The 269917-nt window shown below is 52.5% G+C and overlaps 26 protein-coding genes and 1 long non-coding RNA gene across 49 annotated transcripts; 14 read left to right on the plus strand and 13 right to left on the minus strand.

The window, feature by feature from the left end:
- Positions 1-10835: 10835 nt before the first annotated feature.
- Npdc1 (neural proliferation, differentiation and control 1) lies at positions 10836-17120 on the minus strand. Of its 2 annotated transcripts, none has more exons than XM_013123238.3 (9): positions 16830-17120; positions 13609-13755; positions 12471-12611; positions 12188-12358; positions 11991-12057; positions 11820-11907; positions 11657-11736; positions 11346-11442; positions 10836-11239 (listed from the first exon to the last, which is right to left on the minus strand). In XM_013123238.3, exons 1-9 carry the CDS (start codon positions 16939-16941, stop codon positions 11147-11149), a joined length of 996 nt encoding a protein of 331 aa, XP_012978692.1. In that variant the 5' UTR covers positions 16942-17120; the 3' UTR covers positions 10836-11146. The 2 variants fall into 2 exon arrangements, with proteins under 2 accessions (XP_012978692.1, XP_005083747.1); XM_005083690.4 differs by having other exon boundaries at positions 12188-12361; positions 16830-17118.
- Positions 17121-18728: 1608 nt separating this feature from the next.
- Entpd2 (ectonucleoside triphosphate diphosphohydrolase 2) lies at positions 18729-24375 on the minus strand. The gene is made up of 9 exons (XM_005083691.4): positions 24177-24375; positions 22691-22808; positions 22045-22195; positions 21750-21909; positions 21437-21664; positions 20497-20751; positions 20288-20407; positions 19353-19487; positions 18729-19282 (listed from the first exon to the last, which is right to left on the minus strand). The coding sequence occupies exons 1-9, from the start codon at positions 24291-24293 to the stop codon at positions 19079-19081; spliced, it is 1488 nt and encodes a 495-aa protein (XP_005083748.1). The 5' UTR covers positions 24294-24375; the 3' UTR covers positions 18729-19078.
- A 14181-nt stretch (positions 24376-38556) lies between these two features.
- On the plus strand, positions 38557-38984 carry LOC101828627 (ATP synthase subunit f, mitochondrial-like). Its single transcript, XM_040744855.1, has one exon. The coding sequence runs from the start codon at positions 38619-38621 to the stop codon at positions 38982-38984; it is 366 nt and encodes a 121-aa protein (XP_040600789.1). The 5' UTR covers positions 38557-38618.
- Positions 38985-45207: 6223 nt separating this feature from the next.
- Positions 45208-49908, minus strand: Sapcd2 (suppressor APC domain containing 2). Its single transcript, XM_005083692.4, has 6 exons — positions 49252-49908; positions 46947-47059; positions 46209-46355; positions 45969-46076; positions 45770-45880; positions 45208-45692 (listed from the first exon to the last, which is right to left on the minus strand). The coding sequence occupies exons 1-6, from the start codon at positions 49817-49819 to the stop codon at positions 45564-45566; spliced, it is 1176 nt and encodes a 391-aa protein (XP_005083749.1). The 5' UTR covers positions 49820-49908; the 3' UTR covers positions 45208-45563.
- Positions 49909-57232: 7324 nt separating this feature from the next.
- Uap1l1 (UDP-N-acetylglucosamine pyrophosphorylase 1 like 1) lies at positions 57233-62612 on the plus strand. The gene is made up of 9 exons (XM_005083693.4): positions 57233-57604; positions 57841-58045; positions 58243-58418; positions 58651-58823; positions 58917-59110; positions 59551-59691; positions 60155-60340; positions 60917-60983; positions 61315-62612. The coding sequence occupies exons 1-9, from the start codon at positions 57316-57318 to the stop codon at positions 61405-61407; spliced, it is 1524 nt and encodes a 507-aa protein (XP_005083750.1). The 5' UTR covers positions 57233-57315; the 3' UTR covers positions 61408-62612.
- Positions 62613-69000: 6388 nt separating this feature from the next.
- Positions 69001-73062, plus strand: Dpp7 (dipeptidyl peptidase 7). The gene is made up of 13 exons (XM_005083694.4): positions 69001-69178; positions 69267-69380; positions 69455-69594; positions 69693-69856; positions 70394-70529; positions 70607-70688; positions 70795-70961; positions 71133-71193; positions 71622-71740; positions 71827-71983; positions 72123-72187; positions 72554-72624; positions 72764-73062. Exons 1-13 carry the CDS (start codon positions 69082-69084, stop codon positions 72909-72911), a joined length of 1521 nt encoding a protein of 506 aa, XP_005083751.1. The 5' UTR covers positions 69001-69081; the 3' UTR covers positions 72912-73062.
- An 86-nt stretch (positions 73063-73148) lies between these two features.
- Man1b1 (mannosidase alpha class 1B member 1) lies at positions 73149-91465 on the minus strand. 3 transcript variants are annotated; one of them, XM_040745257.1, is made up of 13 exons: positions 91243-91465; positions 90696-90804; positions 89631-89746; positions 85813-85967; positions 83575-83684; positions 81567-81752; positions 79789-79937; positions 79325-79513; positions 77237-77427; positions 76775-76895; positions 76028-76225; positions 75813-75940; positions 73149-75037 (listed from the first exon to the last, which is right to left on the minus strand). In XM_040745257.1, the coding sequence occupies exons 1-13, from the start codon at positions 91351-91353 to the stop codon at positions 74938-74940; spliced, it is 1863 nt and encodes a 620-aa protein (XP_040601191.1). In that variant the 5' UTR covers positions 91354-91465; the 3' UTR covers positions 73149-74937. The 3 variants fall into 3 exon arrangements, with proteins under 3 accessions (XP_040601191.1, XP_040601190.1, XP_040601192.1); XM_040745256.1 differs by having other exon boundaries at positions 75813-75944; XM_040745258.1 differs by lacking the exon at positions 75813-75940.
- A 15783-nt stretch (positions 91466-107248) lies between these two features.
- On the plus strand, positions 107249-133109 carry Grin1 (glutamate ionotropic receptor NMDA type subunit 1). 8 transcript variants are annotated; one of them, XM_005083695.4, is made up of 21 exons: positions 107249-107788; positions 109237-109371; positions 111788-111964; positions 114141-114203; positions 115008-115108; positions 119628-119749; positions 119820-119994; positions 121376-121520; positions 121618-121701; positions 125657-125798; positions 125879-126006; positions 126253-126417; positions 126491-126609; positions 126738-126850; positions 126923-127071; positions 127179-127336; positions 127503-127664; positions 128085-128194; positions 128287-128432; positions 129704-129814; positions 131801-133109. In XM_005083695.4, the coding sequence occupies exons 1-21, from the start codon at positions 107531-107533 to the stop codon at positions 131915-131917; spliced, it is 2880 nt and encodes a 959-aa protein (XP_005083752.1). In that variant the 5' UTR covers positions 107249-107530; the 3' UTR covers positions 131918-133109. The 8 variants fall into 8 exon arrangements, with proteins under 8 accessions (XP_005083752.1, XP_005083753.1, XP_005083756.1 ...); XM_005083696.4 differs by having other exon boundaries at positions 132167-133109; XM_005083699.4 differs by lacking the exon at positions 129704-129814.
- Positions 127417-128314, minus strand: LOC121140334. Its single transcript, XR_005877112.1, has 2 exons — positions 128178-128314; positions 127417-127631 (listed from the first exon to the last, which is right to left on the minus strand). It is a non-coding gene; the product is annotated as an uncharacterized LOC121140334 (long non-coding RNA).
- Positions 133107-134967, minus strand: Lrrc26 (leucine rich repeat containing 26). Its single transcript, XM_005083771.4, has 2 exons — positions 133593-134967; positions 133107-133516 (listed from the first exon to the last, which is right to left on the minus strand). The coding sequence occupies exons 1-2, from the start codon at positions 134278-134280 to the stop codon at positions 133179-133181; spliced, it is 1026 nt and encodes a 341-aa protein (XP_005083828.1). The 5' UTR covers positions 134281-134967; the 3' UTR covers positions 133107-133178.
- A 119-nt stretch (positions 134968-135086) lies between these two features.
- On the minus strand, positions 135087-136139 carry Tmem210 (transmembrane protein 210). Its single transcript, XM_005083703.2, has 4 exons — positions 136032-136139; positions 135744-135879; positions 135488-135523; positions 135087-135326 (listed from the first exon to the last, which is right to left on the minus strand). Exons 1-4 carry the CDS (start codon positions 136117-136119, stop codon positions 135128-135130), a joined length of 459 nt encoding a protein of 152 aa, XP_005083760.1. The 5' UTR covers positions 136120-136139; the 3' UTR covers positions 135087-135127.
- Positions 136140-138952: 2813 nt separating this feature from the next.
- Anapc2 (anaphase promoting complex subunit 2) lies at positions 138953-152095 on the minus strand. Its single transcript, XM_005083704.4, has 13 exons — positions 151910-152095; positions 151052-151674; positions 150501-150633; positions 149584-149758; positions 148175-148294; positions 146920-147037; positions 146066-146247; positions 145234-145375; positions 144916-144991; positions 144631-144834; positions 139881-140010; positions 139395-139630; positions 138953-139315 (listed from the first exon to the last, which is right to left on the minus strand). The coding sequence occupies exons 1-13, from the start codon at positions 152057-152059 to the stop codon at positions 139103-139105; spliced, it is 2502 nt and encodes an 833-aa protein (XP_005083761.1). The 5' UTR covers positions 152060-152095; the 3' UTR covers positions 138953-139102.
- A 37-nt stretch (positions 152096-152132) lies between these two features.
- Positions 152133-153537, plus strand: Ssna1 (SS nuclear autoantigen 1). Its single transcript, XM_005083705.4, has 3 exons — positions 152133-152287; positions 152461-152660; positions 152976-153537. Exons 1-3 carry the CDS (start codon positions 152236-152238, stop codon positions 153081-153083), a joined length of 360 nt encoding a protein of 119 aa, XP_005083762.1. The 5' UTR covers positions 152133-152235; the 3' UTR covers positions 153084-153537.
- A 1161-nt stretch (positions 153538-154698) lies between these two features.
- On the minus strand, positions 154699-162652 carry Tprn (taperin). Its single transcript, XM_005083706.4, is given in 6 exon segments — positions 154699-155224; positions 155336-155442; positions 155532-155760; positions 160709-161272; positions 161275-161919; positions 161921-162652. Coding segments are annotated over 6 exon segments (2271 nt in total). The 5' UTR covers positions 162584-162652; the 3' UTR covers positions 154699-155161.
- A 3992-nt stretch (positions 162653-166644) lies between these two features.
- Positions 166645-168108, minus strand: Tmem203 (transmembrane protein 203). Its single transcript, XM_005083708.4, has one exon. It carries the CDS (start codon positions 167882-167884, stop codon positions 167474-167476), a length of 411 nt encoding a protein of 136 aa, XP_005083765.1. The 5' UTR covers positions 167885-168108; the 3' UTR covers positions 166645-167473.
- Positions 168109-168163: 55 nt separating this feature from the next.
- Positions 168164-176908, plus strand: Ndor1 (NADPH dependent diflavin oxidoreductase 1). 6 transcript variants are annotated; one of them, XM_040745261.1, is made up of 14 exons: positions 168164-168359; positions 168639-168716; positions 171812-171909; positions 173568-173666; positions 173749-173850; positions 173939-174148; positions 174403-174524; positions 174797-175017; positions 175098-175205; positions 175386-175500; positions 175647-175793; positions 175885-176003; positions 176071-176165; positions 176269-176908. In XM_040745261.1, the coding sequence occupies exons 1-14, from the start codon at positions 168225-168227 to the stop codon at positions 176411-176413; spliced, it is 1794 nt and encodes a 597-aa protein (XP_040601195.1). In that variant the 5' UTR covers positions 168164-168224; the 3' UTR covers positions 176414-176908. The 6 variants fall into 6 exon arrangements, 5 of the variants coding, with proteins under 5 accessions (XP_040601195.1, XP_040601196.1, XP_040601199.1 ...); XR_005877113.1 differs by lacking the exon at positions 176269-176908 and having other exon boundaries at positions 175914-176003; XM_040745262.1 differs by lacking the exon at positions 168639-168716.
- Positions 176909-177064: 156 nt separating this feature from the next.
- LOC106022969 (RING finger protein 224-like) lies at positions 177065-179172 on the plus strand. The gene has a single exon (XM_013126946.3). The coding sequence runs from the start codon at positions 177766-177768 to the stop codon at positions 178417-178419; it is 654 nt and encodes a 217-aa protein (XP_012982400.1). The 5' UTR covers positions 177065-177765; the 3' UTR covers positions 178420-179172.
- Positions 179173-179766: 594 nt separating this feature from the next.
- Rnf208 (ring finger protein 208) lies at positions 179767-181753 on the minus strand. The gene is made up of 2 exons (XM_013126945.3): positions 181504-181753; positions 179767-181249 (listed from the first exon to the last, which is right to left on the minus strand). Exon 2 carries the CDS (start codon positions 180722-180724, stop codon positions 179927-179929), a length of 798 nt encoding a protein of 265 aa, XP_012982399.1. The 5' UTR covers positions 180725-181249; positions 181504-181753; the 3' UTR covers positions 179767-179926.
- A 108-nt stretch (positions 181754-181861) lies between these two features.
- Positions 181862-185164, plus strand: Cysrt1 (cysteine rich tail 1). Its single transcript, XM_005083709.4, has 2 exons — positions 181862-184129; positions 184479-185164. Exon 2 carries the CDS (start codon positions 184487-184489, stop codon positions 184913-184915), a length of 429 nt encoding a protein of 142 aa, XP_005083766.1. The 5' UTR covers positions 181862-184129; positions 184479-184486; the 3' UTR covers positions 184916-185164.
- A 1555-nt stretch (positions 185165-186719) lies between these two features.
- Positions 186720-189435, plus strand: LOC101830373 (RING finger protein 224). Its single transcript, XM_040745273.1, has 3 exons — positions 186720-186992; positions 187081-187149; positions 187285-189435. The coding sequence occupies exon 3, from the start codon at positions 187286-187288 to the stop codon at positions 187754-187756; it is 471 nt and encodes a 156-aa protein (XP_040601207.1). The 5' UTR covers positions 186720-186992; positions 187081-187149; position 187285; the 3' UTR covers positions 187757-189435.
- A 715-nt stretch (positions 189436-190150) lies between these two features.
- On the plus strand, positions 190151-195679 carry Slc34a3 (solute carrier family 34 member 3). Of its 3 annotated transcripts, none has more exons than XM_040745260.1 (13): positions 190151-190229; positions 190468-190591; positions 190842-190928; positions 191369-191497; positions 191579-191722; positions 191802-191913; positions 192022-192217; positions 192376-192465; positions 192590-192668; positions 192749-192916; positions 193006-193122; positions 193198-193322; positions 195051-195679. In XM_040745260.1, the coding sequence occupies exons 2-13, from the start codon at positions 190507-190509 to the stop codon at positions 195513-195515; spliced, it is 1797 nt and encodes a 598-aa protein (XP_040601194.1). In that variant the 5' UTR covers positions 190151-190229; positions 190468-190506; the 3' UTR covers positions 195516-195679. The 3 variants fall into 3 exon arrangements, with proteins under 3 accessions (XP_040601194.1, XP_040601193.1, XP_005083768.1); XM_040745259.1 differs by having other exon boundaries at positions 190164-190355; XM_005083711.3 differs by having other exon boundaries at positions 190164-190591.
- Positions 195680-199823: 4144 nt separating this feature from the next.
- Positions 199824-202178, plus strand: Tubb4b (tubulin beta 4B class IVb). The gene is made up of 4 exons (XM_005083713.4): positions 199824-199983; positions 200283-200391; positions 200470-200580; positions 200973-202178. The coding sequence occupies exons 1-4, from the start codon at positions 199927-199929 to the stop codon at positions 202031-202033; spliced, it is 1338 nt and encodes a 445-aa protein (XP_005083770.1). The 5' UTR covers positions 199824-199926; the 3' UTR covers positions 202034-202178.
- Fam166a (family with sequence similarity 166 member A) lies at positions 202061-209893 on the minus strand. 5 transcript variants are annotated; one of them, XM_040745269.1, is made up of 10 exons: positions 209805-209889; positions 209094-209201; positions 205564-205648; positions 205188-205308; positions 203935-204149; positions 203576-203838; positions 203360-203486; positions 202982-203076; positions 202595-202712; positions 202061-202257 (listed from the first exon to the last, which is right to left on the minus strand). In XM_040745269.1, the coding sequence occupies exons 4-10, from the start codon at positions 205241-205243 to the stop codon at positions 202169-202171; spliced, it is 963 nt and encodes a 320-aa protein (XP_040601203.1). In that variant the 5' UTR covers positions 205244-205308; positions 205564-205648; positions 209094-209201; positions 209805-209889; the 3' UTR covers positions 202061-202168. The 5 variants fall into 5 exon arrangements, with proteins under 5 accessions (XP_040601203.1, XP_040601202.1, XP_040601201.1 ...); XM_040745268.1 differs by having other exon boundaries at positions 205188-205296; positions 209076-209201; XM_040745267.1 differs by having other exon boundaries at positions 209076-209201.
- Positions 209894-209945: 52 nt separating this feature from the next.
- Positions 209946-212417, plus strand: Stpg3 (sperm-tail PG-rich repeat containing 3). Of its 2 annotated transcripts, none has more exons than XM_040745272.1 (6): positions 209946-210094; positions 210183-210328; positions 210440-210574; positions 210663-210751; positions 211017-211301; positions 211426-212417. In XM_040745272.1, the coding sequence occupies exons 1-6, from the start codon at positions 209988-209990 to the stop codon at positions 211498-211500; spliced, it is 837 nt and encodes a 278-aa protein (XP_040601206.1). In that variant the 5' UTR covers positions 209946-209987; the 3' UTR covers positions 211501-212417. The 2 variants fall into 2 exon arrangements, with proteins under 2 accessions (XP_040601206.1, XP_005083772.1); XM_005083715.4 differs by having other exon boundaries at positions 209948-210094; positions 211017-211311.
- A 1342-nt stretch (positions 212418-213759) lies between these two features.
- Positions 213760-228205, plus strand: Nelfb (negative elongation factor complex member B). The gene is made up of 13 exons (XM_040745266.1): positions 213760-214073; positions 214304-214467; positions 214814-214913; positions 215342-215572; positions 218414-218599; positions 219477-219589; positions 220399-220501; positions 220713-220808; positions 221327-221469; positions 221776-221882; positions 226028-226169; positions 226422-226530; positions 227477-228205. Exons 1-13 carry the CDS (start codon positions 213972-213974, stop codon positions 227621-227623), a joined length of 1743 nt encoding a protein of 580 aa, XP_040601200.1. The 5' UTR covers positions 213760-213971; the 3' UTR covers positions 227624-228205.
- A 2781-nt stretch (positions 228206-230986) lies between these two features.
- On the plus strand, positions 230987-235186 carry Tor4a (torsin family 4 member A). The gene is made up of 2 exons (XM_013123250.3): positions 230987-231152; positions 231845-235186. Exon 2 carries the CDS (start codon positions 231882-231884, stop codon positions 233163-233165), a length of 1284 nt encoding a protein of 427 aa, XP_012978704.1. The 5' UTR covers positions 230987-231152; positions 231845-231881; the 3' UTR covers positions 233166-235186.
- Positions 235187-242121: 6935 nt separating this feature from the next.
- On the minus strand, positions 242122-244659 carry LOC101832404 (NOTCH regulated ankyrin repeat protein). Its single transcript, XM_005083717.4, has one exon. The coding sequence runs from the start codon at positions 244296-244298 to the stop codon at positions 243954-243956; it is 345 nt and encodes a 114-aa protein (XP_005083774.1). The 5' UTR covers positions 244299-244659; the 3' UTR covers positions 242122-243953.
- Between the last annotated feature and the right edge of the window lie 25258 nt (positions 244660-269917).

The raw sequence follows: 269917 nt of genomic DNA on the forward strand, positions 1-269917 counted from the left end.
GGGTATAACCTCCAGACTGTGGTGGGGAGTTTGCGCAATGCCTTAAGGGGAAGGGAGGGTGTGGGCGCCATCAGAAGCCATCTAGCTGGCTTGAGATACAGCTGAAGGTGGCCATGGAGTGGGCAGCTGTGCGCCCTTGTCCTGCTAATCACTTGGTGCTTAGTGAGATGACCACGGTGATATCTGACCTTCCGGCTCTGCCCCTGGCGCCTCTCTTCCCCCTCCCCAAGCAGGGTGACCCCAGGAGAGCCACACCCTGGCTGCAGACCCCCTTTCGCCCCACCCCACCTTTTCTCCTGGTGACAGGAACTCAGAGGGCAGTGGGGGGGGACCTGCAGGAAGGGGGCCATCCTGCCAGCTTGGGGCCACAGGCTTCTGGCTGGCAGAGCCTGCTGTCCTTCCTGTTTGTGAAGCCAGGCTGGCGGGGGCCCTTGCCCCAGCCTCACCCACACCGGCAGCCCGTTCCCTTCCTGGGTGGATTTGAAGGAACCTCCCCCACATCTGCCTTGGTAATGTCTAATCCTCCCCCTGCTAGCTCTAGGGGCCCCTGATCATGAGAACATGCTAACTGGGGAATAGATGCAGAAGTTTTGCCCAGAAATGGGTCAGAATGAAAGAGGAAAAAGGGGGGAGGGTTGAGAAAGCATGAGTCAAAGGGAAAGCCAGCTGGCCTCTACACAGCACTTCACCCACCGGGTCTCCCGCTCCCTGGGCGGTCTGGGAAGCAAGGGCATTCAACCCAGAGCTGCAGTTTGGAGCACACAGGACCAGGAGCACACACGCTACCCAGCCTAAGAGACCCTGTGGATCCCCCTCCAGCCAGGGCAGCCCTACAGACTGCTGCACCCCTGCACACACAGACTTAGAGCAGCAGGAGGGTGAGGGACATACTACCTATGACGTGGCCTGCCCACCTGCCTGATCCTCACCCAATCTCCAAGACCTGCCAGATGTGTGCCTAGAGGGCCCCCTGGTGGCCATTCTCTGAAGTCACCTGAACTTGCTTCGGAGGGAGCTGGCAGCGTTCTGGGAACATTGGGGCTCAGGGTTTGCCTTTGCAGAAGCATAGAGATGGAGACTTGGAGGCTTTGGGGCAGTAAAGGGGACACCTAGGTGAGGGAGCATGCTGCTGAAGGTAACATGAATGTGGTATCAGGACCCACCGGGCTGGGCACAGGCCAGCCCTAAAGGGCAGGGAGAGGTGTGGTCTCTCTGCAGTCCAGGCCCTCTTCTCCCATTCTTCCCCATGGGGGAATGAGCATGTCCTTGTACCTGTTCGGGTGCAGCTGTTGGATGAGCTACAGATCTGCTGGGAGCTGGTTCTCTAGGGACCCAGGTACCTCACCCCAAGTTTTGCATATCCTTTTCTGTTTTGCACCAGGACACACTCCTCTGGGCCGCACAGCTGTTAGAAGGCTAAAGCTGGGGTACCCAGAACCCGGGGCCACTCCCTGGCCCCCCAGCCCCCCAGGCTGGCAGGGGCTGAAGGACATCACCTCCTAGGTGATGAAGACAGGAAGAACTCTCTCTCTCTCTCTCTCTCTGTGTGTGTGTGTGTGTGTGTGTGTGTGTGTGTGTGTGTGTAGAGGGATATAGCAACTTATGTTTTTGGTTGTGAGCCTAGCCTTTAACGATTAAGCTATCCTTCCAGCCTGCATCTTATTTTTTAATACAGGGTATTTCACTGAACATGGAGCTCACCAATTGGCTAGATGCCTAATCAGCAAGCCCCTGGGATCCCTGGTCTTCGGGGCTACAGACATATACCAACACTCCTACTACAGTTTTTAAAAACTTACATTGGTGGGGGGTTAGAGAGATGGCTCAGTGGTTAAGAACACCGGCTGCTCTTCCAGAGGACCCAGGCTTGATTCCCAGCAACCACATGGTAGCTCACAATCAGCTGTAACCCAGCCCCAGGGAGAGCCAACACACCCTGCTAACCTCCAAGGGCTGCACATGTGTGGTGGACAGACATACATGCACACAAAACACCCATAAACACATTTCTTAAATTAATAGCATTTGGGGATGGAAGGATGGCTTAGAAGTTAAGAGCACATATTGATCTTGCAGAGAATGTGAGTTCGGTTCCTAGAGTCTATTTTGGGTGGCTTACAACTACCTGTAACTCCAGCTCCGCTCCAAGGAATCTGACCCCCTCTTCTCACCTCTGTGGACACCCACATGCACATACCCACACAGAGACACACATACACATACATACGTCTTTATTTTAAAAAAATTAAAGGAGCACTTGTGGAGGTCAGAGGACAACCTGCTGGAGTCGATGCTGTCTTTCCATCATGAGGGTGCTGGGGTCTGAATTGATCTCATCAGGGTTGGCAGCAAGCAGATTTACCGGCTGATCTGTCTTGTCAGCCAAACTCTTTTAAATGACATATTCCTTATTTGTGTGCCCTGTGTATGTGGGTGTGGGTGTGCATGTGTGGAGGTCAGAGGATAACTTGCAAGAATCTGAGCGGTGATACATTATTTATGATTTATTAAAGCTTGCCTGAGATTCAAAGCAAAGTCAGCCTCAAGCTATAGATACCAGGCAGTGGTGATACACATCTTTAATCCCAGGACTCAGGATTAAGAGGTAGACAGATCTCTGTCCGAGCACAGTGACTACACGAAAGTTCTAAAAGAAACAGCTCACTCAAAGGTGATCTCAGCACCTGGGATCACGTGCCTTTAATCCCAGGACTTGAGAGGTATAAAAGGTAGAGGCATCCAGTCTGAGAGTTAGTCTCTAGCCGTGTTGAGGAGAGCAAAGCCGTCTGAGTGGATCTGAGGGCCAGTGAAGGGGAGAGCAGTTTGAGGATCACCCCTTTGGTCTGAGCTGAGGCAGAGGCAAGAGTCAGTGGCTGGATGCTTTGCCTTTGTGGTCTTTAGCTTAAAGCTTGAACCCCAACATCAGTCTCTGGGTCTTTTATTTTTCGTGTAACAAATCTGTTCCCTCCTTCTATAATGTGGGTGTCGAATTCAAATTGTCAGGCTTGGCAGCGGGGGCTTTACCCATTGAAGCCATCTTGTCAGTCGTTTATGTGGATGCTGCCAATCCCAGGTCCTCATGCTTACACGGCAAACACTCTACAAAACGAGCATCTCTCCAGTCCCTGAAGCTAGGAGACCCTGTTTCCTCGGATCACACATTCCGTTGCATGCATGCTCTCCCTCCAGACTCTTGCTGGTTTGGGAGCAGCGCCCGAGTGGATGGGTGTCACCCCAGGTGTGTGCTGGTGGAGACTGTCACCCTTTGGCATCTGCACTGAGTGGCATCTGAAGGTTCTGCTAAGAAGACAAAGCGGTTGAAACAGCTGCATCCCACTGGGCTTCCTTTCACAAGACGCAGGAAGAGGAGCTGGGATCCTAGGGGCGGGGCCTGCAGGAGGCTCAGGTGGGTAAGGCCTCTGGCAAGTCAAAGCTAGGGCTGCCATTGTGACTGGCTTCTTAAAGCCAAACAAAGTACCCCTCAGCAGGGGCCCTGGGCAGAGAAAGGACAGTGGAACTTCTGGCACAGGGAATAGGGTAATACGGCTCTGGGAAAGGCCAGACTAGGCTCCTTGCCTAAGAGTTGAATCACCAAGCCCCGATAGACCCCTGAGTCACCTGCTTACACAGCATAGTAGGGAGCGAAGACCCTAGGAACACACTGAGGATATCCAGTGTGAAGATGGACCTCTAGAACAGACCAGTAGGGGCAGCACTGGAAACATTGGGGACCTCCCTCTCTAGACTAAGTCTGGAACTCTGGGAAGACCCCAGCTCTGTCTACAGCCCCACCAGTGGGACAGACATGCTGAGCATCAGATTGCCTCTCGAGACGCCAGTCCTCTGTGGCGATCTCCCCTCAAGGCAGATAAGTGACAACGGCCATCCACAAGCTTTGCCTTGTGCTCAGCTTTCTCCCTTATCTTCTCCCACACCACAGCCCAGAAGGAAACAGGGTTAGGATAAAGGTCAGCCCAAGGTCACAGTGAGTGAGAGAGGGCTTCTGCTGTGAGGAACTCTGGCTCCCCATTTCTAACTAGTCTTCCCCACCACTGTTCGGGAACCTGCTGGTGCCTAAGCACCTTTGTCTTCCCAATTGCAGGGTTGTCTAGAACCTGCACCCTCTGTACCCCAACAAATACTTACCAGCTTTGAATACAACCTTTGTCCCCTCCCTGATTGACTAATTAGCCTCGTTCTTCAGGCCGATCTACTGAGGACCTGATTTCAGTACCTCTCCTTTCTCTCTCTCTCTCTCTCTCTCTCTCTCTCTCTCTCTCTCTCTCTCTCTCTCTCTCTCTCTCACACACACACACACACACTCACACACACACATACACTCACACACACAAACATACATACACCCCACATTCCCACACACACATATGTACCCACATTCAAACACACAGTTACATGCACACACACTCATACACACATTCACACACCACACTCACACACACACCACACTCACACACACACACACTTACTTTACTTCAAGTGTGTAACATACTGGTAAGTTGCCATGTATTGTTTGAACTCACTTGAGGAACTGTCTCTGAAAGTGAGGTTGCCATGCCCTCATTTCAGACCAAGGCATATTTTGTCTCAAAGTATCCTTTGAGACCACTTTTCTAGGGATGGTCTGTCCCCCTTCCCCCCACCACACACACACACAACTCTGTGACAGGAAAGGAAGACCAGAAAAGGAAAGAAGTAAAAATACTGTACTCTTGAAAGCAGCTAGGAAGCTAAGCGGTTTCCAGCAGAGGTGCTGTCGCCCACCCTGTGAGAGTAAAGTGGCCACAGAAGGAAGGAGAGCTGGAAGTCTGGCCATGAGAAGCTCAGTCAGGGAGAGAACCCCAGCTGACAGCCACAACTTCCCTAGCTGGTTTCTGCTGGGATTATAAATTGGGATTTGAGGTTGCCTTTCTGCTGTTATTATTCTTTTGCTTGGATTCATCCTGCTCTGCTCAGGACTTTGTCACAAACTGCAACTCAGTGCCACAACATGGCTTCCCCAGTGAACCTGTGTGGGATGTTTTGTTTTGTTTTGTGACGGGAACTTTCTGTGTAGTCCTGACTGTCCTGGAACTCACTCTGTAGACCAGGCTGACCTCAAATTGAGAGATCTGCCCCCCTATGCCTCCTCAGTGCAGGGATTAAAGGTGTGTGCCACCACTGCTCAGCCAGACCAAGGTATATTATGCCTAAACTAGACAGCCTAATTTGGGATCTTAGCCAGATGCCAGATTTCTGCTCAAGTGAATCCAAAACAGAGAGTCTTACCCAAGAAAAGATCCAACTGAGAGACTAAAACACCAGTGAACTCTGGGAAAACTGACTTCACCAAGATAAAAGTACTTGCTGGTTTTCATAAATACCTTTTCAGGGTGGGTAAAAGTGTTCCCCACCCCGATAAAACTGCTCAAATAGTAGCTTAAAACCTCCTCCAGGAACTGGTCCCCTGATTTGACTCCCCTAGCAATGGGGGTCTGACAATAGCCTTGCTTTCATAACCAAAATCTCTCAATAGCTAAAGCTTTGGACATACATTTAAAACTTCATTGTACATATAGACCTCAGAGTCCTGGCCAGGTTAAAAAAAAGAATAAACAGGACACTAAATAAACAAATAAACTCTAAAAAAACTCTGAGTCCAGGGAAGAGCGGTGAGCCTCCTTCCTTTGCTTTGGCCCACTCTACCCTGTATAGGGAGGGATTTACCCCCTAGGAGAATATGTTTGGAAGACCTCCCCCACTGCTTCCCAGGCTCAAAGAGCTGCGGGAGAACTCTAACCATTCCTTTCTCAAGTAGTGACAGGCCCTCCACCCTCCGTAAAGGCCAGTCCCAGAGACCTACTCCACCTCCAAGCCCACCGCCAGTTTTCTGTCCTCCAGTCCAAGGACACTGTCTGAGTCAAGCAGGTAGCCAAACGGGCACTGAACCTAACTTTGAAAAGGACTCTACACAGTGATTCTCCCCGTCCCTATGCCTGTGAAGATAGATTACACCTTGGATCCACACACACAGGTCAGAAAAACTGAAAGCCACAGATGCTGCCAAATGGACTGTCTCCGGACTATGCACTCCTGGGGAGGCCCTTCTACTCCGTAACGACTACCTCCTCCTGAAAGTCGTGTCTGATATAAAGACAGGGTTATGGCCCAGCCCCCACTGCCCTCAGGCCTGGACCTGGTAACTAAGAAAACCAGACACAGGGAGGTTATTAGCTAATGTGCCCGCAGACCTGCAACCCACACTCCCTTTGACCTCTGCTCGCCGCCTTAAACAGGAGAATGGAAAGACATAGGAGCTTATCTTTTGAGATAGGACTACAGAGTTTACCATTCCATGCATGCCCTGCGGCTGGGCTCCACTGTTGCCAGAAACAAGGGTTTTTCCATTGCAAAAATTGGGGTTCTAAAACTAAGGCTTCCTAAAAACAACAACAACAACAAAACCTAAAGCTTCCTGGAAATTCTTTTTAAAAGATTCTGGCCTTTGAAAAACAGGAAAAATGTGGAGAATCAAACTCTGTGCCACAGAAAGGGGCCCTGAGAATAGAATTAATCAATCCTACCCAAACTCAGCCAGGATTGCCGGGCATGCTTAAGACACCCAGTAATACATAGGTAGGAACTAAGCAGACTTCCAGCCCGTTGACTGACAAAACTCACTGTGACTTGGGGCAGCCCAAGTTAACATTAGAGGACTTACAAGGGACTAGAGCGTGTGTACCCCCCTACTCTGTCTTACGGTGCTTCCTATGGATAACAGCAATATTGCTGAGCCTCGAGACCTCTTGGTCTCTGACTACATGTGCCCCTTCTGATGCTCTCCAAACTAAGTAGACAGCCTGATCAGGACCCAGAGGGATTTTGTAGAAATGATCCTACAAAAAAGACTTAGACTTACTTCTCATGAGATAAAGAAAACTATGTATGGTTTTGCAAAAACAAAGAACAAAAACCCACTGTTTCTATGTTAATCAATCAAAAGTAATTTTTAAAAAAATCTTGCCATGATTTAAAAAAAACAAACCATGTCTGGGCAGCGGTGGTGCACACCTTTAATCCCACTGCTTGGGAAGCAGAGGCAGGTGGATCTCTGAGAGTGTGAGGTCAGCCTGAACTACCAAACAAGTTCTAGGACAGGCAGGGCCACAGAGAAAACCCATCTTGAAAAACCAAAAACCAAAACCAACCAAACAAACAAAAACTCAAAAAGAACGAGACAAAGACATAAGTCAGATAATTGATGCCAGTTCCTGTCTTCTTGCCCCCCTAGCTAACTACTCTGCTATCAGCACTGGCTGGGCCTGGCAGGCCCCTGCATGTTAAACTGCATGGCCAATTATGTATCAGTTCAGTAAAAGGAATGGTTCTTAGGACCAACTGTACCTCTTTAGAGAAGGGCGAGTCTTATTGGTTAAGACCAGTGGGGGAATGTAACAGAGCCCCAGGCCTTAACACAAATAATTCCATGGTGGAAGTACCATTCAGACTGTAAAACTCAACATGTAGATAGCACCATCTACCAAAACTAAAACAAAGAAATAATCCTTCAAAGTCCATAGTTCTGGGAAAGTCTCTAAATCTACCAACCTTGCCTTTTGGTTTCTATAGTTTTGATTCTAGCTAACTGTTCTTGTTAACTGAAGTATGTCAACCCATGACACGGTTTTGTGCTTAAAAGCTCCCCCTGAGAAAGACTTGGCTATGCTGGGATCCGGAACACCCTAGTCACTGGCTACCTAACAAAGACTTTCTATTAGCTTAAACCCATGTCTGAGCAGTCCTCTCTGGTGAATGCCACACAACAGAGGTCTCTGATAATTCCGCAGGCTTTTACTGGAATGTAAAACTTACTGTTACCAAACTCTGTAAAACCCAAGTGAGGGGACAGTGGTGGCGCATGCCCTTAATCCTAGCAGTCCGAAGGCAGAAGTAGTCGGATCTACAGATGGAGTTTCAGGATGGCCAGAGCTACACAGAGAGACCCTGTCTTAGAGAGAAAAATAAAGGAAAGAAAAAGGAAAAAGATTCAATAAAAAAGAAAAGGAATAACATCGAAGTAATGAAGAGGTTGGCTTGAGATTTATAATGGGGAAAACTTCAGAATTTAATGATATGTACAGACAGGTAATTTTCATTTACATCACTGTAAATGTATGTCATTTGGATTGAACTCTCACTTATAGAGATGAAATAAGAGAGTGGAAAGGATATAATTTTTGAAAGGAAACTTTAATTAGAAAAAAGTTATAATTTAGAAAAAATATTTCAAATAAGGATGGGTTATATAATAAAATGAGATTTTTGTCCTGAAAATGAACACTAAAAGATGAAGACAAAATAAAAATTCAAAGCTTTAACACTAAGTTGCAGAAGGACTGAGTGAGTACAAGGTCTAAGATTTAAAAATGATGTCTGATGGTTAAAAGTTATTAAAATCTCTATGTAACATTTACAGTAACTGGCTTAGAAAAAAAGAATGTGGAGGCTCAGTGGTTGAGAGCACTGGCTGCTCTTCCAGAGGACTCAGGTTCAATTCCCAGCACCCACATGGCAGCTCACAACTGTCTGTAACTCCAAGATCTGACACCTTTACACAGACACACATGCAAGTAAAGCAAAAATGCACATAAAATAAAAATAAAATTTAAAAACTTAAAAAAATGTGAATCATAGCAAAATCAAGACTTAAATGGTTTTGTTTTCTAATCTTTATCTAAATGTTACACAGAACATAAAATTACAAAGCTTAAAAAAATAGGCGGGTATGGTGGTGGTACAAATCTATAATTAATCCCAGTACTTGCAGGCAGAGGCAGGCAGATCTCTAAGTTCCAGGCCAGTTTGGTCTGAAGAATGAGTTCCAGGACAGCATAGGCTATACAGAGAAACTCTGCCTCAAAAGAATAAAATAAATTACAAAATTAGTAAAGCAGTCTTTTGGAGTGTTCACCAAAATTTGCAGGCTTACACCAATGAAAATAAGAGGGTCAAAAAGGACAACCAATATTTTGGCCTTTGCTCTCCATGGTCAGGTAGGACCCAGGTGTGGTGAATGTAATTGGCCCCAATAAGATCATAGGGAGTGGCACTATTAAGAAGTGTGACCTTGTTGGAGTAAGTGTGGCCTTGTTGGAGTAGGTGTGTCACTGTGGAGGTGGGCATTGAGGTCTCACATATGCTCAAGCCATGCCCAGTGAGACAGACCACTTCCTGTTGCCTGTGGGCCAAGATATAAGAACTCTCAGCTCATTCCCCATCACCATGTCTGCCTGCATGCTGCCTTGCTTCCTGCCAATGACAATAATGGATGGAACCTCTGAACTGTAAGCCACCCCAATTAAATATTTTTCCTTTATAAGAGCTGCCATGGGATTGGGGGGAGGGGGCTGGAGAGATGGCTTAGAGGTTAAGAGAACTGATTGCTCTTCCAGAGGTCTGAGTTCAGTTCCCAGCAACCACATGGTAGCTAACAGCCATCTGGAGAGAAATTTGGTGCCCTCTTCTGACATGGCAGACAGATCACTGTATACATAATAAATAAATAAACCAATCTTTAAAATAAAAAAGAGTTGCCATGGTCAAGGTGTCTCTTTGCAGCGATAGAAACTAAAACATAAGGGAACACTGGACCCCTTCTAAGAGGCTCTCTCTCTCTCTCTCTTCCCCTCCCTCCCTCCCTCCTTCCCTTTTTTTTGATATAGGGTCTCACTATGTAACCTTGGTTGGCTTGGAGCTTGCTACTTAGACCAGGCTGACCTCAAACTCACAGGGATCTGTCATCCAAGTGCATGGCCACCATGTACAGATCACCTATCTTCTTGATCAGAGAGGCCACAGAGTCTCCAGAGATTAGACTGTAGCCAGTGCTCATCCTACAGGAAGGAAAGTCAATGGAGAGGGACATGTTCCCTCAGCTTTCAAAGGGAGTCAGGTGGTCAGCAGGACCCTGACTCATCCCTGCAGATGGCACAATCATGGGGAAGAAACTAAAGGAGTCAGGAAGCTCCTCCTGACCCATTCACTTTTCTGGGCACGCCATTAATCCCAGTACTCAGGAGGCATGGGCAGACAGAGCTCTGTGAGTTCAAGGCCAGCCTGGTCTACAAAGTGAGTTCTAGGACAGCCAAGGGCTGTTACATAGAGAAACCTTGTCTCAAGCAAACAAAAAGCCACACAAACACATGCACACACATTTACTCATTCAGAACTAAAAGTATGACTGCCGTCATAGTCACAGATCATTCTCCAAACACACAGAAGAGAGTGACCAGTCAGATCCCAGCTTTGGATTTGACCAGTCAAATACACATGCTTTGGAAAGTAAGGTTCTAAGCAATGTAACGCCCCCCCTCTCCCCTTACCTAAATCCATGCCTCATGCACCTGGCTGTAGCTACACTGTGTTCCTCAGGTCCCTCTGCCTGGCCTGTCTCCCTCCCACCCCCAATACATTATAGGAGTCCAGGAGTCTGTCCCCTGTAAGAATCCCACAGGCTATTCTCTTGGCTTCTGTCCTAGGTAGGTAACAAGCAGGACTGGAGGCACTGGGTCCCCATGGCCAGGTATATGCGAACCACTCCTCTCCCAAACCTTTTTTCATCCCACAGAATGGGATCTTCAGAATCTGGCCATCTTTGGGATCCTGTAGCTCTTACTATTGCTAAACCCTGGGGCAGAAGAACGAGGGTGAGGGTTGTCTGTGTTTGGTTCTCTTCCAGTCCAAGTCCCTTATAGAGAGAGGTACCCCAGGCCCTGACTCAGTGTCCATCTACCAAGGCTTCCCAGGGTCATCACATCATCAGTGAAGCCAGAAGCCACTCAAGGTTTGAAAAAGATTTTAATTGGCTTTTATCTCCTGAAACCTCTCTATCCATGCCTGGGCTCTAGGGTCGCTGGACTAGTCCCTCCAGTTTGAGGGTTCAGACCAGACAGAGAATGTGCAAGCAGATGCTAGGTCTCCCACATAAGGTGGAGAATCTCCCTGGCAAAGGAGCCCAGGGGCTGGTGCCTCCCTCCTGCCAAAAGCATGCAGAGGGTCACAACGCTGCTCTTTCCAATAGGGAACACCAGGGCTTGCTTCTCCCACCGGTGGGCTGTGGGCTGCAGGCAGATGGGCATCAGTCTAGGCGTCACTGCAGCGGAGGCGAGGAATGGGGACCTGGCATTGGTGCCGACAGCGAGGAATGGTCGAACAGTGGGTTGCGCACCTCCATCTCCCCTGTCTGTGAAGGCACTGGGTCAAGCTTCTGGCAGCAAGGCCTGATACAGCAAGATTGGGAGAAACCCTAGCAGATAGCCCCCCTCTACGCCCGCCCCCAGGGCACTCACCGGTGCCAGACCTGGGCACTCATACACCGTGAAGTCCCCGTCTTCATTCTCCTCATCAGAGGAGGCTGACTCCAGTTCCTTTGCAGGTTCCTTATGCCTGGTGGGGGGCAAGACAGCTGGGTCCTCTGCGCACTCTCCAGGAGAAAGTGCTCAACAACGTTCTGTTGCCCTGGGTGGGGGCTTTGGGCCGGAGTGGGGTGGGGCAGGAAGTAAGAGGTTGCATTCGGGTGGGGAAGCACGACTAGGTGAGGTGGGGGTGGGGTGGGGGCGCAGGGCAAACGCGGTTGCCACTTCAGGTCAGGGACGCTCACCGCTCCAGGCACATCATCTGCTGTCTCTGGTGCTGGTAGTGATACATCTCAGCGCTGTGCGCCAGCCGCTGATCCCCCGGCTGTGGGAGGGGGGCGGAAATGTTAAGCACACGCTGGGGCGCACAAAGTTAAGAGCGCGCAGGGTCGGGTGGGAGCTACGCACCGAGATTCGCGGTGTCGTAGGTGAAGTGGGCGCCTTGGCTGTGGCAGCATAGTCGGCCTTCTGAGTCAGGCGGATCTCCCTCTGCAGTCTGAAGGGGTTTGGGGTTGAGAGGGTTGTTACCCAGCTGAAGGTCAGACCCCACCCACCCGCTGGAGTCAGCTGCTCACCTACCTACACCAGCAGAGGGCTGCCACAGCCAGGGCGGCTGTGCTCGCCAAGCAGAAAGCCAGGATCAGCACTGTGGGAGAGAGGGGCACCGTGAGGAGCCGCCTGAGGAGGACCCTTATTATGCCTCCCCCATCCCCTGTGTGCCTCTCTCCTCCTTCAACCCGCCACACGCCTGTCCCTTAGAGCCAACCTGGACCTACCAAGGGTGAGGCCATTTCCATGCCCTCCCCGGGGCTCCAGCGGGGACATGTGTACAGGCCCAGAAGATACGGGGGACCCCAAGGAGGCGTGGGGCGTGGGCGTGGAGGTTCCGTGAGTGGAGGAGAGGCCGGGCTCCAGTCCTTGACCCCACTGTGAGAATCCCAAGGTAGCTGCTGAGAGTCAGGCACATAAAGTGAGCAGGGCTTGGCCTTTAGTCAAAGAAGCAGGGTCAGGAAAGATAGAGCAAGGGGCGGCGGTGGGGATGGGGGTGGGGGTCCTCACCAGGTTCCAGGAGCTTCTGTGCAGCCTCAGGCAAGGGCGGTGCTGTAAGCCTTGACAGCCCAGCCTCCTTCTCCTTCAGTGCCAGTTCCTGGGCCAGGGAATCGATCTCCTCTTCCAGTCTGGGCTGGGGCAAGTCCTCCCCTGAGGAGTGTGAGGGGCCATCATGGATAGAGGCCCCAGACCCTTAGACAACACCTGCAGCAGGCAGCCTCCTGAGATGGAGGGACCCATGCAAAGTTTCACCATCCTGGTTACCATGGTGACAGCTGAGGGAGCTACTTTAAGTTCTGGGGGATGGGGGCTCGGGGGTGGAGAGAAAGGCTTGGGGAATGTGCAGAGATCCACGAGAGGAGAAAGGAATGGAATCCCTTATTCTAGCTATGTGTGCAAAGAGCAGGCAGAGCACTGGCTAAGACAATACATCTCCTACCTTGCCCACCCCCAGGCACCTTCTCTGCCCAAGAGGGGAAAGGAATGGAATGAAGTTAAAATATAACCGAATATCAGGGCGACTCCCCGCCATCAGACAAGGAGTCTGTCCGGGTGGGCAGGTGGGTGGGCTCTGATCGGTTCTCACTTTGCACCTCACAGTCCAAAAAGAAGCTCCCTCGTGGGACCCCAACCTACAGCATCTTCTGGCCTTCTCTCGGGGCCCCTCTTTACTTCCTCCCGGGAAGCCTGGCTGGCCACATCCCCGGCACCTCTCAGGTAAAGCCCTCATCACCTGAAGGGATATTCGGATAGACGGGAGGACAGCCGCCACCAGCACAGGGCCGATACTTCCCACATGCTGTGTGGAGCGCGCAGGATGAGTGACCAAAGAAGAACAGGTTGTCTAGAGAGGGCTAGCGTAGACACCCGGGACAGCCTTTGGCCGACCTATCATGTTCCAAGCCCTAAAGTTCCGACCTCTCCTCCTCCTGAGGTCATCCTTTGTCTTAGCAGGACTCAACTGCCGTAGGCCCCAGCCCAGTTTCAACACTGGGCCAGCACCCTCTTGAAAGGATAAAAGGCTTGTCTCTTCTAGAGTGGCAAGAGTTCCAGTTCTGGTCTTGGACCTGAGCATTCGGCCCACAGGCAGGAAGGGAGGGAAGATATCTCACCCATCCATTCTGCCTGAATTTATACTCGGGCATACCAGAAGACTGGTGCATCCTGGGCACACACAACCCTTGCTGGTTCTCCTGGAAGGACTGAAGGCATGGTCCACAGGCATGTGCGCCTGGTGGGCATCTGGCCCGCCTCTTCAGGGCACAATCCAGGCTTCCAGGACAGGTGGCAGCATCTGAGGAAGAAGCAGAGGCATGGCCCATCACAGCCCGCTCGGCTGAGTCTCAGTGGAACAGCAGCCCTGCTTAGAAACCCCTCCCTCCACAGAGCTGGCCAGGCCTGCCTCCGGCCATTGTTCTGGGCAGGCCCAGCCTTCCTCCTGCCAAGCCTCAGGATCAGGAAGCAGACAGTCCCAAGACTTATGGGAACTACCCTGCCCCATCCAACTCCTCACAGTTCTGCTTCCAGGCCTAAGTCTTACCCTTAAAGGAGAACTGACCCTAACTGTCCAGTCAGCCTCCAGGGAGAATAGTGAAGTCCTCCAAGGCTGGCTTTTGACCTTTGTGTGGTCAGAGTGAGCCAGGACCTTTCGTCCAGAGGGCTGCTGAGGACAGAGCTCTGTTCTCTTCGACTCAGGAGCAGCAAAGGATGTTGGGTAGCCATTTCTCCTAAACACTGGGGTTTCTCCCTAGACCCCCTCACATAATCTTACAACCCCAGAGCATAGTCTGGGGGGGGGCACAGAACAAATGCTCAGTCCAGAAGACAGTGGCTCTCCCTGCCTAGCCTTCGCCTTCAGGGCGGAGAGAAGCCACTGGGGTTTGGGAGCCCGAAGATGGAGCTGGAGATACAATGAGGGCATTGAAAGGCCTGGGCCGGTCAGCGCTGGGGATGCAGTGGAGGTCATAGTTCCCAGTCATACTTTCGTCTTCCTCATCTGGGTTCTGGTTATACATGGCAATCAGTGCCATGCAGATACAGGCAGATAGATAGAGCAGCTACTCCCATGCCTCAGTTTCTCCTGTGGGGCATACATGGCAATCAGTGCCATGCTGATGCAGGCAGATAGAGCAGTTACCCCCATGCCTCAGTTTCTCCTGTGGGGCATACACATCCAGTTGCTTCAAAGCTAAGGAATATTTCCCACCTGGGACCCTGGTTTCTCAGGAATCTGGCAAAGTCAAGGGAAGACCCAGCAGGACCATCAACCTTGCCTGCTGAGTGTCTCTGGCCAATTGGATCCTTCCTCTGCTTAGCCCAGCCACCACTGCAGGACCCACTGGGATGTGGAGAACATTCTGTGCCCTTTGGCTTAGTTTCCTTTGTAATGTGATGCTCTGTATCTTTTTTTTTTTTTTTTTTACGAGACAGGGTTTCTCTGTATTGTTTTGGAAGCTGTCGGTGCAGCCCGGCCTTGAACTCACAGAGATCCGCCTGCCTCTGCCTCCCGAGTGCTGGGATTAAAGGTGTGCGCCACCACTGCCGGGTGCTCTGTATCTCTTGCAAAGGAGTTCCAGCAGCCCTGGTGGCACGGGGCACACTGAATCCCAGGCCAGGCACCTGTTTTTCTCCATAGGCTGGGTCAGTAGACTCCAGGGACAGCAATCTGGGCTTGGAGCTTGGGACAGTTAAACATTAACCCTGTATCAGGAGGCTTACATGGACTCCACCCACCAGTTAGGCTCTGGGGAGCCAGACAGTCCCTGCTCCTGGTGCTGATAATCTAGTCAGATGTATACTAGAGGTGTGTAGCACAAGGCTAGTTTGGGATGCATGCAGGACCTCCCTAGCCCACCAGCCTATTTAATACTGGATAGGAAGACCCTCTCCACGAGGGTGGTGGTGGCGCACCCCTTTAATCCCAGCACTCGGGAGGCAGAGGCAGGCTGATCTCTGTGAGTTCGAGGCCAGCCTGGTCTACAGAACGAGTTCCAGGATAGGCTCCAAAGCAATACAGAGAAACCCTGTCTCGAAAAACAAAAAACAAAACAAAACAAAAAAAGACCCTCTCCAGCCTGGGTATGACGAGGAGGTCCCCAGGAACGATGGCAGCTGGAGAGTAACTGGTATTCTACCCCTGCTGGGCTACTGGCCCCTCCTGGCCACTAGGTGTGGGAGGAGGATGCTTAGGGATGGTCATGCTAGGCGTCTGCATTCGGCTGCAGTGGCCAATAAGCAAAGGCCAGCACCTTCCCAAGAAGGGGTTCCCATTCCTGAGGAGGCTCCACCTGGGAGGCAGACTCTTTTGTTTGTTTTTGTTTTTGGAGACAGGGTTTCTCTGTGTAGCTGCCCTGGATCCGCCTCCTGAGTGCTAGGATTAAAGGCGTGCGCCACCAATGCCCAGCAACGGGAGGCAGACTCTTTAGCAGGTGGCCTGTACCACCTCTGGCAAGGCCTGGTCTGGCCCTCCCCCCTCCCCCAAGAGTCTCTTCCATCATGCCAACCTTCACTCCAGGATTGCCTGCCCAGGAAGAGACCTGGCCAAGCCCCACACTCAGAACAATCTCATTAAGAGTTCCAGTTGTGCCACATACCAGTCACCTCTCTGTGCCTCAATTTCCTCATCTGTAAACTGGGATCGAAGCACCGCCCCGTCAGAGCTCCAGAACTCAGTGAACATATGGGCACCCTCTCCTACTTCGCTCCCTTCAAGGAGATACGATTTGGATTCTGTAGCTTCAGGACCCATCTGGCAAGAATGTTTTCCCAGACTGGGCTCACACTCTTTCGAAGGGTCAACACACGGACCTCCGTCCAGAAGACAGGGTGGCATGTGCCCGCCAGGGCAGGGGGTGGGGGCAGCTTGGCCCCGCTAAGTTGGAACAAGACGCTAGTGGGCCTGGAACTCTTAGACTCTACCATGGGAACCCCGGAGACAAGGCTGACAGAAGCAAGGCCCACAGACACCAGGAACAACCCGACCGATCGGAAACCCCAGAGACACAGAAACAAAAGACACAGGATCCCCTCCGAGGGCCACCGGGAACCAGATGGCTGCAGACGCCCAGAAAGACATCCGGAGACATAAACGCCGAATTGGCTCTGGGACCCAGAGACAAAGACCAGAAGCTCGTGAAATCTACATTCGCCTCCAGGGACCTGAGAGAAGACTCATCCAGCCTGGCCTTCAACGGGCCTGACCTGTTTACCCAATCCATGCCCAGCGGAACGGGTCTGCCTAGCCTGCGGGCCCGGGTGAGGCCAGGGCGGTGGCAGGGAGGACGAGGGTGGTGCCGAGTGCTAGGATTCCCCGCCCGGAGATCGCGGCCCCGCAGCGCCCCGCAGCCTGAGCCCAGAGTGGTAGCTCACCCGGGCGGCGGGCGGTGGCACCGTTCAGGGCCGCTCCGAGGATGAGGCCGGAGAGCAGCAGCCGCAGTAGCCGCAGGTGCCGCGGGGAAGGCGGAGGGATCGGCGTCGCCATGCTTCAACGCCGCCACTCGGGCAGCATGGCACCCCGCGGCCCCGGGCTCGGTACCGGCTCCGGGAACCGTGACTGGAGAAGCCGGGAAGCGGGAGGGGGCGGAAGAGGAAAAGAGGAGGCGGCGCTGACGCTGCGGCAAAGGATCCGGGATGGGATGGAGGCTCGGCGGCCAGAGGAGCGTGTAGGGAGTGCGCCTGCGCGCTCCACCTGCGGGGGGCGGGACATCTTCTCCAGACCGAGCCCCCTCCTTCGGTGTCCTTGTTGGGGATCCCCTTTATACAGGCGACTAAGTGCCTTCCAGCCTCTGCAGCAGGTACCTCCTCATTACCCAGAAATCTGGTTTGGGATTGACTAGGAGTGGGCGTCCCAGGATGCGTGCCTTCCTCTTAGTGGTCCGACTGCCAAACCCTAGCCGCCCACCCTATTAGAGCGGAGGACCTTGGACTAGGGGAGCACCAGGAGCAAACATTGGCAGTCCTGGAACTTGCTATGTAGACCAGGTTGGCTGTTGCAGGTTTGCAAAATGTATCAAACAAAGGATAAACAGGTGCACAGCGACGCACAGGTGTACTGAGAGACGCCTCCGGGCGTTCTAAACCACAAAGTAAAGCAAACACAGCAGGCTCACAACTAGATCTGACGCTAGTCAGGCTCATTCCCGAGTGAGTCCACCAGGGGGCAAAAGTAAATTGACGTTGCGGCTGACAGGCGTCTGGGAGCTGTCCAAGGTGGTCACTGTCCCAAGATAATGGCTTTCAGTTTTCTAGAGTCACAACATGGAGCACCCAGGTTGCCCTGTGTTTGCTCTTCACTTACAGTCTCCTGAGAACACACCCCATCCCATCTAGAGACCTCCCCCTGGCTCAGTCAAGAAAGCAAGGTTGAAGCTAGGTGTGGTGGTACACTCCTTTAATCCCCCCCCCCCAGGCAGAAGTAGGCCGATATATGTGAGTTCAAGACCAGGTTGGTCTACAAATCAAGTTCCAGGACAGCTAGGACTACATAGTGAGACCTTGTCTTAAAAATGTAAAACGGCGGGGGAGGGGTTGTTGGAGAGATGGCTCAGTGGTTAAGAGCACTGGCTGCTCTTCCAGAGGACCTGGGTTCAATTCCCAGCACCCACGTGGCAGCTCACAACTGTCTGCGACTCCAGTTCCAGGGGATCCAACACACTTACACAGATACACATATTGCATGCAAAACACCAATGCACATAATATAAAAAATGTTAAAGGAAATATTTAGCTGGGTGGTGGTGGTGCATGCTTTTAGTCCCAGCACTCAGGAGGCAGAGGCAGGAGGATCTCTGTGAGTTCGAGACCAGCCTGGTCTACAGAGCGAGTTCCAGAACAGCCTCCAAAATAATACAGAGAAACCCTGTCTCAGAAAAAAAGGGGGGGACAGGGAGAAGTAGCGTACCCAGGCCATTCTTTTCTACCTAGAGAACACAGAAACGTAGGCTGTGGGATGCAGGGATGCTGACACTTCAGGAGCCTCTGCAACTGGTGAGGAAAACCCAATACTAAAAACCTCGGGATGCATCCTCAATTTCTACCTATATCATCAAGAGGACCTAAGGTTTGCTAGTGTTCTGTCAATCAGAGAAGACTTAGGCTCAGGGACAGCCCAGACCATCATAGAGGAGTGTCTCCATTGCCTTAGGTCTGGTCCAGAAAGGAAGGAAGCAAGAAGAGTCAGTATCTTGGAACCAGGGCTAGATCTGAATAACCAACACAGCTGGAGGGAGAAACAGCAGCAGGGTGCCCCGCCCTACGAACACTTCACTGTTGTAGGAAAAATCTTTTATTACAAAACTTTTACAAGTAGGCATTGAACTGACTCTTAGCCTGTAGGCTCTGACTACACACAGGAAGTTCCCAGGACCCTGAAGGTATGTCTGTACAAAGGTCCCAGTTTGAGTGCACCTCACCCTGAGTCACAAGCCGAGACGTGACACCCCAGGAAGAGAGAGATGGGAGAAATTCTTGGGAACTCGGAACTGGAGAGAACTGCAGGGGCCTAACAAGGCTTCCTGTAAATGTAGATATCCGGATGTCGATGCCCAGGCTGACTCAGTGTCAGAGATGCTCCGGGAAAGGGAGCAGCTGGGGAGGTGGGAGCAGCTCCCACCGCACCCCTAGAGGGCGCCTGGGGACTTGGTGGAGCGCACCTGGCGCAGGAGCAGGACCAACGCTGCCAAGAGCAGGACTGCGAAGAGCAGGAGGAGAGCGACCCAGGAGCTGAAGTGAGTTCCCTTACGTAGTCTCGGAAGGTCAGCGGGAATCATGTTGGTCAAATTCAGCATGTAGCCCAGCGCCCAGCCGACAGCCGTGTCTGCAGCCTAATAGGGCATGTGGTGTCAGCTTCCAAGAGGCCGCACCCCGAATCCTACAGCTCCACCCATCACCCACCTTCTTTTGGAAGACCACTCCGCTGTAAGAGCGCTCGTCAAAGCCATAGCCGCGACTTAGCAGCTGTTGTATGAACGTGGCTCCGGCGCAGTAGTCAGCCAGGCGGGCCTTCTGCCCTGGCACTCGGGCCTGAAGCTAAGAAGAGAACAAGACATCAACATAGTTAGATTTAGAACCATGAGGGGCTGTGGCCCGCGGGGTACGGCACCCTCCCTATTGCTCAAGCCAAGAGAGGCATATGGCCGGAAATACACAGAAAGACCTAGTCCAAGACGCCCTTCCCAGGCAGACACTCCTCTGGGATAAACCACATGACTGCTGGAAGACCTTGTGTCCTCCTTCCAACAGCCAGATGGAGAGGACAGCAAGGATAGCCACTAGGAAACAGGAAAGTAACATCCTTGCTTCATAATAAAAGGAACAGAGGGTCAGCCTTGAACGCTGCTCTCTGACTGCTTGGCTCCGTTTTTCCAAGACCTTCAAGGGTGCCTAAGACTAGGAGGATTTATTTCTTCAGATTTGGTGGCCTCCTCACACTCCAGCTATCCCAACCTCGCTGTTCTTCCTTACCTGAAACTAGTTTTCAGCCAGTGGCCAGAACCAGAAATCTGGTAGCATCAACTTCTCAGGAATACCCCAGGCCCTGCTGAGTCTCTCCTGAGTATTCTTTTCCCAGAGCTGCCACACTCTGTCCTGGACACCTGCCTTTCTGTCCCTGCCTATTTTGAACACCCTGTTGCCACGGAACCTTTGCAATACCTGTCATACTTGATCTCCAGACCTTGATTAAAAAAGCAGCCCCCCAAGGAGACCACTAAAGTTCTAGCTCACCCAGCCCCAAGCCCCCCCACACACATTAACCTGACTGGTTTTTTGAGTCTCTCTATGGTAGTCAGCCTCCTACCCATCCATGGAGATGATGGGGCAGGCCTCACCTCAGCCCAGGTCTGGTTGCAGACGATCTCCGTGGCTGCCTCCAGCTGCTGCAGGGTTCCCACGGGCAGCCCCATCACTGTCCTCAGGAAGTCCACCGTATAGTAGAAGGCCGAAAAGGCCTGTGGGAGAAAGGATTGTGCAGTCACACTACCACAAACCCCCAGACGCTTGGTGCCTCCCGCCCCCACGCCCATCTACCCAGACTCACTATGAAGCTCCCAGTCACAGGGGGCTGGAAGACCCCATTGAAGGAGCACTGGGAAAAGGGACAGGAGGAGAAGTTGAAGAGCCCAGAGACTAGGTCGCGGCAGAGAGCAGGGCTGCTGGTCCCCGAAAGGCTGACGAGGGCGCTGCTGTTGAAGGTGTGAGGGCGCTGGTCCATAGTGCATGGTGACCGGTAGACATCCCGGAGCAGCACTTGGGTGGAGTAGCCCTTTGGCCAGCAGGGGTGGAAGTGATGGATCTGGGGAGTTAACCAGAGTACAGATAGAATTCCCCACTCTAGCCGGGTGTTGGTGGCGCACGCCTTTAATCCCAGCACTCGGGAGGCAGAGGCAGGCGGATCTCTGTGAGTTCGAGACCAGCCTGGACTACCAAGTGAGTTCCAGGACAGCCTCCAAAGCCACACAGAAACCCTGTCTCGAAAAAAAAAAAAGAATTCCCCACTCTAGATACTGCTTTCCACCCCACCCCAGAGAAGCAACATGATGAACTGTCCACAAATCCGACTTGAGCAACGCCACATTTGTGTTCATGAGCAATCATGGCTAACCGTTTGTTACCTGCTGCACAAGCAGCAAATGCTTTGGCCAGGTATTCAAGGTTCTGTGAGACGATCCTCGGCTATTTTTCACTCTAGAACCCTATCCCTGACTCTATCCCATTGAGTTCTTCCCCAGCTGTCTCTAAGCTGAGGCACACCCAGCTGGAGAAGCATTTGTCAGGTGATCTGGTGGTTGAGGCTGGAGAGGGGACATCGTCATGGAGATCTGACCCGCCGTGGCCCCCACAGCTGTGTGTGCATCCGTGTAAAAGGAGGCCTCTCTTACTGTCCCTGAGGTCAGTGTGAGCTGCTTCCCTGGCTCTGCTCTGTTGCCGTTAGCTCTTCTTCCTCCCTTCCTTAAGGAGGCACCAGTGTGGAAAGGTACCTGGAGAGCACTGGCCAGCAGCCTCTGGAGAACCTGGTCCCGGCCATAGCAGAGGAAGCTGTGGGTGTAGACACGGTAGTGCTGGCCATAGAGTCGCAGATGGACCTCGCTGTCCGGATCTTCAGAAGGGCTGGTCGTCTCAAACGTGATCTGTGTTGAGGCACCCCCAAGGTCCATGGCCCCCAGAGTTCCCTTCCTTGGCCGGATCCACCGGCCCACCCAGCCATACTGTGGAGAGTAGAGATCAGGGTAAGACGGTGGGCAGGCAAGGCGCACAGGACCCCGGGTTCTTTGGGCCAGCTGCAGGGCCCACCTTGATGAAGTTCTCCAGCAGGTAGTTGGCAGTCACCCAGCCAAACACCCCTTCATCCTGTCCTGAGAGGATTCGAGCACCACGGAAGTCAAAGGGGTACTGTGTGAGCGTCTGTGTCACTGCCTCGAGCACCCTGGCTGTGGCCTCTGGGCTGGTCAGGCTGTGGAATGGGGAGGACTCTGATGGAGCTCATCCCCAGATGTCCTCTGCCGGGCATTCCCGACAGCTTGCCTAGGGAGGGGAGTTCTGCACTGTTGGAGGGCTGTGCAGGCTGTGTCAGGGCATAGGCACTCACTTGAGTAGGCGCATGCCTGCCGTAGCTCCCAGGTAGAGTGGTGTGCTGGCATGTCTGTCTTTGGGTACATCACGAAGTGCCTGTTCCAGACACTCAACCAGACTCTGGCCCGCCCTGGAAGGGTCATCTGCGTAGCTGGAGATGCCCCCACCTAGAGGGGTCAGGAGTAGAGCCCAGACTTGGTGGACAGTTTTGAGGTGCGACATAGGCTGAAGGGACTGCTTAGACATAGCCTCCCAGAGATAGCCATTTTGGAGACAAAGGGTCCAGGTGCCACCCAGAGTCTCTGAAGCTGCCGTCTGCCTGGTGGGTGTGGGCACAGGTGCCAAGAGAAAGACTCGGGCATTGTCAGCCTAGCCTAACCTTCAAAGAACCTGCCTGGATCCACCCTGAGATCCTCAGAGCCCCACCTACCTCGTCTATAGTGTAGAGACCTGTCTTGGGCCATTAAACCCCAAGGCTTCCACCTGCTCCCTGGGACTTCTGTTGTAGAACATGAAGTACCCACAAGCCCCTCCCAGGCCCAGAGAACCCAGCCTGTCTCTCTGAACTCCTGCCCCGAGTGAGCCCCACCTAGCAGCAACGCAGAGGGGAATGACTGCCTGTAAAGCTGAGACTGTACAAGAACCCACAAGATCCTGCTCACCTTGAACATCACAAGAGCTGTGCTGGCCCACGATGCCTGTGTCATTCTCCTTGTCCGCTGGCCACTTGTAGACAAACATGGATGTGTGTGAAGAACCGGCATCCAGAACGATGCCGTACTGTGGGTGGGAGGGGTAAGTCAGCCTGGGGGATGTAAGAACGCTAAAGGGAATCGCATTCCAGGTCCCGGTTCCCACCAGCCATGTACAAGGCACGCGTTGAAACTCAGACGGTCCAGGGCATCCACAGTGATGCCGCTTGAATGCAAGGAGGCTGACCAGGAGTTCCTGGGATGACTCCCCCCTCAGTTGCCTGAGGATAGCACTGCCAGGCACCAGAAAGTAGGCTTCCTGGCAAGGGCCGCTGAGGGGCCAGGGACAGAGGGTCTGGAACTGCCTTGGGGACAAAAGGTCCTCAGTTCAGGGGGACCAAACCCAAGGGCTACTCTTCCTCTTTTCTCTGCTCTACCTGTATCTGCAGAGACCTTAGCCTAACCTGAGGATGTGAAGTCAGGGCCACTGGGAAAGAATGGGCTGTAACTGAGTGTAGATCTCCAATCTATGACCCTCACTGAACCTAAAAGCCAGAGGTTGCTTTGGCAGAACTAGGGGTGCATTGGATGGTTTTTTTTTCAGGGTAGCCTGCTCCAGGGGGGCTGGGCTCCAGCTGAGGGAGCCTGGCTGGACACCAGCCTGGGGCATGTGCCAGCTCTAGCCTGGGAAAGGGCTGCTCTAGTCCTCCCTCACACCAGGGAACTCCTCCAGAGCAGGCAGATATAATGATCCAACTCCCACACCCCACAGCCCACCCTGCATGGTTACAGAGCTCTTCCCAGTTCCTCCCGGGTCCCTGGGGCTGGGATGTCCACTCCTCACACAAACTCCGGACAAGATAAGTAAAAGGTTAAAGGTGCCAGCTTCTAGCCTGAGGAGGCTGAGGGTTGGTAACGGAGACCCCTTTTGAACCAGAAAGCTTCCTTCAAGTACCACAGTTCAGACATTGGTCTGAGAGGGGTTGGAGGTCCCTGGTGTGAGTTGTCCCCTATCTGGAGCTGAATCTAGAACCAATGATTTTTTTTATAACGGCGTGCTATGGGTGCTGCCCGGAAATCACGCCGGACTAAGGGCGGGGATTCCTGCCGCAGCTAGCAGAGATGACAACCGCATGAAGGGAGCGGGAAGACAGCTAGCTCCTCCGCCGCGCTGGCGGCTCCAACGCGAAGCCGCAGCAGAGGAAGTACCACGAACTTGGCCTCCAGTGCCGTGGAGCTCCGGAAGCGTCGCTGTCAACCTGCAGACTCGGTAAAACCAAGCGCGGAACCTAGGACCCGGCCCGAGGCACAGCGCGGGTTGGTCCCGCGCTGACGCGGGAGCCCCGGGCGTTCCGGCGCGCTCCTGTATTCCCCGAGGGCTCCCCGCCACCCCCTCGGCCCCCAGCCCCCAGCCAGCTGCTTCTCAGACGATCGCTGGCTCGGTGGGCGCGTGCACCTTGAGGGCGGGCGGCTCCCGGACGTCTTGGGTTGGGACGCACAGCAGCAGCAGGCCGGCGAGACCCACCGCAGCCAGCAGCAGGGGTGGCAACAGTGACAGCAACTTTCCGGCCATGGGAGCGCGCGGAAGAACGCAGCGGGACCCGGGACAGCAGGCAGCTGGGAGGCCTGGGTCGCCGGGGCCCCAGAGTTAGGCGCTGGGGCGGGGCGGGAGCGGACCACGCCCACATCGAGGCTCCCCCCCCCGCGGGACACGCCCAAAGTCCGCCCTGCCCCTTCCGAAGGCGCAGGTGACTGAAGCGGTGTGGGTGACTCAACCGCACCACCCCTACTCTCCCAGGCTCTTGGCTGGATCTCCTCACAGCTATCAACCATGGTCCTTCCTATCCATCTAGCAAAGAGAGTGCTCAGCTCTGTCCTGGGGAGTCTTGAGAGTATTCCTGGTGTTGGGGATTGGCTGGGCTGGTTCCTAGGCAGCCTTGCTTAGAGAGTGTTGCGCCCTCCGAGCCAAATCTGTCCCTGGCCTGGGAAAGGCAAGCCAGACAGACCTCTTTGCCTAGAGAATTAGTTTCAACTACAGGGTCTTGGCTGAAGGCTCAGAAGGAAGGGCACAGGGGTTCAGCATCTGTTTGTGGGTCAGATACCAGCTGCAGTGACCACCCCCAGGGCCACTGCGCAACAAGTGGCTCTGAACTGAAAAGGGTAGGAATGGGCTGCCTTCACACAAACCCAAAAGGGAAAATGAGGGCAGGTGGGGCCTCAGTCTCTGAATATGATCTCAGGACCTTGACCATCCCTCTTTGCCTGGGAGAGAGGGACAGAAGCCTAAACCGAGGCTACAGGGCGGGAAAGGATCAGTCACACACAGGGGTCATCCTACAGGAAAAGAGAGTGTACCAAAGCAAGCTTGGGTGCTGGTCAACAAGAAGTTCCTGGACACTGGCTGGGGGCTGGGAAAGCTCTTTGCTGACTCTGACCTCACCCTACCCCTCCCACTGACCCAGTACACAGGGCTTCCTGGCCAGGGGCCATGCCACTTCATGCCCTTACAAGATGGGAATTCCAGCAACACAAAGAATCCCATCCATGGGGCAGCAGGGAGCCATGTGGCGAGACCACCATGGAGCAGGGCTGCTGGAGCTAACGAGTGGCCTTTGCTGCAGGCATCTGGGCAATGCCTTGGCCGCTGAACAGACGAGGACAATAGGGCTGGGACTGCTGCCCTGGCTGAGGGTCTGGTGTTTCAGGCCCAGCAAAGGCGTCTTTCTTCCAGCTCAGGACCCCAGAGGGGAGGTGTCTCAATCTCCTCAAAGCCCAGCTTGTGGGGTTCCAGAAGGGAATCTCTGGGTGTGGTCAGCACTGGGCACCAGGCTCCAGTTTCCTGCTAGCTCCCCCATCCCATGTTCCCCCCAAATTCTTTTTGTTTCCACCCCTGAAAGGCCAGAAGAGACAGAGGCCAGGAAAGGAGGGGGCAGGGCATGAAAAGGCTGTGGTCACGGGGAGCTACCAGCCTGCCAGCACCCCCTCTTCCAAGCCAGACAGGTCTTCCTGATGGGCAAGGGAGGACCTCAAAGGAAGAGTTAGAGATGGGGCAAAGCCTCTGGCCCCTGCCCCGGGGAGACACTCATGGCCAAGTACCCACATTAGCTTGCCAAGCATGGTGGGAGGCCTGGGGTTGGGAATAGCCAGGACGAAGGCTGAAATTGGCCAGAGTGAAAGAAGGGGCGATGGCTTCAGGGCCTGGGTGGGGTAGCCCCAGATGTGCTGTGTGTGATTTGGCTCAGACTCAAGCAGAGGAATGTGGAGGCTTAGAGTCAGAGCCTCCCTCCCCGACCTCTGCTTGGGGCTTCCCTCTGGACCCGATGAGACCTTAGTTGCCCTGCCTTAGTTTTCCCACTTCCTCCAAAAGCTGAAATACCTTCAGTGGAAAAGATCCTCGGCAAGGCTTCCCTTCTTCCTTCCTTTCTCTCCTTCCTTCCCTCCTTCCCTCCCTTCCTTCCTCCCCTCCCTCCCTCCTTCCCTCCTTCCCTCCCTTCCTTCCTCCCCTCCTCCCTCCCTTCTTTCCTTCCTTCCTTCCTTTCTCTCCTTCCTTCCTTCCCTCCTCCCTCCATCCCTTTCTTCTTTCCTTTGTGAGAGCTGGACGGATGGCTCAGGAGTTAACAGCATACGCTGCTTTTGCAGAGGATCCAAGTTCAGTTCCCAACACCCACATTAGGTGGCTCACAACCTCCTGTAATTCCAGTTCAGGGGATCTAATGTCTTGGCCTTGGGCACCTGCATGCTTGTGAAAACACACACACACATATGCACACACACATGCATGCATGTGCACACACACACCACAATTAAAAACAGTAAGTAAATAAATAAATAGGATAGGAATTTCTCCCACTGCCAGTCGGTGGTGGCTCACACCTTTAATTCCAGAACTCAGGAGGCAGGAGTACGTGAATCTTTGAGTTGGAGGCCAGCCTGGTCTACAGAGCAAGTTTAAGGACTGCCAGGGCTACACAGAGAAACCCTGTCTCAAGAAAAAAAAAGAAAAAAATTTTCCTACTTTATTTTATTTTATGATTTTGTGTATAGGTATTTTACCTGCACACAAGTCTGTGCACCATGTGCATTCCAGATGCCCGTGAAGGTAAGGAGAGACCAGAGTTAGAGACAGTTGTCTGCTGCTGTGTGGCTGCTGGGAATGAAATCTGGGTCCTCTGGGAGAGCAACTGGGGTTCTTAACCATTGAGCCATCTCTCCAGCCCCCTAAAACAAATCCTTTTTTTTTTTTTCAAAACAGGGTTTCTCTGTGGCTTTTGAGGCTGTCCTGGAACTAGCTCTTGTAGATCAGGCTGGTCTCGAACTCACAGAGATCTGCCTGCCTCTGCCTCCTGAGTGCTCAGATTAAAGTCATGCGCCACCACACCCCCAACAATAAATCCATTTTTAAAAGAGCTATTTTATTATATGTCTATGAGTGTTACCCTGGATATATGCGTGGGCACAGAGAACTGGAATTAGAGAATGCTGGGTGGGCTGCCACTTGGGTGCCTGGAAGGGAATGTGGGTCCTCTGCAAGTGCTCTTAACCATTGAGCCATCTTCCAGTACCCTCTTCCCCATAAAAAACTTTTTTTGGTGTGGATGTGTATGTATGGGTGAGATGTATATTTATGTGTGGGGAACTCTATGTGTGTAGTGGTATCTTGCCTTACCAGTGAACTTGTGGTGGTGACTACACCCTTTGGGCGTGGTTTCTGGTGCAGACATGACCCATTATAATGTAGGAGAGGGGCTGGCTGGTGCCCTCTTGGGTTGTGGAGAGCATCGGAAGGGCAGAGACTGCATCTTCTGGAGCAGGAAGAACACCACGGTTATTTACTCTTATTTGTGTAAATGCTTCGCTAATAAATACCTATTTATCATCTATCTTGGGTCTGGTGTGTTCACTGATTATTCTAGGCTGCTTAGCCAACAACGCACAGGCAGAGCTACCCTCTGCCTCCTCCATGCTGGGAATACAAGCACAGACCTCCATGCCTAGCTTAGTTGAAGTTGTTTTTGTTGCCTTGTTTTATAGTAGCCAGAGATCAAACACAGGCCCTCCTCCTTCTGGTAAGCACTGTGCAGAATGAGCTACCTCCCTATCCCAAGGACTTCTTTTCTTAATGAATTCATGCAGTCATTCAACAAATACTTACTGGGTCCAAGTGTGAAGACAGGTTCTAGGCATAACACAGTGACCCAAGCGTGGTCTTGAACCTCAGTGTGTGTGGGGGATATGTCCACCTGTTCTGAAGACAGTAGACCTCACAAAGGCTGGGGGAGGGAAGGAATGCTGCCCTGTGAAGTGTGGTCAGTTTGTAACTGGACAGGTGGGGCCCAGGGTCAGCAGATAAGAATAACAATGGTGGGAACCGGTGTGGAAGAACTCACGTATGAGACACCTCCACCTTCGGCGACCCTGTGCAGGGCATCCCCCCCCGCCCCCGCGGCAGGAACACACTCTCTTGAATCAGAAGTTGGCCTGGCCCTCATTTTTTCTCCTTTATCATATACCTATGTGTCTCTAAACAATGTATTGGTTTTCTGGTTTTCAATTTGAAAGACTCACTGTATTGTTTTTAAGTGCGTGTGTTGCGTGGGCATGTTCACGTGAGTGCAGGCGTCCTTGGAAGTCAGAAGCATTGGATCCCCTAAGAGCTGGAGTCACCGGCAGTGGTGAGCTGCCTGACATGGGTGCTCTGAGTTGAATTCAGGTCCTTTGCAAGGGAAGTGCATGCTCTTAAGTGCTGAGCCATCTCCCAGACCCTGGTTTTCAATTTTATATTGCTATTGGTCTTAGGGTTTCTAACCCTGAAATGAAACCTCATGACCGAAGGCATGTTTAGGAGAAAAGGGTTTTTTGGTTCCTCCTACACTGAAGTCCTTCACTGACGGAAGTCAGGAAAGGAACTCAAACAGGACAGGAACCTGGAGACCAGAGCCGATGCAGAGCCTGTGGAGGGTGCTGCTCGCTGGCTGGCTCTTTATGGCTTTCTCAGCCTGTTTTCCCATAAAACCCGGGACCACCAGCTTGAAGTGGGGGGTACCCCCAACCACCATGCGATTGACCCTCCCTCCATCAATTACTAATTAAGACAATGCCCAGCAGGCTTGTCTGCCTACAGCTAATCTCTTGGAGGCATTTTGTCAGTAGGGTTCCCTCCTCTCAGATGACTCTAGACTTAGAACTAGCCAGCACAGCATTGTTCTGAAGCGAGCTTCTTTCCCTCACGTGGTGCTTTTGAAAGTAAAGCCCTGTCAACTCTGAAGGTGTCACTCACATGTTCTCCTTTCTGCTGTGTGACTATTCAAAACGGACATGGGCTCGGAGCTGTTGACTGGACAGTTATTGTGAGAGCGGAATAGCTGGGGTCTGTGTTGAACCTCACTAAATACCAAGTTTCGCTACAAGACAATCACAGCCCGCTGGCCCTCGTGAGTGTCCCTGACTGTTCTGCTCACTCTGACTCTTACTCCACACTGGGCTTGAGCAGTTATTGTAAATTTTTGTTTGTTTGTTTTTTCGAGACAGGATTTCTCTGTGTGTTCCTGGCTGTTCTAGAACTCGCTCAGTAGATCAGGATGGCCTTGAACTCACAGAGATCCACCTGACTCTGCCTCCTGAGTGGTGGGATTAAAGGCGTGCACCACCACTGCCCATCTCAGTTACTGTGCTTTAGAGAGCCACTGAGACTATTTCTGAAGAGAGAACACAGTCTACCCTCTCTTCCATGAAGCACCTACTGCGGCCCCGTCTTCTTTTTAGGAATGGTTCGTCTTGGCCTTCCTGACTGGCAGGCCCTGTGTGGCCCAGGCACTAGGCGCTTGGCCGGAAAGTTATTGACGCTCCCAAAGTGTCTGCACTCTGTTCCAGGCTTGCTCGGTTGGGCTCATGTGTGAGTAGTCACAGTGAGCTCATGGGATATTCCCTAAAGGCCTGCAGTTGGCTGATGGTGAGCCTTCCATCCATCTGGATAAGGTTTGCGTGTGGGATGTGAGGAAAAAATCCTGGCTCATGTTTCCTGTGTGTAGAACTGGGTGTCCCAGCCTCCCTGTCACCCGGGCCTGTGTGTACTGAGTTCTCTGTCCCCGTCCCCCAGCTGTGCCTGGGCGCATCTCAGATATGAGGTTCCCTTTGGGCTCTCCAGGACTCTGCCACTCATCCCCCCCCCCCATGGACTTCATCTCCAGTGCTTTAGGGTACATCTTTTATTTTTTTAAGATTTATTTATTTATTATGTATGCAGTGTTCTGCCTGCATGTATCCCTGCATGCCAGAAGAGGGCAGTAGATCCCATTACAGATGGTTGTAGTTGCTGGGAATTGAACTTAGATCCTCTAGAAGGGCAGCCAGTGATCTTCCACTCCCCTACCCCCAGGCATGGTTTCTCTGTGGCTTTGGAGGCTGTCCTGGAACTAGCTCTTGTAGACCAGGCTGGTCTTGAACTCACAGAGATCTGCCTGCCTCTGCCTCCCAAGTGCTGGGATTAAAGGTGTGTGCCACCAAGCCTGACTGCAGCTCTTAACCTCTGAGTCATCTCTCCACCCCATCTGGACGTTAGAAGTTCCTTCGTTTCGTTTGTATGTTTTATGTGGTTGGTTAGTTTGGTTTGAGACAGGGCCTCTTTATGTAGCCCAGACTAACCTTAAACTCACAATCCTATTTTGGCCTCTTGAGTAAGTAGAATTACCTAAACGCTTACTATGTTCTAAAAATTGGGAGTGGGTAGCAGCTGGAGAGATAGGTCAGTGGTTAAGTGTGATCAGAGTTCCCCACACCGTATTGGGGGGCTCACAGCTACCTACAACTCCAACTCTGCACCCACATGCACAAGCCCATAATTAAAGTCAAAAATTAAACCAGGCAGTGGTGGTACCCACCTTAAATCCTCCACCCTTAGGTAGAGGCAGATGGATCTCTGTAAGTTCAAGTCCAGCCTGGTCTGCAGAGCAAGTTCCAGGACAGCCAAGGCTGTTACACAGAGAAACCCTGTCTCAAACAATAAATAAATAAAGATTGGATAAATAAATAATAATTAAAACCAGCTGTGTGGTGGTGGCACACACCTTCCCAGCACTTGGGAAGCAGAGTCAGGAGGAATTCTGTGAGTTTGAGGCCAGCCTGGTCTACATTACTAGTTCCAGGACAGCCTCCAAAGCCACAGAAAAACCCTGCCTCAAAAAACAAAAATTAAATCCTAAATTTAAAAAAGAAAATCACAGCCGGGCGGTGGTGGCGCACGCCTTTAATCCCAGCACTCAGGAGGCAGAGGCAGGCGGATCTCTGTGCGTTCAAGGCCAGGCTGGACCGATAGCCTCCGAAACAATACAGAGAAACCCTGTCTCGTAAAAAAAACAAAAACAAAAAAAAATCTGCTCAAAAAAGAAAATCACACTTCTCTAAGGGTCTTATATAGGAACTAGGGAGATAGCTCAGTAGTGAAGAACACACACACACAGCCCTTGCAGGGGACCCAAGTTCAGTTCCCAATGTCCACATGGGGACTCATAACTGCCTGTAACTCTAGTTCCAGAGACCCAACACTGTCTTCTGACCTCTGCAGACTCCTGCACACACAGTTCACATGTGTGTACTCAGGTACACACACTTAAGAAAAAAACAAATAATTAAAAGCCCTGTATGCTTTTCTTAGAATTACCACTGGTACATTGTCTTTTGTAATTTAAATTTCTAAGGCTTTTTTTCTATTGTTTATAGAAAGTCAGGGGACTTTAAAATTTTAAACTTTATTATTATTTGCGTGTCTATGTATAATATGTATGTGAGTGTGTATGTGTGTGTAATGTGTGTGTGATATGTGTGTGGTGTGTATAATATGTGTGTGGTGCATATGTGGTGTGTGGGTGGTATGTATGTGTGTGTGATGTGTGTGTGTGTGTACCTGCACACCCACATGGAGATCAGAGAGCAGCTTCCTGGAATCAGTCCTCCCCTCGTGCTATAGCACACAGGACTAGAACTCAGGTCATCAAGCTTGGACAGTGAGCTATTATACCCACTGAGTCACTTCATTGGCCCAACTCTTTTATTTATTTTTCTCAACAAAATAATTTTATTTCCTACCACATGGCACATCCAATGTGTGCTCACCTTGCACATTCTTGAAGTGACTTCCAAATCACAACCGCTTTGATGTTTGAGCATGTACTAAAAGTGATCTCATGTTTCAGCTGGGACATGAGAGATTTTAGATAGCTAACATTCTGAGCTATTAAATAGGTCTTAGCAGAATTCTCCACAGTTAGATGAGGTGTGTGTGTGCGTGTGTGTGCGCGCGCGCGTGTGTGTGCGTGTGTGTGTGTGCGCGCGCGTGTGTGCGTGCGTGTGCGTGCGTGTGTGTGTGTGTTTGTTGAGACAGAAATACTCTGTGTAGCCTTGGCTGCCCTGGACTCATTCTGTAGACCAGGTTGGTCTCGAACTCTCTGCTCCTGCCTCCCTAGTGCCGAGATTAAAGGAGTGCACCACCACCTGGCTTAGGTGAGTTCTGTAAGTTTATTTATTTATTTATTTATTTGTTTGTTTGTTTTTCGAGACAGGGTTTCTCTGTGGCTTTGGAGGCTGTCCTGGAACTCGCTCTGTAGACCAGGCTGGCCTCGAACTCACAGAAATCTACCTGCCTCGAGTTCTGTAAGTTTAAAGCTTTGAGAAGTGAACAGTTTGTATTCCAGAGAACATTCATCATAGAGCCACTTACATGTTTTTGACCCACAGTGACTTTGGGAACCTCAGGTCACACTCTATTTCCCTTTCCCCGATTTCTTAGTCACTAATGCTTTCCAAAACTCATGAGTGCTTTTAGTAACATTACATACAGCCAGGCATGGTCACACACACACACACACAGAGAGAGAGAGAGAGAGAGAGAGAGAGAGAGAGAGAGAGAGTTTGGTTTGTTGTTTTTTGTTTGTTTGAGACATTGTCTCTCTGTCTACATAGCCTTCACTATCCTGGAACTTGCTATGTAGCTCAGACTGGCCTTGAACTCACAGAGATCCTCCTGCCTCTGCCTTTGGAGGGGTGGAATTAAAGTCACATACCACCATCCTGGTTCCCCCATGCCTACCTGGAACATATATCTATCCACATATGTTAGAATATGAAGTGGAGGTCGGGCAGTGGTGGCGCACACCTTTAATTAATTCCAGCACTCGGGAGGCAGAGACAGGCGGATCTCAGCGAGTTTGAGGCCAGCTTGGTCTACAAAGTGAATTCTAGGACAGGTTCCAAAGTTACAGAGAAACCCTGTCTTGAAAAAAATCAAAAACAGAAACAAATCAACAAACAAAAGAATATTAAGTGGAGTAATATCTTTCCCTTCTTCATATAAAAACTTTTAGATCTATTTACTTTATGTGTATGTTCTGCTTGCATGTGTGTGTGTGAACCACATGCCCTGGTGCAGGAGATCAGGAGAGAACTTCAGATCCCTGGAACTGGAGTTATAGGAGGTTGTGGGCCACCATGTGGGTGCCAGGTCCTCTACACAAGAAACAAACGTTTTTTTGTTTCTTCCTTCCTTTTGGGGAAGAGAGGTTTGTTATTTTTGAGGCAGGTTTTCTCTGTGTAGCCCTGGCAGTGAAGCAGGGCTGTCTCTGCCTCCCAAGTGGGAGTAAAGGCGTGCCACACCTCACAGCTGCAACAAATGCTCCTATGGAGCTATCGCTCCAGCCCCCATCATGTTGTTGTTTTATTTGTTGTTTGTTTGTTTCGAGACAGGGTTTCTCTGTGTAACAGCCCTAGCTGTCCTGGAACTCACTCTGTAGACCAGGCTAGCTTCAAACTCATAGATATCTGTCTGCTTCTGCCTCCCGAGTGCTGGGATTAAAGGTGTGCACCACCACCGCCGAGTCCCCTTTTTCACTTTTAAGGAAGTCTCTGAGAAGGCTCTTGGTGCTGTAGGTGAGCCACCAATGTCACAGAGCCTGTACCCAGTGTATTTTTAAAAATTTTTTAAAGATTTATTTATTTATTATGTATACAGTGTTCTGTCTGCATGTATCCCTGCAGGCTAGAAGAGGACACCAGATCTCATTACAGATGGTTGTGAACCACCTACGGTTGCTGGGAATTGAACTTGGGACCTCTGGAAAAGCAGCCAGTGCTCTTAACCTCTGAGCCATCTCTCCAGCATACTTTTAATTCCAACACCGATCTATGTGAGTTTGAAGCCACTCACTCTTTTTAAAAAAAAAAAAACGGTCAAACAAGCCAGGTGTGGTGGCACACACCTTTGATCCCAGCACTTTGGAGGCAGATGGATCTCTGTGAGTTCTGGGTCAGTTTGTAAGTTCTAGCCTGGCCTATATAGTGAGATACTGAACAAAATAAGGAAGGAAGGAAGGAGTGAAGGAGTGAAGGAAGGAAGGAAGGAAGGAAAGAAGGAAGGAAGACTGAGCCAGGCATGGTAGTTTAAGTTCACGTTATAAGCACATGTGAGACTCAGACAGAATTGCCAGGAGTGCAAGTCAAACCTGAGCTACCAAGTGAGATGCAAAGAGAAAAACAAACCAAATTATAAACAAGCAAGCTGGGTATGGTGCCGTGTCCCTATAACCCTGCACTTAAGAGGCAGAGGTAGGCGGATCTCTGTGAGTTCGAGGCCAGCCTGGACTACCAAGCGAGTTCCAGGACAGCCTCCAAAGCCACAGAGAAACACTGTCTCGAAAAACCAAAAAAAAAAAAAAAAAAAAAAAAAGAGGCAGAGGTAGAAGGTTCAGGAATTCAAAGCTAGACTCACCTAAACATGGAGCTGAGGGCCAGCCTGGGATACATGAGATCTTTTTTACAACTTAAAAAAAAAAAGATGAATTGACCTGGAAGTGGCTTTTATTTTCCTTTCTTCTTTCTTCTTCATTTTCCTCTTCTTTTGACATTTGCTTTTAGTAAGTAGCAATATTAAGAAGACACAACCACATCCTGCCTTTTCAAGTACAGTCTTCTGTCATCAAAGGCACATGGTTACCACCAAATGACATCAACGCACCATCACACAGAGTCACCACTAGCCTTGGATACCCCTTGTATGTGCTTGCACAAGTGTACAGTGAGTGATGGGGGTCCATTGTTACTGTGTCATACAGGAGGAGGGTCTCAGTGCCTTAAAGATCCCCTGGGTTCCAAGTATCGACACTTGAGTCTCCAGCAGCACTGACCTTCTTCCTGTTTCTGCAATCTGACTTTTGCACATGGTTTCTTGCATCTTGACATGTATATTTAAATCTGTCTTGTAACTTTCAAATTGTTTTTACATTTATTTATTTGCTTGCTTTGTGCGTGCGTGCGTGCGTGCGTGTGTGTGTGTGTGTGTGTGTGTGTGTGTGTGTGTGTGTGTGTGTGTGCCTCAGAGTGCAGGAAGAGGTCAGAGGAGAACTCTCTGGAGTTAGTCTTCTCCTCCCACCATGTGGCTACCAGGCTCTGAGTTGTGCTTGATGCTCTTCATGCACATTTCGGGCAGCTGTAAGTTTTCTTTTTCTTTCTTTCTTTTTTTAAAAATTTTTTTCAAGGACGAGGCAGCTATAGGTTTTCTTCCTTAATCATTAATGTAATTGAAAAACATTAAAACTTCTTTGTTTTCCTCATAACTCACCACGGTTGAATGTGGCCCATGCATTTCCAGGGTGATCACGTGTGCTTTTCCTTCTTGGCAATTTCCCTGTCTAGTTTTCATCAAGATTAGGCTAACTTCTTACAATTACTTCTGGAAAAAGTGTCACCATTGCTTGACTTTATGGCGTTACCTGTCAGTAAAAACACATGCAGGCCTGGCATTTTCTTGGCATAAGATTTTAAACTATAATTTACTATCATTTCAGTTTCCTTAGTGTTTATATGACTAGGTGGGTGTTCTATCTCTTCTTGGGTGTCAATTTTGTATTTTCGTAGAAATTAGCCACTTGAATTGGATTATTACTTGCCTGGTGCCCAAGAAGGCAAGAAGAGGGCATTTGGATCCCATGGAATTGGGAGTTATGGAAGCCACCATGTGGTTCTGAAGTCAAATCTGGGTTCTCTGGAAGTTGCCAGTGCTGTTAACCACCGAGCCGTCTCTCCAGCTCCTCCCCACTCCCTCATTTTTAAAATAATCCTGTATTCACAGGTTGCAGAGACTGTGTCTAGCACTGTGGGCCATCCCCAGCCTCACTGGTGCTGGCATCTTATGAAACTAGAGACAAGGATGAAACCAAGAGATCAAAGGGCTTGTTTGTCACGAATCACGACAATTGTGTGCATATAGCTCTTATCACATGACAGCCTGTAGAGGACAAAAATGCCTTTCGTATACAGATAAGCACAGGAGAAGCCAGGAAAGTCAAACACACAACTCACCTCTTCAACGGAATGAGGTGTGAAGCTGCTCTTCCTGGAACTCTGGGGATGATGTCGTTTTTTACCACCTGGTGATCCTTTGCTGTCTGATGAGACAGGCTCTGCCTTAACTCCCAGAATTCTTGTTTTTACTTATCCAAGACCTTTTCCCCTAAATCTTGAGCATTGCTTTTAGGCCATAAACCCTACTCTTGACTGAGGTCGCTCGTGCTTTACAACATCCTAAGTGAGTTCCATGTTATCTTAGGGCCAGGCCAGCCCCAAACACACAGGGGTTATGTTTACCTCAGTCAAGCTCCCTAGACCCCAAATCTTGGTCTCTGAGTCAACAGTACCCATTCCTGTGAAAGAAACCAGATGTACTTTGTAAGGAATCTCAGTGTAAACATGCACTTGGGACTGAGTTAATTGTTATCTGAATATTTTTTTCCAAAACTGTGCTGTGCTTACATATGGCTAAAGTAAACTGATCTGGGTCAGACTGTAGAAGTCCTGGGCCAGCACTGGTTACAATAAAATTGTGTGGATTTTATTGCAAAACAATCATGATCGTTTCTCCTGCCTGCTCTGAAGACTGAAAGTGAATCCCATAATAGCCTTGTGCAACCACCACCCCATTGTGACACTTGACCACTCCGTATCAAAAGGCCTCTCTCATACCCCTTTCTGGTCCAGCCCAGTTCCCACTCTTAACCCCTAACCCCAATGACAGTTCCCTTTGTGTCTAAATATAGTATTCCATGACTGTTACATAAGTGGAATAATGCATATAACATTAATCAATACCGTGATGGCTACATTTATGTCAGCTTGACACAAACTCTAGTTCCTCTGAGAGGAAGAAACCTGGATTGAGAAAATATCTCCATACGATTGGGCTGTTGGGCCTGCCTGCTGGACATTTTCTGTGATTGATGGGGAGGGCCAAGTCCATTGTGGGTAGTGCCACCCTGGGCTGTGATCCTGGGTTCTACAAGAAAGCAAGCCAAACGTAACAAGTCAGTAAGCAGCACCCTTCCATGGCTTCTGCATCAGCTCCTGCCTCCAGGTTCCTGTCCTGTTTGGGTTCCTGTCCTGACTTCCTTTAATGACAAACAGTGATAAGGAAGTACAAGCCAAATAAACCCTTTCCTCCCCAACTTGCTTTTTGGTCATGGTGTGTCATTGAAGCAATAGAAACCCTGACTAAGACACATTGGCACCAGTACTTCAGGATATTGCTGTGACAACCCTGACCATGTTTTGGGGAGGATTGTGGAGGACTTTGGAACTTGTGCAATAAAAGCCGTTGAGTGTTCAGGGCTTGATAAGCCCTTCCGTGGAATCTTGGAAAATAAGGATGTTGAGGTCAATGTAGAGAATGGAGGCCTGGCTTGTGACGTTGCAAAGGGAGTTTAAAGACTCTGTCAGGGTCTCTTCTTATTTTAATTTAAGATTCGGTGGTTCAGCTGGGCAGTGGTGGCGCATGCCTTTAGTCCCTGCACTCGAGTGGCAGAGGCAGGAGAATCTCTGAGTTCCAGGCCAACCTGGTCCTACAGAGTGAGTTCTGGGACAGCCAAGGCTGTTACACAGAGAAACCCGGTCTTGAAAAACAAACAAACAAAAAATCAGTGGGTCTGGTTAGCTAGGGTTAGAGAATTAGCTGCGGGTAACAAGACGCCAGAACTACTAACTGAAGCCTTCTCTTTGCTGGGGTTCTTAAGGCTGGTCAGCTGATACTGAGATTAGCCGTGATTAGGAAGAGACCAGCATCACTGAGGTGAGTCTCCTGAGGTGTTTCCTGAGTCAGCACACGGAAGCTTGTTCCAGAGACTGCCAAGGTTGTACCTCGTGCTGGCAGCTGAACTTGGTAATGTGTAAGAATCACCCAGGTGGTCCTGGTTTTGAAGGCATGAAGGGGTCATGGACAGCAGCTGAAGCTGGGGCCAGTGAGAGCCAGGAGAAGCCGTTGGTGAAGGTGCAGCTTTCGCGGTGCCAGAAGGCCTAGGCTTGGCACCACGAAGAGAGCCTAGGAGAAGCTATTGGTGAAAGTGCAGCCCAGTTGCAGCAGAGACCCCAGCGTTTGGAAATAACCAGTAGCATGGGATGACCACCAAGAATAGCAGCTGTCAAGCTGACATATACCATTACCACCATCATACATGGGATATGACTTTTAGTGAGTTTCTTTTTTGTTTTGTTTTTCCGAGACAGGGTTTCTCTGTGGCTTTGGAAGCTGTCCTGGAACTCTCTTTGAAGACCAGGCTGGCCTCCAACTCAACAGAGATCCACCTGCCTCTGCCTCCCAAGTGCTGGGATTAAAGGCATGGGCCACCAACGCCCAGCTGTGAGTTTCTTTTTTTTTTTTTTTTTTTTATGGTTTTTCGAGACAGGGTTTCTCTGTGGCTTTGGAGGCTGTCCTGGAACTAGCTCTTGTAGACCAGGCTGGCCTCGAACTCACAGAGATCCGCCTGCCTCTGCCTCCCAAGTGCTGGGATTAAAGGCGTGCGCCACCAACGCCCGGCGTGAGTTCATTACTTAAAAACCTCTTTAGTTGGGACACCAGGACTGCAAGATGGCATCTCTCGTGTCACTGAAGGGGAAGAAGCTCATGGAGGTTAAACTTGGAGAGCTGCCAAGCTGGATATTAATGCAGAATTCTACCCCCAGAGGCACTGTGGGAGCCTTTCAGAGAGGTTACGACCGGTATTACAACAAGTGCATCAACGTGTGGAAAGGCAGCATCTTGGGGATTAACATGGTGCTGGCAGCCTACGTGGTTTTCAGCTACTGCCTTTCTTACCAGGAACTCAATCATGAGCAGCAAGGCAAGTTCTACTGGAGAAGGGTCTCTGTGGATGGCACTGCACACCTGTGCACAACCGCCTGCCACACTCCCATCCGTGAAGAAGTCAACAGGGGCCGAGTCTTCAAATCCTGACTAAGAACTAGTGTCCAATAAAAGCTGACTGATATGTATGTATGTATGTATGTATGTATGTATATATATATATATATAAACTTTCTAGTTAATTATCTTGTATTTCATGTGTATATTATGGGGGACACTCGGGCCACAGGGCACGTGTGGAGGTCAGAAGAAAACTTCGTGGAGCTGGTTCTCTTCCTCCTTCACACGCGTTACAGGGTGAAACTCTTCTCAGTAAGGCATGAGAAGCAAGCAGAATTCAGCTTGCCAGGGTTGCACAGCCAGTACCCTTAACCACTGAGCCACCTTGCTGGCCCAGATTTTAGTCTTGAAAGCAATTACCAAACTATTTTACACAGTGGCAGCCGGTTCTGGCACACTTGAAAAGTCACACCCTGTGCTCAGCTGTGTGTGATGGAGTCCCTCAGCTTCCTCGCCAGCGACCAGCGCGTTTTAAGCATTCTGACTGAAGTGTAGTGACAGACCCCGCTGCAGTCTCCTTGGCACGTTTGTGTGGCTCGTGGGCTGCCTCTTCATGTGTTCATCGCTATCTACACGTCCTCGGAGGAGCAGCTGTGTCCTCTGTGTGCTCCAAGAGAGAGTCGGAGCACAGGACTGTCCTCTCCCTAGACAATTGTCTCTTTGTCTTTGTGGGTAGTTGTCATTTTTATGATTAGTACTATCTCTGCCTTAAAACCTATTTGGTTGACTGAGCATGACGGTGCATGTCTGCCCCGCTAGCCTCCCAGCACTGTGGAGGCCTGGAGCTCACCATTTAGATTTAGTTCAGGTTGACCTCACGAACCTGCAGGGACCCCTTCTGCCTCTGCCTCCCAACCGTGACCACTGCAGTGTGCACCGTTATGCCCACAGAGTTTTTTTTTTTTTTTTAGGTTAAATTGTTTTCCTCTTCCTCCCATCTACATCCCCCTCTCTTTGGAAGGCACAACATGTAATTATTTGAATGGAACTTGGTTTCCCTGGTGTATTTTTCTTTCTTTCTGTGTGTGTGTGTGTTTTCAAGACAGGGTTTCTCTGTGAAATAGTCCTGGCTGTACTGGAACTCAATTTGTAGACCAGGCTGTCCCCAAACTCACAGAGATCCACCCGAGTGCTAGAATTAAAAGCATGTGCCACCATTGCCTGGCTTGTGTAGTTATTTTAACGGACATACTGGAGACATAATGCTGACCGGCACACTGCCCTGCTTATGAACTACTCAAACACCTGAAGGTGCCTTGTGTCACTAGTCACTCCTACTTGCCACTGTTGACACTACTGTTTCATCTGGCATGTCTCCCACAAGACAGAGCTGTTGGTATTCGGCAGTGCTCAATTAGGTTTTCCTATTTCAACTACTTCTGTGTTCAAGTTTTAATTTTATGTATATGCATATGTGTGGGTGCATAAACATGTTCAGGTGTGTGTTGGTGCACGTGTGCATGTACCTATGGAGGTCAGAAATTAACTTTAGATGTCTCTGTCTGACCTAGAACTTACTGATTAGGCTAGGCTGGCTGGCCAGGGAGCCCCAAGGATGCCCCTGTCTCTATGTGGGTGCTGGGGATGAACTCAGGTCCTGTATCGTGCAGCAAGCACATTACCAACCGAGCCATCTCCCCAGCCCATGTGTGTCGGTTTTCAAACATGTCCACAGATTATTAGATGCCCAGAAAGGAGCCCAATCCCCAACCTCGTTGGTGAAAAGAATTAGAGTTTGGGACTCCACTCTCCTTCAGTCTGTTATAGTGGTCATCAGTTACCGTGGTTTAAATATTGCGCAATCTCAAATCAGAACCACCTGGTCCTCAGCCCACAAATATCTTAAAGTTTTTTCTTAGTTGGGTGTGGTGGTGCCTGCCTTTAATCCCAGCACTTAGGAGGCAGGTGGATCTCTTTGAGTATGAAGCTAACCTGGTCTAACAAAGTGAGTTCCAGGACAACCAGAGCTGTTCAGAGAAACCCTGTCTTGAAATTTTTTTTTAAAAAATTATATGGGCTGGAGAGATGGCTCAGAGGTTAAGAGCACTGACTGCTCTTCCAGAGGTCTTGAGTTCAATTCCCAGCAACCACATGGTGGCTGACAACCATCTACAATTCAATCTGGTGTATATGTAATTAATAAATAAAAAAAATCTTTAAAAAAATTATAAAGTTTTTTTCTTGAAATTGTCCTCTGGGTTTGGGGTTCACTTGCTATACAACTCTGTAAAGCCTTAAATTTACCTTCCTCCTGATACACCTGTGGCTGCCATTAGTGATAGCTTTTTGCTGGTAAATTTTCAATTTTGTTTGAAAATGTTTCGGTCTACCTGTGTTCTGTAGAGATATCATCACTGGGCATGGACTTTGAGGTGAATAACTATATTGTTTTGGCCTTTGATATTTTTTAATCTTGTTTTTAAAGATTTATTTATTTATTATAAATAGGGTTCTGTCTGCATGGATACTTGCAGGCCAGAAGAGGGCACCAGATCTCATTACAGATGGTTGGAAGTCACCATGTGGTTACTGAATTGTGTTCTTAACCACTGAGCCATCTCTCCAGCATTGGTGGCTCACGCCTTTAATCCAAGCACTCAGGAGGCAGAGGCAGGCAAATCTCTGTGAGTTCAAGGCCAGCCTGGTCTACAGAGCGAGTTCCAGGACAGCCTCCAAAACAAATACAGAGAAATGCTGTCTCGAAAAACCAAAAAGAAAAAAAAAATTGTGTGCCACTGCCAGGCGGTAGTGGCGCACACCTTTAATCCAAGCACTCGGGAGGCAGAGGCAGGCAGATCACTGTGAGTTCGAGACCAGCCTGGTCTACAAGAGCTAGCTCCAGGACAGGCTCCAAGCCATAGAGAAACTGTCTCAGAAAAAAAGTGTGTGCTACCACATCTGGCCATTTTTTTATGTGTATTAGTGTTGTACCTGTGTGCATGTCCCAGTTGAGTGTAGGTGCTGGAAAGAGCAGCCAGTGCTCGAAACAACTAAGTCATCTCTCCAGCCCCAACAATGGATTTTTTAATGGCATTTCCATACACGTGTGTCGTTATCCTTGGTTTTCAGTCAGTCCCCTCCTCCAGTGCCCTCTAGTGATGCCTGCCCCATTTGGCTGCTTCCCTTTCTCCCCTCAGGTAGCTTCCTCTGTGCATTCTTACCACTCAGTGGGTTTTTTGGGAGGTGGTTTACTGTCATCGCATTTCCTTTTTGACCTCATGAAAACGAGTTTGAGTTTCCCCTCCAAGCTTACTGGGATTTGCTGGAGTTTTTATAAGAACTAGTGGCTGGTAGGCAAGTCCAACCTTCTGACATCAGAGCACGATGTCATCTACAAGATGTTGTCATCCACAAGCTTCATGATCAAGAACCACACAAACCCATTACAAGGAAAAAAAATCATCTCAACAGATGAGACCGGCCATATTCAGGGACGTACAGCCACACAGAAAACAAAAACTTACGATTAGTAAGTTTACAATTTTGTGTTGGGGGCTGAAGAGATGGCTCAGTGGTTAAGAGCACTGTCTGCTCTTCCAAAGGTCCTGAGTTCAATTCCCAGCAACCACATGGTGGCTCACAATCATCTGTAATGAGACCTGGCGCCCTCCTCTGGTGTTCAGACATACATGCAATGCAGGCAAGAGTACCGTATATATAATAAAACAAATAAAAAAAACTGCGTTTGTTTTCCCTTAAAAAAAAAAAACAATTTTGTGTTGGGTGTACTCAAGAGTTACCCTCAACTGGGCAAAACCACACACAGCTCACAGGGCCACAAGTTGGACACATTGTGCCCTTCTAAAAAACCTGTATGCCAGTTCTGTTAATGCCCCTATCCTGTTACTGTCTCAGTAAGACCAGCCTCCCCATCAGTTGAGGGAGGCCCTGAACCCTCCTCCACATGTCCTTGCTTAGGGCTGTTATTTCCTAACCTGTCTCAAAATTCCCTTTTTTCTGGCTGGGCTGAAAATGTTCATCTGATGTTTAGCTCATTTATGAAGACTTTCATCTTATTATCATTTGATCGTTCTAGACAAAGTTCCTGTGTGTAGCCTTGGCTGCCCCTGGAACTAGTTCTGTAGACCAGGCTGGCCCTCAAACTCAGTGACCTGTCTCCTAAGTGCCGGGACTCAAGTCATGAGCCGCCACTGCCCGGTGAGACTTCCATTTCAAATGCAATTGTTTTTGATTTCTAGACGTTGGTTCATATTGACACCCTCTTATTCTATTGAAAGCTAACAGCTTTTCTAACATAAAGAGCACAGACTATATTATTCCTTGGTCACATGTTCAAGAGCCCCCTCCATTTCTTCAGATCAGTGTCATTATGTTTGCTCTGTGACTCTAGCTCCCAGTCCCTCAGGTCTTCTTTTGTTAGCTTCTGCGGCCTGTGGTGTTGTTGTTTTTAGGCAGAGGAGTTCATCTTGGAACTTCACACTAAACACCTTTAGCCTGTTGTGTCTGTGTTCCTCTCAACCAGGGGACAAAGTCTCCCCTGAGAACAGTGAAAGGTGCGTCTCTAGATAACTAGTTGTCACAACTGGGAGTCTGTGTGCGCTACCAGCACCAGAGGGTAGGCCGCAGGGATGGGGTTAAACTCACACAAGACAGTTGGACCCGCAGAAGACGCTTTCCTACCTCATAGCACTAGGGCTCGGCTCCAGGGAGCGCCCCCAGCCTACCAGGACCGCTAAAAATTCCCTTGACAGTGGTGGTCACGCCTTTAATTCCTGCGCTCTGTAGGCAGGTTTCTGAGTTTGAGGCCAGCCTGGTCTATACAGTGAGTTCCAAGACAACCAGGGCTACAGAGAGAAACCTTGTCTCAGGAAAAAGAAAACAACAACAACAAAAACCAGTTGTCTTTAGGCCCACACAGGACGCCTGGCTCCAGGACACAAACTTCTAAGAAACTATATTCTAGAGACTACACATGCATGTTTTCCACCCTGCTTGGAACATCAGGCTCTGAGGTCATGTTTGCTGAATCTGTCAGCTTGTGTCCATTCACCTCCTGGTATGAGAGGTCTCCTGAAGAATGCCACCCTAGAGCAGAGCCCATGTTGTTCCACCTCCAATCCCGCGATGCCGTGAAGGGCACCCAGCCTTCCAAGGTGTGCGCTTGGGGTGGGGGGGAAGCTGCTCACCTAGCTAACCACCCGTGTCTTGTTTTGTATGTGGAAGGGGTTTGAGACAGGGTTTCTCTGTGTAGCCACAGTTGTTCTGGAGCTCACTCTGTAGACCATGCTGGCCTCAAACTCAGAAATCTGCCTGTCTCTGGCTCCCAAGAGCTGGGATTAGAGGCGTGTGCTGCTATGTCCAGCCACCAGCTGTCTTTCAGTAGCAAGCATCTGACCCCACTAGACCAGGATGAACAGACTCCCCTCACCCAGCCTGTACCCATCCGAGCTGCCAGTGCAGGATGTGAGCAGGGAAACAGTCATATCCAAGGAGGCTCAGCTTCTCCCGGTGCCCCTGGTTCACTTTTCTATGGCTGAGTCAATGCCAGACCAAGTAGAACATTAAAAGATGGAGGCGTAGAGCCTGATGGTGGTGGCGCATGCCTTTAATCCCAGCACTCGGGAGGCAGAGGCAGGCGGATCTCTGTGAGCTCGAGGCCAGCCTGGTCTAAGAGAGAGTTCCAGGACAGTTGAGCTACACAGAGAAACCCTGTCTCGAAAAGCAAAAACAAACAAAAAGATGGAGGTATGAGTAGGTCCCAGACCTAGGGCATCCACACCCTGTGAAATGGGTGTGTTTGGCCCACGGTGCACTTCATAACTTAGCTGGGAAGCCCAAAGTCACCCATTTTGGGGATGGAATCCCCTAGGGAAGGACCATACCTGAACTACCTTGATGCCATCTTCCCCTGGAGTTAGTTAAGGTAAGGCAGTGCAGTAAGGTAAGTAAGTCAAGCTATTGGCTTATTTCTAGGAACCAGACTGGCAGCCTGATTCCTTCTCAGCCTCTGTTACAGACTTCTAGGCTCCCCCAACGGACACAGACCCCTCTATAAGAGAGACCCATTCTCCTTCCATTCCAAAGAGTCTGAGTCACAATCACTTTGTCTTAGTGCCCTTGGTGGGGAGACGGAACCTCTAACCTCGTATGTCTCCAGGCCTCCTAGCCTACCCTCAGTACAAATAATCTACTTGTTCACTCACTCAGAAACACCAAGGTAAGACGACAGGACAGGAGGAACCCAGCTCAGTCATCGGCCTCTGCAGGGCATTATGAGAAATACAGCCCAGTGTGACCAGTACTTTTTACTAAATACCAGGATCCCAGGGAGCCCTACACGAGGGGACAGGACGACTGTAAACATGCCCCCTTCTTTGTTCAGGGCTGCCTAAAATCAGATAAACAGGAGGAATGGTCCTCTGCCATCCACTGACAATGGAAGTAGCAGCTTTGGGCACCACAGAGCAGTACTTTGAGTAGCACCCACCATGTAGTGTCAGGCCAGCCTGGGGCAAGCCTCAGGACAGTTCGGACCACAAGAGAGGAGGCAGGTGCCCCCTCAAGGGCTCCGAGGGCTAAGCCGGGCTCACAGCAGTGCCATGGAGCTGAGGCTAAGTCTGTGTGCATGTCCTAGAGGGGTACCACGAGCTAGATGAAAGTGGAGTCCAGGGGCCCAGCATCCTGCTGGCTGAGAGCCCGGGCCTCAAACAGCTGCTTGATGAGTGCAGACTTCTCCTGCTCCAGCTGAGTGATGCGCTCGCTCTTATCAGTCACCTCCTGGGCAAGCGGGCAGGCGGGCGGGCGGTCAGGGCTTGCTAGGCCGCCGGCCCCAGCCCCATCTTCCCACACCTCACCTGAGTGAGAAGCCGGTTCTGTTCTTTCAGCATGAGGATGGTCTGCTGCTGCCACACTGGTGTTGAGGGAGAGGTGGGACCCAGGGGCCCCAAAGAAGACGAGGGCAGAGCCTGTGGGAATGTACAATCAGGCAGGCCTCTTCTGGGCATAGCGTCCAGAACAAAGACAGGGGGCGCCAGGGAGGCTCAGAGCACTCACTCTGCCAGAACAGGCTGCAGTCAACAGCTCCCCCAGGCACCGGGCCACCTCCTGGACTTTGGGCAGCAACCTCCCCAGAGGGAGGGGACTCCCCGCAGTCCCAAAGTCCTGGAAGAGAAGCAGGGGACACCAGGCCATGAGGAGATTCCTGCACCTGGCACTCCTGTTCCCCCAAAGCTTCAGCTCACAGTCTAGGGGGGACCCACCCAGGGCTGTGGGCAGGGGTGACCCAGCACTCACAGCTCCAGCTCTGCTCTGGCTCAGGCGGCGCTGGCGCTCCTGCACACGCTGCAGCTGCTGCTGGTACCATTCGCGGCCCCGAGCCATCATCTCCAAGCCCTGCAGCAGCACCTCCTGCTCCTGGTCTAACTCCTTCATCTGCTTCAACTATAACACACGTGCACATAGGAATATACGCATGCCGGCAAGCAGACCGGCATGCATACCTGCACAGGCCTGTGTGCTCGGGGAGCCACGGGTATAGAAGCTGAGCCCCGCGCACAGGCACACCAGCGCAGACACAGACATCACATAGACACAAGTGCAGTCTGCAGAGGCGCACAGGGATGCACCAGCGTGTGCAGGGAAGGTTCAAACTTATGCCTTGGAGAACAGAGCCCTTTGGATGGTGGTGGTGATGGGGACGGGACTCTCTCACATCTCTCTACTGACGCTTCCCCAGGGTAATGGAGTGGCCCAACAGACTCAGCACCCTGGTCTTTGTGCACTAAGCTGGCCTGCAGAGGTGAGCCTCATGAGGTAGGCATGGCAGGGGCCCAAACTCTGTCTCCAGGTATCCCTAGAAAACCTCTCCTCCCTCTGCCTGACTTGGCCTGCTTCTCTCTAATAGATTCCAGCCCAGGAGAGGAAGATTCAGAGCTGACCAATTCTCCTCCAGGGGTTCCCCAAGTAACCAGGCTCGCGTTTCCAACCTTCTGGACAACATAGAGAGTCCCTCAGAGTCCTGGCCCCTCTCACCAGACCACAGTCCACACCGTTGGTGATGGTATGCCTTCGACGCTCGCCTCGGGCCCGTGGAGCCGGCCGCGTTTCACCTGTGCCTACGTCCAGCGTCTTGCAGGCTGCTGCACCTGTAGCACACAATCATCAGGGTCACAGCTTAACTCTGGGCCTGCCTAACGGGCTCAGCATTTCATTCCAGCTCCTCAGCCCTTCCAAAACCTTCCAACTAACTCTGATAATGCCATCCCCAGGGACCAGGGCTGTCCTGGGAACCTTCATCTGTTGACTTTGTACCTGGCTGGGACTCAGTCTCCTTTTGCCTGCCCTGCCTCCCTCACCTGCCTTAAGGAGGGCTGTGAGCTCCCCGAGCAGTTGGAGAGAAGGTGTGGATACAGTTCTTTCCTGCACTCCTCTCAAGAGCATCAAAGGGGGAAGGGTAAAAGATGGGATGGACGAGGCCAGGGCGTGGTGGTAATGCCTTTAATCCCAGCACTCAAAAGGCAGAAGCAGGCAGATCTCTGTGAGCTGGGGGCCAGCCTGGTCTACAGAGTGAGCTCCAGGGCACACAGAAGTATAGAGAGAGACCTTGTTTCAGAAAAACAAAGCAACAAAAGCGGCAGACAAGCAGAGGCCTCTGGCTTGTTCCACGCCTTTCCCGGCTGCATGGGACCTTGTGGCACAGCATCTGGTAGGAGGGAAACTAATTCTCCATTGGCGGTGGAGACATAATTCCTGCCCAGAAGCAATCACAGTATAAAGTGAGTTGTGCATACATGTGCCATAGGCTCCTGTGAGCATCGTCTGGAGGGCCTCCCCACCTACCAAAAGTGGGTGCAGGTAGGAAGGTGGGTACCTTCCCCCAACCTCCCCAACCCTGTCCCTGGCATCAGGATCACCCCTGAGGCTATCACAGGAGTGACAGATACAATTAATTGTGCTCAGATGTGCATGGCAGACACTCTAGCTCCAAGCGGGCCCCAAAGTTCATGTCCCAGCCTGCAGTTTCAGGGTGAGGCCATGGGAGTTACACAAGATGGCTACTGTCTCCAGAAGGTGGGGCCAGGGCAGGTACTGGCAATGAGTTCTAGGAAGGCACCCTGGGACACTTGGACCTGACTTGCACAGAAGGAGGCATAAATCACAGGGCTGGGAATCTGAGGTCATGTGTGTGTTGTCAAGCATACGGTAATAATCCTTACAGGGCCTTGGCCGACCTATAGAGGAGTCAGAGCTGGAGACTGGCTTACAGAGCAGCGGGCTAAATGCTGCCCTGTCATGGGTCCTGAGCACATGACCTCCACAGAAGTAACTGGCCCAGGACCACACAAGGTAGAACAGATCTGTACCACAGGCAAACCCTGAGCCTGTCCATTGCACACAGGACTTCAAACACACGGCTATACCAGCTATGTCCAGAAGCCTCTCCTGCCATAGGAACAGAGTCAAGGCTGGAACAAATAGAGTGCCCGTGTGTCAACACACACACACACACACCGTTTATATCAATTCACAAGGGACACAGCGGAACATGGCTGAGGCACGAGAGGTCTGGTGAGGCTGGCAGAGCCGTGGCCCGTAGCAAAATGGCCCAGCAGCTGCCACCAGTGGGCAGCCCTGCACCTGGCAGGTCAGTGCACGGTATGAATGGGCTGCAGGGCTGAAGAGGGCCGTGGGCTCCTCTGAAAACCTGCCTCCATGTTTAGCCATAAAGCAAGCCCTGTTCTCCAGGCAGACAGGGGGCTATTCAACAGTCTCCTGTCCCTGCCAACTAGACCGGAAGGAGGGAGAGGAGCCTGCTGGACTCCCCGGAGACTGCGAGCTGTGTCTGGCAGCAGCACAGCACAGCAGGTGGCGTAGGGCACAGACACCCCTCAACATACACACACCCAACCTGCCTCACAGGTGCTCCTACGCCACCTCCTCTGTGGGGTGGAGAAGTAGGCCGGGTGGTCTCTGCAGGGTGTCACACTGAGAAGGACCCCCAGGGCACGTTAGAGGATGCTAGCTTTTAGGAAGAAACTTGTGCCCAAGCAGTCACACAGAAACGAGAACGAGGGCCCGGATGTCTCCACGTCTAGGGCAGGTACTGCGCGGGTAGCAAGCCACAGGCGTCCCAGTGCCTAGCGCAGGTTGAGACAGAATGGGCTTCTCCTGGGTGTTCAGAGTCATCGACCTGCCTTGGCCCTGGAATCAGGCCTCTCTCTGCCCGCAGCTCACATAGGCACAGATCGAAGCCTCTTTCCATCTAGGAGGTCCCAACCTTGCTTTAGGAGCCTGCCCAGTGGTCCCCATCGCCATCCCTCTGAGTTTCCAAACTCACTCGCGTCCGCGCTAGGACTCCGCGCCAGCGCCTTACTCAGGGGCCGCTCGGGCTCCTCGGGAGAGGGTGCAGCCTCTGCCGGGACACACAATAGCTCAGGGTTCCGGGAGGTGCCACTAGGGCCAGCAGGCGCGGGGCGCGCACTCGGGGGCAGAGGCTTCCTCTCCAGGACAGTCCGCGGCTCGTCGGCGGGTATGAACATCAGGCGCTGCTGCAGCGTAGGCTGGTCCCCAGACCGGGGAGCGACACGTGCCTGATCCCTCCGGCCGCCGTTGGCGTTCAGCAGCGAGGTGCGCAAGCCCGCCACGAAGCGCTCGAAGGTTAGGTAGCCACTGGCCGGGGCCACCTGGCGCAGGCCCTCGAGCACGCCGCAGGGCAGCTCGCGTGCGTCTGCACCCTGCCAGCGGGACTCGATCTCGCGCAAGTGCACATAGCCGCGCTGCCGGTCGTCCAGGATGTCGAAGAGGGTGCGCAAGCTCTGGAGAAAAGCTCGCGGTAGCCCCTCGGTGCTAGGCGTGGGCGCGGCGTGCGACAGGCGGCCACGCTCGGCCATCGCTGCCACGGCCATGGGCACCCAGCTTCCATCCGCGTCGGTCCCCACAGGACCAGAAGGCGGGACCTGCACGGCGCGCGCGCCCCGCCACCACAATAGCTGCTGTTTTTGAATGGAGCTCTCCTCACCGCCGCGTCAGCTCTCATTACTATTCACGGCGGCTATTGGTCGAAACTGGCCCATCTGCTCCGGGATTGGCTCGGCAGCCACCAGTCCAGTTTGATTTTTTCCTAGGTAGGGGCGGGTGCCCCCACCCCGCCAGGGAGTGGGGCTGTGTGACGAGGTACGTGCAGAACCGGCCAGAGCCCCTGCTCCCCACGATCCCCCTGCCTCCACGCCCACCATCCGTCCTGCCTCGGAAAAACCTTTTCTCCTGTCCATCTGTGCTGCGCCCTGCCAGCCACTTCTCTGAGGGGCGGAGCGTGGCACCCTTCACAGATCTTGTACCCACGTAGCCTCTCGAGTAAGGATGTGATGGTCCAGCCCCTCCTACCCCCTTCTGTCCTTTACACCGAGTGTCCCTTGACTCCAGGCGGTGCCGGTTGACTCTGGGGCTCCCTTCTTTTGCATCACGAACGCCCCAAGAGGATTGTAGGCTCCAGACAGCTAGGCGCTCTCCTTCACTGAGGCCTCTGTCCCTACAACTTCCAGCTCTACCTTTGGTCCTTTGGGACAGTGTGCCTTGTCCTGCCAACTGTAGGACAAAGCCAAGTTGTCTTGTGTCCCCAGATGCCCATCCGCAGACCAGTTCCCTTGGTGTTTTGGACCTGGTCCCCTGCTCTGGCCCTTTCTTCCTTTTTCTTCTTTCCTTCCCTTTTCCCTTTCCCTTCCTTTCCTTAGGGTGCCTCCCCCACCCCCACCAATTCCTTTTCCTGTCCTCTGTCCACCTGGTCACATTTCAAACTTCTAAATGTCACAGAAACATAGCCACTGAGAACAGTCCTCGTCTTAACTGCTTCTCTCTGTCTCTCTCTGTCTCTGTCTCTCTCTGTCTCTGTCTCTCTCTGTCTCTGTCTCTCTCTCCCTCTCTCTTTCTCTCTCTTCATGACAGGGTTTCTCTCTGTAACTTTGGAGCCTGTCCTGGAACTCGCTCTGTAGACCAGGCCGGCCTCGAACTCACAGAGATCTGCCATCTGCCTCTGCCTCCCAATTGCCGGGATTAAAGGCGTATGCCACCAACACCCGGCTCTGCCTCTACTTTCTAAACACTCCAGGATACTCTTCAACAATGTGGCTGAATGCCTCCAGACAGCCCCTTAACTCAGACCTCACTCCAACCCATCTGGGCAGACTTCTGGTAATAGGGTATGTGTCTCAGGCTGTGAAAGCAACTTCCCTGCCCAACCCCCCTGGCACCCCCCATTTCTCGGGGTTACTCATTCAAAATTGCTCTTGTTTGTTTGTCTTGAGACAGGGTCTTACTATGCAACCTTGCCTTGGCTGTCCTTGGAACTTGGTAGTAGACCAAACTGGCCTGTAGCTCAGATCTCCTGAGTGCTGGGATTAAATGTGTGCACCAACCACCACCCCCCATCTCACTCAGGTTGTGGTTCATTCATGGTAAGGTATTTTGGTGGAGGCCTCTAAAGAATTATGAAGCCAGAATTACTCCCTGGAACTTATCTACCCTTTAGGGGCACACCCGGTCAAAGACCCTCTGATGGTTCACATTTTCCTAGTCCTTAGGGTGTTCATCTGTACTTCCAGGCTCTGCTATCCCAAGAGGATCAGCCTCTGGTTTTGGTTGATTGTTATGAACACTTCAGACCTTGCACAGGCACCTGCTTCCTCTGCCCGGAAAGTCTACTTAGACGCTTTTACCTTGCATGCCTGGCTATAGTGGCTGTTTCCCCATGAATAATTATGATGTTTGGGACTGGGACAGAGCCTCCCAAGGTCTGGCATTGATCTGAACTACCATAGGCACTCGGTGGATAGTGAGCACACAGGAAGCTTTGTTTGGTGAGGAAATGGTACAAATGCCATACTGCCGTGGAACACCGAGCTAGGATGAGGCCTTGAGTGCTCCCAGGACAAATGCATAGGCATAGGAGTAGCCTCCAGCATCAAGGGAAAACAGTACTGCTGAGTACAGCAGAGCTAGCAAGACTCAGGCCAGGGCCCCTGGTGAACCTGAGTCGTCTGGCAGAAAAGATAAGAGCCTGTGGGTGTTGGGGGGACAGAGTTCATACGGCCCCACCCTCCCTAGGCAGCAACAGGCATTTAAAAGTTGCTGGGGGAGGGAGAGTCATATTCCTAAGCAGTGAAGCTGCTGCTTATGTAAAGAACCTCCAAATGGTATTCATGCTGACAATTCTGAGTAAATGCAGAGGGATTCTCCCCCCCACTCTCTCTGTCTCTCTCTCTCTCTCACATACACATATACTCTAACATGCTTTTGAACACTCACACATACATTCGCACACACAAACACACAAAAGTAGTAGGGCCTTGTTGGGAGGAAGGATTTGGTAAGAATGAAAAGGGACTAAGAGAAGATAAACGGGGGAATATGACCAGGGTACATTATATATGAAGTTGTGAAAGAATAAATTAGTTTTAAGAAAAGAAAGGACATAAGAATCTCTCATTGAGGGGGCTGCAGAGATGGCTCAGAGGTTAAGAGCACCGGCTGCTCTTCCAGAGGTCCTGAGTTCAATTCTCAGCAACTATGTGGTTGCTCACAACCACCTGTAATGAGATCTGGCGCCCTCTTCTGACCTGCAAGCATACATGCAAACAGAATAATGTATTCACAATAAATCTTGGCCAGGCAGTGGTGACTCATATCTTTAATCCCAGGTAGAGGCAGACTGGTCTCTGTGAGTTCCAGACCAGCCTGATCTACAAGAGCTAGTTCCCAGACAGCCTCCAAAGCCACAGAGAAACCCTGTCTAGAAAAAAAAAATTCTCTCATTGCCCAGAGCCCAGGAGAAGGTAGGCAGAGTCCTGGGTCTGTAGGCTGCCCTACGACTGACTACTGGAGAAAGATCTGGAAGAAAGTAGAGTCAGCGCCTGAGCCCATCCCCCTTTCATTCTGCTCCCAGCCCAGTCTGACACTCTTCTGGCCCCAAGGCCTTCTGTTTTGCTACCACCCCAGGGAACATCCAGAACCCAGACCAGGTGCGATTATGTCCTCCCTGTGCCAACCAGGATCCTTGGAGAGAGGTGTGCAGGAGTACAGGCGGGTGTGAGGTTGGCAAGACTCTAATGCCTCTTGGTGTAGCTCCTGGTGGTATGGAGAGGGGCCAGCTGCACTGCCTAGTGCCAGCCTCCCTAGGCTTCTCTGGTATCCACTCTGGCCTTAGGCCCTTGACAAAAAAAAAGGGGGGGGGACAGGGAAGCCCCTCCCCCAGCAGGTAATGAAGAGGGTTGAGTCCAGCTGGACTTTGCCAGCTCACGGCTTCACCAGGACTCAGTGACAGTTCTCTGGGTTTGGAAATGCTTTCAGCTATACAAACCCAATCTCCAGCCTCTGACCTGGATCCCTGCCCACACCTTGAGGCAGGATTTAGGAGTCCATCCTGACCTAGAGGGCTCATAGGTCATGCCTGTCCTATCCCCCCCCCAAAGCTCACGTCCTTCCTTCCCTGCCTAGCCCCAAAGACAGTAATGGCTGCCACGGACTCTGGCCTATGCTGCTCACCTGGCTCCTATCCGTCTACTGCCCCCACCTTCCACATGTTTCCTGGAGTTGTCTTTTCATTGTTCGGAAGTCATACCAGGGCAGACTATTTGCTCATTCCTTCCTTCATTCAGCCAGCACTCCCTGGACATTTTCTGTGACCCAGTCATGGTAGAGCTTGGCTTGGGATCCAACACTCATTTGTTCAGTAGACAAACATGCCCTTATGTCTGCTGTTCTGGAAGGTGACAGAGGGAGAGCAACGAACCAAACAGTTTCCGGCCTCCATCTCATGGAGAAGTCAAGCAGCAGAGAATTCAAGTGGGTGCTAAGAAGAAGGGGTTCAGATGGGAGAAAAGCCATTCATAGCTGTGTTCGTAGACAAAAACCCTTTCTGGCCCAAAAGAATTTGTGACCTCCATTCTTGCTTTCAGGTTTTTATTTTTACGAGAGGCTTTATGTAAGTCGGCGTCAGTGGCACTGGAGGTGAAGGTGGGCAGAGGCAGGCGGATCTCTGTGAGTTCAAGACCAGCCTGGTCTACAGAACGAGTTCCAGGACAGCCTCCAAAACAATACAGAGAAACCCTGTCTTGAAAAAAGCAAAAAATAAATAAAAATATTTTTAAAATCTCCAGCCTTTCGCCTGATCCACTGAGGTCGGGAAAGAAAGGGGAACCTGAGAGATTGCCCTCAGTTAGAGGGTGGATTGAGTAAATCTTAAGACTTTTGCCTGAGAGATCATCCTCGGTTGGAGGATGGATTGAAAATGGGCAAATTGACAGCAGATTGGATTAGAAAGAGTACTCACAAACTTCAAATAATTTTCAAAAGTTATTTGGGGCATAGTATAGTTTACAATCTTTGAGTGATTTTCACAAGTTTTTGGGAAATACTTAATGGTTATGTCCTTTTTAAAAGGAATCTACTAGTAATTTAGATAGTGATCTCAATTCACCTAGATAGTTAACTAAGGAGGGTAGATAAATCCTTCTACTCTTATAGTCCAGCATCAACAGATGTTAACAGTTAAACAAAATTTAAAAAGGGGGGGCGTAATGTCCCCAGTCCCCACATGATTCATTAAATAATACACTCCTTGTTTTAAAATTTTTAAAATGTGGATGCCAGTGAGCAATCTGCTGCGGACAGATTCTGGCATGATGGAACTTGAGCGACTTTTGTTCAGGTCAAATGGAGACACCCATGCACTAGACAGTGAAGAAGACCCAATTCTGCCCTAATTTGGGGTTGAGGGCGTGTTTGTGTTTTCTTGCAGGAAAAGAATAAAGCTTGGCAGCTGTCAGAACATTTGGGGAGATGCATGGAGCACAGTTTGGGAGCCTGCCCAAGCCAGTCGAGTGAGATCTCCTAAACCAGTGTTCCTGACCCTTGATGTCATCAAATCTACAGCCTGAGAAAGAAAGGAAACAGTCAGTTCAAGAGATTTCCAGTTTCTCATCAGGCTTGCTACATCAACCTCCCGGACCCGTGAGTTTTCATCCTGAAGCCAGCAAAGAACTGGAAGATTAGCAGTGTGCCTTTGACACACCTTGAAACAACAGAATTCATTTTGCCAGCTTTTCCCTTTGCGGAGAAAGGGACCCACTTAAAACAACTGGACACTGGTATGGACCGTGATGAGTGGCAAAAGCCCCTTTTCAGTGTTTGAACAGGACTCGGCCACTTGAAATATCAGCCTTGGTGGTTCCTGCTTCTGGAATCGCACCTATGCTGGTGTATTTTTCTGGAGAAATGCAACTTGCCCTAATGCAGCAAAAAGAGACTTTGGCATCATGGCCGCTGTTGTCGCAGCCATCGCCATATCAGCCACTGCGGCTGCCGTGGCCAGAATCGCTGTTGCCCAATCTTCCACCAAAGCAGAGACGTTAACAGCCTTGCTGGTAGAGTTAGCGAAGTGCTGTCCACCCAGAATTCTCCTAATTTGCATATTCAGCTGGGGCTGCTGGCGTTAAATCAACAAACTGTATCACTACAGGAACAAATTGATGCACATTTTTATCGTGCTACATGTGTAACTTCAATGAGTGTACCTAATATATCTGTGCAAATGCGCCTTATAAATGCTTTCCTGAGTGGATCTCAGAATGATATTTCTGTAAACTTTATCACTGTTTTGGCCCATCAAATTGTAACTGTAAATCATACACGGGTTACCCTTGTAACAGAGGAAGGCTGGTAGAACGCTATGGCCCAGATCGGGGGGATGGGTACAGCGATGGGGAGGCGCTATTGTCAATGTGGGTCCTGGGAGTGGTGGCAGTGGCGGTAGGCATTCTGGCCTTATGCCGAGTTCAAACGTGCCTTGTTCCATAGGCAACAGATCCATCAGCAAGTATTGCTCAGCTTAGCCCATGGCAATGCTGGTAACCATGAAGTCTGGTTACAGATGATTCAAGGATGAGGTTCTCTGATGACGGGAAACCTGTGGGGAAGAGACCTCCCACCTAAGATGGGTCACCAGGTCCCCCAAGGATGGGTAAGGGAAGGTGACCCTATTTGACCTTAGACAGGAATGCCTCATTAGAAAATAAAAAAGGGGGAATTGTGGGAACAAGAGACCTTGGCCACAGGCCCACTTCTCCATCAGCCTGGGAGCAGGCAGCTGTAACCAACCACAGAGAAAACATGTTTACTAAAAACAGGTTTACTGCCGGGCCTTGGTGGCGCACGCCTTTAATCCCAGCACTCGGGAGGCAGAGGCAGGCGGATCTCTGTGAGTTCGAGACCAGCCTGGACTACCAAGCGAGTTCCAGGACAGCCTCCAAAGCCACAGAGAAACCCTGTCTCGAAAAACCAAAAAAAATAAAAATAAAAAAATAAATAAAAACAGGTTTACTAAAAACAATCCGGTGCCCATAATCACAAAGAAAAACATGTTTACCCATGGAAACACCCTGACCTTGACCTTTCCAATGACTAACCGCCTCTTCCTCACCCCTCTCCTCCCCGCCTCTAGTGTAAGAGTGTATAACCAGCAGGGGTAAGAATAAGAAGAAGCTGCTGGGCGGTGGTGGCACACGCCTTTAATCCCAGCCCTCGGGAGGCAGAGGCAGGCGGATCTCTGTGAGTTCGAGAAACCCTGTCTCGTAAAAACCAAAAAAAAAAAAAAAAAAAAAAAGAATAAGAAGAAACCTTCTTTCACCACCGACTGGTCTGTGTGTCATCAATCCCGACACCCTCCACAGATTCTCGGCCAGGATGTGCAGCGGGCGCGGCAGAAAGGGGCTGTAGAGTCTGGAAAGTAAAGGTAGGCAGGTGAGGAGGGGATGCAGGCTAAAGCCTCCTCCCAGTGCCCCAGAAAGATGATAGCCCGCCAGAGGAGCTTCTTCTCAGTGAAATCTTAGATCAATCGAGCTGATTGCTCTCGTGCAGAAGGGTGGGCTGGGTCTGGTCAGTCCAAGAGAACACCCAACCGATGACACTCCCTTTCCTCCCCTGGGTAAGGATACAACAGCCACGCCCACATAGGAGGAGTGATGGGAGAAATTTAGAAGATAAACACCTAGGCTTTGGGGACTAGGAGGACTAGGAGAGCCTGGTCTGGACGATAAACCTTGAGCTTGCGGGCAGGGATAGAAAGAACCAGGGTCTTTTGAGTATCCTGGTCTTAGACAGGGATACCAGATCTTGGGATTCAGGCCCTGGAAGCGGGAAGGGGCGGGGCGGCACACTATTAAAAGGGATGGACGAGGGGCGGAGCCAAAGAGGACTGAACTGAAGCGCCAACGGAGAAGGGGGCGGGGTCCCGGCTGGAGGTGCTGCGTCCTGGGCCGGCCTCTTTGGAATCTGCGCCGCCTGCCTGAGGTCTCGTGATGTTGGTCATAAGGTCTCAAGTACCGTTTGAGACAGCAGCTGCGTTTGCAGCATGGCCTCGGAGCAGGATGTTCGGGCACAGCTGCAGCGCGCGGGCCAGGAACATCTCCTTCGTTTCTGGGACGATTTGGCTCCGGAGGCTCGAGCTGCGCTGCTAGCGGAGCTCGCCTCTCTAGAGCCCGACGCTCTGCGTGAGCACTGCCAGCGCGCCTCCGCCGCCTGCGCGCTTGCCCCGGGTCCTCTGCGGGACTTGGAGGCGCGCCTGCAGCCCCTGCCCCCAGAACGCGTGGGCAGCGCGATCCGCTGCGACCAAGAGACACGCCTGCGGTGGGAAGAGGAAGGTAGGCAGTACCGTACCGGGCGGGGGTTGGGCAGGCGCTGCCCATTGCGTCCGGAAGAGTTTGTGCCTACGAGGCAGGGGCGGGGAGGAGCTCGGGAAGTGCTGCGTGGAGGAGTTATTTGCATTGCGGCTCCTTCCTCCTGTGCTTAGTAGACCCCCGAAGTCGTGCAGTAGCAAGCTCACGTGTGGCTCTTTCAAGAGAAAGAGCCCTTTCCTCACAACGCGCCTCCCCTCCAGGTTTCCGACAGATTGCTCTGAACAAAGTGGCTGTCCTGCTGCTGGCCGGTGGGCAGGGCACTCGCCTGGGCGTCACCTACCCCAAGGGCATGTATCAAGTAGGGCTGCCCAGCCAAAAGACCCTGTACCAACTGCAGGCAGAGCGGATTCGGCGTGTTGAACAGTTGGCTGGCCAGCGACTGGGGACCCATTGCACCGTGCCCTGGTGTGTCCTCCCTGCCAACCTCCCAGAAAGGCCACCCTTCCCTGCCCCACACCAAGACCCGAGACCTAGTCCTAGCACAGCCCTAGAGAGAGCCCAGTGTCTGCCTGATTGAGCCCCATGCAGGCTTGTTCCTGCTGCATCTGCCAGGGTGAGCCCGATTCCTCTGGAAGCACAGCTCACTGCTAGGACATTTACAGGTACATCATGACCAGCGAGTTTACACTGGGACCCACCATCAAGTTCTTCAAGGAGAATGGCTTCTTCCACCTAGACCCCGCTAATGTGGTCCTGTTCGAGCAGCGCATGCTACCTGCTGTGACCTTTGAGGGCAAGGCCATACTGGAACGGAAAGACAAAGTTGCCATGGCCCCAGGTATGTCCACACCCCTGACAGGAGAGGGTTGCCCTACCTGGACCCCAGAGAGCAGCTGTGGATCAGGAGCCCTGACTCCCAGGTAAGATGTGCTTGGGCGGGCTTTGTGGCCCTGGCTCAGTCAGGTGTCTCCTCTATCACGTGATACAGTCACAAGGCTCTTGGTGACTTCTGCTCCAAGACTGAGCAGGAGGTCAAGCCATGGGAAGATCCATTCCTTTCTCCTTTCCAGACGGCAACGGCGGCTTGTACTGTGCCCTGGCTGACCACCAGATCCTAGAGGACATGAAACGGCGGGGCGTGGAGTTTGTGCATGTGTACTGTGTGGACAACATCCTGGTGCGGCTGGCTGACCCAGCCTTCATAGGCTTCTGTGTGCTTCGGGGAGCAGACTGTGGTGCCAAGGTGAGCGCCAGACTTGGCCCCGCCTCTTGCCGGGCACTGTCCCTCTTCTCGTCCCTGTCACTCCCGCACTCTGTCTCTGCTCGGTGGCTGCAGGTGGTGGAAAAAGCATACCCCGAGGAGCCAGTGGGCGTGGTGTGCCAGGTGGATGGGGTCCCCCAGGTGGTGGAATACAGCGAGATTAGCCCTGAGACCGCTGGGCTCCGAGGGCCTGATGGGGGCTTGCTCTACAACACAGGCAACATCTGCAACCATTTCTTCACCCGAGACTTCCTGGATGTGGTCACCAGGTGTGTGACAACAGGTGGCTGTGGCATCCCAGGCTGGGCTGAATCTAAGAATGCCACTGCAGCTAGAGCTCACCTAGCCTGAGCTGGGCCACCGTTGGGAGTGCAAGGGATTGGGTAAAGAGACTTCCTGTCACTCTAAACAAGCTGGAACCCACCTGTGTCATGCTCCGGGCACCCTGCATGAGGCCCTGGACAAGGCTCTCCTGACCCCACTGTTCATGGATGCCACTTCTGCCCTGTCGTTAGCTTGCTTGAGCAGCATTGTGGCTGGTGGTTCCTGGCTTTTGGCCTGGGGATGCTGGGAGAAAACCCGTGTCCTTCCCAGAGACATAGCTAGGTCCTAGTTTCACGTCACCTGGCTGGGGGCACACAGAAATGAGGGCTGGCGTCCCAGGGGCCCCTGTCTGAAGCACACTTGCCTGTCGCCCTCTTGCTACCAGGGAGTTTGAGCCCTTGCTGAAGCTGCATGTGGCCGTGAAGAAGGTCCCACACGTGGATGAGGAGGGGAATCTGGTAAAGCCGCTAAGACCGAACGGGATAAAGATGGAGAAGTTTGTGTTTGATGTGTTCCAGTTTGCTAAGTTAGTGGTGGAAGTCACTTATTTTTCTCTTTCCTCTCTGTTCTGGCAGTGGGTTCAGAGGTTCCCTAGGACAGTAGGAAAGGGGGAGCTTAGTGAGGGGCAGGGGTTGGTTTGTCTCAGGGAAGTCCAGAGGGTGTTCTTGCCCCTAAGAAGAAGAGCAGAGGTTCTGAGAGGACAGGGAACAACCCCAAGTGCCCACAGTCCTGACCCAAGGTTGGGTTTTGGAGTTGCTGGGTGAGTTCTAGTGACTTCTACTTCTGAACTTGTGACAAGTGAGAGTTGGAGGGCTTGAGGTTCCTTAGGATCTCAGGAAGGCACGGGTGCTTTCTCTGCCTGTGGGGCCCCCCTAGGTCACCGTACTCATGGGAGCAGACTCCTATTTAGGGAGCTCTGGCCTACCCTTGCCTGTCAAGAGCAGAGCAGCTGGCTGGGATGCAGGGCGATGAACTGTTGTCTCCACCAGGAACTTTGTTGCCTTCGAAGTATCTCGGGAGGAGGAATTCTCCCCGCTGAAGAATGCTGACACAGCCAGCAAGGACAACCCTTCCACCTCCCGGAGAGCCTTGTTGGCTCAGCACTACCGCTGGGCTCTGCAGGCCGGAGCCCACTTCCTGGATGCACATGGGGTCCAGCTTCCTCAGCAGTCTGGGTGAGGCGCTCTGAGATTAGCCTGGGGAGCAGTATTCTCATCCCAGAGGCCTGTTGATGCTGCCACTGTCCCAGGTGGCTTCTAACCCAGTGCCACACCAAATGCAGGCTCTGTGTTCCCAGCCAGTGACTGCCTGCTTGGTGACTATGGGCTCAGCCTCTTAGCCTCAGGTTATGCTCAGGGAGGCAGGGTCTCAGATGCCCTCAAATGTACTCTCATTAGCTCCAAAGACGAGACCTAAGCCTGACCTGAAGACACACAGGAAGGCTTGACCTTTGGGACAGGAGAGGAAAAGGACTTGTGGTGTCTTGTCTCCCCTATTGCCGTGCTGGAGGTGCAGCTAGGGCTGGCTGCCTGAGCTCTGTGCAGGGGCCCTGAGTAGTGATTTATGTAGCTAGATCAGAGCCTGTCACTTGGCAGATGGCATGTACGGGTTTGGGCTGTGCAGAGGGAGGAATCTACTGTGGAGGTACGGCTGGTGTGTGGCATTGGAGGTGGACTTGTCTCTTCATAGCCGGAGGGTGCTGGGAGGGTCCCTGGCATTCACTTGAGAGGTTGACCATTTCTGTCCCTCAGCTTGCTCCCAAATGGAGACCCTCCAGCCATCTGTGAGATATCGCCCTTGGTGTCTTACTCTGGAGAGGTGAGTGTGCAGGCCCTGTCCAGGATTTCGTGAGGTCTGGTTTGTGTGAACCAGAAGAGGAAAACAGGAGAAGTGGGCATTGGGTGGACGGGTCACAGCCTTGATTCAGTTGGTCAATGAATGCAATGGACTGAGGGGTCTTGGGAGGGGTTGGGGTACAGGAGAGAATCAAGGCTGAGACCAAGACTTTGGGGCGTCTTCCTGAGGGAAAGACCGCAGTCTTCTTCTGACTCTGCCGGATGGTGTAACTCTGGAGTGCTGTTTTGGGCTGGCTGGAGGAATTATGGGCAGACAAAGTAGACACTTAGCTGCTATAACCTTTTGTTTCTAGGGGTTGGAGATGTACCTACAAGGCCGAAAACTCCAGTCTCCATTCATTCTGGATGAGGACCAAGCCAGGCTGCTGCAGTCACAGGAGTGCTAACCTGCTTGCTCCCAGCCTCTCCAGCCCTGGGGTCCTACCGGGTGCTGATGCAGCTCTGGCCCAGGCTCTGAGTGGACATGCTGGCCTGCAGGACACAGAAGGGAGTGTGCTAGTTTACTTCACAAGGCTGGGACCTCTTGGGTCCCCCATGGAGTGTGGTTGTCTGTCTGTGCTTGTTTTGGTTTTGCCCCATTGCTGGCTCTGGGGCTCCGCTGAGAGGCAGAGGGTTGGGGACCTCGGCACACGGGACTGGAGGTAGAGGTAGAGTGTGAGGTGTTGTCTGAGAAGGCAACACAGGACATGCACTCTGATCCCACACTGCCAGCACACAGGCCAGCCAAGTGCTCAGCAGACGGAGAGATGCCTCATGGGGGTGTAGCTAAAGGACCCCCCCCCAGTAGCTGAACAGTAGCTAGCTGAGCATGTCACCCATGTGCCTAGACGTACCAACAGAAAAGGCATTGAGGACTCTGATGTACACGCCTGAGATGAGCAAGTTCTCCCTGACTTCCGGAGATCTGTCCCACAGTCCCAGTCTCCCAGTCAACACCCACAAGTGGGCCTGGCTGCTGTGTTCTTAAGTATGTTCCCCCAAGAACCAGGCCACACTGTTGCCTTTTAGAGTGACTACTCATTTTGTCCAGGCCAGCACATCTCCTCCTGATTGGTCTTTTCCAAGAGCTTAGAACTTACTTGGAGATGTCGCCTCAGTGTAAGTGGTGCTTGGCTCAGCTGCCCAGCCTTGTACTGTCTCTGACAGCAACTCCATTGACTCACAGCTGGCTTCCCGTGCAGGACAGGGGTGACACCCGCCCTTCCCCATGATGTAATAGTGGTCCGGAGAGGCAGCATGCTCCCTCTCATCTAGCCTTGGAGGTATAGGCTCCTGCTCACTCCTGTCCACATTCCCAGAGGAGGTGGCTGGGAAGAGTATATTCACCTTGTGGTGTGGAAGCAGTGGGTCTGGACTTGGGAAAGATGGCAGGATCAGGCCCACGGCTGCCATCTTGGGAACTGACATGTAGAAGACAACTGGGCTTTTGTAAGCTCTGTGGTCATCTTGCTGTAGGCCTCAGAAGCAAAGTGTATTCTGGCACCCTTCTCTTCCTGCTCCACAGGCACGCTGGGGTCCCTGGAGGAGGAGAGGGTCCCTGAGGGAGACCAAAGGTTCAGGTTCTTCCTGAATAAACAATTAGTTGGGTGAATTCTTGAAAGGAGTTAAAATTCTCTTACATGATTATAAGACAGTATCAAGCAGGGAGGCGCACTTTTAATTCCAGCACTCCCAGAGGCAGGCAGATCTTGGGGAGTTTGAGGCCAGCCTGGTCTACAGAGTGAGTTCCAGTACAGGCTCCAAAGCTACAGAGAAATCCTTTCTTGAAAAACAAAACAAAAAGACAGTATCAAATGGGGGTGATAGAGATACAGTGTTTAGAGTTTTCATGTGTACCCCTCAGTCAATCAAGATGAATAATTGTTCCCTCACCATACTCTCCATAGTCACATCCCAACACACCTAGTCCCAGATTACCCTGAAAAGACTACTTTTCAAAGAGTGGACTTTACTTTCACAGATAGGACATTTGCAGTAAATTCCCAGCTACAGGGGTTAACTTGTCTCTTTTGGAGGCAGGGTCTGCTGTATCCCAGACTGGCCTTGAATTAGCTTCATAGCCAAAGATGACCTTGGACATCTGAAGCCCCTGACAAGGGGCTTAGTTTATGGGGTGATGGAAATTGAATCCACGTCTTCATGTGCACAGTAGGCAAGCCCTCTACCAACAGATAGCTCCCGCCTCAGGTGCCGTAGCTCGCATGGCATACAGACATGGGAATAAGTATATCCAAAGGACAGCTTTGGGAACAGGAGGCGCCCAAGAAAGTCTACATGCTTCTCTCCAGTTCTTCACCAGGGATTTGGAAAATCCATAACATGGGACACTCCAGGGAAGACCATTGTAGTGATGCACGTGGTGGCTCTCACATGCACTAACCTTTTTGATAGTCCAATATTTTGTTCAGTGACTGCAGGAAGCGTCACTTGAGGGCATGTGGGACTGTTCACAGGTATGTGTGGGAAGACAACCAGCAGGACACTAAATCTGGCCTCAAGAAGAAGGCCAGGAGACCTGAGGCCAGGAGGGTTCCCAAATTCACAGAAACCAAAGGACAAGCAGGCTTACCATAAGGCGGGGAGCCCTTCAGGCACCCAGAGTGCACAGCCAAAATGCACACTGTTAACCTGGGTGTGGTGGCACACGCCTTTAGTCCCAGTGCTGGGGAGACAGAGGCAGGCAGATTTCTCGAGTTCAAGGCTAGCCTGGTCTACATAGCAAGTCAGTCAGCCAGGACTACATAGAGAGACCCTGTCTCACAAGAGCCGTGTAGTTGGGCCTGGAGCGAACATGTGTCAGGGAGCCCCTCACACTCCATAGGTACTGCTTTGCAGGTTTGAGCATTTACTTGAAACTGTATGTGCAGCAAATCTAAGTAGCTAGTCCTACAGCATAGCTCCCAAGTACATGGGCTATGTAAAACTTCCCTGTTCTATCCCCTTACCCATGGACGGGGCGGGGGGGGGCCTAGCAGTGTACTTCCGTGCACAAGGCTCTGGTCTAATCATCTTATGAAGAAGTAGGCTGGGCCTGTTTTGGTTCCCCTGTATAGAAGACAACAGTCTTCATACTGAGACTTACATGGATTCATCCCATTTTATACAATAGGGGTTTGCTGTATCTCCATCTCTAGTACAGGCTCCAAAGTATGTGATCTGAGAGTTGCTGCTTTTTTGTTTGTTTATTTTGTTTTCTCTGTATTGTTTTGGAGGCTGTCCTGGAACTCGCTCGGTAGATCAGGCTGGTCTCGAACTCACAGAGATCCACCTGCCTCTGCTTTCTGAGTGCTGGGATTAAAGGCGTGCTCCACCAATACCTGGCTTGAGAGTTGCTGCTTTTAACAATTGAGATTGGAATGGAGTAAAGGAACTCATGTTTGCCAGTGGTCATGATTACCAAGCAAAATCAAGGGTGCCCAGCGAAATATAGCCAGTGAAATCAAGGTAGCGTGTGAACTATGGAGAGACATAACAGGCTGGCCTCTGTTACTGACTTAGCTTGTACTTGATTACTGCTGTGATCAGCAGGGTTCCGTTCATTAGACATCTAGCAAGCCGGGTCGATGACTGTGTGTTCCTTTAATCCCGGCACTCAAGGCAGATCTGAGCTTGAGACCAGTGTGGTCTACAAAGCAAGTTCAAGGACAGGCAAGGAAACACAGGAACCCTGTCTTCAAAGAAAAGGAAAAAGGGGACTCTAGTGAACATGACCCTTCCCCCTCCAGGTAAGCAACGTGGTGGTACAGATACTACCAAAGGCTCATGAACAGACCAGAGCTGCGAGTCTAAGCGAGGTCTGCTCAAAGCTGTGTGATCCACGGATTTGGCTGACTCCTGCTTTTGGTGTGGAAAGGAAGGGTGTCCCTCTGGTCTGGGCAGATCAGGGCCGAAGGCGTGAGAACCAGGAAGATACATAGCATACTGTGGAAGGTCTCAGGGTTGGTTAACAAAAGAAATATCTAGCAGGGCAGTGGTGGTCATAGCATTAATGCCAGCACTCGGGAGGCAGAGACAGACGGATCTCTGAGTTCAAGGCCAGCCTGGTCTACAGAGCGAGTTCCAGGACAGCCAGGGCTACCCAGGAAAACCCTGTCTTGGAAAAACAAAACAAAAACAACAAACATGCACACACAACCCAAAGCATCATGAGAGGAATAATCATCAGGCAACACGTCCATCATTACGTACGTCTCAGGTGGACTACAAAATTATACTGCGTTAACAAGTATTTGCATTATTTACTCTGGAGGTATAGGCAGGCAGATCTCTGAGTTTGAGGCCTGCCAAGGAGTACAGTGAGACCCTGTCTGAAAAACCAATAAAATAAGCATTTGCTAATCTTGGTGGTGCTCCCCTTTAACTCCAGCCCTAGGGAGGCAGAGCCAGGCAGACTTCTGTGAGTTCAAGGCCAGCCAGAGCTGCACAGTGAGACCCTGTCTAAACAGTTCATCAATGGGGACTAAGCATAAAAATATATGAACCCATGGGGGACATGGCCTCCAAACAACCATAGGCGGCAAGTATCATTTGTAAGACTTTACAAGGCAGGGTGGGTAATTGGGAAGGACAGGAGCCAGCACCACTTACCGGTCTTTAGGGGCCACATGATGATCAGGTAGTAAGTGACAGAGTCACATTTATGGCAACAGTGAGACGTGCAGAGGCTGGTGGGACTACTACAGGCCCGGACTAAACATCAGACTCCACAGAAACCATAAACAAGTCACAGGACTCAGAGGAGCCATTAAAGGAACCCACGTGCTCCTTCAGGAAGTCCTGCTACCCACCAGCACAAACAAGACAGGAAATCTTGGCAAGCGCGTGCAGTGATGCATGCCTATAGTCCTGGCATATTGAGGAGGCAGAAAGACCATGATTCTGAAGCCAGCCTGGTCTCCTAGAAAGACCCTGTCTTTTTTTTTTTTTTTTTTGGCTTTTCAAGAAAGGGTTTCTTGTGTAGCCCTGGCTGTCCTAGAACTCTCACTCTGTAGACCCAACTAGCCACCTGCATCTGCCTTCCTAGTGCTGGGATTAGATGTGAGTCCCACCCCCCCCATCCCACTGCCCACTCTTAAATAAACAAAAATTTCATGGTAGTGCAGATTTATGGCATCTGATGATCCTGGAGCAAGGGGTCTGTCTACACACAGGGTCTACACAAATTTGTGCCAGTCAGAGTCTAGAAAAATGACTTTTCCATGTGAGCCCAATAAATATATTTATTTTGTTGTTTGAGACAAGGTCTCTCTATGTAGCCCTGTGTTGCAGTAGTCCTGCCTGTTCCTGTAGCCCTTGAGCCCCAAATAAGTACACGAAACTTATATTAATTATAAAACTATTGTCCAATGACTAGGGCTTCTTATTAGCTAGTTCTGTCTTAAGTATTAACCCATTTCTATCAGTCTATGTATTGGCATGAGGCTGTGGCTTACCCAATAATGCCCTGTATGGTGTTATGCTTCTGGCAGCATTGCCACTCTGTGTGGCAGGTTCACTCTGCCTACCTTTCCCAGAATTCTTCTTGTCTCCTAGACCCACCCATCTTCCTGCCTTATTGGCCGAACAGTGGTTTTTTTTTTTTTTTCCGAGACAGGGTTTCTCTGTGGCTTTGGAGGCTGTCTGGGAACTAGCTCTTGTAGACCAGGCTGGCCTTGAACTCACAGAGATCCACCTGCCTCTGCCTCCCGAGTGCTGGGATTAAAGGCGTGTGCCACCAACGCCCGGCCCGAACAGTGTTTTATTCATTAACCAATAAGAGAAACATATATACAGGAGGGCAGCCCCATCAGCCCTGGCTAGTCTGGAACTTACCATCTAAACCAGGCTGGCCTCAAACTTACACAGAGTCACCTGCCTCTACCTCCTAAGTGCTGGGATTAAAGAGTGCACCACCATGCCTGCCTCCTTACATTTGTTTGGAAAATTCCTTTGACCAATTGACGAGGGGTTAAGACATGGAGCTTCTGACTAGCAAGAGACCTATTACAACCGGCCATGTGATACCTTTGCTTCCTTGGATAATGTTGCGTCCCAAGAAAGGAAGGAATCCAAGTGGTCAGAAATTTTTTGCCATAACAGGATCCATGAAAGCATTGACTGCTGGCTTCAAGGGCCAAGCATGGATTCTCACAGAAGACACACACAAAATGGAGACACATGCAGGCAAAATATCCATACAGATAAAAATAGATGAACTCTCAAACATTTTCTAAACTTAAAAGCGCCTAAGTAGATGAGCACTAATAAGAGGAATGAAGGTAGAGGGGAAAATACCAAACTCAAAATTAAGGACACTGATAAGTGCATACCCTTTCCACTTTAAAGTCAGAATGGGGGGGGCGGGCGGTGGAATAAGGCCTGGAGAGTTGGCTCAGTGGTTAAAAGCCCTTGCTGCTCTTGCAGGGGACACTGGTTTGATTCTCAGTATCCAGACGGTGGTTGTTGACAGTCATCCGTAACTCTAGTTCCAGAGATTTCAATGCCCTCTTCTGGATTCCAAGAAAACCAAACATGCATGTGTACATACATATATACATACATGCAGGCAAAACACATAAGAAAATAAAATTTATCTGATTTTTTAAATTAAAAATGAGAGATGACATGTGGGAAATTCCCAGTATGTCAAACTCAATAAATAAATAAATAAAAGAGAGCTAGCACTCAGGAGGCAGAGGTGGATCTCTGAATTTGAGGCCAGCCTGGTAAACAGACCGAGTTCCAGGACAGCCAGGTCCACACAGAGAAACCTGTCTCCAAAAACCAAGAAGGAAAAAGAAGAGAGAAATACACGATAAAGGAAGCCCCATGTGTTAATGCCACAGGAGATGCCATCTCTGTTTTCTGTGCAAGTAGGCTGTATCAACAGAGGGCAGGCAGGAACCAAGAAGGAACATGGCTTAAAACTCTAGGGGAGATGCAAGGGCACAAAGAGCGGGAACCTTTAGCGTTTAAATACAGACACACAAGCCACACACAGTTAATGTCATTCTGCAGGTAGGGTTTACCGGGCAGTGCAACACCAGCACCCCAGAAATACAGGATAACAAAGGCAGGCATCTACACAGGACAGGATAGGGGCTTCCCTAATCTGTGGCACAGCGCCCCATAGCTCTAGACTGTGTCCCGCTGGACTGTGGCCCAGCTGGCCAGATGTTCCACTCATGGCTGAGTTAGTCCCGAGTCCCAGTTCCCATGGATCTCTCCCTTCTTCCAGACCTGGGACTGGGTTTCAGAGAGAAAAGTGGTTCTCTCTTTTCCCTGCACACGCCCTGCCACAGGTGGAGGGCAGCTTCCCACAGAAGCCCTGTCCCTCCATCTTCCCCATTCTGTCTAGGCATGGGCACAGTGCCAACAGCCAGGAAAGCAGAGCGGCAGCCACACTGAAAGCTCAGAGATCCCTGATGCCACTCAGATAAGCCCAGCGTCCTCTCTCAGAGACACTGTCCCTCCGCAGCAACCCTCAGCATCCCTACCTTCCTGAGGTCACTCGCTCAGGGCAGACAGAACTGTCCCGGTTTCTCTGGCCTGGGCTTATGGGCCTGTCAGTGAAGCAAGGGTGCTGACCAACACTGAGGGCTGGGCACAGGGTGGCCATTCTGACTGAGTACACGTTGGCTCAGCGTTGAGTGCCCGGGGGCACAGATTAGCTGACACGCTGAATGAGTAGGTAGCTCCCACAACCAGTGGGAGATGGGTGTGTGCAATCCCTGGGGACTTCAACACCCTGCAGCATCCCTGTGTGGGAGGACCCTCCCATCACTCTGGTATTCAGCAGCTGGACACTTGGGAGAGCACACAGTCCTGGCACTCACACTCTAGCTCTCTGTCTGCTTCCTGGGTCCACAGTGATCATCTCTGTGAGAACACAATAGCAGCCTAGGGAACGCTTAAGACTTGAATCAAAAGACCTAAAAGCTGAGGCAAGAGGAAGGAGTAAACATAGTCCTCCAGCTACATTAGGACAGCCCTGTGAAGCTGTCATGTGACTTTGACCCGCCTGACGTGTCTGGCACGTGACCCGGGTCACATGACTGCCGGCGCCCATCTCAGAATCAAGCATGAGCTTCCAGCCTTGTGTCCGTGTGGACCATGGGGTCCCTTCCTGGGTCCTGGTCCTGCTGCTGGGGCTGGGGCTGTGCAACCTTCAGGCCAGAGGTGAGTGTGCATTGGCTGCCCTCTCTCCTGACCCTCGTGGATCCCTGACGATCCCTGCCAGCCCCTGAGCCTCTGAACCTGCTCTCAGCTGACAGAGTTCTAGACCCAGGCTTTCGGGAAGAGTATTTTGAGCAATACATGGACCACTTCAACTTTGAGAGTTTCGGCAACAAAACCTTTGGCCAGCGGTTCCTGGTGTCAGGTGAGTGCTGTCCACACTGTACGTTTTCTGCCTGTTTATCCCTGTCCTCACAGAAATTCACTTACTTCCCATAGATAAGTTCTGGAAGATGGGCAAGGGGCCCATTTTCTTCTACACGGGGAATGAGGGGGACATCTGGTCCTTCGCTAACAACTCTGGATTCATGGTGGAACTGGCGGCCCAGCAGGAGGCCCTGCTTGTCTTTGCTGAGCACGTGGGTACCTGGACAGATCCTGGCAGTCCCTGACTGAAGGCGGTGGGGAGTGTAGAGGCCGTGGTTAGACATCCCTTCCTGCTTCCTGCTTCCTGCAGCGGTACTACGGGAAATCACTTCCATTCGGTGTGCAGTCCACACAGCGTGGATATACGCGGCTGCTGACCGTGGAGCAGGCACTGGCGGACTTTGCTGTGTTGCTCCAAGCCCTGCGGCAGGATCTGGGGATCCAGGATACTCCAATCATAGCCTTTGGAGGGAGGTGGGTCCTTGATTTCCCTTCAGGACAGAGGCGAATTTATCTAATCTGACCCCACACAAGATCTGAAAGAGCCCAACTCTACCGCCCTCCCCATGCCCACCCTGTTGAACCAGGTGACACCTTATACAAGAGGGGCCAAACAGATGTCCCTTACATTTTCCACATCCTCTGCCCAGCCCGTGTTGTCAGTCCTTAACTTCTGACGCGGCAGGCCTGGGTCTAATTTACCTCCTCCTCGACTGGACCTCACGGGCTGTGTTTGCCAAGTTGTTCACACTAGTGGGACAACCCCCCTCCTGACTTTGTCTTAGCAGTGCCTTCACGCTGGGCCAGGGCAGGGCGCCCACAGGTGCCTTTTCCCAGGGAAGGCTCCTTCTGCATTGGGGTTGGCATGATGAGTCTAAAAGTTCCAGGTCCTTCTTGCCATGCTTGGGTTCTGAACAGGGGAAGACCAAGGGAAGGAGACAGGTCAGGCTGGAGGCCAGGGTGAGGGCGCTGGCCTGAGTATGCACGGCCACAATCGTGTTCCATCCCCAGTTATGGGGGGATGCTGAGCGCCTACATGAGGATGAAGTATCCCCACCTGGTGGCTGGGGCACTGGCAGCCAGCGCTCCTGTCGTAGCTGTGGCAGGCCTTGGTGAATCCTACCAGTTCTTCCGAGACGTCACAGCGGTGAGTCAGCGTACACGGGTACCCCCAGGGCAGTGCAGGTACGGCGGCGGCGGCGGCAACCGTGGTCTTTTCTCCAGGACTTCTATGGCCAGAGCCCCAAGTGTGCCCAGGCTGTGCGGGATGCCTTCCAGCAGATCAAGGACCTGTTCCTCCAAGGAGGTGAGGAGACCCTTCTTCACCTGCTGCCTGCATTGGGCACTCATCCTTGCCTTTCACATTGACCAGCAGTTTCCTCAGCCTCTTCTCCTGGCCTCTGCCTTCCTAGCTCATGACACCATCAGGCAGAATTTTGGCACCTGCCAGTCGCTTTCCAGCCCAAAGGACCTGACTCAGCTCTTTGGGTTTGCCCGGAATGCATTTACTGTGCTTGCTATGATGGACTACCCATACCCCACTGACTTCCTTGGAAACCTTCCTGCCAACCCTGTCAAGGTGAGGCGGCTCTCCCTGGGTGCAGGACCCAGTGCAGGCCTGGCACCATCACATACTCTTCTGTTGTTATACCCATGGAGGCTAGCAGCCCTGGCCTACATTCTGGGACCAGGGAAGGTCAAGCCGGGCAAGGGGCCTCTGCTGAGACGTTCCCCTGCCCTTCTCCTCCAGGTGGGCTGTGAACGACTGCTGAGCGAGGGCCAGAGGATCATGGGCCTACGAGCACTAGCAGGTTGGTCTACTGCTTGGTCTTCATGGGGCAAGGGTGGAGACTCTAATAGAATAGGAAGAGGACTCATAGCCTGGCCGGGGCTTGGTCTTACAGGCTGAGATGTGGTACCAGTTTTGAAAGGATAGGACCTGTATTGTGGGACTAGGCAGAGGCTGAAGTGGGCAGCATGACTTCCCAGCAGCCCTGGGAACAGGCACAGCTACCGGGCACATTCCAGCCGCCTCAGGCCTTTGGAATCCCCAGGCACAAAGCTCTGCATGCCTGTCCTGCCCCGATGTGTGGCAGGGTACTGGTGGTGGGGTCCCATGGACCTTAGTGCTCTCCTCACCAAGGCACACCTGCCCTGGCCTTCCTTCCAAGGAGGGTGGGGAGTGGCCTGAGCATGTAGTGTCTGGCTGGCTGCTGATCCCAGCACTCCTCCTCTCCAGGGCTAGTCTACAACTCCTCTGGCACGGAGCCCTGTTTTGACATCTACCGGCTGTACCAAAGCTGTGCTGACCCCACTGGCTGTGGCACTGGCTCTGATGCCAAGGCCTGGGACTACCAGGTTTGTGGACATGGGGAGGTAAACTGCCAAGTGTAGGTGTGGGGGGTGAGGCCTGCCTGTCTGACTTCACTGTGTGGCACCTGCAGGCCTGCACAGAGATCAATCTGACCTTTGACAGCAACAATGTGACAGACATGTTCCCAGACATCCCATTCTCTGATGAACTCCGCCAGCAATACTGCCTAGACACATGGGGCGTGTGGCCCCGGCCAGACTGGCTGCGGACCAACTTCTGGGGTGGTGGTAAGGGGCTGGGGATTGGGACTGGGAGCTGGGAAGGGCCTACCCTCTGTCCTGAGCTGGCTCTGCAGCCCCCAGATGCAGCTCACAGCTTTAAAGGCCATATTGGACACCTTGCCACCACTTACTGTGTTCCTTTCAGACCTTAAAGCTGCCAGCAACATAATATTCTCCAACGGTGACTTAGACCCCTGGGCAGGGGGCGGGGTAAGTCCTGACCTGGCAGCCGATGGCCCTGTATAGGTCCTCTTGGCAATGCCTGGGCTGTGTCTGCTATTGCTCTCCACTTTGCCAGATTCAAAGAACCTCTGCCTTCTCAGGTTCACTGGCTCCTGTTGTGCGCTCTTCTCTCTGTTGAGTGCTTCCTTCCCGTATCTCTTAGTGTAGTCTAACATCTGGTCCACCAGATTTCACTTCGCTTTCCAGTGGAGCTATCGCAGCTGCGCAGTGAGCTCATTACTGCTTCAGCCGCATGCCACAGGCAGTGCTGGCATCCGTGGGTGCCAGGGTGGGAAGGGGGTTCCTACCTGTGGCTTAAAGCACAGGCCACATGCCTCAGATTCCTCCCGACAGATCCAGAGCAACCTGAGTACATCAGTCATTGCTGTCACCATCCAGGGGGGAGCACATCACCTAGACCTCAGGTGCAGTGAGGCGCAGCCCACCTGGTTCCTTTCTTGACGAGTCTGGCCGGTGGCGGGATGTGGGCTGGTTGGGCATGAAGCTCACTCACCCTGTACGCTTGGCACCTGAGTGACCCCTCCTCATCTGTCTGTTCCTCAGAGCATCTAACTCAGAAGACCCTCAATCTGTTGTGGAGGTGCGTAAACTAGAAGCTGCCCTCATCCGCGAGTGGGTAGAGGCAGCCAGACCAAAGCAACCAGTAATGCCCCCGTGGCCTGGGTCTGAGAAGCAGCACTCTTCCAGCTAAGACACAGCAGGACCCAGAGAGCCCTTGTTTTATGTGAGCAATTGTGACTCGACAGTCCAGATCCACGGCGGCCTGCCTACAGCGGCCTTGAAGCAAGTGTAGCAAGGCTGATGTTGATGGATGGGACTGAATAAACATGGTTGTTAGGCTAGATGTGTCCTTCTCATCTGGCAAGGTCCGTGTGTGGAAGGATGAGCTCCTTGAGATGTGCTCTAGACAAGACAACACACTGCAGTCTGCTGAGACCAGTTAGACGTTTAATTAAGCATAGACCCCAGCTCTCAGGTTCCACGCTTCAGGGTGAGAGGGAGGGAAGTCTGCCTCCCGGGGGAGCAGCTCCCCACTCGGGACTGTTCCCCTGTTGTCTGCTTCAATGTGGCCAGCAACCCCAGCTTTGTGGACACCTTCAACCCAGTTACTCTGGCCCACAGCAACTCTTCAGAGGGCCACAGGGCAGTTGCTGTCCCCTTGGTACTGACCACACCTTCCAGACTACATCTGAGAGATCAAGGCCAGACATGGAGAATACAAAGCCTGAACCTGCCCATTCTCGAGTCTGTGGTGCTCCTGGTCCAGAGGACAGCACACGGGGAGGCCGACATCAGCGGGAAGGGATATAACCCGATGGGGGAGGCAGCCTCTACACATGAGAGTGAGGCCCAAGGACACACCACCAGGCAGGTCCTTTGTAGACACCTTTGGGATTAGAGCTGGCTTGGGGTACAAGTGGTTGACAGGAAGTCCCTGGGGCAACTACTGTGCCTCAGAGACACAAGGTGGCTGCCACTGAGATGCTCTGAGCTGCAGATGGGGAGTGAGCAAATCAAACCTCCAGATCTTGGGATGCACAGGTTAACACAGGCTCCAACCCTTGAGGGTTCTTAGATTCTGTCTAGTTTACCCTACACTACTGCATGGTATTACCCTGGTCTTGGATGGGGAAGTCCCAACCACAGCCCAGGATAGGTCACTAACAGGTCAAAGACAGGCCTACTCTACCCACATCTCCATGGGCTCAGACACCAAGGCACAAACATCTCACTATGAGAAAGGTACACGCTTCTGCTGGTGTTCCTCCCTCCTTACATGTGCTCCTACCAGCCAGCAGGTGGTCGTCACAGACCATTCTGAGAAAGCACAAGCCAAGCACTCTGGCCTGTCTGCAGAACATCCCCAAAGCCTGCTCCTCCCAGCTCCTCAGACCTGAAGTGACAGCAGTTCTGACTAGGGGGGCAGCTACGGCAATGTTACCCAGAGAACTTGCTGTCCCTTGAGATCAATCCAGACTTTCCGGTCCACAGATACCACCCCCTCCCCAAAACAGGCCCATCCCAGCGGGCCCAAGTCCACTTTCATCTCAGCTGAGAAATCACATTAACCCAGGGCGTCCTGGAAATAAGACAGATTTGCTGTTCTAACCCTGCCAGCCCAGTAGGGTAGCCAGAGGATCCCTGAGTCCAACCCGTAAACACGAGAGCCACAAGGCCTCTTGAGGTCACACGGCCCACCAGACCTGTGGGTCAGGACTTGTTCAGGCCACCAGGCCAAGCCCGGCACCTCACTGACTAGGGATATCACTCTGAACTCAACACAGGCACTGGGGTCCTGAGTGGTGCCAGGAGGTGATAAGTCTTGGGACTACCATAGGGCTGCCTGCAGCCAGCCAGCAGGGTCATTTGGCCATAGGAATCAGGAGTCATGGCTTCTGGTAGACTAGTCAGCCTAAATTCCAGAATCCCATACCTGCTGATTTGACTCTTGTTCCCCCCAACATCTTCATGAAAAGCTGAGACAGGGGGGCCTAGAACTGGGCAGGAGCATCACACTTGATGGCTGCCCAAAACTATGTGGGCCCTGTGAAGGTCACAGACCCAATAGGCCCACCTCAGCCCTCCATCAGTCCCCGGCCAGGTGCTATCCTCCTAGGCAGGGGCCCAGATGGGTAGGGGATGGGCTTCTGTGTTGAACACACAGGTGTCCAGGCTGAGCAGCTCCAGATCATCAGAAAACAGCAGGTAGAGGTACTTCAGGGTTTCTCCCACAAAGAAGCTCTCCATCTTGTCCCTGGGATCAGGCTTCTGGGAATTTTGGACATTGTTGATAGAAGAATAGCCACCTGAGGGGACCTGCATCAGAGCCAAAGCCTCAGTGACACAGGTTGAGCATAGCCTGGGCCCAATATGAAGAGTGAAGCCTTGGGAAACGCCACTAGCCAGAGGTGTCACCCAGGCTATTTGCTCAACCCCAGCATTTATGAACCCAGAGCAGGCTCAGGGCTAGTAACCACCTAAGTAATGGGCAAGGTCACCTAGAGTTCCACAACAACCCTGTAAAATGCCAACAACTCTGTGGCGTCCGCAATGGTATAGCCACAGGATATGTCAGGGTCTAGCTTGTTATACATAACCCAGAGCAGGCACAGGCAAAAAGATAACATTGTTGAGGTTTGGTGTCACACCCAGACCACGTCTAGCCCTACCACCTTTCCTAACCCTGCCCAATGAGAAGGCAAGACAGGCTATGAACTCCAGGATTGGGATAGTGGGGGTGAGGGCAATACTCTGGGTCACTGAGCACATGTTTCATAAGCCATGGGCATCAGGGCAAGAGAAGAGAAAGAGACCTTTTCTCAGAAAAGCCTGGGTTCTAAGAGTGAGCCCAGAGACACCAGACATCTGTAAGCCTCGAAAGACTACAGGGCCCAATGCCACTGAGCTCAGCAGGATGAGGACATTATCAAGGTCACACACAACAAGAGGGCAGTCAACTAGAGGCCCAAGAAAGCTGGCTCCTCCCAACCTGTGCCACAGCAGTCTCAAGGGTGGGCCCAGCCAGAGCTTTGCAGGAACCTAGCTGTGTCTGTCACCAGCCAAGACCACAGAGAGGTGCCTAACAGCTCACCCGTGTGTACTTATTGAAGCTTTGCAGGATTTCCCAGCCCCAGTCCTGGTACTTGCGGTCCCCTGTGACACGGTAGAGATAGAACAGGCTTTCCACGGTCTCCGGCCGCAGCAGGTTGTGCCTGTCAGCTGGCTAGGGGCAGAGCAAAAGGCTCAGGGAGTATCCACCCATGCTGGCATCACCCCTACCCAAATGCTGCCCGTGCCCAGGCTCACCTTGACCTCTACATCCTTATGATCTGCCCGAGGGTACATGTTGAAATGTGCAATCTCAGGGCTCAGACCTGTCTCCATCTGTCGGTTCATCTGGTAGCAAGTCTCCATGAGTGCCTGAGCCAGATCCATGTGGTCAGCTGGAAGGCCATGATGGACACCCAAAGCCAGCGTCCCCGGCAAGAAGCACACCAAGTGGTCCTGGAATCAGAGTGTCTCCTCACATCTGGACCTAGGCCCATGTACACTTAGCCTAACTGGAGGGAAGAAGCCCCAGGCGTAGTGAGGTTAGGTCATACTGGTCATATGCATACTCAAGTCCAGGCAACACATTTTGTGCCCTAGAATCCAGGAGGAAAACTACAGTGCAAGCTCCTACTGGGGGCCATACTGACCCAGGTCCTCTCAACCTATTCACAAATACCTTCAGAGACCTGCTGCACTCCAGGACCCAGAGAAGGTGCCTCTAGAAAGGCAGTTGGCCCTGGGAGAGCCTGTGTCTGATACTGCAAGTCATGCCATGCAGGGCCTCTGCTTGTAGGCTATCATGTGAACAGGTCAAGTCAGGTAGCAAAGGCCAACCTGTGGCCATAACATATAGCTGTTGACCAGATTTTCTTCTTTTGGCAACAAAACAAAACAAAAAACAAACAAACAACAACAACAACAACAACAAAAAACCAAGGCTTTGAAAGTACTTTGAAAGAAAGTAGTAGCTTTCTGAAGGTTCTGCCAGGTCATACAATTTACCATCTTGGCACTGAAACGGCCATGGGCGAGTTCTCCCACGAAGGTGAGCTTTCCAGGTTGAGAATGCCGTAGCAGGTGTGTTTTTATCCCCTCAATGGCTTTAACATAGTCTTCCATCAGTCTGTGAACAGTACAAGTCGGATTACCCTGGGCATGGCATGGCATCTTCCCTAGAGCTATAGGACCAGGAGCCTCGCTGAGCTTGATGCATACACGAGCTCTAGAGATCTAGCCCTCCCTGGGAAGCAGATACTGCACACACACAGCCCAGGCTGAAGCTCAGGCCCCTGAGCATCTGCCATGTGGGCACTGACACAAGGCAGGCCTTGCTGAGTGGCTCGTGCCATTTGGGAGGTAAGTTCACATAGGGGACCCAAGCCACCTGCACCACCGCTGGCTTCCAGCAAAGGATGGGGACAGGAGCTGGGGCCCTGCACCAGGGCCGCGGGGGTCAGGCCTCACTCTGTCTCCTTCTTGCCACCCTGGATCCACTGCTTTAGCAGGTACTCGTAGTAGCTGTCAGCCCTGGCGCCCACGGTGAACACTCCCGGGTGGGTGAAGAAGCCGCTGTTGGTGTTGATGAACATGGGCACCAGCCCGTCCTTCTTCCCAGACAGGGAGTGGATGTGCTTTGTTACTTCCTCCACGGCCTCCTGTGGTAGGCAGACAAGGGAGAGTGCGCTGACTCCAGTCAGCTCTTCCCAGACTTCAGGAAACGTGAGGGGCAGCACTCCCTGATCTGTCCCATGAAGCCACATGAAAGCATCACAGGAAGAAAACTAAAACCAATTCTCTACCAACATAAAGCACATGAAATATCACAGACATCAACAGGATGATCTCAACTGATTAAACAGTATCAGACCAACCAATGCATGATAGCTCAGCCTGTAGCTCATGAGAACTGTATCAAGTTCAAGGCCAGCCTGAGCTATAGACTGAGATCCCATCTCAAGCAAACATATAAATAAATGAAAAAACAAGCAAAACCCCCCAAACCATTAGAAAGGAACCAACCCTTTCTTTCCCTGATAAAAATATTCAACAACAATCCCTAACCCTAAGTAAAAGAATGGCAGCTGGGTGTGGTGGCGCACTCTTTTAAACCCAGCACTCGGGAGGCAGAGGCAGGTAGATCAATGTGAGTTCTAGGCCAGCCTGGTCTTTTCAGTGAGTTCCAGGATAAGCCAGGGATACACAGAGAAACCCTGTCTTGAAAAACAAAACCAACCAACCAACCAAACCAGGTAGTCATTAAAAGGACCCAAACAGACATTTCTCCAGAGAAGTTGAATATGCACACAGATGCTCATCATCAGTAACACCTGGGGAAGTCATGTTGACTGTTGATAGAAAAAGGTGCTGCTGAAGATGTGGAGGAACTGGGAGACTTGTTATTACTAGTGGGAAAGTAAGACAGTGCAATCACAGTGGAAAGCTTTCGGCTGGTCCTCTGAAATAGTAAGCACAGAATCACCATGAGATCCAGCAATTCCAGTTCAAGTGATCAAGCTCAAGACACTGAGAGTGCACCCTGAATAGCTATCTGTATGCCACACGCACGGCAACATTCCTCAGAGAGCTAAGAGCTAGAAGCAACTCAAATGTGTGCATCAGCAACAGAGCAGCAGGGCCACAGTGAAGTCATCCATGTGGGATGACCACAGCAGGGAAGCTGAATGGAAACAGCCATCAGGAGATGGCCAGGTGTGGATTCTACCTACACCAGCGCCTGTACATACCCTGCACAGAGACAGACAGTGGACTGGAGCTGTTATGGGCTGGTGAAGGCAAGCACAGTTTTTTAACTGGCACAAGTTTCCATTTCACAAGATGAGGAGGCTATTAATAACTGGTTTTGTTAGCGGACATATTGAAAATCAATGCGAGCCGGGCGTTGGTGGACCTGAGCTAGATCCTTGGAACCCATGTATATAAAGTTAGGAAGACAGAAATGAGTACGCCTTAGTTGTCCTCTGACCTCCACACATGTACCATAGTAAGTACACACACACAAATAATTTTAAAAAACAAAAACTGAAATTCACACACACAGCAATTACACTTGTGAGAAGCACTAAGATCCAAGGAAACCATGTCTACCTGGAACCTGCCCATACTACCTGAAATTGCTTTTTTTCTTTTTTGCCCCTCTTAGATCTTATTTTTAAGTGTATGAGTGTTTGCCTGCATGTATGTGTACCACATGTAAGCCTGGTGCACATGGAGACCAGAAGAGGGTGTCAAGACCCCCAGAACTGGAGTTACGAGAAAGTTGTAAGAGGGCTGGGTGTGGTGACTCACACCTTTAATCTCAGTACTTTGTAAGCAAACACAGGTGGATTTCTATGAGTTCCAGACTAGCCTGGTCTATATAGTGAGTTTTAGGGAAGCCAGAAAGATACAGTGAAACTGTGCCTCAAATCAAACAACCAAACAAGCACAAAACAGAGGGTTGTGAGCCATCACTCAGTTTCTGGGTACTGAACCTGGGTTCTCTGCAAGAGCAGCCAGTGCTCTTAACCACTGAGGCATCCCTCTAGCCCCTACCTGGAACTTCTTATTTCCAGTAAGACGAGAGAGCTCCCGAAACTCCAGCTGAATGCTTGTCACCTCTGCCACGGTGCTGTCTGATGTCCACTGGGGTGAGTGGGCAAATCCAGTGCCAATGTTCACATCAGAGTATGGAATCTTGGAGGGTGTGGTGAAGGCAGGCATTAGCCGCTTTCCAAAATCTTCCTAACATAAAAGCACAACAGAGATTCAAGTTTGAGAGTTTTTCCACATCTGCACCTAAGTGGAGAAACATAGTTTGGTAGCTCCCTAATACCCATCACACGGCAAAACTAGGCTATAGCATCAGCACAAAGGGACTTTCCTATACACCACAGCAGCAGTAAACAGCACTGTGGCAGCTCATAAAAACCAATGCAGAAGAAACTCAAGTGTACTGGAAATAATGCCGCCAAATGCCACACATCAAGCCCCAGGACACCCCGGCCAGGAACACTCACGGCTTTTCTCAGGAAGAGGCTGTCCCCCGACAGGTGGTAGGTACTCAGCAGGCCCCCTAAGATGCGAATGGTACTCTCAAACAAGTTGACATCAACATTTTTCTGAAAGTCTAACTTCTTTGACACCCAATTCCTTGCTTCATTAAATTCTGTGTAATGAAAGGGTGAAAGCAAAGGAACATATTTACAATCTCTCTTGCTACGATGGAACAAAGTGTGGTGGCACCAGCCGTAACCCTGGCACTTGGGAGGCTGAGGCAGGATGACTGCCCAAAGCTCAAGGCCAGGGGCTACATAGTACCAGCCAAAGCTAAATACCAGGACCCTGTTTTTTATTCCATTTATGTTATGTATATGGGTGGTTTGTGCGTAGATATGTCTATGCGTCATGTATGTGCAATGCCTGCAGAGACTAGGAAGAGGTGTCAGATTCCCCCTGGAAATGGGGTTATAGATGGGCAGTGGGAACCAAACCTGGGTCCTCTAGGAGAGCAGTCAGCGCTCTTAGCCACTGAGCCATCTTTTCAGTCTCCCAAGATGCTGTTTTAAAATACATGTTGAGATTTTATTTTTATGTGTTCAGATCTTTTACCTGTATGAATGTCTATGTATAACATGTGTGCATCAGATCCCCTGCACCTAAAGTTATAGACAGTTGTGAGCTGCCATGTGGGTGCTGGAAACAGAACCTGGTCCTGTGGAAGAGCAGCCAATGAATGCCCTTAACCACTGAGCCATCTCTCTATCCCTCAAGACACTTTTTAAAAACCAAAACAAACAAACAAACCAGCCAGCATACCATGGAGGTAGGTATGTATCTTCAGCTATACATGGAGTTCAAGGCCAGCCTAGGCTACCTGAGACCTGTCTTAACAAACAGGATAGTGAGATGGTCAGTTACCCACTTACCACTAAGTCTGACTACCTGGGTTCAGTCCCTGGAACCCACATAGTGGAAGAAGAAAACCAACTCCCACAGGTTGGTGTCTTACCTATACATGTGTGCTGTAATACACACAAGCGTCCACACACATAGGCACACAAAAAGAATACATTTAACAAACCAACCAAAAACAAAAGGCTTCTTCAGGGAAAAGATCTCCCATGGAGCAGCCCTGGTAAGCATAAATAGTCCCTACCAGACACTGTGACACAAGGAGCACACGAGTGACTCACTGGTGGCCATCAAGCCACTCAAGCAATTAAACAAATGTTTACACTATCAGTTTGGAGCTGGAGTAATAGCTCAGCAGTGAAGAGCACTTGCTGCTCTTGTAGGACGGTTCTCCACACCGTCAGGAGACTTGTAACTGTGTGCAACTCCAGTTCTAGAGGATCTGATGTCTCGGGCTTTGCAAGGGCACCTGCACTCATATGCACATACCTACTTGCAAACATACCAGCTTATACATGATTAAAAATAATAAAACTTTTAAAAATAAAAAAACAATTATCAATTTAGAAATGATTAAGGATTCACACTACCAAATTAAATGGGATATCTTGGAGACACAGAGCCAAGTCCAGCCCCCTTGCTGTATCAGAACAGGCTGGATGAGATCCCAAGGCCACCCTCAGCTCTTCAGGAGATAAGAGACAGCTGCTCTGGATGAAAAATGGGCTCTGAACACACTAAGCACACACTATCCCGTACCCAGGAAAAGAAAAGCCAAAGTCCAATGGAGTAGCATTTGTAGCCCACATGGGTCATTCACATAACTGCTTTGGCTTATGTGTCACACACGGAAACTCAGTCCAATCAATAAAGGAGTCATTACCTTCTTTCAGACCCAAAATCCACATGGTATCCAAGGCATCGATCAGCGTGAGGCCCAGGCCAAACCACTCACTGAAAGTTTTGGACACAGGCTTCAGTTCATCATGGCCCCAAGCGAACTTTTGGTAACCCTTCCAAGCATGGAGAAAGGCCTCAATCACCCCCTTCTGGCGCTCATTTGGGGGGCCTAGAAAGGAGAAAGCACAAGTGGTAGGGGACAGTTCTACTCTTGGGACAGGCAGGGGTTCTAAGACCAACTGTGACCCCTCAGTTAATACACTGACATGGATACTGGTCAGAATTATTAGTATAAAAAAGGGCAGGGTGAGTTACAGTGAAGCAGTGATGGCAGAGGCCAGAGCACAGCACCAGGCCCTCAGCGATATACACAGTGATCAGTAAGCGTGTCTTCTGGAGGCCACACTCAATGGCACTAGGACCTCAGGTCCTATGTTCCGCCACAACATTGCACAGCAAAGCCCTTTGAAGCGGATGGTGAATGGAGAGCCTGACCACTGGAGTGTGTAATATAAATTTAGGAATAAGTAGTAACCAGTGATTGGGCACTATAGCATATACACTCTATATGCACACTGATTATCCAACCAAATGAGCTTCCAGAGTCCCATGGGGACAGAGGCAGGTGCAAATACACCAGTGCCTATATGGCCTCCTTGAGAGTGCCTCACCTCCACGGGGAGCTTTCTCCCAAACGAGGCAGCACATAGCAGTCTGCAGTGTGCCACACCATAAGCCTATTCTCACCAGGCTCTAAGATTCCTGTTGAGGGACATGGCTTGACCCTACCACTCCTAACACAGTGGTTTCTATGTGCCCCAACAAGTGGTACCAGGATTCAGAGGTTCAGCTGCCTATAAGCAGGCCCTAGCAGGCCTAGCCACAGCCTCAGTTTCTCTATGTACAGCAGAGCTATGTAGACATCTTTTATCTCAAAGAACATCATAACAGACACAGGCTAGGCACACTATGAGAATGGAAATGGGCTGGTACACACAGAGCTCTCAGCACAAGACTAGGATCAAGCAGATCTATAAACTATGCTATAGTCCCAGTGACCCACAGACCAGCCCAAAGACCTGCTAGGTCTTGAAATAAGTAGACATATCAAGGGATACTGTGCCTCTTATTTTCTTAAAAATTTATCATGCATGTATGTTTCTAGGCATGAGTGCTTTGTCTGCATGCATGCCTGAATACTAGAAGAGAGGGTACAAGATCCCATTGTAGATGGTTGTAAGCCACCATGTAGTTGCTGAGACTTGAACTCAGGACCTCTAGAAGAGCAACAAGTGCTCTTAACCACGGAGCCACCTCTTCAGCCCCTGCTTTTCTTTTCTTTTTTTGTTTTTTGAGACAGGGTTTCTCTGTGGCTTTGGAGGCTATACTGGAACTCGCTCTTGTAGACCAGGCTGGTCTCAGGTCTCAGACTCACAGAGATCCACATACCTCAGCTTCGCAAGTTCTGGGATTAAAGGTGTGCGCCACCACCACGCAGCTCTTTTCTTCCATTAACAAGGCATTTATTTTATTGTATTGATGCCCAGGCAGTGGTGATGCACGCCTTTAATCCCAGCACTCAGGAGGCAGAGGATCTCTGTGAGTTTGAGACCAGCCTGGTCTACAAGAGCTTGTTCCAGGACAGCCTCCAATGCCACAGAGAAATCCTGCCTTGAAAAAAAATTATTGAATTTTTATCATTAAAATGTATGACTTTAATCTTGTCTATCATCTTATGCTAAGACACAGCCAGGCTCAGGAGCAGAATGGCAAAGTTAAACTTCCCAAACACAGCATCTTGTCTGACAGCTCAGTGCTCAGGTGAAAACTCAGGGGGACCAAGAAGCCACAGACAGTCACCAGGGCTGTACGAAGTATCTACACAGAGCCTGGGTGCTGAAGGGTGAACCGCACAGGGTTAGAACGTAGAATGTAAACTCCCAGGCTCTGGGGCACAGGCTCTGGTGAGGCAAGGGGGCAGGAAGACTCACCTGACTCTTTAAATATTCTAGGTGCCAGAAAAGGAGGTTTGGTGGAGGCTTCAGCTCTTCTTGAAGGGAGCTCTGTGGCCTGTTCAGGCTCAATCACTGCTCCCCGCCAGCTGAGGGGAGAAGGGGGCAGGAGAAAAGCAGTCAGCTAGATCAAGGCCTGCTCAGTACAGGGTGACAGGAAAACAACCAACAATCCTGACAAACACGCATCTGCAATATGGCTGCCTGAGTACAGTCATCTGGATGTGGAGAAGACAGGGCTGTATAAGGGAGAGGCTGTATAAGGGAGAGGCTGTATCAGAGATCTAAACAAGAGAAGCTCCTGTGATCTGTGGGGAATTTCAAGAAGCCACCCTGTGGAGTGCAGTGGCTAAAGGCTGGAGCTGCTAAGGTAGTGACTGTATTTTACTGAATAAACCCAAAGTAAAGTTAGATGGCTGCAGAAGTCAGGGTAGCTGTCAGGACTGGCACCTCTCTACTCATAGATAATGACATCTGGAGAGTCCACCTAGGGTTCTGTTTACACCAGGAACAGGCAGAGGTTTGAGTGTAACCAAAGGGTTTCTTTTTTGTTGCTGTTATAGTATATTTCTTTTTCTGTCTTTCTTAATTTTTATTTTGTGTGTGTTGAATGCTTTCCTGTTATGTATGTATTTGCACCATGTGTGTGCCTGGTGTCCTCAGAGGTCAGAGGGGAAGTCAGATCCCCTGGAACTGTAGTTGTAGACTGTTGTGAGCCATTATGTGGATCCTGGGAACTGAACCTGGTTCCTTTGCAAGAACAAGTGTTCTTAACCTCTAATCCATCTTTCCAGCCCTCTCTGTCTCTGAATAGCCTTGGCTGGCCTGGAGCTTGTTACATAGACCAGGTTGGCTTTGAACGTAACATATCCACCAGCCTTTATCTCCCAAGTGCTGGGATTAAAGGTGAGAGCTTGCTTTCTTCCTTCCTTCCTTCCTCTTTGTTTTTATTATTTATTTATTTATTTATTTATTTATTTATTTATTTATTTATTTTTCGCTTTTCAAGACAGGATTTTACTGTGGAGCATTGACTGTCCTGAACTCACTCACTCACTCTGCAGAATTCACTCTGTAGCCTCAAACTCACAGAGATCCACCTGCCTCTGCCTCCCAAGAGCTGAGATTATGGCATGTACCACTACTGCCCAGCTTTTTCCTTTATCATATATATATATGAATGCTTCACAGATTTGCATGTCATGCTTGCTTCACAGATTTGCATGTCATGCTTGCACAGAGGCTAGATTAGTCTTCTGTCATTTCAAAGGATTTCTACAACAACCTGAGCAGAATTGAGCCTAGGCTCAGATACTACCCCTCATTCCTTCTGTCTTTAAGAACACATGATAAGCAATACTAAGCTGAGTCAGACACTGGCTATGGAAGCAAATCTTTCCCTCCTGCAAACAAGACCAGGGGCTTCTCCAGACCACTACTCTCCCTGGGACTTTTCTACACTGCTACTTCCACACTGTCTCTTATGTGCTCAGGAATCTAACACTCCCTCAGGACAGCTCCTCAGGCTCAGAGCACTCCTCCTGGTGGAGCTGCACCTGGTGTTCTCAAGTGTGACACTGAGTACAAAATGCAGCTGAAAGCCTTTCAAGACTGAGGCGTCTGTAAGTACTGCCAGCAAGAAACGTGTCAGCTCACTCCAGGGGACCAGGCCAAACCCTCTCATTCTGTTCAAGGCCAGGTCAGAAGTAGCTAGAAAAGGAGGTGCCTGTCACCAGTTGTCACCCCCACAGCTGCCTGCCACAGAAAAAAGCTGAGTTTCACTTTCCTCCTTACCTCATAACTCTTGAATCTCACATTCCTTAAAACAGCCTTGCTCTCAGATGGAGCTGCACACAATGAGAACAGGCCAAGGACAAATGTGGCTCTGAAATCTGACTATATAATAAAACTTCCCGAAGCCATCTTTAGAATACTGTCTGTTTCAAATGGGAAATATGGTGTGGACAAGTGAATTCTCACTAAAATAAAACCAGCTAGGGGCCGGGCGTTGGTGGCGCACGCCTTTAATCCCAGCACTCGGGAGGCAGAGGCAGGGGGATCTCTGTGAGTTCGAGGCCAGCCTGGTCTACAAGAGCTAGTTCCAGGACAGCCTCCAAAGCCACAGAGAAACCCTGTCTCAAAAAACCAAAATAAATAAATAAATAAAACCAGCTAGGCCGGCATCAGATAGGGCACATTCAGACCCATCTCCTGTACCTGATGATGGTTCTCTGTGTGTTTTCTTCCTGCTGGGCATTCCCCAGGGCCGTTTCCTCCTCCTTAGCATCACCCTCTGTCCCATCCTTGGAGACTGTGTTGGGGGCTCTGATCTGCAGGTGGGGAGGGCCCCGCCGGAAATGCCTTAGTCGTTTCTAAACCAAAATCAGAGTCACATATGAAAATACATCACCTGACACAGCCTGGGCTTCTCTATATGCATAAGATTCTGTCCCTCAAATGTGCATTCATACCCATAGAGGACAGTGGGCTGTTGTGCTCTACCAAGCCTTGGGGGGAATTGGTTTCACTTTTTAGCAGTCTGCAGGTTTGAGAGATGAGCTGCTTAGGAACTTGGAGAACTACCAAATGGCTAGTACAGGTCTGGATACAGAGTTGAGAGCCCTGGTTGGAACAGTTTAAAACTGAAACAGTCCTAGAGAGATAAGAATGACAAAGATAAAGACACTGTGGATGACAGCCATGGTTACTCACTGTCTGAGAAAATGTAAAAAGCCTTGGGTTCTCACAGATCACAGGGCTGCAAATGGCAGAGCGAGGTCCCCACTGCCACCCTCGACCCAGGGCAGTCCTGTCAATAGGAAAGTGTACTTCCCGGACTTATTCTGTGCTCCCATAGCATTAGGCACAGAAATTACCCTTAGCTTTAGTTAAACCCTCAACAAATGATTTGGTAAATTACATTAAAATACACATGTAATAGATGACACAGCTATAAGAATTTACATGAGCTGGGCGGTAGTGGTCCACACCTTCAATCCCAGCACTTAGGAGGCAGAGACAGGTGGATCTCTATGAGTTTAAGACCAGCCTGGTCTACAAGAGCGAGTTCCAGGACAGCCTCCAAAGCCTGTCTTGAAAAACAAACAATAACAAAAAAATTTACAAGAAAGAAGATACCAAAAACTCAGGATAAAAATGCACACGACACAGACCTAGTTCCAGCACTTCAGAAGCAGAAACAGGCTAGTCTCTGAGTTCGAGGCCAGCTTGGTTTACAGATCCTATTCCAGGGTAGGCAGGGTTGCTGTGGGATAATCCTTCTGTATGCTGTGACTATGTGAATTTCTCTCATTGGTTAATAATAAAGCTGACTGGGCCTATGGCCAGGCACAGTAAGGCTAGACGGGAAAGCCAAATGGACACACAGGGAGAAAGAAAGGTGGAGTCCAGCCAGATGGCAGAGGAACAAGGCATGCTAGAGAACAGGTAAAGCCACATGGCAAAAGTACATTAACAGAAATGGGTTAATTTAAGTTCTAAGAGTTCTGTAGGCCAAACACTCTATAATTAATATAAACTTCTGTATGATTATTTGGGACTGGGCGGTAGGAAAAAAAGAAAAATTCTACCTACATTTATATAGGGTTACACAAGAAACCTTGTCTAGAAAAACTAACTAAATAAACAAATAAATAAGTCCACATGATACCTATTCCCCAATTGTGTCCAAATGTATACATCCAATTAAATCTACTAAAGTACACCAAATATTAAAAAATTTGCCTTGAGTAGGATGACAATAGATACATTCACTTAATATCTTAGCATTCCAATTTTCCTTCTTGTGACACTGAAATCGGTTAAAGCATAAACATGAGAAAGCTATCTCCTCCCTGTAGAGAAAAGCCAGAGGCTGAGCACATGACAAAGTCCATAAAGCTGCTCAGGGCAGCACACTGAGCCACCAGGGAAAACTCACAATGCGTAGCTCTTGCATCTGGCAACATCACAGCTTAAGGGAAAATCCAGAACAGGAAAGCGTCCACCCGATGGAAACATTCCATCCTGCAGGGAAGCTCCTTAAGCAGGAAGCCCCTGAACCTGACCAGACTCCCTGGGCCCGTCTCTGCCAGCGTAAGCACTAACAGCTGAGAGTTCAGCACAGAGGAGGTGAGCCGCAACGAAGACCAAGACCAGACAAGCTGCTTGAAGGAGCAGAAGCCAGTGAGCTGCCTGGAAGGGGTATAGACCAACTGAGTCACCTGGAGGGTATTGTGCACATCAGAGGGCACTCAACTTGAGCTGTTTGCAAGCTGTGCAGTGTGCTGTCACTCATGCTGGGGTGGGCTCTGGGTCATTTCTGCTCCTGTATATAACCTCTTCCCCATGCTCCTGTAAGCAACCCCAGTAAAGTCACTGGTTCACCAAGCTGAACTTTGGTAGAATCCCGTACTTTGGTCTATTGTGGGATCCTTATCTGCGGTGAGTTGATACGTGTGCTGCATGTCCCTGGGGAAAGTTTTATCACACAACACCTCTGCATTCCCTCTTCTAGGAGATTCCACAAGCCCAGAGAACACAAGGAAGCACCACCATATGCACACAGACCTGTCTAGAAGCAAGTCTGTCACCCAAAACCGGTATCAACAGTCTACAGTCCTACACTGACTGTCCTTTTCCAAACTCTACCCACTCCCCATTACGGCCTGACCAAGGGGCCTGCCAGCACAGGCTTCTGTCTACTTTCTGGCACTTTCTAGTGAATATCCAGAAACTTTAGTAACAGCAAGCTTTCTGAAGAAGAAAAAGCACAACACTCCCTGTTTAGAATGAAGGCACCCTCACATTCACCAGGACTGGCAACCCCATGCTTGGATCCCTGGCCAATGTGTGTCTATATCTCGACTCAGGAACCAGTACTGGGGAAGCAGTTTCCTAGAGTGACTGTCAGCAAGGGTTTCCTGTTTGTATGACACCCTACAGGGATATGAAACCTCCGCCTGTGCCCAAGACTCCACCCATAGGGGAAGTTGAAGTCTTGTAACATCTGTTAGGTGTAGTCTTGGCTATGTGGAGGGAAAAAAAAATTGATAGCCAAAGGCTTCAGAGTGTAGAGAAACTCAATTTCTGTGGGCAATTGCCCTAACTCTCAAGAAATCTGGTCCTTCTCTGTCACAAGTCAGTTCCCAGCAACTGCCTCTTTTGTTGCCCCTGACCTGCATGTAGGCTCCACTCCATCTGCCCCACTCCCCACACCCTAATCTTCCCAGATGAGGCCAGGCTGTTCCCAAAACCCCTTCTAGACAGACTATACCGCTTGCACCAGGAATCCTCAGCCATGCCTCCCGACAGGTGACTCTAATACCCTCACCCACGACGGCTCCAAGCTGCCTCCTAGACACCGGGAGCACCTCAGCGTTCCCACTGTCTCCTGCTCATTTCTCACAGGCACCTCTTCGCGGGGACCCCCACTCTTTCCCACACCATGACCTAACTCAGCAGCATCTCCCTCCGCTGTGAAGCGATTCCACCCGAGCACAGTTCTCTTCTCCCTCCTCAGATCTGCCTGAGCACACACTGTCCACACCCCTTAGACACCATCAGAACCACAACTGCCCAGCCTGGCTCCATCGGAAGGTCACTTTACAAAGGTCTATCATCGCCTTCCACCTTGCTCTGCCCACCCAGACAGAAGCAGGGGCTTCTAGAACACTTGCCCAGATGGCCCCAGCTCTCAGCACCCTGCCATATGCCAGCTGTCTGACCCTATTTCCCGCTGGTCTCTCTCCCGCCCTCCCATCAGCTTCTGTGGTTCTTCCAAAGAGAAAGTCTCTCCCCTCACGATTGGGAAGTCACCACCTAACACAGAAGCTGGACCGCGGTGGTATGCAAAGAGATTGCAGCGTGTGTCTGCCTCTTCTTTCCCCAACTTTATACAGACAGCCTCAACCGAGCCCGTGTGAGGTTGAATGTGACGGGGGGAGCCTTCTGCCCCTTTGAGGCAGCATTTGCCCACTTGCAAGGCTCCAGAACAGACCCCAGTGACAACTCCACATAGCCTTTACTGGAAATACCTGAGGGACTAGGTCTGGAACATCTTCTGGCTTAGCTCTTTCCTTCTGAGGAGCTGGTAGGACAGGTGGGATTTCTGGCTTCATCTTCTGTTCTTCTGCAGGTCTGCTACTCAGGGCTGTGGAAGAAAATCTTTCACCTTAAGGCCCAGATAGGCTCCATAACACAGGCCTAAACCAGTGCTACTTGTTTAGGTCAGTGAGATCTCCTAGAAGCTACTGAATTCAAGAAAATTCAGAGGAAGCCGGGTGTTGGTGGCGCACGCCTTTAATCCCAGCACTTGGGAGGCAGAGGCAGGCGGATCTCTGTGAGTTCGAGACCAGCCTGGACTACCAAGCGAGTTCCAGGTCACCCTCCAAAGCCACAGAGAAACCCTGTCTTGAAAAACCAGAAAAAAAAAAAGAAAATTCAGAGGAATCAAATCAGATACACACACACACACACACACACACACACACACACACACACACACACGAGAGCAGGGTTATATGTAGCCCAGGCTGGCCCCAAATTCCTCATCCTCCAGAATTTACTTCCCAAGTGCTGGGACTACAGCCAGGCTGAATCAATTCTTTTTCAAGCACCTGGCAGTGTGTCCTTAAGCACAACATGCAAACTCCCAAAGGCATCAACCTAATAGTGTCTATACTGGAAAGCACAACATGGTGGTAAACAGCCTGCTCTGAGCAATTTGCATCAATGTTTGGGTCTCCAGGAACCGCAGCCCTAGAGAAGCCCTGAAGGGATGCTCACCACCCTCTCAGGAAAACTGCGGTCTTTGGCAAACACATTGTATCAAGAGGTAGGGACACTTAGGTGAATTAGTGTTGACGCTCTTAATATTCTCTGACAGAGAGAGGCAGCGTTGTTGGCACCAAATACCTAGAGAGCAGCCTTCAGAGCTGCACAACCAGGTGGTCATACGGACGTCCATTTCCCCCTCAGCTGCATTTCTTGTTCATCGGTCACCACATATGCCTCCTGGGACTGTTTCAACTGGATTGCAAGAATGTATCTTACCCCAGCCTGCGCCCCCACCCCCCTAACACCACTGGTATTTCTGATACCTTTCCACTGGTCAGCCGCCTGGAGATAAGACAGGAATCCACAGAGGATCAGAAAACCCATGAGGAAGAGAATAACATTCCGCTGTAACCGTGAAAGTTGCTTCCATTTCTGAGGAAGAGCCAGAAATGACACTTGTCACAGATTCGGAGGAGAGCAATTCAGAGAGACCCTGTGGTATGTCTTCACTTAAGGTAAGCCCCTGTCAACAACGTTTGCTTTGCTGGGGCAGCACCAGAGGTGGAAGCGCACACTAGCTCGTACGGGGCGAGAGAACTGCACACCAGCTGTCCAGCTGCACGTGCAACTGAGAAAAACTGAAATCCCCATGACTCTGACCATACATGCCGTGTCCGTGCCCCTCAGCCAAGGACCACCAGGAACGCCTGGTTTCAGGCAGGGGAACCAACAACACCGGAACCTAAGCCGCGAGAACCAGACGCGGCAGGGGACCTCCTAGAAGCTGGAGGAGACCCGGACACCCGGGTCTCCAGGCTCCAGCTGGACACGACTGCGGGCAGGACGGCCCCTGCCCGGACCCCGCCTCACCCTCCAGCATGAGCGCCGCCGCCGGCTCTTGCTGTTGTCGTAGCTCTCGCCCAGGCTCAGCGTCACCGAGATGAAGTCCCGGTGAGGCGCCGGCGGCGGCGGAGGGTACATGACTGCGAAGCCGGCCCAAGAGACCACGCTTGCTGGAGGCGTCAGGAAGCCCAAGACTGAGAAAGACCGCGGGCTGCCATAGTGAAGGCGTCCACACCCCGCCCATCGCCCTAGACACCAGTGCGCACGCGCGCGCCTTGGCGCTCATTGCGCAAGCGCACAAGCCTCATCTAACCACTGCGCACGCGTACAGTATCGTGTCGCTCTTTCCCAGCGAGTGGCTTGCGTCAGGATGCCCGCCCCCGCGCCGTTTGACGTGATCTCATCGCGTCCTTACGTCACTACGTTGCGTCCACCGGTGCTGCCGGAGGAGCCCTGCAGACTCCCCGATGGGGGCGGTCCGGCTGCTGCGTGGCGGTGGTGTGGTCCTCGTCGCGGCTCTGCCTCCCTTGAGATGCAGACGTCCGGTCCTGAGGGACCTCCGCGCTCGGTTTCGGAGAGCGAGGCCCCGCGTCCACCTACGGCGCCCGGAGGTGAAGCGCAGGACTGGCGGCCGAGGGAAGGGGCGGACCCGCTGAGACCGAGGCCTGGCCTGGCTCGGCGTCCTGAAGCGGCGGCCTTTTCTTTCTCGTCGCTGCGGCCTGGGAGCTTCCTTTTCTCCGACCATTCCACTCCGAGCCCTCACGCACTTGGCGAACTGTGCACAACGACTGTACTTTGCTGTGCGCGTGGTTCCCTCGAGGAAAACACCCAAAACGGCAAAACTGCCCGGTGGCCGAAACTGCTGCTCCCCGCCAGCGTAGCTGTGACAGCTCTGGGTGTGTGGAGGGTTCCCTGCTCGGTGAACATATTTGGTTTACAGAAGACCCTACTGATCCCGTGCCCCCTTTCCCGACTTTAGGTCGTCTCTGGCTTCGATCTGGCAATTGCAACTGTGCCCTCAAATGTATGTTCTTGAAGCAAATGATTCGATACTTGGACGTATGCATGTCTTCCAAAAATTAAGTGGAGTTCTGGAGCTAGATCTGCTTATTCCCAAGTGCTGCTAGTTAGAGTTAGTTAAAGAGTTAACATTGAGAGAGAAAATAGGAAGGAGTGTTTTGGTTTTTGTTTTTTGAGTCAGGGTTTCTCTGTGTGACTGTCCTGGAACTCACTCTGTAGACCAGACTGGCCACGAACTCACAGAGATCCGCCTGCCTCTGCCTCCTGAGTGCTGGGATTAACATGAATAAAACAAATCTATAGCTGAAAATCTTCCAGTTCAAGCCAGGCAAGAATGAATGAAAATCCCCTGTGGGACAAATCCTTGTCAAGGTTCAGAATCTAGCATCGATTATGGACGTGGAGTTGAGAGAGAAAAACCAAGTCAGCCACAGAGAGCAATGATGAGACAACCCTAGCCTTCTCATTAGTACCCTGATGTCCATATATGGAATCTTACCACCACAGAGGGTGAGGAAGGAGGAGTGCTACAATTTTTTTTTTTTTTTTTTTTTTTGGTTTTTTCGAGACAGGGTTTCTCTGTGGCTTTGGAGGCTGTCCTGGAGCTCGCTTGGTAGTCCAGGCTGGTCTCGAACTTATAGAGATCTGCCTGCCTCTGCCTCCCGAGTGCTGGGATTAAAGACATGCACCAGGAGTGCTACAATTTTAAGGCTAGCCTTGGATTACGTAGCAAGTTCCAAGCCAGCCTGGGCCACAGAATGAAACTTTGGCTTTTTTTAATGTGCCTTTGTGTTTTGCCTGTGTTGTAGGTCTATGTGAGGGTGTCAGCCCCCTGGAACTGGAGTCACAAGTAGTAGTGAGCTACCATGTGGAGTCCCCTGGAGAGCAGCCAGTGCTCCTAACCACTGAGCCTTCTCTCCATCTCTGACCTCTCTTTGTCCTTCCTTCCTTCCTTCTTTCAAGATATGTTACAGTATGTTGCTTGGGCTCCTTTGGGATTCCTCATAATGGAAGCAAGGGCTGTCTGACTCTTTTGCAGGCTTTTGTGACCCTCTTCCTCATAACTGGGTTGTCTTGTCCAACCTTAATACGAGGGGAGTTGCCTAATCTTACTGAAATTTGGTATGCCATGTTCAGTTGATACCCATGGGAAGCCTGCCCTTTACTGAGTAGTAACGGAGGAGGGGTGGATGGGATGGGGCAGAGGGGAGGTTGGGGGAGGAACTGGGAGGAGAGAAGGAAGGGGAAACTGTGGTTGGGATGTAATATATATATATATATATATACACACACACATACACACGACTGGGAATGGTGGCATTTGACTTTAATCTCAGCAGTTGGAAGGCAGAGGCAGGTAAATGTGTAAGTTCCGGGACAACCAGGGCCCTTTCTCAAAAACAAAGGAAACAAACCCATACACATACACAAGATAAAAACCTTACAGAACTTTAAATGAGAAACAGACATCAAAAACTGTTTAGAGCCAGATTTCATGATGGTCTGTGCCTGTAACCCTGACACTTGGGAGGTAGAGGAAGATGACTGGGAATTCAAGCTCTATTGAGAAAGAAACGCGAGCGCGCGCGCACACACACACACACACACACACACACACACACAGCAGTTTGTCAGAGCACCCTGGCTTAGTAGTAGAGAAAGCAGACAAGGAAAGGGAAGGGAAGGGTTAGGAGGGAGAAGGATGAGAGAGAGGGAGAGACCAGTCCAGTGTTGGCAACCACTTGGCCTAAATTGACTCTGTCATACAGAACTCAACAACAGGAAGCTATACCTTTACCTTTAAGGGCACAGATATTCATCACAGGACATATGTAAGACTTAAGAGAAGTCCAAATAACTTCGAAAAGATTTACGTCACACAACATTTTTAGCCACGGTAGAACTGAAAAAAAATGAGAAATCAGTAAATATTTGAGAAGTTTAAGTGAATACCGTTCTAAAGAAATCACTACATTAGGAAATAATTTTGAATCACATGAAAAGAGTTAGGAGGGGCTGGAGAGATGGTTCCTTGGTTAAAAGCATGTATTCAATGTAGAGGACCAGGGTTAGGTTCCTACACCATGTACCTTACAGCTACCTGTAACTCTAGTCCCCGATACCTGATGTCTCTGTCCTCTGATCACCTTTCATTCACATGCACTCTCACACACAGACACATATAACTAAGTATATGTTAAAAATTAAGATGCAGTGAGAACTATTTTAGAGGGGGAAATTTTGACTACAAACTTTCAGTGGAAGAAATGGAAAGTCTTAAATGTGTCCATATTAACAAACTTGGGGTAGGGGCTATGATTTCAGTGGTTAGGAGACTGACATAGGAGGACTTCAAGTTCAAAGTCAACAAAATGAGACCCTACTGGGGAGGATGGGAGCTGTGCACAGGATGGGGTAGGAGGAGAGCTGGAAGGAAGAGAAAATACATTATAAGAGACTGGGACAAAGTATACTCATGCATCAGGAAACTTGGGTGAACTAGGGAAATTCCTAAAAAGATAAAAGTTGCCAAACCAATTCAATAAGTGGAAAATCTAGAAATACCTATATGAAAGAGTAAGATCTGGCAGGAGTAATATCACACCCCTACAATCCCAACACTCTGCAGGCCAAGGCAGGGATTTTGAGTTCAAGTTCAGACTTGGTGGTTGAGACAGGAGAATCACTGTGAGCTTGGGGCTAGTCTAAACTACACAGTGAGTTCAAGGCCTGCCTGGGATACATAGTGAAGCTTTGTTTCAAACAAAAACAACCACTGCCAACAAAAAGACCCTCATGTTATACATCTCCCTTAATAAGATCAAGCCAGCATTCTTCCAGCTACTTGAGCCTATAAACTTTGGAGTTTTTCTTGGGTCCTCATCTTCACATTCCATACTAGAAAGAAGTGCTTCAAATACAAAGAATATGGTCAAGCCTTTAGTCTAAGCTTGGTCCTTATTCAACTTCAGAGGGAAACCCATAGAAATGCAAACATGGGCAGTCCTCTAATAGTCACTCAAACCTTACCAAACACCAAAGAATGCATATGTGATGAAAACTCTACATTAGGAAAGTATGTGGCAAAGTCCAGTTACTGGAGACCAAACAATCCATTCAGAGAGTCTACAAGTGTGGTGACTTGAATGAGAAATGCCTCTGACATTGCTGTTTGGGGGGACATTGTGGAAACTTTAGGAGGCAGTCTTGTTGGAGGAAGTATGTCACTGGGGGTGGACTTTGAGAGTTCATAGCCCCACCCACTTCTGTTTGTTCCCTGCTTCCTGTGTGTGGATGGAGATGTGCTGTTAGCTTCCCGCTCTGGCTTTCTGCTGCCACGCCTCACCACCACTGCCAGGCCATGGTGTTTTCTCTAAGTAGCAAAAAGTAATGCATGAGTCCTGATCTTTAACAATTATTTACACTGGATTTAGCATGAGAGAATTTATCCTGGGGAAAACCGTATGATTATAAAGAACATGGCAAGGTCTTTAAATCTCAATCCTTATTTGTGTCGTGTTTGGTAGGAATTTATGCATACTCTGGAAAAGTAAGATATTCTGAGAAACACTTTACAAACGTAAAGAGAGCAGCAAAACCTTTCCTTAGATCTCTCTCTCTCTCTCTCTCTCTCTCTCTCTCTCTCTCTCTCTCTACACACACACACACACACACACACCTCTCTTTTCTCTTTCTGAGGATTTGGCCACTAATTACTCACTTGTGGAGGCCAGAGGTCAATGAGGATCTTCTACAAGTGTTTCTCTACCTTATTTTTTGAAACAGGGTCTCTTGCTGAACCTGGGGTTTGCTGTTTCTGATAGACCACTTGGTCAATGAGCCTTTGTGATCCATCTGTCTCCACTCAGCTCTGTAATTACAGACATGTGCTGCCATGCTTGGCTTATGTAGGTCCTGGTGTTATGGAGTTCTGACCCCTGGGAAAAGACCATAGACACAATCCAATTACAATTAGAGGATTTATTGATTAGCTGCCTGCAGGACAACAGTCTCTGTGCCAAATGAGATTACCATGAGAAAGAGAAAGTGGGCAAGGAAAGGATTTTCTTTTCTTTCTTTCTTTTTTTTTTTTTGGTTTTTCGAGACAGGGTTTCTCTGTGGCTTTGGAGGCTGTCCTGGAACTAGCTCTTGTAGACCAGGCTGGCCTCGTACTCACAGAAATCCACCTGCCTCTGCCTCCCAAGTGCTGGGATTAAAGGCGTGCGCCACCAACGCCCGGCAAGGATTTTCTTTTTAAATAAAAATTTTTGAGATTTTTTAAAATTTAATTTAATTTTTTACATAGTGAGTTTTAGATTTATTTATTATGAATACAACACTCTGCCTCGATGTATGTCTGCACACCAGAAGAGGGCATCAGATCTCATGGATGGTTGTGAGCCACCATGTGGTTTCTGGAAATTGAACTCAGGACCTCTGGAAGAGCAGTCAGTGCTCTTAACCTCTGAGCCATCTCTCCAGCCCCGAGATTTTTATTATTTTGGTTTTTCGAAACAGGATTTCACTTATAGCTCTGGCTGTCTTGGAACTCACTCTGTAGACCAGACATTTTTCTTTATTTTTGTTTTATGTGTGTAAATGTTTTGCAGGCATGTATGTATACCATTTGTATGCAGTGCCCATGAAAGCTAGAAGTGGGCATTACTTTTTCTGGGACTGGAGTTTCAGATGGTATCTGCCTGATGTGGATGTTGGGACTGGAGCCTGAATCCTCTGGAAGAGCCATCTCTTCAGCCCAAGGGGAGGATCTTTAAAAGCTTACAGAGCTGGAGAGATGGCTCAGCGGTTAAGAGCACTGACTGTTCTTCCAGAGGACCCGAGTTCAATTCCCAGCAACCACATGGTGTCTCACAACCACCTTGAATGAGATCTGGTGCCCTCTGCTGGCATGCAGAAGATTGTATAATAAATAAATAAAATATTAAAAAAAGAAGACATTAAGAATCTGTACAAGGAAGCCAAGAACCGTTTTGCTCTACCAAGATTAGGTAATCAAGACGACTTGAATGCCTGCATAAGCAAATTACAGAAGCAAAACATGTCACTGCTGTACACTTCTGGTGTGTGTGGGGGTCGCTGTGGCAAGGTTACTGGGAATTTATCTTAAGGGACTGAAGTCAGAGACAAACAGCTAGTGGATACCAAGATGGGTGCCTAGCATAAAATGGAGGCTTTAGCCATCACACTGGGAATGCCCCTTAGATCTACAGTGCTTGCTTCACCCCCAAACCATCTCCTCAGCCCCTCCGTACCTCAATCATAATACACATAATGGAATGTTTGTCGTTTTGTTGAAACAGGGTCTTGTTGCCTGGGACTCTTGGTTTCTGTCTCCTTGAAGGGAAAAATCCCACTGAAGCGGGGTGTGGTGGTGTACACTTTTAATCCCAGTACTTGGGAGGCAGAGACAAGGAGGCTTCTTTGAGTGAGGCCAGCATGGTCTACAGAGCGAGTTCCAGGAAAGCCAGGGCTACAGAGTAACACCCTATCTCAAAAAAAGAAAATCAATTGAAAGACACAATTTAAGCATAAGTTTATTTAATAAAAAGCAGGAGCCGGAGCCGGGCAGTGGTGGCGCACGCCTTTAATCCCAGCACTCGGGAGGCAGAGGCAGGCTGATCTCTGGGATTTCGAGGCCAGCCTGGTCTACAAAGTGAGTTCCAGGACAGCCTCCAAAGCCACAGAGAAACCTTGTCTCGAAAAAAACCAAAAAAAAAAAAAAAAAAAAAAAGCAGGAAATCAGATTAGAATGGGCTTCTACCAGGTGGAGGAGGGCAGCAACAGAGAGTCCTGTTGGTTGGATTTTAAAAAGATTTCATGAATATTTGACATAGCAGTAGCATATTTGTGGGGAAAGATGACCCTTTTCTCTTGGAAGTCATAGTGTATCAGAGGCCTTTCCCACCTGTGGAAGCCTCACAGCTTTCAGTGGGATGTTCTGCACAAGAGACGAAGAATGAAACTCAAGACATTATCATCTTTGCAAGCACTGGGTCAAAATCTTGGAGAGACCAACTTCATGGTTTACTTTTCTTACATATTTAAACATAATAGAACTTGTGGTCTGTGACCACAACTGGTTCGAGCCCACAGGAACCTTGAATGAATCAGACAAGAGACACGAGAGAGATGGACAGCAAGACAGAGCTTCTGATCAAGCTGCCGTTTAATGAGAATTCTGTACAGGCTTAAATAGGGGAATGGGCCATGGGGCGGAGGTTGTTAGACTGGAGAAGTGGGGGGGGGCTGTTAGGTGTAGGAGCATTTGATATGTGATGGGCAAGGGATCTCATCAGGGAGTGCAGGTGTTAAAGTATTGTTAAGTGATGAGTTATCTCTATGCTGCCAGGCCATCTGTGGGAAGACACCTGAGTTTTGGGAAGAGCCTTGAGGCAAGAAATAGATTCAGTGACCTGGTCCCCAACAGTGACTTTACAATAAGACTGAATTCTATTGGCTGATAAACAGAGCTCTGGGCTAGGCCTAGAGCAGTTGTTCTGAACCTGCCTAATACTTCGATCCTCTAGTACAGTTCCTCATGTTGTGGTGACCCCCAACGATAAAATTACTTTCATTGCTACTTTATAACTAATTTTGATAATGTTATGAATTATAATGCAAATATCTGATATGCAGGATGTCTGATAATGTGACCCCCCTGTGAAAAGGTTGTTAAAACCGGGCAGTGGTGGTGCATGCCTTTAATCTCAGCACTCAGGAAGCAGAATCAGGCGGATCTCTATGAATTTGAGGCCAGCCTGGTCTACAGAGCAAGTTCCAGGATAGCCAGACCTATACAGAAAGACCCTGTCTCAAAAAAAGGGGGGATGTTGTTCAACTCCCAAAGGGATTGTGACCCACAGATTGAAAACCACTGGCTTAGGGGAAGGGTCTATGATAAGCATAAGGATAGATCCTGTTGGTGGAGGATGTAAAGTACTTGGGGCCTCTTTCATAGGAATGAGTTCTATTACCTGCAGGATTAGGGCCTAAACATTGTTCAGGATACTGGGGATTCAGGTGGAGGTTAGCTCAAATAGAATAGCTAACAATCACCAGATTGACTGACCACTTTTCACTCTGGCATTCCAGGTAATGAAGTGCCATTTGTTTCCCTCCACTGAAGAAAACACGCCCACATGGTTGACAAACCTCTTTTGTCCAGTGCTTATTCCAAACTGTGCTTCCTACAACCGTGGGCCACTTAGATCCCCCTTTCAGATCATGTGGTGGGCCTCTAGAAAATGCTATACTTGGGTGTAGAAAGAAACATTAGGATTGCGCATACAGATATAGTACTGAAAGGTCGGTAAACTGCTCTGCTAACCATGCCACTTTGGTACTGAGGTGATAATAAAAGGCGCTGCAGGAGAGACACACGCTCTCTTTTGGGCTTCCCGTTCTGTAGTGAAAGCTGCTGACTTACCTTAGTTGCCAGTTTTCTCTTGTAAATAATTTCTACAATAAATTGTTACCTATACCTTCATCAAGTGTGCTGATTATTGTTACAGATTTGGTATCAGGAGTTTCGGCCATTCCTGGTCCAGGTCTTACAGAACCATTTGTAGTTAAGGTTGCAGGCAAGGCATATTCCAATGCTTGAGAAGTAGAAGTTTAATCATAAACAAGAATGAACCTAGTTTATCTTTGCTATAAGATGGTTGTTGAGCCCAAGATGGAAGCAGGGTGGTTCTTCACTAAGGCCAGTATTTTACGATAGTTCATAAGGCTATACAAAGAGGAATGGGATGTTGGCAGTCTTTTAGGAACCTCCACATCTCCTAACTCTATCACTCATGTCTGTCTTCCACTTAATGGTCTCATGTATCCAAGGATAGACTCAAACTCCTCATCTTCCTGACTCCACTGCCAAACTACTAAAAGTACAGGTTTGGTTGCAAGAATTCCTTCCCCAGAGAGATGTTATTTACCCGTCCTTAAAAGGTCCCAACAACAAACCAAAGTTTAGTTCCACAAAAGTTTACACTAGGGAACCAACAAGCTTAGTAGGCTTGTAGAGCATGGATGAGGGATTACTCTTAACAGGATTTAGGAGACACCAAAGCAGCCACATTGGGAAGTCTCCATCCTGCAAGAATTATGGTTGTTCACATGCCTGATCTTGATGGCCTTTATCAAGTAAGCACAGATGACCTCATGAAAATACCACCTGCTTGACATGAAAGACCTGGGACTATTGAAAAAGAAAACCCACAAATATATGGCATGGGGTAAAGCTATAAAATATTGCCTATAATTTACTGGACATCTTTGATTGATGTGGCTGGGGGTGGGGAATGAATACCATAGATACCAGAATGGTACAGATAGCTCCTCTCAGAAAGGATAACTTTATTATAAATCCAAATGTACTGTCAATTCACTTGAAAACTGTGGGAAATTCTTTTTTAGATTTATTATTTTACATATATGAGTGCTCTGTGCGGATATATGAGTTCATGCCAGAAGAGAGCTTCAGATAGCACTATAGATGGTCGTGAGTCACTGCAGTATGATCCTAATTGGTCTTATCAACAAAGACCCAGAGGTAAATGCTGAAAGATCAGAAAAGCAAAGGAGCAGCCACAGTCACTTCTAACCTCTCTAAATCCTCAGAGGGAAAAGGCCGAGATCCTGTCTGCATCCAGCCTTATCTCCTCCTGTCTCCTGTCTATACAGAACTCCAGACCTCTGTAGTTAACTAGTGACTAGCTCTACACTCTAATATCCAGGCAAGCTTGTTTCCCAGGCAAGCTTTATTTGTCAGAATACAAACAAGATATCACACATTTCCCCCCTGTTTGTCTAAATAAATAAAAATGTTATAACTAACATAGAAAAACTATATACAATGAGGGCAATAACTGGCCAGGTGGTGGTGGTGCATGCCTTTAATCCCAGCACTCGGGAGGCAGAGACAGGCAGATCTCTGTGAGTTCGAGACCAGCCTGGTTTACAAGAGCTAGTTCCAGGACAGCCTCCAAAGCCACAGAGACACTCTATCTCAAAAAATAAAATAAAAAAGGACAATAACTATATAAATATTTATAGGCAATAATGACATTAACAATGTCTAGTCCATTAGCATTTGACAAATTCAGAGAATATATTCAATTATCTATCCTATCTTGGTGAGTTCAAAGTGTTGTACCTAATTCACTTTCTATCCTAATTTGCATTACCAACCCAAAACTATCTCTTTTTGTCTCTTAATCTTATAAACTTACACTTATTTTATGAGTTTCTTTTCTGAATTAGTTAACAAGGAAAACTGTGACTATCTAGTCTTCAACTCCATCGGAAACCCAAGAAGGAAATAATATTACCTGAGTAAACAGGAAATGTAGCAAGCAACTTCCAAAAAAATGTGAGAAATGAAAGAAACAGCTGGCTGACTAGACAATTACCCAAGATTCCTCTGTAATCTTGGGACACCCATCTTTGGCCTACAGGCCTAGAATATCTGACAGACTTTTCTGTGAAGCAGGATATTCTGATGGGCTGTCCTCCCTTGTCTTGGCAAAGTTCGGCAGTCACTTTCTTTTGTGTCCTGCTTGTCTTTGTTTGTAGGTCAGGCTTGCCTTGAACTCACTTGTCTCTGTTTCTTGAGTGCTGGGATTGAAAGCATGCACCACCATGTCCTGCCAGTATTATTAAAAAGAACTAAGTCTTAGTTAAATATTGGATACACACACACACACACATATAAATATAAATCTTTAATGCTTTCAGAGTTTATTGACATTTTTTGTTTGTGTTTTTCGAGACAGGGTTTCTCTGTGTAGCTTTCGAGCCTGTCCTGGAACTAGCTCTTGAAGACCAGGCTGGTCTGGAACTCACAGAGATCTGCCTGCCTCTGCCTCCCAAGTGCTGGGATTAAAGGCGTGTGTGACCACTGCCCGGCTCTGTATGAGTCTTTTACTTGCATGTCTGTATGTGCACCATACATATGTGTGCATGTTTTGGTGTCTTTGGTGATCAGAAGAGGCTTAGGATCCCCTAGGCCTGGAGTTACAGATCTTTATAAACCACTGTGTGCCTAGGATCTTGTGAAAGAGCAACAAGTGCTCTTAACCAATGTCTTAGTCAGGATTTCTATTGCTGCAACGAAACACCATGACCCAAAAGCAAATTGGGGAAGAAAGGCTTTAGTTGGTTTACACTTTCATCACTGAAGGAAGTCAGGACAGGAACTCAACAGGCCAGGAACCTGGAGCAGGAGCTGATACAGATGCTGTGGAGGGGTGCTGTTTACCAGCTTTCCCCTAATGGCTTGCTCAGCCTGCTTTCTCATAGAACCCAGGATGGCACCACCTCCCATATCAATGAGTAATTAAGAAAATGCCTTATAATGTTGGATCTTATGGAGGAATTTTCTTAATTAAGGTTCCCTTCTTTCAGATGACTCCAGTTTGTGTCAAGTTGACATGAAACTAGCCAGCAATGAGCCATCTTTCCAGCCCTAGCAGAAGAGAGAGGCCTGGCAAGCCCCAGGAAATGTTGTGAAGCTGTGACATTATTTAAATGAGTGGGAGGAGTAAAAGGACTCCAGGAGCTCTAATTAGGGGCACAGAGTAGCATTTGTCTTAATCAGAAGTGCTCCTGGGGAGTCCTGGAAATTTCTTCTAAAGTTGGACCTGAGCACCACTAATAAGTAAACTCAGTACTCAGTAGTGCAATATAAAACTGTGCCCTCCAGGCAACATTTTCAGGGGAGCTGCCTGTCTCCTGTCTCCAGATTGCCAGGAAGGGAGACAATGGGGGCTCAACCCACCCCTCCAGTTACAAAGGGAACGGGTTGTAAAAGCAGCTTTTTCCAGGACCTAGAAGCCAGGACATTAAAGTACAAACATCCCTTTATATAGATCCCAACTAAAGTGAAAGCATCATTGCTTCTGACCTACTTACAAGAACTGCCAGAGGCTGGGAAGATAACAGCCAGCGATGTGCCTGTGTACAAGCGTGAGGACTTCAGCGTAGGGCGCAGACCCACATAAAAAAGCTGGTCGTGTTGGCATGTGCCTGCAATGTGACAGTGTGGATGCTAGGTCCAGGGGGATCCCACAGATTTGTTGGGCAGCTGGTCTAGTCAAATGGGTAAGCTTCAGGCTCAGCGAGAAAACCTGTCTCAAAAAAATAAGGTGGCTGAAAGGCAAGGTGGCTCAGTGGTGCTTGTTGCCACGTCAATCATGATAACCTGGGTTCTATTCCTGGGGCTCACACAATGGAAGGATAGAATCAATTCCCACAAATTGTCCCCTGATCTCCACATGCCTGCACAGTCATACACACATATTAAAAATAATGTGGAGAGTGGTTGAGAAAGACACCATATGTTGACCTCTGGCCTACACACACATGCAGGTACACACACACACACACACACACACACACACACACGAACACACCTATGTACCCATATACATGAATACATACCAAAACACTACACACACATGTGCATCCCCACATATACATATACAGTATGCACACAAACAAACTTCTGGGGAAAGAGGCCTTGTTACCTTTATCTTTGATAGCCTTAACCAGAGAAAAGAGAGCTTCCAGTCAACCCTTAAGAGGACATTCTTGTCCAGCTGGCTGATTTGACATGTGGCATGAAGAAGGCAGTCCAAATCCCCAAGTCTGCAGTAGCAAAGATCCTGAAATGACACCTAAGAACTGAATCCTTTGCTGTATGCCCATTTCAAAATGTGTGCTAACCATGACCTTGACATCTGGAGCACTCAAAGTTCTAGAACTTTCTTCTCTACATGTAGTATCAGAGAGGACAGGTGGGGGCAGGCAGTGGAACAATGGAGAATGATGTGGGTCAGGAAATGGTAAAGGCTGACTCAGAATTCTTGCTGGTAACTGGCTGTTCTCCGTGAGGCCCTTGGCTGCCCCAGATCACTTTACCTAGTGGCCAGGCCTACTGCTGGCCATCCCCAACCCCAGTCCAAGCAGAAGCTGCCTCCAGCAGCTGAACGTCAGGTAAAGGCCTATCCCCAGCCCACAGGATAGTATGGTTTGAGATGTCTGCGCCTGGCTCCCACCTCTCCTCTCTTTCGAACTGTAAGCTTCTTCCTTTGAAACTGGCTGCTGCTTGGTGAAAATGTATCTATAGGTTGACCCTGAGCCTGGGCTGCAGGGATTCACCTCTAGAGAGAATGCAGAGCCACTTTATTATCCCAACTTCTGATATGAAATATGAGGGCAGAACCCAATGGGCCAGCCTGGATTGGCTAATAATTCATATTTGGCCGGGTGGCGGTGGCTCATGCTTCTAATCCCAGCACTTGGGAGGCAGAGGCAAGGTATTTCTACAGTTGAGGCCAGTCTGGTCTACAGAGTGAGTTCCAGGGAAGCCAGGGATACACAGAGAAACCCTGTCTCAAAGAAAAACAAAAAACAGAAACAAAAACAAAAAACCAAACCCAACACTAAAAAACAAAAAACGAGGGCTGGAGAGACAGCTCAGAGGTTAAGAGCACTGGCTGCTTTTCCAGAGGTCCTGAGTTCAATTTCCAGCAACCACAGGGTGGCTCACAACCATCCATATAAATAAAAAAATAATGTGGAAAGCGGTTGAGAAAGAGAGATCTGGTGCCCTGTCCTGGCGTGCAGACATACGTGGAGGCAGGGTATTGTATTCTAAATAAATAAATAAATAAATAACTCTTTAAAACAACAACAACAGCAAAAACAAAAACGAAAACAACAACAACAACAACAAAAAAAAACCAAACCCAAAACGCAAAAAAAAAAAAAAAACGAAAAAAAACCCCACAAATCCATATTTGCTGTTAGTTTGGTTTTTGTTTGTTTTTGTTATCATTTGTCTTGCTTTGTTTTTTAATTAAAGGCATGCACCGCCACCACCCAGCTTCAATCCGTATTTCCCATGAACCGAGGTCAATGGGTCCTGTGTCTGATGGATTTAAACTAGGAGTTTGAAAGGGAAACCACCTTCACGGCAGGGCTGCCTGAGCAGAGGAGGAGCGTGGACAGAATCACCAGTGTCCACAGCCTCCTTTCCCACATGCTCTTTGTAGAGCAGGACTTCCCACAGTGGCCTAGGGGCAGAACTAGGCCTCAATCCCAACCTGGACACTCCTAATCATTTTTGGTCATGTTCAAACCTTTGTCTTCCTGGGACCTAGAGAGGTCCCAACCCAAGCCAGTCAGTCTGTTATTGCAGTTGGTGGTTTCCATGACCGCAGCCAGTCACGACAAGGGTATGGCAGAAGGCCCCAAAGAATAGCAGGGAGCAGAGTAAAAAAAGATGACGGGTGGGGTAGGCCTCCTCCTTGCCCTCATTATTGGGACCTTCCCAAGGACTTTAGACCAAAATATTGAGGACCCACAGGCCGAGAGGGGTAGTTGTGTGCTGGGAAATGGGCTCTCAGAAAGTGGGGAGAGAAGCCCCACTGCTTGGCAGTCTTCCATGGCAGAAATAAGTAACTCTACCATCGTCAATTTCAGGTTCCTGGTTGGAAAGAATTGCTTACTGATCTCTGAATATTCAGCAGCAAGTTCTATGGTGCCAGTAGAAGCAATCTCCGGCCCCTCTGGGGAGGGTGGGGTGGACTGGAGGCTCCTGCTCAGTCATGGAGGAACAGGACCCAGGGCCCCCTACACAGCCTCCAGGACCTGACTTGCCAGAAGCCATAGACATCTGGAGGTGGTCCCAACTCATCTGCAGATGGTGTCAGTTTTAGGCCTCCTGGAAACTGTTGCAGCACCAGGGCCCTGAGGCTGGAGAGCTCTTTCCCCGGTGCTCCTCAATGCCAGAACAGAGAGTATGCAGGCATGTAACCTCCAGGGGGCAGAGAGAAGAAAGGGATCAAGACAGGGGGCTCGGACAACGCCACCAGCCTGCCTATCATCTGCTCCAGGAAGACAGCAAGAGGAACCAGGAGTGCGAACCTGATGGTCCAGGATTTTCCCCCTGCACTGCTCAGCACTTAGGTGTGGAGACCACCTGCTTTGTCCCCTAGGAAGCATTTACAGTGGAGCCTGCAAAATCTTTGGTTGCTATTGGAAATAGTGATGTCACCGGCAGGGGTGGAGCTTCAGCTGTTCTTTGAATTTGGGAAGGGCTGTAGTCTGCAGGGCTGAAGAGGGACAAAGAATTAGGATCACCAGACCCAGATGAACAAGAGGAGCTCTGAGAACGGCTGGGAGCAGGACCTGGCAACACCTTAGAGAAGTATAAGAAGAAGCAAGAAATACGAATACTTAACTCAGACATGCCAGGCAGGAGCCTGCTGTCTAACCTTGTTTTTGCTGCTGCAAACAGCTCCCTCTGTCCTTGGTCTTCCTCGGGTTTCCGAGAAGGTACCACTCTGCAGTAGGACAGCCAGTGTCACACTTATTCTTAACCTCCAGAGGGAAGTTCAAGTCACATATCCAAAAAGGTGTGGCTACCCTACCCCTTACCGCCCCCTACCCCTAACCCCACCCCCACCTCACTAGCTGGCTTGATAGTTACTATGTAGCACAGGTTGCTCTTGAACTCTAGGCAATTCTATCTCGGTCTCCTAGCGTGCAGAGATTACAGATGTGCCCAACCCTGCCCTACATTACTGAGCCCAGTCGGGAGGGGAACACCAATATCCTTCCCCTAAGGTCTATAGGAATTAGGGCCTCCCCCTGTCCTTGGAAGATTCAAGTCCCAAAGCATTACAAACTATGGGTAAGGACTTACACGCGCGCGCACTGACAAATATGCACAGCACGCATTCCCTCATGTTGAAATACACGCAAGGGTGCAGTAGCACGCGGTGATAAGAAACCCTTCTAGCCTTCCCAGCTCGGCTGTTGAGGGTCTGGGACCCCACGGGTGACCGTCCCTGGGTCGCTGAACGCTAACGCGCGTGCACACATCCGCGTGAGCGCTCCTCGTTCGCGCGCACTCAAAGCATTCACGCCAACGCAGGCGCGCGCGGCAGGAGGCGCGCGCTCGAGTCGGCGTCAGGAAGCGGGGGCGGTGGGAGGGGTAGGACGCGTAGGTCCCGCTCATGACTCCGCAGCTGCTGCAGTCGCCGCAGCGTCGGGATCGGTCGCTCAGCCCGCGCCGCTGTCCTTTCCGCTTTTCCGCGCGGGTGTTCGAGCAGCGCCAAACACGCTTCAGCACCTCGGACAGCGTCCGCCGCGCTCGCCCCAGGCTCCTGGAGGACCCGCGGGTGCTTGACCGCCTGGGCGGCCTGCGGGTCGTACATCGGGGTCGTCGCACTCGCGCAAACCAGAGCCAGGCCCGCCGTGCCCGGAGCTCATGAGCACCATGCACCTGCTGACATTCGCCCTGCTTTTTTCCTGCTCTTTCGCCCGTGCCGCCTGCGACCCCAAGATCGTCAACATCGGAGCGGTGCTGAGCACGCGCAAGCACGAGCAGATGTTCCGCGAGGCTGTGAACCAGGCCAATAAGCGACATGGCTCTTGGAAGATACAGCTCAACGCTACCTCTGTCACCCACAAGCCCAACGCCATACAGATGGCCCTGTCAGTGTGTGAGGACCTCATCTCCAGCCAGGTGACCACTACTTCCCTGCTTCTCCACCGTCCACCCCACTGTCCCGGTTTCATTCGATCCTTCCCTGGCCCTTCCCAGTCTCCTTACCAGACCACTCCAAGCCAACTGGCACCTGGAGAGGCTTGGAACAAACATCTGTGCCTGCCGGTTCCCCCAGTTGGTCACCTGCCACCTGGACTGGTCGTCAGAAGGACCATGTGTGCTGCCATGTGACTGTCATTAGTGATTTGCTCCATCCAGTCAATGTGGGTCCAGACATTCTGGGCACAAACGGAGGAGCACTTCAGGGTACTGACTGGATGAGGCCTGAGGCCATCTTTGTTTCTTTCCTTACCCCTCTTCCCTTCCCCCATTCACCAGTCTGCATTGGATGGACCAGGTGCCAGAGCAAGCAGGCTCTGCAGGGGTGGGAGTGAGGATTGCGCATGCCAGAGACACCAAGGCACAGTGTGGGAGCCGAGCTCAGTGTGCAGCAGGGGAGGACATGTTGCTGTTGAGGCTGTCCGCCCCTGGCTGAGCTGGCTGCTGAATTCCAATGCAGCCATATGAGGGTCACTGCAATGCACCAATTTATGTAAGAGGAGGACGGGGGCTGGGCCAAGGCTGTTCACACAGGCTTTTCCATAGGACATGTTACATCCATGAACATGTCTGCTCCCACGTGTGTACATGAACGTTGCACCAGCACACGCTGCATCTCAACATGACACAATCAACTGCACATGCTCACTCACACACATTTGCACACCCATGGGCACACTGCTTTGTATGCTCAGTGCACATTGCAACCCTGGTTCCATCATGACAGACATATATAAACACGGACATGCTGGTGCATACAGTGCATACACATTCCAGCATGTGCTCATGAACACCTACATAGTCACATACATGCCTACATACACTAATGTGACCTGAAGGATGCAGGCTGGATGTCATGGTGAGGGGAGTAAGAACCAGTCCCCACATCCCAGAATGTAGGGGCCATGCCAGAGTTTTGCTCAGAAACTTGCCCCCCTCCTCCCTTTGCAAGAGGCGAGCCCTGGTCAGAGAGGACTGGCTGAGCAAGGATCTGCCAACCCGTCGTGCGTGCGTGCGTGCGTGCGTGTGTGTGTGTGTGTGCGCGCGCATGTGTGTATGTGTGCGTGCATGTGCGTGCGTGTGTGCGTGCATGCGTGTGTGTGTGTGTGTGTGTGTGTGTGTGTGTGTGTGGTGTGGTATACATCCCTGGAGTCTTGCTCAGTGTTGCTCCCTCTCCTCAATGGGTTTATCACCAGAGCATTGTGGTTTGGCTTGTCTCCCCGTCTCTTGGACGTATGGAGATGTGCACAAATGGCGTCATCTGGACCCCTGGCCTGCTGGTCCAGCTCTTGCCACTTCCGGGTCTCAAACCCTAGCATAATGTCCATTCTACCTCACAGAGCTGACTCTGTCTCCTGTATTCCCAGGTCTATGCTATCCTCGTCAGTCACCCGCCTACCCCCAACGACCACTTCACTCCCACCCCCGTCTCCTACACAGCTGGCTTCTACAGAATCCCCGTGCTGGGACTGACTACCCGAATGTCCATCTACTCTGACAAGGTAAGCCTGATCATCAGACACAAACCCGATTATTTTTTATGCTCATGTTCAGCTCCAGGTAGCTCCAGGGCCACATGTAGCTGAGCCAGGGAGGTTGGCACTAGGCATTGGCTACAGATGGGGTGGGATGCTTAGATCACAGGTTGCCCCCCAGGGACCGTAAGTAACACATTCACTCATAACCACACATTCATACCTCACACTGAATTACATAGATATTGGTACGCAAGTTCCCCAGAATCAAGCACACTGACACGCATGCCTATGGCAGCTCATGTCACGTACATGACCACATGTATGCATACTCACCACATGTTAGCACGCACACTGAGTCCCCGCGTGCTCATGCTGTCACGCTCTCATACAGTCCCACACACCCTCTCGCACGCCAGCATCCTCACCCTCCTCACAAACGCTCAAATAGTCACGCATACTCAGCTTGGTTCCTGATAACAACTGGAAAGACCAACAGCATACCCTTGGGAAGAAAAAGGCTTTGTGGGCTAGAAAGCGGGGTAAACAGGGAGCTTCCTAGAACAGGTGGGCTTTGGATGCAGCGGCGAAGGAGTTGGAGAGAAGTTTCCAGGAGAAGCAGACGCCTGGATGGAGAAGTTCTCAGGGTAGAAAGGGATGCTGGGGACCCTAGCCTTGCCAAGTGATGTGCGCATAGGGGGGTGGTAGGCAGGGAGACACACAGGCAGCTTGTGGCAGGAGACTCATGCCTCAGAGACTGAAGGGGCTCAGCTCAGCATTCTGCAGAGCTCTCGTGGCCCAAAGGCTGGGATAACCTCCATCCAGTTGAGCTCAAAAGCTGAAAAGTAGCTACTGAGTTGTAGAAAACCACAGTCTAGAGACACAGAGAACTTGTTCTAGGCCATGCAATCTTTAGTTCCTTCATGATTTGTGTATTTATTTATTGGTTTTTCAAGACAGGGTTTCTCTGTGGCTTTGGAGGCTGTCCTGGAACTAGCTCTTGTAGACCAGGCTGGTCTCAAACTCACAGAGATCATCTGCCTCTGCCTCCCGAGTGCTGGGATTAAAGGTATGCGCCACCACCACCGCCTGGCTGTTTTTCATGATTTTGTGAGGACCTATCAACTGGAATGCAATCCAGCCACCCACTGGCCCAACAGGCACCAGAGCCTGCTCCCCATATCCTGTAGATTCGAGAAGACTATAGGTATCCAGGAGGCATTCGGGGACAACCAGCTGGTGCCTGGGCTCAGCCAGAGGGCTAGTGGGCTGGACAGTGGGCCTCCAGGTCTCCCTACACCCTCCAGAGTCTCCCTGCCCAGAGCCTATAGTCCCCCAAAAAGCTGCCTTAAGGCAGGGAGACTGGTCATTCAGGCCAAAGCACATGGTGAATCTGCCCTTCAGTGACAAAAAAGGAACCAGAGGGGACTCTCAAAGGGAGGGGATCAGAGTGAGATCAAGGGCCCTACATACCACTCTTCCCATGCCAATGAGGAACAGACTCTCATCCTATGCCTTCTGGCCATGTTTCCTCTGGAACACTTTGCCCTCATGTGTAAAAGAGAAGAATGACCAGAAGAAGCCAGGGACACACAAAAAGCTGGGAGGCCACATACAAGTGGACCAGCGTAGGGGCCAAACATCACAGCCACAACTCCAAGGTGATCCCAACTCCAAGTCAGCCCTCTGCCCATCACACAAACCAGCAAGACCAATCAGAACCAATATGCAGCGCCAACTGTGACACAACCTGCCTGCAGTCAGTGGCAGAGGCAGTGAGCATTCTTTCACTTCAGAGCACTGTCCCTGGCCATCAAGAGGCAACTGGAAAAAAACACAAAAACAAAAACGAAACAAAACACAAAAAACCCAACTCACCTAGAAGCCTCACCACGAGCCGTGTGAGTCACAGGGACATAGAAGGAGCCATGTTCTCTTGGATAGACCACAGACAGTCCCTGGCAGCTAGAGTATTTTATGCAGCAAAGGAACCAGCAATCCACAGTTTCTGGGTCCTGCAGAGAAAGGCAATGTTTGACCCCGAGAAAGAAGACTTACTAGTAGACGTAGTTGCTATTTCCTTACCAGTCCCTGGGATAGAACCCAGAGCTGCATTTGCGCTAGGCAAAAGCTTTACCCCTGGGCTATATCTCAGCCCAAAATAGAGCAGCTGAAATAGGTAAGAGCACCATGTTAGGCCCATTGAGGTCTTGGAGACGCTCCCATGGTCAGCCTTTCTAGGGAAGTGCCGGTGGGAAGGTGGCAGTCACCCTAGGAACGGAGCCTCTTCATCCACATCAGGGTGCTGCTGGGAAAACCTCGGCTCTCACAGTACATGCTACAGGGGAAGGGGAAGGGCAGATGGGAGGAGGTGACCCCACCAGTGGAGAGGGAAAGGCCTGCTTGGCCCCGCCCGGCCTCAGCCTCCTGGTCCTACCCGCAGAGCATCCACCTGAGCTTCCTCCGCACTGTGCCGCCCTACTCCCACCAGTCCAGCGTCTGGTTTGAGATGATGCGCGTCTACAACTGGAACCATATTATCCTGCTGGTCAGCGACGACCACGAGGGCCGGGCGGCGCAGAAGCGCCTGGAGACCTTGCTGGAGGAGCGTGAGTCCAAGGTGAGGCCCTGGCCCTGGAGAGGTCCTTGTTGAGCAGGAGCAGGCGGGCCATGCCATGTCTGTGGCTCCTTGTGAACACTCTCTCTCCATCCTGCATGCTCAGCACCACTGCGTCTGGCGGCGCCCGCCCCGGCCTGTCCTCGGCTCATTTCACTTGCTTTTGCCATTAGTCGAAATCTCCTTCGTGTCAGTCCCTGCTGCGCGAGGGCTGGACCACCTGGAGCTCTGCAAACACCCCTGTCCCGACCCCCCCCCACTAGTTCAGGCCTCCCTAACCCCAGTTGAGGCCCCAGTCAGACTCATAACTCGAGAATCGTTCAGCCCCTGTCTGCCAGATAACAAGCCCTATCCACCTCTCAGGAACACCCTCTACAGAGAGTGATCCACCAACATGTCTCCTCCCCAGAGCACTGGGATCCTCTGTCTACTTAGATGCAATCCATGTGCTCACAGAGGCCTTGTCCTTCTAAAAGCCTGCTGCCTGTGGCTGCCTGTGGCCGCCTGTGGCCGCCTGTGGCTGCCTGTGGCCGCCTGTGGCCCCAGTCGAAGCCCCAATCATTTGCAACCCATGCCCACCTTGTGCTAGCCCTTCAGGCTCCCACTCTGCCCTTCCTTCCTCTTCTCGCTTCCACTTCAGAGCAGAGCTCTGCATCCCTCAAGGGACTCTGTAGACACTGATGCCAGGATACGCTAACACTCTCATCTCAGCCTGGCCCCCAATCTGTAGAACTGCCAGAGACCAGAGCCAGGGTTTGGGGCGAGGGGGTCAAAGTGACCCCTATGCCCTTCCTGGCCAACGCCCACTGTCAGTCTAATAAGGATTTGTCCCCTGACCCCACCTCAGTCCCAGGGCCCAGAGCACCAAGAACCAGGTGGTGCTTTTCAGGTAGCAGAGAGGAGGAGGAGGTCCAGGCTGGGGAGGGGCCCCAAAAGGCAGGTGGGGGAGGGAGATGGGTGGGAGCATGTTCTGCCTGCAAAATCATAGCTGGCCTCATCATACTTAGCACCAACCATTGTCTCCCACACCCAAGGTGCCATAGGCCTCTTGAGGGAGCAGAGGGCATGGGTTGGGGGGCGGCCGTGTGGGTTGAGGCTAGAGACAGGCCCAGAGTGAATCCTTTATGGCAGTCCATTGAGTCTGGGAAGGAGGGCTGGTTATTGGCACCAAAGGCTGCACCTCTAGAGTTCCACTCTCGGCATCTGGCAGGTTCCTTCATACTTCTGCCTTGGCTGTCATAGCCACACAGACCACTACCAACATGCTCACGTGGTCGTCAGCCTTGTCCCTGCGCACCCAGCTACCTGCACAGACACACCTGACATTCCGTTCTTGGATATTTATGCCACACCTTTTAGAAAGACTAACCTCACTTATCTCCATATCTCGCACTGCCCGAGGCGATCACATGCAAATGCTTCCTCTGAGTACCTGTTCATCTTTACTTGTAACTGAAGGTTAAACACACACACACACACACACACACACACACGCACGCGTGCGCGCACGCGCACACACACACACACACACACACACGTCCAAGCACATAGACTATTTTGTCCTTCCATCACAGGCTGTCATAGATTTCCCTTCAGTGCAGGTGACAGGGCTATATCACCCCTGCAGGCATACATATATATACACATCCCATCACATGCAGTCTCAGACACAAACATGGGCGTTTGGGTGTGAGCCTATCCGTTAGTGAGAAGAGGACACCTTGGTCTCCAGAGAGCAGGAGGGAGAATAAGGGGGAGGGGGTGGGAGGGTCACGGGGACAGGGCCCTGCAAGCTGCTCCTCTTTCACTCAGGACTGATGCGGGTGGGGGTGGGTACTGCTGGGGCCACACAGCAGGTGCATGACAGGGGTGGGGGTGGCAGGCGGGACCCCTTAAGGGTGGCGTGGACAGGGCTGCCCTCTCTCCTGAAAGTGACTGTTTGCAAGAGTGTAGTTCCACGGCAGGGAGCCTCCGTGGCCCCTGTCCCTGCGTCCCTTCCACTCTCAGCTCCACTCCAGCCCCCAGCCCCACCGCGGGTCTGGGTGTTTGCGAGCTCCAGGTACGTGCCCGTCTGCAGACGTGCCGAGGAGGTGGTGTGATTGCTTTAGCGCCGTCATTTTCAACCGTTTATAATCTTCTTCTGTGTCTGCATATTTTCTCTGTGCACATTATTCATCAGAGTAAAAAAAGGAACTATGAAAACCTCGACCAACTGTCCTATGACAACAAGCGCGGACCCAAGGTATATATGCATGGACGTGCACGCCACCCACCGACTAGCGAGTCCCGGCCTGCGGTGCCTCAGCCACTGGGTGCTATCTGGCCCCACCGCGCCGAGCCGAGCCGCAGGCCTGAGCAGTGAGGAGAGAGAGAGAGAGAGGTGGTGAGGCAGGCAGCAGGCAGGCAGGAGAGGGCAGGGGTGGGCGGTGTGGGTGCCCATGACCCACCCGCCGTGTCCCTGGCCTGCGTAGCCTCAAGACAAGCACGGCCACAAGGAGGCGCTGCTCTGGGAAGTGCATGCGAATCTCCAGGTCCGCCAGGGTTTCCTAGTGGAACCCCGGGAGGGAGCCCGCCCACCTGGTCACTTCAGAGTCTGGGCCGCTCCTAGAGGAGCAAGAGGAATCAGGTCTGGGCAGAGATCTCCCAAGGTTTTGGAAAAGTCAGCCCCATCTCTGTTCCCAGTTGCATTCCAAAACTTTTCTATTTCCTGTCCGCTGCACGTCTCTTTCTGAGTCTCGGTCCACTTCAGCTTGCATGCTCAGTGCAAAATTGAGGACAGGAGTGAGATGGAGAGAGAGATCTGGAGCAAGCATAAGAGAGAAGAGCAGAGCGTGAGGACAGGAGTCCAGCAGGCTGAAGAAAGGACAGGCGGCAAGGACAGGCCAGCGAGGAGTGAGGTGCAGGCGCACAGTGCAGGTGGCAGGACAGGCCACGCAGCTGTAGCTCAGCTGCCTCGGGCTTCCTAGCAGCTTTGGCCCCACTCTTGCCGCTGAGGCGCCATGTTCCCTTTCCCAGCCCCCTGCTAATGCTCCTGCTCACACCACAGGCAGAGAAGGTGCTGCAGTTTGACCCGGGAACCAAGAACGTGACGGCTCTGCTGATGGAGGCACGGGAACTGGAGGCCAGGGTCATCATTCTTTCTGCTAGGTGAGTAGGCTGGGTCCCTTGTCACACCATTGTGCTGCTACCTGGGGACCAAGTTCAGCATCTGGCTTAAGTATGGGCCACCAGTGAACATAAGAGGTTCAATTTGAAAAAGAATCTTCACCAAGGAGAGCTGTACTCCACCCCGCCATACTCCTACTCATCTGGTAGCCTAGGCAACTGCCATCCTCTGTCCATCCCTCCCTGGATTCTCACGTTTCACAGTCACATAGGACCTAAGGGTTGAGATACAATGCTAGGAAGCCAGGAGATTGGGAGAGAGAGCTATGTAAATATCCTGAGGGCTGAGGACAGAGAAGGAGCCCAGAAAAACTAATATGCAGGGATGCAGGTGAGCTCAAGGTCCAAAACCACTGATGAAGACTCACGAAAATCAGGCTGGTCCTGGACAGGGCCTGCTTCCCAACCCATTTCAATATTGCAAAAGAGTCCACAGTAAAATCGCCCTATTTGTAAACTAGTTTTTCCTGTGACGGGAGACTTGAGCTGTAGAGAGAAGAATGGGGACGGGATGGGTGGCAGTCCCACTGACAACAGGGAGGCCCAGGTAGATCTAGTACATAGTCTGCCCAGCTCTGCTGGGTTCCGGCAGAGTGGAGAAAAAACATCATGTCATCCGGCTTGGAGGAAAATACCCCAGCTCCTGCTGCCCTGCTGCCAGGAAAGGAACCACCATGTTCAGACACAGGATAGATGTCTATTTGTGGATTCAGCCAGCAGACTGTCTGTGTACTCAGCCGGGTGCACACCACTCACTGTGCACGGGTTGCAGGGCGTGGCAGCCAGGACTCAGCCAGCAAAGCAGACCATTTCTTCTCAGATGGCAGGGTTGGGACTAGCTGCCCCACTCCGAGGGTGACAGCAGTCAGATGTTGGTGCGGAAGGACGTCCTCAGCTTCACCAACTCCTCCAGGACCATCAGCAGGCCTGTGCCAATTGTCCCAGTAACACACACACACATACACACTCACACACTCACACACATACACTCACACACACTCACACTCACACACACTCAGACACACACACACCGTGGCAGGCACTTAATGGTGCAAAGACACACTGCAGAGTCATGGACCACTGCCTTTGGTATTCATCTAGATCAGTGGTTTCAACCTTCCTGATGCTGGGACCCTTTAGATCAGTTCCCCAACCATAACATTATTTCATTGCTACTTCATAACTATAATTTTACTACTGTTATGATTCATAATGTAAATATCTGATACGCAGTATAACTGATACATGACCTCCCTCAAAGGGTTGGCAGCCCATAGGTTGAGAACCACTGATTCTAACTTCATACTTTGGGCTTCTAGAGAATGGATTAAGAATACATCCATGTGGGGCTAGGGATGTTGCTCAGTTGGTGGAGCACTTAGCTTACCTAGCATGAACAATGCCCTGGGGCCCAACTTCAGCACCTCATAAAGCCAGGAATGATGGCACGCACCTGTAATCCCAGCACTCGGGAGGCAGGGTGGTCAAGAGTTCAAGACCATTCTCAACTGCTTGGCAAGTTCAAAGCCAGCTTCAGCTCCATGAGACCCTATCACAGGGAGGAAGTGGGAGAGAGAGAAATGTGCCCCGAAAAGGGAGCCAGACAGGAAAAGTGCCTCGGAAGGCAAGCCCAGCCCCGGATGCCCAAGGAAAGCCCTGCTCAAGAAAAGGTCCACCACGCCCTCCTGTCTTCTGATTGTTTATACTTCTCATCATAGGGCTTGAGGGAGATTTATTCAAGTTGGATAAAAGGATGTCCAGAGCCGGGTGTTGGTGGCTCATGCCTTTAATCCCAGCACTCGGGAGACAGAGGCAGGCGGATCTCTGTGAGTTCGAGGCCAGCCTGGTCTACAGAGAGAGTTCCAGGACAGTCTCCAAGACAATACAGAGAAACCCTGTCTCGAAAAAAAAAATCAAGGCTACTTAAGGAAGCCATGCTCTTAAAACATACTCAACTATCAGGTGCTTTTGTAATGGATAAAGCCAAGGAGTCCTATGCATTATACTGAGGGTGACCAGGACACAAGGCAGACAACAACCCTTCATAGAATCTCACCACACCCAGGCCCTGGCAGGGGACACTTGCCACTTCACAGCCAATAACTTCCAGTGCCACTCACTGCAGCCAAAGGGAGTCTCCCCTTTCTTTAGACATAGGGTGTGAAGGGCCTCTCCGTGTTAAGTACCCACGGGTTAGAGACAGGCTTGCCAGGCCGGGCGGTGGTGGCGCACGCCTTTAATCCCAGCACTCGGGAGGCAGAGGCAGGCGGATCTCTGTGAGTTCGAGGCCGGGCTGGACCGACAGCCTCCAAAACAATACAGAGAAACCCTGTCTCGTAAAACAAAAAAAAAAAACAAAAAAAAGCAGTGTGAATATGGGCCTAGCTCAGCGTGTGTGGCATACAGTGAAGTATAAATGCATGAAGATGGTGCGTGCCAATGTGGGCATATTTGTATGTGAATACTGTGTGCATACATGTGCTGCGTGTTCACTGCCTGGGTGGTGTTCACACAGCTCGTATTCATGTTAGTGCCTCTACTGACCAGGACCCTTATTCTGCTGCCTTCTTTGCTAGAGCCATGTCTGGCAAGCCTGTCTTTTTTTGTTTTGTTTTGTTTGTTTTACCAGACAGGGTTTCTCTGTATTGTTTTGGAGGCTGTCCTGGAACTAGCTCTGTAGACCAGGCTGGCCTCGAACTCACAGAGGTCCGCCTGCCTCTGCCTCCCGAGTGCTGGGATTAAAGGCGTGCGCCACCACCACCTGGCTCACACTGCTTTTTAAACCCTGAAGAACCTGTGGGACATCAGGCTTGTGCATGCTAACTGAGCGAGGCTCCACATTTCGGCTCCTTCTTCATGATAGAGGTTAAGCTGGTTTGTAGACTTCATTAAACTGACCTCATTGTTTGGCCAGTTGTCTATAGGACACACAAAATTCATTTCCAAAACTTTTCATCCTTATTTTCCTCACACTGTCTTTATTGGCATCACTATTTCCATAAAGTGGTCTGATGAGGGCTGCTGGGCGGATCAGACCTTTTGTCTTACAACCATTTCACTGATCGCAATCATTCCGTCAAGTGACATTGTGTAGACCTGAGACGTGTTGGAGAGATGGAGCTGTCTGTCTGATTTGATGGGTATGGCTGATGTCAGACTCGCTCCTTGCCGTGTGTGGTGCTGTAATGTTCAGTGCACGGAGCCGCTGTGATCTATTCTTTTGTTTTGTTTTCTTTGTTCTGAGACAGGGTCTCCCTCTGTTCTTGAACTTGCTGTGTATACCAGGCTAGCCTTGAACTTGTGGAGATCTTCCTGCCTCCACCTCCCAAGTGGCTTTGGCCTGTGTCCTTGCTGAGGTACTGCCTCAGTGTCTTTAGTGCTGCCTTCACTCACCAACAGCACCGTCATTCAGGGCAGAAAGCTGGGAGCAGGACTCTTGGGGTAGTCAGGGTTATCTCGGTTATGAATCAGCCAGTATAAAAATGACCCAATAAGGGCTAGAGAGACAGCCTTGTGTTCTCAGAGGACCCGGGGTCATGTCTCAGCACCCACGGTGACTCACAACCATTCAAAACTCCAGTTCTAGGGGCTCTGACACCACCTTGTCACTGCCACAGGCACTAGGCGCTTGTTTGGTACATATATGCATGGAGGTGACATTAATGCACAGAACAAGTTTCTCAGTGTCAAGTAATCCACTCGGCTTCACTGTACCTACTAAACAAAGTGCCAGTCATGGTTCAGCCTTGAATGGGAGAGTCTAACAGGTGCAGGGTCAAGAGAGGCCCCTTAGTGACTACTGGAGTCCCAGAACACCTAGGTCCCCTGTTCCACTGTCCACAGGAATTACTTATGAGGACACCTCAAGCGCTAAGGACCATATGGCCCTTCGGGGTGAGGCTTGTCTCGGTGGCCCTGGCCTTGGATGTCAGGGGACGTACCTATGTGAGAGCAGTCTCTCTTCTATCCCATCATACTTCAGGAAGCTTGGCTCGGCAGCCAGGGCGCTGGATCCTACTGGCATCTCCTCAGCCCAGAGCCCACACCTTGACCCTTCACACCTTTGAACATGGAGGTCCATCAGACCTGCAGCTTGCCTAGAGCTCACCGGCTCACAGGTGCTAAGAGAGCTGTCCAGGAACAGACCCTACTCAGCCACTTACCGCTACCCTGATCCAAACACTTTCTCCTTAAGGATGCTGAGATGGTCCCCACAAAGCTCTTGGAGCACAGAGCAAGTGCCCAACAGTGAGCCATCATTATCCGAGTTCAGAAAGCCATCTTGTACCTTATTCCTGCCTCCTAAAGGCAGGAGGCCAGCCACTGAAGACCGGAAAAGCCCTGCGTCCAGCCTCATCTCCTGTGCAGACCTCCGGGCCTGACAACAGGAAGGGTGGTGGGCATAATAGGCACGCTCCCCCGGAGCACCCGAGAGGGAGAGGCTGTGGCCGGGGATAGGGAGAGCTGGAGTCCTGTCTCGTCACCCGGATCTGCCCCACAGCGAGGACGACGCTGCCACCGTGTACCGCGCAGCCGCGATGCTGAACATGACGGGTTCTGGGTACGTGTGGCTGGTGGGGGAGCGCGAGATCTCGGGGAACGCCCTGCGTTACGCCCCAGACGGTGAGTGCTGGGCTGTGGGGTAGCCTGGGGCTGAAGGCCTGTCCAGTCTCTAAGCTGCGGGGTCGCGCAGGCATCATCGGACTGCAGCTCATCAACGGCAAGAACGAGTCGGCTCACATCAGCGACGCAGTGGGCGTGGTAGCGCAGGCAGTTCACGAGCTGCTAGAGAAAGAGAACATCACCGACCCGCCGCGGGGTTGCGTGGGCAACACCAACATCTGGAAGACAGGACCACTGTTCAAGAGGTGGGCGGGGTTGCTCTCAGTAGGTGGGAGGAGTCATCCCTTGGGAAGCAGGAAGGTTGGTTTTGGGGATTTTTTTTTTGAGGGGGGGTGTTGTTTTGTTTGATTTTTTTGTTTTGTTTTGTTTTGAGACAGGGTTTCTCTGTGTAGTCCTGGCTGTCCTGGATCTCACTCTGTACACCAGGCTGGCCTCAAAACTCAGAGGCCCGCCTGCAGCTGCTACCCAAGTGCTGGGACTAATGGTGTGCTCTCCATGCCCCCAGATGAAGGGCTGTCCTTAAGCTCGGGTTCACTCTTCCAGGAGTGAGCCTGCTGGCCTTTGTTTGTTTCTGGTTTGTTTTGTTTTCTTTCAGACAGGGTTTCTCTGTGTATCCCTAGCTGTCCTGGAACTCGCTTTGTAGACCAGGCTGGCCTCAAACTCACAAAGAACGCGCCTGCCTCTGCCTCCGGAGTGCTGGGACTAAAGGCGTGCACCGTCACGCCAAGGCTTCTAGCCGGTCTTGTCTAGGACATACTACGGTTAGCCACCTCCATCGCCTGTCCACATCCCTAGCACCACATCCTCTGACTTTGCTGTGGCAGCCATTCCTTTTTCCACAAGTGCCCTCGCCTCTGAGGTCACTGAGTTGTGACTGCCTGCACTTCTCCACCTCAGCCTGCCCATACCACAGATATTTACCTCACTCCCCAGTCCCTGGTGCCCTAGAAGGAAACTCTTGCTGCAGGTTGGGCCTGGGACCCTCTGAGGACCCAGAAATTCCAGAGTAGGCACCCACGGACAATGAGAGATTCAAGGTTGACCAAGGGAATGGATGCCAAACTTAACCCCAGAGCCAGTGTCCATGGTGCCCACCACAGGTCCCCATGCATCCATGCCGTTACAGGTTGCACATACATGCACACGGACCAAGGAATGCACAGCAAACTCACAGAGGAACATGACATGTATGCCGCAAGCACACTCACAGGGGCGACTCCTACACTGGGGTTGTATGCACACAAGTTCACTGATATGTTCCAGTGAGCAAACACACAGTCAGGTAAGCCACCCAGTGGCTTGAACTAGGAGCGGGTTCAATCTAGTTCCACCGTTTGATGGCAAGTGGGCCTGAGACTCTCTGGGCTTCCTGCCTCCCCTGTACAACCAGGGTGGTGGCCCTGACAATCATGCCCTTGACGTGGGGTCTGGCATCTAAGACACACTCAGGTGCTGTAGCTGCGCTATCCATCTGGCGCTGGGAGGCACGCACCACACCGTCCACCCAGTGTGAGGTGCCACCATCTGCTAAGCTTCCTTTGCTTAAGACCAGGGCAGAAGGGGCGGGAGCCTGGGCTGCTCAGAAGCCAATACGAGCAGGTGCTCTAAGCCACCCTCTCTTCCCAGGGTACTGATGTCTTCCAAGTATGCGGATGGAGTGACTGGCCGTGTGGAGTTCAATGAGGATGGGGACCGGAAATTTGCCAACTATAGTATCATGAACCTGCAGAACCGAAAGCTGGTGCAAGTGGGCATCTACAATGGCACCCATGTAGGTGGGGGTCATGAGGGGGTGGGGGCTGGGGCCTTAGGGTCCTGGGGCCAAGACCCCTGCGTGGCCACCCTCCATCTCATACTCCCACCCCCAGGTCATCCCAAATGACAGGAAGATCATCTGGCCAGGGGGAGAGACAGAGAAGCCTCGAGGATACCAGATGTCCACGAGATTAAAGGTGGGGGGGCCCTGTTGAAATACTTCCACCATCCCCATCCCCAACACTGCATCTGCTTCTTCAGGCCAGGAGAAAAGAGGGAGAGGCCACAGAGCACAAGCAAAGGAAGTGCAGCTGAGTTTGCTGGCAGCTGGCTCTAGCACACTTGGCGGGAGTGTAGACCGGAGTGGGGGGCGGTAGCGGTTTCCACCCAGCTGCCTCTCTCTGGCACTTTAACCTGTCCCAGCTCCAACTAGGTCTGAGGAAGAACGGATTAATGGGGCAGAGGGATTGTGGGTGTGTACTCTATGCCCACTGCAGAGTTCAGCTTAGCACACACACTCGGGTGTCTGGGCTCCCAGGAACCCCCTTCTTGAGCTGGCTTCCTCCTTCTTAGATTCCTCTCAGCCTGATTTACACATTGCCTGGGTTCATCCGTGGACCCCTCCCTCTGTCTAAGGACTATTCCGAGAGTTATTCTTCCTGTTGAGTCACACCACACCCAGCCCTGGTAACATAGAGCACCAAAGGCAGGATCTGAAACACCATGCACCTGGCCAACCTTCTCTCAGTGTCATCAAATATCTCAGCTCTGGCCGGGCGTTGGTGGCGCACACCTTTAATCCCGGCACTCGGGAGGCAGAGGCAGGCGGATCTATGTGAGTTCGAGGCCAGCCTGGTCTACAGAGTGAGTTCCAGGACAGTCTCCAAAACAATACAGAGAAACCCTGTCTCGAAAAACCAAAAAAAAAAAAAATCTCAGCTCTGCTAACTTTCTGAACTCACCTCTGCAACCTGGGGCCCATGGTCTCGGCTGGTGAGCGCCTGCCTCCCTTCCTCACAGGACAGTTAGCATGTGTCTCCTTGCAAAGCCAAGGTAATATCTCTGCAGCTCAAGCACCTGATGTTGAGAAATCTGAAAGCACGGGGTGGTGGCAGTGCATGCCTTTAATTCCAGCACTCGGGAGGCAGAGACAGGTGGATCTTTATGAGTTCAAGGCCAACTTGGTCTATAAACCTAGTTCCAGGACATCCAAGACTACAAAAAGAAATCCTGTCTCAAAAAACAAACAAAAATAAAAAAAAGGAAAGAGAAGAAAAGAAAAACAAACAAACAAACAAAAAACTCTGAGACAAACATCACTAACCAAGGGGACCCATCAAAGTGCAGTGGATATTAGCAATGTTTATGGATTCACTCATTTGTTACACTTTATTTTATGTGTATGGGCGTTACATGTATGCACACACACACACACACACACACACACACACACACACACGTGTATCATGTGTATGTCTGGTGCCCACAGAGGGCAGAAGACAATGCAGGATCCTGATAATAGGAATGGATGGTCGTAAGCCACCGTGTGGGTGGTAAGAAGATAACTTGGGTCTTCTGTAAGAACCTCAGGTACTCTTAACTGCTGAGCCATTTGTCCAGCCCCCTCACCAACTTTTTGACAGCACATATAGTTGTATAAAAGAAAAGGTTGGGCGGTGGTGGCACAAGCCTTTGGCACTCGGGAGGCAGAGGTGGATCCCTGTGAGTTCGAGGCCAGCCTGGTCTACAAGAGCCAGTTTCAGGACAGCCAGGGCTACACAGAGAAACCCTGTCTTGGAAAAGAAAAGAAAAAGAATGTGGTCCTGCCCCCTTCTCTTGAGTCTTCCTTCTCAAGCCTCCCAGCTGAGCGTACCTCCCCCACTGCCTGTCACGTGACTGGCCTTGCTGTCCAGTCCTTCCTATGGCCTCTTCATATCCCATAGAGGCCCTCAGCCACTGACTGTGTCCCACCTCAGCATCCTCAGACTGTGTGTCCCAGAGGACAGGGAGGGGAGACTGTCACAGCTGAAGTCTGGGCTGAAGAGGTAGCCTAGAAAGAGGAGCATTAACTGAATATGGTGGAGCATACCTTTAAACTCAGCACTCCCGAGGTAAATGGAAAAGAATCAGGGGTTTAAGGTCTGTAAGAGGCCCTTTCTTAAAAACAAACAAACAAAAAACTCCAAAGCTGGGCTGTGGTGGTACATACCTCTAATCCCAGCCCTCAGGAGAAAGAGGAAGACGGATCTCTGTGAGTTCAATGTCAGAGTGAGCTCCAGGGCAGGCTCCAAAGCTACTCAGAGAAACTCTGTCTCAGAAAAAAAAAAAAAAAAAGGAAACAACAGCAACAACAAAATCTGGAACTGTAGGGAATGCCTTTAATTCTAGTATTTAGGAGTCAGAGTCAGGTGGATCTCTGTGAGTTCAAGGCCACCACGGTCTGCTTACACAGAAAATCCACATCTGCTGGAGACACATAGTAAGACCTTTTCTCAAGTGGTTAATAACCCAATGAGTAGCGTGAGTTTGGATCCCAGCCCATGTAAAAATCTGGGCATGGCTACGCACTGTACTTACTTATTGTAACCATGCCATTGGTGGAAGAAGGGAACAGAGACAAGCAGACCGCCAGAGCTTGCTGACCAACCAGCCTAGCCAATTACGGTGCTCCAGAGTTAGCGAAGACAACTTGTCGCTGGAGAGATTGCTGAGTGGTTTAGAGCACTGGCTGTTCTTCCAGGGGACCCAGGTTCAAGTCTCAGAACCTGGTACCCACATGGCAGCTCCCAATCACCTGTGACTGCAGTTCAGTTCCAGGGGATCCTGCGTTCTTTCTGGCCTCTGTGGGCACTGTACGGACTTGGAGCGCAGACATATAGGCCAGTGCAACACCCATACACATAAAATGCAAATAAATAAACCTTTAAATTAAAATGGGGGCTGGAAGGATAGTCTCTCGGAGGTCAAGGGCACTGGCTGCTCTTCCAGAGGACCCAGGTTCAATTCCCAGCGCCCACATGGCAGCTCACAAGCGTCTGTAACTCCGGTTTCAGGGGACCTGATGCCTCCTTCTGATTTCTGTAGGTGGGCGCTTGCATGTATATGATGCACATACATACACTCAGGCACACACACATAAAATAAAATATGCTTAAATAATTTTTAGAAAGATAAACAGTGATAGAGAAAGACATCTGGCACTGGCCTCTGGCCTCCATGCTTAGCTGCACGTTTGCATGAATAGACAGGAACACATACATGCATACATACATACATTTATGCATACATACATACATACATGCCAACATACCTTTGTTTTGTTTTGTGTTTTGGTTTTTCAAGACATGGTTTCTCTGTATAGCTTTGGAGCCTGTCCTGGAACTCACTCTGTAGACCAGGCTGGCCTCGAACTCACAGAGATCCACCTGTCTCTGCCACCCAAGTGCTGGGATTAAAGGCATGCGCCACCAAGGCCCAGTGTAAACATACCTTAAAAAGTAATTTTTAGGGCAGGAGAGATGGCCCAGAGGTTATGAGCACTGATTGCTCTTCCAGAGGTCCTGAGTTCAATTCCCAGCAACCACATGATGGCTCACAACCGTCTGTAATGAGATCTGGTGCCCTCTTCTGGCATGCAGGAAGAATGCTGTTGACATAATAAATAAATCTTTTTAAATGTAATTTTTAAAAAGACAAGGGTCAAAAACTGAAGGCCACATGCCAGTGGAGGCCAGGGTGGATCTGGCAAGGGCACAGGGTTTCTCCTCTCTGGTCAGAGATGGTGCTCAGTACGCACAGTAATTACTGCACAGTAATATTCTGATAGAATGATGTATAAACTGGGACCCGAGGAAAAGGGGCTACAGGAGGAGGAGAGCATTGCAGGAAGCACTTTTGATGTCAGGGCAGATGGCTGGGGAAGTCTGGGCCCCACTTCAGCAACCCCCAGACCTGTATCTGTACCCCAAGGGCAGCAGGCAGCAATGCGAACCATGTCAGAAGGATGTGGGCTGACCTCTGAAAACCAGTGGAGAGGTCCCAGGCTTGGGACAGGAAGACAGATGGAGAAGAGGGGTGGCTGTGTGCTGAGAAGCCAGCACCTGGGGACAACCAAGGGCAGGTGGCCCAGGCTGGCTCTTGTCTTTCCCCCAGATAGTGACAATCCACCAAGAGCCCTTCGTGTATGTCAAGCCCACACTGAGTGACGGCACGTGCAAAGAGGAATTCACAGTCAACGGTGACCCAGTGAAGAAAGTGATCTGCACAGGGCCCAATGACACATCACCAGGCAGCCGTGAGTGCTGGGCAGGGTGTGGTAGGGTACCGGGCAGTGAAATCAGGACCCCGTTGTTACTGTTCCCTCACTGCCCCCAGCACGCCACACGGTACCTCAGTGCTGCTATGGCTTCTGCATTGACCTGCTCATCAAGCTGGCACGGACCATGAACTTTACCTATGAGGTGCACCTGGTGGCGGATGGCAAGTTTGGCACACAGGAACGGGTATGGAGGAAGGGTTAACGGGAGGGTCCTGTGGGCTGACGCGGATTAAAGTCTATGGGATGGGTAGAGCCTTTTAGGGAGGGGCCTGTTGGCTGGGGCTGGGCTTTGGAGGTGAGCTAGGTATGGAGCAGGAGACTCCATACCTAGCTCATGTCCCCCGTGTGCTAGGACGAAGATGGTGTAGGGGTTCTGGTTCCAGGGACCACACCCGCCCTGTCTGCAGCCCCACTGGCTCTCTCTCGGCAGGTAAACAACAGCAACAAAAAGGAGTGGAACGGGATGATGGGAGAGCTGCTCAGCGGCCAGGCAGACATGATCGTGGCACCGCTGACCATCAACAACGAGCGTGCCCAGTACATAGAGTTCTCCAAGCCCTTCAAGTACCAGGGCCTGACCATTCTGGTCAAGAAGGTAGGAGGGGATCGGGCGGGGATGGGATGGCGTCCTGGAGGAGCAGGCAACGCTGACTACTTGATCCCTGCAGGAGATCCCCCGGAGCACGCTGGATTCATTTATGCAGCCCTTTCAGAGCACACTGTGGTTGCTAGTGGGGTTGTCGGTGCACGTGGTGGCTGTGATGTTGTATCTGCTGGACCGCTTCAGGTGAGCGCCATGCGGAGAGCTGGACCCTTCGCCTCTGCAGGGTGGGCAGAACTGGGCAGGGCTGGGCAGGGCTGCCCCTCCTGTCCTCTCTCCCGCTCTCTCTCCCGCCTTCCCTTTGCACTCTGCAGCCCATTTGGCCGGTTCAAGGTGAACAGTGAGGAGGAGGAGGAGGACGCGCTGACCCTGTCCTCTGCCATGTGGTTCTCCTGGGGTGTCCTGCTCAACTCTGGCATTGGGGAAGGTGAGATCAACCCAGGCCCTGCCCGGCTACATCCCCTGCTTTCCAGGAACTGACCCAAGCCTCTGCCCACAGGTGCCCCCCGGAGCTTCTCCGCACGGATCCTAGGCATGGTGTGGGCTGGTTTTGCCATGATCATTGTGGCTTCCTATACTGCCAACCTGGCAGCCTTCCTGGTGCTGGATCGGCCTGAGGAGCGTATCACGGGCATCAATGACCCGAGGGTGAGGCTTCCAGGCTTGGGAGAGGGGTCAAGAAGAGGTTCAGAGGGAGTGTTGTTCCCTGGTGGGGTCTGGGGAGCAGCCATGAGCTGAGGTCTCTGTCCCTGCAGCTCAGAAACCCCTCAGACAAGTTCATCTATGCCACTGTGAAGCAGAGTTCTGTGGACATCTACTTCAGGAGGCAGGTGGAGTTGAGCACCATGTACCGGCACATGGAAAAACACAACTATGAGAGTGCGGCTGAGGCCATCCAGGCCGTGCGGGACAAGTGAGCAAGCCAACGAAAGGCCACCCCGGCTGGGTGGGGCAGTAAAGGGACAGGCAAGGGGGAGTCCACTCAGCAGGAAACACAGGTGAAGAGTGTCTGTACTGGTGTGAGCAGGGTGGGGTGAACAGGCTATGCGGGGCTCCTTTGATTCCATCTCTGCCGGCAGCAAGCTCCACGCCTTCATCTGGGACTCGGCAGTGCTGGAGTTCGAGGCTTCGCAGAAGTGTGACCTGGTGACCACGGGCGAGCTGTTCTTCCGCTCAGGGTTCGGCATTGGCATGCGCAAGGACAGCCCCTGGAAGCAGAATGTCTCCCTGTCCATACTCAAGTGAGTTTGCCCTCTGCTGGAGACCTCCTTCCCCTTCTCCACTTCGCTCTAAGAGACTCCCCACAAGGCTGGACCTTGTCCCTAGTGCCCCGGGGACAACACACAAAACCCGCCCTACCCCAGGCGGGCAGCTGTTCACCAGACGCTGATACCGTCTGGTACAACTCCACCCAAACCAGGCATCGGCCCATGGGAGAACCTTCCCACTCCCAGCCCAGCAAAGGCGTCCTCGACTCCCAAAGCCTCACTTGGGACGGAAAAGTCTGTCCCACAGTACTGCCTCCCCGGTGAGGCCTGCCCATTCCCAGTCCTCCCCCTGAATGCCCTGCACACTCACACAGCCCCTTTCCTAGATGCAAGCCCTACCCATTTCCAGTCCCACTCCTGCTGCAAGCCCCGCCTTCCCTCTCCCCTCCCCAGGTCCCATGAGAACGGTTTCATGGAAGATCTGGATAAGACATGGGTTCGGTATCAGGAATGCGACTCCCGCAGCAATGCTCCTGCAACTCTCACTTTTGAGAACATGGCAGGTGGGCCCTCCGTGCTGCCTTGATGCTGGGATGGATTCTCTAGGGGCTACAGCCTCTGGGCAGCCAGCTGAGGTACTGGGTACTTTACGCAGGGGTCTTCATGCTGGTGGCTGGAGGCATCGTGGCTGGCATCTTCCTGATTTTCATCGAGATCGCCTACAAGCGACACAAGGATGCCCGTAGGAAGCAGATGCAGCTGGCTTTTGCAGCAGTAAACGTGTGGAGGAAGAACCTGCAGGTAGGGCAGGCCACCCTCCGAGGCCTGGCGTCCAGGGCCCCGCCAGGCCACGGCCCTACTCTACCCCTACAGGCCGTGGCACTGGCTCTGGCTCATGGGCAGGACTGGTGCTAGGAGCCATGGCCAGGGGCAGTGGTGAGTGTTCCCAAGGCACAGGGGCAGCACAGGCAGGGGCTGCCTGCAGGTGGCCACCCACTGCCACGCTGGGCCAAGGGAGGCCATGCACCCTGCTCCAAACTTCTGCCTGGCCCCTCTGTTTCCAGAGTCACCTACTGGCACCCAATCCATAGGAAGGCAAGCAGGCAGGGTAAGACAAGGGCCCACCTGTGTGTAGCACGTGATCCGAGATGCATTTGGCCCATCCAAGCTTCTTTGACTCCCCCTCCTGAGACCCCTTTTCTTGCTGTGTCCTGCTCTGTGACTCCAATCTAAGTGGGGCTGATCTGCCTCTCCCTGGGGCCTCCCTCTGGCCACATCCATGTGGATTTGTGGCTGGCAGTGGTGAGGTTGCATGTGGGATGTAAGAGCCCACCACGGAAAGGGAAAGGGTGGGCAGTGAGGTTCATGCAGGCCTGAAGACTAGTGGCCAATGGCCAGGTTCCGATTCACTTGTCTCTTCTCTCTCTCTGGGTGTCTTCCTGTAGCTGTGTCCTGAGCTGACATTGCCATTGCCATGAGGGCTGTGGGGGGGGGACAGGGCTATTGGAACCCCCACATCTCTCATCCACCCATTCTTGCTTTTGGCCCTACAGGTCCCCTGGGGACCTGGCCACAGCTGTCCAGGGTCATGCTGGCCATCAGACTCCAGGCCGGTGCCCCCCGGATCTGCCTGTCTATCACTCCAGTTCCAACTGGACACCTCCTTGGGTCCTTGGCCCCTTCCTGGTGTGTGCCTTTTGGGTTCAGCAGCCTCTGAGCAGAAGGGCTGGTGTGGCCTGAGAGGAAGCTCTTCCTGTCCTCAGGGGCTCCTCCTCCTCAGGATGCCTCTAAGCCAGGGCCACCCAGGAGCCAGGGAGCCAGGCGGACATCCCAGGAAGAGTGCCAGCAGGACCCCCCAGCCCAGCCCCAGCACCAGCAAGGACAGGCCCAACCCCGGGCAGAAGAGGCCACTCTCCAAAACCTGGCTGTTGGTCGCCTGTGCAGCGCAGTGAGGCAGGCAGGAGTCAGGGCCTGAGTGGCCGGCCAGGCCTGGCAGCCGCCCCCAGGAGCAGGCAAGGGCAGGTGTGGCCGTCACCCTTAGCCATCTAATCACTTATACATATTCATTTTAGGATAGAAAGAGTGGTAGAGCAGAGCCCGACCCTAAAAAGAAAGCCACATTTAGGGCTATCACCTCCACCCTGGCCTCCAGCTTCAAGAGACGTAGGTCCTCCAAAGACACGGTAAGGGGGAAGCACCCCAGTCCCGCGTCTCTGACTCCTCCCTCGCCCCATGTCTGTCTCCCTCTCCCTCGCCATCCCACCCCTGCCCCCACCTCCAGCCCTGGCCGTCTGTGCCGACGCCCCAAGTCAGTCCTCCACCCGCCCCTCCACCCACACAAGGGTGCTGTCCTTCAGAACTCTCCAGAACCCTCCTCAAGCCCTCACTGGTCCTCAGCTTCCCCCATGTGTCTCCACGTTAGTCTGCCCACCTCCCTCCCCATGCCATGACCCACACGCCATCCGGAAGCCGTGTCATGTTGTTGGTCAGTCAGTCAGCCTCGCCATCTCTCTGGGCCACCCAGAACCTGGGGACCAGAACAGCCCTGTCCCAGGTTGTCCCTGTCAGGAGGCCACACACCACGTCTGTTTCATCCCTGTTTCTCTTGCCTCCACAAGGGGTTGGATGCCTTCATCCTTGCCCTGCAACAGCCCTGGAGGGTGGAGCTGTGATGTCCCATCCCGTCCGTCTGTCTGGCCACTGGCCCCGCCCCCCAGACACCTGTCTCACCTGTCTCACCAGAGCCATGCGTGTTGCATCTTCCATGTGGTCTCTGTGTGGGCCGGGGGCTGGGGGCCGGGCCGGGGTCCGTCTGGGTGGACGGCTGGGGCCTCGCACTGGCACTGACCCTTGGTGACAGGGAGACTGTCAGGTGGGGAGGGGGGCGGGGCCAACTTGAACAGGTCCCTGATGGAGGTGTTGCAGCAGGGCCCGGGGTGATCTAGGCATGGACCGGGTATCCCTGAAAGGCCTGGCCTGGGCACCCGGGGAAACACTGGTGTTCTCAGAAGGAGGCCCAGGAAGAGGAGGCTAAGGCCGCGTGCCAGTTCAGACCCCCAAGCACTGCCACAAGGCCACTGTCAGAGCCCGACCTTCTGCCTTCAGAGCCAGAACCCCGTCCCCTGCCTTGGGCAGCACGCCATTGCACCAGAAACGCATACTCACGAGAAAGTCCTTCCAGGAATCCATCCCCATTCTGCAAGTCACCCTGGTTCTCTAGGCAGTTACGCTCTAGTGGACAGGAAGCTCCTCTAAGCAGTGGGCAGTGTCACCCACAAGGGGCTTGTATCCCGTGAGGAATCTGGATTTGTAGTTAAACCCCTCGGCCCAGGAAGAAAGGCGCACAGACAGGATTTGGTACAGAGCAAAGTTCCAGGTTCAAACTACTAGAGCGCTCCAGAGAGACAGAGGTGTGGCTGCTCAGGTCCTCTGAGGGCCCCGGCACAGAAAGAGTGGATAAAGTTTAAGGGTCTGTACGCTGCACCGACGTGAGGCTCCAGGAGCTGGTGCAAATACAATCTCTAGGATCACCCAGACCAGGGAAAGTGGGCGCCACCTATGCTACAAGATCTGAGCCAGGATCTCCACAAGGGGGCGCAGGGGGGAGAGCAGGGCTGAGGGCACTGTGGGCTGGAACTTGTGTGGGAAAGGAGAAATCTGACAGAGAGGAGAATCTGTACTTCCGGGGCCAGGTGGCCGAAGTGGGAATAGTACAAAATTCCTGCAGGTGGCAGGTCATTTTCAGAGGGTGTCACTCAGTCTTGGGGCCCCTCCTGGAGCTGGCCAGGTACAGCTCAGAGATTTACATGGTTCCTTTCTGGGCACTTCTCAGTTCAGTCTTTACCTGAGCCTCCCTGGACACCAGGGACCCGTTCTTCCGGGCCATCTGAAGCTGGCCCCACCCTGCAGGGTTGACCTCTGGGCATTGCCACTGTGGGCTGGGTGGGGGAGGGCAACCCAGCTCCCACCCTGTCTCTGGGGCTGGGTGCTGTTCAGAGGGAGGCTTGGGTGGGGGCTCCTTTGGGTGGGGTGGGGTCGGTCCAGCTGCTGAGATCCTCTGCCCCTGTCCTGTGGCCGGTCCGGGCCAGGGCAGCACTGGGCGCTCAGGGCTGGGATCCCTGGTGGCCGGCGGGGGCCAGCAGGTATTGATTGTTGGTTCTTATTTATAGAGCACCGGGGGTGGACGCGGCGCTTTGCAAAACCAAAAAGACACAGTGCTGCCGCGACGCGCTATTGAGAGGGAGGAGGGCCAGCTGCAGCTGTGTTCCCGTCATAGGGAGAGCTGAGACGCCCCGCCCGCCCTCCTCTGCCCCTCCCCCGCAGACAGACAGACAGACGCACGGGACAGCGGCCTGGCCCACGCAGAACCCCGGAGCACGACGGGGTCGGGGGGAGGAGCACCCCCAGCCTCCCCCCAGGCCGTGCCCGCCTGCCCGCCGGTCGGCCGGCTGGCCGGTCCACCCTGTCCCGGCCCCGCGCGTGCCCCCGACGTCGGAGCTAATGGGCCGCCTTGTCTGTGTATTTCTATTTTACAGCAGTACCATCCCACTGATATCACGGGCCCGCTCAACCTCTCAGATCCCTCGGTCAGCACCGTGGTGTGAGGCCCCCGGAGGCGCCCACCTGCCCAGTTAGCCCGGCCAAGGACACTGATGAGTCCTGCTGCTCGGGAAGGCCTGAGGGAAGCCCACCCGCCCCAGAGACTGCCCACCCTGGGCCTCCCGTCCTCCTGCCCTGCTGCCTGGCGGGCAGCCCCTGCAGGACCGAGGTGCGGACCAGAGCGGCTGAGGATGGGCCAGAGCTGAGCCGGCTGGGCAGGGCCACAGGGCGCTCCGGCAGAGGCAGGGCCCTGGGGTCTCTGAGCAGTGGGGTGAGGGGCCTAAGTGGCCCCGGTCGGAGGGGTCTGGAGCAGAAATGGCAGCCCCCTCCTTCCTCCAGCCACCACCCTAAGCTACAGTGGGGGCCCACGGCCCCAGCTGGCTAGGTCACCCACCCACCTCTCATCCAGCGCCTGCTCTCTGCAACCTGAGTTCCACCTCTCTCTCCTGCTGCACCACCCTCCCACGACCCTCCCCCACCCCATTCTCAGGGCTGGCCCTGACCTTTCCCAGGGTCAGCCCTCACTGCCCTACTGGCAGCGCTTCCCAGGGGTGCTCTCTGGCTCCCAGCTGTCTAGGGCTCCAGACTCCAAGAGGGCTGAGCCTTCTCTTCTGCCTGCAGCCTCAATAGGCTTCCTCAGACGCTGGCTCGCAACGAGCCCCGCACCTTGGGCACCAGGGAGCGCCATCCGCCTCCCATTTGGTGTTACTCACCCACCACCTTGTACATGACCAGCTCTCCCAGTGTCCAAGCGCGTACCTTCCCCGTGCCGCTGGTGCGCAGGAGCGCGCTGCCCCTCTGCCCCAGGGACACCGGGCGTGCACAGCTACCCCTAACCCCGGTATTCAGTGGTGATGCCTAAAGGAATGTCAGAAATTTTCCGGTTTTCTGTCTATTGTTGACGCCTACAGGGAGCTTGAAGGGAGGCCAGGGATTTGGGGAGAGTTTTCAAAGTGCAGAACACTGCGGGAGCGCTTGGGTTGCCGCAGCTGCAGGTCTCCCAGGAACCTGCAGGGAGGCTGGGCCCGCAGGGTCTACCAGTCTCCTTAGTAAGGGGCGCACTACGGTACGACGGCGGCGCCGTGCACCACAGGCAGTGAGCACGGAGCCCAGCGCCAGGCAGACGGCCAGACTGGCAAGGAAAGAGACCGGCCCGAGAGCATATACCACCGCCAGGTCTCGCGCTGCGAGTGGCTGAGTGCAGTGTCTGAAGGCCGCGTCCGGAAAGGCTGTCAGTAGGCTGAGCGTCTGGCGTCTTGGAGACACGCAGAGCAGGTTCTCAGTTTCTGCGGGACACAGGAGCGGCGTCAGATGGCAGCAATTGCACCAAACATTATCCGTCCTGCGCCCCAGATGGCTCACCTGAAGCCGGACGCGGGTGCTTGTGCAGCCAGGTGCAAAGCGGGCGCAGCGCGCAACTGCACGCCCAGGGGTTGCCACGCAAGCGCAACACGTCGAGCGCGGGCAGGCTGTTCAGCAAACCCGCCTCGAGCGCCGACAGTGAATTGTCCTGCAGGCTGAGCACGCGCAGTAATGGGAGCGCGCCCAGGATCGAAGGCTCTAGGAGTGCCAACCGATTACCCGCAAGAGAGAGGAAACGCAGCGCGCGCAGCGGCGCGAAGGTGCCAGGAGACAGAGTTTCCAGCTGGTTGGCGCTCAGGTCCAGCCATTGCAACACGCCTAGACCCCAGAAAGCTCGTGCGTGCACCAACCGGAGCCGGTTCTCCCGCAAGTCTAGGTACAGCAGCGCGCCGGCCCCAGCGAAGGCACCTGGAGGCAGTGCACTCACGCGATTGTGATCCAGCAGCAGTGAACTTAGTCTCCAGCTCAGGCCGGTTGGTACTGCGGGCAGCTCGAGGGCAGAGCAATTGGCCTTGCCACCTAATGAACATGAACATGCCTCGGGGCACCCGGGGGCCACCGGAGATCTGGAAGGGGCAGTTCCAACGTGCTCCTGGGTCCAGACTCGCCTCAACGATAGCAGCAGCAGCAGCAGCAGCAGCAGCAGAGACAGTGGCTGCTGAAGCCGCGAGAAAGAAGAGCCTCCCATGGGGACAGCTCCAGAACACAAGGAGACCTAGATCTCTGTACCGCTTCGGAGTCCAGGTGCCCCAGAGTTTGAGTCTGCCTCACAAAAGTACTAGCTCTCCTATCAGAGCACAATAGTTTCTGTCCCACAGCTGGTTCCTTGCCTTGGGCGGGGGCTAGGCACAGGGCCAATGCCCAATACTGCCAGCCACCTGTCCAGAGCTCATCTTGGCTTGGCCCTGCGCCCGTGGTGGAGCTGATGAGACCACTGGACTCCCCACTGAGACCTAAAGAGCAGGATCAAACCCACCAGCTCCACACAAACTGCAACCCACAGTGTCTTGTCCATACCCAGTCTCAATTTCATTCCTTTTCAGCAAAAAGCCCCCGCAGAGACTGTTTAGTCTCTTGAGGGGATTGGTGGAGGTATAAGCACATCATGGGGTCTAAACACAAGGAAAGACCTTGACGTGTGGGAGGGAGGACACCTAAGGCGAACGAGTGAGTTCGTGAGAGCCGTTGCTTCAACCTCCTCATTGTGGAGCCCTTGAGGACAATGTCACTGGAAAGGAGTGCTGGCCCAAGGCTGGTCAATGCAGCTCCCCTTTGACTTGCCAGTTACGGGTCCTGTCTTGGGGAATCTGGGAAGTAGGGAGGGCCCAGGGTCTGTCTTCTTTGTAAGAACAGCAGCAGGACGGTGCAAAGAAAGGTTGAACTGGCCAGCTGGGCTAGGAGTTGAAAACCCTGGCTCGATGCCCCTGGGTGGAGACACCTCCCATGATCCATGACAAACACTGCCTCAGGGACTTGCAAGAAGGACAGCACACGATCACTAAATACTGTTTAATTCCCAGCCTAGCTGCCCTCCACTACTCTGGCGGAGGGGGTGGGGGTGGAGGTGGTGGAGGCGACTCCTCTAGAGGAGCCTCCACGGGGATGGTCATGAGGCCATGGTTCTCCAAGGACGGCATCATGGATACCTCCAGGTCAGGGTCCATGAGGTGGGACTCCACGTGCACCGAGTGCAGGTCAATGCGATCTTCCTGGACCCCGTAGGACCCCATCAACCTGCATGATGGACTATGTCAGCACGATCTGGCAGGGCCTTGGCCACCCAAGAGAAGCCAGCCCCTGGGGACATTATTCTAGATGCCACCGTGGTCTGTACTTCCAGGAGGGGGCAGAGAGAGGACATAGCTCACCCTTGAGGCTTCACCTGGCACACTTACCTGTTTTCCATGTGTCTGTGTCCGGGGCACGCGTCACTGAGGGGGACAAAGGCAGGTGTGAATTCTCTGGAGAGGCACTCATTTCACATGCCTGGGAGCTCTGCCTATGACCCCCATGCCCAACGCACACCCTGGAAACCACTCTCCCAGCCTCTCATGACACACCACCCTGCCAGAGGCCCCTCAAAGGCATGACTGACAGCCCAGGGCCATAGCAGGCCTCACTCCCACTTTGCCCAACCCGGAGTTCACGCACCCCTTGGCCCGAAAGACACCAATCGCCACAACAACGAGGGCACAGAAGCAGCTGGCACTGACACCAGCCAGCACCACAATGAGGGCAATAAGGGCGTCGCGGCTGAGGCCAAGGCTGCATTCACAGTAGGTTCCAGCTGCAGAAACAAGGCCACAAGACCGGGGGCTAATCACCTGCCTGTGGACGGCCTCAGGCCCACCCCCAACCCCAGGGGCTCTCAGGACGCAAATGGCTTGCCCTGCCTGGAAAGGGAAGGGGCTCTGGCTGGGGGCTAGCGGGAGGAGGCACCTGCAGCAGGGATGAGCAAAAGGGACAAACATATCAGGCCAAGGGGGCTGCCAGCTGGGCAGGAGTCAGACTGGGGACAGGGGGCCATGTCCAGCCCCCAGCCCCACCACATACCTCTAGACGGAACTCACTGGAAGGTGCTGACCTCACAGTGGGGCTGTGAGGCAGACGGTGTGGGGGCAGGGCCTCAGAGCACCCAGGCTGGCTTGAACTTCATTCAAGCTTGGGTGCTGGGATTCCAGAAGTCCTAGGCAGACAGCCATGGATGGAGCAGGTAAAGGGACAGGGTTTGCAAGGTCTAGCCAGATCTGCATAAGGGGACAGAAGGGCTACAACTTTAAAGATAGACGACACTTCTAGTTAAGTGGGTGAGGACCCTTCTTTGATCTCTGGTGTTGGGCACCAAGGCCTCTGTTTGTTTTTCAACATCAGAGCTCTGAGTAAGGTTAGGGTTCTACAAGCCTTTCTGACAACGAAACCCTCCCCAAGATGAGGCAGGTAGGGGACAATGGGAGGTGGGGTAGGTACATGTGTTCAGTTGCCCTCCTCGGTTGCTTTGGAGGACTGAGCTCAGACAGCCTTTAAAGCCCAGGTTAGAGGACTGCTGGTATCCTAAGGAATCCTTCATCATCCACTGGAATGGGAGAGCCACTGGCTATATATGCCTGAGCAGGACTTCATGCCATATCCTTAGAATATTACCCCAAGGGAGCAGATGGCTCAGAAAGGGTTATAGTCTCTGGCTCACACCTGTTATTAGTTAATAATAGATCATTAGCCAGTACTCTGAGGCTCTTTTGCCTCTGTGATCAGAAAGTCACTGCCCAAGGGAACTAGTTTGCCTTAGGCTGGCATGATCAGGGTTAAACCTACATCTCTGTCCTGAACTTGGTGTCCCAGGCTGGAAGGCGGTGCAGCCCCACCCTGCTGCCACTCTCCTCCGTGAGCCAAGCAAACTAAGAGGCAGGAGGAGGAAATGTCAGCCTTGCAGCTGAGCGAGCCCAGCCTCCTGCCAGCTGGGACCAACAGGGTGCCAGTAGGGGAGGGCACAGCTTGAACCCAGTGGCCCTCATCCCTGGGGACATCCCTGAGAGCAGACACAGGTGCTCTTCTAGGGTTGGTCGTCAAGGAACGGTAGGAGCTCCTGGCATGAGCTTTGTATTGGTTAAACGATGAGAACCAGACTTCCTCTCTGGTCCTTAGGGCACATCCACAAACAGTCTAAAGGAATGCAGGACAGAAGGTGTGCCTGAGGCCCAGGGGCTGGCACTGTCACCCTGCCAGGCCAGACTAGCAAGTTTATATCCTGGTTAGGACAAAGACACACCCATCTGTGGCCAGGTGGTATGAACCAGATAGGAACACCTTCATGGCCTCTGCTGTCACCAGAACTCAGAGGGACAGTTCTTGTCACAATAGCACTTAAGTTGGGTGGGGGCAGGGTCTGAGAACCGGAACTAAAGAACAAAGCTCATTCCTGAAGTAATGTGAACAAGGCTTCCTGGGTTTATGGGAACCCTTAGGCTTGGCCAAGGTTGTGTGCCTTATACCAGCTCCACCTCCTTAAAACCTGAGGCCAAAGATGTCTCTAGAACAGGAAGAGTATCCAGGTGGTGGTAGCCCAAGTCAGGTGGTGGTGGTGCACGCCTTTAATCCCAGAACTCAGGAGGCAGAGGTAGGCGGATCTCTGCGAGTTCAAGGCCAGTCTGGTCTACAGAGTGAGTTTCAGGACAGCCTCCAAAGCCACAGAGAAACTCTGTCTCGAAAAACAAAACAAAATAAAACAAAAAGGAATAGGAAGATAGGAAGGGTGAGGTGAAACTTTTGAAGGGGGTTTCTGCTCAGGACCCAGGTGCAGAATAAGTCAAAGCCGGTAGCTGAGGATGAGAGAGAGGTGCTTCTGTAGATCAGCTGGGGCTGAGGGGACTAAGAAGGGCATCTGGGAGCAGTCAGCAGCTGAAACTGGGTGTGGCTCGTGACCTGGGATCCACCTTGGGCAAAGATCAGGGTGTGCAATGACTCCAAAGGACTTGTTCTCTTTGAGAATGATACCTCAGGTCAGGCTATTTCCTGACTGAAAACAAGGAGACAGGAGACCATGCTGTGTTCACCAGGTTATACCCTGGTCTCAACTGCCACATGAGACACAACCTACTCTCCCAAGGGTGTGTGAGCCCTAACTTGAGGGAAAGGAGTAAGGTGGTTCCTCTCACCCCTGCCCTTGTCCTATAACTCTGACTGCAGGTCTTTTGTTTTTGTGTTTTGTTTTGTTTTGTTTTTGTTTTGTTTTTTTTGGTATTTCGAGACAGGGTTTCTCTGTATTGCTTTGGAGGCTGTCCTGGAACTCACTCTGTAGACCAGGCTGGCCTCAAACTCACAGAGATCCTCCTGCCCAACATGACAGCAGGTCTTGAGGACATGAAAGAGTCTAAGTGCATACATTTAAGCTCCAAGCAGTTATGGTCACATATTCTGGTGCAAGAAAGGGGACTAAGGCCTAATCCTCTGGCCATTAGGGTATGTCCTGCTGGACGCAAGGATTTGACTCAGGTTGCCTCACCTTGGAAGATCTGATGGAGTGCAAATGTTCTTACAGCACAAAGGCTGGCACTGACTCCACAAAGTCTGCCCAGATGTGAGGACCCAAGAGTTCCCTTAGAGACCACAAAAGCAGAATGGCACTACAGGTCTAACCCGGAGACTCTAGGCAGCTAACCTTATTTATTCTTACCCAAACAAGTCCCAGCATGGGTCCTGGGAAGCCTATAGAAAACAGACAGCTTCAGGGGATCTATTACCCAAACAGAAGTACAAGCTGGGATAAGCCTGGCTGCTGGTTCCCTGTAGAGCTAAGGTAGGGTGGCCATAGAGTGCAAACCTGTATGTGTTGTCCATGGGGTAGAAAAAACTACACAAAAGGATGAACCAATCTACTTTAATTTGTACTCTGGGCGTTAGGCAGGGAATGGGTGGAGACTGGGCACATGGACATGGGGACAGAAGGTGCCATAGCTGTCTTTTCAGGGGCCACACAGGCATGAATGCTGTGGGTCAGAGCCTGGAAGGGGACATCAGTTGCAACTCTTAGGCAGGCGGTAGACACCTGCAGAGTAGATGAGCTGCTGGTCACGGACCTTCTTCTGCAGGTAGCCCTGGAGTTCCTGCAGGTCAATCTCAGCCAGGGCAGGGCCAGTCATTACAAACATTCGGAGCATGCTGTAGATGCGCTCCAGAGAAAGGCTTTCTAGGTTGGTCAACATGGCCTGGATGTACGTCCAGAAGAGCTAGGAACAAAAGTCAGGCATGGTTAGTCAGCCACCTACTTGGCCCTCCCCTAGCCCACTATGGAAGTGACTAACGCACCAGCAGTTCCTCTTCCTTCTGGTCAGCCTGGGAGGCCATGCCTGAGTCGCTCTCATCATCACTGTCAATCAGCACCATGTTGTCCCTGTCCTGGGGCCGCTCCTCCTCAATAACAGAGAAGGTGCCTGGAGGCTCCTCCCGCAGCACACCCTGCTGCAGCCACACTGACATACGCCTCCGCAGCAACGCCACAGGCATCTTCACCACCTTGCTCAGCTCCTCCAGGGTCCAGCTGGCTGTGTGCAGAGCCACATGAATGCTGGGGACACTGGAGATTACACCTTCTAATTCCTGTTAGCCAGCTGGGCCCCCAGAGGGATATGCACTGTCCAGCTTGACTCATGGGTAAAAAGAATGACTGCTACCTCTAAATCCTGCCCAAACCGGGGTGGCAGTGTGTCACCTCACAGATCATTAGAGAGTAGTACCTAGCACTGGCCCAAGGTAGTAAGCTCAGGCAGACCAGGTGGGGTCCTAGGGACTTACCTTGGTCCTGGAAATACAGCAAGACCACTGCCTGCACTGGGGTCACTGCAACAGACAGGGTGCGGTCAGCCAGCTCTACATCCATTGTCACCAAGCCCAGGGTGTGCTTCCAGCTGAGGGTCCGCATAGCCTGGGCAGGAATCAGCAAGAATAAGTCAGATGAACAAGGCACAGGCTCATACGGCATGTCACCTGGCAAGGAATGACTCCTGCACCAATGGTCTATACCAACACCATCCCTGGAAGGCAGCAGCAAGAATAGGAGACCTTGTTCCAGTGCCCAGCTCCTGAGCAACCATAACAACAATGGGCACTGCTGATAAATTGTGTCTCTCTCTTGTTGGAGCCTTTAGTACCGCAGAATATGAGCTATTTGCAAACAGAGTTCATGTAGGTGTAATTAGTTACGAAGAGGTCATACTGAAGTAGGGTGGGCCTTAATCTAATAAAACCTGCATTATTCCAAGAAAAGGACAAGGTTAAAACACAGACACAGAAGGTAGTGGCTGTGAGGCATAAAGTATGGTGATACACCAAAAGCTGGGGAAGCAAGGGAGTGCTTTCTTACAGGTATCAGAAGGAGCTGGGTGGTGGCGCACGCCTTTAATCCCAGCACTGGGAGGCAGAGGCAGGCGGACCTCTGTGAGTTCCAGGCCAGTCTGGTCTACAGAGTTCCAGGACAGCCAGGGCTACACAGAGAAACCATCTCAAATAAATAAATAAATGAAATAGGTGTCAGAAAGAGCACAGTGTTGTCAACACCCTGATACCGAACTTCCACTTTCCAGAACTAAAACATACTTCTGTTGTTTAAACTACCCAGTCCCTAACACTTTGCTATAGTAGTCACAATAAATGAAGATTCTGCCAGGCAGTGATAGCACATGCCTTTAATCTCAGCACTTGGGAGGCAGAAACCAGCCTGAGTTTAAGGCCAGCCTGCTCTACAGAGTGAGTTCCAAGACAGCTAGAGCTACACAGAGAAACCCTATTTCAAAAGGCCCCCCCAAGGCGGGGGTGGGGGTGGGGGGGTAGGGGTGGGGGAGGCGATGGTGGTGCACACCTTTAATCCCAGCACTTGGGAGGCAGAGGCAGGCGGATCTCTGTGAGTTCGAGGACAGCCTGGTCTACAAGAGCTAGTTCCAGGACAGCCAGCCACAGAGAAACCCTGTCTCGAAAAACCAAAAAAACACCAAGAAGATTCTGTTTCCAGGGAGTGTTACTACCATATAAATGAACAGCTGAAATACTGAAGTGGTCTCAGGGTTGTGCAACAGGGAAGTACTTGAAAGCTAAACCCTGATTTGCTGAGACAATTGGTATACATACGGATGATAAGGATAAGGGTGGTGAAGGTCCGAGAAGCCAGTCATCCCAGAGGATGCATATTCCATGGAGAACAATGCTGGTAGAAATGTGGGCATTGAGGTCTTCTGGCGAGGCTCAGATGGAAATGGGAACACAATACTAGACACTGAGGGGAAAGCTGGCACAAAACTGCCAGACTGTAGTTAGGCATTGGCTAGAATCGATGCGACTCGGATCCAACTGATCATCTCAGCAGAAACCAGTAAACAGATGGGCTATCCAGGAAGATAACCATCCACTCTCTTCGTCTTTTTATTTCCTTTAGACTGAACCCTACAAACCCTACTAAATAGTCCTAGCTGTCTTGAAACAGTTATACAGAACAGTTTGGCCTCAAGGAGTAGTATTGCTGCTGGGTGACAGGCATGTACCGCCACACCTGGCTCAGGACCATCCTGTTACTGCCAGCTCGGACACTGAAAATTTCATGGGAATCCACCAAGGTTTTTTAGTTTTATTGCCAGCAGTAAAATGAAAGCGACAGGGCCAGCAGGAAAGTCTATACTGACATGTGGGATAGCTTGGCAAGGGCTCATGGTCCATCTACTTGCTCCCTTTGCCTATTTCTTTTTTCTTTTTTGAGACAGGGTTTCTCTGTGTAGCATTGTAGACCAGGCTGGCCTTGAACTCACAGAGGTCCGTCTACCTCTACCGCCCGAGTGCTGGGATTAAAAGCATGCGCCACTATCACCTAGCTCGGTTTGCCTATTTCTAAACTAGACTTTGTCTCAACACTGAGCTTTGGAACAAGGCAACCTCACAGCATCAACCTGCTTCACGTGGATAAGACTTTTTCTAAGGGGGAGGGGCCTCATTATAGTCAGGCTGGCCTTGAACCACTTGTCCTGCCTTAGTCTCCTGAGTGCTGGATCACAGATGTACATCACCACACCTAGATTAGAAGAGATTCAAGAGTTGATGTGGAGATGGTTAACTTTGGAGATACTGGCATTAGCTAAATGTACTTTGTTCATAGAAAAACAATTTTAGGCCAGGCGTTGGTGGCGCACGCCTTTAATCCCAGCACTTGGGAGGCAGAGGCAGGCGGATCTCTGTGAGTTCGAGGCCAGCCTGGTCTACAAGAGCTAGTGCCAGGACAGCCTCCAAAGCCACAGAGAAACCCTGTCTCGAAAAACCAAAAAAAAAAAAAAAAAAGAAAAAAAAGAAAAACCACACACTGTCGGGGCCAAATTGTTATTTTCAAAGGGACAGTAAAGCCTTAACTCCAGTGACACTCAGAGTCCTGTCTCCAAATATGGCCTTATTTGGAAACAGAGTCATTAAACTAAATTAAAATGGGGTTATCCTGGAACAGAATGTATCCTTAATCTGATATAACTAATATCCCAAGAAGAGAGAAACAGACATAGAGAAAACTTGGAAACAAAGAAAAGAAATGCCATTACCCTGCCCGGAATAATATGACGGACTTTTAAAATCCCCCATGGAAGGCCTCACCCTCCCATCCCTGGGGAGTGTAGGGGGGATGGGGTGGGAGGTTGGGGGAGCTAGGGAGGAGAGGGAGGAGGGGAGAGAGAGGGAGCTGGGATTGACATGTGAAGCAAGCTTGTTTCTAATAAAAAAGAAAAAGAAAAGAAATGCCATTTACCAGCATAGCAGTGATGGCACACACCTTTAATTCCAGCACAAGGGAGACAGAAGCAGGCAAATCTGTGAGTTTGAGGCTAGAGTGGTCTACAGAATGGGTTCCAGGACAGCCAGGGCTACATAGAGAAACTTGTCTAGAAAAACAAAACAAAAAAAACAAACAAACAAAAAAAAGAAATAATGTTTACTTAGATCAGCTAGGGCTACTGGAAACTGCAAGCGGCAGGAAGACCTCCCCCCTACAGCATTCTGAGGGGAGCACAACCTAAAATCAACACATTTCTAATCTGGTAAACCCTGCAATTGCAGTTTTCATTAAGGTAGCACCCGGGTCACTCATTCTGCTGCTCTGGTGGCCAAGTGATGCTCTGAGTCCCTCTGGGTCCCCTGTAGCTCTTGAGAGGCACCAATAAACTCAATTCAAAGATAGAAAAGGAGGTGGCATCAGTGGCTTCCCCTAGTTATAGCCAGTGTAGCTTCGCAGCACTGGTTCTGAAGCTGTGACCAGAAAAAGGGTCACAATACATGGGCTACACAGTTAGTCATCTACAGACCCAGTCAAGATCCTCCTCTAGGAGCTCCGTGGTGAAAGATAAAGGAACTGTGACCATAGGCCTGACCTTTTAGTATAGCCCTGGGTTTTACCAGAGCCATTCCAGTGTCCAGCAAAAATTAAGATAAAGGACACTAAACTATGGTTACCCTAACTCTTTGGGCCTGAGCAACAAGATGTGACTAAGCCGTATCTTGGACCCAGGGTGAAAACCCAGCAAAGCCAGCAAGTACCTTATACTACCGAATTAGTATGGACAGGTGGGAGAGGACATTGAGTACATATGACCACTTAGACCATTCAACCAGGAAGTAGTAGCTCTATGGTACTCAAAAACATCACCATGGGGACACACTGTTGACCAGTAACCCCACTTTTACCTGGCATCAGCAAAGGCCACAAACACCATACCTAGAATCGTCCAGAAACTGAGCCAAGGTTGAGGGCAGCAAGGTTCTCATAGCTACTGAAACATTCTCCTTGATTTTTTCCCCACCAGACAGAGTTTCTGTGTAACAGCCCTGGCTGTCCTGAACTAGTTCTATAGATCACGCTGGCCTCGAACTCACAGAGATCCACCTGCCTCTGCCTCCCAAGTGATAAGGTTTTAGGTGTGTGCCACCACCACCTGGCAACACTCCCCTTCTTTAACAATCCTAGTCAGGGTCCTCCATTTGAGTCCTTGAAGGAAAGGTGCTTTCAAGTTCTCAAAGGGACTCAATTCAAAGGGACTGCGTGGACCCTTAGCCCGAAGCAGAACAAGGCCTCTGATTGCAAGAAGAAACACATTTAGACTCAGCACTTCCCCATTACAAACAAGATGCTGCAGATGTTCCCAGGCCACACCTGTTCACACATTCACCTATTGCTCCTAAAAGGTCCCACACGCTCTTTCAGTTAGAGTGTGCCCCCTGGATGCCTGCCCCCCACAACCTTCTCCTCTCGGCACCTCTGGGTCAGAGCACACATTAGGTTGTAAGCCATGGTCTAGAGCGGGCATCTCTACCTGGGGCGTGTCACTCTTGCCTCCTCTGCTGTCACTGACCACAAACTCAGGAGGAAGGATCCTTGAACTTGGTCATACCAGCCACTGGAACTCCAGCTCCCACATCATTCGTCTCAGCTATGCTACATGGACATATGTGCCACACTGGCTAACTCCATGCAGGGTTTGACGGTGTGACCAGAGATACAAGCTACCAAGAGGCCTACTGGCTGTACCTTCAGTTTCTCATACTTCTTGCAGTAAACGTCCAGGGCTGCTCTGATGTCCTCAGGGACCTCCAGCTTCTCATCTTTGAAGGGAGGCCAAAATTCACTGGACAGTATGACAGCATAGACCCCAAATGGTGGCTGCTCTTCCACAGGCTGCTTCTCATCCTCCTCACGGATATTGGCATTGATACGGCGGGAATCTGCCATGTCCTAAGAAGGGACATCTCATGAGTGTCCTGGGCTGAATGTGGGGGTTGGGGGAAGACTGGCTGGGAAGTCCTGGACACTTACCTTGAGCATAACCTCACAGAAGTGCATGGGGGCTTCACCAAAGCGCAGTTTCAACAGCTCCACATTACGGATCTCCCTGGAAGAACAAGTTTCTGGGAGGGGCTGCGGTGTGCCTCTATTTCAGCTCGTACTCTGAGTAGACAGCCTGCTCAGGCAACCCACTCTGTCCAAAACCCTGGGCTGGAGGGAAGGCAGGAGGAAGCACTAGGGCCAGAGTTTGGCCAATAAGGGCAGGAAGAGTCATGTGTTTTCCTCCAAATACAGAATGAAGCTTTAGGCCTCAGCGCCCCCTGGAGGTCAATCGGCCCCTTGCCTTACCTCTCAGGGCTGAAGCTGAACTGGTGTAGGAGGCGATCTGCAAGCAGCGAGCGGTACTCATTGATAAAGAGGTCCTTGCTGCCATAGATGCTGACCAGCAGGCTAATGATGTCTGAAGAGCGTCGCTTAGAACTTGACTTCCCTGCACAGCATTGGGGAGGGGAGCATACCACTGGCACCTTGACAAGGACAGTGACACCTTAGAGTTCATCTGCAGGACACAGCAGTCTAGCACGGCCTGGAGGGCTTGCTCTTAATGTCCCAGGCAACTGGGAGTAATATGCCTCCCAGCAGACCCAGGGTTGGTTCCTAGGGCAACTGTTCTGATCCACAGGGCCTCCTATCTCTTAAGCAGCTTCCTGGAACCTCAATCAGCCATAAGGAATAGAATAAAGGTCCTTGGGTTTTCCTTTTAAAGGCTGAAGATGTAGAGTTCATGCTAAGACCTAAGTAGGACAAAGAATACACAGCCTTTGAAAACCCATCAGACTGTGGCCAAGCAAGAGATGGGGCTTGGCCAGAGGATGCCACCTTAATACACTTGGGGACCAGGACCAAATCATAGAAGTGGGGTATTCAGACTTCCCATGAATCTGTTCTCTCATGTATGACCCACAACGGCACCTACTAGAGCTAGCTGGGGTGGCCAGACAGTGAGGAAATATAGCAAACTGGCTGGTGTTAAGCAAGGCCCTGACCTCTCACCCCTCAAGTTTGAGACAATGATGATTCTGACACATCCAGCCATGGGTAGCAACAAACATAACTGAACCCAGTAGACCCCCAAAGAAGCCCAGGAGAGGCCTGAGGTGAGATCAATAGGCAAACTGACCTGGATCAGCATCCACAGGGTCAGGGACCCAGTCCTCAGGCTCGCCAGAATCATCCTCACTGTCCTGGCCAGTCTCCAGGTTGGCTGGGTCCGTCTTAGATAGCTCAACAGCCAAGTCCCCAGTCCCATCTGAGTCCCCTGTCAGCCCAGCCACAATCTGCCGTACTGTGTCCTCTCGTGTCCTGCCAGGAGTGAATGTTGCTGTCACCAACAAAGTACATGGGCATCGTGACACCTGCTACAGCCCATCCTAGTGTGACTAGTGCTAACTGGCAGGTACTAAGGACAGGCCCATCTGGCTTCATAGAAAAAACAAAAGAAACAAAAAACCCTAAAAGCAGGGGCTGAGATACTGAGATGGGCTCAAACACCGGAGGCAGAAAACCCGAACCCAGAGCAGGCACCTAACAATCAGCTTCTCAGGTACTAGGGTTACTAATCTTGCACCTGGTTCACTAATCCCTAAACCTAGAAACTCTGTTGCCTGAGGGCTTTCTGGTCAGCTTTGCCAAGGAAACCAGCAAGGTCACAGAGGTACCTATGGCTGAAGCTATACAGATACCAGGTCTCTAATCTGTCAGATTCGATCAACAAGGCTAGGCCCTGGATAAGCTTCTCTCTATGCGGGCGTGGGAAAGTTGGCCCTGATATACAGAGAGAGGGGAAGGGGGGGGGCGTGCGCGGTGGCACTGTGTGGTAGAAAGGACAATTGCCTAGCACTAGCAAAAGGAAAGAGGCCCCTACCCTGAGCCAATACATGTCTATGGCATATCAAGACTAACTTTCTCTCTGGCCTCTGCAAACACCGAACAGAGCTCAGCAGAAGGAGTGAACCAAGTGCTAGTGGCTCTTACCTAAGGTAGCGACGGATGGGCTCACAAGCCACCTCTAAGATGACCATAGAAGGATCCAGCACACGTAATGCCTTGATGGCAGAAATATAGAGAGTGATGATGTCACATGTGTTGACACCTACAGTGGGGAGGAGCAGCCAGAAATCATACAACAGCTTGGACAGCAGCCTCCTGAATGCCAAAACCCTATGCAGCTGGCCACACTGGTTGGTGACCTGAAGGTTACCATGAGACCTTCATTCAAGGAGATTGCATACTACCTTCTTGCCCCTACTCCATTCAATTGACTTATAAGCACAGTCTCCAGAATTTCCCAAGGAGCGATCTGTTATGTTTCGAATCTAGAATGTCCCCTATAGGCTCATGGTGTTTCTTTTGGGCTTTTGTTTGTTTTTGGAGACAGGGTTTCTCTGTGCAGCCCTGGCTGTCCTAGACTTCACTCTGTAGACCAAGCTAGCCTCAAACTCACAGCCTCCTTAGTGCTGGAATTAAAGGCGTGCACCACCACTGCTAAGCTAGGCTCATGTTTTAAAGGCTTGATTCCCAACTTGTGGTACTATTTTTAAGGCCCATGAACCTTTAGCAAACTATGTGTAGTGGTTTGATCCCAGCAATTGGGAGGCAGTCAGCCTGCGAGGCCAAGGCCGTTTGGTCAAAAAAAGGAGACCCTGTCTCAAAATCAACAAAAAAGTCTTTAGTAGGGAGAGTTTAGCTAGTACATCAGTACATTACTTCCTGAAGTCTTGGAGCTTCTATCACGTGACTATGCCGTCATACCTTTCCCATTATGATGGACTATAATCAAATCCTTCCACTCTGTTTGTTTGTTTTGTTTTTTCGAGACAGGGTTTCTCTGTATTGTTCTGGAGGCTGGCTTGTAACTCTCACTGAGATCCGCCTGCCTCTGCCTCCCGAGTGCTGGGATTAAAGGCGTGTGCCACCAACCCACCAACACCCAGTTCCTTCCACTCTTAAGTTGATTCTATCATGCATTTGGTCACAGAAATACAATAACACACAAACCTTCCCCTTACCATGCAGCCTATTCTGAAAAGACAATACAACCTCTAGACCAAGTCAGACAGGCTCTGACTTCCTCCAAAGATGGATAAATCTCAGGTTTGACCCAGCTCTCCCAAAGATTTCAAAAATTGCATCTTAACCTGTTCCTTTCTCGGGCCTACAAATCCAGGACTAGAAATTTGTGAGCTCAGGGCTATTTGAATGGCCAATCCACAGTGTCCACACACGGTACCTGGGTGGAGGAGTCGAGTCTCTAGGGCCACCTTAAGGGACACAAGCAGCTGCTGCCTCTGATCTGTCCTCTCCAAGCAGTACTTAAGGTCTTCAATAGCTGGCCGAGAGTCTGGGAAATCTGAAAGAGAACCATGCCACAGGAATAGGTAAGTAAAAAGGTGTAATAAGCATTAAAGTATATGGTGAGTGTACCAAGATACACAATGTGGCAGCTGCCCAGATAAGAGACACCCATTATAACAAAATGTTATAATTTTCATTGTAACCTTCACTAGAGGCCAACCTGACCAGAGATGACCATTTCAGCTGCCTAGAGACTCAGTTGACTGCTTGACTGACTCTCAAAGACTCTGATACAAATACCTTAACTCACAGAACACAATCATCCCTTCTGTGGTGTACAATGGTAGACAGCTGAACTGTCCAAAGCTGTACTAGCTGTGAAATTTAATTCGGTATCAACTTAAGGTTCTTGGGAAAAGAGAAATAAACAATTTTGTCAAATAACTTTCAATTAATGAGAACTGGCTTCAAATCTTGTTTTTTTGTTTTGTTTTTAAGATTTGAAATTTTTATATGTATGACTATTTTCTTGTAAGGAGTGTGTGTTTGCCTGTGTGTATGTGTTCCATGTGCATGCCTGGTACCAGTGGAGGTCAGAAGAAGTTGGATCCTCTGGAATTGGGAGTTACAGATGGCTGTGAGCTACCACATGGGTTCTGGTAACTAAACTTGAGTCCTCTGTAAGCAAGAGCAACAAATCCTCTTACCTGAGGAGCCGGGTCTCCATCCCTATCCTACACAAGTTCTTCCTCTCTTTTTAAAGATTTACTATACATACAATCTCCTTCCTCATGTATACCTGCATGCCAGAAGAGGGCATTGTAAGTGGTCATGAGCCACCATGTGGTTGCTGGGAATTGAACTCAGGACCTCTGGAAGAGCAGCCAGTGCTTTTTTTTTTTTTTTTGGTTTTTACCAGACAGGGTTTCTCTGTATTGTTTTGGAGGCTATCGGTCCAGCCCGGCCTCCAACTCACAGAGATCCACCTGCCTCTGCCTCCTGAGTGCTGGGATTAAAGGCGTGTGCCACCACCGCCTGGCTGCAGCCAGTGCTCTTAACTGTGAGCCATCTCTCCAGCCACTACACACTTTGTACAAATTCATACTTGATCAATAATAACCACACATGACAGTGATACGCGGGGCCAGTCCCAAGGAGGAACCAAGATGAAAAAAACCAAACCTGAGAGTGGACACCTAGAAGCACCTGCTCAGTGCTGCTCTGACTGAGTCATGTCAGAGGAGGTCCAGCTCTGCTCAACTCACCACCTTGCCAATAGCTGAAGGTAAAGCATAGGAAATCATTGGAAAAGGAAGGTTCTGCAGGGTAAGAGATAGGACCCACCTCGGATGATGCTGAAAAGTTCCTCAATGCGCAAGCTGGCATAGATACGGTAGAAGAATCTCTGTACATGGCAGCGCCAACGACGCAGTGTGTTCCCAGCTTCTGGAGAACTTGGTCTGGTAGGGTTGTCCTGAAGAAACACTTTGCCAAGCCAACCAACCACTCTCTCAATCCACTGTGGAACATCATTAGTGTGTGAGGTGTAATAACACTGAAATGCTCCAGCCTGACCCAGCAACCATACACCTTTGACAGGACCCTAGAGGAGCATCAAACCTATACTCCACTGCCCAAGGCTAACTGTGGCTGCTCGAAGAGCTTGCAGGTTCATGACTCTAGGCTCATGATCACTGTGGGGACACCCACTCTGATCACTCCCCATCATGGCTAATAGGCATCCAAAGGGGATAGGATACTTGAAAAATGGGAGGTCAGGAGTGAAGCAGAAACAGCTTCATGGGGCTAAACCCAGCTTTTCCACAATGCTGGGAATCCCATAGCAGAATTGCATACCATACCTCAATAGCGTCGGCAACCAGAGGCCTTCACTGAGATGCCCTAACTCCATGCTAGGGTACAGACTGTAGGTTAATCCAGAAGGAACTGTTAAATGAGCACAGGTTTTATAGGGCAGTGGAAAGAGAGTATGGAGGGCCTGTCTTGCCATACTTGCCTAGGGAAACCCCTTGGAGCCACGTCTGGCCCAGGATTCTGCTTCTAGCCATAGGATTCTGCACAGGCCTATTTAGTACATACCAGATTTGTCCTTGTCACCAGGGTCCAGGATTGGCCTCTACACGGCACCAAGATAACCTCAACCATCACTATTCCTGGTCAACCTGCCTACTTCTTGGTATCAGGTCTGCAGAAAATCCACTTTTGCCCTTGACAGGACACAGCCCAGGGAGATGTCTCACCTTATGGAACTCACGAAGAAACGAACGCTCATATTCTCCTCGGCAGCGGTCTTCCATCCTTTCCCGAGTCACCTGGTGCAGGGTGGTGGTTACGGCCTCAGCGCTGACACGCTCCAGCAGACTGAGTCTATGCCTAGAGGAAATCCCCGCTCATGGAGAACCCAAAACATACACCTGTCCCTTACCTAGGAGGGTCCTTCTATACCCCAAACCTATGTCCAGGACAGACTGTAAACTTGCTACACAATAATCCCTGACTATGCTGGGCAGTGGTGGTGCACACCTTTAATCCCAGCACTTGGGAGGCAGAAGCAGGGAGATCTCTGTGAGTTCCAGGCCAACCTGGTCTACAGAGTGAGTTCTAAGACAGCCAGGACTGTTACACAGAGAAATTCTGTCTTGAAAAACCAAAATAAAATAATTCCTGGCTACAAGTGCATAAGGAAAAGACCTCACTTGTCAGTTTACTAGTTCTCTACAGAGGTCTACCGAATGCAGAACGAATGGGGCACCCAGAGGAACGGGGGCGTGGCCGAGGAGGTAGTACTCACAGAACTTGGCTGAGCTGTTGGAACTGCTCCAGAGCCTGCCGGCACCAGCACTGCTGTTTGTCACTGCCACATCCTGCGCACAGAGGGCTCTGCAAGAGCCGGTAGTACCTGCGGCGGGCATACCGGCTGTCCAGCTCACCCTCTAGTTCGGGGTCTGTGCCCCCTTCTCCTTTTCGCTTGCTCTGCATATAGACTCTCAGGAAACGACCATAGAGACGCTGGACCATTTCCTGGAATGCCCTGGGGGTGGAAAAGAACAGGACTCCCCGCAACATGGTGTGAACTTTCTCCCGAAGCCCCTGAGCTCCAGTGCCCATCAGCAAGCCCAGACGAGTCCATTTCTCTAGGAGTTCTAGGCTACGCAGGTAGGGGTCCAAGCGGCTTTCCAGGAGGCCGAACGCATCCAGGAGCAGTAGAAGGCATTGGGGCTCATTAACAGAGTTTTCGCGCTGGGCGATGGCATTCCAGAACTCTGGGGCAATGTTGCCCTGCAGGTCGTTCTGCAGCACCTCCACAAACCATTCCTCCAGGATTGAGTGAAGACCATGGCCCCTCAGAACCTCCACCGCTGCACGGAGCTCTTCCTCCTTTGGTGGAACCGCACCGCTGGTCCGGGAAGATGCCTGGAGCACGGAAAACCGTGAGCAGAGGGGCGGGGTAGAGATAAAAGGAGGAGAAGGGAGGGAAATGAAAAAAATCTCAGCAGCCAAAGGCTGCAGGAGAAACCAAACAAATCAGATAGCTGACAAAGGAGGCAAGTCGCCTGCAGGCAGCTCGCATGGACCCAAGGGTGGACTCCCTAAAGCGTGCAGAGTCAGGGAACTCTATACAGGCCCGCCAACCTTTCCCAGGCCTCACCAGACCCAGGGCGGCCGGCGGCACCAGACCAGCGCTCACGGTGTTCCAAGCAACCAAAAGCTCCTGTCCAGGCCTAGAGTCACAGTCATCGGCGGCGACAACTGCCGCTGCCGCCGCCGCCGCCGTCACCGCCACAGCCTCGGCCTCCATCAGTGTCCACAAAACAGACCCGCCCAACGTGGCGCACGGCGATGACGCAAGCATGGGACCGGCGCGCCGCTGTGACGTCCGCCTGTACACGCGCGCGCGCTGTAGAGGCAGTGCGCAGGCGCAGGGGCCCCTGGCTGCGTGGGCGGCGGTTGGGGCTTCCGGACGCGGCGCCGACCATGACCCAACAGGGCGCGGCGCTGCAGAACTACAACAACGAGTTGGTCAAGTGTAAGCAACGGGCACGGGGGGCTGAGGGCCACGGGCCGGGGTCTGGCCGACCCACACGGGAGGCCGCGCGGACGCTCACGAGCCCGGCTCGGCGGCCCGCCCCGGGGTCGTGCTCGTCGGGGCCCGAAGCTCACGAGCCCCAGCCCGCAGCTCTGTCTTCCCGCCCACCCTAGGCATCGAGGAGCTGTGTCAGAAGCGAGAGGAGCTGTGCCGGCAGATCCAGCAGGAGGAGGATGAAAAGCAGCGGCTGCAGAATGAGGTGAGGCAGCTGACGGAGAAGTTGGCCCGCGTCAACGAGAACCTGGCGCGCAAGATCGCCTCTCGCAACGAGTTTGACCGGACCATCGCAGAGACAGAGGCCGCCTACCTCAAGGTGGGGCTCTCAGCTGTCCTGTGGGTGCCTCCTCACTAGGATCTGGGGCTCGGGCCCATTGCGGCTGTGGGCCGTGTGACAGTGGAGCTGCCTCTCTGTGGCATCCAAGCGAGTGAGCAGCGGTGTGTTGGACAGAGCACATAACGTGGGCCAGGACTAGCCCAGCTTGTCTTTGCAGGGAGGGAGGGAGGGCTTTGGGAGGGCGACTGTTATCCCCCTGTGGCCGGTTGGTTTCATTCTCCAGTGTGAGAGGCTGAGTCGGTGGGGATCTTCCTACCAGAGGAGTAACAATCCTTTTCTTTTCTGTGGCCCCAGATCCTGGAGAGCTCTCAGACTCTGCTTAGTGTCCTCAAAAGGGAAGCTGGGAACCTGACTAAAGCCACAGCCTCCGACCAGAAGAGTAGCGGAGGCAAGGACAGCTGACGAGTGCCTGCCTCAGCCGTGGCCTATGGCTGCCCAGTCCCCAACATGTCTGTCCTAAAGCATCTTTGTTCTTCGTGGCCTCAGATGCTTCTCACTATCTCAGGTGCCCAGAGAGGCAACTCCCGACCTTCACCTGCCTTGGGTGACAAGAAAAGCCCGGGACAGTCCAATGGGAAGTGGGTTCCCGGCTCAGTACTCACATGTGTCATGGGGACCATGAGCTCCTCATGAGCTCCATGAAGGGCCTCTCTCTGAAGCGTCTGTATCCCCTTGGGCTGCCAGGGAGGTAGGTCCTGGTCCTAGTCCAAGAACTGTGGGAGCCCCTCACTTTGTCTCCTCAGCCACTAGGGGCCCAGGCCAGGCATGTTGAGGAAAGAATCTTGACTCCAGAACTGAAACCTTAGGGCCCATCCCCATGGACTCTGATGTTTCAATAAAGATTGTTTTACAAAGATCTGTGGCATCGTCTGCCAGCTACCATGTATTCTATTGGTAGGGAAGAGGGCCTGCAGTTTCCCTGGACTGTCCTGTCTTCAAAACGCAGCCCTACCCCTTAACTCTGCCTGTAAAGGTGCTGGTCTTTCCCCTGAGTTCAGTTCACAAGCCACTTTGCTGTGCCATGGTGGCCAGCACAGAGCCTGGCGGCACTGTATACCAGCTCTTGTGGCTCTAGGTCCCGACACAGATACCTGTCTGTTCCTCAACGTTCTGTTTGGTCCAGTACACTGCTGTTGCTGCCAGGACCCATCTCCCAACCACAGGAACTGCTTGCTCCTAGTTCCATGTGCCCTACTGCCCAGCCCTTTGCCACAGCTTCTTGGGCAAATTTGGAAGTATTTGTTGACCAAAAAAATCCTGAAAACAGGTTTGGTAGTTTACACTTGTAATCCCAACACTGAGGACAAAGGGTGGCTTTAAGTTCAAGGTCATTCTAGGCTGCATAGTAAACTGTAGGCCAGCTTGGGGTATAGTGGGAGACCCTTTCTTAAAATGTATCCATTAACGCTGGGCGTATTCTCTGAGGGAAACATACATAACATTCGTCTGAGGCCAGTGATGCACTATATCTGCTCTTAGGTGACAGGAAGAGAAGACACTTGCACTTAGTGCCTGTGACAGTTTGCCCATGTCTGTAGATAGCCCTGTCTCTGCACTGGCTGCCCAGGCCTCTGAGGACACAGCTTCCAAGCTCTGCATCTCTCTAGACTCTGTCACAGTCTCATTGGTCAGGAGGGTATCCAAATCAAAGATGAGAAAAGCCCTCCCAAGTTCCACTTTGCCCATTCCTGTGCTGTACACAAGTAGCTTCATTACTAGGTTCCTGGCCCCATGGTGAATCTGTCTTTACAGCACTTAACCTTCCTCTCATCTGACATCTAGGCCCCTGGGATATGGAGTTCCGCACCCAAGATTAGATCACTCACCACTGTACTAGCTTTGAGGGAGACAGTTACATGCTGGGGATGGGGAGAGAAATGAGCAAGAAACCAAACCAGCAAGGCCTCAAGGAATGAACGCCAGACTGAGGCCACCTTTTGCTTCTTTGTACAGGTGCCCAAGTTAGGCCTCCACCTTGCTCTCAGACTGAGGGCTGTGTAAAGAAGGCAAAAGCAGCCTTGTTACAGTGCTGTTTATTGAGTCCAGTATCAGGGGAAAAAACACCCTGCCATCCATCATTAAGGGTAGCTGAGTTCTACCATAGTAGAATCATGGGGTGGGGGCAGGAACTCGGGGTTCAGCAAAGAGCAAATAACTAGGACAGCCTCTCACTCCTGACAGTGGGTACTCCCGAGAGGCAGGACAGACGTCACCAGAGGACAAGATCTGTTCAGGCCCCGACCTCCTCACAGATGGGACGATACAGGCAGATGTCAACCTGTTCCCATCTGTTCCTCCTTGGAGCCCCAAAACAGGAATGAGATTCAGACCTAGCCCTAAAGCAGGAAACAGCAGGGAGAGGGAAAGCAGGGAGAGCCACATGGAAGGGGCATAGAATAGTCAGGGCTGCTGGGCATTGACTGGCTTCCAGAACCGCCACACCTGGGGCTAAGTCTTGGCCCTCCTGGCAGCTCCAGGGGTCAGAAATAGAGGGCTGGCTCACTGCGGAAGTCCGAGAGGTCATTCTGACTGGCAGGTGTCAGCTGAGAGAAAGAACAGAACATAGCCACTAAGGATTTCCAGGCATCAACCCCTTCCCAAGCAGGTCAGCCCTTGGGGGCCTGGGTGTTCGCCCCTAGCTCCACCTGGCTTACCATGACTTCCTTCAGTGGGAGTTCCCCCTCACTCGGGGCCTGCACCACCGTCTGCTCCTGCCACTTCATGAAGGCCATGGAATGCTTGGGAGTGTAGCTGGACAGGCCTGTGGACCAGAAATAATAGGCACAGACACATGGAAAATGTGGCCCAGGTGCCACCCCCAGGCTGTGCGTCTCAACAGGCGGTGATTACCTGAGCTGCCATCTGGTAGTCGGGGGCTCTCAGGTCCTACACTGCTTATAAATGTGGCCCGGGGCAGGAAGACCGAGAAAGGCTTCTCTGAATCAGGCTCTGCTTCCTCTTCTTCACCGTTCTCCTCTCCTTCCTCTTCGTCCTCCTCTGCCTCTTCCTGTGCCAGGGAGCTCTCAGAAGGGTACTCAAATGTTGTTTGCAGGCTCTTGTCATTGAAGGAGATCTTCATCTAGGAGCAAGAGCCATGTCAGAAGGGGTCCTACCACCCAGCTAAGCAGAGATGCTACCAGGGAGAGCAGACCCTTCTCAAGAGTTACAGGCCCCACCTATCCTACACTCTGCCGGCAGCAGCTCCTAAAGCTAATTCCACATATTAGGTGTCTGTGCACCTAAACATCCTGAGCACCAACCAACATACTGTCAGGGGCCTGCTTAAGAAGTTAATGCTCGGGCTGGAGAGATGGCTCAGAGGTTAAGAGCACTGACTGTTCTTCCAGAGGTCCTGAGTTCAATTCCCGGCGACCACATGGTGGCTCACAACCACCTTGAATGAAATCTGGTGCCCTCCCCTGGCATGCAGACAGAAGACTGTATCTACACAATAAATAAATAAAATTAAAAAAAAAAAGAAGTTAATGCTCTTCGCTCTTCCTTCCTCTCTCCCTCCCTCCCTCTCTTTCTCTCTTCCCTTTTCCCGCTCTCTTCCAATAAAACTCCCTACATTAATAATAATAATAAAAAGGCTAGTACCCAGAACATTACCCATTTTTCAGGCTAGTAGGGTATCCCACTTCCATAGAGTTTAGGGTACCCGCAATATCATCAGTGACCCGCAACTCCTACAATGCTGTGTACCTCAATGGCTCTAGAATTTCATGTGCAAGCAAAATTTCCCTTCTCTCTCAGTGTCCTGGTTCTGAAGAACAGAAAGCTGTAGGCATCCTCTGTCATGATCCTCCTGCCTGCTACCTGGGCTGGGAGTGCCCCCCCCCACACCTCAGTTTATGACTGCTGAGGTCCCCAGCTCTCTCGGCTGAGCTCCGTCTAGTGGGTAATGAACATGAGCACTCTTCTGCGGCAGATGGGGCAGTCTTGCCGGGCTCGAAATATTAAACTCCCAGGCACAGGACACCAACAGCCAGCTCAGGTTCCCCCTCTTCCCCTGGAAGGAGCCAGAGGCCCAGCAGGATGAAGAGTAGCCTCGCAGGAGGGTTGAGCCTGTCCTGAGGCAGCAGAGTGACCCTGGCACAGGCCACAGAATGCACAGGGGCCCACAAAAGCAGGCAGCCTGGATTAGGAGCCAGCATCCTGCTTCCTGTCCCCCTCAACCAATGGCCACACTAGCCCATGTGGCTATTGATAGCCCTGAGCCCTCTGCCCATTGGGAGAGTCCCCCACCCAATGGAGAAACGAGAAGCAGGGGAAAGGCCTCAGGAATGAGAGCACCTAGCAGCTCCTCAGCCTGCTCAGGTCTATTCTTGCAGATCCCCCTACTTTGGCCATCTGTACACATGAACAGGCAGATGGAGAGACCCCCCCTGAGTCAGGCAAAACGCAGAGATGTCCACTCCTGCCATAGGAAGGCATGCTGTACCCTGCTCTGGCCTCAAGGCCTACCTAGTTCTTGAAGACTAGATCAAATTAGAGACAAGTGAGGTAGAGACTTAGGGACATTGTCACCTGACCTTCCTGACTAGCCTTCTGAGGCCGGTACCCCACCCAGTAGGAGCCCAAGACCAGATAGGGTCTAACCAGCATGAAGCCTTCTACACTAAAGTGGCCCCTGAATGGGGCCTTTGAGGCCCATCCCCCTACTCCTGAGAATACAGGACCAGCTGCCAGGGCCCAGCTGGATTAGCACACCCTCATTAGTCTGCATGACCAGTTTCCACAGGGAGGCTGGGGGGACAGATACATGTGGGTATGGTGCCTGGCACAGCCTGGCCAGGCCGGGGGTGGGGAAGAGGCTTATAGGCCTGCCTGTGTCAGCTGGGGCCCAGCTCCCCCCAGGCACTTACTATCTCCCTTGTCTCCTCTGCCAGACCAGAGTTCATAGGCCTCCTCCTCCCTTCCAGCATAGGTCAGTGGGTCACATGGTGACTCATGCTTATGACCCCTGCAAGGGGTGGAGCCGCCAGGGCAGGTGGGGGAGGTAAAGGCAGGGATTGTCACTGTATACAACCTGGTCACCAGTATCTGGGGGACTTTACCCAGCATACCTGACACAGCAGGCGGGTGATGGAACCTCTGGGCTTTCACTGGGACTTTGGTGGCAGAGCCTCCCAGCTTTTACAGGGCCCTTTTGTTCTTCAACCTGCCCTACCCATACACACCCAGCTTGGGTTACCGAATGGTGTCCACCCTGGGACTCAAAGCAGGGAAACTACTCAACCGCCTGGAGGTGATGTTTAGCCAGACCCTGCCCCCACTCCCTTGCACATACTGTCTGGCTCCCATCCCCCATTGGGCCCCAGCCAAAGTTCCCAAGGGTGACAGGACAATGGATCAGAGCTACCCGACTGGGATAGCCACAGCTGCTTCCTCCTGAGGGCAGACCCGGGACCAGTGAGATTTCCTAAATAAGAGTCCAGTCCCTCTCTGAGGTCTCTAGCTTCAGAAAGATCATCTAGGGGTCACCCATGCGAAGACTTGGGGGAGAGAAACTGAACAGAAAGGAAGGCAGTGAGAAGACACTCGGGCCAGCTTCAACTAGACTGAAGGAAGCCGATGTTCTGGAAAGAGCCAAAAGGACAGACACACCTTCAAATAGGAGCCAGGCTGAGGGTCACAACTAGGCCACGCAAGTTAGGGTGAAGGTTACACCTTCTGGGACGGTGGGAAGCCTGAGCCTGAGGACACTAACATGCTTGGGTGTGGCACCGGAACAGGAGGTGGGAAAGAGGAAGCAGCAGCCAGACAGGAGCCACTGGTGCTCCCAATCAGGGAGGGAGGGGTGAAAGGACACCCCTCTTGCCTAGAAGACAGTGGGGGGCTGGGAGGCTGCAACACGCTACATCAGGGAAGAGAGGTACAGACAGGGGCTCTCTCCCAGGAGGTAACCTAAATGGAATTGTCTCTGCCAGCCTGCCCCTCAAGGACACTGGGCATCAGAGGCAATCCTCACTACCCGGAACAAGGCTGAACCCCTGGGAAGTCACGGTACCCTATGCCAAGCTGCCAAGCCAAGGCAGGCTACCCCACATCATGCCCTGCTGCCTTAGAAGGCCCAACGAAGAGCAATCCCTCACCTGCCCCTTAAAAAACCACCAGCGTTGCCTTGGGGTCACCCAGTCATGGGGGAAGGGGACCAAAGTGTGCAGTTGCCCCAGGTCCTCCCATCAGGAGGAAGCAGGAGTCAGGACCAGGCCAATGACTTGAGCCTCACAGCACCCTGGGTTTCCCTAGGGGTTGCAGGTAGGAGAAACGTCAGGGAAAGGACAAAGTACAGGGAGGCCTTGCCCTGAAGGCCTCGCCCTGCACACTGCTCTGAAGGTTGGGCAGCTCTGTGCCCTGCCCCCTCCCACAGGCACTCCATGTCTTGCTGGGCAGGGCAGCTGGTGCATGCACAGGCAGGACAGCACGGCCAGCAGGTTGTTCAGCTCCAGAAGGCCCTGCCCAGGCCACCTGGCCATGAGCACCATCCATCTGGACCCCCAACTACCTCAGACCGGCCCAGACAGCCAGGCTGCTGGCCAGGGCCCTCCCCCAGCTCCCGCTAGTATCTGAGCCTTGCCCTGCTTTTGTGCTTGAGATCTACATGAGCTACCACACCTGGTACCCCTGCTCTTCTCACTTAAACCTTGCCATGAGTGACTCCCACAGCTGTCCCTCGACAGGGCAGGAGAGCCAGGCTCTCAGTAGCAGCCTTCCAGTCTCAAGATGAAACCAAGTTGAAGGTGGAGAAGTATCCCAGGATAGGAACAAGGCTCTGGAAACAGGAACCTGAACTCAGCTCCTGTCCCATGAGCTCCGAGGCCTCATGAGCCTCCCCAGCTTGAGCTTCCTCATCCACAAAGGGGTGCTTCCATCACTTCTCGGACAAGCACGGGGATGGGGCCACCTCCCGGAGGTGCCAAGGTCAGGGTCAGGAAGCAGGGAAGGAAGGAATAGGGGGAAGGCGCCCGGAACAATGTGCCCTAAGAACTCGGGGTAAAGAGGACAGACGGCAGTGGATGAGACATGGCCTCGTGCGGCAAAAACTGAGTCCAAGAAAGATCACTGCGGATTCCTGACCCAGCGGATGGTTAGCAAGAGAGATGATGCCAAGCCCAGTGGTGACAGGAAGCAAAAAGTGATGGAAAAAATGAAGAGTGAGGAAAAAATGAAAAGAGAGGTGTGGGTTATTACAAACGGTCCCCAAGGAAGTTGAGGCTGGAGATGGCTAACCTGGGTGAGCCTAGTTTCTAGCTGTTGTGGAGCAGAAACGGTTGGTGCCATCTTGTCAGAAGGGAAAGGTACACCTCCCTGTACCAGCTGACTGAGAGTCATGTGTGGTTGGTCTTGGAATTTGCCCCAGGGGACAAACACAGACCCTGGAACAATCAGGAAGAATCTGCAGAACACTTTCCTTGTGCCCAGAGGGTTCCAAGCCACTGGCCAGAGCTAGACAGGAAATACGGCTCACTCTGGCCAGCTATGAGCCTCTAGGGGACTGTTCTTGAGTCTCTCTGCCCAAGCTCCTCTTGACCAAATCTGACATGAAGCCTTGGTGCTCAATCCATGCTTGCAGGAGGCAGAGGCCTGCCAAGCTCCGGTACCTTCCAGGGTGTTGAGAACCTCCAGTTGGCTTATAGACTGTGTCCAGGCTGACCTCAGGGTGAGGATCTGCAAGGAATGACTGGCCTACCTCCTTCTCATTTACATCCAGGCTCTGGATATCTGCCCCAGTCAAGTTCCATAGGAACAAACCAGGTTACTTTCAAATCAAAGACCAAGTCAGAGCCAACGGGCCAGGCTATTTCCTGAAGGTAGACCTGCAATGAGTTGAACTAACAATGCAGTTACTTAGAACCAGGAGCTCTGCTCTGGCTGGCCAGCTCTCCCTTCCAGATCTCTGGGGTCGACAGTAGGTGGACCAAGCCCATCCTTGAGTCATCACAGATCAAAGGCCCAATTTTTCCATCATCTCTATGGAAACCGACCGTGCCAGCAGCAGCCCTCTCCTACCTACCACTTACCTTTTTTCTTGAGGAGCCAGCCTTGATGAGGCAGGACTTCTGCAGGGCCAGGTAACCACCAATCACTTCAATCTCATGCACAGTGGGGTAGCGTTTCTTAAGGGTGTTCTCCAGGGCAGTGTGGGGTCCTGAGAGACTATCAGCATCCTGTTCCTCAGCCTCCTGTTGCTGGGACTGCCCGTTAGCCTGTCTGAAGTGAGGCTCCTGAAGGGCCTCTGGCTTCCTCTTGGGCACCACTATGAAAGTGTTGCTGCCTCTGTTTGGGAGCTCAGAGGTGTGCCCAGGCCTGGCAAGGTCCAGGTGGTACTGGGGGGCCACACCAACGGCTGAGGACGGCAGTTTGGCTTCTTGGGAGGCCTCCTCTTCGGAGTCCACTTCATCAATGAAGGTGACTGGAAGTTCTGGCCTCCCAGGCTCCTGGCCATTCTTGGCCAAGCCAGGAACCCCCAAGCCCTCAGCTGGCTCAGCTTCAACAGTGGTTGGTAGAAATGGAGGTGGTGAGGACGGCCTCTGCCACCTAACAGACCGGTCTGTGACAGCAGTGGCTGGCCTGGGACAGCCCCCCCCTCCCTAGCTGCCCACTGCATCTCAGCAGCCAAGGGACTCCTCCCTGGGACAGGTGCACCATCCACTGCAGACGCCAGCTGAGCTCTGAGCCCCTGGCTCCGGGAGGCCCGGTCTACCTCCCCGTTTGGCTCCTCTGACTGCCTCCCCTCTGCCTCCGAAGGATGGTTCCCAGGGGCCTTGCGCTTGGGGATCAACATGAAGGAATTGCGGGAGTTAACACGGAGGTTGGCCAGAGCCCTGGCCTGAAGGTCGCCGACTGGGATACTTTCCACGTCTGGCTTGGGGGCTGGCCTTATTTCGAAAGAGTCATTGGCGCTTGTGGCCGAAGAGACCCACCGGCGCTGGCTGGGAGTGGCACTGGCTGGGCTGGGCGCTGGGAAGGAAGGGGGCCCAACTGGAGTGGCACTTGGGGTCCCCGGACTGGGGGGCGGGTGGGAGGGTTCCCCTGACTCCACCTTTGGCTTCCACTTGCCCGGCGCAGGCGGAGAACCCGACAACCCATTGGCAGGGCCGGCCGGGGACTTCTGGGTCACGGGTCCATTAGAAAGCGAGCGATTGACCGCACTGCGAGGCAGGCCCCGGGGGTGGACAGTGAAGGAGTTGCTGCCGGTCTTCTGTAGGAAGTCGCTGCGCCGGGTCCCGGGGGCCTGCGATGCCATAGGGGTGCGCAGGCTCGCAACAGGCGGAGCGCTGACCCGCGCGCAGGGCAACGGGGACAGGCGAAGCAGGGAGTGCGGGCTGGCTGAGAGGCACCGATGGGGCAGAAGCCAACGACCGATTGATGGGAGCGCGCGCGGGAGTAGGTGCAGACGCCACGGGAAGCTGCGGGAGCCCAGGGCGGGAGCGCTCCGGGCTCCCGCGGCTGCGGGGCGCGGCTGGCGAATCGAACTTCTCCAACAGGCGACTGACACGGCCCGGCTGAGGCGCCTCGTACACCACTACTTCGGCAGCGCGGATGCCCGCAGCAGGCGGCACGGCGGGCGGGAAGCCAGGCACTGACTCGATGATGAGGATGTTGTCGGCTCGGATGGTACGCACGCCGGGCACGCGACGGTACAGCTCCAGCAGCTGCTGCGCGGGCCGTGCCCCGCGCCGCCGCTCGGACTCAAGTCGCATGAACGGGTTCTCGCTTAGGGGACCCAGACTCTCCGCCAGTACCAGCTTCTCGTTCTGTCCCTCGGACGCCGCTCCGAGTCCCGGGCCTCCGCTCAGGGCGGCCAGTTTAGCTCGCCTCCGCTCAAGAATCTCCCGCTTCCAGGCGGGCATCGCGGTGCGCGGCCCCGGGCCCGGCCGCCCTAGGCCGGCCATGCTGCAGACGCAGCCGCCGACGGGACTGCACAGGCTGCCGCTCGCCGCGACAGACTCTCAGCTACCTGCCTCAGTACCGCGCCGTGCCACGCCCCCCTTGGTAGCGGCCAATTGGGCAAGTGTGCTCTGACCCAAGGGCAGATCTGCCCGCCAATGGTAGAGGTATGCGCCCCAATTGATTGGAGGAAACGCACTTACACCCTCCCCTATAGCGTTCTTATTGGACTACGACCGGCACCGTCCAGTGCCTATTGGTGAAGATCAGTGGAGGCACAGCTCAATGGCTGCCCCTCACTTCCGCCTCTGCGCTCTGAACACGGGAGCCTGAGAACCACAATTAGGCAGGGCTGGTCTTGGCTTAATGCCTAGCGGACCCTTGCGACCTAGATGACCTTGGTACAGTTCCGACTTCCTCGACACTCACACAACTACTCTGTTTTCTCAGGAGATATCTCTGAGCGGGAGCTGGGAGGTCCTAGCTCCCGTGGACAGTACAGGAGCGCATGGGCCTTCCACCTTTGGGCCCAGACCCTGCTCCAATCTGGAGTCCTTGAACCTCCGTGGACAGGCAGGCGAGCGATCCTTTAGGACCTAAAAATGCTGCTTCTGAGATCCGCCCAGGAATAAGGAAATGTTTTTTTGTTTTTGTTTTTCCGAGAATCTCGGTTTTGTAGACCCCAGACCTGTTGCTTAGACTATGTATGTGACTCTGTGGTGCACAGCTTGCCATCTGTGGTCCTGCCAGGTAGCCATAGGTGTAGGAGACACCAATGAAGCAGCCTCATTTCTACACACAAACAGGTTACACATACAAACAGAGCTTCACACCTAGGCAGTTCTGTTATGCAGAAGAGCACAGAAACTAGGGTAAGGGCCAGGCAGAGGTAGCCAGATCTCTTGAGTTCAAAGCCAGTCTGGTCAACAGAGTGAGTTCCAGGACAACCAAGGCTACACAGAGAAACCCTGTCTCAAAAACTTTAAAAAACAGACAAAAAACAAACAAACGCTGGGCGTTGGTGGTGTACGCCTTTAATCCCAGCACTCGGGAGGCAGAGGCAGATGGATCTCTGTGAGTTCGAAGTCAGCCTACAGAGTGAGTTCCAGGACAGGCTCCAAAACAATACAGAGAAATCCTGTCTTGAAAAACAAACAAACAAACGAAATACCACCAAAACTAGGGTAAGGGTAGATTCCACTTACTCCTGTTGAATTCCCCACCTTCAAGAATGGATAGGAGCATACAGAGAAACCCTGTCTCGAAAAAAAACAAAAAAAAAAAAAAAAAAAAAAAGAATGGGTAGGAGCTAGTGACTCGGGCATAACCTCATGGCCAACAAGTCTTTAGGTAAAACTTCTTTAGGCAGAACTGCCCAAGCTATATCCCTTCCCGACATACACAACTGCTAGGAGGCACTAGGAAATTGGGGGCTATACACTTAGGAGTCTGGTTTTCCTTTATCTGCCCTACAGTCAACACCCAGCTGGGGCCAGGCACTGCCGTCTCCAGCGCAACTTGCCTTCCAGGGACTCTGCTTCATGGATGTGGGTCTCTGCCAAAACAGCAGATTCACCCTAGGGGTGCATGCCTTTACTGGCTTCTGGGTTGCATGGCAGTCTACGTCTGGCACCACCTTAACACTCTGACTTATGTGCCCTCCCACTCCATTGAATGGAGATTATAAACTGAACTTCAGCTATCACTTTTTATTGCATCAGAGATTGAACACCCTGCTACAGAGCTACAGCCCCTCAAATCACTTCCCCACAGGAAGCTTCCAATACTCAAGGCTTCTATACTTGGACTTCCCAATCCAAATTACCAAAATAAAAAAAGAACACACACAAAAAGAAAATCTAAAAAGTGCTATAAGGAAAACCACTCAAAGTTCAGCTTGTATCTTGCTTTGACAAAAATGATCCCTAGCCTGGGTTGGAGACATTTTCTTCCACCTGGAGCAAATCAGACAAGTCTAAGTGTTACCCACAAGAGACAGAGAAGGCACAAGCTGCTGTACTGGAGCACAGAACCGCACACCTGTTCTGCAAAGGGCCACACTCAGTTATTAGCCTAGTGACTCTCAACACAGACAGCTTTGTCACCAGGAAACATGACAATATCCAAAGAAACTTTTGGTTATTACAAATGAAGGCAGCTACTGACATCCAGTAAGCAAAGACTAGGCATGCTACTAAACATCTTACATCTTCAGTACAGTCTCTTCATCCACAATAAAAAAATGATCCAGGGGCTGGTGAGGTAGCTCAGTGTTAAGAACACGTGATGCTCCACAAAGAACCTAGATTTGGTTCCTTGCATTTGTATGGCTGTAACTCACTCCTGGGGATCTAACGCTCTCTGCTGACCTCTGCAGACATTGCACACATGGTGCACACCCACACATGAATTTTGTTTTAATGATTTCTTTAAAATAGAATGATCTAGACAGGCAGTGGTGGCACACACCTTTAACCCCAGCACTCCTGAGGCAGAGGCAGATGGATCTCTGTGAGTTCAAGACCAGGCTGGTCTACAAAAAAGTTCCAGGACAGCCAAGGCTACATGTAGAAACCCTGTCTTAAAAAGAAAAAAGAAAGAAAACAATCCAGTTCTGCTGAGGAACCCTGTACTCTGCCAGGTCACATTACATCTGTCAACGATTAACTTTTGTTGATGTTCTTTTAGACTCCCCCCCACTCCCGGATGCTGGGTCTCACAGCCCAGGCTGGCTTCCAACTACATTGCCAATGATGACATTGTAATTCTGATCCTCCTGCCTCCACCCCACCCAAAAGGGGATTAGGTAAACACTGTCAATAAAGCTATAGCCCAAGTCCCTTTTCTCCTCTTTCTGTCTTTTTTCACAGCCACTTTAGCAAACACTGTGGCATCCTGTTTTAAATCCTTTAAAAATGTAAAATTTAGAGTTTATGAGATGGTTCAGCAAGTAGAGGGGCTTGTAAGCAGGCCAGACTACCTGAGTTTGCTCCCTGGATCACAAGGCTAACAAATAATATGCATGAGTAGTATGACACACATTCACCTGCACACACACACACACACACACACACACACACACACACACACACACACAGGGGGGGGGAGAGGGAGGGAGGGAGGAGAGAAATAATTTTAAAATGTAAAATCATAATGTAGCTCAGTTGGCAGGATGCTGGCCTAAGCCAAATGATACATGCCTTTAATCCTAGTACTTGGGAGGCAGAGGCCAGTCTCTATGAATTTGAGGCCTGGTCTACAGGGTAAGTTCCAGGCCAGTCTAGGTTACATAGTGAGTTCCTGTTTCAGTCAGTACTACCATTAATTATACAATTCTTGTCTAGTATGCATGATGCCTTAAGTTTGATTCCCACAATCACATAAAACTGGAAGTTAAGCCAGGTGGCGGTGGCACACACCTTTAATCCTAGCACTTGGGAGGCAGGGGCAGGTAGATCTCTGTTTCTACAGAAAGAGTTTCAGGACAGCCAGGGTTTATACAAATAAACCCTGTCTCAAAAAACCAAGACAAACAAAAAAACATAAAACCAAAACCAAAGCAAATTTGAGGCAAGCCTTGGTTAAACAACACTATTTAATCCCAGCACTTGGGAGTCAGAGGCAGACAGATCTCTGAGATAGAGGCTAGCCTGGACTACTGAGTGAGACATCCAAAGCTACAGAGAAACCCTGTGTCAAAAAGACAAAAAAAAAAAAAAAAGGTAAAAACAAAAAACAATCTGGGCCATAAAAAATAAGAAAAAAAATAAATCTTGGGCCATAATTTCCAACTCTATAGGGTGTCATTAGAGCTCACCAATACACTAACAAGGAGTCAAGGCTCTGGTGTGTCAAGCTCTAGAAAATAGAAAGCAGAGCCTGTTGTTCTGAGATGGGGAGTGGTGCAAGTTACCCATCTTCCAAAACAAGAAACAGGGACCTTCCAAAAACAGTCTACCAGCCATTGTGCCCTAAACCACATCGTTCTGGTGCGCCCACCACCTCAACCCTGTGACCAGCTGTCCACACGACAAGGAACATCTTAGCATTCACCTTACTCAAACACTGAGATGTCTAGGTATATATTGATTTCATGAAACATTTTTCCATGTCAGAAAATTGTCTCATTTGGCACATGATTGACATAAAATCAAGACCTTAGGTCAATAAACTCAAACTGTTTACAAGCTCTTATGTTTAAGTATCCATTTCCATAAGCATGTGAGCACCTCTTCCTGTCTTTGGTCTCTTGGGGAGGTCTGTCTGTCTCAGGTGTACTAATGATGCCTGCCACAAGGTGGAGGGAAACTCCGTGAAAATGAAATCTGTTGGACCCGGAAATCATCAAGCAATGTCTTGAGACCAGTTTTTTTTTTTTTTTCCTCAGATTGCAGATAAACACACAGCGTCCTATTCATGCTTTTTTTTTTCAACAGTCTGATGTCTCTATGTGGGATGGACAGAGAAAAGTGATGCAAGCTCTGTTAGATTATCAATCATATAAAGAAGTCTGGCCTGGACCCATGGGGGTAAGCTCTGAAATCAGTGCTGCTGAGTGATCAGGCTGATCCATAAAGGGGTACATCACCATGGGAAATAGTCAGAGCCTATCGGGATAGTTTACTTATATGCAGCTTCCAAATGTCATAAACGTTCAGTATCGTCTGGCAACTCAGAGCATGAATAATGAGAAATAACTTTTAATAATCGAGGCTTCACTTTTAAGTTTTGCTGAGGAAACAATCTTAGATATAGAGAAAACTGGACAGTAAACTGGGCACAAGCAGACACGGATTTCTGACCAAAGCTCCTCCAGTGCGGCGCCAAGTAGGGTCTCGGCTGGATGATCCAGCACTCCAGCTGCGCAGTGCTCCATTTCCAGTCCCTGCACGAGGCTAGTTGACGCGACAAGCCCGGATCATGAGCAGCTGCAGGAGAATGAAGACCGGAGACGTGATCAGGCCGAACCAGAGCTCTCGAGTCTGCTCCACTAGCTTCTGGCACAGCAGCATCTCAAAGACAAACTTGAGGCTAAGAACTGTGAGGACCCAGAAGAGGCGCAGTACAGCTAGTCGCTTCTCCCCGTCTTGGAAGAGGCGAACGGACACGATGGTGGTGAAGTAGGTGCTGAGCCCGTCGGCGGCGAAAAAGGGCACAAACACGTTCCACCAGGAAAGGCCCGGGGCCAAGCCGTCCACTCGCAGTGCCAAAAGCACGGAGAACACCAACAGGGCCAGCAGGTGCACGAAGATCTCAAAGGTGGCGAAGCCCAGCCACTGCACCAGCTCCCGCAGCGAGAATAACATCGCGCCTGTTTAATACCGGCCGGAATCCGGCCGACGGCGCCTGGCACCGGGCCGTGCCCGCTTCGTCCGAGGGCCTGGCCACCGCCTGCTGCCGCCGCTGCACACGCGAGGCAGCAAGCGGTCCAGGCCGGCATAGACCACGGCCCCAGCGCTCCGCCGCTCTCCAGACCTCGAACCTGGCCCCGGAGCTGGATGCTAGCGAACGCCGGCCGTCCAGACGCTATCCCCGCCCACCCACACCCCACCCACCTCGCGCTGGCGCAGCCCAAACACGTCATTTCCTGTTGACAGCGGAAAGGGGAAGTCAGTGGTGTGTACTGTCTGGCCGGCGTGTGCGGTGATGCAGGTTCCGCAGCTACTTGTGCTTTTCGGCAGCCAGACTGGCACAGCCCAGGATGAGGCGGAGAGGCTGGCCCGCGAGGCCCGGCGCCGGCGGCTGGGTTGCCGCGTTCAGGCGCTGGACTCTTATGCGGTGGTGAGGCTCGGGTGATAACGGCGGAGACCCTCCACCGAACCTCGCGTCCTCGAACGGAGGACGCTTGAGTTCTGCCTTACGGCCCCAGGCAGCTTTAGGGGAGAAGGGGGGCTTGGCACGAGGCTGAGGCCTGAAAGAGAGAAGGCCTGGTAGCCACTGAGAATACGTCTCCAAACACTTTTGTTACCCTAGCTGAATGGGGTGGGGTGGGGGCGATGCAGGGAGGGGACTGGTCAGGGCTTTCAGAGACCTTACACATACCCGTGTCTTGTCCTTGAGGCGAATCTCATTAGGGAGCCCCTGGTGGTATTTGTATGTGCGACCACAGGCCAAGGAGACCCTCCTGACAACATGAAGGTAAGGCTAGCCTAATGTGTACCCTCACCCCGGTCTCATTGCTGTGAGGGTCCCTGGATGCACAGGAAATAGCTGGCCTTCAGTGCATGTAGTGTATGAGAGGTGGCTTTGAGAGATATTCTTTGAATGGATCTGGGAGAGAAATAGCTCTTAATAGCCACTCAATAGCTTTGATTTCTATTGTTAGCCATTTTGTTTGTTCTCCCAGACCTACGTGGGAATCTGGTCTGAGTCACGTGCTGAAGTTTAAAGTTTGTAACATTCTTTTTTGGTTTTTCGAGACAAGGTTTCTCTGTAGCTTTGGAGCCTATCCTAGCACTTGCTCTGTAAACCAGGCTGGCCTCGAACTCACAGAGATTTAAGGTGTGTGCCACCAACACCCGGCCAGAAAACATTCTTTAGTTCTTTTTTTTTTTTTTTTTTCCCTCAAGCACATAAATTCCTGGCACCACCTGGGACACAGCAGCCACATTTCTCCTTCATGGAGCTCAGTCGTAAAAACAGCAGGATTAATGGCCGGTTACCAGGAAAATACCAGATGCCAGATGTTCGGGGAGTGAGGGGAGGTCATGGAATCAACACAGTCTTTTGGAAGAAAGGAGCGCACCATTAATCATATCACTTGGGAGGCAGAGGGAACCTCTGTGAGTTCTAGACCAGCCTGGTCTATGTAGTGACTTCCATGCTAGCCTGGCTACACAGTAACACCATGTCTCCAGAATAAATAAAAGGCAGGGTCACATGGTGATGGGAAGCAAGCTGTGTGAAGGGTAGAAAGTTGACGGTTCCCCAGCCTCAGACTGCTGGCAGAGAGGGTGAAGGAAGGGAAGTTCATTCAGAAAACCCGGGTGGCACAGCAAGGCTCCTGGGCTTAAGATGAAAGCTACAGAACCGATGGAAGTGACGCAGCAGCCCTCGAACTGTAGCAAGATCGCCACATGTCTGCAGGTGGCCAGAGTAATGCCGGGGAATGCACCACCACAAGCAAAAGGTGTTCATGTGGTTTGAGATGGACAGTGGCACACGGCAGAATTAAACAGACACATTCCAGAGAGGCCAGAAAGATAGAGTCATGAGAGGAATCTGGAAGATGAGGAAGGACAGAATGACAGCACAGGAAACAGGATACACTGTAGTTCCACCTGTGGAGTGAGTGGATCTGGTTGGGCAGGTGCCAGGAGATACCCAGAGGAACTACAGTTAGCTGTGTAGTACTGGGAGGATCCTGGCATGAGAGTTGCTGTTAAAGCAACCAAAATAAACTCGTGAACAGACAAAGCCCCTATCTACTCCGGACTGCCATCTAGCATGGCCAGGGTCAGACAAGAGGAGTTTCCCTTTCCCTAGGTCAATGATAAGAAGGTGGGAGTTGAGAGGAGTAGCAGCCAGGAGTTGAGAGGAGTAGCAGCCATCAGAGATGAATGGAAGCAGAATAAACACCAGTCTGGAGAGGTGTCCCTAGGGTCAGTGGTGATTGCTAAGGAGAACAGTGTGTGTGGGATAGAGACTATAATCTCAAGCACTAGAGCTGGAGAAGCTGAAAGGATCAAGAGTTCAAGGCTACCCTCACCTACATGACAAGTGTCTCAAAAGTTCAAAAAATATCAGCCAGACATGGTGGCATTCAATCATAATCTCAGCATTGTAGAGGTTGAAGCTGAAGGACCATGAGTTTGAGGCCAGCCTCAAACTTGCCTCAAGCAAAGCCACAACTTAAAAATAAGAATTTAATGAAAAATAAATAGTTAAGAAAGTGCCAAGTACGTGAAGGAATAGAGATCCCCCTCAGGTTTGAGGTGTTCTGGTCTATGGACAGATAAGGTACCCAGCACCACCCACCTAAGAGTAGGAGTCAGTAGTGTCTGACTCAATCACAACAGGAACTGGAGACCTTTGAAGAGGCTCAGACCCAACGCCCAAAAACACATGCAAGGGCATGGTTCTCGTGACTGATGGTGTGCTGAACAGGAAGGCCTTGGCCTCTCTGCCCTAATCTTTAAAACACATTGGAATTACAGGAAAACATCCAGTAACTGGGTCTCTGCCTATCTCCTGCTGGCAGAAACCCACTGTGGGACAGGCATGTCCTGGAGCTTTTTCATCATCTCCCAAGTACAAATAGGTCATACACACACACACACACACACACACACACACACACACACACACACACACACAGAGAGTGAGAGAGAGAGAGAGAATCTGCTAGAGTGAAGACTAGTAAAAGGCAAGTAAAGGAAGGCACATAATAAAGAACAGCCTGAGGTAGCGACCACGTGCTTATGAAGGGTCCTACTGAGAGCAGAGGGGCAGTCACAGAGTGTGGGGTTAACTAACTATTGGGGAAGACCAGCATGACCTGATGGCCTGTAGGACAGAGGACAGCAAGTAGGTGCCATGGGCTTCTCAGCAGTAGTCACCAAACTGGAAAAGTCAGTGTAAACCCAGAGTTTGAGGGCATTAATCAGCTAGTCGACACCTTGAGACTGGGCACACCCCATCGGCCTCTTCACCCAGAAGACTTCAATCAGTGCTTCTGGCTGACCCACTACAGTAATAGGGAAGCAACTGTGGGGGGGGGGCAACTGAATTCGCCCCTTAGACCAGCATAGGAAGAATAAACATTAAGTGTACTGTAAGAGTGCATTAGGCTAGCCGGGCGTTGGTGGCTCACGCCTTTAATCCCAGCACTCGGGAGGCAGGAGGATCTCTGTGAGTTCGAGACCAGCCTGGACTACCAAGTGAGTTCCAGGACAGCCTCCAAAGCCACAGAGAAACCCTGTCTTGAAAAACCAAAAAAAAAAAAAAGAATGCATTAGGCTGCCCTAGTAGCTAGATTACCACTTACAGCATGGGGCGTTGAGCTACAGGCCACCATTTATGAGAAATGCTTACACAGGATGAGTTTTCTTTGTGTACTGGCTCCTGGTCTGTAATTTGCACCATGTGAAGGAGAGATGTCTAGATAGATTGGCCAGTGTACACTTCTGGGCTCTAATGGCCTTCCTTACATACCATCCTCTCCCAGCTGGGGCCTCAGACAGACAGAAAACCGTCCTGAGCTGGGGTCCTAACACAGTTTCCTGTGGCTACAGAACTTCTGGAGGTTCATATTCCGGAAAAGCCTGCTGTCTACCTCCCTCTGTCAAATGGATTTTGCTGTCCTAGGCCTCGGGGACTCCTCATACGCCAAGTGAGTAGGGGTGGACGTGCTGTCCAGATAGGGATCGTTCTCTCAAGATCAAGCAAGAAATGAGACAGGCAACTGAGCCCCCAGGTGCCCAGCCATGGTAGACCATGTGTCCCTGCACTGTTAGCTGATCAGTTATTCACAGATAGTCCCTGGTGGGCACCCTAATTCTTGTAAGGCCTTGGCACATAGTGGGGGAAGGAACAGGGTGGGAGAGTACCACACAGACGGAATTCAGGGCATGAGGAGACTCAGACCAGCCAGCATTACATTACAACACAAGATGAAGTTCAACAGCACCTGATCTGTGACATGTTGACAACTTGGAAAGAGCACTGGGATGGACAGCTTATCTTCAAGTGACTTGTCAGCACGGAGACAGCTCATGGGTTTTCTCTTTCAGGGTTTTTGTGGGCACCGTGTCCCTTAGCAAGCAGTGCTCTTTTATGGGGTGATAATGAGGGATTTCTGCTCAGAGGTGCAACTAGATCTCTTAATACCTAAGACAACAGCACTTTGAACATTCCCTGTATTCATAGAAGAGTCCAGGATCCAGTATTGAGGGCCACTCCAGCACCATAAAAAGTTGTGTAAATGGCAGGGTTCTTTTTTTTTTTCTTAATTTTATGTACACTGGTATTTTGCCATGGGTGTTGGGTCCCCTGGAACTGGAGTTGCAGATAGTTGTGAGTTGCCAAGAGGGTGCTGGGAATTGAACCCAGGTCCTCTGGAAGAGCAGTCAGTGATCTTAACCACTGAGCCATCTCTCTGGCCCCAATCTCAGGGTTCTTAACCACTTTAGACAAAAAGAATGGAAAATAGAAGCTGAGCACGATGGCTCCTCACTTACCTGTAATCCCAGCACTCAGGAGACTAAAATGAGAGGATTGTCATAATCTCTAGGCCAGCCTGGGCTACAGTGTGGGACCCTATCTCACTAAACCCAAGAGAATAGAAAATCGGGAGATGGGTGGCAACATGGCCTTGCTCTGCTAGAGATTTTGCTCACTGAATGTTTGTGGATGCACAGAGCACGTGGGAGGGAGTCCAAGTATGGATGTGGTCCCCAAGAAGTAAAGCTGGTGCAGAGACCAGTGTGTCTTTCACAGACCAAAGAAAGGAAATCCTCTTATATGAAAACATGGTTAGCCGGGCGGTGGTGGCGCACGCCTTTAATCCCAGCACTCGGGAGGCAGAGGCAGGGGATCTCTGTAAGTTCAAGGCCAGCCTGGACTACCAAGCGAGTTCCAGGACAGCCTCCAAAGCCACAGAGAAACCCTGTCTCGAAAAATTAAAAAAAAAAAAAGAAAAAGAAAACATGGTTATCTGCCCCCCTCTCTCAGTCTCAAATAGTAACTGGAGCCCTGACCAAAGGGAGTCCAGGGCCTTGGTCACTTCAGAAATATGGGTTGATAAATAACATGCAACTGCCCTCCATGTGGCAACTTGTTGAGATCAGAGAACCTACCATTTGTGGTCCTTCTTGCTCCAATCTCTCACCCCCTGCATGCAGAAGCCCCACCCCTTCCTAGGATTCTGCCAGTGTGCACTGCTGAGGAAGTAACCCTTCAGGTTACTGTACCATTTATTCTACCCAAGAGGTCAGCTAAACTACCTCTGCTCACTGTTGGTTGCCCCAGCCAGCCTTGCTGTCTTCACAGGTTCAACTTCGTGGCCAAGAAGCTACATCGTAGGCTGCTGCAGCTAGGAGGCAATGCCCTCCTGCCCCCATGTCTAGGTGATGACCAGCATGAACTGGGGTAAGTGGTGGTTGCAGGGTACCTCTCTGGCACCCCATTTTGGCTCTGGCCAGCAGAGGCCAATTCCTGTGCTCTTTCCTAGTCCTGATGCTGCCATTGACCCCTGGCTGGAAGACCTTTGGAAGAAGATTCTGGGACTGTACCCAGTGCCCCTTGACTTTCCTGAGATCCCTCGTGGAGTCCCGTGAGTCTGAATGAATACCAAGGGACTTTGAGCTCAAGGTATGGTTGAGTGACTCCTGCACACCTGATATTTCCACTTTCCCCCACAGCTTGCCCTCCAAGTTCATATTCCAGTTTCTTCAGGAAGTCCCCAGCGTGGGAGCTGAGGAGCTAAACACAGCCAGCTCAGCTCCTCAGAGACCCCCATCTGAGTTACAGCCCTTCCTGGCACCTGTGGTTACCAACCAGAGGGTCACTGGCCCCCAACATTTCCAGGATGTCCGGCTGATTGAGTTTGACATTACAGACTCAAGTATCAGGTGAGGGGTCAAAGCCCTCAAGCAGTCAGGCAGGGTGCCCATGTGTCCTTAGGAAACTGGCATGGTCAGGGAAAAGGTAGGCAGTGGGTAGGGCTTCAAAGGGTCTACCAAAGCCAGGGACTAGTAGCCCATTGACTCAGACATCTCTACACACATCCTCCCTTCATCCTCCCCCAAAGTACATGCTCTCCCTACCTCTCAGCTCCTCTGTCCTCCCCACACCGTTTCCACATATCTGTGACTTTTCCATACAGTTATGCCGCTGGCGATGTCGTATTTATTATGCCCTCTAACTCGGAGACCCACACCCAGCAGTTCTGCCAGTTGCTGTGCCTGGACCCCAAACAATTATTCATGCTTAAGGCACGGGAGCCAGGTGAGTATGGAAGATGCACCCACTCTTTTTTTTTTTTTTTTTTTTTTTTTTTGGTTTTTCGAGACAGGGTTTCTCTGTGGCTTTGGAGGCTGTCCCTGAACTCACTCTGTAGACCAGGCTGGCCTCGAACTCACAGAGATCCGCCTGCCTCTGCCTCCCGAGTGCTGGGATTAAAGACGTGCGCCACCAACGCCCGGCTAGATGCACCCACTCTTAAGGTCCAGGGAGCACCTGATGTCCCTGCCCACCAAGTCTCCATGCCATTCCTGCAGGTGTCCCTTACCCACCAGGACTGCCTCAGCCCTGCACTGTGTGGCAGCTTGTGTCACAGTACCTGGACATTGCCAGCGTGCCCCGCCGTTCCTTCTTTGAGCTCTTAGCTTGTCTTTCCCCACATGGGCTGGAGCGGGAGAAGCTGCTGGAATTCAGCTCTGCCCGAGGTCAGGAAGAGCTCTGGGAGTACTGTAATCGGCCCCGCAGGACCATCTTGGAGGTGGGCTAGTGGGCAGGTGGGTGGGTATGGGCCCTTGAGCCATAGCACCCCACCCCCATGCTGAGACTCCCTCCATCCAGGTGCTGTGTGACTTCCCACACACGGCGGCTGCCATCCCTCCAGACTACCTTTTGGACCTTATCCCTCGGATCCGCCCACGGGCCTTCTCAATCGCCTCCTCCCTGCTGGTGAGGGACTCTGAGTAGAAGGGAAGACTGGCCGGCTGTGGGAAAGCTGGGACTGGGCAGGGTGTTTGCAGACGGGCTGCCTGTGAACAGGGACTGTTGCTCTCCCAGAGGCTGTCCCTGGGTGGGGTTGGTAGCAGGCAGGAGTGGTTTAGTAGGGCAGGGCCTTCACTGTGCCCCTAGGCTCATCCCAGGAGGCTACAGATCCTTGTGGCTGTGGTGCAGTACCGGACTCGTCTCAAGGAGCCCCGCCGAGGCCTCTGCTCCTCCTGGCTAGCATCCCTGAATCCTGAGCAAGGTAATCCATATTTCTGGGGGTGGGAGAGACTGTAGCCTCAAGCTCCTGGCTTCCCCTGTGCCTTCTGCCACAGGAGCTCAAGCCCCATCAGTAAGCACCTCAGCCTTGTCTTTGACCTCCTCCTTGCCATCTCTCTCCTGCAACAGGACTTGTCCAGGTGCCTTTATGGGTGCGGCCTGGGAGCCTAGTGTTCCCAGAGACACCAAACACACCCATTATCATGGTGGGGCCTGGAACTGGTGTGGCCCCCTTCCGAGCAGCCATTCAAGAGCGGGTGGCCCATGGCCAAACTGGTGAGTACAGGAGTCCCAGGGCAGTGTGACCACTGAGACTGGTCTGGCTGAATCCCTGCATCCAGATGGGGGGCTACCCTGTGTACCCCAGGAAACTTCTTGTTCTTTGGCTGCCGCCAGCGGGATCAGGACTTCTACTGGCAGACTGAGTGGCAGGAGCTAGAGAAGAAGGGCTGCCTGACCCTGGTCACAGCCTTCTCCCGGGAGCAGGTGAGTATACTCAAGTTAGATGGGGCGTGAGTTGGGATGGCTGGAGCTCAGCCTCTGATACCTGCAGGAGCACAAGGTATATGTGCAGCATCGGCTCCGAGAGCTAGGGCCACTTGTCTGGGAGCTGCTGGATCGCTGCGGTGCCTACTTCTATCTAGCAGGGTGAGCCAACTTGGGAGTGTGGAGGAGTGGAGCAGCCTTCAGAGGTGGGGGTTGGGGTTGGGAGCCACAGGATCACTGAGCTTTCGGAGGCCTGCCCTTCCAGCAATGCTAAGTATATGCCTACGGACGTTGCGGAAGCCCTGACATCCATTTTTCAAGAAATAGGACAACTCTCCAAACCAGACGCAGCTGCCTACCTTGCCAGGCTCCAGCAGACACTGCGCTTCCAGACTGAGACCTGGGCCTGAGGAGCCACTTGCTAGCTCACACCCACACTAGCAGCTGCACTGGAAAACGGTACTGGAGTCTCCAGGGCCCATCGTCACCGCCTGTCCTCTGATTCCAGAACACTGGTTAGACCCATGGTGCAGCTGCTTGCTCCAGCTGATTAGGAGAGCACTCCCTGAATACAACCAAACTCAGTGGAGCCCAGTGTCCCACCCACACTTAATCCCAACCCCTGTGCAACCTACAATCCCGGTTTCCTCTCAGTCCTCTTCGTTGTGTCCCCAGATCTGCATTATGGTCCATACCACCGGGGGCCTGCTAAGGCCTCCAAAAGGCATGGAGTCCTGTGGGGGCTGCACTGCCCCTGTGCCCTGGTGCTATTTCCATTCACCCCACAGCACCTGTGGGGCTCAGGTGAGAGGCCTCCGGGTGCTATGTCTCCTGAGCATTGAAAATGAACAAGTCAGTCTGTCTTCAGGTCCTTAAACATCTTCAGTAAACTGCCTGGGTATCTACTCACTTCTGCTTTTTTGCCTCTCCTAGATTTGAGGGTGGTAGGTGGGACATGGATTATCTGCACCTCCTAGCGGTGGCCAAAGACCCTTCCAGAGTGTGTGCACAAGCTGTGTCTGCGTGTGTGTGTGTCCTTGTCAGATACCGATGCTCGAGTCACACTGCACTTGGATGTCTGATGTGTAAGTTCCTGTTGGTGTCCCCTTTGTTCTTAGAGGGCAGGTCTTGGCTCTGTCTGATCTTAAACCTTAACAGCTCAGCCAAGCTCATACCCTTCTCTGATGGTCAGACAGAGAGGGCCCAGAGAGCTATTGGAAAGCCAGCCAAGCGCTATCTAGAAGAAGGAGCAGGTAGAGGGGGTGTGATATGAGCTGGCCCGCCCATGGGCAGGGCCTCTACCCCTGGAAAGAGAAACCCTGTTGGAGGAGTCAGACAGGTCCAAGGGCAGCTGGGAGCTGAGGAACCTCTGTTTTGTCCAACAACGGCTGGAAGAGCAACCAGGCCTGGCCAACACCACTCTTAGGCCTGAGATACCAGGAGCTGACAACACTGTGTGCACCCAAGTGAAGTTTACTTCCAGTAGGGTCGGCCAGCCCAGAGGTGTATCTGAAGGTCAGTGCTCCAGTGACGAGATCAAGCTCTGCCTGGCTCCTGAGGGCCATACATAACCTTCATACCCCCATCAATCCCTGCTGTCACCCTGGAGTCACAGCCTACCGGTCCTGACTTCTGTTCTGGTGGTTCTACTCTGGGGCTGAATGACACCAGCTCTGCACCCACCAGTTCACCTCGTGCTTCTTGGAGTCCTGAGCTCCTGGACCCACCGTGCCAGCTACCAGCAGGTGAAGAGGATGATCTCATGCCCCCCCAGGGTGCCGGGACTCCAGACAGTAAGCCTGAACCGGGAGCCAGGGATCCAGCTGGTACTTGGGCCCTGTCAACTATGGAGGAGCAGGAGGAGGGTGAGGGACAGGCAGAGGAGGAATGCCCCATCTGCACTGAGCCTTATGGGCCTGATGAACACCACCCAGCCCTGCTGAACTGTGGTCACAGCCTGTGTGCAGGCTGCCTGCACCAGCTGTTAGGCATGACCCCCAGAGCTGACCTGGGCCGTGTGTGCTGTCCACTGTGTCGCCAGAAGACCCCCATGCTAGAGTGGGAGATCTGTCAGCTGCAGGAGGAACTGCTTCAAGCTGATGGACCCCAGCGCCCAGCGCCCGCTGCATCCACCATACCCCTGCGTCCTGGCCCTGGGCCTTGGGGATCCTTAGAGCACCGCTACCGGCTGCGTTTTCTGGCAGGGCCTATGGGAGGCCGGAGCTGCCTCCCCTTCCTCCCCTGCCCTCCCAGCCTAGGTACCTGGCTGTGGACACTGCGGGAACGTGGTCCCTGTGCCCGCCGCCTGTCACTGCTGAGCCTTCTGGCATTAGAACTGCTGGGGCTGGTGCTTATCTTCATGCCACTCATGTTACTAGGAGTGCTCTTCATGCTTCTAGACCGTTCCGGCCGCTAGGCAGGGCCCAGGATGTTCGCCAAGGTTTGAGGCCATGTTCAGATTCTGGTAATCAGCAAAGACTTGCTATCACAATCCCGAGACCAGGCCTGTCCAAGAGCCTGAGCCAGCCAGAGTGCTTACACACCCCTGCAGCCCAGATACTGGCTAAAGCCAAGGACATTAAGCCAAGGACAGCCTCTGAAGGAGATTGGCCCAACAGGAAGGGCTGTGAACAGAAACCCATGTGCTTGCCATGGACGGGCACTTTACTGGCCACAGGCATTGGTTGGGTCGTAACACTGGCTCCTGAGGTCCAGCTGGTGAGAGTAGACACGTGTGAACAGAGATCTAGCAGTAATTTTGTTTATAGGAGAAGGCAAGGCTTCAGGGACCCTCTCACCTGACCCAGAGGTTGGTGTGTGTCCCTGAAGGCCACATTAGCTAGCAGGAGAGGCCTGCACTGCACAAACACAGCCTTCAAAAGCTCCTCACCCAACCTAAGATAACCTCACTAGAGCAGCTGGGATCAGTACTGGCTTTGTACTGCAAGGGCCAAGGTTCAATACAGACCCCGAAGCCTTCAAACGCCCAAGGAAGGTCCAGCTCTGTTTCTAATTGACTACAATTCATGTCACTGGACTAGGGTCCCTCACTTGGGAGATGAAGACAAATGTAAGCCCACCTCATGGCTTATTGCTGACACGATGTAAGGTGGGATGGCTTGGTCTATATCCAGCATAAGGATGGCTCTCAATAAACAGTTGCTACTGATGCTATTGTTAGCAGTCATCCTCCTCATTATCCATCTCCGCCATCCAGGCAGCTCTCCTCACACTCTTCAGAGGTACCTGATCCAGTCACAGGCAGGCCAGCGCCATACACGAGACTGCTGGGTCCTTGTCGCTGCCATGGTCTTAGCCAACTGTAAGCCTCTATTCATGCTCTCCAAAGGCCATTTCCACACATCCTTGGCCAGAGGAAAGGTACTTTGGGAGTGGGGGTGGATCTCACTGTAACCCACGCTCACCTCACAATTCTCCTGCCTTAGCTTCCAGAGTGCTGGGATCACCAGAGAGCATCGCCACACACAACTGAAAGTTCTGTCTGCTAGCTGGCTCACAGCCCCACATGCCACATACCAGCACTCCTCGGCACCAGTATGCTCACAGCTGGTCCCAGGCCTCCTGAGCAGCACACTTGGCCCCGCTTGGCCATCAACAAGTAGAGCAGACTAACCTTGGATGCAGTTGGGTGACCTGGCAGCTCCTAATGAGACCCTGTCCGGGGTACAGCCCTGGGCACCTACCCTAGGCCCAGGTGTGGGCATAGGCCACAGGAGTGAGCTTCAATCAGTAGACAAGTGCAAACTTTGGCAAAGAGTTTTAATGGCAGAGTTGGCTGCAGCGACAACGCCACGCAGGGTAGGGCCAGAAGCCACAGTGGGCGAGAAAGGGTCAGCGGGCAACAGGACAGGGCCAGTTCCCTGAAGAAGCGGCGAGCAAGGGCCAGCAGGCAGTGGTGGGCACTACATGATGGAGCAGGCTGACAGCGGGTTCCGCACATGGCAGGTGCACGCAGCCCCACAGTACTGCCGGAAGGTCTGGTAGCAGCTGCCTTCAGTTTCACCCCCCCACTGGCCACCGGATGGGGCAGTCAGGGCTTCAGGTGGCAAGCGGCTCAGGATGGATGTGTTGACAGCCAGTGCAGCCAAGCCATAGTCAGTGAAGAGCACAGTCTCACGGTGGCAGGTGGGACATGAGATAAACTTGTACTTAGGACAAGACTCGTAAAGAATCTGCAGGCACTGCTCACACACAGAGTGTAGGCAAGACAGTACTCGGGGCCGCCGCTGAGTGACGTTGTACGTGTGCCCACAGGTGGGGCATTCCAGGGGCTCACCTGCTATCACTGGCCCAGATGATGTAGGTGCAGAGGCTGTCGGGCCAGGCCGAATCACATACTGATTTACAATGACCTCATCCACTGGTGCCACCCGGGGGAAGCCCAATTCAGAACTGCCCTTGCGGGGCCGCCTTGGCAAGGGTGGAGTGTGGGGTGCTCCTTCCAAGGTAGGCATGTCCCCCCCACATGCCTGGTTGACAATGATCTCTGTGTCTGAGGGCCAAGCACGCTTAGGTGCCAGAGTGGGAGTGGACCTGGGTGCAGGTGGGAAGCAGGGGGTGGCCGCCGGGAGCTCAGGGAACTTTTCAGGGTGGACAATCTTCATGGCCTCCATTTTGAGGATGACATGGGGGCCTTTCAGGCAGGACATGAGGAGGCCCGGCCATCCACTGCCCACCTCAGGCCCAGGGTCAGCTGGCATCCGGCTCTCTACAGTCAGGCCGGACGTTGGCACAGGTGGGGGTGTTGGGTGGGGCCGTGGGGGAAGAGAAGGGGCTGCATCCTGGTCCTGCCAGGCCTGGTGAAGACCCCGGTTACTCCGTGGACTGCAAGGGGCAGCAGGTGACAGATTGGGGGGCAGGGCCCCCCCCAGTGGCCACAATGGCTTATCTGCTTCAGTCCGGTGAGGAGGAGGGAGAGGAGGGGGAGGGGGAAGCAGGCGGGGACAGGGGGTATGGGAGGCTGTCTTGGACTGTGGGGCTCACCCAGGGGCTCACCCAGGGTCTCTGTCTGCTGAGGCTGGCAAGGGGGCGTGGAGGGGCCTCCTCCTGCAGCAGAGGTCAGCAGTCCCTGGGCCGGGACATCTGGGCAGGCAGGGGCTAGGTGGGCCCCATGGCTCCAGGACAGGGCGCCCAGGGAAGGCAGCTAGCCTGATCCCTGGCTGCCGGAGGACCTGGGCTGCAGGCTCCGCGGCAACAGCAATGGAGAGGCCTGCACCAGGCCCGAGCTGCGGGTGAGAGACAGCGTGAGGGCAGCACGGGGCCCACCTCACTTTCGCCCTCACCCCCGCCCTGCACAAAGGACAGGGTGCCCGACCTCTGACCCTGACCTCATCCGTGGGATCCAAGTCTTCACGGAATTCTGAACCCAACCCCCTCCCCTCCAGTATGCCCTCCGAGGCCAGATTCACTGTCCGGAGGACTGACCCTATGGGAGAAGGAAGAAATGATGCGTCTGACCCCCGCCCCTCCCCCCGCTCACCTGCCCCAGCCTGGCGTTCCCCGGCTGCGCCGCCGCAGCAGCAGAGGTTGTCTCAAAGGCAGGCCCGGATGCGGCGCTAGCACCTTGGCTCTCCCGCTCTAGCGGCTCCGATAGCTCTCGCGGCTCCAGCGGCGATCTCGGGCGATGGCGGGCGAAGGCGGCACCCAGGGGCGCGAGCGCTGGTGCTGGACGCAAGGCTCCGCGCGGCGGCGGCGACAGCGGCAGCGACGGCAGCGGCAGGTGCGTGCGGAGCGTGGCGCGTTCTGCGGCGGAGGCGCGGGGACCGCAGTGCGCGCGGCGCCCGCCCGCGCCCGCAGCGCCACCCCCCGTCTGGGGACCCGCGCGGGGTCCACGGGGCGGGGCCAGTCTCCTAGCCGCCCCTCGATCCACTCCTGGCCTGGCGTCTGCTCTCAGGGTCGACCTCCAAGCTAGCTACGGGCGGGTCAGGATCTCCGCGTCGCCAACGTTCCCTTCCTTCTGAGCTGACACTGCGAGGAACCAAATCCTCGCCGAATTTTCTAAGGGAAACCTTCCCTTCAGTTGGAGCCTCACAATGTCGGAGCAGGGGTCCCAGCGTTCCACCAGTGTCTCGTCTATCTTACGAGCTCTGAAGGAGCAGGGTCCTTTCATTCCAAACCCCGCCACACCCCCTGTGTGAACGCCGAGAGTTTTCCAACTCACTGACGTGTCCACATTGCACCCAAGACTCATCAACTCTAAGAGGGTGATATGACAGTAAAAGGGATAAGGGGTGAAGCGGATGCCAGAGGAGTGGAAGCGGGAGCTGGGGCGGTCGCGAGGAGGTTCGGACAGGCCGGGAGTCCGCGTGTCGGGTGGAGGGCTCACTAAGCACTCAGCTGCCTTTCTTGTATCGCATCAGGTCAGCACGTGCGTCTCAGTTACGTACTAAACTGACCCCACCCAGCAGAGGCCCCATTCCTTTCGTCTTCCTCCTCCTACATGGTCCTCCTCCACCTGGACTACACCTTTGCCTCAAGGGAGCCCTCCGACAGGAAAGGACAAAGGACACGCTGGGGACCAGGGTGTCCACATGTTCAGAATGCCATTCTTTACCACCTCATGGCCACCATGCAGCATGGTGCCATACCTGTGACCAACACTGAGTCCTTGCCTGACCCTGGACAGTCCAGAATTTATTCAGGCCACAGCCCCCCTCTCTGTGCAATCCAGACGAAGGGAGCAGTGTTCCTGGTGAGCCAAAGGGGGGCCGGGTTTTACAGCTCTAGGGAACCAAGGACGCACATCAGGGCTCCGTCAGCAAGACCAGGTGAGAGAAGGGGTCAGATGCGGGGATGTGGAGGGGAGGTGTCTTGTGGGATCCTGGCATCATGCTGGGGTAACTCAGGTAGTTATGGCCAGAGAAATGAATGAGTCCACCCTTCCCGGGAGGGCTCTGTACCCTCACCCACCCACTCCGCCCGTGCACAAGGCCACCTACAGCCCCACCCTTTGCCTAGAGTCCCACCCCGTGAAATAAAGCCACGCCCCGTGGGAGGATAAGCGCTCCTCCCATTCCCCCCGACGCAGTTCTAAGTTGAATGGAGCAAAGCAAGGATCCATCCAAACCGGGTCTTTTGGGAAACCCTGGAGCGCGAAGGCTTCTGGGGAATTAAGTTTCCACTGGGCACCTCGGCTGGGTTTACGCATGCTCGCGGCTAGGGGCGGAGTCTACACGAGCGGTGGGCAAGGTTAGGGATCCTACGTAGAAAGCTCGATTTTCCACGTCTTAAGCATGTTTCCCCCAGACCCATTTCCTTCTACTTGCTAAGTTGCTCAACCTGCCTGACTGGCTCTACGCAGGCTACTCAGTCACCCTGGCTCGCAGTCCCTGTCCTACTTGGTCTCTCCTTCCTGGTGTTTTCCCGAGTGGTGTCCGAGCCCGTCCCACTGTAGTGTAGACCCAGAAGAGCTCGCCGGTTGGCCCATAGGCTTGCAACTATTGTCTCCCCTAGCCCCACTGTCATTCTTCGTGTCCCCTATGGGCGAGGAGGTAGAGGTACAAAAGCAAAAAAGGGTGCCAGGGACAAGAGTGGGTACAGAGGACAGAAAACTTTGGGGAGCTTTCACCCCAACTCACCAACACAGGGAAACTGCAGTTCCAGAAACAAGCTGAAAATGTCACTTGTGTCTGAAGTCCATGTCACCAATTGTATCTACAAAGTTGTGTCAAACATTTTTTTATTGTTGTTATTAAAATGGACAACCCTCCAAGTGGTCTCAAGAATCCCAGTGTCTGCTGGGTACGGACAGTAGGTGGCATGGAGGAACTCTGGACAGTGGCTCTAGAATCCAAAGGCCTGCCTCCACTTCCTTCTTGAGGCCGTGACCCAAGGAGGTAGGACATGCTCAGATGAATCGTGCTTGACTCACCCTCGATTGGCAAATGCCCCTTGGAGCCCAAACCTTGGCCTCCACCCATCTGGGAATGAGGGGTGACTGGCTGCTGTGCTCTAGTTGCTAAGGCCTCTTGGGATCTTGGGAACCCCATCTTTGAGCTCCACCCCAAAGCCCCACCCCTGTCTAGGAGGGAAAAGGCACCTGCTGGTAGCTCCGCTCACAGGCACTGGGACCTGAAGCTGGAAGACACTGCTGCTGCTTCCTGCAGGTGAGTCCTTGCCCAGGGGCTGACCTGTACTCAGAGGTGCCTCCTGGTCAGCCCCTGCACTCCCTTGGACCAGCTCGCCAGTCTCCCAGCCTTTTGTCCCCATTCCCAGGTGGATCCAGGAGCATTTCTTGGGTACTGGTGGAGGGTGGCGACTGGGTACTTGGGGTCCTCCAAGTCACATAGGCCTTGAGTATACTCTGATGTCCCCATACCTGCACACAGATGCCTCAGTAATATGGCTCTTCACAAGGCAGGCTCCTCCTAAGTGGGTGTCTTCTTGCGCTACAGGCTTCTAAGCAGCTTTTTTTCTTCCCTGAGTCCACATATGTGTCTCTGCTCACCCCTGCAGCCTGAGCCATGGACCCCCATGAGATGCTTACGAAGAATCCATATGCCCACATCAGCATCCCTCGGGCTCACCTGCGGTCTGACTTGGGGCAGCAGTTAGAGGAGGTTCCCCCTTCATCTTCCTCCTCTGAGACTCAGCCTCTGCCTTCAGGAGCCTGTGCCCCAGAGCCAGCGGGCGTCTTGCAAACCACCGAAGCCCCAGGGCCCAAGGGCATCAAGGGGACCAAAGGTACTCCCGAGCAGAGCCAACAGACCTGGCAGTCACCCTGCAATCCCTACGGCAGTGGGCAGCGTCCATCAGGACTGACTTACGCTGGCCTGCCGCCCGTGGGGCGTGGTGACGACATTGCCCACCACTGCTGCTGCTTCCCTTGCTGTTCTTGCTGCCACTGTCCACGGTTCTGCCGTTGTCACAGCTGCTGTTGTGTTGTCTCCTAGCCTGGCTATCCAATAACCAGGGCTGTGGGGCCCAGGCCTCAGCTCAATGCCAAAGTGGTGCCGGACATGAGAAGCGGCCATTGTCACGGGCATCAGCCACTTCCCGCTCTGGACAGGGGAGCCTGTCCACCAGGAAGGCTCAACTGGTGCCCTCTGGAATACGGTCCCAGCCACTAGCCATGTTGGCAGCAATAGGGACACCCTTCACTTCCTGCAAGACTTTGGCAATAAAGCGGGGTGAGCATTGTGGCAGTGACTCCTTTTTTGCCAGGGGCCTATTTGGGAGAGGGTCCTGGTCAGGACGGCTACTTTTGCTCTCAAATATTATCTCCCCAGTAGGCTCCCAGACCCTGTGGAACCTTCCAGAGACTGGGAAGCCACTGCCTCATGACATCCATAATTTAAGGGCCTTGCAGGCTTCAGTCCACCCAGGGGCCTGTAGGTGTAATATGTCCACTGGCCTGGGCCAGGTCCCGGTTTTCCCTTGGGCTAAAACTGAGAGAGTAAACAAGGTTAGCCGAGTCACAAGGTGGGGGTGCCATACTTGCCACTGTGGGGGGCCCCAAGAAAATACTCTGGGGGAAGATCAGATTGGAGGGCTGTTGGTGGGTGGGGTTGATGTTAGCAGGTTTCAGGGAGTGGGAGCTCAGGATCCAGGGCCCAGAACCCAACCCTGCCCAACGTGAGTCACCACCCAGCCTCAGCCAGGGCATGTTTCTGGTTCCCCACAAAAGATAATTCCTACAACCCAGAGCTCTGCTGTTGAGCCAATTTCGAGTGATGTGTACCAGGCTTTGAAGATGAGGCAGGGAAGGGTGAAGGGAGTGTTGGCTTCTCATCTGTCCAAGCTGTGTAAGATGTCTGCTGGGGGCCATGTATGAGACACCAGGGTAGGGAGTGTGCAGGCAGGCCAGCTCTGGGCAGCCTGGTGTTTCCGGGGCAGGGCAGAGCCACAGCGCCACGTGAAGAGGGAGGAAGAGCTGGCCTCACAAGACAAACGAGTCCTCCTGAAGTTGGCCCTCCCCTGATGCAGACAGAGACCGGTCATGTAGGCTAGATGTGTAGCGTGTAGAGAGGTCTCCAGGTCATTGCCCTGACTCTCCTCTCCAAGCTCCTTGTCCCCTGTTCCAATGAGGGCCAGCACAGGAACCCGTCTGACCAGTCTTAAAGGCAGACTGCCAAGCAGGTGGGTAAAAGTGAGTAAGGAGGCTTGCTCTGCCCTTTGGCATTCTCCTAGCAACCCTGTATGCCATCCTAGGGGTCCTGCCAGCCTGTCCCAACTCACCTGGGTCTCCCTCATTCTCTGCTGTCTCCAGTCCTCATCACAGGGAGCTTTGATCCTACTTCCCTGAACTGTCTGCCTGGACTATTGCAAAGGCTGAGGGTCCCATAGGTAGTCAACTGGGAGGTGCTTAGGATGGGGGGGGCGGGATTTCTGGGGTGATGGTTGTGTGAGGGAATCCTATCTGACCGAGTGCCACCTCAGGGCTGACGAGCAGGCTCCTGCCTGTGACATCACAGGGTAGACCTAGTCTAGGTAGGGAGGAAGGTGATCCTGAGAATCGCCACAAATGAGCAAGAATATGCTCCCTGCCATGGAGCTGGGGGTGGGAGCAGGTTTCCTGGAAGGTGACATGAGCGGAAGCTGAAGAGCGGGCGTCACTCAGGCCAAAGCAGGAAAACGTTACAAAAGCGGGATCAAATGAGAGGGGTGAGGACTTGAGCCTGGAAGAAAGTATGAGGATGGGGGGGGCATAAACTCTGGGGCCATCTAGGGTGGAGAAAGACAAAGCCAGATCGTTGGGAGTTGCAGGGGGGGGGAGTGGTCTGGACAGCATCCGTTCTGCAGGGGGCTGGCTCACCTTATCGCCTGCCCAGTGGGTGGTGCGTCAGATCCAGTTGCAGGTGCTTTGTGGCTGAAAGGGGAACCCACTCTCAGTTGAAGCAGCCACCACCTGCCTCCTGCCTGTGGCCAGTAATGCGAGCCCAAGGAAGGAGCCATGAGGTGTCCAGGGTCCCCACCCGCTTCTCCTACAATCCTCTAGCTGGGAATATCTTTCTGGTGGAGTGGATGCAGGTAAGAGAAGCCTGGGGTTCAGTAAGGGCTGGGAGAAGCAGGAGGGACCGTGGATGGATCTCAACAGTGGGGTACGGTGCTGTTTCAGCCAATGGCCACAGATATGAGAGATATGCCCAGACGTGGTGTTAACCCAAGGCCACCATCTTCCCTCCAGGTATGCAGACACTTACCATCCCATAGCCCTGTCTTCTGTCCTCTGGGGCCTAGCATGGACCAAAACATCACATAGGTGGGCAGAGGTGAACTGTAGCTTGTGCTGTTGCCCTGCTGGTTCCAATACTTTCCATAGGATGCTGCAGCCTGAAGGCCCCCACGCCTTGGAGGAGAGGGCAGCCCTGACGACCCCACGGAATGACTGCATCGTCTGCTACTCTGCCTATGACCTCTCAACACACTTGCCTCGACGCCTCTACTGTGGCCACACCTTCTGCCAGGCGTGCATGCGGCGGCTGGACACTCCGGCCCATGAACAGCACTGGATCCCCTGCCCACAGTGCCGTCAAAGCACCCCTATGCCCCGAGGAGGGGTGACCATGTTGGACCTGGACCTAGCTGCCTTTTTGGCAGTCAAAGCTGAACGGGAACCATCAAGAATAGAACCCAGGTCCTCTGTCCCCCTCAAAGTCAGCAGTACCATCACTCAGCAGCCAGCCGAACTCTACCCCACCTTGGGTCCCCAACCCCACTTTCCTCAGCCTGGCTGCTGCTGCTGGGGCTGGGGAAGACTGTGTTGGTACCCTCCTGGGAACCCTGAGGTCTAAATTCTGGCTATCTCCACTTCCACAAAGCAAACTGTGCTGGCAGCTTGCCTGCCTTGGAGCCACTGATCATACGCTGTGCAAACGGAACAGCCTGCCAGCAGGGAATCCTTCTTATAGACCTATGGCCCAACATAGTGGTGTCACCCTGACCAGGGACATCTCAGGTTATAGCCTAAGGTCTGAGTCAATGGCCACAGTAGGCTGGTCCCCATTTACTGGTCTAGATTCCCATATACCCTAAACTAGCCTGACTTTGTTAGGCTAGCCAACGCTCTTCTGTCTGTGTCGCCTGCAAACCCAGGACTTAGCTCAGAGAGTGGCTCCTACGAGTCCGTGGGGATGAGTGCAGGGGCTGGCACGGGGCCAGGCTGTGGTTGTGCATGAGTGACTGGCCTCAGAGCAGGTCTGCCTCTCCACAGACATTCAGAGGTATGAACCAGGAGGGAGAGCAGGTTACCTACTTTGTGCCCAGAGTCTTACATGTTTCACCTATTCCACACTGGCTACTGAGCTCCTACCATGAGCCAGGCACTATTCTGAGAGTGTCTGCTGCAGCACAAAGTCACCTCTGCAACATGCATCACAGAAGGGTACCATAGGGACAGGGGTCTTGCCTGAGGTCTCACAGCTCATCATCCTATCTCATACAATTTTGGTTTGTTTTTAATTTGCTTTTTGTTTTTTGTGGGTTTTTTTTTTTTGAGACAGGGTTTCTCTGTGGCTTTGGAGGCTGTCCTGGAACTCTCTCTGTAGACCAGGTTGGCCTCGAACTCAGAGATCCGTCTGCCTCTGCCTCTCGAGTGCTGGGATTAAAGGCATGTGCCGCCACCACCTGGCTCAATCATCCTATCTCAAGACTCCCAGCCTCCTTCTGCCTCTAGTGACCATAATAACACAGACCCTTCTGTAGGTGCTAGAGGTTACAAATTACTGACAACCCTCAGGCCAAAGCTGTAATCCTCCATCCCGCTAGGAAGGAGCTGAGTTCAGGAGCCCTTGAGAGGGGCCTCCTGGGGAGTGGTTGTAGGATGGGGAGGAAAGAGAATTTGCTGAATAGACACCAAGAAAACTCCTTCCCTGGGCAAAGTCCCTCAAGCACCCAGGGACAGAGCTGGGCAGTGAACAGAGCAGGGTGCTGGAGCCTACAGGGCCCCTGGGGAAGTAGCTTAGAGAGGAGGGCCCAGTCCCCTCCAAGGACTGGAAGGGGCTGATCCACAAGACACGACATTTCACAGCACATGGGCTCAGAATAGCACTCATCTGGGAAAAGACTCTCAGATAGGGTTCGGGCAATGAGCACTGGAGTGGGGAAAGACTCTGCCCTCCCTCCATCCATCTTTGCAGATAGAGACTCTGTCCTGACCCCCCTGCTGGCCTCCACAGAAAGCCCTTCCTGGACCTAGCCCTACCGTCAAATTCAGATTTGAATCTGCTGACCTGAGAGCCTGGGTACCTTCCCAGGCCACCTGAGGGAATCTGTCTTCCACACCCAGCTGGTGCAAAGGGCTTCCTCCATCTCATCTCTGTCAGGTGCACGGACGACCATGATAAGGTTTGCTGAGCTCAGAGGAACACAGAAAGAGGATGGCAACATTCTGAGCTCCCTAGGCAGCCCCAGCCAGAATGAGAGCGTCCTGCCTGGACGGTGTGGAGTGTCCATTAAATGAATCAGATGCCTACTGGTGGCTGCAGTGTCTAGCTCTATTATACTCCTGGCCAGATGTTGCCCAGCCCTAGAAGTTCCACCGCAAAAGAGTTGGGCTGGGGGCTCAGAACTCCTAGCCCTAGGATGACAAGGGTCTGAGCAAGGCCTTGGGGCCAGGCAGGGTCTCCCCTTGGGGGCCCCAGCTCCTGGGTAAACATTAATGGGGCTCCACACACAGCAGGTCATGTGCACACTGGGCAGATCTTTGACCTGCAGCTGTCGCTGCTGTGCCTTCTCCCTGCTGGTGCCCCCTCACCACACATGCAGGTAGGAGCTCCTAGAACTAGACCAAGCTAAGGGACACTGGACCAGAGCCGAATGACCACCAGCTCCAGGGCTTGGGCACCATTCTGAACCCCCAGGATCTTAAAACCAAGTGAGAAGAACCTAGGGGCAGGCCAGAGGGAGGGGACACAAAGGACCCCTGGGCCTGAGCCCAAGCACTAGGGAAGGGATCAGGGTAGACTAGGATTCAAAGAATTCCAGACCCAGAGACCCATGGAGCCAGAGCTGCCGGAAAGGACCTGATGTGAGCAGGGGGCTCCCAAGCCCTGCTCGGAAGTTGGGGGTGGGGTGGGGCTCTTATCAAGCAAAGACGTCACTTGTTTGGTATCAAATACCAAAGTCTAAGCTGGGACCATCTGCAGTGTCCTCACTGACCCTCGATAGGAGAAATCCCAGGGCTCTGTAGCTAACAGGTACTTCCAGCCAGCGCCCCAGAACCCTGTGCCCTCAGTGAGCTGTCAAACCTTCTTCCAGCCAAGACCAGTAAGAGAGCTGGGGCTCCAGTAGACCCTATCTTCTGGCCCCTAAAACTAGGCTGGGCTCTCCTGACAACCACCTGAGGTCACTGTCTATGGTCAGAGGGGAGAGAGAGCCACCAAGACCTGTGAGGTGTGGGCTGCGGCTGACGGTTGGGGGGGGGGGGGCCTGACTTCAGACTGCTTCGTGGGATAGAGGTAGAGTAGGAAGAGCAACCGGTTCTTACCGGCCTTGCCCTCAGCAGATCTAGGACTGGGCCTCGGTCTCTCTCTGCTTGAAATCCATGCCGAATTCCCTCGCTGGTGGCCAGTTCCCCAACCCTACTCTGGATGCGATTGACCTGGCGGACCGGAATCCGAGAAATGCAGGTATTGGGCGGGCGGGCGTCCCCAGGGCTCTGCATCTATGCTAGGCAAAATGAGGTTTCTCTAGATGCCCTCTTGAAGGGTTCTAGTGTCGCCTCTGGCCTGAGCCAGACTCACTGGAGACCTTTCCCTTCCCTGACTGTACCTCCCCCCCCATGGCCCCTTGTGCCCACCCCCTTCCGCCTCCTCGTGCTGCCTTTTGTCCTCCTCCTTGGGGATCTACAAACAGCCCTACCTGACTTGACCCCTGCAGGGACCTCCCCTTCTATCCCAGGCTTGGAGGAGGCAGGCCCAGATCCCTGGGCCTTCCCTCAGCTGAAGAACACTGGCCAAATGAAAGGTAGGTCTGGGGGTGATGAGACAGCATGAAGGCAGGTTCTGGCTTCCCATTTCTCAGCAGAGTATAAGCTGGGACTTAGCAGAACACACCTCATAGAAACCCACGTTAATCGGCTTGAGATGGAGTGAAAACTCCCCTTCCAGCCTCTTGTCTTCCTCTCCCCCCGCCCCCCATGATGGCTCCAATTCTGGGACTCCCCCCTCCAAGGTCATGGGCTTAGTCATATGACAAAGGAACAAGGGAGGACAAAGGAGGAGACACAGACTCTGCCCTGGGGAAACACATGTGGAGGACATGGGTTCCTGCGTTCTGCCTGAGAGGTGACAGGAAACATGGTCCCTGTTCATAGGGAACAAAGTGTGTGTATATATATATTGGGGGGGTTACTGCTGCTGTGCAGTAGTCAGCTGGTCAAATATAGTCCTATCTGGTGTCCCTAGAGGTCAGCATGGCCAGCAGGCTTCGCATGGTGGTCATCGGCTTCCTCAAGGCATGCGGACTCCTGGGAAGCCTCTACTTTTTCATCTGCTCCCTGGACATCCTCAGCTCTGCCTTCCAGCTGCTAGGCAGTGAGTGACCAGGTGGGAAGCCGGGGTGGGGATGGGAAGTTAGCTCTTTACAGCCTCATTGCATTTCCCTGTGGGGAACAGGCAAAATGGCTGGAGACATTTTCAAGGACAATGCGGTACTATCCAACCCTGTGGCTGGCTTGGTCATTGGTGTGCTGGTCACAGTCCTTGTGCAGAGCTCCAGCACATCTTCCTCTATCGTGGTCAGCATGGTGGCCTCAAAGTGTGAGTGCATCTCTCTTTCCCAGGGCAGGGGTGGGGGGGCTGGCGAACAGGCAGGGCTGCTGAAATGGCACCCCTACAGTGCTGACTGTCCAGGCATCGGTGCCTATCATCATGGGCGTCAACGTGGGCACTTCCATCACCAGCACCCTGGTTTCAATGGCGCAGTCAGGGGACCGGGATGAGTTCCAGAGGTGAGTCAGGACTGAAGGGCCAGGCTGGGTCTGCCTTGGCCTCAGTAGAGGCTGCTCAGACAGACAGCCTGGCTGCTCAGACAGACAGCCTGCCCTGTGTGACTGCAGGGCCTTCAGCGGCTCCGCTGTGCATGGTATCTTCAACTGGCTCACAGTGTTGGTATTGCTGCCACTGGAGGGCGCCACAGCAGCATTAGAGAGGCTGAGTGAACTGGCCCTGGGTGCTGCTAGCCTGCAGCCAGGGGGGCAGGCCCCCGACATCCTCAAGGCGCTGACGCAGCCTTTCACACACCTCATCATCCAGGTGAGGACAGATGTGCCATAGGAAGGTACCGGTGCCTGGCTGATGAGGAATAGGAGGCAGAAGCCCTGCCCTGGATGGGGACAGAGAGGGATTAGGTTTGTAATAGGCGGAGGGATAAAGAATGTCAGACACATAATCATGCCCCCTCTGTCTACCAGCTGGATAGCAGCGTGATTACTGGGAGTGCTACCAGCAACACCACTAACAGCAGCCTGATTAAGCAATGGTGCGGCGTCAGGGGGGAGACGGTGAGATGCCACCCCTCATTTGACCTCTGACCTGCTGAATCATCCCACCCTTGATCTTGATCCTTCTAACCTCTGTCTGCCCGGTGTGCGCCTGGCCTGAGTCCTCCCTACCCCTCCGCTGCAGGGCAGCGATGAGGGATGCAGCATCTTCAGCCCTTGCACAGAGAACAGCACAGCATCCCCAGAGGAGAACAAAGTGCCTTGTGCGTACCTCCACCAGTCCTGCCCACTGCCCTGCTTTCTGCTCTGGCTCCCTCCCGCTCATCGCTCTGCCCTGCCACAGGCCATCACCTGTTTGTGGGCACCGGGCTCACGGATCTGGCTGTGGGCTTCATCCTGCTGGCGGGCTCTCTGCTGGTGCTCTGTACCTGTCTGGTCCTCATCGTTAAGCTGCTCAACTCTGTGCTGCAGGGCCGCATCGCACAGGCCGTGAGAACTGTGATCAATGCAGGTAGGTGTCCGGAGGTCCTGGAACTGGGGTGGAGGGTGAGGCAGGGAGTTAAGAGTGACCCGACTGCCTTCCACCCTGCACGCCTGCAGACTTCCCCTTCCCCTTTGGCTGGCTCAGCGGCTACTTGGCCATCCTTGTTGGTGCAGGCCTAACCTTCTTGCTTCAGAGCAGTAGCGTGTTCACAGCAGCCATTGTGCCTCTCATGGGTAAGCCAAAGTGGACAGTGGGCTCGGGGCTGGGGGAGCTGGGCTGGAGCCCCTGCTGAGCCTTCATCCCTCCAGGGGTTGGAGTGATCAACCTGGAACGGGCCTACCCCCTACTCCTGGGCTCCAACATTGGCACCACCACCACGGCCCTGCTGGCTGCCCTGGCCAGCCCTGCAGACAGGTTGCTCTTCGCAGTGCAGGTACTGCCCCCAACCGGTTCCCTGTTGCCAGCACAGCCAAGGCTGGTTACGGCTCCAGCTCTCCTTGGGTTCCCCAGACCCCAACCACAGGCCTGCAGCACCAGATCCAGGGGGGATGCTGCAGCCACTCACAGCTCCCCAGGGGAGACACTGCAGCCACTCACAGCTCCCCAGGGGGGACGCTGAAGCCACTCACAGCTCCCCAGGGGAGACACTGCAGCCACTCACAGCTCCCCAGGGGGGACGCTGAAGCCACTCACAGCTCCCCAGGGGAGACACTGCAGCCACTCACAGCTCCCCAGGGGGGACGCTGAAGCCACTCACAGCTCCCCAGGGGAGACACTGCAGCCACTCACAGCTCCCCAGGGGGGACGCTGCAGCCACTCACAGCTCCCCAGGGGGGACGCTGCAGCCACTCACAGCTCCCCAGAGGGGACGCTGAAGCCACTCACAGCTCCCCAGGGGGGACACTGCAGTCACTTACAGCTCCGCCCTTGGCTGTTCCCTTCCAGGGCAGCTTTCTTCCCATGCCCTTTGTCCCTCTATCACTGGCAGCATCCCCAGCTCCCTCTGGAGGACCACTGGTTCTCTGGTCCCTACATCCTAGACTCTTCTTGGGGTATCCAAGAGTGGTTCTCTGGTCCACACTTCCAGAGGAACTGTGCCTCCATGTACCCAGATCACTAGCGAAGGAATGGCCTGCCTCCCCAGACCCTATCCTGGGGATGTCCCCGCTCTCCCGTGCAGCTGTGCTGGCTGCATCCTGCCACCTAATCTGAGACATGATTCTGCCTCTGAGTTGTCTCCCCCTAACCCAAACCTCGCAGCTCTGAACCTCACTCTTAGTCCTGTTTGAGCTCCAACCCTCTAAATTACCTAGTCTTTGCTCGGACCCAAACTTCCTTCTGCCTGGGACAGAATCGGGTTCTGGAATCTTGGGTAGCACTAGCTGCTGCTCCCAGGAAAAGCATGAGCCTAGCCCTCTTGCCCCCCTCCTGCGTCTTTGCCCCCCTCCTGCGTCTTTGCCCCCCTCCTGTGTCTTTGCCCCCCACCTGCGTCTTGGCCCCCTCCTGCGTCTTTGCCCCATGCCATCTTTGTCTCTCAGATCCCCCTGAGAGACATGACCCATCCTTTCCCAGTCCTCTGCATGGTGCTCACTCACCGAAAGGCCACGTGTTGTGTTCCCCGACTTCCCTGCTCACCCCACCCCCACATTGTCTCTGACACAGCAGGGATGTGTTCCTGCACTCAAGCGCTGACACAGGCCCTCATCTCCTGAAGTGTGGGGGAGGCTGTGTGGTGAACACGAGCCTACTCTGGCTGGACCCTGTCGTCCTCAGTGGTCTATCCGAACCACTCAGCAGGACACGACAGACGAGTCCCAGACTGGAGCAGAGCAGGGAAGGGCATGGTTTCTTTTTGTTTGTTTTACTTACTGTTTTCCAAGACAGGGAGTGTGTGTGTGTGTGTGTGTGTGTGTGAGTGTGTGTGTGTGTATGTGTGTGTGTGTGTAGCCCTGACTGTCCTAGAACTCTCCCTGTAGACAAGACTGGCCTCGAACTCACAGAGATCTGCCTGCCTCTGCCTCCTGAGTGCTGGGATTAAAGGCGCACGCCGCCGAGGCGGCCCCCACCACCACCTGGCAAAAGGCACGGTTTCTAAGAGCCCGGGTGGCCCACGTCATGTGGTCCAAGCTTCTCACCCCTTCTTGCCCTTCCTGCCTACCAGGTTGCTCTCATCCACTTCTTCTTCAACCTGGCTGGCATACTGCTGTGGTACCTGGTGCCTGTCCTGAGACTACCCATCCCACTGGCCAAGCGCTTTGGGGACCTGACTGCCCAGTACCGCTGGGTAGCCATTGTCTACCTGCTGTTCGCCTTTCTGCTGCTGCCCCTGGCAGCCTTTGGACTTTCCTTGGCAGGGGGCTCGGTGCTGGCTGCAGTAGGCGGTCCTCTGGTGGGGCTGGTGCTCCTTATCGTCCTGGTTAATATCCTGCAAAGACACCGGCCATCTTGGCTGCCTCACTGTCTTCGATCCTGGGCCTGGCTGCCTCTCTGGCTCCATTCTCTGGAGCCCTGGGACCGCCTGGTGACTGGTTGTTGCCCCTGCAGGGCTTGCAGCAACTCCAGTATGACCACCAAAGTGGCTAACTGCTATGAGAACCCAGAGATCATAGCTTCCCAGCAGTTGTGAAAAGAGGGTACCATAGTCCATCTGCCCAGCTCCACCAGCTTCAGGGCGTTGGAGGCTGGATAGACCGCCTGCTAGTCTTCCCTGGGGGCAGAGGGGAGGGGCTCAACCTGGACTTTCTAGACTCCTGTATGCCATTCTTTGCAAATAAATGACGCTGTTACCAAGGAGTGTTGACCTTCTCTCCCAGATAATGCTGCCTGAGGAGGTACGGATCCCAACAGAGTTGAGGTGGGCAGACTGGACCATGCTGCCCCTAGCGGAAACTCCCAGGGTTCCCCATAAGCTGCAGCTTGTTTATTTCTGTGGTGGCTGGTGACAGCCGGTTTACAGGAGGCCTTCGGGCCGGGGGCTGTCTGGGAAGGCTCAGCAGAACAGAGAGCCCAAGTTCACGTTGAGAGGGAGACCCGAGATCCATTCACCAGGTGATGGGTGTGAGGGAGCTACAGTACAGTATATGACTGTTACCGAGTTGTTCCAGAGGCTCGGCTTTCGCCCTGCCCCAAAGCTCGATCAGGCACAGTCTCCCTGGCCGCCAGAGGGCACCCTTCCTCCTGCTGAGATCCTAAACAGCACCCTCCCTCCACCACCTTGGTGCCCAAACTTGTCCAGGAAGCCTGCTAGGACTTGCCCATCTAGGTGAAAGGGCTAGACACCATTTTCTTTGCCTGAGTGCCTAGGGAAGGCCCTGGGAGAGGATGGGGCCCTGGTGGGGGCTCCTGCCCTCTTCCCCCGTGCCTCCGACAGGCGGTCTGGTTTTCAAACAGGAAGGCTTGTCCTGTAGCCAAAAGGTAACTGGACACCGGAGAAGAGGCAGAGGCCTCTCACCACTTCCTACAGCTTAAGGCTGCTCACAACCCTACCTCCTGCCCTGCCCTACACAGTACCCCCCAAAGCCACCCAAAACTCAGGCACTGGGTTATAGCAATGGGACCCACAGAAGAGCTGACTCTGGACTGGACAGGGATACCCACTGGCCTCTCATTTATAGCTTTCAGGCATGTCCAGTCTTTTGACACTGAGGCACGGCATTGTCATCGCAAAGCGCTTGACCTAGAACTGCAGGACTGACTTACAACAAACAAAACTTTCAGTGTTTTAAGCCAGCCCACTGGTTTGAGTTGTTTCATTTATAACCACCCTTGCCCACATCTGTGTGAATTTTCTTGGCCCAAAACCTTTCACAGCACCTCTTCCCCAACCTCCAAGTTTGCCTAGCCAGACGCTGTGGGTCAACGGTATGGCCTTCAGGGAGATGAAGCCTGGAGAGCCTCTAGGGTACTATCCTGGCTTCTGCATGCGTGCCTCAGTGTGTGTGTGTGTGTGTGTGTGTGTGTGTGTGTGTGTGTGTGTAACATTTATTTAGATTTATGTGTTTTATGTGTGTATTTCTGTTGTTGTTTTTTTGTTTTGTTTTGTTTTTTTGGCTGTGTGTATGTATGTGCGCAGCTTGTGCCTGGTGCCACTGGAAGTCAGACGGTGTCAGACCACCTTGATGGATGGATGGTTGTGAACCACCACGTAGGTATTGGGGTACAAACCTGGGCCCTCTACAAGGGCAGCAAGCCTTCTTAACTGCTGAGCCATATGTCCAGGCACCTTTGTATTTTCTGGTTCCCTTCAGCCCTCCACATACATTGTGGATGTCTCTATGGCCCTTTCTGTGTCTTAGAACAACCCAGGGCCTCCATACCCATAGCCTCTAATGTCACCCAAGTTCTGTGCCCTCCCCTGCCCCAACTCTTAGGCTTCCTGGGCCTGGGAATTCATTCTGTCTATCAAGAGAATTGACGGCCTGCTCTGGGAGCCGAGCACTTGTGGAGATGAACTCCAGCACAGACAGAGCACGGTCTGTGCATGTAGCCTTAGTTCACCCACTCTGGTGACTGATTGATTGATTGCAGGGTGCTTTTACACAGCCTCGCCGTGTTCTGTGATGTTCCAGAGGAGGGGCTGAGCCAGACCGCTTCCCTGGAAGATCCGCTGAGGGAGGTCAGTGAGGCCTCGTCCGCAGGGGAAACACCTTGGCACCGCTCCTTCCGGGGTGAGGGAAGGCCTTCCACAAAAGCTGACCACAGGGTCCTTTAAGGCCGCAAAGACTGTCTGCCTGCCGCTCCTGCCTGGCAGCAATGCACCCTCCCACTGGGACCATGGCCACCAGTAAACAGAGCCTTCCTTGTGCGCCTCCGGCAGCTGCAGGCTGGGGAGGGAGGGCAGGCACCCAGCGCTCCCACAGCCCATTTTGCCTTGCTTCCCAGCTCTCCTGGCGGGCTTTGTGCACGTCCTCTTAGGCTACAGGCTCCGGACCTTCTTGTCCTACAGGGCCTTCTTTCTCACTGGGACAAGGGGTACTCTGGGTTCACGGTGAAGATCTACAGTTTCTTCCCTTATCAGCTGTGGGTAGCTGCTGTCCTTCGTGGGCTTGTGTTAAAGAGCCCCCACAGTCTTTTGCTATGTCATTTGTACCTGTTGCCCAGCTTGGGACTCAAACATCTCAAAGAAAAGCCCTGGCAGCTCTTTGTGCTAAAAACTCGGAGCCTCTGCTCCCTTCGCGGATATGAATGTGCTGGCTTTGACATTCTAGTGGTTAAGTCCACTGCTTGGCAGCCAGGCTACTTCTCAAGGGTGAGTCAACTCAGAAGATACTCTGGGCATTGAGATAACTCTCAGCGTGCCCAAAAGTAACCTGGTGTGCCTCACACACATCTAGCCTTCCTGAGGTACAGGTTCTGTCAGTGTAGTCAACAAAGCCCCCTTTCTGAACAACCCTTCTGGGGAGGGGACAGGTCTTGGTAGAGAGTAGCACACTGGTTAGAACGGTAAAGTGAACAATGGGACTCCATCCAGCAGAATGCTGCTGCTTTGGATATAGGATTCTGCTTGTCCTGGTGATTTTTCTTTGTGACACTGTTGGTCACCGGATACCACAACTAATGGGGATTGCCTAACACCCTTAGTTTTGGAGGTAGTTCATACCAAAAACTTGGTGGCTAGTCTGAAACGAACCCCATAGTGTAATATTTCTTTTAAAAAAAGTTACAAAGTCAGGCATTGGAAGGCCTGTGAATCCTTGCATTGTCGAGGCTAAGGCAGAATTCCCTTACATTGAACTCCAGGTTACAGGGCTAGAAGACCCTGCCTCGTATGAAATGACGGCGCAGAGAAACAACAGAACTAGACTGCTTCCATGGGCAGAAAGATTTATTGAGGATCAAGCTGCCAAGGCCACTGTGGGTGAGGGGGAAAAGACCAAATGGCAGAAAAGGATAGATTCAGAACTACGTGCCCTTAGCAGTTTATATTGTGGGGAAGGCTAAGGGAGGTAGTTCCTGGTGAACCGAAAACACCTTAAAAGATCTACTTTTCTAGTAAACAGAAACCTTTTTAGGTTTGTTTCCTGACCAAGTTCTGTTCAGGACAATGTCAGCACTGCAATGCTGAGGGTAGCGGGGCTTTGAACCTGACACCTCAAGGGGGGAAAAAACCAGAAACATATAAATGTTATTATTCTCTAAGTGATCCATTACAGGGCAGGGACTTGATTTAACGTCTATACGCTTGTTCGTTTGTTTTTCCCTCTCATAGAGTCATGGCCAGGCATGCCCGGCCCTGCAGTCTCCATGCAACTCTGTGCGCACTTGGAGCAGAGGCTCCAAGGAGACCGGCTCCAGGCCAGCTGGTTTCCACAACACGGAGCACAGCCGAAGGGGCGGAGCGAGGGCCCTCCCGGGAACAAACAGACCCCGCGCCTGCCCAGTGCGTCCCGGGAGGACCCAGCGCCACCGCCGGAGCTTATTATGGTTGCTGTTTCATGGCTGCAATCCGCCTCAGCTTGGAAGCCCCCAAATTGGACCTCCGCGTGTACCGAACAGCAATCCCTTAGGCTCCTTTCTCTCCCCAGCAGCAGCGCCAGGACCCTCATACTAAGCTGAGCACCCAAAACTCTGAAAAAACACCCCCTCCCTCTCAGCCGGAAGCTTGCGTTCCACGTCCCGCCCGCGCGCTGCACTGCGGCGGTTACCAGGACGCCAACCCAGCGCAGCCAATAGTGTCAGGTTTTTGGCGGGCTCCCAGAAGGCAGCCAATGGGGGTGCAAATCAATCATTTGAAACAGCCAATGAATTGAGCACTGCGGCTCCAGGGCGGGGATTGTGATAGGGCGAACCCTAGCCAGGACGGACCAATAATGAGCGTGTATCGTTGGGAAGGCGGGCCCTAGAGCGTCCGATTGACGGAAAAATAGCCAATCAAACAAGGGTACTTCTTAGCCTCGTTCTGGGGGCCCAATCCTAGCCTGGCGAAGGCGGGCCATAAGGGGTATATAAATGCTGGTAGAGCGTCGGTTGTAGCACTCTGTGCGCCTGCTGCTCCCGACTTGTTTCTCCTCTGCAGCCGCTCCGCAGTCGCCGCCGCCATGAGGGAGATCGTGCACCTGCAGGCTGGGCAATGCGGCAACCAGATTGGCGCCAAGGTAGGTGCCTAGGGCTCTCGGGACGGACGGCAGCGGTGCGGTCAGTCGGGAAAGATGGCGGAAGCGGCTGCGCCCTCACTGCGTCCTGGATACCGGCGTACACTGGGCCGGGACGTAGAGCCGGTGGCTGGTGGCGGTGGGGGCGGATCGTGCGCGGCCCTAGGGACCCGTCTCCAGGGCGCTTTGGAGACAGAAGTGGGGTGGGGTGGGGGGGAAGGGCCTGCCGCACCCATCCGGGGCGGGGCTGCCTTGGAGCGCACCGGCCGCCGTGACTCAGCTAACGCCCGAGTCCCTTGCAGTTCTGGGAGGTGATCAGCGACGAGCATGGCATTGATCCCACCGGCACGTACCACGGAGACAGCGACCTCCAGCTGGAGCGTATCAACGTGTACTACAACGAGGCCACCGGTAAGACTCCTCTGCCCGTCCACCCTCCCGACCGTTCCTCGGGTTTGACCACGCTTTGACGGCCCCCTGTCTCACCAGGTGGCAAGTATGTGCCCCGTGCCGTGCTCGTGGACTTGGAGCCCGGCACCATGGACTCAGTGCGCTCCGGGCCCTTCGGGCAGATCTTCAGACCTGATAACTTCGTGTTCGGTGAGTGCGGTGGGGGGTGTGGGTGGAGCTTTGCTACCCGTGCGGCTCAAAGGTCAAGGGGCTGACCCGGCTGACTAGCTGCCCAGGTGTAACACCTTCCTGCCCTCTGAGTCACACAATCCCTTGGTCGAAAGCAGCTTGGGAAAATGTCTAACTGTGCTGGTGAGCAACCCTGCCCCGGTGGCAGGGGGCCCTGTGCCGTGTTTGAATATTGGCAGGGATGCCTAGGGAAGTGTTTACTGTCCTAGCTCGGTTTTATTTATTTACTTATTTTGCATGGCGGGTTGCTGTGGTGTCACCAGGGGTCTGTTGACTTCCAGGGATGACAACCGCACACCCGTTTGGCCCCTTGGGCACATGACTAGTGAGTGACCAGCCGTTTTCTCTTACAGGTCAGAGTGGGGCTGGGAACAACTGGGCCAAGGGGCACTACACAGAAGGCGCAGAGCTGGTTGACTCGGTGTTGGACGTTGTGAGGAAGGAAGCAGAGAGCTGTGACTGCCTGCAGGGCTTCCAGCTGACCCACTCCCTGGGTGGGGGGACTGGGTCTGGGATGGGGACCCTCCTCATCAGCAAGATCCGGGAGGAGTACCCAGACAGAATCATGAACACCTTCAGTGTGGTGCCTTCCCCCAAGGTGTCGGACACAGTGGTTGAGCCCTACAATGCCACCCTTTCAGTGCACCAGCTTGTAGAAAACACAGACGAGACCTATTGCATTGATAATGAAGCACTCTATGACATCTGCTTCAGAACCCTAAAGCTGACCACTCCCACTTACGGTGACCTGAACCATCTAGTGTCCGCCACCATGAGTGGGGTGACCACTTGCCTGCGATTCCCTGGCCAGCTAAACGCTGACCTGAGAAAGCTGGCCGTGAACATGGTTCCCTTCCCTCGCCTGCACTTCTTCATGCCCGGCTTCGCCCCCTTGACCAGCCGGGGCAGCCAGCAGTACCGTGCCCTGACGGTGCCCGAGCTCACCCAGCAGATGTTCGATGCCAAGAACATGATGGCCGCCTGTGATCCCCGCCATGGGCGCTACTTGACAGTGGCTGCTGTGTTCCGGGGCCGCATGTCTATGAAGGAGGTGGACGAACAGATGCTTAATGTCCAAAACAAGAACAGCAGCTACTTTGTTGAGTGGATTCCCAACAATGTGAAAACAGCTGTCTGTGACATTCCACCTCGGGGTCTAAAAATGTCTGCCACCTTCATCGGCAACAGCACCGCCATTCAGGAGCTGTTCAAACGCATCTCTGAGCAGTTCACAGCCATGTTCCGACGCAAGGCTTTCCTGCACTGGTACACGGGTGAGGGCATGGATGAGATGGAGTTCACTGAGGCTGAGAGCAACATGAATGACCTGGTGTCCGAGTACCAGCAGTACCAGGACGCCACGGCTGAGGAGGAGGGAGAGTTTGAGGAGGAGGCAGAGGAGGAGGTGGCCTAGAGCTGTCTTAAGCAGCTAAAGCATGGGAGCAGTGTGAACTCTTTATTCTTTCACAGCCTGTCTGCTAGCCATGTCCACTGTGCATTTGCTGTCCCGTCCTGACATCACTTGTACAGATACCACCATTAAAGCAATTCATAGCGTGTGTCTTCGCCTCTCCAGTTCCTTCTGACAGGCTTTTCGGGTGCTATTACCGAATGTCAGTGCATAGTTGTCCTGCATGGCTGCAAGGGAGAAAGGGGTAAACTGAGTACCTGGGATTAGCACAGTGGAGAGGTCAGTGCAGGCTACCAACAACAGCAACTTCTGTAGGATCTTGAGTTTGCCCTTAAGACGAGGCATGGAGTAACCTTGCTACCTTTGTTAGTTTTAACGGGGAGGGCTGGTGAGCCCCACACTGACTGGGTAGTTAATCTAAGGCCACACTGGGACTCTGGTCAGTGGGCCAACAGCTGATTATCAGCAAATGTGGCAGGTAAAGCAGGACCACAGCCATTGGACCCTGTCATAGGTTTGGTGTGTAGTATAATCTTGTCCTTTGAAGTGGGTATGGGTACTCACATGGGATGAAGCCCATGTAGAAAGGAATCAGGCCTTGGCTTCTGTAGATGGTGGTGTTTGGCCAGTGAGTCCTGGGTAGCCTTTCACCCAGAGCACAGACTGGGTTTTTGAACATGAACTGCAGAAACGGATATGTGCTGACAAGGGCTGCCTTCCCAGATAGGTGACTAAGATCCTGCTTCTAGGAGTTTTGACTGACCGCCCAACACCCCCACCCTCCCACCCCTTAACTAGGATAGGTAATCCGACCTTGTTAGGATGTGGAGGTCCTAAGCCTCAAACTTGGCCTTAAGGATGACCCCTGGGAGTAGATGCTTACAGGTGGGAGTGGAGCAGAGCATTCCTAGCCGAGGCACCTGGAGGAAGGCTAGGCCCATGCTTTCCTACCTGGTTCTTGTCAAACTCATCCATGGCTTGTGTGACTCCATCACGGTAATTCATTCCCATCACCCAGGCAAACCGGGGGACAAAGCCAGCATACCCTGGAGATGGGTGGGTGTCAGGGAAGAATTCTTCCCTGGCTGCCTTCTGGGCATAATGTACACTCTGCCTGGTGTATCAGAAATGTTGACCTCCTTTATCCCTGAACATTTAGCTGTTAAGCCCCTTCCATCCCTAAAGGTTGGTTGCTGACTCTTGGGGCCAGACTTAACTCCTCATGGGAGCAGCTGGGCTGGATCAAGTTAAGAAGTGAAGCCAAACCCTGTTGTTCTCACCATCTCATCTGGAACCTCATGGGGAACAGCTCAAGCACCCAGCACGTACCTGAGATGGCCTTGCGTTGAATTAGGTTGGGGTGGTCTAGCTGAGGTAGTCGCTGGAACCTGCCCACATCTAGTGTCTCCTGCTGGGGATGTGGAGGCAGGAACTCGTCCCTCCTGCAGTGGTATAGCTGGAACAGGGAAGCATAAAATAGGACACAGCTTCCACCTGAGTTGTTGGGGGAAGACAGAGGCCCCAGGCCAGGGGGTCTCCGCTTACCTGGTACCTCCCCGGGGTCTCCTGAAGAGGTGCTGCATTTTTCCAGGCCTCTTCCCCATATGCCATCAGTAGACCTGGGTGTCCTAGGTCTTTAGCTTCTGCCTTTCTGCCCGGAGGAAATGGTGGGTAGGGAGGATAAGGCATGAAGTCTGCAGGTAGTGGAACCTCTCTGGATATGTTCTCCACCGGTGGCGGCCCCTGGGTGTTCATCTCCTGTCGTGGGACCTGGCCCAGGATCTCAAAATTCTTGTAGGGTTTCAGACCTGTACAGACAGGGCAGCTCTTGAGCCATACAGGAGGAGGGTGGGGCCCCAGTGGAGGCGGGGTTGGGTGGGGTCTCACCCTGGCCCTGAGCTCACTGGTATAGTGGGGGATGTAAGGCTCTGTCAGGTCCCTGCAGGGAATCCATGGTGGCTTAGACTTGCTGAAGTCCTCGATGAACTTGGGCTTGGACATAGGTGACAGAACAGAGCAGGGGCTCTTCTGTACGCTGGGGTCTGTGAGCAACTGCGCAGTGGTGCGGCCATAGGTGTTCCCCACCTGGTAGCGCAGTTGAGGGTAGAAACCAGCATAGCTGTGGAGAGAATCAGGGGAGATGCCACTCCTGCCTGTTAATTAGCAGGCACTGAACCTGACCGGGCAGGTTACCTGACCTCTGCTCACTTTAAATGAAGGTAATGGGAGCGCCCGCACTTTCTGGGACTCCAAGAGGGTAGCATGTGCCAAATCTTGACAAGGCACCAGGAATTCACTACTATGAGATTACCCTCCACAGCGGACCCGAACACCCATCGAGTCTCTCATTTCATGTGCATAGATGTATGCATGCATGTGTACCACGTGTGTGTCTAGTGCCTGTGGAAGTCACAAGGGGGTCTCCTGGAACTGGAGTTACAAATGGTTGTGAAGCTACCTACCATGTGGATGCTGAGACCTGAACGCTAGCAAGTGCTCTTAACAGCAGAGCCATCTCTCCAGCCTGGCACCCAGCCATTCCCAACACTCCATCCCTCTCCCCACTGACGCCTCCAAAAGCCACCAAGGTGAAAGGAGGTATAGGCTGTTCAGTTCCCCCCTATTTTACGTGCTTCCACATAGCACTCGAGTCTGGGTAGGTATGCACACACACTTTCTTTGGAGGTTTTTGATTTTATTTTTTATTTTGCAGCGCTGGAGATTAGACTCAGGACTTTGTGTGTGCATGGTAGACACCCTACCTCTGCATAGAACCTTGTCTATTTTTGTTTTTAACTGGACTACACTTACTCCATCTCTAAATTATCTCTTCTATGGAGAGAACGTCCTGCCTTTGCTTATCCAGTCTCTGCCAAAGTGTGTGGCTGCTGTAGTTTTTGCCCTTGCCAGACACTCTGGCCCTCTAGTACTGCACTCCGGGAGGGACAAGACCCAGGCCTTCATCTGCAGCTCCACCTCTGGGATTTCCTGTCCCAGAGCTCCTTAACTCTGGTGTTCTATTCCATTCCTTGGTAACTCTGGCTTTGGGTCTCTTCAGCATTGGTCCTCAGCCTCCTGCAGTCCAGGTTAAACCCCAGCCCTACTGCTCATCCCTCTCTCCCAAGCCCAATGTCTCTGAAGAGCTCCCAGCTCTTACCCAGGGATGTAGTGGGGTTCTGGAGTGAAGAGGTTGTGTTTCTGAGTAGCTGTCATTTTCTTTGACTCTGCTCTTGGTGGTTCAGCCCTTTGTGGTCCACCTTCTTTCCCTGAAAAGAGACCTGTTGCCTGGTAACCATTGTGAAGGGGCCAGCATTATGGACCCAGCCATCTGTTAACCCTGTGAGTGCTCCCAGTCTCACAGCATCTCTGGTTCAAAGACCAGCTAGGACGCTGCCCTGCACAAGGCAGGGCATCCTAGAAAAAAGCCCCACTCACCCAGAGCTCAGGAGCCAGAAATGGGAAGGGGTTGGACTCTCACTACTCCCCAACACCCAACTAACAGGCAGTCCCTGTGTCATGGTGGGGTTCTTTACCCTAGTCCTTCTCCACTGAAGAAGTCAGCACTGAGTCAGGTTTCCCAAATGACAGCTGTGCAGATTGTCCAATAGGCTTGTTCCCCTGTAGTAAGACATTAATTTCTATACTTAACAAATCCTCATTCTGGTTTTTGTTTGTTTTTTCCTGAGACAGGGTTTTTCTCTATTGTTTTGGAGGCTGTCCTGAAACTTGCTCTGTAGACCAGGCTGGCCTCAAACTCACAGACATCCACCTGTCTCTGCCTCCCGAGTGCTGGGATTAAAAGCGTGCGCCGACACCTGGCTTCATTCTGTTTTTTAATGTAGAAAAAACCTTCGGGGCTGGAGAGATGGCTCAGTGGTTAAGAGCATTGGCTGCTCTTTCAGAGGACCCAGGGACCCAGGTTCAATTCCTATGGCAGCTTACACCTGTCTAACTCCAGTTCCAGGGCTTTTGACACCCTCTCCTAGACATCTATGCAGGCAAAACACCAATGAACATCAACTGATTTTTGTTTTGTTTTGTTATTTGTGACAGGGTTTCTCTGTGGCTTTGGAGGCTGTCCTGGAACTAGCTCTTGTAGACCAGGCTGGCCTCGAACTCACAGAGATCCACCTGCCTCTGCCTCCTGAGTGCTGGGATTAAAGGTGTGAGCCACCACTGCCCAGCCTAAACTAAAAAAAATTTAGATGTAATTTATTTTGTATACAGTGTTCTGCCTGCATGTTTTCAGGCCAGAAGAGGGCATCAGATCTCCCTACAGATGGTTGTGAGCCACTATGTGGTTGCTGGGAACTGAACTCAGGACCTCTGGGAGAGCAGTCAGTGCTCTTAACCTTCAAGCCATCTCTCCAGCCCCTAAACTAAAAAATTTTTAAAAGCTTCCTTTGGAGCTGGTGAGATGGCTCAGAGGTAAAGAATGCTGTCGTGAAGGCTGACAGACTGAGTTCAACCCCAGGAACTCACCAAGTGAGAGAACCCATTCCTAAAAGTCGTCCTTGGCTTCCACTAACACACTCTAGCAAATAAAACTTTTTAATAACAAGAACCCTTTGCTTTTGCAGATATGTGCAGACATGTTCATATGTACACAGAGCCCAGTGGTTGTCTTCTATTGTTCTTCTAACACTTTTTTTTTCCTAAAGATTTTTATTTCTTATGTATACAGTGTCCTGCATGTATGCTTGCACATCAGAAGGGGGCACCAGATCTCATTATAGATGGTTGTGAGTCACCATGTGGTTGCTGGGAATTGAACTCAGGACCTTTGGAAGAGCAGGCAGTGCTCTTAACCACTGCGCCATCTCTCCAGCCTTATTTGTTTTCTTTCTTTTTTTTTTGTTTTTTTGTTTTTTGTTTTTTTTTTTTTGTTTTTCGAGACAGGGTTTCTCTGTAGCTTTGGAGGCTGTCCTGGAACTCACTCTGTAGACCAGGCTGGCCTCGAACTCACAGAGATCCGCCTGCCTCTGCCTCCCGAGTGCTGCCTTATTTGTTTTCTAAGGCAGGCTCTCTCATTGGTATCTGAGGCTTTACTGATGAAGCTAAGCTGGCCAGCCAGTGAGCCCAGGGAACCACCTGTCTGCACTTCCCCAGCAGTTGCTTTATGAAATAATTTTTTATTGTGTGTGTGTACACATGCACTCCTGTGGAGGTCTGAGGACAATTTTGGGGAGTTGCTTATCTCTTCCACCATGTGGGTTCTGGGGAGTCAACTCAGGCTTTGGTGGCAAGTGCCTTTATCCACTGAGCCAAGACAAGCCTTTCATGTGTGTGCTGGTGATTCAAATTAAAGTCCACACCCTTGCACAGAAAGCACAGCTGAGCTCTCTCCTTAGCTCCTAGAAAGAACTTTATAACCCTAAATGTGAATATATTATAAAGGGGAAAAATTAGCACATTCTACTCCCTGTCAAATCGGTATAAACAATAATGGACAGCCGACTAACATTTGCAACAGCTGCTGTGAACAGATACGTCCACATAAAAGACTCATGAAGGGTTAGAGAGATGGCTCAGAGGTTAAGACCGCTCTCCCAAACTACCTCAGTTTGACTTCCAGCACTCACATCAGGCATCTTGTGACTACCTACAACTAGCTCCAGGGGAATTCAACACCCCTGGCCTCTGTGGGCATCTGCACTCAAGTGCACATACCTACACACAGACACACATAGTTAAAATACTCGGGAGGCAGAGGCAGGCGGATCTCTGTGAGTTTGAGGCCAGCCTGGTCTACAAGAGCTAGTTCCAGGACAGCCTCCAAAGCCACAGAGAAACCCTGTCTCCAAAAACCAAACCAAACCAAACCAAACAAAACAAAATCTTATGAAATAAAACATTAAAAATTAACCCCCAATATTAAAATGCAAATATAAACACAAATGTTTGGAAACAAAACAAACCCACAGCTTCTAAACACAAAGGAGATATAGTTGTACCTGAATCAAATAAATGGTCAAATGCAGATAATGGCACTTTCTAATGTAGGTTGCTGAGGTACAGCTTCTGGAGCACAATTTGCTAATATAGATCAAGTCTAAACAAGATTCTGCTCCCACTACCCTAAAGAAATGCTGTGAAGCTAATAGCCAATGATACATGGTGATTGTGGTGGGGACTAGAGAGGTGTGTCAGCAGCTAGGAGTGCTTGCTATTGTAGAAGATCCAGATTCAATTCCCAGCCATGAGTAACTCCACTTCCAGGGGAATCTGACGGCCTCTTCAGACCTCCATATTACCAGGCTTGCGTGTGGTACACATTTAGGCAAAACACACATACACGTTAAATCATTCTTGAGAAAGAAAAGGTGCATGTGTGATACCATCACAACTACATCTATTTCTTGCTTGCTATGTAGCCCATGCTGGCTTTGAACTTGTAGCCATACTCCTGCCTCAACCTCCTAAAGGCTGGAGTTACAGGTGTGGGCCGCCATGCCCAGCTCCACAGTGTTATGAGTGTGTATGCTAGCGGCCAGAGGCTGATGTCCGGTGTCTTCCTCAATTGCTCCCCACCTTAGATTCTCTTTCATTCATTCATTCTTTTCTTTTCTCTCTCTCTCCTCCCCCCCCCCTCTCTCTCTGTCTCTCTGTCTGTCTCTCTCTCTCTGAAATATGGTTTTTCTCACAGAACTTAGAGTACTTCAGTTCAGGTCAACTGGCTGGACAGTGAACTCCTCCTTAATCTCCCTGGTGCTGGGGTTGCAGAGGCCACACTTGGATTTTGTGTGGATTCTAGGCATTCAACTCGGGTTCTGTTTGCACAGCAGGCACTTTGCTTATTTTTTTAAATAATTTATTTAACGTTATTTTATGTGCAGTGATATGAGATCCCCTGGAACTGGAGCTATAGACAGTTGTGAGCCACCATGTGGGTGCTGGGAATTGAACTTAGGACCCCTGGAAGAGCAGCCAGTGCTCTTAGCCACTGAGCCACCTGGCCAGCCCCATAGCACTATTTACTGCAGGGAGGAACTGGAGTCACCTAAAAGTCAGCAAATGCTTCTTCCTAACCCTACACGCCAGGTACCTTCACACCATCAATTACGTTCTCAAAGGAGGCGGCTCTGGGCAGCCTGTGATCCCTTTGTCCAGTCAAACTTGTTTCCTCACGTCTCCATCCATCTAGCCAGAGAAGTGTCAGTCAGGGCCAGTGCTACAGGGAGAGATCCAGAAAGGAAGCCCAGTCATGGTAGGACAGGGTTGGAGGAGGCTGGCTTTGTGGACAAGGTGTTTTTTGTCTGAGAGCTGCCTTGGAGGGGTTGGGGCCAAGGTCAGGGCTGGACGGTCAGACCAGCCAGTATCAGAGGCCACTCTGCAAGGGCCTTACAGATGCTGCTTGCTTCTTCAGGCTCGGTATTCCTTTGTATATTGTATAGACACAGCCCAGTGCATCTAATACATCCTGGCTTCTGTCCTCTGTGCCTTCAGGAAGAGGCAGAAGACAAGTGCTAGTAAGTAGCCCTGCCTGTACTGGCCTGACTCGGGAGCCAGGCTGAGTTATTTCGTTTTCCCATGCCAGGCTTTACTGCAGGGGCAGCAACCCCTCCTCTTCCTCCTGACCGTCTTTCCCCTATGAAATGGCCCTCACTCACACCCCTAGCCATACTGCAGGACTTGGCATGTACCCACATGCCCGGCCCTCTTCACCTACGGTGGGGCCCCAGACCTCCCAGCAGTACTGCTAGAGTGGACTCAAGCTTCTGGGAGAGGAAAAAGGGGTTGGGACAGGTTAGAGCCTGTTTTGACCAAAGCTGACCTGGGTGACGATCTCGGTAGGTAGGGAGGGGCCAGAGGATGGAGACCTTGTAGGAGAGCCCCTTCTGATCTGACGATGTTCCTTTTCTAGGGACTCCCCAGCAACAGAGGGGAGGGGCATGACCTAACAGTGAGGTCACAGAACCCAGCAGTGCCCTTTGGCAAGAGAACCCCAAGACCTAGAATGAATTTTGACCAGAAGGCTGTGAAATTCTTGGCAAATTTTTACATCAATGGAGGCAAACACTGGACTCGGGGTCCCTTGAGTCAGCAACCTCTTCACGCCACCCAGTAATTTCGGAGGGTGGCAGACAGGTGGGGACTCGGGGGGGAAAGACCCCAGGGACAGACGGCACAGTGGTTGCTGGCATCTTTGCAGGCCTGAGACTACTGCGCTATGGTGGGACCAGGAGCTGGAGGCAGCCTGGGATGACATGTGGCCCCCAAAGACGAAGAGGGCCCCAAGTGGCTTCAGGTTAAGAATGGACACCCCCAAAGAGCCCACAGGGACCCTGAGGGAGCTGTGTGAGTGAGATTCTTGGCTACCTCGCTCCCGCCCCAGGCCAGTATGGGGAGGGATAAGATGGAAGCAGCTTTGTGGGAAGAAATGGGTCTAGAGCTCGCTTTTTGCACCAGTGCTGGAACGACGCCCTCCGATCCTGACTGACCTGGATGTCCCTGGCCCTACCAAGTATGAGGTGCCCAGTGCGTCTCTGCGGGAGAACTCTCCACATCCGCAGTACACCATGGGCCACAAGTACCCTGGCCGAGGTGCCTATCCCCACAACCCTGCCTATACCTGGGGAATGGGGGCCTCCTGCCCTGAAGACCTTCCCACCAACTCTCCGCCCCACTGCAGAGGGTGGTGGCCGCAGGGCATGGCAGACCATGTGGCTCCAGAGTGAAAGCCCCTTTACGCAGAAGACTGACTTCAATCGAGAGCGAAAGGTAGAGACACTGTGTGGGCCAGGTGGAGGAAGGGTGGAAGAAGGTGGTTAGGGGCCGCCTTGCGGAAGGTGGGGGTGTTGCAGGAGGCGAGGAAAGGAGGGGCCAGGGGGCTTGTGGGAGGGGCTTGAGGGAGGAGCTACGTGGCTGGGCTTGGTGATGGGCGGAACCAGGGGGATCAAAATCAAAAGCAGTGGTCAGGCCTGGAGGATTGGATAAAGCTGGGTAAGGAAGTTGCAGCCCCGGGTAGCATCGCGACTCCTTACAGTGGCCATCGCCCGCCGAGTATAGGCCGCTGAACCAGCCCGCCTTCCCGGCCTTCAGCTTTGGAGGCCGCCGCCGCTCTGTGGTCAAGATACCCGAGAGTCATTTACGCCCAGGGATGCTCCGAGACCGAGGTCCTTTTGTCTATACCCCGCTCTTGGCTGCCTCACCGCGCTCTGGCGAGAAGCGACCTAGCCCCAACACCTATGACATCCTTCCCGGGTGTCGTCTGCAGAGTACACGCTCACCTGCCTTCTCCATGAGTCGTTCCCCTGCGTTTGCCTCCTGGGTCAGCTCCTGTAAGGAGGCCTAGGAAAAGAGGCTTGGCCTGCCTGAGGGCGGAGTGGGGCTTGGGCTACATGGCAAGGGGGGATGCTGGGATGAGAACTAGGGTCACCTTACTCTCTCTGCAGCCCGAACCCCAGGTCCTGCTGCCTACTACGTGGAAGACTGCTACAACTCACGATTTCCATCTCAGCCCGGAGTAGTCATCCAAGGAGTGCGCAGACCCAAGCGTCATGACACAGGCCCCTTCTGCACACTGTAGGCCCATCGGGTATAGATTGCAAAGCTGACCTCCCTTAAGGTTTTCCTAGGCTGCTTTTGAAACTCTTTGTCTGCAGTTTATGACCCTCGAGACACCCCTCACCCACTCTTCTGGCTTATGCTGTGCAAAAAGAAGAGTCTTCCCGGAGCCTTCCTCTCCCCACTATACTGAGATGCAAATGATTCTTCTGAACTGTGGTCTCTGGTGTGCCTGGTTGCCCATCCTTTGCTCAGTGGGCTGTTTTGAATATGTGGCTTCCTGCTTCCCTGGTATTGCTGGCTTACTCTGCCCCTGCATGGTGCTCTTTGCTTCAGGGTTGAAATGGCAGCCTGGGAACTAACCCCAGGCTTCCTGACCCAGGCAGTGGTGGTGCACACCTTTAATCCGAGTACTCAGGAGGCAGAGGCAGACAAATCTCTGTGAGTTTGAGGCCAGTCTGGTCTACAGAGTGAGTTCCAGGACAGCCAGAGTTGTTACAAAGAGAAACCCTGCCTCAAAAAAACAAACAAAACAAAGAAGTGCATCATTACTGAGTGTGGCACCACAAGCCTTTAATCCCAGCAGTCAGGAGGCAGAGGCAGGGGATCTGAGTTTGAGGCCAGCCTGGTCTAAGTAGTAACTGTCTCAAAAAATACACCATCAAGCCCAAACCAGAACTCACTTAAGAAGTGATTTCATTTATGTGTATGAATATTTTGGTGTTTTGTATGTGCCACATGTATGTCTGGTGCTTGTGGGGGTGAGAAGAGGACATCAGATCCCCGGAACTGGAGTTATGGATAGTTATGAACCACCATGTGCATGCTGGGAACTAAACCCAGGGGGTCCTTGGCAACAGTAACAAGTGTTCCTCCAGAATCCTGTTTTTGTTTTTTTTATTTATTATTAATGTGTATCACTGCATTCACATGGAAATCAGAGAACTAGAACAACATCAGCTCCAGGGATCCGACTGAGGCCTTCAGACACGGCAACAAGCACTCTTACCCACTGAGCCGTCGTGCCATCCTCAGAGAGCTTGCTCTTGCCGTCTCTGCCCCAGCTGCTGCCTTGGTGTCAGCACCGCCTCCTTTTGCAGGTGGAAGCCTTGGACCAAGACTCTAATACCCTGTGTTCGTATCTTCTGACCACACCAGATGGTGGCTGAACCAAAATAACCTGGGGAATTGGGGGCCTTTACCACGGGGCCCTACAAGGAGCCGCTCAGCTGGCAAAAACAGCGGCACAGGTGTGCAGTCCGGGCCTTAGGAACTCGACCTCAGCGGGAGTAGGAGCTCTGTTTACAGGCACATCACCAGGTGTCCTAGTGCCAGGGCATTTGAACAGAAGCCATCACCCTTCAGTTGGGCTGAGGGCCCCACAAGATGTCTGCCTAGGACGTCCTAGAGGAGGCAGTAAGAGAAGCGGCTTCCAACGGGCAAGCATGTGGTGGGCAGCAGGGAGGGAATTTGCATCAGAGTAAGTAAGCCTCAGCAGCAAAGGCACACGAAAAAGAGGGGTGCGGTGTTTGGGGGTGTGCAGTAGGCTGGTGGGATAAGGGGTGAGAGTTGGAACAGTGGGGAGGCTGCAGAGAGCTAACTGCTGAACCCAAGAGCTCACACACCAAACAGCTTGAGAGCCCTTGCGCCCAAGTTAGCCTCTTTTACTGACAAGGACAAGGGGCACTGTGGCCTGGACTACAGCTCAAATCTCAATCTGTGCATGCCCACAATGAAGGAGTAGTTCCCACTACATATCCAGGGCTCTTGCAAAGCACCCCTGGCACTACTAGAGGCATATTCAGATTTCAGTCCAAATGAAGGCAATGGTGGGAGCTTTGTAAAGATTACACAAGAAAAAAAATTCTCAACATCAAAAGAGTGCTATATCGACAGTCATATAAAAATGTACTTGGATACAAGTCAGTTTTGCAATTCGTAAGGTAGGCGTTTCTGCCACACATCCAGAGGCTTGCTACCACCCTTCGCTGCTCCTCTGCTGGCTCAGAGCGTGGGTTCTGGTGTCTAGAGCTCAGACGAGGTGAAAAGCGGAAGATTTCAGGGCACTGGTGGTGGCTAGAGTGACCAAGGCCTCTTGCGAGGTGGTTGCGTCATCCCGACTCCGCCCCTTGCGCACAGTCTCACTCTTACTGGGTAGCAAGTCGCTGCCCGGAACCTGCGCGTGGTGGCGGCGTTTTCCCGGGACCTATTGGGTGCTGGACCAAGGCAGTGAAGGGCGGAAGTGGGAGGTGTGGACCGGTGCAAGCGACTCTGCTGAGATCTGGCCACGCTGGAGGCTGCGGGCGAGCGGAGTTCGGGGGGTACCCGTGGCACCGTGGAGAGGGCTTCTGGTGCTCCTTCGGTGTCCTCGACGGCTCCAGGGGAGCGCGGCGGGGATGGGGTACACAGCCGGGCGGCAGCCGGAGCCTCGGCCATGTTCGCGGGGCTCCAGGACCTGGGCGTGGCCAATGGCGAGGACCTGAAAGAGACCCTGACCAACTGCACCGAGCCGCTCAAGGCCATTGAGCAATTTCAGGTGGGCAGGAGGGGGCCGGGCCGCTGGGGAAACCGGACACAATTCTGCGCTCTCCCTGCCCTAGGATGGAGGCACTGGAGGTCCTGAGCTAGGAGCCCACTGAGTAACAGTGTTTTTCCCTTTTTCGCGGTTACCACCGCGGATTCGTGTACTCAGGGCATCCATGGTACCTGTGCTGAGTTGGCCGCGGCCAAGCAAAATGCATACGCGTTGACCCTCTGCTTTCCCAGACAGAGAATGGGGTGCTGCTGCCCTCCCTGCAGTCGGCCCTGCCTTTCTTGGACCTACATGGGACACCGCGGCTGGAGTTCCATCAGTCAGTGTTTGATGAGCTTCGCGACAAACTGCTGGATCGAGTGTCAGCTATTGCCTCCGAGGGAAAGGCAGAGGAGAGGTGGGTCTCTACTCGGGAGCTGCTTATCTTTTTTTTTTAAGATTTTTTTTATTTATTAATTACATATACACCAGATTGAATTGTAGATGGTTGTCAGCCACCATGTGGTTGCTGGGAATTGAACTCAAGACCTCTGGAAGAGCAGTCAGTGCTCTTAACCTCTGAGCCATCTCTCCAGCCCAAGGGAGCTGCTTATCTTTGTGGGTAGCAGTTATTCCTCCCCCCCATCCCCGCCCTATGCCTGCACAGTCGTACTTGTAAATACAACCTGGAATGTGTTGGAGGAGATTCCTCTGTATATCCTGCGTGTGGAGACCCACTTTCTCAGCTGTTCAAATCTGCCCAGGTACAAGAAGCTGGAAGACCTTCTGGAAAAGAGCTTTTCTCTCGTCAAGATGCCATCCTTACAACCAGTGGTGATGTGTGTTATGAAACACTTGCCCAAGGTGAGAGTTGGGAAGCCAGCCCTCCCGGGGGGAGGTCAGTGAGCCTGCCATACATACTGCTTGGCTAGCCTGCCCCATACCCTTGATTGGTGGAGGTCAGACTATCATCTTAGCTCCTGGAAAGTTTTAGGGACTTGCCCTCCAGCAAGCTCTGGGCACTTTCTCTGTATCACAGACTTCCCTTGGATGAGCCAAATGGAAACACACTTATCTCTTGAGTTGGAGGGTGGGTCTTTCCTGGGAATGGTCCGTAGGGATTCTGGATGTCCGAATTCACCTGCTAAGACTTGGAGGTCCATCACAGGTGCCTCTGTTGCTGTGGCTGGGCTCTACAGGCTCTGTAGGCAGCTGAGGCCTCCTGGCCTGTGGTGAGGGAGACTTGGGGGCACGGGCACCACTTGCAGGGAGCTGTGGTGTTTGCTATGTAGGTTCCCGAGAAGAAGCTGAAGCTGGTGATGGCTGACAAGGAATTGTACCGAGCGTGTGCGGTGGAAGTGAAGAGGCAGATCTGGCAAGACAACCAGGCGCTCTTTGGTGATGAAGTCTCACCGCTGTTGAAGCAGTACATCCTGGAGAAAGAGAGTGCGCTCTTCAGCACAGAGCTCTCTGTCCTGCACAACTTCTTCAGCCCTTCTCCCAAGACCAGGCGCCAGGGAGAGGTAAGAAGTCAGGATGAGGGCGATAACTGTCAGGATGTGTGGCCAGCCCCTCCCTTGCCTCTTCCCTGCGAGTGTGAGCACTAGTCTGTTTCTGTAAGCATGGGCTTGTATTAACTGGGAAAAGGTTGGTTGGCAGAAAGTTGAGGCAGGAGGATTGCTGTGAGTTTGAGGCCCATCTGAGTAACGTAGCAGATATCCTCTCAAAAATATAAAAAACACTGAATTCAACTTTTTTACTTTTTTTTTTTTTTTTTTTTTGGTTTTTCGAGACAGGGTTTCTCTGTGGCTTTGGAGGCTGTCCTGGAACTAGTTCTTGTAGACCAGGCTGGTCTCGAACTCACAGAGATGCTCCTGCCTCTGCCTCCCGAGTGCTGGGATTAAAGGCGTGCGCCACCACCACCTGGCCCGTCTTGTCAGTTCTTAAGTCAAGACTTTATAACTAGCTTACTATAGGCTAGCACTGGTCAGTAGAAAGATAGTGAGTTCTGTAAGCCATTCATATTTTCCTAGTATCTACTTTGACAAAAGTAGATGAGGTCAGCCGGGTTTTAAGGCTCCGCTGTGGGTGTTGGTGGCTGCCATGTAGGAGGGACTTGTGGCTCCTGCCTTTCTTTCCCTGTGCTTGCTCACTCTTTCCTGAACGTTCCTCCTTCCTTCGTTGTCAGGCAGAACAGGCTCCCTCTGCTCCCCGGCCTTTCTCCCACCTCCCGTTTCTTCTAGTGATTGACCACAGACAGCACTCGTTTCTGACTGGTGGAGGACTGCCTGACTGGCCTTGTCTTGGGCTGATTTTTTTTTTAAAGTTGTATTCCTATGTATATAAGCTCAAAGGGAAAACTGTCCAGAGGAGCAGGAAAGTATGTAGGGACAGAATGGGAAGATGCTTTCGAGGTAAGATTATTTGGAAGAAGATCTGAGTTTGAATCCCTAACACTCATAAAGAAGTCCAGGGTGGCCACAGGTTCCTGTGACCCCCATGCTGGAAGGGACAAGACAGAGTCAGGAGAAATCACTGGGCTTGCTGGCCTGCCAGTGCAGACAGAAACAAACAAAACCTGTTGAGCTGCAGTCTAGTGAAGAATCCCGTCTCAAGTATATAAGGTAGAGAAAGGTAGAACAGGTTTTTGCAAGTGTGGGCTCAGGTGTACACTTTCCGGTTGTCTAGCTCTCTGTCTGGTGCCCAGTGACATGCTGGCTTCTTCCTGGTTCTTCTGCCTCTCTGATCCACTGGCCTTCTTGACTATCCTACTTTGACATGTCAGGCCACACCAGGACTGATTTAGCCCTGCGTCCTGTGTCGAGTGGGTTATTCTATTCTTCAGGCTTCCTTTCCTTTCCTGCATTCCATCCTTGTTTTGTTGGAGTATATTACTCTTGGGATAAGCTTCCAGAGCTGACACACCAGACGATGTTTGGGCTTTTGGGCCAAGTGACTGGATTTAGAATTATAGTCCAAAGTGTCAAAGACCTTTGGTGATGGTCTCTGCTGTTAGTTTCTGCAGATGAGTCTGATCTGTGGCACTTTGATGCTGGCCTGTTTTTCTTCTTGGAAACTTTGCAGACTCTTCTAAGTGCTCTATGATTTCACAGCGCTGGAGACATCAGGCTAATGGGTCCCCTTTCAGTAGGACAACTGTCTTGCCTATGAGCAGGTAGTCCCAAGCTGATCATATGTGAAGCAGGCACACTCCATGTCAGGGTTAGACTGTCTCTGTGGTCTGTACCCATTGAACAAGGGGACCTTGGGCCATCCACATGGCTTGAGTAATGTCAACAGTGAAGATTTTGTTTCTGAGGTAAAGATCCAGGTCAGTCCAAGAGTTCTCGGCAGGGGTTTCGGAGAATGAACTACTAGACCATCCACCTGCTCTTGCCACCCTCCTGTCTCCTTCACTGATGACTTCTGAGTCTAGTCTGATGCCTTTGGGCTTCCTGTGATAACTTCACTTTGGACTAACCCCAAATATTTCTTTGTACCATAGGCCTGAGACTCAGTTAACCATGGCCAGTTAGCAGCTGAGTGAATTGTATTGGCTGAATCCTTTATATTAAGCAGGACTGTGAAGTTTGCCTTTGTTGGGTAGATGTAGGGTAGGTGACACCTGCCAAGGGAGTAGGCACTAGGGTCCCTTCGTGGCCCTTGCCTAGAATACAAGATAGAGCTGAATGTCAGTGTTTGTGGTTTGACCCCAGGCACCCTGGCCTATGTTCTGTGGCCCTGGTACTAGTGTTGGGGCAAGGATGGCCACAGCCATAAGCTTAGGAAGAAGACAGGGAAGCAGAGAGCCCAGTGTGGCCTCATAGGCCTTAACCTAGACCCAGAGGCAGTGGCAGCATAGCCTGAGCTTCATGTGTTAGGGCTCTTTCTTCAGATGGGCTCTCAGCACTGCTTCTAGGATGAGTCACCTACCCCTTAACCTGACAGGCAGGTGCTTGAAGTCACAGTAGATCACAGACCAAGGTATCTCTGGGATAAATGTGGAGCTACCACCTTGAGTAGCAGAAGTTGGCCCCCTGGAATACCATGCCAACATTTTGTGGCAGAGAAAGAAATGTGTCATGCCAGAGAGAGACTGGCCAGCTCTGTGTGCAGGACTAGAGCACCTGTGTGTGTCGTTGCCTGGATGGTATGATGGTATTTGTGTTTTGCTTTCTGAGACAGGGCCTTTGTTTTGTTTTGTTTTTTGTTTGTTTATTTATGTAGCTTTGGCTGTCCTGGAACTTGGTCTAGGCGAGCCCAGGGGGATCCCCCTCTGCCTTGTGTGTGCCGGGATTAAAGGTGTGTGCCACTTCTCCCGTCGAAGGGTGAGGATTGGACTGCATTTGTCTGTCTTCCCCTAGGTGGTACAGAAGCTCACACAGATGGTAGGCAAGAACGTGAAGCTCTATGACATGGTGCTGCAGTTTCTGCGCACACTGTTCCTGCGCACCAGGAACGTGCACTATTGCACATTACGAGCTGAGCTGCTCATGTCCCTGCATGACTTGGACGTCAGCGACATCTGTACTGTGGATCCTTGTCATAAGGTAGTACTGCATGCCACCCATGCACTTGTCCTGTGTCCTCTGAATTCACTAATCCAGGAATGACCTGCTGACCACATCTTCTCAGACTGCAAGCTTTGTGTCCCTCAGCCCCGCTGGGGGTGGACAGGTCCTGCAGAGACCTGGCTGTCCAGCTGCCTCTTGCTGGTCCTGCAGCTTCCACACTCTAAGTGGCAGGCCCTATGGCCATCTTTCTGTTGGGCTCCTGGCTTCTCCTGCCCCAGAGCCCTCAGCGCCTCTTGCTGGCCAGCACCAAGGTAATCTAGGAATGGGGTTTTCTGCACCTCCCTCTATCCCCCACCAAGAGCACAGGAAATCTGAGACTACTTCTTGGGTACTATGTGGTGTTACTTATTGCTAAGCACTGAGCAACACCACAAAACTGCCATAATATGTCTGCCCAGCTGCCAGCCCTGGTTAGTTCCCTATCAGGGAAAACAAATATGCCTCCTCTGTGTGCTGTCCTGATACTTGCTGCTTTGGGGCCTGAGGCGCCTCCTGCTCCCTGTAGGCCACTGGTCCCCCATGAAAGCTCACTCGTGTCTCAGACCATGCCATGTTTCCTTACGGACACTGGGGGATGAGTACTGTGTTTCTTTTTCTTTGTTAATACTTAGTGATTGAGTGACAAAACAATGATGGTCTTGACTATCTAAGCCTGAAGACCTTCAGCATGGCCCCCTTCTACTAATTACCATTTTCTTTGTCCTCTCCAGTTCCCCTTTCTACCCAGGGTTTGGCCTAGGGTGGGGTCATGGGCTTTGACTTATGTTTATCCCACAGCCATTTGGGCAGTGGCAGAGTTTGACTGAGGGGTGAGAGTCTGGGTATTCTGAGATTGTATGCTTCCTTCCTGTAGTTCACCTGGTGCCTGGATGCCTGTATCCGTGAGCGGTTTGTGGACAGCAAAAGAGCCCGAGAGCTACAGGGATTTCTTGATGGCGTGAAGAAGGGGCAGGAGCAAGTTCTGGGGTGAGAGTCAGCTCTATGAGGGCCTGGCCTTGGGATCCCAAAACAAGCATCCGGTGGGGCTTGCTGTCTGCTGTTGGTAGTTGGGGCCCATTCCCGTCTGTTTTGGGACAGTCATGCTGGGCACCATGCCTACTGCTAACGGTGCTAATTCATTGCTTGGAATGAGTCGCAGTAGCAAAGGGATCCAAACCTGAGAGGCATGGATGTCCTGGGGGAGTCAGCTTAGGGAGGAGGAGACGGCTGTCTGTAGCAAGTTAGGATGGGCTGTTGAGTCGAGGACTGGATGAGATGCTTCAGTCTGATTTCCAGCAACCTCTGTCTGTATGGAGATACAGCGCTCCTGGTATGGCCCTGCTGCGTTTTTTATTATATTCTTCCACTGGCTAAACCTAGAGTCTAAGCCATGGTTTTTGTTTTTCTTTTGAGATAGGGTTTTGTGGATTCACTGTGTAGACCAAACACTATGTAGCCTCAAACTCTTCACAGAGATATGTCTGCTTCTCCCTCCTGAATGCTAGGATTAAAGGCATGTGCCACCCCTACTTGCCTCTCAGTCAGGGTTTTTGAAACAGAGTATGAATTTATTTGGGGTGGAGTGGGGGATTTTTCTTTTACTCTGTAGTTTAGAAGATCTTTGAGTAAGTTATGGACAATTTATGAATTCAATACAGAGAGGCTTGTCCTCTGGGTCAGTCTCTAAGCCCTTGCAACCTAGTCTGTAGCTGTCCCTTCAGTTGGCCTAACACTGGAGCTATTAGAAACAGAATAGCCAGGCTTCTCAATTTATACCAAGGTCTCATTCCTTCCAGGGATTTGTCTATGATCCTGTGTGACCCTTTTGCCATCAACACACTGTCCCTGAGCACCATCAGGCACTTGCAGGAGCTGGTTAGCCAGGAGACACTGCCCAGGGTGAGCATAGGCATGCTGGTGGCTGTGCAGAGGATATACTGTCACTGGTGAAGTTGGGTTTCACTCAGTGGGTGGGTGTTGGGCCATGCGTGCCTTATGATTGCTCTCCTAGGGTCCTGGCCCTGGAAAGCAGAGACCCTGCTTTGTTCAGTGAGACCAGAGGACGGCACAGTCCCTGTGAGCTCTTGCTGAGACTTCTGTCTTCTTTCAGGACAGCCCTGACCTCCTTCTTCTACTTAGGCTGCTGGCACTGGGCCAAGGTGCATGGGACTTAATAGACAGCCAGGTCTTCAAGGAGCCCAAGATGGTATGAGGTCTAGTTTCCTCCTTTTCTACTAATTATGGGGAGTGACAGGGTGGGGCCTCTGGTAGCAGCACTCTGCTTCTAGAGTCTTTAGGTGAACACCCATTAAGGATGCAGGGTGAGCTATTCCATGGGGACTGGGGCCCACAAGGGGCTTTGCAGGTGCAGCCATGATTATGTCAAATGAGAAGTTCAAGACACAGCACTGGCCGGGGGTGGTGGCACACGCCTTTAATCCCAGCTCTCAGGAGGCAGGGGCAGGTGGATCTCTGAGTTTGAGGCCAGCCTGATCTACAGAGCGAGTTCCAGGACAGGCTCCCAAGCTACACAGAGAAACCCTGTCTCGGGAAACAAAAAAGGAATGTAGCCATGGACATGGGTCTCAGGAAACAGGAAGGAGGGATTCTGGGGACCAATGTCCAGGAAAGATGGGTTTGAGGAAAGTGTATTGGGTTAGGGTGTATATTGAGAGCGGCTGGGGTCACTGGGACCTTAGTGGCCTCTGACACTCCTTCTGCCAGGAAGCAGAGCTCATCACCAAGTTCCTGCCAATGCTCATGTCCTTCGTGGTGGATGACTACACTTTCAATGTAGATCAGAAGCTTCCAGCTGAGGAGAAAGCCCCAGTCACGTATCCCAACACACTTCCTGAAAGTTTCACCAAGTAGGACTCCAGGGCGGTGTTTGGGGGAGGCAGTAGAACGGGGTGCAGGTGGAGGTGCTGCCGGGTAGTCTGATGGAGGGAGGGCTGCAGGGGGAGGTGCTGCCGGGTAGTATGATGGAGGGAGGGCTGCAGGCGGAGGTGCTGCCGGGTAGTCTGATGGAGGGAGGGCTGCAGGGGGAGGTGCTGCCGGGTAGTCTGATGGAGGGCTGCAGGGGGAGGTGCTGCCGGGTAGTCTGATGGAGGGAGGGGTGCAGGCGGAGGTGCTGCCGGGTAGTCTGATGGAGGGCTGTGACTTCTTGCGTGCAGGTTTCTGCAGGAGCAACGCATGGCTTGTGAAGTGGGACTGTACTACGTCCTGCACATTACCAAGCAAAGAAACAAAAATGCACTCCTGCGCCTGCTGCCTGGACTTGGTGAGTCCTGATGGCTGTACTTGCTGCCACCTGTGGCCTGAGCTCCTGGGCCCTGGGCTCTGCCACTGTCTTTCTGCCTTCACCTCCAACCTCCATAGCTTGATTTCCATGTCAGGAGGCACTCTGTGTGTATGTTTGTAGGCAGGGTTAGCTCTCGTTCCGAGATGCTAGTGGGTCTTGTGATTTCCTGCAGAAGGGATTCATAGCCAGGCATGGTGGCACACTTAATTCCAGCACTCGGGAGGCAGAGGCTGGCAGATCTCTGTGAGTTCAAGGTCAGCCTGGTCTACATAGCCAGCTGTCTCCTTCCAGCTTTAGTGGGTTCCAGGCAGTCAACTCAGGTCTCTAGGATTGTGGTTTCTTTGTGTTTGTTTATTTACTTGCTCACTGCGCCATCTTGCCAGCCCTCTGTTTAGGTTGTCCAGGACAACCAAGGCTACATAGGGAGACCCTGTTTCAAAAAAACCAACCAAACAAAACAAAAAATAACAAAAACCCCCTTTATTTTGTTCTAATTGGTAAAAAACAACTCCTTGGGTGTTCAGACAGTCCCCTTTCCAGGGGACCCACTTTCTTTCCCCTAGCTGCCTGGGGGGGAACAGGAGTTCTGACTGGGCTCTTCAGTAGTAAAAGCCGTGGGATACAGTATGCTTCAGTGATAAGAGCGTTTACCTGGCATGGATAAGGTACAGGATTCTATACACCAACAAAAACAACCAACCACCTAAAGCTCCAGGCTTATTGGGAAGAGTTGCTGCAGTGGCATCCTATGTCTTTGTGATGACAGGCCCCAGGCATGAAGGACTCACCCTTTGTCTGGAGTATAGAAGACTGAACATAAAGATGGAACTTCTCCCCCCCTCCTTTTTTTTTAAAGATAGTTTTACTGGCTGTGATGGAAGTCACTCTGTAGACCAGGCTGGCCTTGAACTCAGAGATCTACCTGCCTCTATACCCCTGCCTTACCCCTTCAGTGCTGGGCATCACCAGCCAGCTTCTTCTCTAAATGTATTTGTAAGTCACTGGTATATTTGTTTTCTGCTTGTGCGAGCATATTGGTTCCATCTCACTGGATTTTCTTGGCCTGGTCTTTAGTTTTCTTTTCAACAAGTTACCACAGACTTAGCTTGAAACAGCTCAGACTTACTGTCTGTTGTTCTAGAGTCAGGAAATTTGAAGTGAGCCTTGCTGAGCTAAAATCAGGTATGGCCAGACTCCTCTTATATAGTCTGTGCCCTCTAGGTTTAGGGACATCAGGACATCCTGCTGGTCACAGAGTTAACTTTCTTAAGACTTAGAAACACGTGGAGTAACTTTGATTTGCCTTGTCCATGCATTTCAGTCTGTTTGTTTCTGTCTGTCATCCAATAAACTGGCAGTGTGGCTTGTTCCCGACTGGGGGATGTCTACCTGGAATGCACCTGTGGTGCAGCATTCAGTCATGTTAAGAATAATCTGACACTCGGGAGGCAGAGGCAGGCGGATCTCTGTGAGTTCGAGGCCAGCCTGGTCTACAAAGTGAGTTCCAGGACAGCCTCCAAAGCTACAGAGAAACCCTGTCTCGAAAAACCAAAAAAAAAAAAAAAAAAGAATAATCTGAAGGCTGGAGGATGGCTCAGTGGTTAAAAGCACTTGCTGTTCTTCCAGAGGACTCCCTTTTTCTTTTTTCTTTTTGGTTTTTCAAGACAGGGTTTCTCTGTATTGCTTTGGAGGTTGTCCTGGACTCACTCTGTAGACCAGGCTGGCCTTGAACTCACAGAGATCCGCCTGCCTCTGCCTCCCCAGTGCTGGGATTAAAGGCGTGCGCCACCAATGGCCGGCGAGGACTCCCATTTAATTCCCCACGTCTACATAGTGGTTCACAGCTGTCTGTAACTCCAGTTCTAGGGGATCCAGTGTCCTCCTCTAGCCACTGTGGGCACCAGACAGATTCATAATATACACACATACATCAGGCAGAACACCCATACACATAAAATAAAATAAAATAAAAAAATCTTGCTTGGGCCGGGCGTTGGTGGCGCACGCTTTTAATCCCAGCACTTGGGAGGCAGAGGCAGGCCGATCTCTGTAGCTTTGCTTGCCACAGCTCATGTGTACAGATCAGAGGAAACTTTGTGGAGTTAGCTCTCTCTTTCTACCTTCCTGTGGGTTCCAGGAAATAAACTCAGGGCTCCAAGCTTTTGTTGCCTTTACCCACTGGTTTGTTTGTTTGATTTGTTTATTTTTGAGACAGGGTCTCTATGTAGTCCTAGCTGACCTGGAACTCATATAGATCAGGGTGGCTTTTGAACTCAAAGATCCACCTGCCTCTGCCTCCCAAATGCTGGGATTAAAGATGTGTGCCATCACACCCAGCTCTCCGGGTGCTGATTAAAGGCTTGTGCCACGGTGCCTGGCCCCAAATATGGACTAGACTCCTGGTCTTGCCTTTACCTGCCACCTGCTGACATTACAGGTGTATGCCACCATGCCCAGCCATGTTAGGTACTGTGTATAGCTGTGACACCAACAGAAGCAACAGAAAAAACAAGACTTTTTTACTTTGATTTTTGTTTGTTTGGTTTTTTTTTTTTTTTTTTGAGACAGTGTCTCAATATATAGTTCTGGGTGTCCTGGAGTTCACAATGTAGATAAGGTTGTCCTTGAGGTCACATATCTGCCTGTCTCCACCTCCTGAGTGCTAGGACTAAAGGTGTGTGCCACCAAGCCCCGGCTAAGAGTTTATTTTTATTTTGAGTGTTTTGCCTAAAGGAATATAAGTATACCAGATGTGTGCAGTGATCACAGAGTCCAGAGAGGAATCAGGCCCCTGGATCTGGAGTTAGAGGCTGCCGTAAACCACTATGTGGATGTTAGCAATTGAATGTGGGTCCTCCGCAAGAGCGCCAGCGCTTCTAACCACAACCCGAGTCATCTCCGGTCCCAAAAGAGTCATTTTGACTCTGTCTCAGAGTCTCGGCTCATATTGGTGGGGAAGACATAGCAGAGCTGCTCAGTTCACAGCAGTGGAGTGTGCGGCAGAGGCCATTCAACCACAGCAACCCAGGAAGCAGAGTGAGGACTCAGTGACCCTCAATGCCTGCACAGGTGCCCTGCTTCCACCAGCCACCTCATCTCCCTTCAAATAGCACCACCAGTGGGGACCAGATGTTCAAACCATGAGCCTGTAGATGTTTCAGAGTCAGACCAGAGCACTAGTCTCAGCAGCTTAGTAGGCATCCTACCTGAAAAAAAAAAAAAAGATGACTTTAAGAACTAAGACCAGGGCCTCCTCTGAACAAACCTGTTGTGAGCTTTGTGTCACTGGATGAGTGACGGCCAAGTTCCTGTGTCTCGGCCGTGTTGTATGGGCTCCAGTCAGGACTTCATAGTGCAAGCCTGCTTGCCTTTCAAGTGCCATGGTTATTTGAAGGTGGGAGGATATAAGCATCTCAGCCTCTTGGTGGTAGTCATCACATGGCTGAGATTCATCAAATCTGTTTTCAGTAGTGGGCCCAGAACAGCTGAGTCTCCCCAAAAAGTGTTCCAGCTTTTCCATAGGTTCAAGTGGTATCAACTGGTTCTACCATCAAAACACCTGCTCCCAACTGTCAGGAGTGGTGGTGGATCCCAAGATTGTTTACACCATGTCCATCCTTCCTTAGACAAGACCGGGCTGTGGGACCGTGTCATCTCTTGTTCGGTGACTGCGGTCTGTCCCTAGCAGTCCTGTCTGTGGTAGCATTGCTCTTCATGTCATTGTTTGTGAGCAGGACTCATCTGCAATTGCTTGACCATCTGTCCTGCTTTGGTGTCTTCTAACAGGGGATTGGTTTGGCAGTGTTTCTCTGTATTCTTAACTGAGGAGTCCTTGGGAGGGCTTGGCAGACTCCCCTCTGAGGTGTACTCCTATGCGGCTGCATGTCTCTGGTTGTTTGTCTGTGGGCTTTCCGTGGAGGTCAGTTCAGACCAGAGCCCATGGCTGCTGGGCACAGCATCTTCCCTTCACCACACTCCAGCTGTGGTCTTGCTTCCCTGCTGAGAGCCATTACCACCTATCTCCTTCACCTGGCCAGCTCTCTGCTCACCTGAGTCCTGTTCAGACCTTGAAACCCTGGAGAATGCCTGAGGGCAGAGGCCGAGCCACCCTGTTGTCTTTACAGTGGAAACTTTTGGTGACCTGGCCTTCGGTGACATCTTTCTCCACCTTCTCACTGGGAGCCTGGCACTGCTGGCTGATGAATTTGCCCTGGAGGATTTCTGCAGCAGCCTCTTCGATGGCTTCTTCCTCACTGCCTCTCCCAGGTAGGACCCCCCCCCCCCCACGGGACCTTCATTTCTTGTCGGTTCTGTGCTTGACAGTGTGGGAGGGCCGTTGAGGCCCCGTCCTGCTGAAGGCCCACACATGGGTCTTTGAGCACCGGGACCTGTGCTAGAGTGAGTAATTCCTGGATGCGGCTTGGGATGTCCCGGTTCTCTAGTGGGGTGGAGCGCTGAAGGCTGTGCCTAGGAAGACGTAGCTGTTACGGCTCCTCCAGCCTCACTGATCTCTTCCAGGAAGGAGAACGTGCATCGTCATGTGCTGAGGCTTCTCCTCCACTTGCACCCAAGAGTGGCCCCTTCCAAACTGGAGGCATTGCAGAAGGCTCTGGAGCCCACAGGCCAGGTAGGTATCCCCCTTTTTTTTGTTTGTTTGTTTGTTTTTGTTTTTCGAGACAGGGTTTCTCTGTAGCTTTGGAGGCTGTCCTGGAACTCACTTTGTAGACCAGGCTGGCCTTGAACTCATAGAGATCCACCTGCCTCTGCTTCCCAAGTGCTGGGCTTAAAGATGGGTGCCACCACCGCCTAGCCTACTTTTGTATTTTTTTTTTTTTTTTTTGGTTTTTCGAGACAGGGTTTCTCTGTGGCTTTGGAGGCTGTCCTGGAACTCACTCGGTAGTCCAGGCTGGTCTCGAACTCACAGAGATCCGCCTGCCTCTGCCTCCCGAGTGCTGGGATTAAAGGCGTGCGCCACCAACGCCCGGCTACTTTTGTATTCTTACTAGCTGGTCTGATGTGTGGGTTCACTCCTTCAAGTAGGCTCAGACCACTGCTCAGACTACCTACCCTATTGCATACCTGTCTTTTTTTTTAATGTGCATTGGTGTTTTGTCATGGGTGTCAGGTCCTCTGGAATTAGAGTTGAGCTGCCATGTGGGTGCTGGGAATTGAACTCAGGACCTCTGGAAGGGTAGTCAGTGCTCTTAACCTCTGAGCCATCTCTCCAGCCCCCTTGCATGCCTGTCTTAATTAGGGTCTCTATTATTGTGAAGAGACACCATGGTCACAGCAACTCTTACAAAGGAAAAATATTTAGTTGGCGTGGCTTACAGTTCAGAAGCTTAGTCCATTATCATCATGGTGCTGGAGAAGTAGCTGAGTGTCCTACACCTTGACTTGCAGGCAACAGGAAGTGGTCTCACTGGGTATGGCTTGAGCATATATGAGACCTCAAAACCCATTCCATAGTGACACACCTACTCCAATAAAGCCACACCTCCTAACAGTGCTACTCTCTTTTGGGGCCATTTTCTCTCAAACCACCACAATGCCTGTGTCTGGCTTTCTTACAGAGTGGGGAGGCCGTGAAGGAGCTCTACTCCCAGCTTGGTGAGAAGTTGGAGCAGTTGGACCATCGAAAGCCCAGTCCTACCCAAGCTGCAGAGACGCCAGCCCTGGAGCTGCCTCTTCCCAATGTGCCTGCCCCAGCTCCACTATGAGGCTCTGTGGGGCTGCTGAGGGGTAGTGCCCTGTGGAAGGGGCCTAGTCAGCTAGGGGTGCAGGGTGAGCTGAGGGCTGTTCCTTGGCAGGGTGTTCTCTAAGTTGCTGTCTGGAGCTGGTCCCAAAAGGTCCTCAGTGTACTCACACATCAGGGGGGACCCATGATGGTATGGTATGGTGGGGCTTGACCCCTGCTTGACCCTGGCAGAGATGGATGACGGTTGGTATTAAGAAAAAGCCTGACTGACATGATAGTCTGAACAAAGCCCAAGGAGACAGGTATACTGGGTTTGCCAAAGCAGATGGGCTGGGCTTATTATCCCAAGCACAGGCATGGCGCCTTCCACAGAAGCCAGGTGGAAAGTCTGCAGGAGGCAGAGGCCTGAGGCCGCTTCTGTCAGGGCACAGTCCTTGCTGACAGATCTGTAGGCAGAGCCCTTCCCTGCAGCTCCCCACTCAGTGTATGTACCTTTGTAACACAGCAAATCCTTGCCCAGTTACATGTTTTGGCCCTTGAGCAAGGAGCCATGGGTGTACACACTGAAGTTTCCACTTATGTAAATAAAACACATTTTGATAAATCCATGGTGAGAGGATTCGTTTGTCCTGAGGCTGAGAGCAGGGGTGGGCATAAGATTCTTTTGTTCTTTTTTTTTTTTTCAAGACAGGGTTTCTCTGTGTAACAGCTCTTGACTGTTCTGCAACTTGCTTTGTAGACCAGGCTAGCCTTGAACTCACAGAGATCTGCCTGCCTAGGACTAAAGGGATGTGCCACCACATCTGGAGGGTGCAATATTCTTGTGGAGAGTCAAAGCTTTGGCCTCCCTGACTGGAAACCCTGTTCTGAGTGACCTGGTTTAGGGCCTAGCTGCTGGAAGATATCAGGGCCTCTCAGCTCTGTGTCTTGATCTCTGTCCCAATATCTAGGTGTGCAATCTTTCACTCCTTTTAGAATGAGGCATAGGAATTGCTAGGAGGACCAAGAATGAGCCCTAGGTCATAAGTGATTCTGAACATCACACTTTCCAGCCATATGGCAGCTTAGTTATCCCTTGGATGGTAGGGAGAGTCCAGCTGGGCATTGGGCATCACTGTTCTCTTCAGGATGTGAAACACCAGACAATGGCTGAGCAGGGCAGCTATCTGAGGCATAATGAAAGCCCCCTGGCTGTGATGGGGTCAGGCAGGTGTGGGTGGGTTGCAGGACCCCAAGTCTATACCTGGCTTTTCCCAGTTGTGGATGAATGCTATGTTCCCTGGTTGAGTTTGGCTGTTTGTCACCTGGTGGGGCAGGGGAGGCAGTCTAGTGTATCCCTGAAGCTGAGGGAACGGGGGTGGGAGTGTATTAGTTCAGTTTTCTGTTATAACACTATAGGCTAGATGAGTCATAAAGTGTGTTTATTTTGGCTCAAGGACCTGGTCCAAAGTCCAGAGTGTATTTGATGACAGCCATCTTTCCAGCAGAGGCCTGAGGCAAAGGGTACCTCATAGTGATGGTGTGTGTGTGTGTGTGTGTGTGTGTGTGTGTGTGTGTGTGTGTGTGTGTGTGTATGTGTGTGTTCAGGGTGTATTTGATGACAGCCATCTTTCCAGCAGAGGCCTGAGGCGAAGGGTACCTCAGGGATTGTGTGTGTGTGTGTGTTCTCTTTAAAGCCATGGGACTGACTGAGGGTACCAGTTCCATAATCTCATTTGATCCTAACACCACCCATCTTGGAGGTACACCACAGCTGATTGAATTCTCAACCTTCTACCACTTCTGATTGGGGGCCTGGGAGACGCTTCAACACATGACACCATAGCCACATGACTGTGGGACCACAGGAACACTGCTAAGCCGAGGAAAGATCATAAGTCATGGGTGCAGGCCTTCAGTTGGGGAAAGTGCTACTGGACTCTTTTATTTATTATTATTATTATTTTGGTTTTTCGAGACAGGGTTTCTCTGTATTGTTTTGGAGGCTGTCCTGGAACTAGCTCTGCAGACCAGGCTGGCCTTGAACCTGCCTCTGCCTCCTGAGTGCTGGGATTAAAAGCGTGCATCATCAATGCCCAGCTATTATTATTATTATTATTATTAAGATTTATTTATTTTTATGTATACAATACTCTGCCTACATGTATGCTTGCACACCGAAGAGGGCACCAGATCTCATTACAGATGGTTGTGAGCCACCATGTGGTTGCTGGGAATTGAACTCAGGACCTTTGGAAGAGCCGCCAGTGCTCTTAACCTCTGAGCCATCTCTTTAGCTCCCTATTATTATTTTTTAAAGACAGGATTTCTCCACGTAGCCCTGGCTGTCCTGGAAAGGGAAGGGGCTTGGTGGGTGAAGAGGGTCTGGGTTGGAATTGGTAAGGTTGGACAAGGGAGTGAGCGGTGGGGCTTGGGGGCTTCCTCTCTATAAAGGCCTGATCCTTGCAAAGATTAACTCTTTGAGTTCTCTGAATGTGCCACTTTTCAGGAGGTCGTTTCCTTACCCCAGAGTGAGACTGGACCCTAGAAAGTTTGACAGATCAGCCTCTTGCAAAAGTGACTGGCCAACATTGGGCCCACTTGGAGATTACTCTGTCTCTTTCTTTTAGGGTCTGGTCAGCTGCTTCAGGGCTGGTGTCCTTCCTGGGTCATGAAAGTTATAGACAGGAGAGTGGAGGTTCCTAAAAGACCCTCCTCTCTAAGGCCTGGTTAGTCAGAATCCACTAGGATATTTCACCTAGTTCCAGGCTGGCCAAGAAAACCAGCTCCCCATGAGAATGGGAGGAGTCTGGGGCCATCCAGGCAGGCCATTTCCTGCAGAAATGGGCACGGAGGTGGGCAGGGCCCCAGGCAAGCAGGCTGCTGTGAAAAGTCTAAAGCTTCTGTCTTCCAATTCTTGGCCCAAGGACATTTCTAAATGTGCTTCTCCCTGTTCAGAAGGTCCCTGAGCCTAGCTCTCGAACTTCTGTCTCTTTTGTCTTGTCTTAGAAGTGCAGCTGGATGGGTAAAGGGATGGTGGAGGACGGGAAAGAGGAAAACGACCCGCTTCCTGCTTATTTACAGTGAGCTGAGAGCCTCCATAGGATCTCTAGAGTCCCTTAGCTTTGCTGGGTCAGGGGAAGGACTACCCTGGCAGAAGCAGGGTCATTAAAGGGCAGACTGAGCTTCCGAGAGTCCCGGGGGCCTACGGGAAGAACTGCTGGAAGGGCCCCTCCCTCCCTATGTTCCCTGGCAGAAACACAGGGACGGGGACTGCAGACTAGGGGTTCTAGACCGGTCAGCCAGGCCTCCCCCACCCGCTCATCCATTCAGCCCAAGCTCCGCCTGCCAGCACCCCTGACTCACTTCCTTTGCATCTCAGCGGAAACCTCCCCAGAGCTTCCTCTGCTTCGGTCCCAGGGGACCTGGCAGGAGTCACGGCCCCCTTCAAGCCTGAGCTGAGTCAGGCGGACCCTGACCCACCCACCTCACCTTTTGTGGGGAAGACTAGCATTTCCTGCTTCCTGGCCTTGGAGGGGAGTGGCTGAACTGGGGAGTCTCAGCAGCTGCAGGTAGGGGGCAGATGGAGAGGTTCAGGCCAGCCTCATAAGTCAGGGCTCTACCCTTTCCCCGGCTCTCCTTTTTGTTCGTTTTTCTGCTCTGCTGTGTCCACTGGGAGGATGTTGAGGAACCCCAGGTTTGGGCATGGGTAGGGGTTAGGGATGGGAGTGGGGTTGAAAGGCCTAGGTTGTGACTGGGGGGCAGTGCTAGGGACTGTTCCCCAAAACATGGAAGTTTGGTCTGCACATACCTTTCCACCAACTGTCCCAGAGTATGGGGGCAGTCTCAGCTCTTAGGGGTACTGAGTCCTCTGGTGCAAGGGGCCTACTTGGGACCTGTAAGGCCTTTTGACTGTCCCATAGGTGCTAGGGGGTGGTGCGGGGTCCAGTCTGACCGTTCTTCACCTCTAATCGGTGACGGTGTGACCCCGAATCCTCCGTTTCTTGCTCCAAGAGGGAAGTCAGCAGCCTGATAAATTATACAACACCCCCACCCCACCCCCTCACTTCCTCAAGGCCTGGGCTCTTTCTGGGAGGACTCTAGAGATTTGCATGCATTGGGGCCCTCCTGCTGAGCAGCGGCTTCCTGGTCAGTGGGGCGAGGCGAGGCGAGGCGGAGCCAGTATTTGGCCGTGAAGTACCTTAAGCGACCCCCAGAGACTAAGATCAGGGACTCAGGAGATCCTCCAATTTTCCTATTGCAGGGAGGGGGACCTGTATGCCCAGCACAGCTCCTACACCATGGATCGCAGCCAACCTAGCCTAGAGCCCCAGGCCAAGGGCCCAAGCGTGATCGCGCCGGTGCGCGCAGTGCTCCGTCTGCGCCGCCGTGTCTGCGTCCTGCGCAAGAGGCGCCTCTTGCAGCTAGGCACCGAACCGGACGCTGGGACAGGGGTACTCGGGTCCAGCGGCAGCTCCGGGATTCTGCGTGCGGACCTAGACCAACCTAAATTCTTCACGTTCGACAGCCTGACGGAGTTGTCTTCCAGGACACCACGCAAGAGACGTAGGCGTAGTCGGGTAGTGCTCTACCCCGAAACCTCACGAAAGTACCGACCCCGCACAGAGCGCCAGAGCCGTGCACAGCGTTGTCTGTTGCTGCTTGTAGCCATCGTGGGGTTCCAGGTTCTTAACGCCATTGAGAATCTGGACGATAATGCACAACGTTATGACCTTGACGGGCTGGAGAAGGCGCTGCGGCGTTCTGTGTTTGGCCAGCCAGCTGCTGTGAGCCGCATTATGGCCCTGCTGCGGGACTACCTGGCTACACACGTGCACAGTCATCCCTTGCTTCTGGCTCTGCATGGGCCCAGTGGTGTAGGCAAAAGTCACGTGGGGCGCCTCCTGGTACGCCACTTCCACTCAGTGCTGGAGGATGGCGCTTTGGTACTGCAGTACCATGCACGACATCACTGTCCAGAGCTGCGCCCCGTTCAGGACTGCCGGAAGGAGCTGGCACGGCGCGTGGCAGATGTGGTGGCACAGGCTGAGGCCGAGGAGAAGACCCCTCTCTTGGTGCTGGATGAGGCTGAACTCCTGCCACCGGCGCTGCTAGATGAACTGCACGGCCTCCTGCAGCCACAGCGCTCGCACCATTTCCACAACGCTATCTATGTACTCCTCAGTGGCGTTGGCGGTCTAGAGATCACACACTTTGTGCTACAGAACGCATCACGTATGCTGCCCCCACACCGCCACAACGCAGGTAGCACTCAGGCTGAGGTGTCCCAGGCTGAGGAGGAGTTACACAGCGGCCTTCGCGAGCTCCTGGCCCGAGAGCACCCTTTGTGGCACTCTGCGGCCATCGTGCCCTTCCTGCTGCTAGACAAGCCAGATGTGGTCAACTGCTTCCGAGAGGAGATGGCGGGAGAGGGCTTTTTCCCCGAGCAGGAGCTGGCGGAGCATCTGGCAGAGCAGCTCAGCTATTACCATGTTGCTGGACATGAATTTGCCATTACAGGCTGCAAGCAGGTAGTAGCTAAGGTCAACCTCCTGCAGCAGAAGCCAGCACATGCTGGACACTAGCCAGTGGCCCCCGGCATTTGAGCTGTTGAAGAAAGCAGGAAGCATGTCAGGTGACCTGTGGCCCCCAAGCTGGTTCACTCTAGGAGCCAGGGAAGGCTGGGCTCCCAGCTCCCTCCCACTTCCTCTTCCCCCCCTGAGCCTTGAGATTCCCCCAGGGTCACCAGGAAAGCAGCCTCCTTCCTGTCTGTAGTCTAGTCCCTCTCCTCAGCCCCCCACTATGTCCATCATGTGATAGGGCCTCCACAACCCTAGGAGGCGGATGTGTGCATTCATGGTACAGCTTATCTCTATCTCAGGGTGAGTAGCTGTCTGTGAAGCTGGTCCTGTCGGAACACGTGGTATTATTCCCCGTGCTTCTCACACTGTGACCCCCTTGGATGCCTCCTTAGCTTAGAGGTGGGGAACACTTCTCCAGGCCGGGTGGATAGAGGTCTACAAGCCGGTGAGTAGATCTAGTGGAACCCCCAAGTGTCACGGAGCAGGGGCTTGGCTGAATGTGGGCCTAGCGGAGAGCCAGCCTCTTGAGACCAGCTAGCTACCTGTTTGCTCCAGCCACAGACACACACGCAGAGCTGACCTTGGAGCCAGCTAAAAGGTGCAGGGTCCTGTTTACCAGAAGAGGTTAGAGAGGAGGAACCTCTCCAGAAGGGTGATGTATCCCTATCCACCCTGGGGAGGCCTGCTGGGAAACCAGCCACGCTCAGGTTTCCCCGGGAAAGGGTCCCTAGAGCCTTCTAGTGCTGGGGGACTCATCCTTCCTCTGCCACCTGCTCTGGAGTGACAGCCCTTCAGTCCACGACATAGAACGGCAGCAGTGGAAGTGGACAGGGTCTTTGAGGCTTCTGTTTGCAGGAAGCACCAGGCATGCATGAGGCCCCGTGAGGACGGGGTGGGGAGCAGCTCAGGCTCTTGGCTGGACCCACGGGATGACCAAAGGAGGCAAGGCCTCTACCTGCCTGTGCTGGACTGCATGTGGAGACCCCTTGTCCTCGCCAGTGCAACTGTCCGGCTACCACAGTTAAATGTGGGTGAGGCTCTCCATAGCCCTTGGCGTCCTAGGTTCAGCCCTCTCAATCCCATCTGCGCATGCTCAATGGCCAAGGGCTGTGGGATTTTCTTGCCGTGAGGCTCCTCAGTGCTCTGGCAACTTCTGTGCTGCCTCCTGGTGGCTGCACCCAGCCCTTGCCTGCAAATGATCACCATTGTGGGGCCTGAGAATACAGCAAGGGTCATGACACCAGAAGAGGTCAGAGAGGAGGAGCCCCTCCAGAGAGGTGATGCATCCTCCCCACCCCGAGGGGACCTGCCGGGAAACCACCCGAACTCAGGTTTCCCTAGATCACCAGCCCCGAGCAGGCCCTCCACAAGTTTTCCTTGTCTCCCATTCAGCTTGCTCCAGCCATGGTCTGAGGACCTGAGTGATGCAGCCGCTGGGAGAGGGACTCTGCCGATGGGCGCCCTCACCTGCTGCACACAGACCTTATGCCTGGGAGGTGACCAGCACATCCTTCCTCAGGCCCCAGGACTCTTTCCTGCTCTGAGGTCTGCTCGAGGTTGAAAGGTTGGGCCAGGGTTGCAATGGGATGCAGACCTGGGAATCCAAGGGGTTCCCATGTCCACCTCAGTTCACCTGCTGAGCCGCAGGGAAGGAAGAGGCTCTTGCTCTGTCTTCAGGCCTTTGTGTTGATGCCTCAGGGGTTTGTGCGTGACCTGCTGAGTGGGGTGCGGGGCAAGTCTTTGCAGGATGATGCTGGGGTCCTCAGCACCCCCCAAGAAGGCCCCCAGGAGTGTCACCTGAAAACCCACTTGGAAGTGTCTCCTACCCAGCCAAGTGTTGCTGGTATTCACTCAGTTAACATTTCAGAACATCCGTTTAGTGAAGATCCAAACCCGTGCAAGTTTTCCTCTTATTTATTTATAAAATAACAGCATCGAGGCCAGTTTCTGGTCTTAAGAGTCCTGTACACCCAACACTGAGCAGGTTGTATCATGCTTGTAAATAAACTGTAGCGCGAATCTAAGAGTTTACGGTCTTCCTTTGGTTCTTCTGTTGCTTCACCTATGGATTGAGAAAGGCACACTGAAACCTGTCCATGGTAAATTCACCAGCTTCTTTCTCTAAGTCTCTGTATTTAATAATTCCTAGGCTTAGAGATGGGCGTCGTGGCAGACACCTTTAATCCCAGCACTCAGGAGGCAGAAGCAGGCAGATCTCTGTATTCAAGGCCAACCTGTTCTACAGATTGATTTCCAGGACAGCCAGGGCTACACAGAGAAACCCTGTCTCAGAACCCCCCAAACCTCCCCCCACAAATGACAGTTCTTGTTTTCAGACAGGTTTTCACACTGGTAGCCCAGGCCCACCTAAAACTTATATACCACCATGGGGGTCAAATGATTGTCCTATTTTTCAATAACCAAGAAGTTCTGAAGAGGGAAGTATAATAGGAAGCTGAGCTTCATAGCGCAGCCAGCAGAGACTGTGCAGGAACTCCATAAATAACTAGTTTTTAATGCTTTTATTCTTTTGAGAAAGACTTGCTATGAGAACTTAGTTAACCTAGAACTCACATTCCTTCATGTGTTTTCTCTTTTTGTGTTGTTTTTGAGATGGGATTTTGCTACACAGCCCGGGCTTGCCTTGAACTCTTTGTAGGCCAGACTGGCCTCAAGCTCTCAATTTGCATCAGTCCTCCTGTGATCCACAAGCAGGAAGCAGAGAGAATTAGCTCCAAGTGTCCTCAGTCTTTTGAAACCTCAAAGCCCTGGTGACATGCCTTCAGCAAGGTCACATCTAACTCTTCCCTAAGAGTTAGGCCAACTGGGGACCAGCAGTCTAACGTCTGAGCCTAAGGGGGTCATTCCCGGTCAAGCCTCTACCACAGCCCACCTGGGGATGGTAACTGGAGGAGGAGGTAGTTATTCTCAACTCTAGGTTTGGGAAAGTCGAGTAAGTGTAGCCATCACAAAGGAAAGAAATGGAAAGGTCTGAGGAGTGGTGATGTGTGTGATGGGTGGACACCTGGGCTTGGTGGTCCAGCAGCCCTCTAACTTACAGATTCTTTTTGCGTTCTAACCAGCCTTCTGCTTCTTCGTCTAATAAGACATCTCTGGTGCAGCCTCTTACCCTCTTGTAATCTTTCTATAACCTGTATTGGTTACATAGATAAAATAACTACCATGTGATGTGTAATGTGTGATCTGAACTTAATATTGGCTATTAAGACTGGAACAGGAAACCCGTGTTTGTTAATGGCCAATTGTCAAGGGAAATCAGGACTGCTTGGCCAACTGCAGCTATAGCAACTGACCTAGTTTATGAGCTTGTTTTTATCCAATGAACTGACATTGTAGGAAGGCACAAACGTGCCCGTGTTTCTGACAGCATGCTCTGGCAACAGGAGAGCTGTAGATTAGATGGAAATGATGGAGGTGGAGGTAGCAAGGCTTTGATGAGGCCCATCACGGGGAGGCTATTTCTTTCTGGTAAAATATTAGTATTTTTGAAAAATAATTCTAAAGATTTATTATTATTATTTCATGAATGTGGGTGTGCTGCCTGGATACATGTCTGTGGATTTCATTTATGTCTGGTGCATGGGATGTCAGAAGAGGAACTCAGATTCTCAGGAACTGGAATTACAGATGGCTGTGAGCCTCCATGTAGGTGCTGGGAACTGAAATCTCTCTGGTCCTCTACAAGACAAGCCAGTGTTCTTAACCTCTGAGCCATCTCTCCAACCTCCCACCCCACCCCTGCCACTTTATTTTGAGACAAGAGTTTCTCTGTGTAACAGCTCTGGCTGTCCTGGAACTCACTTTGTAGAGCAGGCTGGCCTTGAACTCATAAAGTTCCTCCAGCTTAACTTTCCCAAGTGCTTGGGTTAAAGGTGTGTGCCACCACTGCCCAGCTCAGCCCTCATTTTTTTTTCTGAGACAGGGTTCCTCTGTGGCTTTGGAGCCTGTCTTGGAACTAGCTCTTGTAGACCAGGCTGGCCTCGAACTCACAGAGATCCGCCTACCTCTGCCTCCCGTGTGCTGGGATTAAAGGTATGTGCCACTACCACCCGGCCCAGCCCCTATTTTTTAAAAGATAATTTTAAATTATACTTACATGAGTGTCGGTGTCCTCAGAGGCCAGAAGAGGGTGTTGGATCTCTTGGAGCTGGAATTACTACAGGCCCTGTGAATGGCCAGACATGGATGCTGGGAATTGAATCACAGTCCTTTGCAAGAGCAGTACTTGCTCTTAGTCATGAAGCCATTTCTCCGTCCCCTGAAATCATGTTTTATTTCTTTTCTAACTTTTTTAAAAGAATTATTTATTTATTATGCATACAGTGTTCTGTCTGCTTGTATGTCCACAGGCCAGAAGAGGGCACCAGATCTCATTACAGATGGTTGTGAGCCACCATGTGGTTGCTGGGAACTGAACTCAGGACCTCTGGAAGAGCAGTCAGTGTTCTTAACCTCTGAGCCATCTCTCCAGCCCTCTTTTCTTTAACTTTTAAAAATACTGTTTCAGTCAGGTGGTGGTGCACACCTTTAATCCCAGCACTTGGGAGGTAGGGGCAGGCAGATCTCTGTGAGTTCAAGGCCATCTTGGTCTATAGAGTGAGGTCCAGTGCTGTTACACAGAGAAACCTCATCTCAAAAAAAAAAAAGTATTTAGTTAGCTTATGGTTTCAGAGGTTTTAGAGTTTATAATGGTAGCAGGTGCAGGCAGTACCTAGTGCTAGCCGCTAGCCATCACTGGGCCCACGGGTCTTGCCCACATGGCTCCTGCCAATGACCCAGGCTCTAGACCCAGAGGCACCTTCTAACCTGTCCCGTGATCATTTTGAGTGTCCTTTAAGCCGTTAGGAGTGTGGCCCTTGCATGCAGGGCTACAGTTGTATTCTGCTAACCATCGCTGAAGTCTTGGGCCTTGGAATATCATCTTTTTTCCATTTCATCAGGTCAACATCTTGGTGAGGGGCCACCACTCAAGGTTTGTTTGGGTATCCTAGGGACTGCGGTAGCAGTTCAGGGGCCCCAGCTGGGTTGTTGGCCTCAGTCAAGCAGTGGTACACCCTGGGATGCTTTCCCACCAAATGCCCCACCCTTTGATCGCCTGAGCATCCCACGAATGATTAGTCTTCCAACTTCAGCAACCGTGCCAAGGCCTGCTGTGCATTCTCTCTCTGGTCTTCCCTTATTTCTTTCTCTCGATCTAACCTGCCCGTCATACACTAACTCTGTCTCCCATTGCTAATTACTGTGGCCCAAGATGCCTAGTCAGTTGGCCTGTCTGGGTCTGGTGTCATAGTTCCTGAGAACTTGCCCTCTGTCCCATAACCCCTGGGGCATGCCTCAGCTGCTCAGGCCTCTCTGATATGTGCTATGACAGCTCTTGCTCCTTCGTGACCTAAGCGCTTCACCCAACCTTCTCTGCCTGTCTCCTATGGATGGATGGAGTCTGGAGTCCTAGGTAACAAGGTGATCAGACATAGCTGACTCCCTGGGTCAGACACCTTAGTGCTCTTGGCGAGGACCGCAGTGCGGGCCGTGGCCACAGGGCGGCAGCATAGTCTCGCAGGCCAGTCACAACCGTCCCCTCCCCAGTTTCCATCCTTTTCTCCCCAGCTTTAAGTTCCTGACCTCTAGTACAAAGTCTGGAAGGGCCGTGGTCATCAGAGGCTAGGAAGGCCCCTGCTGGACAAGACGCGTCCGAGATCCGGAGAGTAAGGCTTGTGTCACAGCCCCTCCCCAAGCGCCCCCGGCCCCCCATTCGGTCCCTCCGGGAGGAAGGGGAACCCCGCCGGCTCGTGTGAAGTGACCGGAGATCTCTGCTCCTGTTTGGATCAGGGTCCTCAGACTCTACTTGGGTTTTATCCAACCTCCTTGTGCCGGGAAGGGCGGCACAGTCACCTTTGGTGACTACTAGCCATGCACACGTGCACCGAGCGTCCCCGAGCCACTAAGAGGGGCGTCTGGAGAGCTCAGGCAGGTCCTTCTAAGGAGCTGCGGGTCCCAGGCTGTGACCTCGAGCAGACGACAGCTGGTCTCTGCCCTCACACCGCGCCCGGCAGTGGGTGCCGGGGCAGCCGGTGCGCCCTCGGGCGCCGCTCCCCGCCGCCTCGCCTGGCGCGCTCGCAGGCACGGCCCGGCTGGCTTTGAATGTAAAGACTCTGCCTTTGTGAGTGCCTGCCCGCCCCACCCGCCGCCGCCCTCATTAGCATAGCAGCTGCTCGCCGAGCGGGGACCAGCTCAGGAGAGGGCAGAGGCCTCAGGAATGAATAGGGCCTCGGCTTTGGTGCAGGCAAGAGAAGAAAGACCGACAGACGGACGCGCAGGGGACCGTCGGAAGGACAGCCAACCAGAAGAATGCGCCGCACGGGGGCGGGGGTGAGGCGGTGGGGGAGGGCGGCCTCCAGGGACCCTAGAGCCCCAGGAGCGTCTTGCCAAGGCCCCAGGAGGAGCAGTTGCTGAGGTTCCCAGACCTTCGACGGCCCCTCCTATGCTCCAAGCCCTTATACTGAGGCCTTGGCCTTTGTTCGTCAACAGCCCCAGGCACAAGGCTTCCTTTCCCGTCCTTCAAGGCCTGTGGATATCGCCTCTTCCCTCAGGTTTCCTGGGAGCACCAGGAGACAGCTGGCCTTCCCAGGTCAAAGGGTGGCTGTCCCTCCCCCTGTGGTGCACACCTCTGTCCTTTCTTGTGCTGAGCTACCAAGCCTTTGGGGACGGACCCTTCCTTCTCTTTGCCCCTACTGGCCTGCTATGTGCCCTGGTTCCCACCTGTGGATTTGGGACCACTCTTACAAGTTGACAATATTTCTGCATCTCTTGCAGTAAATGTCTTCTACGCAATGAGTCAGATCGGAGATGGACAGGAACCAAGCATCCTCCTGAGAACAGGGGGCAGACCTTGACCTTACCTTCCGTGTTTCCCAGGGCTTCTTGGGGTGTACAGCTCCAGGTCTTCTCAATGCTCTTGGCCTGTGCCCTCACCTGGTGACAGGCGTATCTCTGGAAGGCCAGGACAGAGGAGTACCTGGGTCACCCATGGTTCCTGGAACTCGCTCGGTAGACCAGGCCTGGTCTCGTACTCACAGAGATCCACCTGCCTCTGTCTCCCGAGTGCTGGGATTAAAGGCGTGTGCCACCACCGCCCGGCCCATGGCTCCTTTTAGCCTGCCCTAACCTGGACCAGCTTGAGAAGGAAATGGAAACCAGAGACATGGCAACGTAGCACTGGGATTAAAGGCACGCGCTACCACCGCCCGGCTGACACCCCACAAACAATATACTCTGTCACGACAGCCATGTTCTAAACCACTCCTCTTGGGGAGCCTTCCTGACCTAAGGTGTTGGACTGAATCCTAACCTGCTGTGTACACGCTTTCTGCTGCTGTGTGTCACTCAGAATGCTGCCATGACCCCCTGTAAGGCAAGATGGGCCAGCCGACTGCTTTGTCTGTGGACTCGTGGGCCTTGCTGGCTCAGATCCTCTCCTCAGTTCTGGCCCCACAGCGGAAGGACTAAGACGATTTCTGAGTGTGTCTCCTGCCTTCTAGAGTGCTGCATTGTGAAGGAGGCTTGAGTCTACAACACAGCCCAGTCAGTGCCTTCCTCTGAGAGTAAAGACAATGGCTTCCACTACGGCTCCACCCTTCGCCATCTCTTCTTTTTTTTTTTTTTGAAACAGGGTTTCTCTGTGGAACTAGCTCTGTAGACCAGCCTGGCCTGAAACTCAGGGATTTCAGACATCTGTCTGCCTCTGCCTCGGTGCTGGGATTAAAGGCCTACGCTACAACACCCTGCTTTGCCATCTCTTCTTAGTCTCATTCCATTCAATGGGAAACACAGTCTGTTGGATATACCCCCAGTGAAACCTTCAGGGAGTTGCTTAGTGGAAGCCATGTACCTGGAACCCCTATAGCTGCTCTTAGGTGGGAGAGTTTTAAGAGTGCCACAAAGGCAATGATTCTGGTTGGGCCTCACACTCCAGTTAGTACTTGGACCAGTCTGGGGAGAGGGTGGGAACTTCCTCTAGCTTCACTGAAGCAGGCAGTTTGCTGAGCTGCAAGAACCACTGGCCACTGTGCTCCAGGGAAACGGACATCAGCAACAAGATAGTTGTGGGTCTGTCTCATTCCCATGCAAAACAGCGCAGAGCAGAGGGAAGATGGAGCCGCTCCTGGGTGGCAGCAATAATTCCTAGGGCAGGACTTCCTGAGGAAGAGCCTGTCCCTCTGCGAAGCGTCAGCGTCGCCCTCTGCTCACTCCCTGGGACTTTGGCAACCTTACTGTTGCTGGGGAGATAATGGCAAGACCTCATGAGAGATGTGGGGAGGGACTGATGGCTGCCTGGAGTCTGTCAGAGGGGCAGCTACTTAAGTCATGGCTCCTCCAGAGCTCCTCTGATGGCTGCTGCTGTTCTCGACCTGCCAGGCACCCCTCCCCCCCGCCCCGTTCAGGACCCCAGGATGGGCTGTCCATGCACGGGAATCCTGGTCCTAACTCAGATCTGCTTTCTGCGGAGGGGCTGGCCCTCCACGGAAGCCTAGGTCTCCAGAGGGCTTTTGCTTGCCCAGAAGCAACTGGAATGTTCCCCCAAAATCTAAAGTGACCCCATCTTCCAGGACTGCAGGCTGGGTGGGAAACATGAAGAGCCATAAGCAGCCATTGCCCCGGGGGAGGTCTCAGCCACTCTGCCAATACTAGGGAGTAGTTGGGACGCCAGCTCCGGGAGCTCCCAAGGTGGCCAGCACTTGCAGCACCAAGCACAGGCTGGCATCCGGGTTCCCAGAGGACCCTGCGGTTGACCTGGACTTGACAGCTGAGTTACGCTGAGCTTTGCCCAGCTCTGTCTTTACATTTACAAGCCAAGCTTCCATCACCCATCTAGTTGAAGACAGCGTGCTGCGGCCCAATCTTCATCCCCACGGAGGGTATCCATGACTTGTGCCAAAACTAAGAACCAATGTTTTTTTTTTAATATAAAAAGACCAATGAAAAATTTATTTATAAATTTTTCACGATGGGCTACAAGTCTATATCGTACGCTCAGGGGTGTGCCAGACTTCATACAGACAGGAGACCAAACCAAGACCCATTTGAAGCTTCGACATTGGCCTAGGAAGTCTTAACATTAATTAACATAATTAAAAAGGCATTTGCATGTAGAAAAAACATACAGAACTCCTTTGAAGTAATCTGTGCTTGTCTGCCAGTTTCATGACATTATCACTGTTCTTCCCACACTGATTCCTAAAAGCTGCAGAAGGACCAAAGACTATGACCGGGAGGGCGGCACAAAAGGCCTCCACCCACCTGTGTCCTCAAGTGCTCCCCATTTTTGCCCGTAGGGTCAGCAGCACTTCTACGAAGGGGAAACCTCATTTAAATTTGAATAATTCAGCCTCCCTTTTATTTCCCAGGATCAAAACAACAAGGGGTGTGGGGTTGCATAGAAAATTGGAACCACAGAAACCAGGAAGTCTCCTTTCAGGGACAGCAAGTGAGGCTCCAGGGTCCTTGGCGCAGCCCCTCCCTCATGGCAGGATCCTCAGATCATAATGGGATCCTGGAGCCGGGGCCGAGAAAGGGCACCACAGCCCTACCACTCACTCAGCAAATAGCGTGAGAGATTCACAGTCTTTATAGGAATTTTATAAAAATATAAATATGGGTACACAACAGCCTTCACAACGCTGGATACAACGCCCTTTAAAATTGGGTTTATAACCAAGATTCAAAAAATATACCTAAAACTTGGCTTAAAATATGTTAACATTTTATATTGTCATAAATGTTATGACACTTATTTAATCGTGGCAAATTCATTTACTTTTTTAAAAAAGTGTGCAACCAACTATTAACTATAATAGAAGTCACTAGGAAAGAGCAACATCCTCTCAAAATCCCCACGTCCCAGCCACGCAGGCTTCAAGGTCCCGCTGGAACTTAGCTAAACCAGCCGGTGCGGGGAATGGTGGCCTCTCACGAGAGGGGGAAGGGAGACTGATCCTGGGCTCCCTAAACTCACTCAGAATCCAGGGAGAGGAACGAAGGAGAGAGGTGTTGAAGGAAGATCAGGGATTTGGGGAGGGGGTGGCTAGCAATGGGAAAACCATAGGGCTAGGCGGTATTTTCAGTGCAACCAAGAAATGGTAGACTCAAGTTTTTAGTTTTAAGGAAAAAAAATGCATCTTTCTCCCATAACCACGCACAATATTTCCAAACAAAAAACTCAGGCGCACAAACTTCACCCACAAATATACACACACGTGATAAATAGTTTAGGACATCAGGAACCGGGAGTGTCCCCTTCCTCGCGCGAGGGCGCGCACGCAGATGGTAGAGCCGGGTAGTGGCTGTTTGGCGACCGCCAGCGGCGGGAACCGCACTGCGGGCGGGCTGGTCGCACGGGCGGCGGTGGGAGCGTTGAGTCCGCCCGCGCCTTTCACCTTCCGGAGAAAACATTTCAAGCGGAGGATCCGGTATCTCGGGATTCCGAAGTCTCCCGGTGTGAGACTCAAATTTCAAAATGGGCTGGAGCCTGCGCCCCACCCCCACCCTCGAGGCGGTCGGGGGCCGTGGGAAGGCTCTGGGGCCCCGCGAGGCTCCGAGGACTGCCGAGGGGAGGCGCTGTCTGGCAGAGTCGAATCCTGGGGGCCACCGGACGTGGAGACCTAGCCCGATTTCCACGCGGGCCAGCAAACCTGGCGCACACCGAGGTAGTTGGCGGGAAGGTACAGCAGAGAAGACGCGGGCGAAGGTCAGGGTCCGGGGTCGGGGTGGGTATCACCGGCCGCTGGCCGCGTACTTGGCCTTGGTGATGAGATAGAGCACGATGTCCTGGTGGCCCCCGAAGGCGGCGATGTGCAGCGCGCTCCAGCCGTCGCGGTTGGCTAGGCGGATGTCCGCGCCGAACTTGACCAGCAGCTTCACCAGCTCCAGGTTGCCATCGATGACTGACTGGTGTAGTGCTGTCTGGCCCTCCGGCCCGAACGAGTTCACGTTGAACTCGCAGTTAGTCATGTTCTGCAGCAGCGACTGCAGCTCCTGCGTGTTGCCCTTGCGCACCGCTTCCTGGAAGATGCGCTGCGTCTGCGGCGCCGAGCAGGTGGACAGCTCGGCCTGGCTCATGCTGCCGCAGAGGTAGGACGGCGGGCCGCGCCCCGGCTCAGCGCGGGCGGCGGCTGCAGTGCGGGCCCCGGGCCGTCTCGGGGCGTGTCTCGAGGCACGCCTCGGCGCATGGAGGGCGCTGCGCCCCCGGGCCCCACACGCCGCCCCTGCGCGCTCCGGGCGCTCGGGGCCGAGGGCCGCCGGTGCGGGACCCCTGCTGCATCCAGCCACGCCCAGGAGGGCGGGCGACAGGGCCGGGTGCTGGTTCGAAGAGTCTGGAGCAGCCGGAGGCCGCGACGCTGGCAATCGTGGTGCCTTCGGGGTTTGGCTGCGCTCTTAGTGAACTCCACTTGCTTCCCTTTGCAAAGTAGTTCTAATTCGCCCGCCGCTTCCCGGCGTCTTTTACGGTCCTTATATTTGCATAACAATGGACGCTCTTGACGCGCACACTGGGGCACTCTCGATTGGGCCGTGCCCACGTGGGGGCGGGGCGGAGGCGGGGTCGTGCAGCTCCACGGCAAACGACAGGGGGCGCTGGTCTCCGCCAGCCCCAGACGGGGTGGTCAGGCGACCGACCTCAGGGTTTTTCCAGCGCTGCTGCCGCATCCTGGGTCCGCTTGCCCCGGGGTATATAAGCTCCTCCGCAGTCTTCCTTTTCCTTCATAGATCTCGGGAAATACGAGTTCCTCGCGCTGCCACTCCGGGGCCTGGACCTGGCACTCACGGGTGACAATTCCATGGACCGCTGGGTTGCGTAGTCCTCCACCACTGTGGTCCTTTCTACTCCAGTGGGACTTTCCAGGCAGCTTGGGGAGCTCTTGTGTTTGGCCTCATCCGCACTGATGAAAGGCGCTCCATGCTCCAAGCCATCCAAGTGTAGGGGTTCCTTTCTCTTCCCTTTCTCCTCTCCAGAAAGCTGGGACAGGCTCGCGTTCAATCTCTGTGTTATGGTGGGCAGTCACCACCACTCCTCAGTTCCTGTCGGCATGCACAGCGCTGGCCTGTAAGGGGGTTTTGAAACGACTAATTTCCAAACCATAGGCTCCACATTTTGTGGCAGGAGGCAGGAGGCACTCGTTGGTGCAGGCTGGGGAGGCTCCACATTTCCTCATTATGTTTTACAGCTTACAGCTTCGCTGTGGTTGCTGAAAATTAAGGAGGAATGATCTTAAGACTTGACAGAGCAGGAGGCAGGGCACGCCACGGCTTGATTTCTTCTGAAGCCTAGCCGGGAATTCCAAGCAGGCAGCCGTAGGCCTCAGCTGAGGAGACCACCCTGCCAGGCTCCATCTGGGGGAGCGTCTTTTGGTGGGTGCTTCTACCCCAGACTCAGAACTGTATCATTTTTACCAGGGCATGCCCCCAACCCTACTTTGTGTTATGGGAACAACTATAGCTAAACTAAATAGAGAAAGTAGGCAAATGTCCCCCGGGACTGTCCATCTTTGGCCAGTTACCTTTAGGCCTGGCTAACTTTCTTTTTTTTTTTTCTCAAGACAGGGTTTCTCTGTGTAGCTGTGGCTGTCCTGGAACTCATTCTGTAGACTAGGCTGACCTCGAACTCATAGAGATCTGCCAGCCTCTGCCTCACGAGTGCTGGGATTAAAGGCTTGTGCCACCACCGCTGGCCTGGCTGACTTGTTTAAGGGACACACTTTTCTGGTAGCCTGAGATCTGAATCCCTTGTATATGCAGTTTGGAGACCTCACTGGTCTCCCAGAAATCCACAGTATTGGGTTCGGCCTATTTGGTCCCCTGTCCCCACTTTATGCCTCACTGTTCCAAGACCTCAAGGGGAACCCTTAAGGTTCTTCCCACTGAGCAGGTAGACTGAGGCTCAGTTGGGGATACTGACTGGTATCTTGATGCTGGATGTGTCCTAACACAGAACAAGGTGGGCATGGAGAAGAGGGCGTTCTGGGAACAGTCAGGAGGGCAGGATCTGCTTCCTGTTTGGCCCATGGTTGCATGCATCTGCATAGGGCTTGGGGACATTAGACAGGCAGGAGACAGAAGCTGCACCTTGGGGCAAGCAGAGCCCTTACTCTCACCCAACCCAGGGCTCTTTATTTTTTGGGGGGTGGTTTCGAGACAGGGTTTCTCTGTGGCTTTGGAGGCTGTCCTGGAATTAGCTCTTGTTGACCAGGCTGGTCTCGAACTCGCAGAGATCCGCCTGCCTCTGCCTCCCGAGTGCTGGGATTAAAGGCGTGTGACACTACTGCCAGGGCTATCTCTTGAAGGTGAATGGGTCCCCAGATGGGCCCCTTCCTAGGTGAGCTCCAGCCTGGCCTGAGGAAGGGCATCTGAGATGCTTGCCCAGTGCAGAGCCTGGGAGAAAAGTCCCATCGACATCCGCAGCAGGCGGCAGACAAAGGGACCCTGTGTGAGCTCAGTGTGGGAACTCGAGGCAGCCACCACAGGGGCTGTGAAATCAGCGGCAGCCCTGGTGAGAGCCGGATGGTTCAGCTAGTTCTGGCAGAACAGCAAGGCTGGTGTGGCAGTCCTATTATGGTAAAAGCCTGTCCTGAGGAACCTCTGCCCTGTGTCAGGCTCAAAGGACAGACAGATGTGCTAGGCCTGCCACCTCTGTGCAGCTGAGATGGGGCCCTGTGATCAGCGTCCTGAGGGACTTAGGTGATGGCTGCAGGATCCCCTCCTTGCTCCTGTTGCTTCCCCGTGGCTGTGGGCTGGCCCACACCCATGCCTTCCTGTAGCTGTCTTGTAGGAGGATGGGCTTGGGATAGCCTGTGGGGCATTTGGTTTCTAGTAAGCACTGCCCAAGTGTTTCCTGGAGGACACTTCCAAAAGGTGGACATTTGTTCCATGTTATTGAAGAGAGGGAGGGGAGGGGGACTCACAGAAGGTCTGAGGGGGCCCGGCATTCTGCCCCAGTGTTTGTGACGCTGGCTTGGGATTTAAGGAGACCCCATTCTGGCTGTGATACTGAACCCTGACCTTTAGTCCCTGAGTGATCCTCAGGATGCTGGTCCTGGAGCATCCTGACCACCATCTTCTCACTCCTGGAAGGCAACAGTGGGCAGGGCACCCTTCTCCCTCCAGGTACCCCCTCCCTTCTTCCATAGATGGGTGCTTAGCAGTTGGCAGCTGTGAGAGCAATGCTGTGAAGGGGTAGCATGTACCACATTCTGGAATCCCTGCTGGGGAAATCTGGGTGGGGTAGTCCAGGCGATCTGAGAGGCCATAAGAGAACAGCACAGGCGGGGGGCAGCTGGCCAAAGCTGGGCCAGGCCTGCAGCCACCTTAAAGGCACCGAGCAGGGGAGGGAGGCCAGTGGGCAGTGGGGGGCGGGGCTTACAGCTAATTCATTAAAATGTGTTGGGGAGCGTGGGAAAGAGGAGAGCGTTTCTTCCCAGCAGCCCAGACACCTGGTAGAAGACAGAGGATAGGAATCAAATAACAAACACTCAGCTCCAGCCAGCCGGCAGAGCAGAGGAAGGAGGCCGGGCAGGAACTGCAGCAGACAATCGCTGTGACCAGGGCTCCTGCCCAGGCCACTCAGCATGGCAGGCCAACACTGGGCATCATAGCTGCCCTGCCAGCACCGTGACTGTCCTCAGTCCTTGAGGCAAGCCGTCTCTGCATCTGAAGAAGGCACATGGCAACTGGCCTCCTATGTTTGGAGCTTGCTTCCAATGCCTGAGCCTGCTTGGGGCAAACAGCCCCAGAGCCCTCGCAGTGGCCAGGGTGGAGGTGTTTCATAGCAAGTAAGCCCTGTGCCTAGAGGCAGCAAAGGGGAGGCAAGAGAGGGTGAAACCCTTGGGGCAGTGGGCACGGCTGTCCTGAGGATGGCCCTTGAGCAGGACCTGGCTTGCCCTGGTCAAAGTGGACAGCATGGTGTTCCTCTCCTCCCATTTTGCCTTTGGTGCTGTAGCTGTCCAGGACACAGATGGGCTGGGACACAGATGTTACCCCCTTGATGCTTCCTTGTAATCCTAGAGTGGGGAAATGTGGTCCCAGACAGGACATAGAGCCAGGAGAATCACTTCTAGAGGCAGCATGCCAGCTTTCATCCCCTTGATCTGTCTGATGCCCGGCTCCTACTCCAGCAGGTTGAGTGGAGGGTCTGGCCTGGAGGTGGCTCAGAGGGACACTGAGAATTGCTGCAGTCCCTTTGCCCATCTCTGAGCCCAGCTCTCCTCATTTATGATACCTCAGCTGGGTTTCCTGGGCCTGAATGGGCTGGAATGCAGCTCCCAGGCACATCCGGGACAGTGGCATGTTGTAGCCTCTTGGGAGACCCCAGGTAAGCTGTTGCAAGGGGAGTGAGCAGACATGATCCTAATACCACACGTCTAGGTCTATAGGTATTCCCCGTTCTAGGCAGAAATAGCTCTCAGGACCTGTTGCCTGGCGGCATCTGCTAGGTTCTTCAGCCAAATCTGAGCTGGTTTCCGCTTGAGGCAGGAAGCAAAAAGGAAAGGGATGTGAGCAAGGGGGCGGAGGTGGCGCATTCCTGGGGAGTGAGAAAGGAGGAGGCTACTATAACATCAAGTGTGCTGGTTGCAAGCTGACGGCTTGTAGGAACCTCCACCCTGGGTTTTCTCTTGGTTCCCTTCCTTCCTTCCCTTTAGTTCCCATTGGCTTTCCTACTTCTGGGATCCCTGGCATCAGCGCTCTCAGACCCTTTAGGGTGTCTTCCTTAGAGAGCAGAGGCAGCAACATTTACTTCCAGGCAATTGTGACCAGGGATGGGCCCACGAGACCGGTGAGGATCCTGTAGCATTAGTAGGTAGCCAGGTCCTTCCAGCCTCCCACTAGGTTATAGGAGCTGCCTTTCTTTCTCCCTGGAGAGCCACCCTTGCCTGACCCAGGGTGACAGAGACCTTTCGAGTGGCACCTGGACCTAGGGCCTAAGAACCCTGGACATCTAGAAACCCAATTGTTTTGGGTGTCTGTAGCATCTTGAAGGCATATGGGGGGACTCAGGATGGGCAGAGGGGATAGATTAAGCAGGCATACAAGGCTTCAGCCTGAACCAAATAGATCAAATATTCTTCAGGTTTATTGTTTGGCTGTTTCTGGCTGCCTTGCCCGCTGCGGTGGCTCCTGGTTGGGCTGAGGACTTGGCCTGGCCCACAGGGTGTGGCGACTCTTATGGAAGTGTGTGATGATGCAGCCCAGGTGGGAACCATCCCAGAATATCTTGTCACATTGCTTAAAACAGTAGAAATGCTGCAGCCAAGGCTTCCTTAGCAATACACACGGGGCCCCTTCCAGCTGTAGCGAGTGTGCCATTGCTCAGTGTGGCTGGGGTGTTGGCCTCCGTTCAGTTTCAAGGGATCATAGGTGCAGGGCCCCCTGCCCAGGCCAGGCCTAGGTAGGGAGACAATGCCTGATTTCTCAGCTGGCTCAAGACACCTGGCTGTGTCCAAGATCACATTTAAGCAGCACCTGCTCCTGTCCACTCTGTCCCATACTTCCTCCTAAGTAGGGACCCTTGGCTCTGTGTTCTCCGTGCTCTTTGACCACCTTCTTAGAGCTTCTGGGCCATCCTCTTGCAGGACCAAGACACCCCTCCTCCGCCCCGTCTTGGGCAGTTCAAGATGCTAGGGCCCTGTGGAGAACCAGCTGTGTCCTTGGTGGGGGTGGTCATGGAACTCACCTGGTTCCCTTGAGTCTGCTCCTGGTGGCTTCATCACCTATTAACAAAAGATAATGAGGCATGATGGAACTGTCCTAAGGGGCACAGAGCCACCTGTACCCACAAGGCCCCTGTGAGCTGGAGCTCTGTTATTTCAGTGCCTGGCTTGTTCCCCACCCCCACCCGGCACGGTGGAGAGGCCAAAGAGAAGTGGCTGAGAAGCCTTGGTGCGTCTGGGTTCCTCCCTGGGGAACTCAAACTTAGGGACGTTCTTAGGGCTCAAAGGTCCCTGGGAAACAAGTCCTGGGCATGAGATCTGGTGATTAGGGATCCAGGGGCCTGAGAACCAGTGGGTGGGGGTGGGGCACGCCTTTTGTAGTGATGAGCAGATAAGCCCACTGCCAAGGAGCCCATTTCGAAATCAGCCGGTACCAGGGCGGGGCCCCCAGGGCCTCAAAAAACGTTGGGGATGATTTTTGCTGGCCCTCGCAACAGGCCCTGGCCAGGCTGTGAGCAGAGGGCAGAGGGGCCAACGTCCAGCCGGGGAACTAACTCCTGCAAGACTGACTGAGAGCAACTGAAGGGAGTGTGGGTAGCAGATGGGAGGGACAGCCTCCCTCCCACCCCTGTGGATCCCTTAATGTCTTTCTCAAACATTTATTTACAGCAGGCCCCATATTAACTGTAGGTAAGACTTGAATGGGTACAGCTATCCCCCACTAAGTGGAGGAGGGCTCTTCCTTGAAGTTTAGGAGGTCATGACCTCTATCTGGTCTTCCTGCCTCCATCCAGCCTGTTGAGCCCCTCTTACCCTGCAGCCCCTTGGGACACCAGCTAATCTGTGTGGCTGTGGTCTCACAAGGAAATGGAGGTCTCTGGGTGAAGCCATCCACCAAGGAGCAACTTGTGAAGACTGCTGCTGTTGGACCCCCAAGAAGGGAAAGCCTCACTCCACCGACCCCCAGGGGGCATTAAGGTTGGCTTGTGGAGAACTGAGAGCTGTCCTACACAAACTGAAGTGACCATATACCTGCCTGCTGCATGAGGGACAGGCCCTGTGCCCTAAATTAAAGGGAAAGGGACTGGCCTGTGTGCAAAGCAACCAGAGCCTGCAGACCCCCAGAAATAGAGGAGATGTTGACTTGACCCAGAGAGTGAGTGTCTCAGCTACCTGGTCCCATACCTTCGGCACCTTCTATATGCTGTCGTCCAGGAAGTTCGGATTGGAGCGGGCCCTAGACACTTCCCCAACCCCCCTGAGATTCACCTCTGAAGGACCCCTCTAGAGCCCCCATCTGCTTCAGGGATCCCCTAACTTGTTCAGCTGCTTTGTCAACTCTTCCGAGACCTTAAAATCACTGTTTCAGGCCCGGGGGACCAAAAGGGGTGTTGAGTCATGATCAGGACTTCCTTGCTATACCCCAAGCCCAAGCCCATGTAGTCATTAGTTTTTTTTTCTTACCCTCGTCTTCATTCTACATATTGTCTGACCCTCGGGAGACCTCCTTGACTTCTGGCCTCTCCTGGGCCATGAGTTGCCTCTTCCATTCCCCGAGGCCTTGGGAACTCTGCCTAGCTCCCCTCTAGACCCAGAACCTTTAGGGAAGAGCCAGGCCTGCCCGCTCCTGACCAGCCAGGCTCAGGCGTGGGATGAAGGGTCACTGGGACCAGCTGTAGGCTTCCTTGGCTCCTTTAGCCTATCTGTCTACATTTTATAACATCTGGGATAGTTGCCAAAGCCACAGGGTCTGGTGTGGCCCTAAGGTCCATGTTAGGTCAGGAACATCTCCACTTTGGATCTTTTTGGGCACCTTGATCCTGGATATGCAGTGGACTTGTAGGACATCTGAGTGGTTTATGAATGGGGTGGGGAGAGGGGCAGGTGTGTGTGTGTGTTTAAGTCCTGTTAACCTGACTGCCGCCATTGACCAGGGCAAAGAAGTTAGGACTTAATCCCGGGTGACCCTGTTCTCGACCTCCAACCTGTTGCTGCCTACACTAATAAATGAGTTTGGATTTCAGGATAAGCTGGGTGGGAGCCCTGGGATGGCATGCAGATGCATTTGGAAGTGTGCACTTCTGGGTGTCAGAGCAACTGAAAAGAGGTAGGGTCCCTGAGCCACCAAGTAGGGTTAGAGGGAGAAGGTGACTGAGAGTTTGCTGTCTAGTGATCATGCCGGGTCCCCTCCCCACCTGGGGGCTTTGGGTGAGCCAGGCAGGTGCCCTGGAATGGCACGGTTAGAGCCTCAGGGTGTGCCATGTCGGGCGGCACCTGCCCCACCCACACACCCTTTTCCCACGGGCCTTTCGACACCGCAAGGTTGCATTACCTGTGGCTTCGCTGTCACCTCAGCTCTGCAGCCCCCGCTGGCCAGGGGCCTGGGCTGGGGCTGGCAAGGAGCTAGGACCTGCCTTTCCTTTGCCCCGGCTCCCATCTTTCTCGCCACGAAGCCCCCGTTTTCATAGTGGGCACCTCCTGTGTCTCTAGGCTCTGACTGTAAGGACTTCCTCGGGGCCGGCGTGGAAGCAGGGAGCCACGCATCCTGCCTGAGGCCACCACCTGGTCTAAGCCGGGGAAGGGTGAGGCACCTGAGTCTCTACCGAGCGCCCCAGGCTGCCACCAGAGCGGTCCCTGTTCTGCTGTCTCGTGTCCCTCTGTAGCTGGGGACAGCAGTACAGCTCAACAGGTGTATGGGCTGCATGCCCTCCGTGCAGGGTTTCTCGCCCTCCTAGGATCTGGCCTGGTGTGCAGTCTGGGTGAGGCAGCTGGCTCATGCTGAGTCACCACCGTGCAAACGCCTGGGACTGTCCACAAGGACCTGGCCCCACCTTCGGGAACCATGGGTGCTGGTTTTCCCACGGTCCGTTGCCCGATCTTGGGCCTTGCTGTCACCCTTGTGGGGCCCAGGGAACCCTGCCCCCGCCTGGGCTGGAAAAGCCAGTTCTACCCTGTTCACGGCACCCGCCCTCCACCTCCAGGCCTGTAGTCCATATGAGGGCCAGCCATTGGGACCATGGTGGCCAAGTGTTCACTAGGCCATTATGACAGTGACCATATCTGAAGTGTTTAACCTAATGCTGAGTGGTCCTAGCACCCAGGGGCTCGACCCCTCCCTTTCTGCAGAGAGGGGCTTGCAGCAACTCACTCTCTCAAACTGTCCAAGGCCCCGCGCCATGTTGCCTCACCCTTAGCGTGAGGCCAGGAGGCTCCAACTTTGTGATGTCACTGGATCTGGGGGCTGGGGGAGTGCGGAACAAGGGTCAGGGCCCAGACCTACATCAGCACAGCTGTGAGCCTGGCCGGTAGGTAGGGGAGAACACCTAGAGGCTATGAGAGGTAGGGGCAGGGGAAGCTGGGGAGACTCAGCGGCTCGGTCCCTGGGGTCCCTGTGTGTCAGATTCTCAGGGTAGCTGTGAGATACGAAAAGTGCATTCAGCCCTGACTCAGGGTACTTCTGCCTGGGGTGATGCTGGTAAGCCCTGAGCCCCATGGGCGAAGCTGCCTTGTTGAGCCAGCCAGCAGCTGGCTCCTGGTGGGCCTGTGGAGCCACAGCCAGACATGAATTTGATTCCACTATCTGCAAACCTGGGCAGGAATAAGGGAAAGACCTAATTTAGGTGTGTACCAAGATGGCAGTCCAGGGAGGTGCACACTGATCCCTCATGCTGTCACAGCCCCTCCTTTGGCCTCCAGGATATGCAAAGAGAGGCCAAAGGACACAGGGCTGCCCTGTAGCTCCATCTGGGGTGCCATCTGTCTGTTCCCCCAACTGAAACAGAGATTTGTTGGGTGGGGATCTGAGTGGGCCTGCTGTTAGCCACTGCCATGGTGTGTGTGTGTGTGGGGGGCATGGCTGAAGGATCCAGAGCTGATCAGCTGTCAGGGTCGTAGCAGCTGTCCTGAGCTGTCCCAAGAACATGTGTGCCTGGGTATCCACTTGTCCTTGTCCCTATTTGGGTTCGTGTGCCTACAGAGGTGCTTGCACTGTGTCCCCTACGAGGGTATGGCAAGTATAGCGAGAGCCCTCAGGGAGAGGCCTTAGCCAGGGCAATGGGTACAGGAGCAGAGCTGGAAAGACAGCTTTAGCCTGGCTCTGCTCTTTTCCCCAGAGTCACCAGGCCGCCCCCTAGGCCAAAGGCAGCAGAGTTCAAATTTGCAGAGGACGTCACCCTCTCAAACACCCTCCATCTCCAAGCATTCCTGAGGGCCCATGCCTCATCAAGTGGGGGTCTGAGGAGGACATAAGGCCTGGGTCCTTCCAGGATTGGATCCTGTGGGAGCCATGGGCCCTAAGGTGCAGGGCAGCAAGGGGTGGCCTGTCGGGCTGGGAGCCTTTGCTAATGGGAACTGATCCAGGCATCTGTGGGGGTAGGCAGAGGTGACCGGAGCTTGCCGCCCACAGGCAGGCCGCCCCGGCGATTCCCACAGCCTGTTCTCCCTGCCCAGCAGGTACCTGGCACAGCTAAGAGGTCCATGCCCCTCCTCCCAGCTGGGGACAAGATGGATGGCCTGATGGCCTGGAAGGATTTTCTCCCCATCTTTAGGTACTGACACATCAAGGAAATAGGGTGAGGGACCCAGATACCTGGGGGACCTTCTTGGGACCTCCTGCCTCTAAAACAGGGGGCAGGCATGGGCAAACTCAGCCAGACCTGTTGCTAGTACCTCCTCTGCCAGCTGATAAGTTTTCTGGGGTTCTAAGCAAGGCCTGCCTTCTCCTCTGCCCTACATCCAGCTGGACCTAGGCTTCAAAAGGGGGCTGGGAGAGGTCATTCTGAGGGATACCCTGGCCTGGGCATTCCCACCCCACAGGCAGGCCCAGACAGAGCCTTGGCTTATGGTGCTCTCAGTCCCAACCCCCAGCCAAGAGATACTTGGAACTCAGACACTGGGAACATGCTCCAAAGTAACAGGCCATTTCTGCTCATTTCCCACAAACTGGGAGTAGCAAAGCATGAAAGAGCCCAGAGGAAGTGAAGACATCACACCCCACCGTCTGGCAGGAAGTCAACAGCACATGCAATACCTGGGCACACCCACCCTGGCAAGGGATGCAGCTCCTGCGTGAGGGCCACCTGTGTTGCTGCCCATCAGGTCTCTTCTGAGACCCACGGGTTTTGATTGTAGCCCTACTTGCCCCTCTGACAAGTTCTTAGGGACTTTCTGGACAAACGGCCTGACACCTCGCTAGACAGGGCGGGACAGGGAACAGGAAAAAGCAGTGAGGTGCTAGTCTGTCATGGCCTCACACCTCACTTTCCCAGGATGTCCTGGGAACGTTTTGTTTTTTTTTTTTTTTTTTTGGGAGGTCTGAGCTAAATGTGACCTGAGCGCCACCTGCTCAAACCCTCTTTTAGGAGAAATGAATTGCCTGGCGAGGCCACATTTGACAAACACGCTTGGGCACAATATGGGTCTCATTAGCCTGGCACCTTGATAGCATGGCTCTCGTTTTTCTTCTTTGGTTTTTCCCGACAGGGTTTCTCTATGTAACAGCCTTGGCCATCCTGGAACTCACTCTGTAGACCCGGCTGACCTCAAACTCACGGAGATCTGCCTGCCTCTGCTGTCCTAGTGCTGGGATTAGAGGCGTGCACTGCCACCACCTGGTTATGGCTCTGATTTTCTACTGGTGTCAGGCTAGGGGTAAGCAGAAGGGTCTGGGTCCCACCCTGAGGACATAGAGAGGTTTACTTGTATTTGTGAAGGTTTCTTTTAAAGTCAAGTCGTAATGTCCTTATGTGGCAAGCTATGCCCTCTGCTTGGGGGGGGGTGTTTTGCACTCCTAGCTCATGAATGTGTTTGGAGCCATTGAGGATGGCAGCCCTTGGCAGGGGCTTTGCCCTCTGGCCCCTGCCCCGCCCCCTTGCTAAGGAAGGGCAGTTCCCACGGGTCTGGCCCCTCCCCCACCTACCGGCTGCCCGGTTCTTTTGTGCAACTGGGACAATGTCTCCACAGACAAATGGGGGAAGGGCCTTGGGGATGCGCCTGGGGACTGTCTTCCTGGTGAGGGTCCCCCTCAGGGATCAGGGACAGCTGGGCTCAGTCTGTACTCTGGTGCCCTCAGAAGGGGCTGTAGGGGCTGTCGAGAAGGAAGGGAGCAGCGGTGAAGGGGTATAAGGGTGCTTTAGAATCTCAAAAGCACCCAGTGGCCCAGGGTCACTGTTTTTCCTTTCTCTTAATGCTTAGGTGCGAACTGGGACCTCCAGCATGTACTAGACAAGCACTTGACTTCTGAACAACACACTCAAGCTGAGTGGGGAGTCTGCATGTGCGTGCACGTCGGGCACCCAGGGAAGTCCATGTGACTGCCTGTGTCTATCGTGCAACATCCTACACTAGGGGAGGCCAGCATCAGAGTACGGCTCCCTGCCTTCACCCTGCACCTGCCTACAGAATCAAAGCTGACTGTTGGCAGAGAGGCTCCGCTGGGCCCCAGTCCTGCTAACCTCACTGCGAAGCAGCCAGCTGGGGCCACAGCCAGGTGGTCAGACCTTTCCTCAGGCTTCTCTGGGTTCCCCTGGAGTCACTGCTGTCCTACAGGTGGTGCCATTTGACTTGCAGGTTCCGAATCCGGTAGCCTATCTCGTTTAGTGCTTATCAGCGTATGGACCTACACTCAACACACTTCATGGGGGCTTCAGCTTCTCTGTGGCTCAAGTTGTAGGGTGGTCAGCTGAGACCCAGGGTCTGGACAATTGGCCATATCCCATGCTGGTTCTCAACACGAATTCCAGTAGAAGAAAAGAAAGGAAAACAAAAAACAGGGCCTTAGGAAGCCCCGGTATTCCTTGCTCTGTACTTGAGGATAAGCTTGAAGTTTTGATCTTTCTGTCTCATCTAGAGTGCTGGGATTACAGGAATGTGCTACCGGGGCTTTATGCTGTGCTGGGGATTGAACCCAGGAAGGGTTTCCTGCATGTTAGGAAAGCACTCTGCCAACTGAGCTACCATCTCCAGCCCTGGGGGGAACTTTGTTTTCAGGAATTCTTATCTAGCAGAAATCTGCATTTGCTGAAACTGGCCAGGCTCCAAGAGCCCTGTCCCGGCCAGTGGTCAGCTCAAAGGTGGAGACTGGGACCTTTGAGGACTGTGGCTCTGCTGCCCGGGGCCACTCTTGTCAGAGAAATAAAACAGGGTCTGGGCCACACAGGACGCCTCCCCCCAAGGCCTGGCAGGGGCTCCCCCTCTCCACCCAGCTCACAAACGAAATACCCCCCCCTTGAGGCCCCGCCCCAGTCCCTGGAGCGCCATTCTCTCTGGACTCTGGCCTCCCGCAGATCCTCTTCTTCCATCTCCCAAGATCCCAGGGTGTCTTCTGGCTGGTGCGAGGACTGCTCTCTCCAGGCCCCGGGGTGCCCTTCTCCCCACAGGTCCCGACTCACTTCTCCCCGGTGTTCCCGGGAGCCTCCCCCCTCCCGCCCCCCAGTCCCCGCACGGAGCCGGAGGTTCCCAGACGGGGGATGGGCAGCGGCCGTGAGAACGCGCCGGACCGGCCGGCGTGGGAAAGCGGGAGGAGGGGCGCAGGGCGGGCGGGGCGCGCCTGGGAACGGCCCCCGCCCCCGTCACCGCCTTTGAAAGGGCCACTCAGGGCGCCGGCGGGGATTCAAAAGCAAACGGCCGCCACGGCCTTCCCGCCCCAGTCGCAGGGGTACGTGTTGCAGGCTGCAGTACCTTCCACCGGCTTGGGCATTGCCCACTATGGGTCAAAGGTGGCCCCACACCAGGGCACCCCCCGCAGGAGGTGGCAGGCCACAAACAATGCCTTGCCCGACAATTATGTGGGCTGGTGGGGAGGTCTCAGGACTTGGAGTAGGGGACCAGGCAGAGACCCACCCATCCAGCAAGAATGGGTGAGGATTGTGAAGGGGCTGGTGGCGTCCAAGTAGCACAAGCAGTACGATTCACAGGGGCGAGAATGGAGGCAACCACTTGGACCACTCCGGGACTCCCCACTGCTCCAGCTGAGCAGGTGTGAGACAGTGTGAAGATCTTCAGGGTGGGAGACATGCCACAACGGAGGGGCCCTCTTTTTTACTTCCTTACAAACACTGCATCTTGAGGTCTTAGAGGGGCCCTCCTGCTCTCCCTAAAGTGGCCCTGGACATTTCTGGATAGGACTGGCTTGGGAGGGTTGGAGAGACCCCAGATGTTCCTGCTAGTGAGCTGTGGTTCCTCAGGGTGGATCCTGGGTCCTCGCAGGCGGAAGAGGAAGGCGTGTCTACCTGCTTCAGCTGTCCCCCCCCCCCCCCCCGTGTTCCTGCCCCAATGCCCCAACCTGCAGGCCTGGCCTTCATACGCCGAGCACTCACCCCAGACCCATTTCTGGACTGCCTGTGACCTTTCTTCCTGTGTCTCCCTACCTCCTTTATTCAAGGGGTTCTTCCTTCACTCATCAGCATGAGTGAATAATAGAAGAGCAGGCCCACTGTCTGGAGACAGGCCCTTCAGCCACCAATGAAGGGCAATGAGCCTTGGATTCTGGGATCTCAGCAGTTTGGCCACATTGGGCATGAGGGAAATGCTGTGCTCATCCCTGAGGTTAGATCCTCCTAGTCAAGGGCTCTGAGAGGCTCCAGGCTCCCTTATCTTTTTCAGTGTCTACATACTAGCCTGAGTGGAGCCTTAGAAACTGGCTTTTTGATATGTCTGGTCAGTGGTAGGCTTGCTGCCTACCAAATTTTTAAATATTAATTTATTTATTATGTATACAGTATTCTGTCTGCATGTATCCCCGCAGGCCAGAAGAGGGCACCAGGTCTCATTACAGATGGTTGTGAGCCACCACGTGGTTGCTGGGAATTGAACTCAGGACCTCTGGAAGAGCAGCCAGTGCTCTTAACCTCTGAGCCATCTCTCCAGCCCTGCCTACCAATTTTTTAATTTTTAGTTTTATGTGTATGGTGTTTTGCCTGCATGTATATATGTATCACACATGTGCCTGTATCACACATGTGCCTGGTACCCACAGAGGACAGAAGAGGCATCAGGTTCCTTGGAATTGGAGTTGTAGATGGTTTCGAGCCACCATATGGAATGGAACCTGAGTCCTCTGGAAAAACAACAGTGCTTTTAACTTCTGAGTCATCTCTCCTGGCCTGTCCACTGAATCTTTTTTTTTTTTAATGTTTTTTTGGTGTTTTTCAAGACAGGGGCTCTCTGTGTAGCCCTAGCTGTCCTGGAACTCGCTTTGTTGACCAGGCTGGCCCCAAACTCAGAGATCTGCCTGCCTCTGCCTCCTGAGTGCTGGAATTAAGGTGTGTATCATCACTGCCTGGCTTGTTGTTTTGAGACAGGGTCTCTCTAGGTAGTCCTGGATGTCCTGAGACTTGCTATGTAGAGCAGGCTGGTCTTGAACTCACAGAGATCTTCCTGCTTCTGTCTCCCAACTTCCTACTTGTAGGGAATAGTTTTCTGTCCCACCAGCCAGCTCCCAAATCACGACATGGAGACTTATAATTATTATGAAAGCTATAGCTTAGGTTTGTTTCTAACTAGCTCTTATAACTTAATCCATTTTTTTTTTTTGGGTTTTTGAGACAGGGATTCTCTGTATTGTTTTGGACCGTGTCCTGGAACTCGATCGGTAGACCAGGCTGGTCTCAAACTCTCAAAGATCCGCCTGCCTCTGCCTCCCGAGTGCTGGGTACTTAATCCATTTCTATTAACCTATGTGCTGCCACACGGCTCACGGCTGTTACCTCTCCCCTGAATGTCTGTCTTGTTCTCCATCTCTCAGCCTCCCCCAATGTCCTCTGTGCCCCCCATATCCTGCCTAGCTATTGACTGTTCAGCTTTTTAGTAAACCAATTGGAGTGACGCATCTTCAGAGTGTGCAAAAAGATTCTTCCCCAGCACCCACTGAACCTTGACTCCGCCTAAGAACGGTACTGCAGCTGCGTGTGGTGGGCTCTACTTGACCATGAGCTAGTCCTGGGAAAGGTCACCCTGGCCCAGGTGGCCGGTGTTTACTCAGAAAGAAGGCTCCTACCTCTGATTTTTTTTCCTTTTCCTATTTCTCCACTTCTGAGGCTGACATTGTAACTGTGGCTGCCACCCTAGTGGGTAGTAATGTATGTCTGCTACTGTCAGGCTGGCCCGGTTCTCCCAAGACTCCAGGGACAGTACAGCTCTCCCACATTTGCCTCAAGGGCTCCTCACCCTAGACGAGGGATCCTTCAGGGGAATAGTAGGGTAGGCCACAGACAGAGGACGACTCCAGGTAGCCTTATTGAAAATTTAAAGTAATCCCTAGGGACTGCTCGTGGTATAGGAAGGAGCAGGGGTAAGATGCAAGAAGGCCTGCCCCACGTTGTGAGGTTTTGGGGTGGTGGTGAAGGACAGCAGCAATTGCTTTTTGTGTAAAGGGAGAGGGACAGCCAGACACCACATGGGCCCAACAGTGCCAAGAGCCTTCCTAAAGTGGCTGGGGTCTGCTCTGAGCCACCAGAAGCCAGGTCTTTGCATGGTAGAGTCCAGGTCTAGTCTCTTGGGGTTACCTGGTGAGAACTTAGGCTGGTGTCTAAGGATTTTTTTATGTGTATTGGTGTTTTGTCATGAGTGTCAGGTCCTTTGGAACTGGAGTTAAGACAGCTGTGAGCTGTCATGTGGGTGCTGGGAATTGAACCCAGGTCCTCTGGAAGAGCAGTCAGTGCTCCTCTGTGAGATCCAGGATTTCTCGTTTGTTTTTCGAGACAGTATTTCTCTGTATTGCTTTGGAGGCTGTCCTGGAACTCGCTCTGTAGAGCAGGCTGGCTTTGAACTCACAGAGATTCCTCTGCCTCTGCCTCCCGAGTGCTGGGATTAAAAGCATGAGCCACCACCGCCGGGCTCGCTCGCTCTTCATTCTGCCTTCCTTTCCTGTCTTTCTTTCTTTTTAAGACTGGGTCCTCTGTGTAGCCTTGGATGTTCTGGAGCTCATCCTGTAGACCAGGCTGACCTCAGACTTGGAGATCTGCCTTCCTCTGCCTCCTAAATGCTGGGATTGAAGGCACCACCACCACCGCCTGGCCTGATCCAGGACTTTTTCACAGGTGCTGAAGCCATTGCTGCACCTGTGCTGAGCCTGGAGGGCAGGTCAGGAACTAGCTGTAGTGAAGCCCCACGTCTTACACTCCCTGGGACCCCGCACTGCTGGGGGCTTAGCCTCTCCTGTGCATTTCTCCAAGTCATCTGTTAGGATAGGAGCAGACAAGAGGGACCTTAGGTCCCCCATGGGGTAGCAGTTAGAGCTGGCAGGAGTCTGGGCCTGGGTACGGGGGCTGGGGAACAGTCCCTCTGGTGCCCTTCACTGAGGAGACCCTCTTGTTCAAAGTGCCTGGAGTAGAACCCTTAAAGCCTATTTCAATGACTGCAGCTCCTTTCAGTGGTAGGGAAAGCCCTCTGCTGGCTCTGCCTGAAAGCTCCCTGAGGTGGGGGTTCACTGGCCTCTTGGGACACGCACTTCCCATGGCTTGACGTCACTCTTTCAAAAACATACCCTCACAGGGGCCACAGTCCATTCCCTAACCATGGGTCAGGGGACCAAAGGGACGGTAAAAATAGATATTACATCCAGCCATTTCAGTGGTTCTTGTTTAGTTGATGCTCTTTTTGTTTTTTTTTTCCAAACTCAAATTTCTTTGATAAAATATTTTCTCATGGTGGACAGTACTGGGAATGTCCCTTTGATAGACATTCCCAGTGGACAATCTCAGCCTCTACCCCCACTCCCACCCAGAGTCCAGCTTCCAAGGCTGCAGCTTCCCCAGGAGACCCTCCCCCCCCCCCCGCCCCATTCTCTGTGGCTCCAGGCTGGCCCCCCTCCCTTTATGGTCAACCCTCCTTCTCTAATACAGGGCTCTCACATACAGATACTCACAGACACACTGTCATCACTGCTCACCTCTCCCTTGAGCCTCCTGCCCAAGCCATGGCTTTCCTCTGGGAATGTTGCCTGTCCAGTGGGCTTTCCCTCTGGGAACAGCACCAAAATAGCAGAAGGAAGAAAACGCGAAGACTCAGTTGGTGGAAGGCTCTCCAGGGAGGTGGTCAGCGCTCACCAATCCAAGGACTCTTAAGTCCGTGAGTCAGGGGCATGTGGGATGGGTTCAAGATGGAAGTCATATGCTTCCTGGAGCCAGGATGGGGACTTTGGGCATCAATTTAGGCAAGACTTGTGTGTACTGCTCTCCATGGTTGAGGCCACATGGGGCGCCCAGGTGGTGGTGGTGGTGGTGGTGTCACAGCAGGGGTCTGCAGCCATTTGGAAGAGGACAACTGCTATCCAGTCTTTTGCTTCACCCTGAGGTGCTTTCCCAGGGTCTTCCTTGGCCACTGGGGCAGGGTGTTGGTGTAGCTGGTGCACGTAAGTAAGTGTGTGAAGTCAGGGCATCCCAGGCTGTCTGCTTGGGTCCAGCTCCCAGGTTGGCTGGGAACGCCGTAGCTGAGGGGTTCCTAGAGAGGGTGGTAGAATGTGGCCCAAGGCCTGTGCAGGACTGGGAAGAAGGCCCCGGTGTACATACTCAACACAGTCTTGTGGCCTAGAGCCCTGATCCTCCAGGCCCTGAGAACCTCTTGAGATTCTAGACCCAGACATTGGCCTGTATTCGGGACCTCTGGACTGTAGCCCGAGCACCAACCCATCCAGAGCAGCTGCACTTGTGTGAAGCGGGGTCTGTCTCAGTAATTTTTTCTTACTCACTGGATCCCTCACACTGACCTGTGAGTTCCTGTGGACAGCAGTGGACGCTTCCAAAGGCTGTCTTCCACTAGCAAGGGGCCTTCAGACACAATCCCTCGAGCCCGTGGCCCTACTGTGGGCTCTGCTCCTTGATCAGGGCAGCAGCGGCATGAGCCCCTGTGGGATGCGCAGAGCTGGGTATATGGTGTCAGGGATGCAGCTGGAACAAGCCCCAGCTGGGCAGACAAGGACTGAGAAGGCCATGAGCCTCTCTCCATGCCCTGCCTCTCTTGGAAGAATGGCCTCCCACGACAGTCTCCTGAGAGCCCCTCACCAGTGTTCTTGGCTGCAGCGCCTGAAACCAAAGGCCCCATACTGCTCTCTGCCTTGCTGTCTGTCTGCTCCCTGCCTGGCCTCTGTCTGGGATGACCAGCTGTTGCCCCTTCTGGCCGGGCTACTTGCTGGTCCCTGTTCTGGTCGCAGCATTGCCCCCGGTTACCTCTCAGAACCTGTCCTCAGGTTTAAACTTATTCCGCTACGCTTGTGGTGTGCCTCTAAACACTGTCCATTGCTGAGGCACATCCTTCCAGCCTGAAGATCTTTGGGCAGATCTAGATACCAGGCTGTTGCCTGCATGCGGCTCAGGATTGAGTAGGGGTTTCCTCCCAGCTACCCAACTTCCTGTTTTCTCAAGAAAAAGCCGCGGCCGAGGTTCTGAAAAGCTCATTAAAATGCCTCCCCAGGCGTCCGGGACATCCTGGGGTCTTTAAAACACTTGCCGGCAGAGCTCAGACAAAGAGAGGCAGCGGACAGACGTGGTTCCTGTCGCCCCTGGAGCTCAACACTGAAGGAAAAGGCCTGGGGCACACTTCCTCAGTGCACCGAAGGGCCGTGGAGGAAACCACTGTTCCTGTGGGGCAGTGAGGCTACCAGGTCAGACTGCACCCCACGTTCCAGAGGCGGGAGGCCCAGGGTCCTGAGGAGTGCTTCTCTGCCCCAGTCCCTTCAACATCGTAGGAGGAGGCTGCCAAGTCCAGAAACACAAACCAAGCTCCGGGAAGAGAGTAACCAGTCCTGGCTGGTCCCTCCCCAGCCAGGTGAGCTGGTGTGCCCAAGTCTGGAGAGGTGGGGCCGAGTTCCACCTTTCCCAACCAGGGAGGTGGGTAGGGAACCTGGTAGTGGCCACCCCAGGGGCTGAGAACCCTGCGCCCATGGAAGGCTTCTCAGCTCGGGGTCCAAAAAAAAAAAAAAAAAAAAAAAAAACCAGCTTCTTCCCTGCTCCCTAGGGAGCACTCACATTCAAAAACTCAATTCCAGACCAGCCTGGATCCAGAAGATGTTCCCCACATCCCTCCTTCACAGGTGGGAAGAACGCCCTGGTATACATACTCAACACCGTTGTGTGTCCTGGGGTCCTCCCAGCCCTGAAAAGACTCTAGCCCTGAGAGCACCTTCTCCGTATCCTCTTGGTTCACCCCAGAAGCTCCTCAAGGGCCAGAGTAAATCCCCCAGACCAGTGGTCATTGGAACCACTACCGTGGTCATGCTGGCCTAGTTGAGATTCTGTACAAAAGCTGGCCCAGCTGCAGCGACTACCCTGCCATGCAGCCTGTGTGGAGGTGACCAGTTAGGGCTGGGAGGCGACTGTGGCCACCACTCCCAGGGACGGAGCCTCAAAGGCGTCAGCATCCAGGGACACAGTGGTTCTTCTCTACCTGCCAGGGTGCTCCCGACCCGGGGGACCCACTGGCAGCAGCGGCGGGAGAGATCTGCACGAATGACTTGCACACTGAGAAATGCCTGAGCACGTCTTTGGCTTGCTGTTGGGCCTCGAGGGTGCAGCTTACAGAGAGGCAGCGACCAGCCCCAACTTGGACAAAGAGCTGCAAATCCATAACCAGTGAGTTCTGGGGTGCACGTACCCCAGAATCTTCGCTGGCCATACCTCACTCACCGCAGTCTCACACGAAGAGTGGCGACTGGGGACTGGGAATTGGAGCAGCCTGACTGAGGTCCCTGGTAGGTGGGGCTTAGACAGAAACAGGTCCCAGCTCTCACCTGGTGGTGTGGCATCCCCGAGGATGGAGGGAGGGATACCAGCAGGATTCTCCACTGCCCCTTCCCACCCACACCCGACTGTCTCCCGAGTCAACTGATGCCAAGTCTTGTTGCCATCAGACCCTGCGTCCTGGGCCTGCAGCCCACCGTGTTTTACAGATACACTTATAGAACAACGAAAGCGTTCTATTTAGTTACAAACGAAATTAAACTTCAAAAGCAATCCCTAAAATCCCGAAGAAAACGGTCGATGAAGTGGAGAGAGGTATTCTGAGAGGTTGGAGACAAATTTACCATCGAAGGAAGCAAGCTAAGGATGAAACAGTTTAAAATACCCTGTGGGGGAGATGGTTCAGTGGGCAAAGGCGTTTGCTACACAAGCATGGCTAATTGAGTTTGGTCTCTGAGACCCAAGTGGAAGGAGGGAGCCAACTCCACAAAGCTGTCCTCTGACGCCTTACTGTGGCACAGGAGTCTACATACATGTGTGTGCATGCGCATACACACACACACACACACACACACACACACACACACACGAGCGCGCGCGATAAAACAATACCCACAGGCTGAAGAGACTGCTCCGTGGATAAAGTACTTGAGAGGACCTGAGTTGGAAACCCTGAGCTCAAGTAAGGCTAGGCTGTGCTTTCCAGTGTTCCCATGGCTAGATGACCAGTGAGACAGAATTCCCAGAAGCTCACCAGCCAGCTAGCCTAGCATGGCCGATGGTGAATAACGAAGATACCCTGTCTCAAGATGATGGTGAGGGTCAACATTCCAGGCTATTCTCTTACCTTCACATGTGCTACTGTGGTGAGGCACCCCTCCCCCCCATACCTATCATGCACACCAAAAAAAAAGATTTTTACAAAAACCCACAGATATCACAGTGTTGGTAATGGCGCTGATGCTGCCATCCTGAAACTTTTGTTATCTTTTTGAGACAGGGTTTCTCTGTGTAGCCTTGGCTGTCCTGGAACTCTCTGTGTAGACTAGGCTGTAGAACTCACAGATCCATCCCCGTGTCTCTGCCTCCTGAGTGCTCGGACTAAAGTCGTGTGCTGGCGATTCCGAAACTTTACTTAAAGAATTACATTTAATTTGTGTGTGAGAGAGACGGAGAGAGGGCAGGCGTACGTGTACACGTCACAGAACAGGTGTGAGAGGATAGCTTACAGGAGTCGGCTTCTCCCACCATGTGGGTTCCGGGCACCAAGGGTGTCAAGCTTACCTGGAAGCATCTTTTTTTTTTTTTTTTTTTTTTTTTTTTGGTTTTTACGAGACAGGGTTTCTCTGTATTGTTTCGGAGGCTATCGGTCCAGCCCGGCCTCGAACTCACAGAGATCTGCCTGCCTCTGCCTCCCGAGTGCTGGGATTAAAGGCGTGCGCCACCACCGCCCGGCTACCTGGAAGCATCTTTATCTACTGGACCATCTTGCTTGGTGCTTCCTTTTTCAGTACTAAGGATTTAAGTTTATTTCATGCATGTAGATGCTTTGCCTGCACCCCAGTCTGTGCACCCCATTAGTGCCTGACGCTGACATCGGATCCCCTGAAACTGCAGTGACATGTGGTTGTGAGCTGTCATGTGGGGGCTGAGAATCAAACCCGGATCCTCTAGAAGAGCAGCCGGTGCTCTTAACTGCTGAGCCATCTCTCCAGCCCCAAGTATGGCTAGTTTTGCTAATGGCAGGGTCACTGGGGTTTGTAGCTAAGAGGAAGAGTATATGAATTAAAATTAAGGATGCTATGTAAAAATGTCCACTTCTGAATAGAAAGTTTGAATTGATGTACACTATTTTATTTAGGTACTTTTGCTTTTTTGAGGCAGGATCAGTCTCACTATGTAGTTCTGACTGGCCTGGAACTCTATGTAAATCAGGCTGGCCTTGAATTTAGAGAGATCTACTTGCCTCTGTCTCCTGGGTGCTGGGATTATTTTCATTTTTTGCAGACAGGTAGCATGCAGCTCAGGCTGGCCTCAACTTGCTATATAGCTGAGGGTGACCCTGAGTTTCTGACCTCCTTCCTGCCTTTATCTTTCCTGCTCTGGGATGACGGGTGAGCAGCCTCATGTTTAGTTTATGTGGTTCTAGGGACCAAACCCAGGGTTTCATGCCATGAGAGGCAAGTTCTCTACCAAACTGAACTGTCTCCCCAGCCTAAGTCTTTGTTCTAAACAGAGATGTCTCTCATACTGCCCACTGCTGAGGCCTGGAAACAACACAAGTTCTTGCATCTGAAACAGTCTCCACGGACGGGGAAGGAGAGTGTCTGTCATGGGCAGAGGCAGGGATTTGGGAAGGATTGGCTGCTTCCAGGTCTTGGAGTCAAAATGCAGAAAACGAATGAGGCAGGAACCATATCACTGCACCCAAAACCAAGAACCTATCAAAAGAAATACCACAAGTTCTGTGTAAGAGGGACGCAGAAGCCAGAAGAGGGCCCACGGGACAAAATGGCGGACAAAGAATATGTCAGTGAGATGGCAGGTGTGACAAATGAGCAGGGTAGACACAGGACAGCCTGGTTTAGAAGGGTCTTTAAAAGTCTTCAGTGATTTTAGTGACTGTGTGACCAACTCAGGGACGTTTAGAAGGGGGGACACGGGGAAGCTTTGTGCCATGACACTTACCGAGCACATTTGTGGTTATGACGCCAAGCAAAGGCACCAGAGTAAAGCAGACCGATCACGTCTCGTCAAAATCAGAAGCTCCTGCGCCTCAAAAGCTGCCTTCCAGAGAAGGGAGAGATGTCTGGAATGTGGCCAGGCTGCAGCTGGCCCACCCCTGTAGTCCTAGCACTGGAGACTTAGAGGCTGGAGGCTCAGAAGTTCAAGGTCATTCTTGGTTACACAGCAGGTGCAAGGCCAAGATCAGCTGTATGTGAGACCACGGGTGTTTCAGCCTCTTCACACACAGACACACACACACAGACACACACACACAGACACACACATACACACACACAGACACGCATACACACACAGACACAGACACACAGACACACAGACACACACATACACACACACAGACACACACAGACACACACACATACACACACAGACACACAGACACACACATACACACACACAGACACACACACAGACAGACACACAGACACACACATACAGACACACACACACACACAGTATAGAAAACCTTTGCATTGTACATGTGATCCAGGATTAACACCCAGAATATATGAGCAACCTCAACAATTTCACAGTGAAAGAGCAAACTGCCCAATTTAAAAAGCACAAAGGACTTGAGGGGATATTTGCCCAAGGAAGACATACGAATGGCAAACAAACAAACAGACTAATCCGAAAAGCCAACAACAAGCAAAAAAATGGGTGGTGGTGGTGCATACCTTTAATCCCAGCACCCAGGAAGCAGAGGCAGGCGGATCTCTGTGAGTTCAAGGCCAGCCTGGTCTATAGAGTGAGTTCCAGGACAGCCAGGGCTGCACAGAGAAACCCTGTCTTGAAAAAAGAACAAAAAGAAAAAATAAATCATTTATCATTACAGAAAATGTAAGCCAACTGCCTGTGGTGGCACGCACCTGTATTGTCAGCATTGGGAAGCTGAGGCAGGAGGACTGATATGAGTTGAAGACCAGTCTGCAGTACAAAGTGAGACCCTGTCTCCAAATAAACAAGAGCTAGTGTCTACGAAACAGGGAACAGGCAGTGACATTACTGGGAGAAGTGTGGCCATTCCTCAAGACGGTAAACACAGAATTGCTATCCCACCTAGCTGTTACAGGATTCCAATGTGTGCCCCAGAAAAATCAAAAGCATATTCACAGCGGCAGTACCCGAAATAGCCACAAGAGGGAACCAACACAAGTGTCCACCAACAGCAGTAAACAGAAAATGCTCTAACTATGCCATGGAGTATTACTCAGTCTTAAAAAGGAAGGGGAGTCCGACACATGGCAGGATGTGGATGATCCCTGGAGACATGCTGTGTGTAATAATTATCTCTCCATATCCACAGGTCCTGCTTCTGTAGATTCAATCACAAGCATACCAAGAGTATTTAAAAATCTCAGAAAGTGCCGGGCGTTGGTGGCGCACGCCTTTAATCCCAGCACTTGGGAGGCAGAGGCAGGCAGATCTCTGTGAGTTTGAGACCAGCCTGGTCTACAGAGCTAGTTCCAGGACAGCCTCCAAAGCCACAGAGAAACCCTGTCTCGAAAAACCCAAAAGAAAAAAAATCTCAGAAAGCTGCAAAAGAATCAGAACTTAAATTTGCCATCCATCAAGCCCTTTGATGAGTGTTGGGAGCTCACCCCATATCCTCTGTGCCGCTGCATGGTTGGGCTTGCCAGGGTAGTAATCTGAACTAAGCATGTAAGGCTCTTTGTCCTACGGTGATTTCCTAATGACACGGTATGGTGTTTATGTTGTGCAAGTCATCTAGAGATGAGAGGACATAGCAGGTCACCTTTTATACAAGGGACTTGAGTGGCTGCAGATTATGGCATCTGCAGGGAGTCTTGGGACCAGTCTGTAGCCAAGACCTATAGGGGCAAATACAACATGGCTTCACTTGTACACTGTCCTTGGATAGCAAAATCCATAGCGAAGGCAAACACAGCAGCAATCACTCCCGCTGAAGGGGAGGCAGTGCGGGTGCTCTCTGGCTACTTTGTTTCTGTCTGAGATGACGGAACTCTGCCGATGTGTTCTGTGACACTGGATCAGACACCTACAAATGGTGATAGTGGCAATTTTCATTATCTCCATTTTTTATATTTTCAGTCTCTTTGAGACAGGGTCTCAGTATGTAGCCCTGGATGTTGTAGAACTCGCTACATAACCAAACTGGCCCTTGGACTCATAAAGATCCACCTGCCTCTGTCTCTAGAGTGCTAGGACTAAAGGTGTGTGGCACAGTGCCTGGCTGGAAAACTTTTTTTTAAAGATTTAGATATTTATTATGTATACAGTATTCTGCCTGCATTCATGCCTGAAGGCCAGAAGAGGGTGTTAGATCTCATTACAGATGGTTATGAGCCATCATGTGGGTGCTGGGAATTGAACCCAGGTCGTCTGGAAGAGTAGTCAGTGCTCTTAACCTCTGAGCCATCTCTCCAGCCCTGGCTGACAAACTTTTTAAAATAATTTATTTAACTTCATTTTAAGTGCATTGGTATGAAGGTGTCAGATTCCCTGGAACTAGGGTTATAGACAGCTGTGAGCTGCCATGTGGGTGCTGGGAATTGAACCCAGGTCCTCTGGAAGAGCAGTCAGTGCCCTTACCTGCTGAGCCACCTCTCCAGTACCCTGGCTGGCAAACTTTATGTAT

Source organism: Mesocricetus auratus, unplaced genomic scaffold (assembly GCF_017639785.1).
Source record: "Mesocricetus auratus isolate SY011 unplaced genomic scaffold, BCM_Maur_2.0 Super-Scaffold_100004, whole genome shotgun sequence".
NCBI lineage: Eukaryota > Metazoa > Chordata > Mammalia > Rodentia > Cricetidae > Mesocricetus > Mesocricetus auratus.

What these genes read in the sequence shown, in the direction of transcription:
- LOC106022969 (XM_013126946.3), top strand. Translation starts at nt 177,766, where the DNA reads ATGCCCCCCCAGGGTGCCGGGACTCCAGACAGTAAGCCTGAACCGGGA.
- LOC101830373 (XM_040745273.1), top strand. Translation starts at nt 187,286, where the DNA reads ATGCTGCAGCCTGAAGGCCCCCACGCCTTGGAGGAGAGGGCAGCCCTG.
- Tor4a (XM_013123250.3), top strand. Translation starts at nt 231,882, where the DNA reads ATGGATCGCAGCCAACCTAGCCTAGAGCCCCAGGCCAAGGGCCCAAGC.
- Tubb4b (XM_005083713.4), top strand. Translation starts at nt 199,927, where the DNA reads ATGAGGGAGATCGTGCACCTGCAGGCTGGGCAATGCGGCAACCAGATT. An exon ending in GCAACCAGATTGGCGCCAAG is followed by an intron (nt 199,984 to 200,282) that starts GTAGGTGCCTAG and finishes AGTCCCTTGCAG; the next exon opens with TTCTGGGAGGTGATCAGCGA. An exon ending in GTACTACAACGAGGCCACCG is followed by an intron (nt 200,392 to 200,469) that starts GTAAGACTCCTC and finishes CTGTCTCACCAG; the next exon opens with GTGGCAAGTATGTGCCCCGT.
- Slc34a3 (XM_040745260.1), top strand. Translation starts at nt 190,507, where the DNA reads ATGCCGAATTCCCTCGCTGGTGGCCAGTTCCCCAACCCTACTCTGGAT. An exon ending in CCGGAATCCGAGAAATGCAG is followed by an intron (nt 190,592 to 190,841) that starts GTATTGGGCGGG and finishes TGACCCCTGCAG; the next exon opens with GGACCTCCCCTTCTATCCCA. An exon ending in GGTTGCTCTTCGCAGTGCAG is followed by an intron (nt 193,323 to 195,050) that starts GTACTGCCCCCA and finishes CCTGCCTACCAG; the next exon opens with GTTGCTCTCATCCACTTCTT.
- Dpp7 (XM_005083694.4), top strand. Translation starts at nt 69,082, where the DNA reads ATGAGCTTCCAGCCTTGTGTCCGTGTGGACCATGGGGTCCCTTCCTGG. An exon ending in CCAGCGGTTCCTGGTGTCAG is followed by an intron (nt 69,381 to 69,454) that starts GTGAGTGCTGTC and finishes TACTTCCCATAG; the next exon opens with ATAAGTTCTGGAAGATGGGC. An exon ending in GGGCCTACGAGCACTAGCAG is followed by an intron (nt 71,194 to 71,621) that starts GTTGGTCTACTG and finishes CCTCCTCTCCAG; the next exon opens with GGCTAGTCTACAACTCCTCT.
- LOC101832404 (XM_005083717.4), bottom strand. Translation starts at nt 244,298, where the DNA reads ATGAGCCAGGCCGAGCTGTCCACCTGCTCGGCGCCGCAGACGCAGCGC.
- Anapc2 (XM_005083704.4), bottom strand. Translation starts at nt 152,059, where the DNA reads ATGGAGGCCGAGGCTGTGGCGGTGACGGCGGCGGCGGCGGCAGCGGCA. An exon ending in ACTTTTCAGCATCATCCGAG is followed by an intron (nt 148,295 to 149,583) that starts GTGGGTCCTATC and finishes GTTCTCTTTCAG; the next exon opens with ATTTCCCAGACTCTCGGCCA. An exon ending in CCCTGTGGATGCTGATCCAG is followed by an intron (nt 145,376 to 146,065) that starts GTCAGTTTGCCT and finishes AATGCTGTGCAG; the next exon opens with GGAAGTCAAGTTCTAAGCGA.
- Tmem210 (XM_005083703.2), bottom strand. Translation starts at nt 136,119, where the DNA reads ATGGCCCCCTGTCCCCAGTCTGACTCCTGCCCAGCTGGCAGCCCCCTT. An exon ending in TTTGCTCATCCCTGCTGCAG is followed by an intron (nt 135,880 to 136,031) that starts GTGCCTCCTCCC and finishes TTGTTTCTGCAG; the next exon opens with CTGGAACCTACTGTGAATGC. An exon ending in CACAGACACATGGAAAACAG is followed by an intron (nt 135,327 to 135,487) that starts GTAAGTGTGCCA and finishes TCCATCATGCAG; the next exon opens with GTTGATGGGGTCCTACGGGG.
- Stpg3 (XM_005083715.4), top strand. Translation starts at nt 209,988, where the DNA reads ATGAATTTTGACCAGAAGGCTGTGAAATTCTTGGCAAATTTTTACATC. An exon ending in AGGGACCCTGAGGGAGCTGT is followed by an intron (nt 210,329 to 210,439) that starts GTGAGTGAGATT and finishes TTTTTGCACCAG; the next exon opens with TGCTGGAACGACGCCCTCCG. An exon ending in ACTTCAATCGAGAGCGAAAG is followed by an intron (nt 210,752 to 211,016) that starts GTAGAGACACTG and finishes GACTCCTTACAG; the next exon opens with TGGCCATCGCCCGCCGAGTA.
- Lrrc26 (XM_005083771.4), bottom strand. Translation starts at nt 134,280, where the DNA reads ATGGGAGGCTCTTCTTTCTCGCGGCTTCAGCAGCCACTGTCTCTGCTG. An exon ending in GCACCCGCGTCCGGCTTCAG is followed by an intron (nt 133,517 to 133,592) that starts GTGAGCCATCTG and finishes TGTGTCCCGCAG; the next exon opens with AAACTGAGAACCTGCTCTGC.
- Sapcd2 (XM_005083692.4), bottom strand. Translation starts at nt 49,819, where the DNA reads ATGGCCGTGGCAGCGATGGCCGAGCGTGGCCGCCTGTCGCACGCCGCG. An exon ending in GCCAGAGCAGAGCTGGAGCT is followed by an intron (nt 46,077 to 46,208) that starts GTGAGTGCTGGG and finishes CTTCTCTTCCAG; the next exon opens with GACTTTGGGACTGCGGGGAG. An exon ending in CTGCAGCCTGTTCTGGCAGA is followed by an intron (nt 45,881 to 45,968) that starts GTGAGTGCTCTG and finishes ACATTCCCACAG; the next exon opens with GCTCTGCCCTCGTCTTCTTT.
- LOC101828627 (XM_040744855.1), top strand. Translation starts at nt 38,619, where the DNA reads ATGGCATCTCTCGTGTCACTGAAGGGGAAGAAGCTCATGGAGGTTAAA.
- Ssna1 (XM_005083705.4), top strand. Translation starts at nt 152,236, where the DNA reads ATGACCCAACAGGGCGCGGCGCTGCAGAACTACAACAACGAGTTGGTC. An exon ending in CAACAACGAGTTGGTCAAGT is followed by an intron (nt 152,288 to 152,460) that starts GTAAGCAACGGG and finishes CGCCCACCCTAG; the next exon opens with GCATCGAGGAGCTGTGTCAG. An exon ending in CAGAGGCCGCCTACCTCAAG is followed by an intron (nt 152,661 to 152,975) that starts GTGGGGCTCTCA and finishes CTGTGGCCCCAG; the next exon opens with ATCCTGGAGAGCTCTCAGAC.
- Entpd2 (XM_005083691.4), bottom strand. Translation starts at nt 24,293, where the DNA reads ATGGCCGGAAAGTTGCTGTCACTGTTGCCACCCCTGCTGCTGGCTGCG. An exon ending in CAGCTCTTGTGATGTTCAAG is followed by an intron (nt 22,196 to 22,690) that starts GTGAGCAGGATC and finishes TGACCCCTCTAG; the next exon opens with GTGGGGGCATCTCCAGCTAC. An exon ending in GCAACCAGACCTGGGCTGAG is followed by an intron (nt 19,488 to 20,287) that starts GTGAGGCCTGCC and finishes TTCTCTTCTTAG; the next exon opens with CTTCAGGCCCGAGTGCCAGG.
- Npdc1 (XM_005083690.4), bottom strand. Translation starts at nt 16,941, where the DNA reads ATGGCGACGCCGATCCCTCCGCCTTCCCCGCGGCACCTGCGGCTACTG. An exon ending in TGCCACCGCCCGCCGCCCGG is followed by an intron (nt 13,756 to 16,829) that starts GTGAGCTACCAC and finishes CTTCTTCCTCAG; the next exon opens with ATGCTGCCACCTGTCCTGGA. An exon ending in CAGGATGCACCAGTCTTCTG is followed by an intron (nt 12,612 to 13,608) that starts GTATGCCCGAGT and finishes CACACTCCTCAG; the next exon opens with GGGAGGACTTGCCCCAGCCC.
- Grin1 (XM_005083695.4), top strand. Translation starts at nt 107,531, where the DNA reads ATGAGCACCATGCACCTGCTGACATTCGCCCTGCTTTTTTCCTGCTCT. An exon ending in ACAACAAGCGCGGACCCAAG is followed by an intron (nt 114,204 to 115,007) that starts GTATATATGCAT and finishes CTCACACCACAG; the next exon opens with GCAGAGAAGGTGCTGCAGTT. An exon ending in GTCTCCCTGTCCATACTCAA is followed by an intron (nt 127,665 to 128,084) that starts GTGAGTTTGCCC and finishes TCCCCTCCCCAG; the next exon opens with GTCCCATGAGAACGGTTTCA.
- Man1b1 (XM_040745256.1), bottom strand. Translation starts at nt 91,353, where the DNA reads ATGTACCCTCCGCCGCCGCCGGCGCCTCACCGGGACTTCATCTCGGTG. An exon ending in GGCGGCGCTCATGCTGGAGG is followed by an intron (nt 90,805 to 91,242) that starts GTGAGGCGGGGT and finishes GCTCTTCCTCAG; the next exon opens with AAATGGAAGCAACTTTCACG. An exon ending in ATAAGGATGTAGAGGTCAAG is followed by an intron (nt 75,945 to 76,027) that starts GTGAGCCTGGGC and finishes CTCTGCCCCTAG; the next exon opens with CCAGCTGACAGGCACAACCT.
- Tmem203 (XM_005083708.4), bottom strand. Translation starts at nt 167,884, where the DNA reads ATGTTATTCTCGCTGCGGGAGCTGGTGCAGTGGCTGGGCTTCGCCACC.
- Uap1l1 (XM_005083693.4), top strand. Translation starts at nt 57,316, where the DNA reads ATGGCCTCGGAGCAGGATGTTCGGGCACAGCTGCAGCGCGCGGGCCAG. An exon ending in ACCCATTGCACCGTGCCCTG is followed by an intron (nt 58,046 to 58,242) that starts GTGTGTCCTCCC and finishes GGACATTTACAG; the next exon opens with GTACATCATGACCAGCGAGT. An exon ending in GAGCAGACTGTGGTGCCAAG is followed by an intron (nt 58,824 to 58,916) that starts GTGAGCGCCAGA and finishes CGGTGGCTGCAG; the next exon opens with GTGGTGGAAAAAGCATACCC.
- Fam166a (XM_040745270.1), bottom strand. Translation starts at nt 205,243, where the DNA reads ATGACAGCTACTCAGAAACACAACCTCTTCACTCCAGAACCCCACTAC. An exon ending in TTACATCCCCCACTATACCA is followed by an intron (nt 203,839 to 203,934) that starts GTGAGCTCAGGG and finishes CTGTCTGTACAG; the next exon opens with GTCTGAAACCCTACAAGAAT. An exon ending in AGACCCCGGGGAGGTACCAG is followed by an intron (nt 203,487 to 203,575) that starts GTAAGCGGAGAC and finishes TCCCTGTTCCAG; the next exon opens with CTATACCACTGCAGGAGGGA.
- Ndor1 (XM_040745261.1), top strand. Translation starts at nt 168,225, where the DNA reads ATGCAGGTTCCGCAGCTACTTGTGCTTTTCGGCAGCCAGACTGGCACA. An exon ending in GATGACCAGCATGAACTGGG is followed by an intron (nt 173,667 to 173,748) that starts GTAAGTGGTGGT and finishes GCTCTTTCCTAG; the next exon opens with TCCTGATGCTGCCATTGACC. An exon ending in GCCTACTTCTATCTAGCAGG is followed by an intron (nt 176,166 to 176,268) that starts GTGAGCCAACTT and finishes CTGCCCTTCCAG; the next exon opens with CAATGCTAAGTATATGCCTA.
- Cysrt1 (XM_005083709.4), top strand. Translation starts at nt 184,487, where the DNA reads ATGGACCCCCATGAGATGCTTACGAAGAATCCATATGCCCACATCAGC.
- Rnf208 (XM_013126945.3), bottom strand. Translation starts at nt 180,724, where the DNA reads ATGCCAGCTGACCCTGGGCCTGAGGTGGGCAGTGGATGGCCGGGCCTC.
- Nelfb (XM_040745266.1), top strand. Translation starts at nt 213,972, where the DNA reads ATGTTCGCGGGGCTCCAGGACCTGGGCGTGGCCAATGGCGAGGACCTG. An exon ending in AGACCAGGCGCCAGGGAGAG is followed by an intron (nt 215,573 to 218,413) that starts GTAAGAAGTCAG and finishes GTCTTCCCCTAG; the next exon opens with GTGGTACAGAAGCTCACACA. An exon ending in GCCAGGAGACACTGCCCAGG is followed by an intron (nt 220,502 to 220,712) that starts GTGAGCATAGGC and finishes GTCTTCTTTCAG; the next exon opens with GACAGCCCTGACCTCCTTCT.